The sequence below is a fragment of the Mya arenaria genome, chromosome 13 (assembly GCF_026914265.1).
Source record: "Mya arenaria isolate MELC-2E11 chromosome 13, ASM2691426v1".
In the NCBI taxonomy this organism is placed as follows: Eukaryota; Metazoa; Mollusca; class Bivalvia; order Myida; family Myidae; genus Mya; species Mya arenaria.
In genome coordinates, this window is record NC_069134.1 from 59,274,069 (window position 1) to 59,511,340 (window position 237,272).

The window sequence follows — 237,272 nt, forward strand, 5'->3', positions numbered from 1 at the left end:
AATAAACACTAAGTGTGACCTTGAACTTAGACGTAGGGACACGGGTCTTGTACGCAACACATCGTCTTGGTATGCCGAACGTTATTTTAAAATCTGTCCATACAAGGGAAAGTTACAGCCCGGACACAAGTTATTGAGCCGGACACACGGACGGACGGTGCGATTTTAATATGCCCACCTTCGGGGGCATAAAAATTCAACCAATCAACAGTAAGCTTACCTCTTGAATTGCAGTCATGACGGCGTGTTGAACAGATTCTTCCATTGACATAATCCGCTGAATGTACTCCTGTTTTTCTGTGCAGTTTACGGCACAACCAAGGATCAGCTGTAACAGCCGCCCAAGCTCTATATGGTTACTGCTCTCACCTGCAAGTATAAACAGAGAGTGGAATGATAGTTCTGATGCCAATTCACCATAAAAATACTGGTATTTATATAACATTCACAATACACGCAAGAATCAGCTGTAGTAACTGTCCAAGCTCTATATGGTTACTGCTATCATCTGTAAGTAAAACATATAGTGGAATATAAGTGCTTAAGGCAATTCACCATGAAAAAAAAGATATTTATATAACATACACTATACACCCAGGAATAAGAATCAGCTGTAAAAATAACCGTCCAATCTCTATTAAGGCTACTGCGCTCATCTGAAGCCTTGAATAAATAGTACTGCAGACAATTCACCATAAAAATACTGATCAAACATAAAAATGTATCACATTCGGTGTACCACCATTTACGCAAGGATATTCTGTAGAAACTTCTGAATCTCAATGTGGTAATTACCTTCACAGACAGTGCTGAATATAATTCACCATTAAAATATGATTTGAACCAATACCACTCTCACTTGAAATGGAAGTATTTTGAAATCATGCAAAATGACTTATATTTAACTTAAACTATACGTGTTTAGTCGTAGGACAATGATATAGAACAATCAGCATTAAATATAAATCCATGCAATAACGTTTCTTTCTAATACACACATCATCAAATACATAACTGTAACAATTTCTAATTAAATGTATCTTTGTGCTAAGATTCAGGTCAAAAGAATCTTGTATAATTCAATGTTTGATAATGTTTTACAACCTAACAACAATATCTAAAGCATTAATCGTTGAGATTTTCAGAAAAGGTCATCAACGTTGATGACAAGTCTCTTGTTGCAACATTTTTTACGGCTTCACTTTATGACCTTTTTTATACACAGAAGAAAACCTGTAACATGTATCCTCATAAAACAGCAAAAAGACAATAACGCCTAAAAAAACATTTTGTGTTCTTGTTACCCATCCAATCCTACGAATAAGGTGCCAACCCTACTGTTTTTTAGACTGTAGGAAAAAAAATTCTATTATTTTTTTTTTTTAATTTTAGTCTGTGTTTTATATGTATATTAAACCTTTAAAAAGCTTAATGCAGATGATTACAATAACCCCATCCCCCGATACTGACGTTAGGTTCTTACGTTCTTATATAAAGCCTAGTAATAAAAGTTATAAAAAAGCCTAACTCACCTATCTGTTTTTGAAAAGGATGTAACCTTGAAACCAAATCATTATTTTTGCTTTGTAAGTTTTCTTTTTCCTTTTTATTTTAATTCAAAATCACCTGCTGTAAACAAGGGAACCATGAAGCAGATAATCTGTTATGTGATTTTTTAAGTCGAAAAATAAGGGTATACTTTTAAGCGATTTTCAAAGCCTGAGTTATTGGCCTTGCAATAAATGTGATTATAGTAACTTGCAACATGGTTTGCCATCTTTCTTTGAATATCTTGAATGATGTTTTATTTATTGCCAGAATTTCTGCATCTCACGGACAACATAAATACAAAGCCAAGGCTACCACAGTTCCTCTTTCCTTTGAAACTCAAGACAATTAAAAATTTACAACTTTTCTTCACTGGGATCTGTCTCCTTAGATAAGTCAAAACTTGTAGTAATTAACTCACCATCTCTTTGACAAATCAATTAATTTTAGGGATGATGCCTGATTTGAGCCTTCAAACAAGTCCAGAGTTAAAATAGAAATGTGCTTAAGAATCACAGAAACTGTTATATGTTATATCCCCAGACACAGATATAGAGCAATTAACACTCTGAATGAAGAATCATTCCTATACCAGTCTCAATGCATTTCAACCACATGGGTTTCCATAGCAACAAAACATTCTAAATAACTGTTCATAATAAAACTTGATGGTATTTGAACAAAAAAACACATAACATATCTAACTTTTAAATGTCACTGCCGTACACTGGCATCAGGTTGAACTTTTCAGATGTGTCAATTTCTTGAAAGTTCAAAAGACAGAATTTGACATCAATATATGTTATAAAACAGACTGACACAATATATAGAAAATTCTTGTTAATAGACCCATTAGATTAAAACCTATATTTTCAGCCAATGAAATTGCAGATCAGATAATTAAGGCAATTATTTAATGGAAGAATTAATCATTAAGATTGCCAACTTTCGCATGCGTTAAAAGGTCTGCCTACAGCTACTAATCCAATAAACATTCCCTGCATCAGATTTTGTGTTGACAATTCATCAATCAATGAGGCTATATTCTAAGTTTCTACATTCACTCAAATTATTCTTAATCATTATGATTTTACTTCATGTCATCTAACTATAACATATACCAATATATGTCCCATTTCATGATAAATGTTTTTTTCAAAATACTTAAAACAACATAATTAGAAGCATACCGTATATCATTTAATATAATCATACAATATCTACAAAACCACAAATCACAAAAAAATCCGTTATAACCGTTTAATGCTGTCTCCGAATATGTTATTTTTCTCCAAGGCGAGAAATTCCAATAGTACCTCAACAGTGTCAATGACAGGTAGTTATTGCAGACGGACGGTGTCTGTCATTAGGTCACCAATCAATAAACACCACACTCAGTTTTCTAACATCATTAATATGCAACAAACAATAAAGGCTTAAATAAAATTATTTTGCGTCAGGTTACCCGACCCGAATTAAACAAGAGCACTGCGAAACGGAGCATTATACGCCCGAAGAAAATTCAGCTTGAGGTCTTTAATAAACATTTAGGTTATGCTAGTATACTGCTTACTAGGTGTGAAGTGTTTACAACAAAGGCTTAAACTAAAAACTTAAAAAACTTAAATTCTAGTCTTTGAGGTATGGACCTGGAAATTGCGCGCGACACATCCTTTTAATGTAGTGATGATTTGTATAAAGTTATTTGAAAATCGCTTTATTAGTTACCAAGTTATGGCCCGGACACGGAATTGCTAACGCCCCCCAGTGAAATTAGCCTTTGAGGTACGACCTGGAAAGCATGCTTGACAAATCCTTTTAATGTAGAGATGATTTGTATAAAGTTATTTAAAAATTGCTTTAGTAGTAACCCAGTTATGGCCTGGACATGGAATTGCTAACGTCCCCCCCCCCATGCTGATTCTAGTGTTTGAGGTATGGACATGGAAATTGTGCGCGACACATCCTTTTAATGTAATGATGCTTTGTATAAAGTTATTTGAAAATGACTTTATCAGTGACCAAGTTGTGGCCCGGACACGGATTTGCTAACGCACCCCCATGGTGATTCTAGTCTTTGAGGTATGGACCTGGAAATTGCGCGCGACACATCCTTTTAATGTAGTGATGATTTGTATAAAGTTATTTGAAAATCGCTTTATTAGTTACCAAGTTATGGCCCGGACACGGAATTGCTAACGGACGGACAGACGGACAGACAGACGGACAGACGATGGAGGCCATTACATAATACGACCCTTCGGGTGTATAAAAAGGCGCGACCCTTAGTTTTTTTTATAGTCTATCTGTAAAAAAATTGAATATGTTTGTTTTCATAAAATGTAGTTTAAAATCCTTTTTAGGTTAACACTGAAGATTACATTAACGCCATTCTCCAATGAAGGCATAATGTTCTTCCATTTAGCCTAAAAAAATATTTTTTTAAAAGAAACAGTCTATCAACCCTACCTATTTCTGGACAAGATTTAACTCTAACCACACCTTTTTTGTGGCCTGAACTAAAGTCTTTCAAAGGATTTATTCATGTTTTATACCGTCAAACACCAGAATTGTTTTATTTTGTGTGAAAAGTGGTCAAAATACTTATATAAAAATCCCAGTAAGTTTAAATTAGAGCTCTTTTGCAATTATTATTCAAATATGAGACAGAAATTTTCCATTTTACCTGAAAGTGTTAACTTAAACTTAGTAATGCTATTGAAAATTCAATAATTTTTGCCTTGGATCTTCAAATTTCGGATTTAATAAGCATCTGCCAATTGCTTATTGGTGCTTGTTCATGAAAGTAAGTAAAATAACTCAATTTCAACAATTTAGAATAAATGTTGACAACAAAAAATCTGGGATTAAGTCCCTTTAATAGTAACTTTGCCTTAATATATACAGCTGTTGTTTGATAAAAAAATAATGAATATGAACTTCAGAGAAAGATATGTCAGTTTAAAGAATTAATTGTGATAATATGAAATGATTACAGATAAATCCCTTTAAATATAATAGTTTTTATTTAGAACCCAATCTTCAAGGGGTTTTTCAAGATTCCATGGACGTTATAAACAAACCCATCTAGACATTAATTCTTCTATTTTAAATACCTTATATAATGCATTATTTAATTGATGTTTACGGGTGGAACTTTATAATGTTAAGAAGTTTTAATGATATCATGTTATTACACCAGAATGGGCACTTCATACTTCTTGTTAGCTATTTTCAAAACCATGACATTTAAATGTTTAAACATTAGTTCAACTTACACAACAGTACATACAGTATTTTTCATTGTTTGTACTGCATGGCACATACTGAATTAATTATGGGAAAACCAAGAATGAACAAGTTCCGAATAGTCTATTCATTTTTTGGCAAAAAGTTTGATAAAACATGTTTATTTTTAAAGTTTTGAATAAAAAATACTGTTGATTTATTCCCTTTTAATTAAAGTCATAAAAGTTTTCAACTGCCAAATAAAGTTATAATCAAAGAGAACAAAAATTCAACAGTTTTAAACATTTTATTCTAAGAAGGCAGAATGGTGCCAAAATTTGTCTCCATGAGGGCAGAAGGGTGCTAACAAAAAAGGGACATGGTGCAGCACCCATCCATAACATTTTTAGCTAAAACCATACAATAAACTGAATGCATAAATGATTACTATTCTAGATTCACTTAAACAACTAGCCCTTTCCCAGTTTCAGGGCTTCCATTAATAATTTGAAACTAAATGTATAAACTTTTTTGCCTTCAATTTTGGACTGTCTTATCACAGGGGTTTCAATATGACCCAAACTCAGGAATTTTTAAAAATTCCATGTCTGATTTTCAGGATTATTTAGGAATTTTCATAAAATTTGTAGGTAAAGTATCGCGTTTGATGCACAATTCAAAGTGTTTATATTCAACCATTACAAGAGTCTAAAACAAATGTTTTCCTATTGCGTAATATGTATTATATCAAAACTCTTTTTGTCACGAGTTGTGACATGAGTTATATTTCATAAACTTGGAAACTTAAAGCTTATAAACTTATTAATCTTTCCAAGTCAGAAATTCTGAGCCTGAAGTTCCCATCTGTCTATTACTTGGTACTTAGACCATGTGGATGGATGTTCCTTAAATCATAAATGCAATTAAAAGGTAATCATAAAAAATTTATGTTAAATACATATTTATTTTACTCTTATCCCAAACATGAACGTTCAAGTCTCACAAACACTAAACATTCATGTACAGTTACATGTATCATGATAATGTTTTGAAAATAATGCAGCTAGTTCCACAAAAGGGGTTAAACCCATATTAATTTAAGAATTACTGCTTGAAACTCTGCCCAACCATTGAACTGTAAATATATAACTTATTCTACCATATTTAGTAGAATACATGTAAATGCAGTCAACATATTAATTGCAAAATGTATGTGTACATACCTATAGCATTCACATCCGGCATCTGAAAGTCATGGATCTGTATACCCAGGATCTGAAATACAGTCAGGGCACATTATCCCTTTGTTATTAAAGGCACATTCTGTGGATTTGAAATTATGTTAAGAAGCATTTTCTCATTTTACAAATCTCATAACAATCTTTAAAACATTTTAAAGTCTCTGGTACTTTTATGAGGTCCCAATAATACAAATAAAACTGTAAACAAGTTTATTTTACGGGGTCCCTGAAATCCACAGGAAGATGGAAATGGGTACCTAGGCAGAAAAAATATGTGTGGGACTCTGGTTTTCTGTGTAAGGGAAATCCCTGATTATCCATTCAAGATGTTTCATAAAAATTGTCTACTTAATAACTATCTGTAGAAGAGTCTACAGATGCCATAGTGCTCTATCCAGGATTAAAAAAAAGAGCAGGGTGCTAGGTCAGAAGAGGCGTTTTGATGCGAATTGAATTGGGGCACTTGCAAAGTTCAATGTTAAAATTATATTGTGTAAGTGTTGTGACTACTTTCAATACTAATAGCTTGTTATGAATACCTTAGCTGTGATCTTTAATTTTGTATTAAAATTAATTCATAAAATTATGTACATTTATCTTTTTTGTATTTATTTCTGAAAATTGACTTGACTTGATATGTCCAAGAAATACATAATATAGTTCAAAATCATCAAAGTCAGTTCTGTCATACAAAAGGGCACAGCAGGGCATAGTAAAAAGGCAGTAGGGAGTCGGAAAGGGGCAGCAGAGTACTCTCCCCTGTTATTTAGGCCTAGCTGGAGCACTGGATGCCAATTGCCTACCCTAGTGAGAATATCTTTTTCTAAGGTTTCAGGGCACAGAACACAGACAGAATGTAACCATGAATTAAACTACATGTACCTTGGGTCACCATTCTTTGATGTATGCCAGTGTATAGCAATGTCACACAGTATTTTTAGTTGTGGGGCAGGGTATTGAACCCCTGGGTTGACACTTGACAATCAAGTGTCTCACCCCTAGACCACAGAACCACCACAATGGCATGAAGAATCATAATCAATCTATATAGCAGCATAATGTGAAAAACAAAAATCATGTTCTTTATACATAAGATGGTGTCATTTTTCACATTCATTGTAAATTAGCACTATTTTACCACGCAAAATGCTTGTCCAATATGAAGCACAAGAATTGAAAGAGATTTTTCTGTACAAACCCCAGAATGGCCTGATTGTTAAATGGTAAAAATTCCTGGGTTGATTGGTAAGTGCCCACTAGCCCACAGATACACTACAAAGGCATGAAGAATTATGATCAAATTATGACAGCATACTGTGAAAAACAAAAATCTTATTCTTTATTCATTAGATGGTGTCATTTTTTCAATTTCATGTTTAACCATTCCTTGTAAATGAGCAATATTTTACCAAGCTAAACAGAATCTCTTGTCTCACTCAATATTAAATACTATATCACCCTAAGTTGAGTTCACATGGCAGATCAATCACCTAGTTCCAAAAACGGATTGTCAACCAAGTTATTGCACGTGTGTTTTCCTTCCTCTCCACTAAAAATACTTATTTAGTCTTCGTGGAAGGATGTTAAACAGTGTAAGTACTATACACTGAAACCCTTAAAAGAACCAGGGTAGCTCTAACCAGAGTAACATTTTGTCCCATAAGCTAACAAGACTGATACTCTCAATGGGGCTGACATCAATGGATAGCTAGTGGCTTCATAAAACTCCCCGCCTGAGTCTGTTTAGTTCTGTTGTGAAACTACATCTTAATAACTTTATTGGAAAAATATGCACTTCGAGGAGAGGAAGTGAAAACATATTGTGCTTTTTATTATATGTTATTAAAATGTATTCATTACCACCTCTTGACTTATGACAATGAACCAATGTGAAACCATACCTCAATATTGTACTCAAGGATGCCCTTGAGGATTTTCTTCAGGTTGGAAACCTTCAATCTCCAGTTGGTCACATCCTCTGTTTTTACCCTGCTCAGCCATGAGTCCGTGAAATAGTCAGGGGCACTGAAATCATTTTTTTATATCATAACATAATACTATTTTGCTAGTCCACCAGTTTGAGATAAAGCATTTGCCAGGCATTTAAATGAAGATCAACATGTAAATTCAAAAAAGTTTAAGTATATCTAACTTAATATATATATTTTTAAAGTAGCCCTAAGTATACTTTTCATGGAGTCTTTCTGAAACCACTCAATAAAATATTATTGCAGATAGGGAAACTGTGAAGTATCATCCTAAACAGTTCTCAAAAGTCCTTGAGTGAATATATTGAAAATGCTGCATACAAGCTGCATGTCCAAATAGATACATGTGTCAAGTATAAATATTGGATGCATATATATATATTGTTCTTTATATATCTATCTTGTCAGACTGGAGTGAGCTTCTACATGACATTGAATTGGTAAAAAATTCTGATGAATAAAAAAAGATCAAAACATGAATCAAAAGGAACAGTTTGATCATTTAAATAGCATGGTTCTATTAGACCAACTAAAACTTCCTAGTGTGGCAAACTCACATTTGATGCAGCACCTTTGACATCGCAATTCCATCACTGAGCTCTTCTGTGTTGCCGTGAGGAACATCCAGATTAAATGTCTCCAACTGAAATAGCGGTGAAAAAAGTTAATATTCATTCCGTCAGAAAAATTCAGTTAATACAAGGGACAAGAATTCAATCATTTTTGATGTAAAAGAAATCTTTTTGTGTACTGATGTCATCATGTATTCATATAACTGCTTGATGAAATATTACTGAGAAAACACTTGAAGACAAAAGCAATGTGCGTTGTAAAGCACCGAGCAGCTCAAAAATACACAGAATGCCTTGAAATATAATAAAAAAAACCTACATAAATGTTGTCAAATTTGGATATCAACTGGAAAGAGGATTTACCGTATATTATTCTTTTGTCAAAATAAGTACATCAGAACACATGGATTTCGCGACATTCACCCACTATATCAAGATACATTAACAGCTATTCACTAATTCAGGGCCTTTGAGAAGTATGCTTACATCCAAACATTTTGTGTAACCTTCACATTTACTTTATTGTTAAGTTTAAATAAATGAATATTTTTTTTAAAGAAAGATGAAATGTTAAGATATTTTTGGCATACCCCGCTTTGTCATTGAATGCTGATGTAACTTATAATGTTTTGTTTGCAAAATAAGCGTTTGCGACATCTGACACAATTCATTTACGACAATTTACGAAAGCAAACAATTTTTTTGAATAATTTTGATGTTTTTTCAACTGTTTTCATTATCTTTGGCTCAATTAACACATTCAATTTAACTTTATGAGCTGCTGAGTGCATTTAGGCACACATTATGAAAGTTTTTCCATGTTTTCTACTAGGAAAGAATGGCCTGAGTTTGACAATGTATATTTCTTTGAGTTCCCATTTATTCTAAATTTATCTCATAATTTCATAATTGTATTCTTTAATTCTATGACACTTTTGCAGTGTTCTCAATAAGAACCGGCTGCCGGCTAAAATTGATGGTTCGAATGGCAATTGTGCCGGTTAAAATCTGTAAAACTAAATGAATTTTAAATAGAATAAGTAGAAGCAGGTTGGTTACTTTACTCTTTAAGACGCTTCAACTGAAACTTATCGAGAACCCTGCTTTTGAATGCAGGCATTAGACTGAAGTCAACATATTGATATGTCACATTTTTTGCAATATATATATTTTTATTTATTTATATACTTGTTAATATATTTTGTCAATAGAATAACAATTTGCTAATATCTTGTGCTTCATGTACAACAAAAATATTATGTTTTTGCACAACAATGTGCTAATTAAATGCAATCTAAGGCTCTTAAAATGCTTAAACCCAATTAGCTTCAGGGGGCCTCACCCCTTCTGAATCCCCAAAAGAACGCTGCCCTGGACCCGTAAGGGAGCCTTTCGGGCCCCCCTTAACCCCCCGCGAAAAAGTGGCAACAACTTTTTAGAACCTGAAGAGAACCTAGTCCAAATAATTGTACGTTTACGGATTTTTTTTACGTTTTTTGATATGGCAAATCCTTCACGTACAAATTGTTTAGTATCAAAAGTGTGAATTTATTCAGATAGGGATTCCGGGTTAAAGCATTTAACATCTAAAAAATATCATATAAACAAGAAATATTACCAGATTATGTTATTTTATATCAGTTCCATACATAAAAATGCCATATCCTATGAATAATTATGAGTTTGACGTGTTTTTTTTCATTTCTTGCTGTCAAAACATAGCGATATATACATGAAGGGCACCTGCATGGCTTCAGGGCACAATTTTTAACAATCGGAACGTTTCGACCATGGCCGAGTTGTTTCGATTGTATTTACAAGGTCTATCTCGAACCATGGCCGAGTTGTTTCGATTGTATTTACAAGGTCTATCTCGAAGCTTGTCGGAGGTGGCCGAGTTATTACGATTGGGTTGAGTTGTTCCGCTTGGCATAATTGTTGTCTGTGTCAGTCAACTTTCGTTTTATTGGAAAGGTAAATAATGTGTTTAAATGCTTGTTTTGTGCAAAATAACTTTTCACTTACATGGTAAAATATGAATATAAACCTTTATGATCAATTTAAACCATAAAATACTTTACTTAATACAATTTCAATATTTTTCAAAACACCCCTGGTTTTTGCACAAACCGGTTTATACGTTAGGGATTGGAAGAATCCCGTATAACACGTCTATAATTTTAGACTAGGAGGGGACCCTGAAATGGTTCATCATAATGCATTTCCGAGTGCCCCAAAGCACATAGCTTGTCACTTTATTGTAAACAAAGCATAAAATGTTACTTCCTTTGTTCTACTTTTTGCTTGAAAAGGTTCACCAGTCTGTTAAACTAACCATAAAACAGAAAAAACAACAATTGTTTTGAGCTTGGAAAACCTGAAGAAATCGATATGAAAAAAGGTTTTACAGAAACAAAGTATAAAATGACTGTAACTTTCTTACCCAGACAATTAAACTTTCGCAAAGAACTTCTCTGTCCATTCTTTTGGTATTTAAATCATTTCAAAAACTATTTTGACAAGTTGCAAGCTGTAATTGACAAGGGAGATAACATTTCTACTTCCGTATGGACTCGTTTTAATATCTGTGTAGTGCGAGTGCACTCTTTGACCTGTTTACACATGAAGTGCTGACTTCACTGGTGCGCGCGCATATCACGGGGAGTTCGAGATCAGCTGTAGAAGAAGCAAGACGTACTTTGATATACTGCTTAATAAAAGACCTCACGTGTGCTTTCCCTAAAGTTAATGGTAAGCTAGGTTTGGTCTAAGTAATAATAGGGAATACTTTAATGGTGGCAGCGGTGTTTTATTAAGCCGTTCCAGTGCAATTGTTGCTGAAATTCTGCAACTTTTGTTGGCAAATTTTCCTCGAGAATTTTCCCGCGTTTGAAGCCACATTTTTTCGTCAATTTTTGGCCATTGTTAATTTTCTTCTGGTCTTACCAGTTGATTATTTGATTCTACGTCGTAGTCTCCGTGGACTGCCACTAACCCGGCCCCTTCGTTTGCTTTTGTTTGTTTTTTGAGGCCTTTTCAGCGTCCTTAGCAACTTTTCGGACGGGAAGAGTAGCCGGACAGAAGACAAACAAGGTCGGTAGTTGTACAATCAAGTTAATCTTCTACTCAGGAGCATTTGATTTGTAAGCATGGCCAGTAATAAAGTGCTTGTAAACTTCTTGTCTGTTGAAGACTTGCAGACAATTCCAAATATTGGCCAAAGGTTAGCATCTACTATTGTGGATTTGCGTGAGCATTATGGCAATCTCACACCAGAAAGTTTGCAGACAATGCTTCGGCATAAACTGCCGGACACTGTCATGCAAGAGTTGGATTTCACCCCAAACAGAGACTTGGTCGGCAACACCTGCCCACCTCCTCTAGGTGTACAAACATCCCATACCACCCCTCTTGTTTCAAAGATTGAGACAGAGGTTGACGGGTTTGAGACCTTGGTTGCCTCTGCACAAAAGCAGTTGAATGACCGCATTGATCAACTTACATCAATGCTACCAAGTGTCCCACAGCACTATAAATCTGATCATGCATTGCCACGCCCCAGTGTTTACAATCAGACAAATGCCCCTGTTCCAATGGCCCACCACTATATGCCAACACCACAACAGCTGAAACCCCAGTACCCCGTTCAACAAAGGTTGGACCTGGGTAGACTGCGAGAAAGCGACAGTGACGAGGATGTCCAGTCAGCGTCTGGTATCCCTCGCTCATACAGTACCCGACAGAAAAAGGTACGTATGCATAAAAGCAGTCGGTTACCTCACTCCAAACTCCTGTCCCTTCACCGTCTTGATTCATCTACTGATGAGTCCGACACTAGACAAGCCCCAATGATAAAGAGTGAGCAAGTCAAGTTACACTCCTCCTTGCCTGATAAGGACCATATTTCGCAAAAACATGCGGAATACCCCCAAGAGGTAGTACAGGCGTCCCCTCATGGCCACTCTGTGCGCAAGGGTAGTCATGCATTGAAGGATATACCTAAATCTCTGGTATATGATGGTAAATCGAGCTGGCATTCATTTGAAATGAAGTTTCAGCAGTGTGCGCAATCATTTGGCTGGAGTACAGATGATTGTAAACTCTGCTTATTACATTGTTTGTCAGGGAAGGCACTCGACAAATGTGCTCGATTGCTTCAATGCAGTCCACAAATGCCTTACCGTTCTTTATTGAGCAAACTTAAGGAGCGGTTCGGGTCAGAGTTTCCCGCCTCTGCGCAAGCCAAGTTTGCTGACGCTTCCCAGGAAAAAGGTAAGTGTATGGAAGACTGGGCAGATAGGGTACAAGAGTTAGCGGCTGAAGCTTTCCGGTCACTGCCGGAGACCTTCACAAACCAGCAGGCGATAGACCGCTTCTGTCAAGGCCTGCAAGATCGAGAAGCTGGTCATAGCACCTTCATGCGTAAGTATACAACCATTGAAGAGGCCATGAATAACATAAGGTTGTTTCAGCATTCCAAGAGTGCTATGGGTAAGAAAAAATCTATTCATACAGTAGTAGATTATGACGAGGAGGTAGCAAATGTCTACGCCGTTCAGAATCCTTCTGGACCTGCGTTAGACATGAGCAAACTACAGACCGAAATACAGAGTCTACGAGAAGAGGTGAAGCGGCTTGGTGAAACTAGGCCCTTCACTCAGCAGCGTCCATCTCAGCAACGGTTCAACAAACCAAGAGGTACTTTTAGTTGCTACGTATGTGATAGCAAATCTCATAGGATTGCCGAATGTCCACACAAAAAAGAATTCAAGTCCTTTCTTTTAAACGCAAAAGGGTCGGGACAGGGAGCCGAACCTCGACCCAGCAAGACTCCGGCTCAAGCTCAGCCGAGCGAAAGGAGGTAAGTAGCAAACTTGTTTCAAATGAGACTGTACCATCCAGTGCACTACCAGATGGCACATCGGCAGTCATTGTTTCATTAAATGAGACCACTAATGACATCCAGCCAGAAGAACAAGGGGAGATCCCTGCTCCTTGTTCGTCTCCAGGGCCTCTGCCAGCTATTGGTAGAGTTACAGACAACGAGTTTGAGCCTCCCATCAAGGTGTGTTTGTTGAAATCCATGTCAGCATTCACAATACCTGTCTGTGTGGGTAATGTATGGGTAGACGCCATCGTCGACTCTGCTGCTGAGGTAACGATTATTTCAGACAGGGTTTTTGCCAATCTTAAAAGACCCCCAAATAAGCTTCGTGATGTGAGGCTTGACACTGCCGGTCGGAAAATGTCTATGCAAGGTTTCATTGCTGATGATGTGAAGCTGTTAATAGGCAAGCACCGCCATATAGGTCCAATTTATGTCGCCCCCATTGAGCAAGACATGCTCTTTGGGGTGGACCTCATGAAGCAAGGTAATGCTATACTCAACATGGGTAAGGGTACGCTCAACTATGAGGGCTACGAGATTACCTTAAACTCTGGTAAGATAGATGGTGCACCTATTGTCGCTCGTGTGACAGTTGCAAAGCGCCGTGTCATTCCTCCTAACTCAGTAGCAAAAGTAGATTGTGTGATAAGTACTGAAATGCCAGACTACTTTGTAGAGCCTTGTGAAGATGGTAAGGTTTTTGGTCCTAGGATAGTGCGCAATGCTGGCACCAAGCCAGTTATGTGTATTGTCAATGCAAGCGACAGGTACCAACTCCTTAGAAAAGGAAGAGAGGTGGGTAGGGCCTATCCCGCCGAATTGATGGAGCATACCATTTGCTCTGTCGCCCCAAAAGATAAAGACACTCATTCGGATATCACGAGTGCCCAGTCTTTATCTGATGTAAAGGTCCAGGTGCCACAGCACCTCCAGGCGATGTTTGATGCATCTATCAGACACTTGACAGCTGAACAACAAGTTGCATTAGCGCAGCTCTTGACCACCTATGAAGACGTGTTTGCTAAAGATGAGTTTGATCTTGGTTCATTTACCGACATCGAGCATGGTATTGACACTGGTAACGCCAAACCCATCAAGCAGCGTCTTCGTAGGACGCCCCCTGCATTTGCTGAAGAAGAGGAGGCACATCTAAAGAAGATGTTGCAAGCTGGTGTAATTGAAGAATCCACTTCCGATTGGGCATCGTCACCGGTGCTCATTCGTAAGCGGGATGGCAGCGTTCGGTGGTGCATTGATTATCGGGCTGTTAACAATGTAACAGTTAAGGATGTTTTTCCCCTCCCTCTTGTTGATGATTGTCTAGACACACTTGCCGGAAACGTTTGGTTTTCAAAGCTAGACGCTAATTCGGCATACTGGCAGGTGTCCATCAAGCCCGAGGACCGCAAAAAGACGGCTTTTCTTACAAAGTGGGGCCTGTTTGAGCATGTAAAAATGGGTTTCGGCCTTTGCAATGCCCCCGCCACCTATGCTAGGGTTATGAACCTGGTTTTGCGTGGTTTGACCTGGAAAACTGTCCTCGCCTTCCTAGATGACATCCTTGTGTTGGGGAAGACCTTTGAAGATCACTTAGTGAATCTGAGTGATACATTGCAGCGTTTTAGACTTCATGGTCTGAAACTTAAACCAAAGAAATGTGAGTTTCTCCAGCAGGAAGTGGAGTTTCTTGGCAGAAAAGTTAGCGGCGGTACCTTGGCTATGACTTCTGCTGATACCGAAGCAGTTTCTAGCTGGGTCGTTCCAGAGTGCTCAAAAGACGTTGAGCGCTTCATGGGATTAGCTAACTATCACCGGAGCTTTATTAAGGATTTCTCAAAGTTAGGTGAACCGCTCTACGCGGTTGTGGGAAAACATAAGTTCCAGTGGGGTGACGAACAGCAAAATGCGTTTGATCTACTAAAGCAAGCATTGGTAAACCCTCCAGTCCTTGCTCTCCCTAAACAAACTGGAGAGTTTGTTCTAGATTGTGACGCATCAAACAACGCTATTGGCGCAGAACTTTTGCAAATGCAGAATGGCGCTGAACACGTTGTTGCTTACGGTAGTTATGCTCTAACAAAAGAGCAGAGAAGGTACTGCACCACGAGAAAAGAGCTGTTAGCAGTTGTAAGATTTACTCGGCAGTATAGACATTATTTGCTTGGAAGACCTTTTAAGGTCCGGACCGACCACTCAAGTTTGACTTGGTTGTTGAATTTCAAGGAACCACAGGGTCAGCTAGCTCGTTGGATTGAGGAGTTGGCTCAGTTCAACATGATCTTGGAGTATAGACCAGGGAAAAAGCATGGGAATGCAGATGCACTTTCTCGTATGCCACACCCTGGTCACTGCAATTCATATGTAGCAGGAGTTGCAGTTGAAGATCTGCCTTGTGGGGGTTGTAAGTATTGTGTGAGGGCTGACAACCAATGGGGTTCATTTTCCCGGGAGGTAGATGTAGTTCCGATGACAGCGCAGAAGGCTGAGGTTGGGGAAGGTCGCGCCTTCGTGAACCCAGCATCCGGGAGCGTCTGTCAGGGAGTGGGGGCTACAGCCACATTGGGTAGTACACAACGGGCACATAGTATCTCGTGGCCGGAGGGCTCAACGATACAGAGTGAGATTGTGCACAGGGGATCAGCGAGTGCTCAATACATTACAGAGCAACAACACCATGTCTGTGACAATAGTGGCAAGCCGGTGGACCAAGGGGGTTCTCCGCAAGTAACTGTCTCTGAAGTAGCCGATTCAGCTGAGCCTGATACTCAGGCCTCTCCGACAACAGTGCAGTCTAGTTCATTGGTTTCTGAGCCAGTGCCTAGTGTAGCAGATAGCAGGACCTGGGATCCAGGGGGGCAAGATGTTTTTATAGAAATCCTGAAAAAGGATGATGTGGTCAGTATTAATGTTTGCCGTCTGGGTGCAGACATTGAAGATAGAGCCATATGGGGATTTACTCTGAGTGATCTCCATGAGGCTCAGAGAGCAGATAAGGATCTGGACCACATAATTGAATGGTTGGTAAATTCATCTAGCCCAACGGAGAGAGATCTTTTCCTGTCCAGTCCATGTGCTAAATCATACTGGATAACGAAAGAGCAATTCCTGTTGATTGAGGGAGTTTTGTATCGACAACAGGATGGGGGAGAGGAAAAGGTACTAGTGGTTCCAAAATCGCTTCAAAGTGAGGCCATGCATTTGAACCATGACTTGCCTTCGGCAGGTCATCAAGGTGTATCACGAACTAAGTCCCGTATCAAAGAGAAGTTCTTCTGGTACCGAATGGGTGCAGACATAACCAACTATGTTTCCACTTGTGCTGCTTGCAATCAGCAGAAAAAGTCAGAAAAGTACGGTCATACACCTATGAGGGAGTATCAAGCTAGTGCTCCAATGGAGAGAGTACACTTGGATTTCATGGGTCCTTTACCAATGACGCCCAGGGGAAACCAGTATGTGCTTATGATGGTAGATCAATTTACTAAATGGGTAGAGTGTGTTCCATTGCCATCACAAACAGCGGCAGTAACAGCTAAAGCAGCCGTTGACCAATTCTTTTCTAGATTTGGGTATCCTTTACAGGTTTTCTCTGATCAGGGAAGTAATTTTGAATCTAAGCTTTTTACTTCACTTTGTGAGGTCCTTGAGATTCATAAGGCAAGAACGACACCTTATCGCCCCTCCGCTAATGGTCAGGTTGAACGATACAATCGTACCCTGATGGATGCAGTAAGGTGTTACATTGGGGATTCACAAGACCAATGGGATATCCATCTACCACAGATAGCAGGTGCATTACGTAGTGCTGTCAACCGTAGTACAGGGTTTACGGCAAACAAGCTCATGCTTGGCCGAGAAGTAAACACTCCTGCATATCTGATGTTCCCACATACATCACCCGCTAGGGTACCAGCAGACCAGTATGTAGCAACCTTAATGAAAAACATTGAGGTAGCTCATGAGACAGCTCGTAGCAACTTGAATACGTCACTGAAACGTATGAAACGAGACTATGATGTCCGCGTCCTGCAGCGGGCATATGAGGTTGGTGATGTGGTTTATCTCTTAGACACAGCGTCTATCAAGGGTAAATGTCGAAAGCTCTCTCCACCTTGGAAGGGACCGGCTGTTATCATAAAGAAGATCTCAGCATCCCTTTACCGTATCAAATTGAGGAAATCACTTTTCGTGGTTAATCATGACCGGATGAAACCATGCCGTGATCGATCCTTACCAGATTGGGTCCGTCAATGGCAGTCAAGTCCTCAGTTGGAAGTAGATGATGGAGCTGAAGATACCTCAGCATATTGTTTCTGCCGCCAACCCTGGCAAGGCAGATTCATGATCCAGTGTGACGGTTGTGACGAGTGGTTTCATGGTGCGTGTGTCAACATTACAGCAACAGAGGCACTAGACATTGATCAGTACTGGTGCAAGACCTGTAGAGCTAAGCAATAGCTCCCTATTCTGTAATATGGGTCAAAGGGCAATCAGTATTTTCTCTGCTTTCAGATGTCTGACTTTGGAGAATGTTTGGAACGAGCAGGGGAGAAGAAGGCCTTGGTAGCGAGCCGGAACCTTATAAGGGAATTAGGTCTCTCCGGGCTCTCAACGGAGCGTCAAATGGCCCTGTTGCAGCAGCAGGTCGCCATTGCGAAGAGCCAAAACCAACGACAGTGGTTGAAGACTGTGGCTGTAGAAGCTTGCGATCTGCAGTTTCAGTCAGACCAGTGGGTGGATGAACATATCTTCAAGATCCCCACAAACAGAAGCCCGTCAGTGAGATGCCGGCTGGTCCCTCAAAGGACATTCGTCTTGAGCAGGATCCTTCCCTGGAGCAGGTTCTCGTGAACTTCGCAGAGGCTTCACTTGAACCAGAAAGTGCCTCAGTAGAGATGGTGGAGGCAGAGGAGGAAGCTTTGTTGGCTGAGCCGACAGAGGAAGTGCAGGAGCCGTTGCCGCCATCCCCGCGTCGAAGTCCACGCAGGAAGCCTGTAAGTCAGGCTAAGAGTCCACAGAAGGCCACCACTAGGAAAGCTCCAAAGGAGAAAACAGAGCACAAAGTGCTGAAAGAGCCAATGACGAGGCATAGTTCCTTAAGGGACTCCTCACGTCGTAGCTCTGGTTCGGGTTATCGTTCCTCTGGGGACTATTCCCGTTCCAGGGAGCAACCTACAAAGAGGCAGCGAACGCCAGATAAGAATCGGAGATCACCAGAAGGCCAAAAGCCGACTGGTCGTCAAAGGTCTTACCAGCCCAGATCACGGCCTATTGATTCCGGTACTAGGAGTCTTAGGCGCGTGAGTCCTGCTAGACAGCCAGCCAAGAAGCAGCGCGTAGGAAACATCTGCTGTGTGGCCGGATGCGGCGCAGTTCCTTCTAGGGCCCATGCTTTTGAGGCCCATGTTCCAGGCATCTTCAATGAGGAGCAGATCCTCACTGAAAAGGTGACCACGCAGCGCCTTACTGCCCTGAATCTTCAGGCCATGCAGCTGAGTCGCACCCCGGACTTGCAGTCCCTGGTTAATTTCATTAACCTAGCGGGCCAAATCAGGGCAGATGAGATACAAATAAACAACAGGAGTAGGGCCTCAGTACTGGCCCTTTGTGATGCTCTCGAAGTGCCTTGTCCGGAGGTGCTTTCTCTGTCCCCTATTTCAACCCCTGGTTTATTGCTCCACTGGAGAGCTCAGATTGTTATATGCAGTCTATTAAACCAGTCCAAAATGGAAGACATGATGAAGGCCTTTCCAGCTGTGGAGTGCCTGGAAGTCCCCATGGCATGGGATAGTCATTTCCATGCTGACCGTACAGCGGAACGGGCCAAGATGGGGATAGATGATTTACAGGCTCTTGTCGATTCGGCACCCTGTATCCCTTCTCTGAAGGTCAAGGTAACTGGCGGAGTAGCGGTGTTCTGTGACGTGAACAGTTACCCTACTCAGCTAGATGTGGATAGGCTACGTCAGCAAGGTGTTGTGGTGGCTGTTGGTATCCACCCGAAGCATGCTGCAAAGTTGACCGAGAAAGATTGGTCAGCTTTTGAGGCAGCATTGGCGTTATCGGGTGTTTCTGCCTTGGGTGAAGTAGGCCTAGACTATACTTCACAGCCATCCACATGGGGGATCCAGCATTCTGTTCTCCATCGGGCCCTTGAGTATCTTCGCCCAGATCATGTTCTGGTACTCCATAACAGGCCAGACAAGCGCAATGCTGGGGATGACATGCTGCAGCTTTTGTTTCAGCTAAAGGGCTGCATCCCAACTGAGCAGAGGATTCACCTGCATTGCTTTTCCGGAAGCCAGTATGCAGTGGACCAGTGGAGTAGGCACTTTCCCAATACCCACTTTGGGTATACTACTTCATTCTTGAGCTATGGGGAAAGTGCCATTCAAGCTCTGCGAAACATGGATGAGTCCCGTTTCCTCCTGGAGACTGACTCTCCATACTTCGGAAATATAAAAGCAAGCCACACCACACCTGGACATCTAGGGAGTATTGCCAATGCTGTTTCAAAGGTCAGACATGCACCATGGCAGGATGTGTTGAAGACAGCCAATACCAATGGTAGGAGGCTGTATGCAGTATCCTGAACTACAGGATTAACTGCCTTCCTTTTCTTTTAGGTGGGAGGGGGAAGGTGAAGTAGGTGGGTTTACTAAATTTGAGCCCATAACACCTAGTTGCAGTTGGTTACTCCATGTAGCCTCACCCAGAAGTGCTGGAAGAAAATATTTACTGATGTAGATATTTTGGTAGACGTCGGCGGCTCGTTCAACTTACTGGTTGGACCTAGCCCTAGCAGTGATCTTGTCAGATACTTATGACTTGATCAGCCTTCTACAGACCCCGGTGCCGTCCCAACAAAAGAAACAGGGGGAGAGTGTAGTGCGAGTGCACTCTTTGACCTGTTTACACATGAAGTGCTGACTTCACTGGTGCGCGCGCATATCACGGGGAGTTCGAGATCAGCTGTAGAAGAAGCAAGACGTACTTTGATATACTGCTTAATAAAAGACCTCACGTGTGCTTTCCCTAAAGTTAATGGTAAGCTAGGTTTGGTCTAAGTAATAATAGGGAATACTTTATCTGTCTTAATCGATTAGGCTAACCTAAACTATTTCCTTTACGCTGACGTCAAGAATATTGTGACCGGGGGGTTTAGTATTGGATGAAGCTGATATATAGGGTCTTGTAGTTTTATTGGTCAGAGTAAGTAAGAAGTAATAACAGAAAAACGGCGAGAATATTTAAGTGTATTAGTGACAATACTTGATCCGTCCGTCTAATACAATAGTCGCAACACGAGTAAAAAGGCCGGGAAAGTAGGCACGGGTAAATTGGCTTTCAGGTCAAATAGCCCCCAAGTCAAATAACCCTCATGTAGCACAGTGAATCTAAGAGTTGTTTAATTTCGTTTTCGCCATCGATATGTAGTACAACATCCTCTACTATAGATTTGATATTAGTGTCAGATCCGAATAATATTTCACAATCTGGAGTTATTAAAACAAGTTTCAGTGATCACAGCATCATTTTTTGTACGCAAAAGGCTTCTAAGTCATTTATTGGAATGCATAATAATATTACAACACGATCCATGAAAAACTATAGTAAAGAAGAGTTTCAAGGAAACTTGTTAGCTGCAGATTGGACAAGTAGTATTCTTTCTGATAACGCTTCTGAAGCTTGGGATTTTTTTAAGAATACTTTTATGTCAGTTGTTAACAATATTGCACCAGTCAAACAACTACGAATTAAACAAAGAACGGAACAATGGATAAATTCTGATATCCTAAATGCAATAAAACAGAGGGACTCAGCTTTTAAACAGTATCAAAAAGTCAGAAGTGATGAAAATTATAGTACTTTTTAAAGCATTAAGCAACAAAACACAGTATTTGATTCATTCATCCAAGAAAAGCTTTTTCACTGAGACTCTGGAAGAAAACAGAAATGATTCAAAGTCCCTGTGATCTATTCTTAAAAATCTTGGCTTACCTTCTAAGAAAGGGTCTTCTTCAAGTTCCAATATTTGTCTTAAAATATTGGTGGTGATATTTGTTTTGATAAGAAAACTATTGCTGACTCTTTTAACTCATTTTTATACCACAGTTGCCTCTAAGCTTGTTGAAAAATTACCAGTTTGTGTAAATAAGTTTGGAGAATCTTTTGTGACAAAATTTTATTCCAATTTAGGCGTGTTGTTAAATAGCTTTTCTTTTTCATTAGTTTCCGAAAATCAAATTATGAAATATTTATCTCAGTTAAGTGCTAATAAGGCTACAGGTTTAGATGGTATGTCTTCTCGTTTTTTAAAAGATGGAGCTTCTATTATTGCCGAACCTCTTGCTCATGTCATAAATTTATCCCTTATTCAAGGTGTGGTACCAGATGATCTAAAATCAGCTAGAGTAGTTCCCATATTTAAAAAGAATGACAAAACTTCTGTAGGTAACTATCGCCCGGTTTCTATTCTAAGTATTGTATCAAAGATTTATGAAAGGGTTGTATATGACCAAGGTTATCATACTTCAGAGTAAACAAGTTATTGTATAAATTTCAGTCTGGGTTTAGAAGTGGCTTCTCAACAGATACATGTCTAATTCATTTAACAGATTTCATAAGGATGGAAATGGACAAAGGTCACGTAGAAGGTATGATTCTGTGAGACCTCCAAAAGGCTTTCGATACAGTCGATCACTCAATCCTTCTTATGAAGCTTCGATCAGCAGGACTTGGTGATGACATTTTAAGATGGTTTGAATCCTATCTTTCAGATAGAAAGCAACTAGTTGATGTCTCCAGTACACATTCCACAACTTCTACTATTACATGTGGAGTTCCTCAGGGTTCCATACTAGGCCCTCTTTTATTTTTGATTTATGTTAACGATATGTCAGCCGTGGTTAAAAACAAGCTCTTGTTATACGCTGATGATTCTGGCATACTTGTTTCAGGTAAATGTAAGTTTTCTGTGGAAACGTCATTGAAAGATGACCTGCATCTTGTCAGTCAATGGTTGGTTGATAATAAGTTGTCACTTCATTTAGGCAAAACTGAGTCAATTTTATTTGGGTCTAAACATAAAATAAGGTCAAACTCAACACTTGATATAACATGTAATGGTACCACTATTGAACCAACTTCTGCTGTTAAATATCTTGCCGCAACTATTGATCAGACCCTATCTTTTGATTCTATGGCTCGTTCCATATTAAAAAAGGCTAATGCAAGATTAAAATATCTATATCGAAAGAAAGGTTACCTTACAAAACACACCAAGAAACTCCTTGTCATGGCCTTAATTCAATGCCATTTTGATTATTGCCTGTTCTATGTGGTATCATGGTCTGACCAAGATACTTAAAACCAAGCTCCAAACCACACAAAATAAACTTATGAGGTTTGTTTTGGATCTTGATGCAAGGTCTCACATTGGCCCAGAACACTTTAAATTACTCAACTGGTTACCTGTCAACAAACGTGTAGACCAGATTATTTTGGGTCATGTCTTTAGAATAAAAAATGGCATAGCCCCGGACTATATGGGAGACAATTTTATCTCCCAAGATACTGTACACACACATAGGACAAGGTTATGCCAGAAAGGGGCTTATGCTGTTCCAGAGGTCAAAGGTTTTGGGTTAAAGTCCTTCTTCTTTTCTGGCATTTCGTTATGGAACAAGTTGCCATCTTGTATCGCACAGACTAAGAAATTACCTGTTTTTAAATTGCTAGTAAAGAATCTTTTTTTAGATAATTTGGCATAATTAGTTATGCTATTAAAAAGGTTTTTTCATTTATTTATTCAAAGATTTTCAGTAAAGGAACTATTTTAACTTAACCTCGCATTTTATAAGTAATACATACTGTCATATTCATACTTTAATGTGATAGTTATATATAACTTTCTCAACTATAACGTTATGTTACTAAATTATGTAAAGTGACTGTGATACAACTACAGCAATATTTATTTTAATGCATAAAGACTAACTTTAAATATTTTTGTGCAATTTCGATTACAGCTATATTATTACTTAAATATGCAATGCCTCCCTATGCCATGCCACCAAAACAAAGGACCACAATGGAAATAAGAGTTTTCTCTTTTTTGTGTCATCCTTGGTTCGGTGTGCCTGTCATGGCTATTGATAATATCATGTATGTATAATGTTATTTACTATACATGTTGTTTATTTTAAATGTCCATGTATGTGCATTCCTTACTGAAATAAATCTATCTATCTATCTACAACTATCTGTGAAAATTCCCGTCAAATTCCAAACGGTCGATGTTAAATATGTGACCGTTATTAATTCCTGTGAAATTTCATTATAGAGACCAGTAAATAAGTCTATAATAAATAGATATTAAACATCAAACAATGTCATAAATATGGTACGTTATAAAGTTAAAACAAACTGTAAGTATAAATCATTATAAATCATGGTCCGTATTGTCCCCAAATATGGTCCCCAAATATGGTACATTATGTTTGGTCCATTATGTCCATGGTCCATCATGTCCTGACACCTATAAATGTACACTATTACTTCTAGATAGTAGATGGCCGGCAGAAATAACCGAAACATGTGGATAGAAGGGATAGGAGATGATGCGCTGTTAGCCGTTGGAGCCTTCTTTGGAATGTTTATTCCCTTGGTGCTGATGGTTCAACAGAGGTTTCAACTTTAATTCATTATTATTTTATGTGGCTTTGAATCATAACTACTATGTATAATTTACTATATGAACAATCCAATAATAGATATAACTGGTTGAGAAGAGGTATAGTTGTCCGCCTCTCACCAACGTGGTTGTGGGTTTGAGTTATTGTGGTGGTGGTTGTGGGTACTTTCTGTTGGCCTTTCAAAATGGACTCCAGTAATGATTTTTACCCGGGAAACAGAGGAAAGAGTCATCTTTGTCATAATTTTTTGTCAGTATCAAGTTAAAATATATTAGTATACATGTAAACTCAATTCTAAATATGAATTGAACATTTTAGGCTCTCCTGTTTATATATATATCATAAATAGCACAAAGTCCAATTCTCAAAACTCCCCTTTTACAGCTTAGCTCACTAGTTTTGTTTTGGTATATTTTGTGTTTTATAGTAGTTTTTAAAAGGAAATTTTCATATAATAATCACGATAACAGTTTTTTATTGAGTAAAATCATGATTATTTAGTTAAACATTGATTAATAAAATAAGCTTTTTCAGCCAATTAAGCTTATTAAGAAATTTCAAGAAATTAAGGCCAGTATACCCTTAAAGCTGCACTCTCACAGATTGAACGTTTTGACAACTTTTTTTATTTTTTGTCTTGAAACGAGCCATTTTTTGCGAAAATCCATAGAAACCACTTATATAAGACTGCTGACAAAATATTAGATCTCAGATTTTAATATTTAAATTAAAAAAAAATGATGTTTTATGCATTTTTCTTAAACCGTTAGCCATTAAACATTAATTTTCGAACGGAAATATGAAAATCTGCAATCTGATCTTTGTCAGCAATCTTTTATCATGGGCTTGCAGATATTTACGCAAAAAAATTGCCCTTTCCAAGACGAAAAATAAAAATGTTGTAAAAAGGGTATATCTGTGAGAGTGCAGCTTTAAGTTACGCTCCTATCATCAATACACAGCGTAAATATCTACATATAAAATGCTTGTCCCTCTTCTATGCTTAGTTACTGAAATACTTCTATGATGCAGGCATCGAGACCAGCAAATACATCCGGAAAATGTGCAACTAGCTGAGGAAACTCGGGAGGAAGTAAACCATCAGAGAGCTGAAAATCAGGCATAAGAATTGTCTTGGAAAGAGCAAACTTTTGGGTAAATATCTGCAAAACAATGATATAAGATTGCTGACAAGAAATCAGATCGTAGATTTTCATATTTCCATTCGAAATCGGAACAGTACCTAATTATGGAACACTCATTATAAAAGTGTTTTTTTTCCGATCAAGATCAGTTTATTTACGAGTTTAATCAATACAGACGCTAGCCTTAGATACAAGTTCCAAAGAAAACAATTATCCGGTAAGTATTTCAAATACTGCTATCATTTAAAGTTGTTCATGTTCAAATGTCAAAACATGGCACGTGCTTGAAAGACTTCATGCTTGCCACAATCACAGCATACTGGTACAGCCTGTATTTTACTGCAATCATCAAATTTTACTCACAAAAATGACAAAAAACAACAACAAACACACTGGAAATAACAATTATTAATTTACTTTAAAAAGAACATGGTGCAATAATTTTAGAAGAAAACATAAAAAACAAATTAAACTGTTCCGTATTTAGGTACTCCAGGGACGAAAAAGGCAGTCCTTGATTGTGCGGATAATAAAGTACTTTTCATGCAGATTGGTAGTATCTTGAAAAATGCCATTTATATCAACCAATTGGTCTTGAATCCTAGTAAGCTGATGGAAAATTTTGTAGTTGTGGTGCAAGTCTAACTAAAAATATTTCAAAAATAGTGCCAAAAGTGTTCCGATTTAGGTACTCACCCAGTATGTATCTCTTGTAATACTCAATACCAATCCATAGATCTTTTTCCAATTTACATCCTGGAAAACAATGTTCCATTCGGCCTAACATGTTGGAGTATCTTTATTTTTATCAATTCAATATAAACTTGCTTTGGTTTCAAGCAAAATATCCTAATTTGAACATTTGAATTGTATCAATATGTGACTATTTACATTGTATTATGGTACAGGCTAAGAGAGGTGTACAACAACTTACAATTGCATACTAATCGCCATGAAACACAGTATATATTGTAATTTTGGTGCCATCTCCCGCACTACTCGCATTCCACTCCATGCTGCCTAGGCCGCACCTCCTTCTCACAATCTACACAAGGATAATCCATTTTGAAACCAAACACTCACAATTAATAAATATGACTTAATAAAAATGAAAAATCCAATATACACTTAAAAAAATGTCAATACGACTCAACAAACATTATTAATCCAATATACACTTTAAAAAATAAACTTATTTCTACAATAAATAATTTCAAACTAAATCTAAATTGTAATTAAAAATATCAAAGAGAAGGTGTGCAAACTAAATTATTTGAAGTCAGTTATTAAGCTAAGTGTGAACCGACTTTAATATTGTGCAAACTAAATTATTTGAAGTCAGTTATAAAACTAAGTGTGAACCCACTTTAATCTTTCTTCAAAGGATTATTGCACAATGTGATAATTTAGATGCCCTTTCTTCTCTAATTAATAAGTCTTTAATATGTGCAAATTATTTTTTATAATCTAAAACATTTTAATTATCAACAAATGCTAGTGTTTGATTAGCAGTTATGTAAATGCAATATATCTTAAAAATATTACAACTTACCTTCAAATATAAATACAAATATCTTAAAAGTCTTTGCTATACTTCGTTTTTACCATAAAAACAATAACACAAATGTGCAATACCAGACGAGTTGTTTATTAGATGATGAAGTGCAGCCAGGTTAAGTAAGTATAAAACGAGCACATGTATTTATGTAGAGCACAACACAATAAAATTCCCTGGCTAATAAAGTCCTATGCAGTGCAACCGACCGGCCAGGAAAAACCAGAGACGGTTAACTCTGGAAACCTGTGTTCGTTTGCCTAGTGTCGATCCACAAAGTATGAATGTCGAACCTCATTCATTTGTCTGGTTTCAATATGGATATAAAACAGTGAAACAAAATCACTAAAAATATTGAGGTGAAAATTTAGGTTACGAAGTGAACTGAGTGAAATCGACTGGTAGAATGACTCTACACGCTAATATACCAATATAGCACGAAATCCTCGTGCAAGACTGACCACTACTGTATTAAAATACTATCATTTCGCCAAGACAAATATTTCACGCTATACTAACGAAACGCGTGAAATGAATAATATTATTACTTACCTTCAAATATAAATTCAAATATCTTAAATTATTATTACTTACCTTCAAATATAAATTCAAATATCTTAAATTATTATTACTTACCTTCAAATATAAATTCAAATATCTTAAATTATTATTACTTACCTTCAAATATAAATTCAAATATCTTAAATTATTATTACTTACCTTCAAATATAAATTCAAATATCTTAAATTATTATTACTTACCTTCAAATATAAATTCAAATATCTTAAATTATTATTACTTACCTTCAAATATAAATTCAAATATCTTAAATTATTATTACTTACCTTCAAATATACATTCATTATGATTCAAATATCTTCAAAAAAGATTACAACTTACATTCAAATATCTTAAAAAAATATTACAACTTACATTCAAAGATAATTACAAATAAAAAAAGGAGTGGGGGCTATTTGACCAAAATGAGGGCATTTTGACCATTTTTTTCCATGTGGGGGCTATTTGACTTGGGGGGCTATTTCACCAGGTTCCTTTAAAAGCCTTTTCGATGCATATTTCTAATTGACATTTTCTGTTTGCACACGGAACACATTATAGAAAATAAAAAAAACTAGAACTGTAAGCCATAGGCTAACGAATACCCCCCACCCCTCCATGTCTAGGTTGTTTGCCCTGGAGTTAGGCCGGACAAAGCTAATTTTGTCTACAAGGGGAGATAACTCCAGTCAGGGTCATGTGACCTGTACCAAATTCACAGAGGCGAAAGTTTACAACATGGCCATTAATTTCTGAAAGTTTGATAAAGATTTGTTGAATAATAACAAAGATGAATCCCGGACAGGGCTTATTTTGCCTACTTTAACACATCAAGGGGAGATAACTCCAGTCAGGGTCATGTGACCTGTACCAAATTCACAGAGGCGAAAGTTTACAACATGGCCATTAATTTCTGAAAGTTTGATAAAGATTTGTTGAATAATAACAAAGATGAATCCCGGACAGGGCTTATTTTGCCTACTTTAACACATCAAGGGGAGATAACTCTGGTCAGGGTCATGTGACCCGTACCAATTTCACAGAGGCGCAAGTTTACATCATGGCCATTAATATCTGAAAGTTTGAAAAAGATTTGTTCAATAACGACAAAGATGAATCCCGGACAAAAAAAAAACGGACGGACAGACGGACAGACAGACAGACGGACAACCCGATTCCAGTATACCCCCCCCCCCCCCAAACTTTGTTTTGGGGGGTATAATGATAGAAATCAATGTGTGACGTTTTATGAGTAGATCTACTCTTACCTTAGACTTAGTCAGTTCGTACCCTAGTCATCTCATATGCTGTTTGGTCAACTGGTTCTTGAAAGTTGGCAGATATGTGTGTTGATTATGCACCAGTCAATTGTAACCACGCCCCCCCCCCCCCCAGGTCCGAGGAATAGCGGGGACTTTGACTTTCGGTCCAGCCAAGCTCGGGCAAAGTCCTCACCCTGCAGGAACAAATTGCTCGTGAAACCCCCGCCAAATGCCCCAGCACCCAAGGGACTCTAGGTAAGGCCCATTACCCGCTGTATTTGGCGGAAAGACAAAACCACCGCAGTCACTCGGCACTGCGGGGCCACCTGGAAGGTAAAACATGGCGCATTTCCCAGGCCATCCCCGGTATACCCATGGGCCTGGGGGGGACGTGGTTACAATTGACTGGTGCATTATTATGTAGAGTTAAATTATATACCTATGCATGTACATGTTAATTAAACAATGCATCTCATACTATTAATTATAATTGAATTTGCTATTAGGATCTGGTCATGGAGCTTTGCCGTCCTTCATCCAGAGCCTTCCACAGCGATGGCAGATATATTGCTGCTTGGATCAACTCTTGACCATGCCGTTGAGTCCAGGATCACAGTAGCAGCCATGACAACATCAACAGAATGACATCTGCCTATGGATGCATACATTTTGCACCTCTTCCTTGTGTAAGAATTAACTTTCCAAGACCTCAGCATCAACATTTCTGTATTTAAAACTAAAAATAATAACCTGTTTAAAACATGTTAGTTTATAAATAATTACATACAGACAAAGTAAATGATATCATTTGTTTCATTAATGTGTTGTTTTTTAAATGCTGTAAACGCCATAGCTTCATACCTGTAAAATTACTGTTAAATGATAGTCTGTTTGAGCATTTAATTGTATATGGGCAACATTTGATGTAACATCACTTAATGGATTTTTAAAAAAAAAAGTCATTGTGAATATCAACAGTTTTCAAATGAGTACATTTAAATTGCAGGCTGTCAGATTGAAACGTCTCTACTCTGGCAGAAGGAAGTGAATGAATCCCCAGGATTGTTCCTCCGGAAAATCTCTTCAACCGGCTGTTGACAGTTTGCATGCTCTTTGGATGGAATTACCTTAGCTTGGCTTGCAGAGAATCTGTTATGTAAAAAAACTGGGCTGCTTTGTGTTATTGATTTATTGACCTTAAATGTATTTTATATGTATTTTGCCACTATTGTAAAAAAACAATGGGCATATATGCACTAGCATATGTTTGCAAACAGACACATTTTATTTTTGTAAATAACTTGAAAATACATTTTGTAAGTTGACCTCAGACCATGAAAGATTAATGGTAGGTTATCTTTGACCAGAACATGACCAGTATTGTTTTTGAAGTTTGTTGGTCAAAGGTGATGGTCATGGCAAACAGTGGTTATTCTGCACAATGACTCTTTAATTCTTTAACCTTATACCATTGATATTTAGTGATTGATATATCAGTCCAAAACATATGTAACAGGGTCCTGCTAAAATTCAGCAAGAACTTATTAGCATTGCAAATCATTATTTGTGCATGTAACTGTAAATACTATTACGCTTTGTGTCAGAAACTTGACCATCACAAATTAGGGTCATTGTTGATCTTATCTTGTTTCATTATTTTGCATGTTTTGTCACAAAAGCATCCTTCATTTAAGATTAAACAATACAACAGATCTCAATTGTGTGAAAAACTGCTGAAAATTTTAATTTTCTTAAAGCGTCTATAAGTAACTTTTGTAGCCATAAAACATCGATTATCAATTCAAGGGGGTGAAAGCAAAAAGGTTCTATCTGCTTCTTTATTTAATGTCACTTAGAACATTTTTGCATTCACCCCATCTTATTGGAAAAACTATCTGATCTTTTGACAGCAATCATATATATCACTGTTTTCTAGACATCTAGCAAATATACCTCATTTCAAGACAATAAAGATGTCAAATCAGTCGATCCGGCTGTGAGAGAGCAGCTTTACACAAAGACTATTTGATATGTTATGTTATGTTTCAGAGCCAATGTTTTTGTATAATTATATACAAAGTTTTGCATTACATGTTATTAAATCTGTGTAATTTATTCAACACTTAGAACATTTTTGCATTCACCCCATCTTATTGGAAAAACTATCTGATCTTTTGACAGCAATCATATATATCACTGTTTTCTAGACATCTAGCAAATATACCTCATTTCAAGACAATAAAGATGTCAAATCAGTCGATCCGGCTGTGAGAGAGCAGCTTTACACAAAGACTATTTGATATGTTATGTTATGTTTCAGAGCCAATGTTTTTGTATAATTATATACAAAGTTTTGCATTACATGTTATTAAATCTGTGTAATTTATTCAACTTCCTTATTATGTCAATATTGTAAAAAGGTTATAAAATAGGCTAAATATGCACCATGCACATGAATTGTTTAAAATCACCCTGAGCCTCACTGCAAACAATTAAAACTGTATAATTTTCATCTCTGAGGGAGAGGCATGTGTCAAAAGGTTGTGCCCTTATTCACCCCCTCTTATATCAATTCCAGCTTGTATTTAATACCAGGAAATCACTGATAATGCTAATATGAAATAAGGCACTGCCTTAGACGGGCTCTAGGTATGTTATCAACTACAGGCAAAATTGATTTTATATGACATACTATGGCTATGACTACGACCATTTAGATTATTTAGGTGCATCACAAGTAAGGTTAAGGCAATGCAAATCAAATTTAATATTTTAATGTTTGAGAAAACACATAATTACAAACACAATAAATAATCTTATTGACCGAATACTGAATATCATACAAGCAGTTACAGAACAAAATAATGATTTCTACTTTAAACATAACAAGGTAAACAAACCTTAACTTAAAAATTAATGATCACAGTTATCTGATAATCAACCTGTACTTTACTATTTTATATGTAAAACAGCATTGTGTATATTTTAGATGTTTAAGGTTCTGCAAATAACCAAAAAATATGGTTTGACCCCCTCAGCAGTTTGAAATGAATATAAATTCCCTGTAGTTGACGTTGTTAGCACCATTTCATCATTGAATATAACAATGTATGCAGAAAGTATGAACATATTTAATTATTTAAAGTATGAGACTTTAAACTGAATAATAAACATTCAACAACAATACATCTATAACATTTAAAAAAACAAGCACATAGATTATTTAACAAAACATGAGTTATTGATATAATATATATATGTGAATATATTATGTTGTAAACTTGTAATATATTCACAATATAGCAGTTTAACAGTTCACAACATAATCAGAACAAGAATGTACTATAATTATGCTTACATTAGCTCATTCATTAGCTCATTCAGTTTAAAACTTTATCCTTTGCAAATACACTTAATTGTTCAGAACGTACTAGGCTTAGTTTTAATTTTAACAACGCACGGTATTCTAGACAAAGTTAATTGCCCCCTCCCCTTGCAAGGGATTAGTGGCCTACTGACCAGATGACTGAAATAAACCATGATGTATTGATCTAGTGATAAAGGAATACTCTGTAAGTAAATGGACAAATCAGCCCTGCATTTGTCAACAAATAAAGAAAAAAAAAGACCAGCCCTCCCCTAAGCATATCTTTGAGCCCAGCTGGGGGGGGGGTGGCTTCAGCCCTAAAGCCCAGGGCTGAATCTGTCCCTGGGCTAACAAAGTTAGTTCCAGCATTATATGGAGCGCTTTCACATTACTTTATACGACTCAAAAATGAACATCTTTTGTGCTAATATACAAATTTAACATATATCTATGAAATTTGGAAATATAATGGAATCAGGACCTGGTTTTTAGCTAAAGAAGATATGCCATCATATGGTACAAAAACATGAAAGGTAATTTTACAATACTGACAAATAACATTTCTACAAGATGTTTAAAACAATTTCAATAATTTATAATATGATAAGAAAGATTTGTAAAGGAAATAAAGATGTTTTACAAACACTTTCGAAAAAACAACTAGTATTTAAATGAAGTTTTTTCATAAAATTTAATCACTTTCACTTGTAAATCAAAATTAAAAAGATATTTATTAGAGTTTATGATGCTCTTTTGAGAACACTTTGAGATGCCTATGCAATTCTTGTCTCTTAGTTTAAATGTTTTTGATGACGGTACTGAAGTCATCAATCCCAGATCCCATATGCACTCTGGTATACTAGGGTACTGAAGTGATCGGTCCCATATGCCAACTCTGGTATCCTGGACAAAACGTTACTGCTGAATATAGTACTGAAGTGATCAATCCCTGATGCGACTCTGGTATCCTGGATAAAACGTTACTGGTGAATACAGTACTGAAAAGATCAATCCCAGATGCCAATATGGTATCCTACGTTACTGGTGAATACGGTACTGAAGTGATGGATCCCGATCTGAAACAGATTAACACCAAATTGAAGTAATACTCAAGGGTCAATTTGTTCACATTGACAGTAGACACAGATGAAGAGGCTATCACACTAACAAATGAAGTCACCTTTGTTAAAAGTATGTAAATATTGCCCAAGACCACAATTGTTTTTAGTTTATGTTTCATATAAACACTAACCTGGCTTTTCTCTTCAAAACAGTCGTTGCATACAATGTTTTTGCAATTTAAACAGAACCTATAGTTCAATTTCAGACTGTATGCAACACATACCGAAAGTTTAGCAATGATATCTTAAACACTTAAAAAATGAGTATTAGCAACTGTGGTGTTTTCTTAAAAGGAAGAAATAGCCATTTCCATCAAATGGTTAGCTGCAAACCTTTTAAGAGCCATTGTTTCCTCATGCATTGGAATAATCTGACCAAGTAAAGTTCTCCTTGTAACTTTCAATGGTGTCTATAAAACAGCACAACAAAAAAATCGCCTTCCTACTCTTATAAGATTTTTTTCTAAGCAAAATAAGATTTTTCCACTTTATCGGCTTAGCGTTTTATATAAAAAATGACATAGTGCCAAACTGAAATCCCTCAACTTGTCAAATTTATGCTTTTCTGGTCCAGTTATATACAAAGGTAACAGAAATGTTCAGTTTAACAAATAAAAAGTGATAATGTGTTTATAGACATTTTAAACACCACTATATGCCAAATTGATTGCTTCCGGGACAAATGGCGCAACAAAAGAAATGGCAAAAAAACTGAAAGATTCATGAGAACTGCTAGTGTTTTCATATATGAGGTGGCTACATGATGTAGAAACTGCAGCGATAGCATTAATATGCCCTAGTTTAAAAAAAAATTGCATTAAGTATCTGTTTTGAAGACTAGATTTGGCTTAAAATCAAGAGTACAGCACTTTACCATTGTCTATAAGTTGCTTATTTACACCTGCTTTGCTATAAATCTCACTCTTTGGAATCATTTACACACAAACAAGTACTATAGAGTTGACTTTATTCGTCTGAACTATTGGATTCAGAGCTGCATCTCCTGGATGCCAAGGGCGAAAAGCCGCAGCTTCATGTAACTGGAGCTTATTGGGACAACATAATCTGCAAGCAAGACACAAAATCAGTGTTTGACACAGAATAAAAGTATCTGCTTATACTGTTAAAGTATGAAAAATGCCTGTAAACAATCATTTGAGGCATACACAACCTTTTATGTAGGCATTTATGTGATAAATATGCAGAAAAGTTCATTAATTCAAAGATTTTCATGACAAAATTATTAAATATATATGTAGTCTTTTGAACATTTTGCAATCAGTTTTTAACAACTCAAAGGTTAATCTCAACTAATTGAGTACCTGGATGCATTTTGAAAGCGTTGAAACCATACATACTTAGAATTATTTCTTACTTGGAGAGGATATTCCTTTCTCGGAAATCATTGCCAAGAACCGGTATGGAATTCCATCACAAGACCACGTTTTGATCAGCATTGGTTCTTGTCCTTGAAAATACTTATGTGGCTTCAGCAACCAGGCTGGCAATAGAAATAAACAATAAATAAGTGTTTTTAAAGCTGCACTCTCACAGATTGAACGTTTTGACAACATTTTATGAAATAATTGTCTTGAGATTCGATACATAAAAAAGATTTTTGGTGCCAATCTGGTGTTCAGTCCCTTTAAGGCATTTTGAGTGTATTTAGGTGTTTTCTTTAATGCATAAAGGGAAAAGGTTCTAATCTCAATAAAAACCGGATCACCTTTTTACTTTTGCCTTCAGAAATGTCAAGTTTTCCAATGTATAAACTTCAAATAAATGAATATATTCATGAATGTTTGATAGTATGAATTAATGAAAAGAAGAAATATTTCTTTAGATAGGGATCTCATTGTGTTGCTGTGATTGTTTAAGTGGATGTTTTTCTTGTTCATTAGCTGAAAATCATATGCACACTATTTAAAATTGAACATCATTCTGCATCATACATGTATGTGTAGTAAGTTTTGATACTTGTTTGCAATTATGTATGTTTGCTTAAAAGGGCAAACAAAATGTGCGAAAAGATGCACAATACAGACAAAAGACCAATACAAGTCAGCAGTTTCATTAGAAATATAATATATTATCTTAAAGCCGCACCAAAAACGGTATGAAAGAAAGTCAATTAGGAAAGAAACAAACAGTATATCAATGAGCTTATACGATCAAGAATAGCTGATATTTGGAACCTCCATATCAATAGTTAATGGTGTGGCGCTAATCCAATCGGAGCACAATATTGAAATAAACACTGATCATGATGTCATAACAAGCAAATGTTAATATCGAAGAGCTTAGATCAAGTAACATACTGGCAATTTATTTCAGGGAAACCTTGACATAAGTCCGGTTTATTTTCAAACTTATTGCCTCCAGTAATACATAACATGGCAATACTAACATGGCAATACCTGCATTTCTGGAAATCAGTCCACAGCTGTTATGTCAAAAAGCAGGTGGCATGGATGCATTCTGAAATACAAAAAAAAGTTTCTAATTTGTGCTAATCTGACATATCCCATTTACAAGTTATTTACACTGAAATCTAATTGTCCTATACTATAGTGACACAACTTCTTTATGACCAAACATATTGCTATTGAGCATTAGTACACTGTATGTACATGACTTTTTATTTTGTATGTCATGTTTCTTTGGCCCAATTTATGGAAATATTTTATTACAGGTTCAAGCTTTTTAAGTCCGTTACGCTTGAGATTTATTGAGAAGCTGGTGTCTTATGCACCAGTCAATTGTAACCACGGCTCCCCCAGGTCCGGGGGGTATACAGGGGATAGACGGGGAAATGGGCCGTGTGTTTACTTTTCAGGTGGCCCACAGTGCCGGGTGAATACTGTGGTTTTGTCTTCGCTTTAAATATAATGGGGAATGGGCCTTACCTAGGGTCCCTGGGGTGCAGGGGCATTTGGCGGGGATTTTATCATCTGTTCATTCCCACAGGGTGGGGATTTTAGCCGGGTTTGGCTGGACCAAATGTCAAAGTCCCCACTATTCCCCGGATTGGGGGGGGGGTCGGGGGGGGGGGGCGTGGTTACAATTGACTGGTGCATTATCGCATGCATATTTGAGTGAATCGCAGAGGGTGTTTACAGTATTTACTGTCAACAACACAAACTTCTTTAGGCATCTCATTTAGACTTTTTTACTAATTAACAAGCAGAAATTTTGACACAAAATATATATAGAACAGAACGTATGAATAAAGATTTGTACAGCTTAATAACATACAGGTGCACCTGTAAAGTAAGTGTATTTTAGTAACATTAATGATTCGCTCACAAAGCCATGTTGTTTCATGAAAAGGGTACGGCAACTCTCACTCAGTCATGGGGGTTGTTTGGCAGGATGGTTCGCCTTCTCCACACCCTGTACTGACTATTTAATTACAATATTTCACACGATCTGTGGCCCACAGCAAAACCATCAACCCGCATTTGCCGATTTGTCTTTCAATCACAATCTTGCACTCTTATGGTGTCAGCCTTCCTTTCAACATATTCAGTCACAATCTCTCATCTCCCATAGTGTTGCTTGGCACGAGGGGTCACTCGGCACTATTTATTTACAATCTATCACACAATCTGTGGATCAAAGCAAAACCATTCATCTTTACAGTCACAATAGCTCACAAAGCCATGGTGTTGGACCGTCCATTTATCTTTTCAGTCATAATCTTACGCTCCGCCCCGCACCCTCCCCTTCCAACTTCTTAATTTAATAACATCTGTCACAAAAAAGTGGTGTTGCATTTCAGTTACCTGGTATTTGGACTGCAGTTGTTGCCAGTCGAGCTATCTGATTGGGGCGATTTGGTCCCTTGGATGATCTCTTGGTCAGAGTATTTTAAAAATGTGCTTGTGTACTCTATGATACAAATAATAAACAAATAATCCACTTTTGGTCGTATATTTTTACATATTAAATATATTAATATTACATACAATCTTTATCATTCACATGGTGTCAGACTGCAACCGTCCATTGATCTTTTCAGTCATAATCTTGCGCTCCGCCATGGTTTAACTTGGCAGGAGGGGATACCCCTCCCGCACCCTCCCGGCTCAACTTCTTAATTTACACAAAAGTGGTGTTGCATGGCACAAGAGTTCACCTGTCACACAATTCCTGTATATCTTTTTAGTTTTAATCTCTCAACCAGCGTGTTGGTATTTGAAAGGCGTTCCCATCCTTTGATCTCAGTCAAAACATCTCAAATATCCATTGTTGAGGCTCAAAGACGGTACACCCCATCCATCTTTTCAGTGACAATATCTCACTCAGCCATACAGTAGCGATTTCTGAACTGGTCAACCGCATGTCATAAGTATATGAAATTGATATCTTCATTGTATGATTAACTGAAAAGTGTTTTTTACAAAATAATCTGTACCTGGTAGCTACAATAATGAGCGATCAGGGATACTTGTTTTTTATTATTTTGACATTTCATGTGTATCCCTGTAACGCTACAACTCTCTGCCATTTAACACTGGGCGAAAGAATATATAGTAATATTATGCATCGATGTTGAATAATAATGATATAATTGTTACAAATGTACCTGACAGTGATCTTATCTGGATTAAATTTGTCGTTATATTAACATAAATATACTCTGGGTCACGAAATGATCGTTGCAGCCCACAGTTGTTCAGGACCATCACACTATAATCTTCAAATATATCCAAGGTAGTCATGATCACCTCTCAAAGATATCCCAGGTTGCCATGGTCACCTCTTCATAGAAACCCCAGGTAGTCATGATCACCTCTCAAAGATATCCCAGGTTGCCATGGTCACCTCTTCATAGAAACTCCAGGTAATCATGGTCACCTCTTCATAGAAACCCCAGGTAGTCATGATCAACTCTTCATAGAAACCCCAGGTAGTCATGATCAACTCTTCATAGAAACTCCAGGTAGTCATGATCAACTCTTCATAGATACCCCAGGTAGTCATGATCAACTCTTCATAGTAACCCCAGGTAGTCATGATCAACTTCATAGAAACCCCAGGTAGTCATGATCAACTCTTCATAGATATCCCTGATAGTCATGATCACCTCTTCATAGAAACCCCAGATAGTCATGATCAACTCTTCATAGATACCCCAGGTAGTCATGATCAACTTCATAGAAACCCCAGGTTGTCATGATCACCTCTCAAAGATAGCCCAGGTAGTCATGATCAACTCTTCATAGAAACCCCAGGTAGTCATGATCACCTCTCAAAGATAGCCCAGGTAGTCATGATCAACTCTTCATAGAAACCCCAGGTAGTCATGATCACCTCTCAAAGATAGCCCAGGTAGTCATGATCAACTCTTCAAAGATACCTCAGGTAGTCATGATCACCTCTCAAAGATAGCCCAGGTAGTCATGATCAACTCTTCATAGAAACCCCAGGTAGTCATGATCAACTCTTCATAGATACCCCAGGTAGTCATGATCAACTTCATAGAAACCCCAGGTAGTCATGATCAACTCTTCATAGAAACCCCAGGTAGTCATGATCAACTCTTCATAGAAACCCCAGGTAGTCATGATCAACTCTTCATAGATACCCCAGGTAGTCATGATCAACTTCATAGAAACCCCAGGTAGTCATGAGCACCTCTTCATAGAAACCCCAGATAGTCATGATCAACTCTTCATAGAAACCCCAGGTAGCCATGGTCACCTCTCAAAGATATCCCAGGTAGTCATGATCACCTCTCAAAGATATCCCAGGTAGTCATGATCACCTCTCAAAGATACCCCAGGTTGTCATGATCACCTCTCAAAGATATCCCAGGTAGTCATAATCACCTCTCAAAGATACCCCAGGTTTTCCTGATCATCTCTCAAAGATATCCCAGGTAGTCATGATCACCTCTCAAAGATACCCCAGTTCGTCATGGTCACCTCTTCATAGATAGCCCAGGTAGTCATTATCACCTCTTAAAGATACCCGAGGTAGTCATTATCACCTCTTAAAGATACCCCAGGTAGTCATTATCACCTCTTCATAGATACTCCAGGTAGTCATGATCAACTCTTAATAGATACCCCAGGTAGTCATGGTCACCTCTTCATAGAAACCCCAGGTAGTCATGATCAACTCTTCATAGAAACCCCAGGTTGTCATGATCACCTCTCAAAGATAGCCCAGGTAGTCATGGTTACCTCTCAAAGATATCCAAGGTAGTCATGATCACCTCTCAAAGATATCCCAGGTAGTCATGATCACCTCTCAAAGATACCCCAGGTAGTCATGGTCACCTCTCAAAGATATCCCAGGTAGTCATGGTCACCTCTTCAAAGATACCCCAGGTATTCATGGTCACCTCTTAATAGATACCCCAGGTAGTCATGGTCACCTCTTCATAGATACCCCAGGTAGTCATGGTCACCTCTTCATAGATACCCCAGGTAGTCATGGTCACCTCTTCATAGATACCCCAGGTAGTCATGGTCACCTCTTCATAGATACCCCAGGTAGTCATGGTAACCTCTCAAAGATACCCCACGTAGTCATTATCACCTCTTCAAAGATATCCTTTTGTAACGATGCAGTTGTGCAAGCAAACTTTAAAACTACGATCCAATAGGCTGGTTGAAGGGAGTTCAATGCAAACTGTACATGGATGGTTTGTGTGGTAAGGAGCACGCTTTTTCAAGAGAAAGTTCTGTAATTAGTTAAACAACAGGTCAAATTGCTGATGGTGTTAGCAAAAGTTAGTGTTTTTTCGATGTATGAAGTTGAATGATAGGCCATAGCTGTAAGACTTGAAAGGAAATTCACTTGGTGGTTTAAGCCTGAACAAATGCCAAGATCAATCAATGCTTCAGATCCTTGATCTATGTATGCTAACGTGATTTGCAAACAGAAGTAAATAAAAGTTACTGTGTACATTCAGAAGAATTATTAATGTGTAACACAATTCACATTAGTTTCACTTCATGTTGATATTTCCATGCAGATAAGTAACCATACTTGTATGAAAAATTATTTCTCAATTTCACCAAGCATGGAAAACTACCTACAATGGAAGTGTTTTTTGTCACAGGCTCAATCATGTTACCAAAAATCCACACAATTCTTTCATATAATTTCAATATTCTCTTTAATTTTGGCCCATTTCCAATGAACATTTTTTTAAAGCACCGTTAAAAGACTTTCATCATATAGTTTCTTGTAATTCCTCAGGTGAATCCAATTTTGTTGATCTAGTAGTTTCTTCATATAATATAATCTATTTTTGTAGATCATCTTCTTAATTTGATGTTCTTGTAATATCTCAGGTGATTCCAATTGTAGATCTAGTACTTTTCTTCACATAATCCAACCTATTCTTGTAGATCTCTTTCTTAATCCAATGTTTTTCTGACCTTTTTTTTCTACATGTAATTCCATTTTTATGTTTTTTCTAGGGATGCAAACGAATATTCGAATATTCGATCGAACGTTTGATATTCGAATGTCAAAATCGGTATTCGAATATTCGATGTTTTTTGTTTGATATTTTATTAAATTTATGCCTGCAAATGTGTTATATTTATACGCCTGGCATGTTTTTACAACGATTGATCCCTAGTGCCAGAGGTGTGAACGTGATGACACTATGCACGCGTCATATGTTAATTAGAGACATTTCGTCGCGACTATAAACAGTACCCAAAATATAACGAAAATTGCCTATTAGACAAGTGTCATCAAACAAGTTTCAATTATTTTCGGTAAATTTTAATGACCATGCCAATAAAGGATAAACGGAATCAGCCAACAAACTGGTGTCATGGCTGCCAAATAAGCTTTGCAATATTGCTCAAAATGTTTCATTATAACGTCCGCGCTTTGAAGTGTAACATTGTTGTACAATAGATGAGTAAAATATTCAGGTGTTTTTTTTTCGTTTTATTATTTAAATAATTCCCGAGTAGGTTTGTTTTTTCCATGAATATTTTTAGTAGAGATCAATCCCAAAACGAGGCTGCGCGTCCTACAGAATTACCATCCGCTGGTGCATTACGACATTTAACTGGGAATTTACGATCATGGCCTTGTTAACAAATATGAATGCTGTGGAATTAAAAAAAATGGGTTTTTGTTTGTTCAGAATATTTCGCTTTTTATTGGATTTATTTTCTGTAAATTGGGAATTTTAGCGGCCTATTTAGGGGAAATCAGGGTCCGTCACGTGTACCGGCTATGACAAAGGCCCCGGCTATTACTGTGGAATATATTAGTTGTTTACTATATTTCTTAAATATTCATTTTAGTAATCGAATATTCGAATATTCGATCAAAAGAATTACCGAATATTCAGTATCAATTTTGCCATTCGTTTGCATCCCTAGTTTTTTCACTAAATTAAAAGTTATCTGTTTCTTTACACAACCAGTTAAGACTTTCTTTTAAGTCTTTACTGATTCTAACCAAATTTCATACATAAATCCTGTGTATTATCTGTAGACTTCAAAATCAAGCAACATTATTTTAATTTCATAGTTTTTATACCCCCCGACAAACAAAGTTTGAAGGGGATATATTGGAGTCACCCTGTGGTCGGTCGGTTTGTCGGTCGGTCCGTTGCATTTTACCTTGTCAGGAGCATAACTTAAAAACTACTAGATGGAATTGGATTAAACTTCATACAATGATAGAGCATAATGAGAGGAAGTGCAATGTACAATAACCATAACTCTATTCTTGCTTATTACAGAGTTCTCGAGTTATTACTTTTTTTGTCCAGGCAGTGTTCAAGAACCATAAATCTACTTTAGCTAATTACAGAGTTACTGCTCTTTATTTGTTGTTTTTTATGTCAAACAGACAACGCGAAAACTTTTTCTCCTTCACAGGACATTGCGACAGGTTAACACTTAAAGTTTACCTGTCGCAACAAATTTTTACCTGTCGCAATGTTACAAACAGTATTCGGTTACATCAGCCTAAACCTTGATTTTAAGCCTCTTTTTTAAATAAGTTTTGTAATTCCCCATTATAACAGGTTTAGATCTTTTTGGTTAGATTTGTCCTACAGTACTATAATAAATTACAAAAAAAGCTAAACATAATGTAAAAAAATCAATATTCGAATCTTATAAATGTCATAATTTTTTTCTTCCCTTGCCTCCCCAAAAAACTCATATCTGGTTCGTCTACCCATGAAACAGCTAGATCTTACTCTTTTTATTCATCTTTAAATTAAAGATACAAAAGGGTTATAAAATGTAACGAATTGTACTACAAGTCAACTCAGGCACAACATTTATGCAAAAACGAAAGTAGATTTCTTGTTATTGGCAATGTTAAACAGAGCGGAAAGAAAGTCAGCTTGGTATATTAATCATCATATTTAAATTAACACGATTGCCGGGAACCACTTCGCCGGAAATAATTTCCGAACATTTCCGTATAATAAAAGTATTATAGTACGAGCTGAGATCGGAACCTTACGAGTTTTATCGGCTTTTACGGAAACATGTCGAAAAGGGGTTTACAAATAGTGATTAACACGCTGAATAATCATGATGTAATAGTTAAAAATAACTCTGAACATTTATTTAGAAACTGAAAGTAAATTTTCCGAAAATTAAACGGTGCTGACTGTAATTTTTCACCGGACATTGTGACCGACCAAAACAAAAGTTTCGTCGGTCAAAATGGAAATATACCGGACATGTCCGACTGTCCGACGGACATTCGCATTGTCTGGTCAAATATTTTTCCAGACATTAACTTGCAAACTACTAGATGGAATTTATTAACACTTAATACAATGGTAAAGCACAATAAGAGGAAGTGCAGTGCACAAGAACCATAACTCTGTTTCAGTTAATTACAGAGTTACTGCCCTTTGTTACTTTTTTCTTGTCCGGAGCATAACTTGAAAACTATTGGATGGAATTTAATAAAACTTCATACAGTGATAGATCATAATGAGAGGGAGTGCATTATACAGGAACTGCAATTCTATTTCAGCTAATTACAGAGTTACTGCCCTTTGTAACTTTTTCTTGTCCGGAGCATAACTTGAAAACTATTGGATGGAATTTGATAAAAACTTCATACAGTGATAATTCATTATGAGAGGGAGTGCAGCGTACAGGAGCCGCAATTCTATTTCAGCCAATTACAGAGGTAATGCCCTTTGTTACTTTATTCTTGTCCAGAGCATAGCTTGAACACTATTGGATGGAATTTAATCAAACTTCATACAGTGATAGATCATAATGAGAGGAAGTGCAGTGTACAGGAACCGCAATTCTATTTCAGCCAATTAAAGAGTTACTGCCCTTTGTTACTTTTTCTTGTCCAGAGCATAACTTGAAAACTATTGGATGGAATTTAATAAAACTTCATAGAGTGATATATCATAATGAGAGGAAGTGCAGTGTACATGAACCGCAATTCTATTTCAGCCAATTACAGAGAAACTGCCCTTTGTTACTTTTTCTTGTCCATAGCATAACTTGAAAACTATTGGATAGAATGTAATAAAACTTTATACAGTGGTACAGCACAATGAGAAGGAGTTCAGTGTACATGAATCATTACACTATTTTAGCAAATTACAGAGTTATTGCCTTTTTCTGTGTTTTTTTTTGTCAAACTTTTGTCCGGACAGTAACTTGAAAACTACTAGATGGAATTTCATAAAACCTCATACAATGATAAATCATAATGAGAGGCTGTGTTCGGGGGTATTAATCACCTTCAGTGATAGCTCTAGTTTCAACTGAATCAAACTTAACATAACTTCACTTTTGAATCCAAAATCCAATCTTAGGTCAATGATTCCAGGTATTCAGTTGATAAACTGCATTGCTTAAGATTTAGAACTTCACATCAGGTGTCATCGCCATAACTATTCATATGAAGGCATATACCAAGTTTTCTATATTTAGTTCTTTAAAGTGAATCGCTTATGTTTTTGGACCAAAAATTAGTTTTCCCTGTATTGCATCTGAAAACACTTAATAAATTATATAATTATTTTATGATATCAAAATTGCACAAAAAATACAGTGCTAACAGTATTTCGGTTTTAGTGGGGTTCGAAACCACGCTGATAAAACCAAGAAAACAGTAGAAAACAGCCGGCTAGTCCACACAGCCACCAGACTATTAATAAAAATGGTGGATATGTTGACCTGTTAAGGAAATATTCATAATCTGGGTTGTGATAGACCTGGTAGCTGAAGGGCTGAAACGATTTCAGTGATGTGTTTTGTGGGGTGCTTTTTGGGGTCAAACGGGGTGAAGCTACCTGCTACGGAAGCAAAACTGGCTTTTTAAAAGCCCTCCTTTTGAGGGCTCTCCACACTTCATATTTTAAGTAAACTGGAGTGTCATTTAAGGTACAAAAAATAAATGATAAAAATAATAAAAAATGCAATCAACTTTTTAACTTGTGCCAGTTAATTTTTTTTATATAAAATCATATTTTTTTCATTTTTTTTCCCTGGAGACATAAGATATGCAGAAATCTTTGAAAGCATGTAAATCATTATTATTTAACATAATGCCAAAAATTAATAATTTCATTTATTAATTACAAGTCTTATTTCTGCTTGTCGCTGTTCAATTGGCAGTAATCATCTATAAATATACAATCGTTTTGAAAATCAAATCAATGCAGTTAACAATCCACTAGCAACAAAATGCAAATACATGGCACAAACAGCTTTTAATAATGCATTTACTGGAAAAAGAAAGTTGTGCGCCATCATTGCTTTCAAAGAGGGAATACAAATGTAACCTTCAACGTCTTGTGTTTTCAAGAACTAGCTCACTATCGCAATAAATTATAATGAACAAGTTCTTAATAGCTATATCCTTCATCTTTAACAGTTCTGAAAATTATATGCACATTGAATGTATGCATTTACTAAAATCCTTTCAGGCCTTAGAAAAAATAGGTTTGTTTCTAGTTACGTCCTTTTTTACGGCCTAATTTCTGATCAAATTAACATCCTATTTGGTCAATAAACTACAAATCCCTTTGCAAAAATTGTTGTACCATTTTAATCAAGACTATTGGTAACCTGAAACAAACATATCTTTTTTAAGCCTTAGATACATCTCTAGACTCTATTTTGGTCATTAGTAGCTTATTATCATATGTTGCAATCTGACAGCTATATAATATTATGATGTTAAATAAGCAATATAGAAATATGTGATTAATGAACTTAAATAATTTATTATTTTATTTTAAGGCAAAAATTTAAAAATACTTTGAATGGCCTTTCCCAACCCATTTTGAGGCAGTATAATTACAGCTGTAACAAGGCATGGTCATCAGTTCTCACGGGATAGGTTTTTAATAGCTTTTACGATTTTAAACATCTTTGTGCAATCGGAAGAATAGATAAACACTGTCACAAGACTAGTTCAACGACAGGGGTTCTATGATTAACTACGACAAAATAAGACTTGTAGCTGGACAATCGCTGGAAAATCTTCCTTCAACCTAAAATGGTCGTGCGACTATCCAAGACCACTGGGGATGACCTAAAAATTCCTTGGGATTTCCAGTAGCAGTGGGTCGTAACTAGTTGTTAGTTGTTCTATCTCTCAGTGTGACTGGGGCATTAAATTCCGTAAGTAACATACTCGTTTCACACAAAATCATGCCCATGCTTTTATTAAAATCAGCCTTTCAATCTGTTATATTAGTTTCTCTGCTCTAAGCCAGAAAAGGTCAATTATAAACAAATCAGCTTTAAGCTAACAAGTGAGTGAGAAAAAGAACTAATCAATAGATTTCAACTGCAAAAAAACAAAAGAAAAATCGATTACTCAATAGGTCTTATAGCACAAATAACTTAAGTGGGGGAAATATTACGTCATAGATTGATGTGACTGAAAATAGCACAGGTACATCCACAGCGTGACCTATTTGATGGTCATATGCATTTTTAAAGTTGTCTACAGTTTTGTTTTATTTAAAACATTATTGACATGATGCTAACACTTGCAATTGTACCATCTTTGAGAGTGCTAATTTTTTTTTGTCTATACAATAACTTCCATATTGGATTGGCAACAAGTAGGTGGAACTTAACCATTCAATAAATATTGTGCCAATAAATAACAATGCCATGTATTTATACTGCAGGCTAGTTATTGAATGTTGTCCATGACAACATGGTTCAAAACACTTACACCACCCAAAACACTCACGGTTGAAATTGATCACTCACACAAAAGCGCTTGTGTATAATTTCAATAACTGAGGTTGAGGGTGCAGTAACTTAAAAAAATAGCTATAAGACCCATTTTATATAGTGGTCCAAATAATAGTATAGAACTCATACACATCTACAGAGAGTATACGCCTAATGCAGAATATTGACACCGCAACCTTTTCTTGTGACTACTTACGCATAAAAATTGCTGAATACAATGTTTATAAAATAATGATGATGAAACGAAAATACAACATATAAAACAACCATAACCCATTTGAATATTCATGCTTTTTCAAATAAATAAACAAAAGGTAAATATTTAAACCCATAAATGTATATTTCAGAAAATGGAAGCGTAACTTGAATGCAAAACCAGCCACCTTAAGCCATCATAGCCAAGCAATGGAAACAAATTGTCAATTTTAAACATCTGACAAAGTTAAAAACTAATTTAAAACATGTTTAGAGATTTGTTATTATGATATTATCCTACAATGTGGTTTATAGAGATATATCAGTGAAATAAATGATATTTCACTGTTTGAAACAGTGAAATACCATTTTGATATTATTCACTGTTTTGAAATTTTAGCTTGCTTTTAATTCCAAATCAAACGCCAGCGAGCACAGGGCTGGGACACATTTCGAAAAACTACAATTAACTAATTTAAAATCCTTTTAAAGTATATATGATAAAAATAAATATTGTTTGTTTCAGTGTAAAGTCACAATAAATTTCATCTCGTGAATGCCAACAATAAATATTTCTCTCATGGCTGTGCCTTTCTTGAAAAACTACTTTTGGTGCTTACTTTGTGAATATATTATGATCTTACACCGAAACAAACAGTATTCCTCTATATAACAAGAGCCGTCGTAAGACAGCGCGCTCGACTACGCCGCTTTGACTTAGAATACAATAACAATGTAATAATACCAAGTTTGGTCTCTTTATGTCAAACCTAACTACATTTATTTGATACATAAGGTGACTTTGATGCTGCCCTCCCACCAGCCCGCCCAAACAATGACGCAAATCATTCAAATAACTTGATTTCCCATTATGAAAATGTGGTTAAGAATATACAAATATGCCTTTCAAAGGAAATTAAAAAAAATAATCAAGGGCCATAATTTGTATTTAGGCTTAAACAGAGTTATGTTTCTTGTTGTAAGATGGTCGTAAATAATTTTGAATTTTATTAAGTGCATTTAATGAATGGTATAGATTTTTTTTTATTAAAATCCCAACTTGCCCTTAACTTTTACTTGCCTAAAACTTTAACCTAAGTCAATCAGGGGCCATAACTTGTATTAAGATTATGGAGTTATGTAACCTCATTGGGTGATGGTCCTGAACAATTGCGTGAAGTATTAAGTCAATTGAATGAAGGGTATAGAAGTTATTAAACAATATCCCAACCTGCCCTAAAACTTTAACCTAAGTTCCATAGTCAATCTGGGGCCATAATTTGTATAAAAGATAATATGGAGTTATCTAACCTCATTATGTGATGGCTGTGAACATCTGTGTGAAGTATTATGATGGCTGTGAACATCTGTGTGAAGTATTAAGTCAATTAAATGAAGGGTATTGGACTTATAAGTGAAAATCCCAACATGCCCTAAAACTTTAACCTGCCCTAAAACTTTAACCTAAGTCAATCAGGGGCCATAACTTGTATTTAGGATAATATAGTGTAATGTAACCTCATTGTATGATGGTCCTGAACAACTGTGTGAAGTATTAAGTGAAATGAACAAAGGATATAGAAGTTATTAATAAATATTCCAACTTGCCCTAAAACTTTAACCTAAGTTCCATAATCAATCAGGGGCCATAATCTGTGTAAAGAATAATATGAGTTATCTAACCTCATCATGCGATGGCCCTGAACAACTGCATTAAGTATTAAGTCAATTGAATGTAGGGTATTGGTCTTATAAGTGAAAATCCCAACTTGCCCTAAAGCTTTAACCGGACGCCGAAGCTTCGAATAGTCGAGCTAAAAATGTGAATTAATATGTAAGGATATCATAAAGTTTTAACCAAGGGAATTTTACAAGCACAATGAAACTAGGTAAAACCAATACACAATTACGCCATATTGTTTTTTTTAGAGAATTTAGTGGTGTGTAACCTACGTAGGGTCATCCAGATTTTCTGCTATGTTTAGCCTTTCTGCGAGTCTATCATTTTCGATGGCGAGGTTTTGTTTTTCTTCTTGTAACACTGTAACCTGAGAAGTGAAAAAGAATGGATGTGAAAATATTGTTTTAATTTCTACATAAACTAGAATTGTGTGAATCGGGTGTCACCTCTCAGGAGCACCCATAATTTTTTACCATGACATTGACCTTTAAACCCCAAAATCCATAAGGGGCGTCTTATGACAATGAATCAAATGAATACCAAGTTAAATATTTGACTCAACCTGAAGCTGTTAAATTGTTAATGATTGAAAACCGATGATGACACCAGATAAAGTAATCCATATACAGATGCCATGTTCAGCAAGAAGCACAAACATAGACCACTGAAAATCAACAGTTTTCGTTACAAAGATGGTATTGATTCCAAAACGTTGTGGCAGTATAATGGTGTGAAATATATGAACATGCAGCTCAATGCGAGAGATGAGAGCGAGACAGTTCTATCTGCCATTAGAACCTTCTTGCTTTCAAGAAGTAATTGATTATACCAAACCATTATGACATAACATGTTAAGCCAGAAAACATATTATATGAAATATTTAATCCATAAAACATTGCTTTAAACTTTGTTCAAGTTAATAAAGTGATCAACAACATCGTTGTTAACTTTTAAACATGAATAATCCTAAGATGTGCTTATATATTTTACTATAAACATGTAGAGCTTAAACATTTATCTCAAATGTTTTTAAACATACAACAGATTACAAGCGTATTAGAGTAGCAAAGATTTAAGAGTTAACAACAGTGACGTTAACAACGTTGTTAACTTTAACAATTTTCTGAACAATCTTCCCAATGTGTTTACCTGTAGGTCGAGCTCATGACAGCGCTGCATTAATTCCTCCTTTGCCTCTACTGCATTGTTGAGTTCATCTACTGTTCGACGTAACTGGAAAAATGGACACAATATTTACAAAATATTTATATCATCATTTCATTAAGTTGACTGTTTTATGATTTTCAAACAATTCATGTAATCATCTGATCATTATTTAAGGATTTCTTGTATTTTTTAACTGTTGTCAATGAACCTACCACATTAGATCTCAGCGAGACGGTCATTACTCCAAATAACAATAGAAAGAATTCCTGTCTGTCTTTCCCTAAGCCTTCGATTATTCCAATTCCAATAGGGCTAATTTTATAACACCTATTTATATTGAACAGTGTATTCTAAACTAAGACCTGGCTGCCCTGGAAAGGTTATTAACTGACCCACAATATGACTGATGTATTGTTGAATGTATTTATTATTATTGCGGTATAGGATTATTAAAGTACTATTAGGTATAGGTCTGGTTACTCATGCGTAAATCAGGAGTTTTCCTCGTGCATTTACTGAACTGAATTGGTTATTCGACGCTCAGACGGGATAGAGAAAACATTGCAAAATTGTCAAATCTCGAGTTTTTTCTTAATATTTGGTATTCACTTCGGGAAGATGGCATTCGACTCTGCGGGAATAAATGACCAAGAGTTTAGCCACAGGCAGCTTTCGTCTATTTCCTTGGGCCAGTCTATCCAGACCGTAGCAGGAGACTTGAAGTACAACGTGGCAAGGAGCCGGTTTGCACATCTCGTGGCAGGGACTCGGAGACCTTGAATGATAGAGACCCTGGAGCAAGTTACAGCGGAGATAAATGTAGGCCTGGGCCCTCGGGGGATAGAGAAGGAGATTTGTTTGGAGCTTTTGATTTATTCAGATCTTATTTTGACACGAAACTTTCAACATTAAAACAAGAGCTAACGAGTACAAGTTGCAAACAAAAGGAAAAAGATAACATTCCTTATTTCAAGAATACCTCCTGCAAAATTCAGTTTCAGTTCAATACTGATATTTCAAACTTGTTACACTTTATCGTGGATTCTGACAGCCTTGATTCAAATAAAGAAAAAGCTAAAGAAGCGCTAAGGAAAATTAAACATAGAAACAAACTTATTCGTTTGGCGGACAATTCCCCTGGGGGCTGGGGCACAGTCAAAGAATATGAAACCCCAGAATTGGGCTCTGATAGCGATGACGAGCGTAAAATCAAAAGGGCTGAAGCCAAGGCTGTCAGAAAACTTACAAAGGGTAATCCTACAAATGCTGATTCTCTTTCTTTTTTCCCTGATCGTATGGAGCGGAGGCCAGCACCAGCGGCAACCTTTGGATACCCGGGACGTTCTTCCGGTGCGGGGCCCATCTTCCCATCACGGCCCATGGCTACGGGCATGCGGGATCTTTTTCGGACCTACAGTCCCTATCAGGACCAGTATCAACCCCAGCAACCTTATTCTAGAACGCCAGATAAAGTCATCTGCTTCGCATGTGGAAAGCGGAGTCACTTCCGGCGCGAGTGCGAGTGGCTATCCAGATTTAACCAGTCAGCCAACCGTGATGTCAAGCCCACAGGAGCAAACTCAGCCACTAAATGATGAGTATTTATTCAATATTAGTAATCAAGATCATTGTTTTGAGTTTGAATCTGATTCTCCCATCAAAACATCTTTGGCTAAAGGCAGCCTTAAAAACAATGTACACTATTGGAAGACTATTGGCACAAACCCTGATATAATAGATGTTATTGAAAACGGCTATAAAATTCCTTTCATTTCAATGCCGGAAACATCGTTTTCAAAAAATAATCAGTCAGCTCTTTCAAATATTGAATTTGTTAAAGAATCTATTGATGACATGTTGAAAAACGGTTTTATAGAACAAACAGATTTTCCACCTCATCTAGTCAGTCCTTTAAGTGTTTCTGTAAACAAACCGGGTAAGAAACGACTTATTTTAGATCTCGGAATAATAAATAAATAAATTTGGAAGGAAAAGATGACATTTGAAGATTGGAAAGTAGGAGTCGAATATTTTGAAAAAGACTCGTATTGTTACAAATTTGATTTGTCTAAAGGTTATTATCATATCGATATATTCCCAGAACATAAAACATTTCTGGGTTTCAGTTTAGAAGGAAAATACTACTGCTACTCTGTGGTTGCTTTCGGTTTGTCGAGCGCTCCTTTTATTTTCAGTAAGGCATTGCGTGAAATGGTTAAGTTCTGGAGATTCAACGGTATCAAAATTGTTATGTTTCTTGATGATGGGTGGGGGACCAACAAGAGTTGTGATTTAGCTACACGCGATGCAATATTTGTGAAAGATAGCCTCAATCAGGCAGGGCTTATTATAAATGATGAAAAGTCAGTCTGGTTACCGGTTCAAAATCTAGATTGGATTGGCTTGTTGTGGAATAGCATTGACTACTCTATTAGCATTCCAGCACGTAGAATTGAAGATTTTAGAATGTTGCTTTTGGAATTTTTAAATTCTCTTCCTATTGTTTCTGCTAGGAGTTTAGCGAAGTGCACCGGGAAAGTAATTTCTATGATGCCAGTTATTGGCAATATTGCACGGCTTATGACTAGATTTATGTACATTCAAATTTGTTCAAGGACTAGTTGGGATTTCCCATTCAGTTTAGAAATAGACTGTCCGTGTATTTCTGCGATTAGATTCTGGCTCGAACATGTAGACAATTTAAATTACAGAAAATTGGGTAAATGCACTGCTGTAGATACGCTAGAAGTGTATTCTGATGCTAGTATTTTCGCATGTGGAGCGCATATTGTCAATATGCCAGGTTTTGTATTTCACGACATGTGGTCAGAAGATGACAAGGATAAAAGTTCAACTTTCCGAGAAATGAAGGCTGTATTTTTGGCACTGAGAGCGTATGGACATTCTTTAGTAAATCATAAGGTGAAATGGTTCTCAGATTCTCAAGTTTGTGTTCATGTTATCAACGTTGGCAGCCCCATTTTAGAGTTACAGGAATTAGCTCTGAATGTGTTTAGACTTTGTTTACAAAACAAGATTGATCTCGATATTCAATGGGTCCCTAGGGATTTGAACCAGATTGCTGATGATATCAGTAAATATAGGAATACTGATGAATGGGAGGTTACACCTCAGTTTTTCGGGTATATGAATAGGATATGGGGACCGTTTACAGTGGACAGATTTGCTAATTATAGTAATAGGAAAATACATAGATTCAATTCTAAGTTTCATGATTTTGAAACTGAGGCAGTCGATGCATTCACACAGAATTGGGCCAGTGAAAATAATTGGTTAGTCCCGCCTATTTATCTAGTAAATAGAGCTGTATTTCATTTAATTGCTTGTTCTGCACATGGAACTTTAGTTGTTCCTAAATGACCTAGCGCAGTATTTTGGCCAACTTTGTTTGAAGCAAACTGCCAGAAGAGAGATTTTGTATTGAAGGTTTTGGAGTTTGATAAATGGCAATCAATATTTGATAGCAGGAGTGATAGCGTATTTAGTTCTAGACGTTTCTCTAGCAAAGTTCTAGCTATTCGTCTTTAATGGCCAGTATTTTAATGTATACTAGACTGCAGAAGTAAGAAGTAAATTGTGCTTAGTTGTGTTTTGTTTAGCTTATGTGATGCACACGATTATGAATTAAGGAGAGGAAATGTATAACTTTTCGAGGAAAAGTATATCAAAGATAGTAATGACTATACATGACTCAGCATTGAGTTGGAGTTGTTTACACTGGTTATGCTTAATATTGTAAGCGTTTAATGCTCATGAAGGGAGCGAAAAATATTTGTATTTGCTAATTGTAAAACAGCGTTTTCTGTATATATACATTGATGTTTAAAAAGCACTGTTTATAAAGATCATGATCTTAATATCTATTATGGCATAAAGGACGATGAAAAGTATAAGAAAGATAATTGTGAAAATACATGATATGAGTGTGTGTGGGTTGTTTCCCCTACGTTATTGGCATTAATTTCGTTTACTCGGCTTGTCGAGCCGGAGTGCCCATTTGTACCTGGTACAAATGAAGTACACGAAGATTATAAGAAATTTGTTTTGAATGGTATATGTGTATGTGAAAGGAAAAGTTAATAATTATACATAAAAAGGTGTTATTATGTTATTATATTATACAATTGACAGATGCATTCAAGGTTGGACATTGGAGGAATTTTCACAAAGAATGTCTGCCCGATGATCTCAAAAAACATCATGATAATTTACAAACGCTGGTGAAACTGTCAAAATCAGATAACACTTACAAACAATATAATTGTTATTTTAAATCATTTTGCCAGTGGTGCAAAAAATATGAATTTAAGCCGCTTCCAGCTTCCGATTATCATGTTGCACTTTCTCTTTCATCCATGAAAGATTCTTCACCGTACAGCGTCAAAAGTGAACTCCATTACTTATAGTATTTCGTGGGCTCATCAAGTTTCAGGGTTTTCTGACCCTTGTAATACAAATCTAAGTAAGTTTTACCAAAAACTGGTCTGTTGCGAGATTCTGGCAGACCGATTCAGCAAAAATCTGAAATTTCTAAAGAAGATTTGCTTAAACTTATTGCTCATTTCGGAAATACAACCAATATCTTGGATTTAAGATTCATTTGCATGTGTTTAGTAAGTTTTGCAGGTTTTTTGAGATTTAGTGAGCTTTCACATATTAAAAGGTCTGATCTTAAGATTTTTTCTGATTGTGCAGAAATTTTTATTTCTTCTAGTAAAACAGATCAGTGCAAAGCTGGCGAAAAGGTGATCATTTCTAGAACAGGAAAATGTTCTTGTCCAGTTTCTTTCCTTGAGAAATTTCTGTTTGAAGCTGAAATTAATGATAAATCATGTGATTACATTTTTTGTAATATCAGATATTCTCGTAAATTGAATAAGCATATTCTTTGCCCGGAAAAACCTATTTCTTACAATAGAGCCAGGGAAATTTTGATAACAAATCTAAAAGCTGTCGGTATTGATAGTAAACAATATGGTTTACATTCGTTTCGTTCGGATGGGGCCACAGCAGCGGTTGCAAATGGTGTATCAGAGAGATTGCTTAAAAAGCATGGACGTTGGAAGTCCGACAGTGCTAAGGACAGATATTGTTAGAGATTCGGTACAAGTCAAAATGAGTGTATCGAAAAATCTAGGAATTTAGATTATTCATTTTTTTCTTTGTATTTGACAAGTATTGAAATTATTTCATTTATTTTGAAATCATGTTAAGGATGGTTTGTTTACAAATATGACGAGAATGGTATTTAGTGTATTGTAAAACGAATAATGTTATACGAAGTATTAGTATGTTTATGTAAAAAGAATTCTTTTTCTTAGTCACTTGCGATGATCTGTAGATCTTTAGTTTAACTGGAGCAAATGTATAATTTGTTTTGTTTTGTTTTAAAAAACATATAGTAAAAGATTCCCCGTTCTTTTTCTTTCGATTAAAGTATCCCGTCTGTAGCACACCTACACATGTGTTCATTTTATTTTATTATCCTTAAGGTAAATAATAAATTATTTATGGTTGGCATGGAATATAATGAAATAGAAAACATAAATGTATTTATTATTATTGCGGTATAGGATTATTAAAGTACTATTAGGTATAGGTCTGGTTACTCGTGCGTAAATCAGGAGTTTTCCTCGTGCATTTACTGAACTGAATTGGTTATTCGACGCTCAGATGGGATAGAGAAAACATTGCAAAATTGTCAAATTTTCATTATCTATGAATGTATTCAGATACATATAATAATATATGTTAAACATCATTTTGTCCCTTGTTTAAAATATATTTATATTTTCAGATTGGTATTTTTCTGTTACCATGGCAATGCGAGTATGGTTGAGTCTGAGAGTGGGTGCAGCAGTGGTTCCGGACACTTTATGTTAATAATTTTCATTATGAAATATGTATAAGAACTCTGAAGCCAGTAGTAATAATTTACTGGAAGTTGTTTTTTTGGAACCATTTGCTTTGTATGTGAGTGTATCTTTGATTAAAGTATCCCGTCTGTAGCACACCTACACATGTGTTCATTTTATTTTATTATCCTTAAGGAAAATAATAAATTATTTATGTTTGGCATGGAATATAATGAAATAAAAAACATAAAAGCCTTCAAAGCAGCTTGAACAAACAATGTCACATATTACTATGTGTGGCTCAAGACAGTTGTGTTTGATGGGCTTAATATGCTCTGTTTGTAGTAGTGTAATAATGTGGCAAAAAAATGATCCGTTTATTCAGTGCAAATTCAAACTGAAAAAAAACCTTATAATTTTAATTTTATTTGTTCCATTTACTGGCCAATTTCAGAGATTTTATTATTATTTTTTTATTGTCCCCCCAACTCAAAATCTACTTTTTTCCCTGTAAATCGATTAATAAAAAAATGCTAGCCTAATCATAAATACTTTGTTCAATGTCTTGTTTCTATTTATAGACCAGGAAGCTCAATCAAAACATTCCATTTCGTCAATAATTGGACATATGAAAAGGTTTAAATACATGATATTGTTATCAAGCTAATAATAAATGATATAATATATATGTTTTAACATAAAACAAAACACTACTTTTCATTTCTCATCATACTCTTCACTTTGGGTTTAAATTTAGATTTTAATTTAAGAAATGATCAAATTACATAATGTTCTATACTAAAGCAAGGGAATCCTGGCAATGTAACATTTCAAATGTCAACTAATGTTTTTCAGGCCATGAACAGAGAGAGTATGCAGCAGCTGTCCCTGCGTCTGTCCAGGGTGCTGGAGGAGATTGGGGTCAGCAAGTACATCCGCACCAGGAGGAGGAGAACATGGCTGATGATAGAGACAATAGACAGGATCAGAGATGAGTTAGCTGGTGGGAACTTCACTACCTATACCTTTGGAAGCCAGACAGAGGGGACTACCACACTGGGGATGAAGTCAGATATAGACAGATTGGTGTGTGATAATGACTGGCCAGTAATACTTGACTGGAGTGAATGGAGGCAGGGGAAGGAGAATCTTCTTGTGGTAAAGAATGAACAATCTCCACCCCAACACTGCTGGCTTCAGTGGGTGAGATCTGACCTCCCATTACAAGTGACAGAGGTCAACAGGCGTAGTGACATGGTGGATAGTGAGGGCAGAGTGCTACTGACCAACACTCAAATTGAGATGCATGAAAAAATGAGACAAATAAGCCAATCTGGAGAGATGGTCCAACATGGTCCATCAAGAAGCTGGAATGAAATGCTTGATTTTATAAATGCATTTCACTGTACCAGCCTTCCTGAAGAGTGTAAGTTTCTATTCTGTAGGCCACGCCCTGGTCACTGGCCCAGACCTGACACACTGGCCATGGCAAGACAGACTGGAGTGTTCCTAGTGCCACAAGGATACACTGAGGATCCTTTACGACCAGTCAAGTGCCGATCCACAACTTTTTATGTGCCTGTAGAAAACATGCACTATCCTCTGTATAAGCGGGAGTGGAGATTTTCAACATCTATCATGGAAAGACTTCTTGTATTTGATATGAATATAATACAGCATAAAGTGTATGTATTTCTGAAAATGCTTAGAAAATCAATAATAAAGCAGGTTGTTGATGACCGTTTCAGTACATTTCACGTGAAGACTGCAATTCTGTTTACAATAGAGACATATCCACCAAACATATGGAGTGAAGACAACCTTGTACAGTGTGTGATCTACTGCCTGACCACTCTTCTCAGATGGCTGAAGATCAGGTTGTGTCCACACTACACCATTTCAGGGGTGAACCTGTTCACTGGAAAGCTGTTCAAACATGAACAGTACAAACTGCATTCTATGATAACAGAAATCATTTACAGCAATTTCCAGTGCCTATATACAATTGAAATGGATGATCTGGGGAGGAGAATGTCATCTGTGAATTCATCCCAAATTATTGGGGTTGACACTGGATGCACACTCTATCAAGTCCAAATGGTTGATTTGTACATATGGTGGGCAGCATATTATCTGCAAGTACATATTGCTTTCCTAATCAATGACAAGAGCGACTTATATCAATCTATGATAGAACATTTTGAGACACTGAATGTTTTAAAGAACAATGGAACTAAAATAGAACAAGAGACAGCTTCCTTGTTAATACCATCAGTTTGTGGAGTCCTTGCCTCCATTAAAGCCTCCAGGTGTATCTACCAAGGACAACCTGTCACACACAGCATTCTCCAGCTGTACCAACTGTCCTTTGACTCGGATCTGCTGTCCAGGAGACTAAAGTTTGCCTCCATGTTGTACTGCAGTGGGCAGTATGAGGCAGCAGCAAACTGCCTGACCTACTGTGAGGGCCTACTGGGGCCTGCAGTGTGGCAATGTTGTACGTGTGTAGGAAGACAGGGAACACCACTAACCAATGAGTTCAGGAAAAAGACTGGAAACACACCATTCAAGGATATGTTACAGAAATATACAGCCATTGATGTTACTTTTACTCGAGATGATATCCATTGTGTTCCAAAACATCTGGTGTATGAAATGTTCAGAACAGCAGGAGATGAAGACAGACAACAGAGACATCCAGCACATAGATATGAATGGATGGACCAGATTGTGATTGACTGTGTCCCATTTCTCCACTACCTACAGTACCTCACACACACACAACTGAACCAACGTGACAGAAAATTGCGGGCACTGAACAATCTTTATTTCTACATATTCTCAAAAAAAGGCTGTGGTTATATAGACACAGCCTGGAACATGCTGGGCCACTGTTATGAACAGGAGAATGAATTGAATATAGCCAGGGTCTGCTACACTAAGTCACTGCAGCTCTACCCAAGAAACAATGCAGCCAACTGGCACGTGGCTAGGATCATGCATCAGCACTTAAATGGCTGAAAATGTTTTCACTCAGCCTAGTTGATAGCATGAAGACCCAATGCGGTTAAAAGAAAGAAAATAAAACATCTGTATTATTGACTTATTTTTAAAGAAAATTACTTATACCTTGAAATTAAAATACATTTTAAACTATATAAATGTTTATTACACTCAATTTTAACTAGAGCTATCACTGAAGGTGAATAATACCCCCGAACGCCGCCCTGATATGAAATTGCAGTCAACTATTTGTTATATATAAACATATTTAGAAAGGAAAACACATAAAATGTTATGAATGGGGCTACTTTTGTTTTGTACAATTTCCGATTATTATTGTTAAAATAAGAAAATAACGCTTTTATAATTGTTGTGAATTGCACAAGTTAACATGGCAATCAACAAGAGCCGTCGCGTTGACTACGCTGCGTTTACTTAGAAGTGAATACAATAACGCGCTGCGTTTACTTAGAAGTGAATACAATAACGATGTTATATTACCAAGTTTGGTCACTTTATGTCAAACCTAACTAAAATTATTTGATACATAAGGCAGACAACGCGAAAACTTTTCCTTCTTCACAGGACATTGCGACAGGTAAACACTGAAAGTTTACCTGTTGCACCAAATTTTTACCTGTCGCAATGTTACGAACAGTATTCAGTAACATCAGCCTAAACCTTGATTTTAAGCCTCTTTTTTAAATAAGTTTTGTAATTCCCCATTTGAACAGGTTCAGATCTTTTTGGTTAGATTTGTCCTACAGTACTATAATAAATTACCAAAAAAGACAAACATAATGTAAAAAAATCAATATTCGGATCTTATAAATGTCATAATTTTTTTCTTCCCTTGCCTCCCCAAAAAACTCATATCTGGTTCGTCTACCCATGAAACAGCTAGATCTTACTCTTTTTATTCATCTTTAAATTAAAGATACAAAAGGGTTATAAAATGTAACGAATTGTACTACAAGTCAAACTCAGGCACAACATTTATGCAAAAACGAAAGTAGAGTTCTTGTTATTGGCAATGTTAAACAGAGCGGAAAGAAAGTCAGCTCGGTATATTAATCATCATATTTAATTAACACGATTGCCGGGAACCACTACATACGGAATTTTGTAATTTCCAAACATTTCCGTAAAATAAAAGTATTAGAGTACCAGCTGAAATCGGAACCTTACGCGTTTTATCGGCTTTTACGGAAACATGTCGAAACGGGGTTTACAAATAGTGAAACACGGATTAACACGCTGAATAATCATGATATAAAAATAACTCTGAACATTTATTTAGAAACTGAAAGTAAATTTTCCGAAAATTAAACGGTGCTGACTTTAATTTTTCACCGGACATTGTGACCGACCAAAACAAAAGTTTCGTCGGTCAAAATTGAAATATACCGGACATGTCCGACTGTCCGACGGACATTCGCATTGTCTGCATAAGGTGACTTTGATGCTGCCCTCCCACCAGCCCGCCCGAATATGACGCAAGTCATTCAAATAACTTGATTTCCCATTACGAAAGTGTGGTTAAGAATATACAAATATGCCTTTCAAAAGAAATAAATAGATTAAAAAAAAAATTCAAGGGCCATTTGTATTTAGGGTTAAAATGGAGTTTTGTTTCTTGTTGTAAGATGGTCGTAAATAATTTTGAATTCTATTAAGTGCATTGAATGAATGGTATTGGAGTTTTAAGTGAAAATCCCAACTTGCCCTAAAACTTTTACTTGCCTAAATCTTTAACCTAAGTCAATCAGGGGCCATAACTTGTATTAAGGATAATATGGAGTTATGTAACCTCATAGGATGATGATCCTGAACAACTGTTTGAAGTATAAAGTCAATTAAACAAAGGGTTTAGAAGTTATTAATAAATATCCCAACCTGCCCTAAAACTTTAACTTAAGTTCCATAGTCAATCAGGGGCCATAATTTGTATAAAAGATAATATGGAGTTGTCTAACCTCATTATGTGATGACTCTGAACAACTGTGTGAAGTATTAAGTCAATTGAATGAATGGTATTGGACTTAAGTGAAAATCCCAACTTGCCCTAAAACTTGAACCGACGCCAATGCCGGGGCGAGTAGTATAGCCCACCTATTCTTCGAAAAGGCGAGCTAATAAATGTTATAAAATTTCCAGTTATGCTGAGGGACAAGATTTTGATTCAAGAAAAACAAACAAAAGAGCACTAAAAATGTATGTGAAATATAAAACACCCTCTTTTGCCTGAACTTTATATATTCATCAACTTGGTTCTTCCATGAACTTTATTTAAACTGTTATCACTGATGGCCTTTTTTATGAAGAAGACATTTTATAAACATTTGGCATTTGTGGAGTCTTTGTATACAATTTATTACAAACAATACTACACTAATTTTGAAGCACTTGAAAGTTTTGAACACTTTTGCAATTGTATGTCAACAAAAAGCATATGTTCATCATAGTTTTCAAGTTATGCTTCGTACAAGAAAAAAGTAACCAAGGGCAATAACTCTGTTATTGGCTGAAATAGAATTTTGGTTCCTGTACACTGCACTTCCTCTCATTATGATCTATCACTGTATAAAGTTTTATTAAATTCCATCCAATAGCTTAAAAAAAAGTTATGCTCCGAACAAGAAAAAGTTACAAATGGCAGTAACTCGGTAATTAGCTGAAATAGATTTGCAGTTCCTGTACACTGCACTCCCTCTCATTATGATCTATCACTGTATGAAGTTTTATTAAATTCCATCCAATAGTTTTCAAGTTATGCTCGGAACAAGAAAAAAGTCTTAAAGGCCTTAACTCTGTAATAAGCTAAAATAGATTTATGGTTCTTGTGCACTGCACTTCCCTTCATTGCGTTTTACCATTGTATGAAGTTTCAATAAATTCCATCTAGTAGTTTGCAAGTTAATGTCTGGAAAAAAAATTCACAGAAAAAAAAAATAAAGGGCAAAATCTCAGTAATAAGCAAGAATATAGTTATGGTTATTGTACACTGCACTTCCTCTCATTATGCTCTACCATTGTATGAAGTTTAATCCAATTCCATTCAGTAGTTTTTAAGTTTACTTATGCTCCGGACAAGGTAAATTGCAACAGACCGACCAACAAACCGACCAACCACAGGGTGACCCCAATATACCCCCTTCGAACTTCGTTTGCAGGGGGTATAACTAGAAACTTCTGATTTCTTCTTAATAGAAAAAGAACCAATACATGTACACTAAGACAAATTTATAATTGGCCACCTAGTTTTTATCGTATTCTAGGAAAATATTTGGATAAAAATACAAATAACCAAGAATAAGGTTAATACGATTTATTCATAACACGTAAAACAAACTTCATTGAAATATGATCACGGGAACTTACTTAACAGACGGTCAACATTGACACCCTTAAAATAAAAACTGTAAGATTAAATCACGTTGTATTTGATTTTGTTTTATGTCCACCTGCTGCGGCAATTACAGCGAGGCACCTAGTCTCGACAACCACCATGCCGTGCATGAGGAACTAAAGCACCTACCGTTTCGCATGAATGATTTTGTACAGGAATATGTGTTTTCTTCGAGTAAATCGATAGATTGGTGTGTACAATACAAAAATAACCAAACAGAAAGTCATACCTGTTCTCCCACTTCTGAGTCCACATCTGTGGCAATTTCTTTGGTCATCAGCTGGAAAGGATTACGGTATGTCTGATTACTGTAGCATTCTTATTAAATATGGTATTATGAGCAGATTTTATAGCACTGTATATGTTATATTATATATATATTCTCGTTTTTTTTCTTGGGGTGAATCAATCAAGTCGCCAACTGAAAACTAATTAAATTATTGATTTCATGATGATTGCCAATGATTGAATTATGGCATAAAATATCTTAAATATTTGCAAACTTGACCAAAATAAACAAATCACGAAAAAATAATCCCACACAAGTGCTGTCACAGTATGTGACGAATGCCCCCGAATGTGACACTGACCTATGAACAAGGTCAGTACATGAAAAGTTAAAAATCAAACAAATACATGTGGCAAGTTATTTTTAATGGCCATTGAACATAAAAAAATAAAAACCCACTCTTGACAACCTACATTCTTATGTCCTTATATTCAGCATTCCATTGTGAATAAACACTAAGTGTATCTTTCACCTTAGAGGTAGGGACATGGGTCTAGCATGCGACACGTCGTCTTGGTATGTCAAACACATGTTGCAAGTTATTTTAAAATCTGTCCATACAAGAAAAAGTTACAGCGCGGACACAACAGCCAATACTATGTGTCTTTATATGCAGCACTACATTGTGAATAAACACCTAAGTGTGACCTTGACCTTAGAGGTACGGACACAGGTCTTGCACGCGACACGTCGTCTTGGTATGCCGAACACATGTGACAAGTTATTTTAAAATCTGTCCATACAAGGGCAAGTTACAGCCCAGACACGACAACCTATATTCTATGTCCTTATATGCAGCATTCCATTGTGAATAAACACTAAGTGTGACCTTGACCTTAGAGGTAGGGACACAGGTCTTGCACGCAACATGTCGCCTTGGTATGTCGAACACATGTGGCAAGGTATTTTAAAATCTGTCCATACAATGGAAAGTTACAGCCTGGACATGACAACCTATACTCTAGGTACTTAAATGCAGCATTCCATTGTGAATAAACACTAAGTGTGACCTTGAACTTAGACGTAGGGACACGGGTCTTGTACGCAACACATCGTCTTGGTATGCCGAACGTTATTTTAAAATCTGTCCATACAAGGGAAAGTTACAGCCCGGACACAAGTTATTGAGCCGGACACACGGACGGACGGTGCGATTTTAATATGCCCACCTTCGGGGGCATAAAAATTCAACCAATCAACAGTAAGCTTACCTCTTGAATTGCAGTCATGACGGCGTGTTGAACAGATTCTTCCATTGACATAATCCGCTGAATGTACTCCTGTTTTTCTGTGCAGTTTACGGCACAACCAAGGATCAGCTGTAACAGCCGCCCAAGCTCTATATGGTTACTGCTCTCACCTGCAAGTATAAACAGAGAGTGGAATGATAGTTCTGATGCCAATTCACCATAAAAATACTGGTATTTATATAACATTCACAATACACGCAAGAATCAGCTGTAGTAACTGTCCAAGCTCTATATGGTTACTGCTATCATCTGTAAGTAAAACATATAGTGGAATATAAGTGCTTAAGGCAATTCACCATGAAAAAAAAGATATTTATATAACATACACTATACACCCAGGAATAAGAATCAGCTGTAAAAATAACCGTCCAATCTCTATTAAGGCTACTGCGCTCATCTGAAGCCTTGAATAAATAGTACTGCAGACAATTCACCATAAAAATACTGATCAAACATAAAAATGTATCACATTCGGTGTACCACCATTTACGCAAGGATATTCTGTAGAAACTTCTGAATCTCAATGTGGTAATTACCTTCACAGACAGTGCTGAATATAATTCACCATTAAAATATGATTTGAACCAATACCACTCTCACTTGAAATGGAAGTATTTTGAAATCATGCAAAAATGACTTATACTTCACTTAAACTATACGTGTTTAGTCGTAGGACAATGATATTGAACAATCAGCATTAAATATAAATCCATGCAATAACGTTTCTTTCTAATACACACATCATCAAATACACAACTTTACACAATTTCTAATTAAATGTATCTTTGTGCTAAGATTCAGGTCAAAAGAATCTTGTATGATTCAATGTTTGATAATGTTTTACAACCTAACAACAATATCTAAAGCATTAATCGTTGAGATTTTCAGAAAAGGTCATCAACGTTGATGACAAGTCTCTTGTCGCAACATTTTTTACGGCTTCACTTTATGACCTTTTTTATACACAGAAGAAAACCTGTAACATGTATCCTTATAAAACAGCAAAAAGACAATAACGCCTAAAAAAAACATTTTGTGTTCTTGTTACCCATCCGATCCTACGAATAAGGTGCCAACCCTACTGTTTTTTAGACTGTAGGAATTATTTTTCTATTACTTTTTTTTTAAATTTTAGTCTGTGTTTTATATGTATATTAAACCTTTAAAAAGCTTAATGCAGATGATTACTATAACCCCATCCCCCAATACTGACGTTAGGTTCTTACGTTCTTATATAAAGCCTAGAAATAAAAGTTATAAAAAAGCCTTACTCACCTATCTGTTTTTGAAAAGGATGTAACCTTGAAACCAAATATATTTTTTGCCTTGTAAGTTTTCTTTTTCCTTTTTGTTTTAATTCAAAATCACCGGCTGGAAGCAAGGGAACCATGAAGCAGATGCCACAGCTTGTCTGTTATGTGTTTTTTTCCAGTCGAAAAATAAGGGTATACTTTTAAGCGATTTTCAAAGCCAGAGTTATGGGCCTTGCAATAAATGTGATTATAGTAACTGGCAACATGTTTACCAACTTTCTATGAATATCTTGAATGATGTTTTATTTATTGCCAGAATTTCTGCATCTCACGGACAACATACAAAGCCAAGGCTACCACAGTTCCTCTTTCCTTCGAAACTCAAGACAACTAAAAATTAACAACTTTTCTTCACTGGGATCTGTCTCCTTAGATAAGTCAAAACTTATAGTAATTAACTCACCATCCCTTTGGCAAATCAATTATTTGAGGGATGATGCCTGATTTGAGCCTTCAAACAAATCCAGAGCTAAAATAGAAATGTGCTTAAAAATCACAGAAACTGTAATGTAGTAGCGTGTAATGTAATGTAACCTAGACAATAATCTCTATTTTAAATACCTTAAATATGAATTATTTAAATCAGGCACAAAATCTTTAAAATGAAAGGACAATTGATGTCTACAGGTGGAACTTTATAATGTTAAGAAGTTTTAATGATATCATGTAATTACACCACAGATAGGCAATTCATATACTTCTTGTTAGCTATTTTCAAAACCATGACATTAATGTTTAAACAAGTTAAACTTACACAACATCATATACAGTATTTTTCATTGTTTGTACTGCATGGCACATACTGAATTAACAAGAGATGTTTGTCAAACATTATGCCCCCCCCCCTGAGCGCCATGTTGTCAGGATTATATGGACAATTGAATGAAATATGCATGGACTGAAATGACAGCTGATTTGTCACTGACATTGGATGCTGTTGAGGCAGTTTTAAGATTATGTCCATTCAAAGTTTGAGGATAGAGTGTGCTATGACCATGACCTTTGACTCTATGACCTCAAAATCCATAGGAATCATCAGCTGGTCACCAAAAATCTAAATGTCAAGTTTGAGGGCCATGGGTGCAGGCATTGACAAGTTATCGCACGGACAAGCTTTTTTTCGTACTAGGTCACTGTAACCTTGACCTTTGACCCGATGACCCTAAAATCATAAGGGGTCATCTAAAGGTCAGACACAACACCAAGTCAAGTTTGAGGGCCATGGGTGCAGGCATTGTCAAATTATCACTTGAAACATTTTCGCATTCAAGGTCACTGTGAACTTGACCTTTGACCCAATGACTCCTAAAATCAATAAGTGTCATATCCTGGTCAGGCCCAACTTCCATGTCAAGTTTGATGATCATTGGTTCAGGCATTGTTGAGATATCACTGGGAGAAGATTTGTTAACTTTATTGTGATAAAGGTTACTGTGACCTTGACCTTGGCCCGATGGCCCCCAAAGTCAAGAGGGGTCATCTACTGGTCAGGCCCAACCTACATGTCAAGTTTGATGACAATAGGTCCAGGAATTGTCAAGTTTGCTTTCAAGGTCACTGTGACTTTGACCCCTAAAATCAATAGGGGTCATCAACTGGTCAGGCCCAACCTCCAAGTCAAGTTTGAGGGCCATGGGTGCAGGCATTGTTGAGTTATCACTTGGACAACCTTTTATTGTTCAAAGTCACTGTGACCTTGACCTTTGGCCCAATGACCCCCAAAATCAATAGGGGCCATCTATTGGTCAGGCCCAACCTCAGAGTCAAGTTTGATGGCCATGGGTGCAGGCATTGTCGAGTTATTACTAGGACAACCTTTAACCATTCAGGGTCATTGTGACCTTGACCTTTGGCCTGATGACCCCCAAAAACAAAAGGGGTCATCTACTGGTCAGACCCAACCTCCAAGTCAAGTTTGAGGGCCATAGGTGAAGGCATTGTTGAGTTATCACTCAAACAACCTATTACCATTCAAGGTCACTGTGACCTTGACCTTTGACCTGATGAGCAAAAAAAAAACAATAGGGGTCAGCTACTGGTCAGGCCCAACCTCCAAGTCAAGTTTGAGGGCCATGGGTGCAGGCATTGTCGAGTTATCACATGGACAACCTTTTACCGTTCAAGGTAACTGTGACCTTGAACTTTGGCCCGATGACCTCCAAATACAATAGGGGTCATCTATTGGTCAGGCCCAACCTCCAAGTCAATTATGAGGGCCATGGGTGCAGGCATTGTTGAGTTATCACATGGACAAACTTTTACCATTCAAGGTCACTGTGACCTTGAAGTTTGACCCGATGAGCCCCAAAAACAATAGGGGTCAGCTACTGGTCAGACCCAACCTCCAAGTCAAGTTTGAGGGCCATAGGTGAAGGCATTGTTGAGTTATCACTCAAACAACCTATTACCATTCAAGGTCACTGTGACCTTGACCTTTGGCCTGATGACCCCCAAAAACAATAGGGGTCATCTTCTGGTCAGGCCCAACTTCCATATCAAGTTTGATGACCATAGGTCTAGGCATTGTTGAGTTATCACTCGGACAAGCTCTAAAATTATTTTACCATTAAAGGTCACTGTGACCTTGACCTTTGACCTGATGAGCCCGTAAATCAATAGGGGTCATCTACTGGTCAGACCCAACCTTCATGTCATGTTTGATGACCATATGTCCAGGATTTGTTAAGTTATCACTCGGACAAGTTTTGGTCTACCGACGGACCGACCGACCGACCGACCGACATGCCTGTGCAAAGCAATATACCCCTCTTCTTCGAAGGGGGGCATAATTATTGGAAAACCCAGAATGAACAAGTTCCGAATAGTCTATTCAGATTATGCTATTAGGAACAGCAAGAAGTTTGATAAAACATGTTTGTTTTTTATGTTTTGAATAAAAAATACTGTTGTTTTATTCCCTTTTAATTGAAGTCATAAAAGTTTTCAACTGCCAAATAAAGTTATAATCAAAGAGAACAAATAATCAACAGTCTTAAACATTTTATTCTAAGAAGGCAGAATGGTGCCAAAATTTGTCTCCATGAGAGCAGAAGGGTGCTAAGTTGCTAACAAAAAAGGACATGGTGCAGCCCCTTTCCATAACTTTTTAGCTAAAACCATACAATAAACTGAATGCATAAATGACTACTATTCTAGATTTCTAAAACAACTAGCCCTTTCCCAATTTCAGGGATTCAATTCATTATTTGAAACTAAACTGTAAATATATAACTTATTTTACCATATTTAGTAGAATACATGTAAATGAAGTTAACATATTAATTGCAAAACGTATGTGTACATACCTATAGCATTCACATCCGGCATCTGAAAGTCATGGATCTGTATACCCAGGATCTGAAATACAGCCAGGACATATTATCCCTTTGTTATTAAAGGTACATTCTGTGGATTTGAAATTATGTTAAGAAGCATTTTCTCATTTTACACATCTCATAACAATCTTTAAAACATTTTAAAGTCTCTGGTACTTTTATGAGGTCCCAATAATACAAATAAAACTGTAAACAAGTTTATTTTAGGGGGTCCCTGAAAAATCACAGGAAAATGGAAATGGGTCCCTATGCAGAAAAATATTTGTGGGACTCTGGTGTTCTGTGTAAGGGAAATCCCTGATTATCCATTCAAGATGTTTCATAAAGATTGTCTACTTAGTAACTATCTGTAGAAGAGTCTACAGATGCCATAGTGCTCCATCCAGGATTTAAAAAGAGCAGGGTGCTAGGTCAGAAGAGGCGTTTTTGATGCGAATTGAATTGGGGCACTTGCAAAGTTCAATGTTAAAATTATATTGCGTAAGTGTTGTGACTACTTTCAATACTAATAGCTTGTTGTGAATACCTTAGCTGTAATCTTGACTTAAGTGTCTAAATTATGTATATCTATTATATTAAATTTTATACTTTGACTTGACAATATGTCCAGTTAACATCAAATATGGTTCAAATTCACAAAATCAGCTGTCAAACAAAAGACCACAGCAGGGCATAGTAGAAAGGCAGTAGGGAGTCGGAAAAGAGCAGCAGAGACCTCTCCCCTATTATTTAGGCCTAGCTGGAGCACTGGATGCCAACTGCCTACCCTAGTGAGAGTATCTTATTCTAAGGTTTCAGGGCACAGGACACAGACAGAATGTAACCATGAATTAAACTACATGTACCTTGGGTCACCGTTCTATGAAGTATGCCAGTGTATAGCAATGTCACACAGTATTTTTAGTTGTGGGGCAGGGTATTGAACCCCTGGGTTGACACTTGACAATCAAGTGTCTCACCCCTAGACCACAGAACCACCACAATGGCATGAAGAATCATAATCAATCTCTATAGCAGCATAATGTGAAAAACAAAAAACATGTTCTTTATACGTAAGATGGTGTCATTTTTCACATTCATTGTAAATTAGCACTATTTTACCAAGCAAAATGCTTGTCCAATATGAAGCACAAGAATTGAAAGAGATTTTTCTGTACAAACCCCTGAATGGCCTGACTGTTAAATGGTAAAAAATTCCTGGGTTGATTGGTAAGTGCATACTAGACCACAGATACACCACAAAGGCATGAAGAATTATGATCAAATTATGACAGCATACTGTGAAAAACAAAATCTTATTCTTTATTCATTAGATGGTGTCATTTTTCAATTTCATGTTTAACCATTCCTTGTAAATGAGCAATATTTTACCAAGCTAAACAGAATCTCTTGTCTCACTCAATATTAAATACTATATCACCCTAAGTTGAGTTCACATGGCAGATCAATCACCTAGTTCCAAAAAATGTACTGTCAACCAAGTTATTGCATGTGTGTTTTCCTGCCTCTCCACTAAAAATACTAATCTTCCTGGAAGGATGCTAAACAGTGCCAGTACTACACACTGAAACCCTTAAAAGAACCAGGGTAGCTCCAACCAGAGTTACATTTTGTTCCATAAGCTAACAAGACTGAATGAAACACTTAAAAGAACCAGGGTAGCTCCAACCAGAGTTACATTTTGTCCCACAAGCTAACAAGACTGAATGAAACACTTAAAAGAACCAGGGTAGCTCTAACCACAGTAACATTTTGTTCCATAAGCTAACAAGACTGAATGAAACACTTAAAAGAACCAGGGTAGCTCCAACCAGAGTTACATTTTGTCCCACAAGCTAACAAGACTGAATGAAACACTTAAAAGAACCAGGGTAGCTCTAACCACAGTAACATTTTGTTCCATAAGCTAACAAGACTGAATGAAACACTTAAAAGAACCAGGGTAGCTCCAACCAGAGTTACATTTTGTCCCACAAGCTAACAAGACTGAATGAAACACTTAAAAGAACCAGGGTAGCTCTAACCACAGTAACATTTTGTTCCATAAGCTAACACGACTGAATGAAACACTTAAAAGAACCAGGGTAGCTCCAACCAGAGTTACATTTTGTCCCACAAGCTAACAAGACTGAATGAAACACTTAAAAGAACCAGGGTAGCTCTAACCAGAGTTACATTTTGTTCCATAAGCTAACAAGATTGAAACTCTCAATGGGGCTGACATCAATGGATAGCTAGTGGCTTCATAAAACTCCCTGCCTGAGTCTGTTTAGATCTGCTGTGAAGCTACATCTTATAATAGCTTTATGTCAAAAATATGCACTTCAAGGAAGTGAAAACATTCTATGCTTCTTTATTATATGTCACTTAAAATGTTTTCATTACCACCTCTTGACTTATGACAATGAACCAATGTGAAACCATACCTCAATATTGTACTCGAGGATGCCCTTGAGGATTTTTTTCAGGTTGGAAACCTTCAATCTCCAGTTGGTCACATCCGCTGTTTTTACCCTGCTCAGCCATGGGTCCGTGAAATAGTCAGGGGCACTGAAATTATTTTTTTTATATATCATAATTCTATTTTGCTCGTCCACCAGTTTGAGATAAAGCATTTGCCAGGCATTTAAATGAAGATCAACATGTAAATTCAAAAAAAGTTTAAGTATATTTAACTTAATATTTTTATTTTTTAAAGGAGCCCTAAGTATACTTTTCATGGAGTTATTCTTGAACCACTTAATAAAATATTATTGCAGATAGGGAAACTGTGAAGTATCATCCTAAACAGTTCTCAAAAGTCCTTAAATGTATATTGAAAATGCTGCATACAAGCTGCATGTCCAAATAGATACATGTGTCAAGTATAAATATTGGATGCATATATGAATTTGTCCTTAACTAACTTGTCAGACTGGAGTTTCTACATGATATTGAATTGATAAAAATGTCTGATCTCTAGAATTCATCAAAAGGAACAGTTTGATTATTTAAATAGCATGGTTCTATTAGTCCAACTAAAACTTCCTAGTGTGGCGAACTCACATTTGATGCAGCACTTTTGACATGGCAATTCCATCACTGAGCTCTTCTGCATTGCCGTGAGGAACATCCAGATTAAACGTCTCCAACTGAAATAGTGGTGAAAAATGTTAGTGTTCTGTCAGTAAAATTCAGTAAATACAAGGGACAAGAACTCAATCATTTTGTCTCTTTTTTATGTAAAAAACTACTTTTTGTGAACTGATGTCTTCATGTACACATATAACTGCTTGATGAAATATTGCAGAGAAAACACTTGAAGACAAAACTAGAAAGCAATGTGCCTCGTAAAGCATCAAACAGCTCATAAATACACAGAATGCCTTGAAATATTATAAAAACCTACATAAGTGTTGACAAATTACCTTCGGATATCAACTGGAATGAGAATAATAATATCTGTCATGTGTTCCCGCTCCGGATAGAAAAATCCTACACGAGGGCACCTGCGTTGCCTGGTAACGAGGCTTGCTGAGTTACCGGCTACGCAGCGTGCTCGAGGGTCGGATTTTTCTATCCAGAACGGATACACATGATAGATATTTTTCTAGCATACCTTAATTATTTTTGGGGGGAAGAAACTGCATAAAAAAGCTCATTTTTGTACATTTCACCAAAAAGCGCATGCGATAATGTTTATTGACGTCATGACGGCCCAGTAACTTTTATTCACTGTCCACGTCAATAAGTTCCTTCGATATCAAGTCTTTGAAGGGTTATTTCGTTTTGTTGTGAAGATATATTTTTGCAAAGTAAATGTTTATGAAACTCATCTATTGAAATCTCATAATTATGGTTACTTAAAGTATATAATAAAAGAGATAAAAAGTATTACGTCACAGCGCGTGACTCATCTGGCATGGGGGGATGCCAGATGGGATTTTTCCAGCACGGCTGACGTCACCGGAAATGCCTATCCGGTGTGCTAGAATATACCATAAATTAATCTTTCCTCAAAATAAGTTCATCAAAACACATGGATTTCACGTCATTCACCGACTGTATCAAGATACACTCCATGCTGAACTACCACTTTCCTCGGTCACTCCGAGGGTTTTATCGCGGATATCCATCAAGTACTTAACCGCTTTCCTCGCTATAATCCGCCTTGTTTCGCCGAGTTGCTCTTTTTCTGCCGAGGGTTTTATTGGCAGTATGTATATACATCTGTATGAAGATATTGTCGTAATCTATTTCCTACTTAAACGAATATAATTCAGCTTTCAATTGAATAATTTTATGAAAGATACGGTGTTAGTATGAATATTATGTTTAAAAACTATTGAAACCATTACTTCTTAGTTAATAATTAGAAATTATTAGTATAAAAAGGCAAAATTCTGACTACTTTTGGTTATCTGGTTATTGGGAAAAAATGCATTTTAAAACTGCAGGTTTAAATGTAAGACAGTTAAGAGAAATTAATTGAATATACGTAGCAAACAGAATGTTTACATAACTTTAAGTAACTGGGACTGTTGGAAGTCAAATGAGTAAGATATAATTAGAACTGGGTCAAAAATGGACATCGACATATATTGCATTTTTGTGCCGTCAAAGGATTAGCAGTTTATTATTATGTGCAAGTAAGTCTAAAAAATATTGAAACAACACAATAAAAGAACGGTATTCAAATAAATTACACAAAATCAGATACATGTCAGGGATAATTCTATGTCAGATTTTCAATGAGAGAATTGCTCACATTTGTCCAAAATTGGTGAAAGAATTTTAATTTCAGAGATTTTTATAATACATGGATAACACAGTGATAAGACAATGCAAAACAGTAACTTTATTCATGAATATCAATATATATATTACAAATTTACAATATATAGATATAATATATACACTTATTTGACTAGAAGGAAACACTTGTTAACAGTTCAGACATCATGAATATTCATCCTCATCATTCTTGAGCAAAAAATAGGGTTTAGCCGTTTTTGCTGAAAGGTGCATTGACTTTTTTGGGGGAAATGAATGCTTTCCATTGTAGTTTTCATCTGAAGCTGGTATTTCATTTTGGTCAACAGGCTTTTTTTTTAAGAAATGCAACAACGTTTTCTGATTTGACATTTTGACGCTTCGGATATTGTAGACGCCTTTAAAATGCAGTGGTTACCCACGTATACAAAATTATTCCAGGTCGCAAAAACGCTTGGAAACAAGTATGTGGACGATATTGATCCAAACTTTTGATAAGACAAATGTTACTTTATGTATTCAATGTAGGGGAGGCAATTCGTCAGTAATTCAATTCATATAAACAAGAAGCCATCGGCAACTTCCGATGCTTTATTTTGTAAAACATCAAAAGGGAAAAGGCACAAAATAAACAAACTGCGATGAAGCACAATAATATCTCGCATTATTGTGATTCGAGCAATTTTTAAGCAAGAAATCGCGGAAATCGCTTACTAAAATTATCCCTGCATGTACAGTAGGAGATTCTTATTGGTTTCCTAAGAGTTTCGCGGCGGTGTTGTCACTCCCGAGTAATGCGGCGACTGTAATTATTTGGTCCACTGACCAGCCTCGGAGGGTGAACGAGTGTAAACGTCCAGGCAAGTGGATTTTGATAAATTGAATTTCGTGTCCGCGATGACATGAATCCGCCGAGAAAAACGGAAAGTGATAGTTCCGCCTAGAGTGTACTGTACATTAACCGCTATTCACTAATACAAGGCCATTGAGAAGTATGCTTACATCCAAACATTTCAATCGAAAACAAGAATTAAATGTGTTACCTTCACATTTTCTATTTTGTTAAGTTTAAATGAATGAATATTTTTTTAGAGCAAGATAAAATGTAACTCTAAAATATTAGACGTGTTATACGGGATTCTTCCAATCCCTAACGTCTAAACGGGAATGTGCAAAAAACGGGGGTGTTTTAAAAATATTGAAATTGTTTTAAGTGAAGTATTTTATGGTTGAAATTGATCATAAAGAGTTACATTCATATTCTACCATGTAAGTGAAATGCTATTTTGCACTAAACAAGCATTTAATGCATTAAAACAAGTTGTTTAGCTTTCCAATAAAACGAAAGTTGACTGACACAGAAAACAACTATGCGAAGGGGAATAACTCGATACAATCGTAATAACTCGGCCTCCTCCGACAAAGCTTCGAGATAGACCTTGTTATACAATCGTAACAACTCGGCCATGGCCGAAATGTTCCGAGCGATTTAAAACTGTGCCCTGAAGCCTTGCAGGTGCCCTTCATGTATATATCGTTATGTTTTGACAGAATGAAATGAAAAAAATCTGATACTATTTCTTGTTTTTATGATATTTTATAGACTCCATATGCTTTAACCCGGAATCCTGATCGGAACAACTACCCACTTTTCAGGGGTGTAGAAATTATTTCAAGTAGCAGGGAATATCCTAAAAGTAGGCGGGGGGTCTGGATGTCCTCCCCCAGTTAGGGTCAAGGGGGCAACGCCCCTTGTGGGATGAATTTAAGCCTTTTTAACCAAACATTCTAGTCTTCTGGTGCATGTTTATTTTGTAACAGGGAACCTTAACATAAATGTACTATAATATGATACTGAAACTGAGTACTATCCCCCCACCACCCACCAGTGAGGGCTAACTAATTAACCAAACTACTGTCAAATTCAGATTCAGGATAATATTATAACATTCCAGACCACATGCCTTGACATTTGCTAGCTATTCCCTCCTAATAATATATGTTATTTCTTCTCTACCAATTATATACTTTCAGCCACTGAATCACTATTAACCTCTGTAAATTAAACATCTAACTTCATTTTCTGTGGTTCTAGATATTTCACCTGCAGCTAACTAATATTCCATTTTAATAACCAGAAGAAATATCTGAACACTTTGTGACATTTAAAGCGTACTAAATTTCACCCAACGTACATGTAAAATTCATCAAAATAATGGATTATTTTTAGCAGTGACATCACCGCAAGCTTGTTCATTTTGTTTACACCTGGTTAACAGGCGTATATAAAATTTACTGTTGCGTAAATGGTAATAGGACTAACAGAAGGCCAGACACGCTCATGTTGCATACTTACTACGCTTTTTTGTGTCTGGAAAAAAATATTTATTTCACCCTCCATTGCTTCGCAAATCATTAATTTCAAAACATCCACAGATGGGGATGCGACTAATAAGGTCATGTATCGAGCTAATGTTTTTGTTCTCGGAACACTGGGAAACCCAAACCTAATACTTGAAAAACATCCCAGAGGGGGATGTGACAAATGACGTCACGTATCGAGCTAATGCTGTATTGTAGTCGGAACGCGCGGAAAGCAAAATAAACAATATCAACAATCAAGGTTTTAAACGGATGCAAACAGAACAGACATGACAAAAAATAACAGATTTTATTTTTGTTGATGCTGGGAAATTAGCCGGGTGGAGATGCTAAAGTAACCGGGTTATTTTAGCGGCTCCCGGCCCATTTCTACACCCCTGACTTTTGATACTAAACAATTTGTACGTGAAGGATTTGCCATATCAAAAATCTAAAAAAATCCGTCAACGTACAATTATTTGGACTAGATAAAATGATAAAATATTTTTGGCATACTCAGCTTGGTCTTTGAATGCTGATATAACTTTTAATGTTTTGTTTGCAAAGTGTGTGTTCGCGACATCTGGCACAACTCATTTGCAGCAATTTACGAAAGCAAACACATTTTTTTTAATAATTTTGAGGTATTTTCAACTGTTTTCATAAATTTTTGCTCAACTAACACAATCAATTTAACTGTATGAGGTGCATTTAGGCACACATTATGTAAGTCTTTCCATGTTTTCTCTGTAAATGGTTCATCATAATGCATTTCTGAGTGCCCGATAGCTACAATAATGAGCGATCAGGGATACTTTTTTATTATTTTGACATTTCATGTGTATCCCTGTAACGCTACAACTCTCTACCATTTAACACTGGGCGAAAGAATGTATAGTAATATTATGCATCGATGTTGATTAATAATGATATAATTGTTACAAATGTACCTAACAGTGATCTTAACTGGGTTGGATTTGTCGTTAGAGTCGTTATTTTCACATAAATATACTCTGGGTCACGAAATGAGCGTAGCAGTCCACCATTTTTTATACATGTTGATTTTTATCGAATAAATTTGTACCCATCCGTCAATGATGGTTAACCCTGTGCGCAGTCACAGTTATTCTCCCTTTTCTATGTATTGTGCAGAGCAACGCAACAGTGTTCAAAAATGGTGATACCTAATCATCATCATCATCATCACGAACATCATCATCATCAACTTCTCCCAACTTGACCCATCAAACACGTTAGCGTTCAGCGCATTGAAATGGTTGCATTTTAATAGTGTTATTTAACCGAGCCTATTAACGACCAAAATATTCGAAATCCTCTACCCCGTTTCATTCATGTACACAACCTGTCAGATTTGTCCTAGATTTACAGATTAATGGATACAATTGATGCATGTAAGTGCATTATGGTATCTGAACATGTTTTTTTGGCATAATGACATAAATAAATGTGTGTTTGATAGTAGGCAATGATATTTTCGTAGAAATTTGAATTTATAACAAAGATAATTTAAAAATTGTGGCCGCGAGGATCCTCTGCGCAAGGCCCGTTTGCTACTTTTCGCTGGGATGGTGGACGTCACCAGTCTGCCATAGTCTAAAAATTGTCAAAAGACTGGTTGACGGCCATTTAGGTGGACTAAGTGCCCGAAAGCTCACAGCTAGTCCACAACTGTTTTGATCTTGGAAAACCCGAAGAAATCGATATGAACACAGGTTTTGCAGAAGCAAAGTATAAAATGGTTGTAACTTTCTTACCCAGACAATTAGACTTTTGCAAAGAACTTCTCTGTCCATTCTTTTGGTATTTAAATCATTTCAAAAACTGTTTTGACAAGTTGCAAGTTGTAAATGGACAAGGGAGATAACATATCTACTTCCGTATGGACTCGTTTTAATTTCTGGCTTAATCGATTAGGCTAACCTAAACTATTTCCTTTACGCTGACGTCAAGAATATTGTGACCGGGAGTTTAGTGTTGGATGAAGCCACTAGGGTCTTGAAGTTTTATTGGTAAGAGTAAATAAGAAGTTATAACAGAAAAACGGCAGCTTAATATTTTCTTTCGCGAGAATATCAAAGTGTATTAGTGTCAATACTTGATCCGTCCGTTTAATATGATAGTCGTAACAGGAGAAAAAGGCCGGGAAAGTTGGCAAGGATAACTGATGGTTAGTAAAAGTGCCCCCCCCCCCCATAAATGTATAAACAACTCACTCAAATAGACTGGACGGACAACATACTTAAATCACACACATAAATCTTTACGCACAGTAAACAGAATTGGAGATACATAACATGAGCGTACATATGGCCGGGGTCTGGGGGCATGCCGCCTAAATTAATGAAAACAATGGTGCAATGTGATGCATTCTTGGCGTTCTGGGGTACTCTTTTAAGAAAATGAACAGTGTAAGGATAATAAATCACCAAATAAACCCTTCACTTTCTATAAAATAGCAAACACTGACTTACCCCCCGTTATGTTACTCTCACGATTGTCTAACAGAAGTCTATTTTTTTGGTCCTTTTTTCCATTGAACTATATCATTAAATGCTCAATGTTCATATGTCTGTTACACTATGTAAAGTCAAGTTCAAATATTGTCACTTTGGATGAATATTTTGTTTTGTCAGAACCTGATCCTACTCCCAGGTCAGAACCATGTAGATTCAGCCGCGTACTCGCGTATAGGCAGCTACGCGCCTGTATTAACTATGATGAAGATTTAATTGATGAAAAGAGCAGAATGTTACATCATGTAAGCCCTTAAAGACATTATAAGAATTCCTGGCTAAGTGCCATTCATGTAATTTCTAATAATTTCATTTGTCTCAAATTTAGTTCACATGTAATGTAAAGCAATATGAACCATTTGTGATTGCTAATTGAGTAGTAAAAATACCACAACAGCATATGTTGATGATTAAAGTGACTCGCTCGTGTTTTGGGACCAAAAATTACTTTTCCCGGCAAAGCATCTGAAAACACTTATTTTAACATTATTTTACTCTATGATATCGAAATTGCAAAAAAAATACAGTTATAGCACACAAAATTATTTTGGTTTTAGTGGGGTTCGAACCTACACCGGTAAAGTCAAGATTATATATTGCATTTACAACATTTATAAAATACGAGTCTCCTAATCTGTATTCTCTTTGGGCAGATGGAGAAAATCTTTGACTCCATTCAAAAGGGCATACTTTCTTGATTTTTTATTCTTAGTGTCAGTTTGTTCCAGCTAGTCTGTTAGTATAAAGGTGTGGTAGTATAGAGTAGAACCGGTAACACTATTGACAAGAGACATATTCAAGTTATAATCTTGACCCCTAGTACTATGTTAAAACGTTCATCGGACATGTAATATGAGTATGCAAATATGATAGACTTCCTTTATTTGCAATTTTATAGTTATACACATTATTGAGACGTAGTTGTCTCACTCTATTTTGGCATCTAACCAACCAATTTAACAAAACCCAGATGAGTTTACTATATTTTATATCGATATAATAGCTATAGATGCACATTAACATTAGAAGGCGTCTTTCGGTGACGTTCTTGCATATTTACTTCAGCCGTGGGTATAAATATATCCAACCTAAGTACAATGAAACAGTTTTTTATTCAATCAAACATATTATGATAATAACAATTATATCTAAGTGAGGTTATCCATTATTTATCATTGTACAAAAAAAAAACAGGGGAAAAATAACGAAAGATGAACGAAGCACATTCCGTCAATTTTTTTATAAAGGTTTGTGATGCATTGGTCACCGGTACAAGGGTGTAACCTTTAAATTAAACCGCTATAATAAGGGTATGTATAAAATTCGGCCCTATAAGATCTCTACAGAGGTATAGGTAAAAAAAACACGGCCCTAGGGTCTAACTTTTTTGATTCTTTACCAATTTAAGACATTTTGATATCGTTGTAAAGAAGAAACAACCACCTTTCAGAAAATGTTTTTGGTTTTTAATTTTTAGTTAAAATATTATGCTAATAGTGAGTAATAGTACCTTAAAGTCATTGTTGAAAACAGCGTACAGTCTAAACTCTTGTTACCCTTAGCGGATCAGTATGGAAATAGCGATAATAATAATGAGCGATCAGGGATATATTTTTTTTTATTTTGACATTTCTTATGTATCCCTGTCACGAGTCTGCCATATTAAAAAAATCGTCAAAAGACTCGTTGACGGCCATTTAGGTGGACTACCACGAGTCTGCCATATTAAAAAAAATCGTCAAAAGACTCGTACACGGCCATTTAGGTGGACTAAGTATGGAAACAATGCAGCGCATTGCACAAACGTTCAACATTCTGGGATTAAAGTGTTTACAGTAGAAAAGAAAAATATTTTCTCTTTTGATTGACATAAAATAATTCAATTTCAGTGCAGAAACATATTAACTGACCGTTGTTTACATGTACGAGTAAATGATGCATTAGCGAATCAAATGTACCAATAACGGATCACGTGACATTCCGATATTGGGGGTTGTCTCAAGCGAGGTTTTAGCTGTCAAAATTTACAATCAGATTGTTCATCTTTTCTGTTGACTATATTTAGTCCCTCTTTTATGCAATATACAGGTGATATCATGATAGGATGCTTCTTTGGTGATTTGTTTCACGTCAAATCCGTAGAGATAGCATATATATGTATTTAAAGATATCCGATTTGTTGAATTATTTCAACAAATTACCTGCTGAAAACACTCAGGTGCAGTTCATTTTGAGAGCTTTTGGACCTTTTATCACTGATCAAAATTATTTGAACGTATATAAATAATAACTGTGTATGCATGTGCTAGAAAATCTGTTAACTGTTCATGATTTACTATGCATAGAATAAACTCTTTCTGATTGAGATCATTTATTTTCATTTAAAAATAATTCGACAATGATTAAGTATCCCGAGTCATAAAATCACAGAAAATCACTAAGTATTCAAGAATAAAATCACTGACATTTTAAAAAGTAAAATATAAACAAATATATATAAACACATAACAGTTGACCAGATATTCTGACCAGGTGTTAATGCACCAGTCAATTGTAACCACGGCCCCCCATGTCCGGGGAAAAGCAGGGACTTTGATTTTCGATCCAGCCATGCCCGGGATAAATCCCCGTCCTGCGGGCACGAACTGCTGGTAAAATCCCCGCCAAATGCCAGCGCAACCCAGGGACCCTAGATAAGGCCCATTTCCCGCTATTTTGGCGCGAAGATAAAACCACCGCATTCACCCAGCACTGCATGGCCACCTTGAAGGTAAAACACGGCCCATTTCCCCGGCTTTTCCTTGAGCTGTGTGTGTGTAGGGGGGGGTGGGGGGGCAGGGTTACAATTGACTGGTGCATAATATTATGGTACCAACCTATGCAATGATATGAAGTAACAGGTTAAAAGTGTTAGAAATAGTATAAGGTAAACCTAATACTTTAACCTGAACAAATTACACAGACAATCATGATAACCTTGAATGAACAAGCTTGATGGCAAAAGATACAACGATTTGAATCAAGATTCAAGCTACTTTGAGTATAAAACATTGCACAATTAAACAAAACAACACTCCTTATGATTTGCCACACTTTATTTCGTAATTAAAAAAGTGCATTTTACAAACCATGAACGAGTTTCTTTAAATCTATTCCGCGCTGGGTCATTTCACTAAGACATTCGGCCATGCTTTTTTCCTCAGCAGAGAAAAAGACAGTTTCCGGCCCCTTAATCTTTTCGATGTGCACTTCCCCTAAATAATTGCTGCCTATAAAGAAACACATAAGAGACCCCATATTCTCTAGCTGCTTTCCTAAGTGTAAGCTTTTCATTACATGTATACACTGTATCATGCTCAACGAACATTAGACGCTTTCTCTGGAGTCATTTTCTTCCCTCGATACTTCTTTGATATGGCTTTGGCTGAAACACGGCCCTAGGGTCAAACTTTTTTAATTCTTGCTACTTTTGTAAAGTTTTGGTATGATTGTTAAGAAGGAACATCCAGCTTTCAGAAAATGTTTTTGGTTTTAAATTCCTACCTTTCTAGCTATGTAAATTATGTCTAAAAGTCACTAATGTACAGGGATATATCCTGTAGTCAAAGGTAATTTTACAAGCTTTAAAAGCCTTTTCGATGCATATTTCTTATTGACATTTTCTGTTTGCACACGGAACACATTATAGAAAATAAAAAAAATGATAGAAATCAATGTGTGACGTTTTATGAGTAGAACTACTCTTACCTAAGACATACATGTAGTCAGTTCGTACCCTAGTCATCTCATATGCTGTTTGGTCAACTGGTTCTTGAAAGTTGGCAGATATAATATGTGTGTTGATTATGCACCAGTCAATTGTAACCACGCCCCGCCCCCTCCCCCCCGGGTCCGGGGAATACAATGTAGCGGGGACTTTGACTTTCGGTCCAGCCAAGCTCGGACAAAGTCCTCACCCTGCAGGGACAAACTGCTCGTGAAACCCCCGCCAAATGCCCCAGCACCCAAGGGACTCTAGGTAAGGCCTATTACCCGCTATATTTGGCGGGAAGACAAACCCACCGCAGTCACTCGGGACTGCGGGACCACCTGGAAGGTTAAAACATGGCCCATTTCCCCGGCTATCCCCGGTATACCCACGGGCCTGGGGGGGGGGGGGGCGTGGTTACAATTGACTGGTGCATTATTATGTAGAGTTAAATTATATACCCATGCATGTACATGTTAATTAAACAATGCATCTCATACTATTAATTATAATTGAATTTGCTATTAGGAGCTGGTCATGGACCTTTGCCGTCCTTCATCCAGAGCCTTCAACAGCGATGGCAGATATATTGCTGCTTGGATCAACTCTTGACCATGCCGTTGAGTCCAGGATCTCAGAAGCAGCCATGACAACATCAACAGAATGACATCTGTCTATGGATGCATACATTTTGCACCTCTTCCTTGTGTAAGAATTAACTTTCCAAGACCTCAGCATCAACATTTCTGTATTTAAAACTAAAAATAATAACCTGTTTAAAACATGTTAGTTTATAAATAATTACATACAGACAAAGTAAATGATATCATTTGTTTCATTAATGTGTTGTTTTTTAAATGCTGTAAACGCCATAGCTTCATACCTGTAAAATTACTGTTAAATGATAGTCTGTTTGAGCATTTAATTGTATATGGGCAACATTTGATGTAACATCACTTAATGGATTTTTTTTTTTAAAAGTCATTGTGGATATCAACAGTTTTCAAATGAGTACATTTAAATTGCAGGCTGTCAGTTTGAAACGTCTCTACTCTGACAGAAGGAAGTGAATGAATCCCCAGGATTGTTCCTCCGGAAAATCTCTTCAACCGGCTGTTGACAGTTTGCATGCTCTTTGGATGGAATTACCTTAGCTTGGCTTGCAGAGAATCTGTTATGTAAAAAAACTGGGCTGCTTTGTGTTATTGATTTATTGACCTTAAATGTATTTTATATGTATTTTGCCACTATTGTAAAACAACAATGGTCATATGCACTAGCATATGTTTGCAAACAGACACATTTTATTTTTGTAAATAACTTGACCTCAGACCATGAAAGATTAATGGTAGGTTATCTTTGACCAGAACATGACCAGTATTGTTTTTGAAGTTTGTTGGTCAAAGGTGATGGTCATGGCAAACAGTCGTTATTCTGCACAATGACTCTTTAATTCTTTGACCTTATACAATTGATACTTAGTGATTGATATATCAGTCCAACACATATGTAACAGGGTCCTGCTGAAATTCAGCAAGAACTTATTAGCATTGCAAATCATTATTTGTGCATGTAACTGTAAATACTATTACGCTTTGTGTCAGAAACTTGACCATCACAAATTAGGGTCATTGTTGATCTTATCTTGTTTCATTATTTTGCATGTTTTGTCACAAAAGCATCCTTCATTTAAGATTAAACAATACAACAGATCTCAATTGTGTGAAAAACTGCTGAAAATTTTAATTTTCTTAAAGCGTCTATAAGTAACTTTTGTAGCCATAAAACATCGATTATCAATTCAAGGGGGTGAAAGCAAAAAGGTTCTATCTGCTTCTTTATTTAATGTCACTTAGAACATTTTTGCATTCACCCCATCTTATTGGAAAAACTATCTGATCTTTTGACAGCAATCATATATATCACTGTTTTCTAGACATCTAGCAAATATACCTCATTTCAAGACAATAAAGATGTCAAATCAGTCGATCCGGCTGTGAGAGAGCAGCTTTACACAAAGACTATTTGATATGTTATGTTATGTTTCAGAGCCAATGTTTTTGTATAATTATATACAAAGTTTTGCATTACATGTTATTAAATCTGTGTAATTTATTCAACTTCCTTATTATGTCAATATTGTAAAAAGGTTATAAAATAGGCTAAATATGCACCATGCACATGAATTGTTTAAAATCACCCTGAGCCTCACTGCAAACAATTAAAACTGTATAATTTTCATCTCTGAGGGAGAGGCATGTGTCAAAAGGTTGTGCCCTTATTCACCCCCTCTTATATCAATTCCAGCTTGTATTTAATACCAGGAAATCACTGATAATGCTAATATGAAATAAGGCACTGCCTTAGACGGGCTCTAGGTATGTTATCAACTACAGGCAAAATTGATTTTATATGACATACTATGGCTATGACTACGACCATTTAGATTATTTAGGTGCATCACAAGTAAGGTTAAGGCAATGCAAATCAAATTTAATATTTTAATGTTTGAGAAAACACATAATTACAAACACAATAAATAATCTTATTGACCGAATACTGAATATCATACAAGCAGTTACAGAACAAAATAATGATTTCTACTTTAAACATAACAAGGTAAACAAACCTTAACTTAAAAATTAATGATCACAGTTATCTGATAATCAACCTGTACTTTACTATTTTATATGTAAAACAGCATTGTGTATATTTTAGATGTTTAAGGTTCTGCAAATAACCAAAAAATATGGTTTGACCCCCTCAGCAGTTTGAAATGAATATAAATTCCCTGTAGTTGACGTTGTTAGCACCATTTCATCATTGAATATAACAATGTATGCAGAAAGTATGAACATATTTAATTATTTAAAGTATGAGACTTTAAACTGAATAATAAACATTCAACAACAATACATCTATAACATTTAAAAAAACAAGCACATAGATTATTTAACAAAACATGAGTTATTGATATTAATATATAATATATATATGTGAATATATTATGGTGTAAACTTGTAATATATTCACAATATAGCAGTTTAACAGTTCACAACATAATCAGAACAAGAATGTACTATAATTATGCTTACATTAGCTCATTCATTAGCTCATTCAGTTTAAAACTTTATCCTTTGCAAATACACTTAATTGTTCAGAACGTACTAGGCTTAGTTTTAATTTTAACAACGCACGGTATTCTAGACAAAGTTAATTGCCCCCTCCCCTTGCAAGGGATTAGTGGCCTACTGACCAGATGACTGAAATAAACCATGATGTATTGATCTAGTGATAAAGGAATACTCTGTAAGTAAATGGACAAATCAGCCCTGCATTTGTCAACAAATAAAGAAAAAAAAAGACCAGCCCTCCCCTAAGCATATCTTTGAGCCCAGCTGGGGGGGGGGGTGGCTTCAGCCCTAAAGCCCAGGGCTGAATCTGTCCCTGGGCTAACAAAGTTAGTTCCAGCATTATATGGAGCGCTTTCACATTACTTTATACGACTCAAAAATGAACATCTTTTGTGCTAATATACAAATTTAACATATATCTATGAAATTTGGAAATATAATGGAATCAGGACCTGGTTTTTAGCTAAAGAAGATATGCCATCATATGGTACAAAAACATGAAAGGTAATTTTACAATACTGACAAATAACATTTCTACAAGATGTTTAAAACAATTTCAATAATTTATAATATGATAAGAAAGATTTGTAAAGGAAATAAAGATGTTTTACAAACACTTTCGAAAAAACAACTAGTATTTAAATGAAGTTTTTTCATAAAATTTAATCACTTTCACTTGTAAATCAAAATTAAAAAGATATTTATTAGAGTTTATGATGCTCTTTTGAGAACACTTTGAGATGCCTATGCAATTCTTGTCTCTTAGTTTAAATGTTTTTGATGACGGTACTGAAGTCATCAATCCCAGATCCCATATGCACTCTGGTATACTAGGGTACTGAAGTGATCGGTCCCATATGCCAACTCTGGTATCCTGGACAAAACGTTACTGCTGAATATAGTACTGAAGTGATCAATCCCTGATGCGACTCTGGTATCCTAGATAAAACGTTACTGGTGAATACAGTACTGAAAAGATCAATCCCAGATGCCAATATGGTATCCTACGTTACTGGTGAATACGGTACTGAAGTGATGGATCCCGATCTGAAACAGATTAGCACCAAATTGAAGTAATACTCAAGGGTCAATTTGTTCACATTGACAGTAGACACAGATGAAGAGGCTATCACACTAACAAATGAAGTCACCTTTGTTAAAAGTATGTAAATATTGCCCAAGACCACAATTGTTTTTAGTATATGTTTCATATAAACACTAACCTGGCTTTTCTCTTCAAAACAGTCGTTGCATACAATGTTTTTGCAATTTAAACAGAACCTATAGTTCAATTTCAGACTGTATGCAACACATACCGAAAGTTTGGCAATGATATCTTAAACACTTAAAAAATGAGTATTAGCAACTGTGGTGTTTTCTTAAAAGGAAGAAATAGCCATTTCCATCAAATGGTTAGCTGCAAACCTTTTAAGAGCCATTGTTTCCTCATGCATTGGAATAATCTGACCAAGTAAAGTTCTCCTTGTAACTTTCAATGGTGTCTATAAAACAGCACAACAAAAAAATCGCCTTCCTACTCTTATAAGATTTTTTTCTAAGCAAAATAAGATTTTTCCACTTTATCGGCTTCGCGTTTTATATAAAAAATGACATAGTGCCAAACTGAAATCCCTCAACTTGTCAAATTTATGCTTTTCTGGTCCAGTTATATACAAAGGTAACAGAAATGTTCAGTTTAACAAATAAAAAGTGATAATGTGTTTATAGACATTTTAAACACCACTATATGCCAAATTGATTGCTTCCGGGACAAATGGCGCAACAAAAGAAATGGCAAAAAAACTGAAAGATTCATGAGAACTGCTAGTGTTTTCATATATGAGGTGGCTACATGATGTAGAAACTGCAGCGATAGCATTAATATGCCCTAGTTTAAAAAAAAATTGCATTAAGTATCTGTTTTGAAGACTAGATTTGGCTTAAAATCAAGAGTACAGCACTTTACCATTGTCTATAAGTTGCTTATTTACACCTGCTTTGCTATAAATCTGACTCTTTGGAATCATTTACACACAAACAAGTACTATAGAGTTGACTTTATTCGTCTGAACTATTGGATTCAGAGCTGCATCTCCTGGATGCCAAGGGCGAAAAGCCGCAGCTTCATGTAACTGGAGCTTATTGGGACAACATAATCTGCAAGCAAGACACAAAATCAGTGTTTGACACAGAATAAAAGTATCTGCTTATACTGTTAAAGTATGAAAAATGCCTGTAAACAATCATTTGAGGCATACACAACCTTTTATGTAGGCATTTATGTGATAAATATGCAGAAAAGTTCATTAATTCAAAGATTTTCATGACAAAATTATTAAATATATATGTAGTCTTTTGAACATTTTGCAATCAGTTTTTAACAACTCAAAGGTTAATCTTAACTAATTGAGTACCTGGATGCATTTTGAAAGCGTTGAAACCATACATACTTAGAATTATTTCTTACTTGGAGAGGATATTCCTTTCTCGGAAATCATTGCCAAGAACCGGTATGGAATTCCATCACAAGACCACGTTTTGATCAGCATTGGTTCTTGTCCTTGAAAATACTTATGTGGCTTCAGCAACCAGGCTGGCAATAGAAATAAACAATAAATAAGTGTTTTTAAAGCTGCACTCTCACAGATTGAACGTTTTGACAACATTTTATGAAATAATTGTCTTGAGATTCGATACATAAAAAAGATTTTTGGTGCCAATCTGGTGTTCAGTCCCTTTAAGGCATTTTGAGTGTATTTAGGTGTTTTCTTTAATGCATAAAGGGAAAAGGTTCTAATCTCAATAAAAACCGGATCACCTTTTTACTTTTGCCTTCAGAAATGTCAAGTTTTCCAATGTATAAACTTCAAATAAATGAATATATTCATGAATGTTTGATAGTATGAATTAATGAAAAGAAGAAATATTTCTTTAGATAGGGATCTCATTGTGTTGCTGTGATTGTTTAAGTGGATGTTTTTCTTGTTCATTAGCTGAAAATCATATGCACACTATTTAAAATTAAACATCATTCTGCATCATACATGTATGTGTAGTAAGTTTTGATACTTGTTTGCAATTATGTATGTTTGCTTAAAAGAGCAAACAAAATGTGCGAAAAGATGCACAATACAGACAAAAGACCAATACAAGTCAGCAGTTTCATTAGAAATATAATATATTATCTTAAAGCCGCACCAAAAACGGTATGAAAGAAAGTCAATTAGGAAAGAAACAAACAGTATATCAATGAGCTTATACGATCAAGAATAGCTGATATTTGGAACCTCCATATCAATAGTTAATGGTGTGGCGCTAATCCAATCGGAGCACAATATTGAAATAAACACTGATCATGATGTCATAACAAGCAAATGTTAATATCGAAGAGCTTAGAGCAAGTAACATACTGGCAATTTATTTCAGGGAAACCTTGACATAAGTCCGGTTTATTTTCAAACTTATTGCCTCCAGTAATACATAACATGGCAATACTAACATGGCAATACCTGCATTTCTGGAAATCAGTCCACAGCTGTTATGTCAAAAAGCAGGTGGCATGGATGCATTCTGAAATACAAAAAAAAGTTTCTAATTTGTGCTAATCTGACATATCCCATTTACAAGTTATTTACACTGAAATCTAATTGTCCTATACTATAGGGACACAACTTCTTTATGACCAAACATATTGCTATTGAGCATTAGTACACTGTATGTACATGACTTTTTATTTTGTATGTCATGTTTCTTTGGCCCAATTTATGGAAATATTTTATTACAGGTTCAAGCTTTTTAAGTCCGTTACGCTTGAGATTTATTGAGAAGCTGGTGTCTTATGCACCAGTCAATTGTAACCACGGCTCCCCCAGGTCCGGGGGGTATACAGGGGATAGACGGGGAAATGGGCCGTGTGTTTACTTTTCAGGTGGCCCACAGTGCCGGGTGAATACTGTGGTTTTGTCTTCGCTTTAAATATAATGGGGAATGGGCCTTACCTAGGGTCCCTGGGGTGCAGGGGCATTTGGCGGGGATTTTATCATCTGTTCATTCCCACAGGGTGGGGATTTTAGCCGGGTTTGGCTGGACCAAATGTCAAAGTCCCCACTATTCCCCGGATTGGGGGGGGGGGGGGGGTCGGGGGGGGGGCGTGGTTACAATTGACTGGTGCATTATCGCATGCATATTCTGAGTGAATCGCAGAGGGTGTTTACAGTATTTACTGTCAACAACACAAACTTCTTTAGGCATCTCATTTAGACTTTTTTACTAATTAACAAGCAGAAATTTTGACACAAAATATATATAGAACAGAACGTATGAATAAAGAATTGTACAGCTTAATAACATACAGGTGCACCTGTAAAGTAAGTGTATTTTAGTAACATTAATGATTCGCTCACAAAGCCATGTTGTTTCATGAAAAGGGTACGGCAACTCTCACTCAGTCATGGGGGTTGTTTGGCAGGATGGTTCGCCTTCTCCACACCCTGTACTGACTATTTAATTACAATATTTCACACGATCTGTGGCCCACAGCAAAACCATCAACCCGCATTTGCCGATTTGTCTTTCAATCACAATCTTGCACTCTTATGGTGTCAGCCTTCCTTTCAACATATTCAGTCACAATCTCTCATCTCCCATAGTGTTGCTTGGCACGAGGGGTCACTCGGCACTATTTATTTACAATCTATCACACAATCTGTGGATCAAAGCAAAACCATTCATCTTTACAGTCACAATAGCTCACAAAGCCATGGTGTTGGACCGTCCATTTATCTTTTCAGTCATAATCTTACGTTCCGCCCCGCACCCTCCCCTTCCAACTTCTTAATTTAATAACATCTGTCACAAAAAAGTGGTGTTGCATTTCAGTTACCTGGTATTTGGACTGCAGTTGTTGCCAGTCGAGCTATCTGATTGGGGCGATTTGGTCCCTTGGATGATCTCTTGGTCAGAGTATTTTAAAAATGTGCTTGTGTACTCTATGATACAAATAATAAACAAATAATCCACTTTTGGTCGTATATTTTTACATATTAAATATATTAATATTACATACAATCTTTATCATTCACATGGTGTCAGACTGCAACCGTCCATTGATCTTTTCAGTCATAATCTTGCGCTCCGCCATGGTTTAACTTGGCAGGAGGGGATACCCCTTCCGCACCCTCCCGGCTCAACTTCTTAATTTACACAAAAGTGGTGTTGCATGGCACAAGAGTTCACCTGTCACACAATTCCTGTATATCTTTTTAGTTTTAATCTCTCAACCAGCGTGTTGGTATTTGAAAGGCGTTCCCATCCTTTGATTTCAGTCAAAACATCTCAAATATCCATTGTTGAGGCTCAAAGACGGTACACCCCATCCATCTTTTCAGTGACAATATCTCACTCAGCCATACAGTAGCGATTTCTGAACTGGTCAACCGCATGTCATAAGTATATGAAATTGATATCTTCATTGTATGATTAACTGAAAAGTGTTTTTTACAAAATAATCTGTACCTGGTAGCTACAATAATGAGCGATCAGGGATACTTGTTTTTTATTATTTTGACATTTCATGTGTATCCCTGTAACGCTACAACTCTCTGCCATTTAACACTGGGCGAAAGAATATATAGTAATATTATGCATCGATGTTGAATAATAATGATATAATTGTTACAAATGTACCTGACAGTGATCTTATCTGGATTAAATTTGTCGTTATATTAACATAAATATACTCTGGGTCACGAAATGATCGTTGCAGCCCACAGTTGTTCAGGACCATCACACTATAATCTTCAAATATATCCAAGGTAGTCATGATCACCTCTCAAAGATATCCCAGGTTGCCATGGTCACCTCTTCATAGAAACCCCAGGTAGTCATGATCAACTCTTCATAGAAAGCCTAGGTAGTCATGATCAACTCTTCATAGATATCCCAGGTAGTCATGATCAACTCTTCATAGAAACTCCAGGTAGTCATGATCAACTCTTCATAGATACCCCAGGTAGTCCTGATCAACTCTTCATAGATACCCCAGGTAGTCATGATCAACTCTTCATAGAAACCCCAGGTAGTCCTGATCAACTCTTCATAGATACCCCAGGTAGTCATGATCAACTCTTCATAGATACCCCAGGTAGTCATGATCAACTCTTCATAGAAACTCCAGGTAGTCATGATCAACTCTTCATAGATACCCCAGGTAGTCCTGATCAACTCTTCATAGATACCCCAGGTAGTCATGATCAACTCTTCATAGATACCCCAGGTAGTCATGTACACCTCTTCATAGAAACCCCAGGTAGTCCTGATCAACTCTTCATAGAAACCCCAGGTAGTCATGATCAACTTTTCATAGAAACCCCAGGTAGTCATGATCAACTCTTCATAGATACCCCAGGTTGTCATGATCAACTCTTCATAGATACCCCAGGTAGTCATGATCAACTCTTCATAGAAACCCCAGGTAGTCATGATCAACTCTTCATAGATATCCCAGGTAGTCATGATCAACTCTTCATAGAAACCCCAGGTAGTCCTGATCAACTCTTCATAGATATCCCAGGTAGTCATGATCAACTCTTCATAGATACCCCAGGTAGACATGATCACCTCTTCACAGAAACCCCAGGTAGTCATGATCACCTCTCAAAGATACCCGAGGTAGACATGATCACCTCTTCACAGAAACCCCAGGTAGTCATGATCACCTCTCAAAGATACCCCAGGTAGTCATGATCAACTCTTCATAGATACCCCAGGTAGTCATGATCAACTCTTCATAGATACCCCAGGTAGTCCTGATCAACTCTTCATAGAAACCCCAGGTAGTCATGATCAACTCTTCATAGAAACCCCAGGTAGTCATGATCAACTCTTCATAGAAACCCCAGGTAGTCATGATCAACTCTTCATAGAAACCCCAGGTAGTCATGATCAACTCTTCATAGAAACCCCAGGTAGTCGTGATCAACTCTTCATAGAAACCCCAGGTAGTCGTGATCAACTCTTCATAGAAACCCCAGGTAGTCGTGATCAACTCTTCATAGAAACCCCAGGTAGTCATGATCAACTCTTCATAGAAACCCCAGGTATTCATGATCAACTCTTCATAGAAACCCCAGGTAGTCATGATCAACTCTTCATAGAAACCCCAGGTAGTCATGATCAACTCTTCATAGAAACCCCAGGTAGTCATGATCAACTCTTCATAGAAACCCCAGGTAGTCATGATCAACTCTTCATAGAAACCCCAGGTATTCATGATCAACTCTTCATAGATACCCCAGGTAGTCCTGATCAACTCTTCATAGAGACCCCAGGTAGTCATGATCAACTCTTCATAGATACCCCAGGTAGTCATGATCAACTCTTCATAGAAACCCCAGGTAGTCATGATCAACTCTTCATAGAAACCCCAGGTAGTCATGATCTACTCTTCATAGAAACCCCAGGTAGTCGTGATCAACTCTTCATAGAAACCCAAGGTAGTCATGATCAACTCTTCATAGATACCCCAGGTAGTCATGATCAACTCTTCATAGAAACCCAAGGTAGTCATGAGCACCTCTTCATAGAAACCCCAGATAGTCATGATCAACTCTTCATAGAAACCCCAGGTAGCCATGGTCACCTCTCAAAGATATCCCAGGTAGTCATGATCACCTCTCAAAGATATCCCAGGTAGTCATGATCACCTCTCAAAGATATCCCAGGTAGTCATGATCATCTCTCAAAGATATCCCAGGTAGTCATGATCACCTCTCAAAGATACCCCAGTTCGTCATGGTCACCTCTTCATAGATAGCCCAGGTAGTCATTATCACCTCTTCATAGAAACCCCAGGTAGTCATGATCAACTCTTCATAGATATCCCAGGTAGTCATGATCACCTCTTCATAGAAACCCAAGATAGTCATGGTCACCTCTTCATAGAAACCCCAGATAGTCATGGTCACCTCTTCATAGAAACCCCAGGTAGTCATGATCACCTCTTCATAGAAACCCCAGATAGTCATGGTCACCTCTTCATAGAAACCCCAGGTTGTCATGATCACCTCTCAAAGATAGCCCAGGTAGTCATGGTCACCTCTCAAAGATATCCAAGGTAGTCATGATCACCTCTCAAAGATATCCCAGGTAGTCATGATCACCTCTCAAAGATACCCCAGGTAGGCATGGTCACCTCTCAAAGATATCCCAGGTAGTCATGGTCACCTCTTCAAAGATACCCCAGGTATTCATGGTCACCTCTTAATAGATACCCCAGGTAGTCATGGTCACCTCTTCATAGATACCCCAGGTAGTCATGGTCACCTCTTCATAGATACCCCAGGTAGTCATGGTCACCTCTTCATAGATACCCCAGGTAGTCATGGTCACCTCTTCATAGATACCCCAGGTAGTCATGGTAACCTCTCAAAGATACCCCACGTAGTCATTATCACCTCTTCAAAGATATCCTTTTGTAACGATGCAGTTGTGCAAGCAAACTTTAAAACTACAATCCAATAGGCTGGTTGAAGGGAGTTCAATGCAAACTGTACATGGATGGTTTGTGTGGTAAGGAGCACGCTTTTTCAAGAGAAAGTTCTGTAATTAGTTAAACAACAGGTCAAATTGCTGATGGTGTTAGCAAAAGTTAGTGTTTTTTCGATGTATGAAGTTGAATGATAGGCCATAGCTGTTGAAAGGAAATTCACTTGGTGGTTTAAGCCTGAACAAATGCCAAGATCAATCAATGCTTCAGATCCTTGATCTGTGTATGCTAACGTGATTTGCAAACAGAAGTGTATAATAGTTACTGTGTACATTCAGAAGAATTAATTTGTGACACAATTCACATTAGTTCCACTTTATGTTGATATTTCCATGCAGATAAGTAACCATACTTGAATGAAAAACTATTTCTCAATTTCACCAAGCATGGAAAACTACCTACAATGGAAGTGTTTTTTGTCACAGACTCAATCATGTCACCAAAAATCCACACAATTCTTTCATATAATTGCAATATTCTCTTTAATTTTGGCCCATTTCCAATGAACATTTTTTTTAAAGCACCGTTAAAAGACTCATCATATAGTTTCTTGTAATTCCTCAGGTGAATCCAATTTTGTTGATCTAGTAGTTTCTTCATATTATATACTCTATTTTTGTAGATCATCTTCTTAATTTGATGTTCTTGTAATATCTCAGGTGAATCCAATTGTTGATCTAGTAGTTTTCTTCACATAATCCAACCTATTCTTGTAGATCTCTTTCTTAATCCAATGTTTTTCTGACTTTTTTTCTCTACATGTAATTCCATTTTTATGTTTTTTTCACTAAATTAAAAGTTATCTGTTTCTTTACACAACCAGTTAAGACTTTCTTTCAAGTCTTGACTGATTCTAACCATATTTCTTACATAAATCCTGTGTATTATCTGTAGACTTCAAAATCAAGCAACATTATTTTAATTTCATAGTTTTTATACCCCCGACAAACAAAGTTTGAAGGGGGTATATTGGAGTCACCCTGTGGTCGGTCGGTTTGTCGGTCGTTCCGTTGCAATTTACCTTGTCCGGAGCATAACTTAAAAAACTTCTGGATGGAATTGGATAAAACTTCATACAATGATAGAGCATAATGAGAGGAAGTGCAGTGTAAAATAACCATAACTCTATTCTTGCTTATTACTGAGTAATTGCCCTTTGTTCCTTTTTTTTGTCCGGAGTATAACTTGAAAAGTACTGGATGAGATTCATTGGAACTTCATACAATGGTAAAGCACAATGAGAGGAAGTGCAGTGTTCAAGAACCATAACTCTACTTTAGCTAATTACTGAGTTATTGCTCTTTATTTGTTGTTTTTTTGCTGTCAAATATTTTTCCAGACATTAACTTGCAAACTACTAGATGGATATATTAACACTTAATACAATGGTAAAGCACAATGAGAGGAAGTGCAGTGCACAAGAACCATAACTCTGTTTCAGTTAATTCAGAGTTACTGCCCTTTGTTACTGTTTTCTTGTCCGGAGCACAACTTGAAAACTATTGGATGGAATTTAAAAAAACTTCATACAGTGATAGATCATAATGAGAGGGAGTGCAGTGTACAGGAACTGCAATTCTATTTCAGCTATTTACAGAGTTACTGCCCTTTGTTACTTTTTTCTTGTCCGGAGCATAACTTGAAAACTATTGGATGGAATTTAATCAAACTTCATACATTGATAGATCATAATGAGAGGGAGTGCAGTGTACATGAGCCGCAATTCTATTTCAACAATTACAGAGTTACTGCCCTTTGTTACTTTTTTCTTGTCCGGAGCATAACTTGAAAACTATTGGATGGAATTTAATCAACCTTCATACTGTGATAGATCATAATGACAGGAAGTGCAGTGTACATGAGCCGCAATTCTATTTCAACAATTACAGAGTTACTGCCCTTTGTTACTTTTTTCTTGTCCAGAGCATAACTTGAAAACTACCGGATAGAATGTAATAAAACTTTATACAATGGTACAGCACAATGAGAAGGAGTTCAGTGCACATGAATCATTACACTATTTGAGCAAATTACAGAGTTTTTTTTTTGTTGTGTGTTTTTTTGTCAAACTTTTGTCTGGACAGTAACTTTAAAACTTCTAGATGGAATTTCATAAAACCTCATACAATGATAAATCATAATGAGAGGCGGCGTTCGGGGGGTAATAATCACCTTCAGTGATAGCTCTAGTTTCAACTGAATCAAACTTAACATAACTTCACTTTTGAATCCAAAATCCAATCTTAGGTCAATGATTCCAGGTATTCAGTTGATAAACTGCATTGCTTAAGATTTAGAACTTCACATTAGGTGTCATCACCATAACCATTCATATGAAGGCATATACCAAGTTTTCTAGATTTAGTCCTTTAAAGTGAATCGCTTATGTTTTTGGACCAAAAATTAGTTTTCCCTGTATTGCATCTGAAAACACTTAATAAATTTTATCATTATTTCATGATATCAAAATTGCAGAAAAAAATACAGTGCTTAAAACAGTATTTCGGTTTTAGTGAGGTTCGAAACTACGCTGGTAAAACCAAGAAAACAGTAGAGAACAGCCGGCTAGTCCACACAGCCACCGGAACTTTAACAAAAATGGTGGATATGTTGACCTGTTAAGGAAACATTCATAATCAGGAATGTGATAGACCTGGTAGCTGAAGGGCTGAAACAATTTCAGTGATGTGTTTTTGTTTTTTTTTGGGGGGGGGGGTGCTTTTTGGGGTCAAACGGGGTGAAGCTACAGAAGCAAAACTGGCTTTTTAAAAGCCCTCCTTTTGAGGGCTCTCCACAATTCATATTTTAAGTAAACTGGAGTGTCATTTAAGGTACAAAAAATAAATGATAAAAATAACAAAAAATGCAATCAACTTTTAAACTTGTGCCAGTTAAAAAAAATATAAAAAATCATTTATTTATTGTTCCCTGGAGACATAAGATATGCAGAAATCTTTGAAAGCATGTAAAAATCATTATTATTTGACATAATGCCAAAAATTTACAATTTCATTTATTAATTACAAGTCATTTCTGCTCGTCGCTGTTCAATTGGCAGTAATCATCTATAAATATACAATCATTTTGAAAATGAAATCAATGCAGTTAACAATCCACTAGCAACAAAATGCAAATACACGGCACAAACAGCTTTTAATAATGCATTTACTGGAAAAAGAAAATTGTGCGCCATCATTGCTTTCAAAGATGGAACACCTTCAACGTCTTGTGTTTTTAAGAACTAGCTCACTATCGCAATAAATTATAATGTACGAGTTCCTAATAGCTATATCCTTCATCTATAACAGTTCTGAAAATTATATGCACTTTTGAATGTATGCATTGACTAAAATCCTTTCAGGCCTTAGAAAAAATAGGTTTGTTTCTGGTTACGTCCTTTTTTACGGCCTAATTTCTGATCAAATTAACATCCTATTTGGTTAATAAACTACAAATCCCTTTGCAAAAATTGTTGTACCATTTTAATCAAGACTATTGGTAACCTGAAACAAACATATCTTTTTTAAGCCTTAGATACATCTCTAGACTCTATTTTGGTCATTAGTAGCTTATTATCATATGTTGCAATCTGACAGCTATATAATATAAAGATGTTAAATAAGCAATATAGAAATATGTGATTAATGAACTTAAATAATTTATTATTTTATTTTAAGGCAAAAATTTAAAAATACTTTGAATGGCCTTTCCCAACCCATTTTGAGGCAGTATAATTACAGCTGTAACAAGGCATGGTCATCAGTTCTCACGGGATAGGTTTTTAATAGCTTTTACGATTTTAAACATCTTTGTGCAATCGGAAGAATAGATAAACACTGTCACAAGACTAGTTCAACGACAGGGGTTCTATGATTAACTACGACAAAATAAGACTTGTAGCTGGACAATCGCTGGAAAATCTTCCTTCAACCTAAAATGGTCGTGCGACTATCCAAGACCACTGGGGATGACCTAAAAATTCCTTGGGATTTCCAGTAGCAGTGGGTCGTAACTAGTTGTTAGTTGTTCTATCTCTCAGTGTGACTGGGGCATTAAATTCCGTAAGTAACATACACGTTTCACACAAAATCATGCCCATGCTTTTATTAAAATCAGTCTTTCAATCAGTTATATTAGTTTCTCTGCTCTAAGCCAGAAGAGGTCAATTATAAACCAATCAGCTTTAAGCTAACAAATGAGTGAGAAAAAGAACTAATCAATAGATTTCAACTGCAAAAAAACAAAAGAAAAATCGATTACTCAATAGGTCTTATAGCACAAATAACTTAAGTGGGGGAAATATTACGTCATAGATTGATGTGACTGAAAATAGCACAGGTACATCCACAGCGTGACCTATTTGATGGTCATATGCATTTTTAAAGTTGTCTACAGTTTTGTTTTATTTAAAACATTATTGACATGATGCTAACACTTGCAATTGTACCATCTTTGAGAGTGCTAATTTTTTTTGTCTATACAATAACTTCCATATTGGATTGGCAACAAGTAGGTGGAACTTAACCATTTAATAAATATTGTGCCAATAAATAACAATGCCATGTATTTATACTGCAGGCTAGTTATTGAATGTTGTCCATGACAACATGGTTCAAAACACTTACACCACCCAAAACACTCACGGTTGAAATTGATCACTCACACAAAAGCGCTTGTGTATAATTTCAATAACTGAGGTTGAGGGTGCAGTAACTTAAAAAAATAGCTATAAGACCCATTTTATATAGTGGTCCAATTAATAGTATAAAACTCATACACATCTACAGAGAGTATACGACTAATGCAGAATATTGACACCGCAACCTTTTTATGTGACTACTTACGCATAAAAATTGCTGAAAACAATGTTTATAAAATAATGACGATGAAACAAAAATACAACATATAAAACAACCATAACCCATTTGAATATTCATGCTTTTTCAAATAAATAAACAAAAGGTAAATATTTAAACCCATAAATGTATATTTCAGAAAATGGAAGCGTAACTTGAATGCAAAACCAGCCACCTTAAGCCATCATAGCCAAGCAATGGAAACAAATTGTCAATTTTAAACATCTGACAAAGTTAAAAACTAATTTAAAACATGTTTAGAGATTTGTTATTATGATATTATCCTACAATGTGGTTTATAGAGATATATCAGTGAAATAAATGATATTTCACTGTTTGAAACAGTGAAATACCATTTTGATATTATTCACTGTTTTGAAATTTTAGCTTGCTTTTAATTCCAAATCAAATGCCAGCGAGCACAGGGCTGGGACACATTTCGAAAAACTACAATTAACTAATTTAAAATCCTTTTAAAGCATATATAATAAAAATAAATATTGTTTGTTTCAGTGTAAAGTCACAATAAATTTCATCTCGTGAATGCCAACAATAAATATTTCTCTCATGGCTGTGCCTTTCTTGAAAAACTACTTTTGGTGCTTACTTTGTGAATATATTATGATCTTACACCGAAACAAACAGTATTCCTCTATATAACAAGAGCCGTCGTAAGACAGCGCACTCGACTACGCCGCTTTGACTTAGAATACAATAACTATGTAATAATACCAAGTTTGGTCTCTTTATGTCAAACCTAACTACATTTATTTGATACATAAGGTGACTTTGATGCTGCCCTCCCACCAGCCCGCCCAAACAATGACGCAAATCATTCAAATAACTTGATTTCCCATTATGAAAATGTGGTTAAGAATATACAAATATGCCTTTCAAAGGAAATTAAAAAAAAAAAATCAAGGGCCATAATTTGTATTTAGGCTTAAACGGAGTTATGTTTCTTGTTGTAAGATGGTCGTAAATAATTTTGAATTTTATTAAGTGCATTTAATGAATGGTATAGAATTTTTTTTATTAAAATCCCAACTTGCCCTTAACTTTTACTTGCCTAAAACTTTAACCTAAGTCAATCAGGGGCCATAACTTGTATTAAGATTATGGAGTTATGTAACCTCATTGGGTGATGGTCCTGAACAATTGCGTGAAGTATTAAGTCAATTGAATGAAGGGTATAGAAGTTATTAAACAATATCCCAACCTGCCCTAAAACTTTAACCTAAGTTCCATAGTCAATCTGGGGCCATAATTTGTATAAAAGATAATATGGAGTTATCTAACCTCATTATGTGATGGCTGTGAACATCTGTGTGAAGTATTATGATGGCTGTGAACATCTGTGTGAAGTATTAAGTCAATTAAATGAAGGGTATTGGACTTATAAGTGAAAATCCCAACATGCCCTAAAACTTTAACCTGCCCTAAAACTTTAACCTAAGTCAATCAGGGGCCATAACTTGTATTTAGGATAATATAGTGTAATGTAACCTCATTGTGTGATGGTCCTGAACAACTGTGTGAAGTATTAAGTGAAATGAACAAAGGATATAGAAGTTATTAATAAATATTCCAACTTGCCCTAAAACTTTAACCTAAGTTCCATAATCAATCAGGGGCCATAATCTGTGTAAAGAATAATATGAGTTATCTAACCTCATCATGCGATGGCCCTGAACAACTGCGTTAAGTATTAAGTCAATTGAATGTAGGGTATTGGTCTTATAAGTGAAAATCCCAACTTGCCCTAAAGCTTTAACCGGACGCCGAAGCTTCGAATAGTCGAGCTAAAAATGTGAATTAATATGAAAGGATATCATAAAGTTTTAACCAAGGGAATTTTACAAGCACAATGAAACTAGGTAAAACCAATATACAATTATGCAATATTGTTTTTTTTTAGAGAATTTAGTGGTGTGTAACCTACGTAGGGTCATCCAGATTTTCTGCTATGTTTAGCCTTTCTGCGAGTCTATCATTTTCGATGGCGAGGTTTTGTTTTTCTTCTTGTAACACTGTAACCTGAGAAGTGAAAAAGAATGGATGTGAAAATATTGTTTTAATTTCTACATAAACTAGAATTGTGTGAATCGGGTGTCACCTCTCAGGAGCACCCATAATTTTTTACCATGACATTGACCTTTAAACCCCAAAATCCATAAGGGGCGTCTTATGACTATGAATCAAATGAATACCAAGTCAAATATTTGACTCAACCTGAAGCTGTTAAATTGTTAATGATTGAAAACCAATGATGACACCAGATAAAGTCATCCATATACAGATCCCATGTTCAGCAAGAAGCACAAAAATAGACCACTGAAAATCAACAGTTTTCGTTACAAAGATGGTATTGATTCCAAAACGTTGTGGCAGTATAATGGTGTGAAATATATGAACATGCAGCTCAATGCGAGAGATGAGAGCGAGACAGTTCTATCTGCCATTAGAACCTTCTTGCTTTCAAGAAGTAATTGATTATACCAAACCATTATGACATAACATGTTAAGCCAGAAAACATATAATATGAAATATTTAATCCATAAAACATTGCTTCAAACTTTGTTAAAGTTAATAAAGTGATCAACAACATCGTTGTTAACTTTTAAACATGAATAATCCTAAGATGTGCTTATATATTTTACTATAAACATGTAGAGCTTAAACATTTATCTCAAATTTTGTTAAACATACAACAGATTACGAGCGTATTAGAGTAGCAAAGATTTAAGAGTTAACAAAAATGATGTTAACAACATTGTTAAATTGTTAACAAATTTCTGAACAACCTTCCCAATGTGTGTACCTGTTGATGAAGCTCATGACATTTCAGAGTAGTAAAGATTCAAAAGTCAACAACACTGACGTTAACAACGTTGTTAACTTTAACAAATTTCTGAACAACCTTCCCAATGTGTGTACCTGTTGATGAAGCTCATGACATTTCAGAGTAGCAAAGATTTAAGAGTTAACAACAGTGACATTAACAACGTTGTTAACTTTAACAATTTTCTGAACAATCTTCCCAATGTGTTTACCTGTAGGTCGAGCTCATGACAGCGCTGCATTAATTCCTCCTTTGCCTCTACTGCATTGTTGAGTTCATCTACTGTTCGACGTAACTGGAAAAATTGACACAATATTTACAAAATATTTATATCATCATTTCATTAAGTTGACTGTTTTATGATTTTCAAACAATTCATGTAATCATCTGATCATTATTTAAGGATTTCTTGTATTTTTTAACTGTTGTCAATGAACCTACCACATTAGATCTCAGCGAGACGGTCATTACTCCAAATAACAATAGAAAGAATTCCTGTCTGTCTTTCCCTAAGCCTTCGATTATTCCAATTCCAATAGGGCTAATTTTATAACACCTATTTATATTGAACAGTGTATTCTAAACTAAGACCTGGCTGCCCTGGAAATGTTATTAACTGACCCACAATATGACTGATGTATTGTTGAATGTATTTATTATTATTGCGGTATAGGATTATTAAAGTACTATTAGGTATAGGTCTGGTTACTCATGCGTAAATCAGGAGTTTTCCTCGTGCATTTACTGAACTGAATTGGTTATTCGACGCTCAGACGGGATAGAGAAAACATTGCAAAATTGTCAAATCTCGAGTTTTTTCTTAATATTTGGTATTCACTTCGGGAAGATGGCATTCGACTCTGCGGGAATAAATGACCAAGAGTTTAGCCATAGGCAGCTTTCGTCTATTTCCTTGGGCCAGTCTATCCAGACCGTAGCAGGAGACTTGAAGTACAACGTGGCAAGGAGCCGGTTTGCACATCTCGTGGCAGGGACTCGGAGACCTTGAATGATAGAGACCCTGGAGCAAGTTACAGCGGAGATAAAGGTAGGCCTGGGCCCTCGGGGGATAGAGAAGGAGATTTGTTTGGAGCTTTTGATTTATTCAGATCTTATTTTGACACGAAACTTTCAACATTAAAACAAGAGCTAACGAGTACAAGTTGCAAACAAAAGGAAAAAGATAACATTCCTTATTTCAAGAATACCTCCTGCAAAATTCAGTTTCAGTTCAATACTGATATTTCAAACTTGTTACAGTTTATCGTGGATTCTGACAGCCTTGATTCAAATAAAGAAAAAGCTAAAGAAGCTAAGGAAAATTAAACATAGAAACAAACTTATTCGTTTGGCGGACAATTCCCCTGGGGGCTGGGCCACAGTCAAAGAATATGAAACCCCAGAATTGGGCTCTGATAGCGATGACGAGCGTAAAATCAAAAGGGCTGAAGCCAAGGCTGTCAGAAAACTTACAAAGGGTAATCCTACAAATGCTGATTCTCTTTCTTTTTTCCCTGATCGTATGGAGCGGAGGCCAGCACCAGCGGCAACCTTTGGATACCCGGGACGTTCTTCCGGTGCGGGGCCCATCTTCCCATCACGGCCCATGGCTACGGGCATGCGGGATCTTTTTCGGACCTACAGTCCCTATCAGGACCAGTATCAACCCCAGCAACCTTATTCTAGAACGCCAGATAAAGTCATCTGCTTCGCATGTGGAAAGCGGAGTCACTTCCGGCGCGAGTGCGAGTGGCTATCCAGATTTAACCAGTCAGCCAACCGTGATGTCAAGCCCACAGGAGCAAACTCAGCCACTAAATGATGAGTATTTATTCAATATTTGTAATCAAGATCATTGTTTTGAGTTTGAATCTGATTCTCCCATCAAAACATCTTTGGCTAAAGGCAGCCTTAAAAACAATGTACACTATTGGAAGACTATTGGCACAAACCCTGATATAATAGATGTTATTGAAAACGGCTATAAAATTCCTTTCATTTCAATGCCGGAAACATCGTTTTTAAAAAATAATCAGTCAGCTCTTTCAATTATTGAATTTGTTAAAGAATCTATTGATGACATGTTGAAAAACGGTTTTATAGAACAAACAGATTTTCCACCTCATCTAGTCAGTCCTTTAAGTGTTTCTGTAAACAAACCGGGTAAGAAACGACTTATTTTAGATCTCGGAATAATAAATAAATAAATTTGGAAGGAAAAGATGACATTTGAAGATTGGAAAGTAGGAGTCGAATATTTTGAAAAAGACTCGTATTGTTACAAATTTGATTTGTCTAAAGGTTATTATCATATCGATATATTCCCAGAACATAAAACATTTCTGGGTTTCAGTTTAGAAGGAAAATACTACTGCTACTCTGTGGTTGCTTTCGGTTTGTCGAGCGCTCCTTTTATTTTCAGTAAGGCATTGCGTGAAATGGTTAAGTTCTGGAGATTCAACGGTATCAAAATTGTTATGTTTCTTGATGATGGGTGGGGGACCAACAAGAGTTGTGATTTAGCTACACGCGATGCAATATTTGTGAAAGATAGCCTCAATCAGGCAGGGCTTATTATAAATGATGAAAAGTCAGTCTGGTTACCGGTTCAAAATCTAGAGTGGATTGGCTTGTTGTGGAATAGCATTGACTACTCTATTAGCATTCCAGCACGTAGAATTGAAGATTTTAGAATGTTGCTTTTGGAATTTTTAAATTCTCTTCCTATTGTTTATTCTCTTCCTATTGTTTCTGCTAGGAGTTTAGCGAAGTGCACCGGGAAAGTAATTTCTATGATGCCAGTTATTGGCAATATTGCACGGCTTATGACTAGATTTATGTACATTCAAATTTGTTCAAGGACTAGTTGGGATTTCCCATTCAGTTTAGAAATAGACTGTCCGTGTATTTCTGAGATTAGATTCTGGCTCGAACATGTAGACAATTTAAATTACAGAAAATTGGGTAAATGCACTGCTGTAGATACGCTAGAAGTGTATTCTGATGCTAGTATTTTCGCATGTGGAGCGCATATTGTCAATATGCCAGGTTTTGTATTTCACGACATGTGGTCAGAAGATGACAAGGATAAAAGTTCAACTTTCCGAGAAATGAAGGCTGTATTTTTGGCACTGAGAGCGTATGGACATTCTTTAGCAAATCATAAGGTGAAATGGTTCTCAGATTCTCAAGTTTGTGTTCATGTTATCAACGTTGGCAGCCCCATTTTAGAGTTACAGGAATTAGCTCTGAATGTGTTTAGACTTTGTTTACAAAACAAGATTGATCTCGATATTCAATGGGTCCCTAGGGATTTGAACCAGATTGCTGATGATATCAGTAAATATAGGAATACTGATGAATGGGAGGTTACACCTCAGTTTTTCGGGTATATGAATAGGATATGGGGACCGTTTACAGTGGACAGATTTGCTAATTATAGTAATAGGAAAATACATAGATTCAATTCTAAGTTTCATGATTTTGAAACTGAGGCAGTCGATGCATTCACACAGAATTGGGCCAGTGAAAATAATTGGTTAGTCCCGCCTATTTATCTAGTAAATAGAGCTGTATTTCATTTAATTGCTTGTTCTGCACATGGAACTTTAGTTGTTCCTAAATGGCCTAGCGCAGCATTTTGGCCAACTTTGTTTGAAGCAAACTGCCAGAAGAGAGATTTTGTATTGGAGGTTTTGGAGTTTGATAAATGGCAATCAATATTTGATAGCAGGAGTGATAGCGTATTTAGTTCTAGACGTTTCTCTAGCAAAGTTCTAGCTATTCGTCTTTAATGGCCAGTATTTTAATGTATACTAGACTGCAGAAGTAAGAAGTAAATTGTGCTTAGTTGTGTTTTGTTTAGCTTGTGTGATGCACACGATTATGAATTATGGAGAGGAAATGTATAACTTTTCGAGGAAAAGTATATCAAAGATAGTAATGACTATACATGACTCAGCATTGAGTTGGAGTTGTTTACACTGGTTATGCTTAATATTGTAAGCGTTAATGCTCATGAAGGGAGCGAAAAATATTTTAAATTTGTATTTGCTAATTGTAAAACAGCGTTTTCTGTATATATACGTTGATGTTTAAAAAGCACCGTTTATAAAGATCATGATCTTAATATCTATTTTGGCATAAAGGACGATGAAAAGTATAAGAAAGATAATTGTGAAAATACATGATATGAGTGTGTGTGGGTTGTTTCCCCTACGTTATCGGCATTAATTTCGTTTACTCGATCGGCTTGTCGAGCCGGAGTGCCCATTTGTACCTGGTACAAATGAAGTCGTTTACTGTACACGAAGATTATAAGAAATATGTTTTGAATGGTATATGTGTATGTGAAAGGAAAAGTTAATAATTATACATAAAAAGGTGTTATTATGTTATTATATTATACAATTGACAGATGCATTCAAGGTTGGACATTGGAGGAATTTTCACAAAGAATGTCTGCCCGATGATCTCAAAAAACATCATGATAATTTACAAACGCTGGTGAAACTGTCAAAATCAGATAACACTTACAAACAATACAATTGTTATTTTAAATCGTTTTGCCAGTGGTGCAAAAAATATGAATTTAAGCCGCTTCCAGCTTCCGATTATCATGTTGCACTTTCTCTTTCATCCATGAAAGATTCTTCACCGACAGCGTCAAAAGTGAACTCCATTACTTATAGTATTTCGTGGGCTCATCAAGTTTCAGGGTTTTCTGACCCTTGTAATACAAATCAAGTAAGTTTTACCAAAAACAGTCTGTCGCGAGATTCTGGCAGACCGATTCAGCAAAAATCTGAAATTTCTAAAGAAGATTTGCTTAAACTTATTGCTCATTTCGGAAATACAACCAATATCTTGGATTTAAGATTCATTTGCATGTGTTTAGTAAGTTTTGCAGGTTTTTTGAGATTTAGTGAGCTTTCACATATTAAAAGGTCTGATCTTAAGATTTTTTCTGATTGTGCAGAAATTTTTATTTCTTCTAGTAAAACAGATCAGTGCAAAGCTGGCGAAAAGGTGATCATTTCTAGAACAGGAAAATGTTCTTGTCCAGTTTCTTTCCTTGAGAAATTTCTGATTGAAGCTGAAATTAATGATAAATCATGTGATTACATTTTTTGTAATTATACTAATATCAGATATTCTCGTAAATTGAATAAGCATACTCTTTGCCCGGAAAAACCTATTTCTTACAATAGAGCCAGGGAAATTTTGATAACAAATCTAAAAGCTGTCGGTATTGATAGTAAACAATATGGTTTACATTCGTTTCGTTCGGATGGGGCCACAGCAGCGGTTGCAAATGGTGTATCAGAGAGATTGCTTAAAAAGCATGGACGTTGGAAGTCCGACAGTGCTAAGGACAGATTTGTTAGAGATTCGGTACAAGTCAAAATGAGTGTATCGAAAAATCTAGGAATTTAGATTATTCATTTTTTTCTGTGTATTTGACAAGTATTGAAATTATTTCATTTATTTTGAAATCATGTTAAGGATGGTTTGTTTACAAATATGACGAGAATGGTATTTAGTGTATTGTAAAACGAATAATGTTATACAAAGTATTAGTATGTTTATGTAAAAAGAATTCTTTTTCTTAGTCGCTTGCGATGATCTGTAGATCTTTAGTTTAACTGGAGCAAATGTATAATTTGTTTTGTTTTGTTTTAAAAAACATATAGTAAAAGATTCCCCGTTCTTTTTCTTTCGATTAAAGTATCCCGTATGTAGCACACCTACACATGTGTTCATTTTATTTTATTATCCTTAAGGTAAATAACAAATTATTTATGTTTGGCATGGAATATAATGAAATAGAAAACATAAATGTATTTATTATTATTGCGGTATAGGATTATTAAAGTACTATTAGGTATAGGTCTGGTTACTCGTGCGTAAATCAGGAGTTTTCCTCGTGCATTTACTGAACTGAATTGGTTATTCGACGCTCAGATGGGATAGAGAAAACATTGCAAAATTGTCAAATTTTCATTATCTATGAATGTATTCAGATACATATAATAATATATGTTAAACATCATTTTGTCCCTTGTTTAAAATATATTTATATTTTCAGATTGGTATTTTTCTGTTACCATGGCAATGCGAGTATGGTTGAGTCTGAGAGTGGGTGCAGCAGTGGTTCCGGACACTTTATGTTAATAATTTTCATTATGAAATATGTATAAGAACTCTGAAGCCAGTAGTAATAATTTACTGGAAGTTGTTTTTTTGGAACCATTTGCTTTGTATGTGAGTGTATCTTTGATTAAAGTATCCCGTCTGTAGCACACCTACACATGTGTTCATTTTATTTTATTATCCTTAAGGTAAATAATAAATTATTTATGTTTGGCATGGAATATAATGAAATAAAAAACATAAAAGCCTTCAAAGCAGCTTGAACAAACAATGTCACATATTACTATGTGTGGCTCAAGACAGTTGTGTTTGATGGGCTTAATATGCTCTGTTTGTAGTAGTGTAATAATGTGGCAAAAAAATGATCCGTTTATTCAGTGCAAATTCAAACTGAAAAAAAACCTTATAATTTTAATTTTATTTGTTCCATTTACTGGCCAATTTCAGAGATTTTATTATTATTTTTTTATTGTCCCCCCAACTCAAAATCTACTTTTTTCCCTGTAAATCGATTAATAAAAAAATGCTAGCCTAATCATAAATACTTTGTTCAATGTCTTGTTTCTATTTATAGACCAGGAAGCTCAATCAAAACATTCCATTTCGTCAATAATTGGACATATGAAAAGGTTTAAATACATGATATTGTTATCAAGCTAATAATAAATGATATAATATATATGTTTTAACATAAAACAAAACACTACTTTTCATTTCTCATCATACTCTTCACTTTGGGTTTAAATTTAGATTTTAATTTAAGAAATGATCAAATTACATAATGTTCTATACTAAAGCAAGGGAATCCTGGCAATGTAACATTTCAAATGTCAACTAATGTTTTTCAGGCCATGAACAGAGAGAGTATGCAGCAGCTGTCCCTGCGTCTGTCCAGGGTGCTGGAGGAGATTGGGGTCAGCAAGTACATCCGCACCAGGAGGAGGAGAACATGGCTGATGATAGAGACAATAGACAGGATCAGAGATGAGTTAGCTGGTGGGAACTTCACTACCTATACCTTTGGAAGCCAGACAGAGGGGACTACCACACTGGGGATGAAGTCAGATATAGACAGATTGGTGTGTGATAATGACTGGCCAGTAATACTTGACTGGAGTGAATGGAGGCAGGGGAAGGAGAATCTTCTTGTGGTAAAGAATGAACAATCTCCACCCCAACACTGCTGGCTTCAGTGGGTGAGATCTGACCTCCCATTACAAGTGACAGAGGTCAACAGGCGTAGTGACATGGTGGATAGTGAGGGCAGAGTGCTACTGACCAACACTCAAATTGAGATGCATGAAAAAATGAGACAAATAAGCCAATCTGGAGAGATGGTCCAACATGGTCCATCAAGAAGCTGGAATGAAATGCTTGATTTTATAAATGCATTTCACTGTACCAGCCTTCCTGAAGAGTGTAAGTTTCTATTCTGTAGGCCACGCCCTGGTCACTGGCCCAGACCTGACACACTGGCCATGGCAAGACAGACTGGAGTGTTCCTAGTGCCACAAGGATACACTGAGGATCCTTTACGACCAGTCAAGTGCCGATCCACAACTTTTTATGTGCCTGTAGAAAACATGCACTATCCTCTGTATAAGCGGGAGTGGAGATTTTCAACATCTATCATGGAAAGACTTCTTGTATTTGATATGAATATAATACAGCATAAAGTGTATGTATTTCTGAAAATGCTTAGAAAATCAATAATAAAGCAGGTTGTTGATGACCGTTTCAGTACATTTCACGTGAAGACTGCAATTCTGTTTACAATAGAGACATATCCACCAAACATATGGAGTGAAGACAACCTTGTACAGTGTGTGATCTACTGCCTGACCACTCTTCTCAGATGGCTGAAGATCAGGTTGTGTCCACACTACACCATTTCAGGGGTGAACCTGTTCACTGGAAAGCTGTTCAAACATGAACAGTACAAACTGCATTCTATGATAACAGAAATCATTTACAGCAATTTCCAGTGCCTATATACAATTGAAATGGATGATCTGGGGAGGAGAATGTCATCTGTGAATTCATCCCAAATTATTGGGGTTGACACTGGATGCACACTCTATCAAGTCCAAATGGTTGATTTGTACATATGGTGGGCAGCATATTATCTGCAAGTACATATTGCTTTCCTAATCAATGACAAGAGCGACTTATATCAATCTATGATAGAACATTTTGAGACACTGAATGTTTTAAAGAACAATGGAACTAAAATAGAACAAGAGACAGCTTCCTTGTTAATACCATCAGTTTGTGGAGTCCTTGCCTCCATTAAAGCCTCCAGGTGTATCTACCAAGGACAACCTGTCACACACAGCATTCTCCAGCTGTACCAACTGTCCTTTGACTCGGATCTGCTGTCCAGGAGACTAAAGTTTGCCTCCATGTTGTACTGCAGTGGGCAGTATGAGGCAGCAGCAAACTGCCTGACCTACTGTGAGGGCCTACTGGGGCCTGCAGTGTGGCAATGTTGTACGTGTGTAGGAAGACAGGGAACACCACTAACCAATGAGTTCAGGAAAAAGACTGGAAACACACCATTCAAGGATATGTTACAGAAATATACAGCCATTGATGTTACTTTTACTCGAGATGATATCCATTGTGTTCCAAAACATCTGGTGTATGAAATGTTCAGAACAGCAGGAGATGAAGACAGACAACAGAGACATCCAGCACATAGATATGAATGGATGGACCAGATTGTGATTGACTGTGTCCCATTTCTCCACTACCTACAGTACCTCACACACACACAACTGAACCAACGTGACAGAAAATTGCGGGCACTGAACAATCTTTATTTCTACATATTCTCAAAAAAAGGCTGTGGTTATATAGACACAGCCTGGAACATGCTGGGCCACTGTTATGAACAGGAGAATGAATTGAATATAGCCAGGGTCTGCTACACTAAGTCACTGCAGCTCTACCCAAGAAACAATGCAGCCAACTGGCACGTGGCTAGGATCATGCATCAGCACTTAAATGGCTGAAAATGTTTTCACTCAGCCTAGTTGATAGCATGAAGACCCAATGCGGTTAAAAGAAAGAAAATAAAACATCTGTATTATTGACTTATTTTTAAAGAAAATTACTTATACCTTGAAATTAAAATACATTTTAAACTATATAAATGTTTATTACACTCAATTTTAACTAGAGCTATCACTGAAGGTGAATAATACCCCCGAACGCCGCCCTGATATGAAATTGCAGTCAACTATTTGTTATATATAAACATATTTAGAAAGGAAAACACATAAAATGTTATGAATGGGGCTACTTTTGTTTTGTACAATTTCCGATTATTATTGTTAAAATAAGAAAATAACGCTTTTATAATTGTTGTGAATTGCACAAGTTAACATGGCAATCAACAAGAGCCGTCGCGTTGACTACGCTGCGTTTACTTAGAAGTGAATACAATAACGCGCTGCGTTTACTTAGAAGTGAATACAATAACGATGTTATATTACCAAGTTTGGTCACTTTATGTCAAACCTAACTAAAATTATTTGATACATAAGGCAGACAACGCGAAAACTTTTCCTTCTTCACAGGACATTGCGACAGGTAAACACTGAAAGTTTACCTGTTGCACCAAATTTTTACCTGTCGCAATGTTACGAACAGTATTCAGTAACATCAGCCTAAACCTTGATTTTAAGCCTCTTTTTTAAATAAGTTTTGTAATTCCCCATTTGAACAGGTTCAGATCTTTTTGGTTAGATTTGTCCTACAGTACTATAATAAATTACCAAAAAAGACAAACATAATGTAAAAAAATCAATATTCGGATCTTATAAATGTCATAATTTTTTTCTTCCCTTGCCTCCCCAAAAAACTCATATCTGGTTCGTCTACCCATGAAACAGCTAGATCTTACTCTTTTTATTCATCTTTAAATTAAAGATACAAAAGGGTTATAAAATGTAACGAATTGTACTACAAGTCAAACTCAGGCACAACATTTATGCAAAAACGAAAGTAGAGTTCTTGTTATTGGCAATGTTAAACAGAGCGGAAAGAAAGTCAGCTCGGTATATTAATCATCATATTTAATTAACACGATTGCCGGGAACCACTACATACGGAATTTTGTAATTTCCAAACATTTCCGTAAAATAAAAGTATTAGAGTACCAGCTGAAATCGGAACCTTACGCGTTTTATCGGCTTTTACGGAAACATGTCGAAACGGGGTTTACAAATAGTGAAACACGGATTAACACGCTGAATAATCATGATATAAAAATAACTCTGAACATTTATTTAGAAACTGAAAGTAAATTTTCCGAAAATTAAACGGTGCTGACTTTAATTTTTCACCGGACATTGTGACCGACCAAAACAAAAGTTTCGTCGGTCAAAATTGAAATATACCGGACATGTCCGACTGTCCGACGGACATTCGCATTGTCTGCATAAGGTGACTTTGATGCTGCCCTCCCACCAGCCCGCCCGAATATGACGCAAGTCATTCAAATAACTTGATTTCCCATTACGAAAGTGTGGTTAAGAATATACAAATATGCCTTTCAAAAGAAATAAATAGATTAAAAAAAAAATTCAAGGGCCATTTGTATTTAGGGTTAAAATGGAGTTTTGTTTCTTGTTGTAAGATGGTCGTAAATAATTTTGAATTCTATTAAGTGCATTGAATGAATGGTATTGGAGTTTTAAGTGAAAATCCCAACTTGCCCTAAAACTTTTACTTGCCTAAATCTTTAACCTAAGTCAATCAGGGGCCATAACTTGTATTAAGGATAATATGGAGTTATGTAACCTCATAGGATGATGATCCTGAACAACTGTTTGAAGTATAAAGTCAATTAAACAAAGGGTTTAGAAGTTATTAATAAATATCCCAACCTGCCCTAAAACTTTAACTTAAGTTCCATAGTCAATCAGGGGCCATAATTTGTATAAAAGATAATATGGAGTTGTCTAACCTCATTATGTGATGACTCTGAACAACTGTGTGAAGTATTAAGTCAATTGAATGAATGGTATTGGACTTAAGTGAAAATCCCAACTTGCCCTAAAACTTGAACCGACGCCAATGCCGGGGCGAGTAGTATAGCCCACCTATTCTTCGAAAAGGCGAGCTAATAAATGTTATAAAATTTCCAGTTATGCTGAGGGACAAGATTTTGATTCAAGAAAAACAAACAAAAGAGCACTAAAAATGTATGTGAAATATAAAACACCCTCTTTTGCCTGAACTTTATATATTCATCAACTTGGTTCTTCCATGAACTTTATTTAAACTGTTATCACTGATGGCCTTTTTTATGAAGAAGACATTTTATAAACATTTGGCATTTGTGGAGTCTTTGTATACAATTTATTACAAACAATACTACACTAATTTTGAAGCACTTGAAAGTTTTGAACACTTTTGCAATTGTATGTCAACAAAAAGCATATGTTCATCATAGTTTTCAAGTTATGCTTCGTACAAGAAAAAAGTAACCAAGGGCAATAACTCTGTTATTGGCTGAAATAGAATTTTGGTTCCTGTACACTGCACTTCCTCTCATTATGATCTATCACTGTATAAAGTTTTATTAAATTCCATCCAATAGCTTAAAAAAAAGTTATGCTCCGAACAAGAAAAAGTTACAAATGGCAGTAACTCGGTAATTAGCTGAAATAGATTTGCAGTTCCTGTACACTGCACTCCCTCTCATTATGATCTATCACTGTATGAAGTTTTATTAAATTCCATCCAATAGTTTTCAAGTTATGCTCGGAACAAGAAAAAAGTCTTAAAGGCCTTAACTCTGTAATAAGCTAAAATAGATTTATGGTTCTTGTGCACTGCACTTCCCTTCATTGCGTTTTACCATTGTATGAAGTTTCAATAAATTCCATCTAGTAGTTTGCAAGTTAATGTCTGGAAAAAAAATTCACAGAAAAAAAAAATAAAGGGCAAAATCTCAGTAATAAGCAAGAATATAGTTATGGTTATTGTACACTGCACTTCCTCTCATTATGCTCTACCATTGTATGAAGTTTAATCCAATTCCATTCAGTAGTTTTTAAGTTTACTTATGCTCCGGACAAGGTAAATTGCAACAGACCGACCAACAAACCGACCAACCACAGGGTGACCCCAATATACCCCCTTCGAACTTCGTTTGCAGGGGGTATAACTAGAAACTTCTGATTTCTTCTTAATAGAAAAAGAACCAATACATGTACACTAAGACAAATTTATAATTGGCCACCTAGTTTTTATCGTATTCTAGGAAAATATTTGGATAAAAATACAAATAACCAAGAATAAGGTTAATACGATTTATTCATAACACGTAAAACAAACTTCATTGAAATATGATCACGGGAACTTACTTAACAGACGGTCAACATTGACACCCTTAAAATAAAAACTGTAAGATTAAATCACGTTGTATTTGATTTTGTTTTATGTCCACCTGCTGCGGCAATTACAGCGAGGCACCTAGTCTCGACAACCACCATGCCGTGCATGAGGAACTAAAGCACCTACCGTTTCGCATGAATGATTTTGTACAGGAATATGTGTTTTCTTCGAGTAAATCGATAGATTGGTGTGTACAATACAAAAATAACCAAACAGAAAGTCATACCTGTTCTCCCACTTCTGAGTCCACATCTGTGGCAATTTCTTTGGTCATCAGCTGGAAAGGATTACGGTATGTCTGATTACTGTAGCATTCTTATTAAATATGGTATTATGAGCAGATTTTATAGCACTGTATATGTTATATTATATATATATTCTCGTTTTTTTTTCTTGGGGTGAATCAATCAAGTCGCCAACTGAAAACTAATTAAATTATTGATTTCATGATGATTGCCAATGATTGAATTATGGCATAAAATATCTTAAATATTTGCAAACTTGACCAAAATAAACAAATCACGAAAAAATAATCCCACACAAGTGCTGTCACAGTATGTGACGAATGCCCCCGAATGTGACACTGACCTATGAACAAGGTCAGTACATGAAAAGTTAAAAATCAAACAAATACATGTGGCAAGTTATTTTTAATGGCCATTGAACATAAAAAAATAAAAACCCACTCTTGACAACCTACATTCTTATGTCCTTATATTCAGCATTCCATTGTGAATAAACACTAAGTGTATCTTTCACCTTAGAGGTAGGGACATGGGTCTAGCATGCGACACGTCGTCTTGGTATGTCAAACACATGTTGCAAGTTATTTTAAAATCTGTCCATACAAGAAAAAGTTACAGCGCGGACACAACAGCCAATACTATGTGTCTTTATATGCAGCACTACATTGTGAATAAACACCTAAGTGTGACCTTGACCTTAGAGGTACGGACACAGGTCTTGCACGCGACACGTCGTCTTGGTATGCCGAACACATGTGACAAGTTATTTTAAAATCTGTCCATACAAGGGCAAGTTACAGCCCAGACACGACAACCTATATTCTATGTCCTTATATGCAGCATTCCATTGTGAATAAACACTAAGTGTGACCTTGACCTTAGAGGTAGGGACACAGGTCTTGCACGCAACATGTCGCCTTGGTATGTCGAACACATGTGGCAAGGTATTTTAAAATCTGTCCATACAATGGAAAGTTACAGCCTGGACATGACAACCTATACTCTAGGTACTTAAATGCAGCATTCCATTGTGAATAAACACTAAGTGTGACCTTGAACTTAGACGTAGGGACACGGGTCTTGTACGCAACACATCGTCTTGGTATGCCGAACGTTATTTTAAAATCTGTCCATACAAGGGAAAGTTACAGCCCGGACACAAGTTATTGAGCCGGACACACGGACGGACGGTGCGATTTTAATATGCCCACCTTCGGGGGCATAAAAATTCAACCAATCAACAGTAAGCTTACCTCTTGAATTGCAGTCATGACGGCGTGTTGAACAGATTCTTCCATTGACATAATCCGCTGAATGTACTCCTGTTTTTCTGTGCAGTTTACGGCACAACCAAGGATCAGCTGTAACAGCCGCCCAAGCTCTATATGGTTACTGCTCTCACCTGCAAGTATAAACAGAGAGTGGAATGATAGTTCTGATGCCAATTCACCATAAAAATACTGGTATTTATATAACATTCACAATACACGCAAGAATCAGCTGTAGTAACTGTCCAAGCTCTATATGGTTACTGCTATCATCTGTAAGTAAAACATATAGTGGAATATAAGTGCTTAAGGCAATTCACCATGAAAAAAAAGATATTTATATAACATACACTATACACCCAGGAATAAGAATCAGCTGTAAAAATAACCGTCCAATCTCTATTAAGGCTACTGCGCTCATCTGAAGCCTTGAATAAATAGTACTGCAGACAATTCACCATAAAAATACTGATCAAACATAAAAATGTATCACATTCGGTGTACCACCATTTACGCAAGGATATTCTGTAGAAACTTCTGAATCTCAATGTGGTAATTACCTTCACAGACAGTGCTGAATATAATTCACCATTAAAATATGATTTGAACCAATACCACTCTCACTTGAAATGGAAGTATTTTGAAATCATGCAAAAATGACTTATACTTCACTTAAACTATACGTGTTTAGTCGTAGGACAATGATATTGAACAATCAGCATTAAATATAAATCCATGCAATAACGTTTCTTTCTAATACACACATCATCAAATACACAACTTTACACAATTTCTAATTAAATGTATCTTTGTGCTAAGATTCAGGTCAAAAGAATCTTGTATGATTCAATGTTTGATAATGTTTTACAACCTAACAACAATATCTAAAGCATTAATCGTTGAGATTTTCAGAAAAGGTCATCAACGTTGATGACAAGTCTCTTGTCGCAACATTTTTTACGGCTTCACTTTATGACCTTTTTTATACACAGAAGAAAACCTGTAACATGTATCCTTATAAAACAGCAAAAAGACAATAACGCCTAAAAAAAACATTTTGTGTTCTTGTTACCCATCCGATCCTACGAATAAGGTGCCAACCCTACTGTTTTTTAGACTGTAGGAATTATTTTTCTATTATTTTTTTTTTAAATTTTAGTCTGTGTTTTATATGTATATTAAACCTTTAAAAAGCTTAATGCAGATGATTACTATAACCCCATCCCCCAATACTGACGTTAGGTTCTTACGTTCTTATATAAAGCCTAGAAATAAAAGTTATAAAAAAGCCTTACTCACCTATCTGTTTTTGAAAAGGATGTAACCTTGAAACCAAATATATTTTTTGCCTTGTAAGTTTTCTTTTTCCTTTTTGTTTTAATTCAAAATCACCGGCTGGAAGCAAGGGAACCATGAAGCAGATGCCACAGCTTGTCTGTTATGTGTTTTTTTCCAGTCGAAAAATAAGGGTATACTTTTAAGCGATTTTCAAAGCCAGAGTTATGGGCCTTGCAATAAATGTGATTATAGTAACTGGCAACATGTTTACCAACTTTCTATGAATATCTTGAATGATGTTTTATTTATTGCCAGAATTTCTGCATCTCACGGACAACATACAAAGCCAAGGCTACCACAGTTCCTCTTTCCTTCGAAACTCAAGACAACTAAAAATTAACAACTTTTCTTCACTGGGATCTGTCTCCTTAGATAAGTCAAAACTTATAGTAATTAACTCACCATCCCTTTGGCAAATCAATTATTTGAGGGATGATGCCTGATTTGAGCCTTCAAACAAATCCAGAGCTAAAATAGAAATGTGCTTAAAAATCACAGAAACTGTAATGTAGTAGCGTGTAATGTAATGTAACCTAGACAATAATCTCTATTTTAAATACCTTAAATATGAATTATTTAAATCAGGCACAAAATCTTTAAAATGAAAGGACAATTGATGTCTACAGGTGGAACTTTATAATGTTAAGAAGTTTTAATGATATCATGTAATTACACCACAGATAGGCAATTCATATACTTCTTGTTAGCTATTTTCAAAACCATGACATTAATGTTTAAACAAGTTAAACTTACACAACATCATATACAGTATTTTTCATTGTTTGTACTGCATGGCACATACTGAATTAACAAGAGATGTTTGTCAAACATTATGCCCCCCCCCCTGAGCGCCATGTTGTCAGGATTATATGGACAATTGAATGAAATATGCATGGACTGAAATGACAGCTGATTTGTCACTGACATTGGATGCTGTTGAGGCAGTTTTAAGATTATGTCCATTCAAAGTTTGAGGATAGAGTGTGCTATGACCATGACCTTTGACTCTATGACCTCAAAATCCATAGGAATCATCAGCTGGTCACCAAAAATCTAAATGTCAAGTTTGAGGGCCATGGGTGCAGGCATTGACAAGTTATCGCACGGACAAGCTTTTTTTTCGTACTAGGTCACTGTAACCTTGACCTTTGACCCGATGACCCTAAAATCATAAGGGGTCATCTAAAGGTCAGACACAACACCAAGTCAAGTTTGAGGGCCATGGGTGCAGGCATTGTCAAATTATCACTTGAAACATTTTCGCATTCAAGGTCACTGTGAACTTGACCTTTGACCCAATGACTCCTAAAATCAATAAGTGTCATATCCTGGTCAGGCCCAACTTCCATGTCAAGTTTGATGATCATTGGTTCAGGCATTGTTGAGATATCACTGGGAGAAGATTTGTTAACTTTATTGTGATAAAGGTTACTGTGACCTTGACCTTGGCCCGATGGCCCCCAAAGTCAAGAGGGGTCATCTACTGGTCAGGCCCAACCTACATGTCAAGTTTGATGACAATAGGTCCAGGAATTGTCAAGTTTGCTTTCAAGGTCACTGTGACTTTGACCCCTAAAATCAATAGGGGTCATCAACTGGTCAGGCCCAACCTCCAAGTCAAGTTTGAGGGCCATGGGTGCAGGCATTGTTGAGTTATCACTTGGACAACCTTTTATTGTTCAAAGTCACTGTGACCTTGACCTTTGGCCCAATGACCCCCAAAATCAATAGGGGCCATCTATTGGTCAGGCCCAACCTCAGAGTCAAGTTTGATGGCCATGGGTGCAGGCATTGTCGAGTTATTACTAGGACAACCTTTAACCATTCAGGGTCATTGTGACCTTGACCTTTGGCCTGATGACCCCCAAAAACAAAAGGGGTCATCTACTGGTCAGACCCAACCTCCAAGTCAAGTTTGAGGGCCATAGGTGAAGGCATTGTTGAGTTATCACTCAAACAACCTATTACCATTCAAGGTCACTGTGACCTTGACCTTTGACCTGATGAGCAAAAAAAAAAACAATAGGGGTCAGCTACTGGTCAGGCCCAACCTCCAAGTCAAGTTTGAGGGCCATGGGTGCAGGCATTGTCGAGTTATCACATGGACAACCTTTTACCGTTCAAGGTAACTGTGACCTTGAACTTTGGCCCGATGACCTCCAAATACAATAGGGGTCATCTATTGGTCAGGCCCAACCTCCAAGTCAATTATGAGGGCCATGGGTGAAGGCATTGTTGAGTTATCACATGGACAAACTTTTACCATTCAAGGTCACTGTGACCTTGAAGTTTGACCCGATGAGCCCCAAAAACAATAGGGGTCAGCTACTGGTCAGACCCAACCTCCAAGTCAAGTTTGAGGGCCATAGGTGAAGGCATTGTTGAGTTATCACTCAAACAACCTATTACCATTCAAGGTCACTGTGACCTTGACCTTTGGCCTGATGACCCCCAAAAACAATAGGGGTCATCTTCTGGTCAGGCCCAACTTCCATATCAAGTTTGATGACCATAGGTCTAGGCATTGTTGAGTTATCACTCGGACAAGCTCTAAAATTATTTTACCATTAAAGGTCACTGTGACCTTGACCTTTGACCTGATGAGCCCGTAAATCAATAGGGGTCATCTACTGGTCAGACCCAACCTTCATGTCATGTTTGATGACCATATGTCCAGGATTTGTTAAGTTATCACTCGGACAAGTTTTGGTCTACCGACGGACCGACCGACCGACCGACCGACATGCCTGTGCAAAGCAATATACCCCTCTTCTTCGAAGGGGGGCATAATTATTGGAAAACCCAGAATGAACAAGTTCCGAATAGTCTATTCAGATTATGCTATTAGGAACAGCAAGAAGTTTGATAAAACATGTTTGTTTTTTATGTTTTGAATAAAAAATACTGTTGTTTTATTCCCTTTTAATTGAAGTCATAAAAGTTTTCAACTGCCAAATAAAGTTATAATCAAAGAGAACAAATAATCAACAGTCTTAAACATTTTATTCTAAGAAGGCAGAATGGTGCCAAAATTTGTCTCCATGAGAGCAGAAGGGTGCTAAGTTGCTAACAAAAAAGGACATGGTGCAGCCCCTTTCCATAACTTTTTAGCTAAAACCATACAATAAACTGAATGCATAAATGACTACTATTCTAGATTTCTAAAACAACTAGCCCTTTCCCAATTTCAGGGATTCAATTCATTATTTGAAACTAAACTGTAAATATATAACTTATTTTACCATATTTAGTAGAATACATGTAAATGAAGTTAACATATTAATTGCAAAACGTATGTGTACATACCTATAGCATTCACATCCGGCATCTGAAAGTCATGGATCTGTATACCCAGGATCTGAAATACAGCCAGGACATATTATCCCTTTGTTATTAAAGGTACATTCTGTGGATTTGAAATTATGTTAAGAAGCATTTTCTCATTTTACACATCTCATAACAATCTTTAAAACATTTTAAAGTCTCTGGTACTTTTATGAGGTCCCAATAATACAAATAAAACTGTAAACAAGTTTATTTTAGGGGGTCCCTGAAAAATCACAGGAAAATGGAAATGGGTCCCTATGCAGAAAAATATTTGTGGGACTCTGGTGTTCTGTGTAAGGGAAATCCCTGATTATCCATTCAAGATGTTTCATAAAGATTGTCTACTTAGTAACTATCTGTAGAAGAGTCTACAGATGCCATAGTGCTCCATCCAGGATTTAAAAAGAGCAGGGTGCTAGGTCAGAAGAGGCGTTTTTGATGCGAATTGAATTGGGGCACTTGCAAAGTTCAATGTTAAAATTATATTGCGTAAGTGTTGTGACTACTTTCAATACTAATAGCTTGTTGTGAATACCTTAGCTGTAATCTTGACTTAAGTGTCTAAATTATGTATATCTATTATATTAAATTTTATACTTTGACTTGACAATATGTCCAGTTAACATCAAATATGGTTCAAATTCACAAAATCAGCTGTCAAACAAAAGACCACAGCAGGGCATAGTAGAAAGGCAGTAGGGAGTCGGAAAAGAGCAGCAGAGACCTCTCCCCTATTATTTAGGCCTAGCTGGAGCACTGGATGCCAACTGCCTACCCTAGTGAGAGTATCTTATTCTAAGGTTTCAGGGCACAGGACACAGACAGAATGTAACCATGAATTAAACTACATGTACCTTGGGTCACCGTTCTATGAAGTATGCCAGTGTATAGCAATGTCACACAGTATTTTTAGTTGTGGGGCAGGGTATTGAACCCCTGGGTTGACACTTGACAATCAAGTGTCTCACCCCTAGACCACAGAACCACCACAATGGCATGAAGAATCATAATCAATCTCTATAGCAGCATAATGTGAAAAACAAAAAACATGTTCTTTATACGTAAGATGGTGTCATTTTTCACATTCATTGTAAATTAGCACTATTTTACCAAGCAAAATGCTTGTCCAATATGAAGCACAAGAATTGAAAGAGATTTTTCTGTACAAACCCCTGAATGGCCTGACTGTTAAATGGTAAAAATTCCTGGGTTGATTGGTAAGTGCATACTAGACCACAGATACACCACAAAGGCATGAAGAATTATGATCAAATTATGACAGCATACTGTGAAAAACAAAAATCTTATTCTTTATTCATTAGATGGTGTCATTTTTCAATTTCATGTTTAACCATTCCTTGTAAATGAGCAATATTTTACCAAGCTAAACAGAATCTCTTGTCTCACTCAATATTAAATACTATATCACCCTAAGTTGAGTTCACATGGCAGATCAATCACCTAGTTCCAAAAAATGTACTGTCAACCAAGTTATTGCATGTGTGTTTTCCTGCCTCTCCACTAAAAATACTAATCTTCCTGGAAGGATGCTAAACAGTGCCAGTACTACACACTGAAACCCTTAAAAGAACCAGGGTAGCTCCAACCAGAGTTACATTTTGTTCCATAAGCTAACAAGACTGAATGAAACACTTAAAAGAACCAGGGTAGCTCCAACCAGAGTTACATTTTGTCCCACAAGCTAACAAGACTGAATGAAACACTTAAAAGAACCAGGGTAGCTCTAACCACAGTAACATTTTGTTCCATAAGCTAACAAGACTGAATGAAACACTTAAAAGAACCAGGGTAGCTCCAACCAGAGTTACATTTTGTCCCACAAGCTAACAAGACTGAATGAAACACTTAAAAGAACCAGGGTAGCTCTAACCACAGTAACATTTTGTTCCATAAGCTAACAAGACTGAATGAAACACTTAAAAGAACCAGGGTAGCTCCAACCAGAGTTACATTTTGTCCCACAAGCTAACAAGACTGAATGAAACACTTAAAAGAACCAGGGTAGCTCTAACCACAGTAACATTTTGTTCCATAAGCTAACACGACTGAATGAAACACTTAAAAGAACCAGGGTAGCTCCAACCAGAGTTACATTTTGTCCCACAAGCTAACAAGACTGAATGAAACACTTAAAAGAACCAGGGTAGCTCTAACCAGAGTTACATTTTGTTCCATAAGCTAACAAGATTGAAACTCTCAATGGGGCTGACATCAATGGATAGCTAGTGGCTTCATAAAACTCCCTGCCTGAGTCTGTTTAGATCTGCTGTGAAGCTACATCTTATAATAGCTTTATGTCAAAAATATGCACTTCAAGGAAGTGAAAACATTCTATGCTTCTTTATTATATGTCACTTAAAATGTTTTCATTACCACCTCTTGACTTATGACAATGAACCAATGTGAAACCATACCTCAATATTGTACTCGAGGATGCCCTTGAGGATTTTTTTCAGGTTGGAAACCTTCAATCTCCAGTTGGTCACATCCGCTGTTTTTACCCTGCTCAGCCATGGGTCCGTGAAATAGTCAGGGGCACTGAAATTATTTTTTTTATATATCATAATTCTATTTTGCTCGTCCACCAGTTTGAGATAAAGCATTTGCCAGGCATTTAAATGAAGATCAACATGTAAATTCAAAAAAAGTTTAAGTATATTTAACTTAATATTTTTATTTTTTAAAGGAGCCCTAAGTATACTTTTCATGGAGTTATTCTTGAACCACTTAATAAAATATTATTGCAGATAGGGAAACTGTGAAGTATCATCCTAAACAGTTCTCAAAAGTCCTTAAATGTATATTGAAAATGCTGCATACAAGCTGCATGTCCAAATAGATACATGTGTCAAGTATAAATATTGGATGCATATATGAATTTGTCCTTAACTAACTTGTCAGACTGGAGTTTCTACATGATATTGAATTGATAAAAATGTCTGATCTCTAGAATTCATCAAAAGGAACAGTTTGATTATTTAAATAGCATGGTTCTATTAGTCCAACTAAAACTTCCTAGTGTGGCGAACTCACATTTGATGCAGCACTTTTGACATGGCAATTCCATCACTGAGCTCTTCTGCATTGCCGTGAGGAACATCCAGATTAAACGTCTCCAACTGAAATAGTGGTGAAAAATGTTAGTGTTCTGTCAGTAAAATTCAGTAAATACAAGGGACAAGAACTCAATCATTTTGTCTCTTTTTTATGTAAAAAACTACTTTTTGTGAACTGATGTCTTCATGTACACATATAACTGCTTGATGAAATATTGCAGAGAAAACACTTGAAGACAAAACTAGAAAGCAATGTGCCTCGTAAAGCATCAAACAGCTCATAAATACACAGAATGCCTTGAAATATTATAAAAACCTACATAAGTGTTGACAAATTACCTTCGGATATCAACTGGAATGAGAATAATAATATCTGTCATGTGTTCCCGCTCCGGATAGAAAAATCCTACACGAGGGCACCTGCGTTGCCTGGTAACGAGGCTTGCTGAGTTACCGGCTACGCAGCGTGCTCGAGGGTCGGATTTTTCTATCCAGAACGGATACACATGATAGATATTTTTCTAGCATACCTTAATTATTTTTGGGGGGAAGAAACTGCATAAAAAAGCTCATTTTTGTACATTTCACCAAAAAGCGCATGCGATAATGTTTATTGACGTCATGACGGCCCAGTAACTTTTATTCACTGTCCACGTCAATAAGTTCCTTCGATATCAAGTCTTTGAAGGGTTATTTCGTTTTGTTGTGAAGATATATTTTTGCAAAGTAAATGTTTATGAAACTCATCTATTGAAATCTCATAATTATGGTTACTTAAAGTATATAATAAAAGAGATAAAAAGTATTACGTCACAGCGCGTGACTCATCTGGCATGGGGGGATGCCAGATGGGATTTTTCCAGCACGGCTGACGTCACCGGAAATGCCTATCCGGTGTGCTAGAATATACCATAAATTAATCTTTCCTCAAAATAAGTTCATCAAAACACATGGATTTCACGTCATTCACCGACTGTATCAAGATACACTCCATGCTGAACTACCACTTTCCTCGGTCACTCCGAGGGTTTTATCGCGGATATCCATCAAGTACTTAACCGCTTTCCTCGCTATAATCCGCCTTGTTTCGCCGAGTTGCTCTTTTTCTGCCGAGGGTTTTATTGGCAGTATGTATATACATCTGTATGAAGATATTGTCGTAATCTATTTCCTACTTAAACGAATATAATTCAGCTTTCAATTGAATAATTTTATGAAAGATACGGTGTTAGTATGAATATTATGTTTAAAAACTATTGAAACCATTACTTCTTAGTTAATAATTAGAAATTATTAGTATAAAAAGGCAAAATTCTGACTACTTTTGGTTATCTGGTTATTGGGAAAAAATGCATTTTAAAACTGCAGGTTTAAATGTAAGACAGTTAAGAGAAATTAATTGAATATACGTAGCAAACAGAATGTTTACATAACTTTAAGTAACTGGGACTGTTGGAAGTCAAATGAGTAAGATATAATTAGAACTGGGTCAAAAATGGACATCGACATATATTGCATTTTTGTGCCGTCAAAGGATTAGCAGTTTATTATTATGTGCAAGTAAGTCTAAAAAATATTGAAACAACACAATAAAAGAACGGTATTCAAATAAATTACACAAAATCAGATACATGTCAGGGATAATTCTATGTCAGATTTTCAATGAGAGAATTGCTCACATTTGTCCAAAATTGGTGAAAGAATTTTAATTTCAGAGATTTTTATAATACATGGATAACACAGTGATAAGACAATGCAAAACAGTAACTTTATTCATGAATATCAATATATATATTACAAATTTACAATATATAGATATAATATATACACTTATTTGACTAGAAGGAAACACTTGTTAACAGTTCAGACATCATGAATATTCATCCTCATCATTCTTGAGCAAAAAATAGGGTTTAGCCGTTTTTGCTGAAAGGTGCATTGACTTTTTTGGGGGAAATGAATGCTTTCCATTGTAGTTTTCATCTGAAGCTGGTATTTCATTTTGGTCAACAGGCTTTTTTTTTAAGAAATGCAACAACGTTTTCTGATTTGACATTTTGACGCTTCGGATATTGTAGACGCCTTTAAAATGCAGTGGTTACCCACGTATACAAAATTATTCCAGGTCGCAAAAACGCTTGGAAACAAGTATGTGGACGATATTGATCCAAACTTTTGATAAGACAAATGTTACTTTATGTATTCAATGTAGGGGAGGCAATTCGTCAGTAATTCAATTCATATAAACAAGAAGCCATCGGCAACTTCCGATGCTTTATTTTGTAAAACATCAAAAGGGAAAAGGCACAAAATAAACAAACTGCGATGAAGCACAATAATATCTCGCATTATTGTGATTCGAGCAATTTTTAAGCAAGAAATCGCGGAAATCGCTTACTAAAATTATCCCTGCATGTACAGTAGGAGATTCTTATTGGTTTCCTAAGAGTTTCGCGGCGGTGTTGTCACTCCCGAGTAATGCGGCGACTGTAATTATTTGGTCCACTGACCAGCCTCGGAGGGTGAACGAGTGTAAACGTCCAGGCAAGTGGATTTTGATAAATTGAATTTCGTGTCCGCGATGACATGAATCCGCCGAGAAAAACGGAAAGTGATAGTTCCGCCTAGAGTGTACTGTACATTAACCGCTATTCACTAATACAAGGCCATTGAGAAGTATGCTTACATCCAAACATTTCAATCGAAAACAAGAATTAAATGTGTTACCTTCACATTTTCTATTTTGTTAAGTTTAAATGAATGAATATTTTTTTAGAGCAAGATAAAATGTAACTCTAAAATATTAGACGTGTTATACGGGATTCTTCCAATCCCTAACGTCTAAACGGGAATGTGCAAAAAACGGGGGTGTTTTAAAAATATTGAAATTGTTTTAAGTGAAGTATTTTATGGTTGAAATTGATCATAAAGAGTTACATTCATATTCTACCATGTAAGTGAAATGCTATTTTGCACTAAACAAGCATTTAATGCATTAAAACAAGTTGTTTAGCTTTCCAATAAAACGAAAGTTGACTGACACAGAAAACAACTATGCGAAGGGGAATAACTCGATACAATCGTAATAACTCGGCCTCCTCCGACAAAGCTTCGAGATAGACCTTGTTATACAATCGTAACAACTCGGCCATGGCCGAAATGTTCCGAGCGATTTAAAACTGTGCCCTGAAGCCTTGCAGGTGCCCTTCATGTATATATCGTTATGTTTTGACAGAATGAAATGAAAAAAATCTGATACTATTTCTTGTTTTTATGATATTTTATAGACTCCATATGCTTTAACCCGGAATCCTGATCGGAACAACTACCCACTTTTCAGGGGTGTAGAAATTATTTCAAGTAGCAGGGAATATCCTAAAAGTAGGCGGGGGGTCTGGATGTCCTCCCCCAGTTAGGGTCAAGGGGGCAACGCCCCTTGTGGGATGAATTTAAGCCTTTTTAACCAAACATTCTAGTCTTCTGGTGCATGTTTATTTTGTAACAGGGAACCTTAACATAAATGTACTATAATATGATACTGAAACTGAGTACTATCCCCCCACCACCCACCAGTGAGGGCTAACTAATTAACCAAACTACTGTCAAATTCAGATTCAGGATAATATTATAACATTCCAGACCACATGCCTTGACATTTGCTAGCTATTCCCTCCTAATAATATATGTTATTTCTTCTCTACCAATTATATACTTTCAGCCACTGAATCACTATTAACCTCTGTAAATTAAACATCTAACTTCATTTTCTGTGGTTCTAGATATTTCACCTGCAGCTAACTAATATTCCATTTTAATAACCAGAAGAAATATCTGAACACTTTGTGACATTTAAAGCGTACTAAATTTCACCCAACGTACATGTAAAATTCATCAAAATAATGGATTATTTTTAGCAGTGACATCACCGCAAGCTTGTTCATTTTGTTTACACCTGGTTAACAGGCGTATATAAAATTTACTGTTGCGTAAATGGTAATAGGACTAACAGAAGGCCAGACACGCTCATGTTGCATACTTACTACGCTTTTTTGTGTCTGGAAAAAAATATTTATTTCACCCTCCATTGCTTCGCAAATCATTAATTTCAAAACATCCACAGATGGGGATGCGACTAATAAGGTCATGTATCGAGCTAATGTTTTTGTTCTCGGAACACTGGGAAACCCAAACCTAATACTTGAAAAACATCCCAGAGGGGGATGTGACAAATGACGTCACGTATCGAGCTAATGCTGTATTGTAGTCGGAACGCGCGGAAAGCAAAATAAACAATATCAACAATCAAGGTTTTAAACGGATGCAAACAGAACAGACATGACAAAAAATAACAGATTTTATTTTTGTTGATGCTGGGAAATTAGCCGGGTGGAGATGCTAAAGTAACCGGGTTATTTTAGCGGCTCCCGGCCCATTTCTACACCCCTGACTTTTGATACTAAACAATTTGTACGTGAAGGATTTGCCATATCAAAAATCTAAAAAAATCCGTCAACGTACAATTATTTGGACTAGATAAAATGATAAAATATTTTTGGCATACTCAGCTTGGTCTTTGAATGCTGATATAACTTTTAATGTTTTGTTTGCAAAGTGTGTGTTCGCGACATCTGGCACAACTCATTTGCAGCAATTTACGAAAGCAAACACATTTTTTTAATAATTTTGAGGTATTTTCAACTGTTTTCATAAATTTTTGCTCAACTAACACAATCAATTTAACTGTATGAGGTGCATTTAGGCACACATTATGTAAGTCTTTCCATGTTTTCTCTGTAAATGGTTCATCATAATGCATTTCTGAGTGCCCGATAGCTACAATAATGAGCGATCAGGGATACTTTTTTATTATTTTGACATTTCATGTGTATCCCTGTAACGCTACAACTCTCTACCATTTAACACTGGGCGAAAGAATGTATAGTAATATTATGCATCGATGTTGATTAATAATGATATAATTGTTACAAATGTACCTAACAGTGATCTTAACTGGGTTGGATTTGTCGTTAGAGTCGTTATTTTCACATAAATATACTCTGGGTCACGAAATGAGCGTAGCAGTCCACCATTTTTTATACATGTTGATTTTTATCGAATAAATTTGTACCCATCCGTCAATGATGGTTAACCCTGTGCGCAGTCACAGTTATTCTCCCTTTTCTATGTATTGTGCAGAGCAACGCAACAGTGTTCAAAAATGGTGATACCTAATCATCATCATCATCATCACGAACATCATCATCATCAACTTCTCCCAACTTGACCCATCAAACACGTTAGCGTTCAGCGCATTGAAATGGTTGCATTTTAATAGTGTTATTTAACCGAGCCTATTAACGACCAAAATATTCGAAATCCTCTACCCCGTTTCATTCATGTACACAACCTGTCAGATTTGTCCTAGATTTACAGATTAATGGATACAATTGATGCATGTAAGTGCATTATGGTATCTGAACATGTTTTTTTGGCATAATGACATAAATAAATGTGTGTTTGATAGTAGGCAATGATATTTTCGTAGAAATTTGAATTTATAACAAAGATAATTTAAAAATTGTGGCCGCGAGGATCCTCTGCGCAAGGCCCGTTTGCTACTTTTCGCTGGGATGGTGGACGTCACCAGTCTGCCATAGTCTAAAAATTGTCAAAAGACTGGTTGACGGCCATTTAGGTGGACTAAGTGCCCGAAAGCTCACAGCTAGTCCACAACTGTTTTGATCTTGGAAAACCCGAAGAAATCGATATGAACACAGGTTTTGCAGAAGCAAAGTATAAAATGGTTGTAACTTTCTTACCCAGACAATTAGACTTTTGCAAAGAACTTCTCTGTCCATTCTTTTGGTATTTAAATCATTTCAAAAACTGTTTTGACAAGTTGCAAGTTGTAAATGGACAAGGGAGATAACATATCTACTTCCGTATGGACTCGTTTTAATTTCTGGCTTAATCGATTAGGCTAACCTAAACTATTTCCTTTACGCTGACGTCAAGAATATTGTGACCGGGAGTTTAGTGTTGGATGAAGCCACTAGGGTCTTGAAGTTTTATTGGTAAGAGTAAATAAGAAGTTATAACAGAAAAACGGCAGCTTAATATTTTCTTTCGCGAGAATATCAAAGTGTATTAGTGTCAATACTTGATCCGTCCGTTTAATATGATAGTCGTAACAGGAGAAAAAGGCCGGGAAAGTTGGCAAGGATAACTGATGGTTAGTAAAAGTGCCCCCCCCCCCCCCCCTATAAATGTATAAACAACTCACTCAAATAGACTGGACGGACAACATACTTAAATCACACACATAAATCTTTACGCACAGTAAACAGAATTGGAGATACATAACATGAGCGTACATATGGCCGGGGTCTGGGGGCATGCCGCCTAAATTAATGAAAACAATGGTGCAATGTGATGCATTCTTGGCGTTCTGGGGTACTCTTTTAAGAAAATGAACAGTGTAAGGATAATAAATCACCAAATAAACCCTTCACTTTCTATAAAATAGCAAACACTGACTTACCCCCCGTTATGTTACTCTCACGATTGTCTAACAGAAGTCTATTTTTTTGGTCCTTTTTTCCATTGAACTATATCATTAAATGCTCAATGTTCATATGTCTGTTACACTATGTAAAGTCAAGTTCAAATATTGTCACTTTGGATGAATATTTTGTTTTGTCAGAACCTGATCCTACTCCCAGGTCAGAACCATGTAGATTCAGCCGCGTACTCGCGTATAGGCAGCTACGCGCCTGTATTAACTATGATGAAGATTTAATTGATGAAAAGAGCAGAATGTTACATCATGTAAGCCCTTAAAGACATTATAAGAATTCCTGGCTAAGTGCCATTCATGTAATTTCTAATAATTTCATTTGTCTCAAATTTAGTTCACATGTAATGTAAAGCAATATGAACCATTTGTGATTGCTAATTGAGTAGTAAAAATACCACAACAGCATATGTTGATGATTAAAGTGACTCGCTCGTGTTTTGGGACCAAAAATTACTTTTCCCGGCAAAGCATCTGAAAACACTTATTTTAACATTATTTTACTCTATGATATCGAAATTGCAAAAAAAATACAGTTATAGCACACAAAATTATTTTGGTTTTAGTGGGGTTCGAACCTACACCGGTAAAGTCAAGATTATATATTGCATTTACAACATTTATAAAATACGAGTCTCCTAATCTGTATTCTCTTTGGGCAGATGGAGAAAATCTTTGACTCCATTCAAAAGGGCATACTTTCTTGATTTTTTATTCTTAGTGTCAGTTTGTTCCAGCTAGTCTGTTAGTATAAAGGTGTGGTAGTATAGAGTAGAACCGGTAACACTATTGACAAGAGACATATTCAAGTTATAATCTTGACCCCTAGTACTATGTTAAAACGTTCATCGGACATGTAATATGAGTATGCAAATATGATAGACTTCCTTTATTTGCAATTTTATAGTTATACACATTATTGAGACGTAGTTGTCTCACTCTATTTTGGCATCTAACCAACCAATTTAACAAAACCCAGATGAGTTTACTATATTTTATATCGATATAATAGCTATAGATGCACATTAACATTAGAAGGCGTCTTTCGGTGACGTTCTTGCATATTTACTTCAGCCGTGGGTATAAATATATCCAACCTAAGTACAATGAAACAGTTTTTTATTCAATCAAACATATTATGATAATAACAATTATATCTAAGTGAGGTTATCCATTATTTATCATTGTACAAAAAAAAACAGGGGAAAAATAACGAAAGATGAACGAAGCACATTCCGTCAATTTTTTTATAAAGGTTTGTGATGCATTGGTCACCGGTACAAGGGTGTAACCTTTAAATTAAACCGCTATAATAAGGGTATGTATAAAATTCGGCCCTATAAGATCTCTACAGAGGTATAGGTAAAAAAAACACGGCCCTAGGGTCTAACTTTTTTGATTCTTTACCAATTTAAGACATTTTGATATCGTTGTAAAGAAGAAACAACCACCTTTCAGAAAATGTTTTTGGTTTTTAATTTTTAGTTAAAATATTATGCTAATAGTGAGTAATAGTACCTTAAAGTCATTGTTGAAAACAGCGTACAGTCTAAACTCTTGTTACCCTTAGCGGATCAGTATGGAAATAGCGATAATAATAATGAGCGATCAGGGATATATTTTTTTTTATTTTGACATTTCTTATGTATCCCTGTCACGAGTCTGCCATATTAAAAAAATCGTCAAAAGACTCGTTGACGGCCATTTAGGTGGACTACCACGAGTCTGCCATATTAAAAAAATCGTCAAAAGACTCGTACACGGCCATTTAGGTGGACTAAGTATGGAAACAATGCAGCGCATTGCACAAACGTTCAACATTCTGGGATTAAAGTGTTTACAGTAGAAAAGAAAAATATTTTCTCTTTTGATTGACATAAAATAATTCAATTTCAGTGCAGAAACATATTAACTGACCGTTGTTTACATGTACGAGTAAATGATGCATTAGCGAATCAAATGTACCAATAACGGATCACGTGACATTCCGATATTGGGGGTTGTCTCAAGCGAGGTTTTAGCTGTCAAAATTTACAATCAGATTGTTCATCTTTTCTGTTGACTATATTTAGTCCCTCTTTTATGCAATATACAGGTGATATCATGATAGGATGCTTCTTTGGTGATTTGTTTCACGTCAAATCCGTAGAGATAGCATATATATGTATTTAAAGATATCCGATTTGTTGAAATAATTCAACAAATTACCTGCTGAAAACACTCAGGTGCAGTTCATTTTGAGAGCTTTTGGACCTTTTATCACTGATCAAAATTATTTGAACGTATATAAATAATAACTGTGTATGCATGTGCTAGAAAATCTGTTAACTGTTCATGATTTACTATGCATAGAATAAACTCTTTCTGATTGAGATCATTTATTTTCATTTAAAAATAATTCGACAATGATTAAGTATCCCGAGTCATAAAATCACAGAAAATCACTAAGTATTCAAGAATAAAATCACTGACATTTTAAAAAGTAAAATATAAACAAATATATATAAACACATAACAGTTGACCAGATATTCTGACCAGGTGTTAATGCACCAGTCAATTGTAACCACGGCCCCCCATGTCCGGGGAAAAGCAGGGACTTTGATTTTCGATCCAGCCATGCCCGGGATAAATCCCCGTCCTGCGGGCACGAACTGCTGGTAAAATCCCCGCCAAATGCCAGCGCAACCCAGGGACCCTAGATAAGGCCCATTTCCCGCTATTTTGGCGCGAAGATAAAACCACCGCATTCACCCAGCACTGCATGGCCACCTTGAAGGTAAAACACGGCCCATTTCCCCGGCTTTTCCTTGAGCTGTGTGTGTGTAGGGGGGGGGGGGGGCAGGGTTACAATTGACTGGTGCATAATATTATGGTACCAACCTATGCAATGATATGAAGTAACAGGTTAAAAGTGTTAGAAATAGTATAAGGTAAACCTAATACTTTAACCTGAACAAATTACACAGACAATCATGATAACCTTGAATGAACAAGCTTGATGGCAAAAGATACAACGATTTGAATCAAGATTCAAGCTACTTTGAGTATAAAACATTGCACAATTAAACAAAACAACACTCCTTATGATTTGCCACACTTTATTTCGTAATTAAAAAAGTGCATTTTACAAACCATGAACGAGTTTCTTTAAATCTATTCCGCGCTGGGTCATTTCACTAAGACATTCGGCCATGCTTTTTTCCTCAGCAGAGAAAAAGACAGTTTCCGGCCCCTTAATCTTTTCGATGTGCACTTCCCCTAAATAATTGCTGCCTATAAAGAAACACATAAGAGACCCCATATTCTCTAGCTGCTTTCCTAAGTGTAAGCTTTTCATTACATGTATACACTGTATCATGCTCAACGAACATTAGACGCTTTCTCTGGAGTCATTTTCTTCCCTCGATACTTCTTTGATATGGCTTTGGCTGAAACACGGCCCTAGGGTCAAACTTTTTTAATTCTTGCTACTTTTGTAAAGTTTTGGTATGATTGTTAAGAAGGAACATCCAGCTTTCAGAAAATGTTTTTGGTTTTAAATTCCTACCTTTCTAGCTATGTAAATTATGTCTAAAAGTCACTAATGTACAGGGATATATCCTGTAGTCAAAGGTAATTTTACAAGCTTTAAAAGCCTTTTCGATGCATATTTCTTATTGACATTTTCTGTTTGCACACGGAACACATTATAGAAAATAAAAAAAATGATAGAAATCAATGTGTGACGTTTTATGAGTAGAACTACTCTTACCTAAGACATACATGTAGTCAGTTCGTACCCTAGTCATCTCATATGCTGTTTGGTCAACTGGTTCTTGAAAGTTGGCAGATATAATATGTGTGTTGATTATGCACCAGTCAATTGTAACCACGCCCCGCCCCCTCCCCCCCGGGTCCGGGGAATACAATGTAGCGGGGACTTTGACTTTCGGTCCAGCCAAGCTCGGACAAAGTCCTCACCCTGCAGGGACAAACTGCTCGTGAAACCCCCGCCAAATGCCCCAGCACCCAAGGGACTCTAGGTAAGGCCTATTACCCGCTATATTTGGCGGGAAGACAAACCCACCGCAGTCACTCGGGACTGCGGGACCACCTGGAAGGTTAAAACATGGCCCATTTCCCCGGCTATCCCCGGTATACCCACGGGCCTGGGGGGGGGGGCGTGGTTACAATTGACTGGTGCATTATTATGTAGAGTTAAATTATATCATACTATTAATTATAATTTAATTTGCTATTAGGAGCTGGTCATGGACCTTTGCCGTCCTTCATCCAGAGCCTTCCACAGCGATGGCAGATATATTGCTGCTTGGATCAACACATGACAACATCAACAGAATGACATCTGCCTATGGATGCATACATTTTGCACCTCTTTCTTGTGTCAGAATTAACTTTCCAAGACCTCAGCATCAACATTTCTGTATTTAAAACTAAAAATAATAACCTGTTTAAAACATATTAGTTTATAAATAATTATATACAGACAAAGTAAATTATATCATTTGTTTCATAAATGTGTTGTTGTTTTTTAAATGCTGTAAACGCCATAGCTTCATACCTGTAAAATTACTGTTTAATGATAGTCTGTTTGATCATTTAATTGTATATGGGCAACATTTGATGTAACATCACTTAATGGAATATTTTTTTAAAAAGTCATTGTGAATATGAACAGTTTTCAAATGAGTACATTTAAATTGCAGGCTGTCAGATTGAAAAGTCTCTACTCTGACAGAAGGAAGTGAATGAATCCCCAGGATTGTTCATTCGGAAAATCTCTTCAACCAGCTGTCGACAGTTTGCATGTCTTGGATGGAATTACGTTAGCTTGGCTTGCAGAGAATCTGTTATGTAAAAAAACTGGGCTGCTTTGTGTTATTGATTTATTGACCTTAAATGTATTTTATATGTATTTTGCCACTATTGTAAAAACAATGGGCATATGCACTAGCATATGTTTGCAAACAGACACATTTTGTTTTTGTAAATAACTTGAAAATACATTTTGTAGGTTGACCTCAGACCATGAAAGATTAATGGTAGGTTATCTTTGACCAGAACATGACCAGTATTGTTTTTGAAGTGTGTTGGTCAAAGGTGATGGTCATGGCAAACAGTGGTTATTCTGCACGATGACTCTTTAATTCATTGACCTTATACCATTGATATTTAGTGATTGATATATCAGTCCAACACATATGTAACAGGGTCCTGCTGAAATTCAGCAAGAACTTATTAGCATTGCAAATCATTATTTGTGCATGTAACTGTAAATACTACTATGCTTTGTGTCAGAAACTTGACCATCACAAATTAGGGTCATTGTTGATCTTATCTTATTTCATTATTTTGCATGTTTTGTCTCAAAAGCATCCTTCATTTAAGATTAAACAATAGAACAGATCTCAATTGTGTGAAAAACTGTTGAAAAATTTAATTTTATTAAAGCGTCTATAAGTAACTTTTGTAGCCATCAAACATTGATTATCAATTCAAGGGGGTGAAAGCAAAAAGGTTCTATCTGCTTCTTTACTTAATGTCACTTAGAACGTTTTTGCATTCACCCATCTTATTGGAAAAACTATCGGATCTTTTGACAGCAGTCATATATTATATCACTGTTTTCTAGATATCTAGCAAATATACCTCATTTCAAGACAATAAAGATGTCAAATCAGTAGATCCGGCTGTGAGAGAGCAGCTTCATACAAAGACTATTTGATATGTTATGTTTCAGAGCCAATGTTTTTGTATAATTATATAAAAAAAATTGCATTTACATGTTATTAAATCTGTGTAATTTATTCAACTTCCTTATTATGTCAATATTGTAAAAAGGTTATAAAATAGGCTAAATATGCACCATGCACATGAATTGTTTAAAATCACCCTGAGCCTCACTGCAAACATTTAAAACTGTATAATTTTCATATCTGAGGGAGAGGCATGTGTCAAAAGCTTGTGCCCTTATTCACCCCCTCTTATATCAATTCCTGCTTGTATTTAAAATCACTGATAATGCTATTAATAGTAAAACATTCTTTATGGTCAAAAGTCCATATTACAGTCATTGTTTTTTAACCAAATCATTTTAATAAATTTATGTAAGATCTTTGCATTTACTGACAGATAATTGTCTTAATTAGTTAAGAGAACAATAAAAGGTTAAAATGCAGTCATATTTGAATGAATTTTAAAAAAGCCCAGTGTACAGCTAAGGCGATATGTTTATTTTTATGTTTCCACAAACCTGACTGATCACTATTTTTTTCTGCTGGACCTACACTTATTTGCTGTAGTGTGTATTTGTTTTCTTAATTTCCAAAAAAAACATGTTTTTTATGAACATGTAAAATTTAAACCATGTTGACAAGCTTGACCATTTGAAGAATAAGGAGGCTGTTGGTGTCCAGTTCAAGGTTTGGGGCAAGTTGGCATATTCACTTAAAACTCAAATAACTGTTACACAGTTGTTCAGGACCATCACACTACACCCTATAATCTTCAAAGATATCCCAGGTTATCCTGATCACCTTTGAAAGATATCCCAGGTAGTCATGATCACCTCTCAAAGATACCCCAGATAGTCATGATCACCTCTCAAAGATATCCCAGGTAGTCATGGTCACCTCTCAAAGATACACCAGGTTGTCATGGTCACCTCTCAAAGATACCCCAGGTTGTCATGGTCACCTCTCAAAGATACCCCAGGTTGTCCTGATCACCTCTCAAAGATATCCCAGGTAGTCATGGTCACCTCTCAAAGATACCCCAGGTTGTCCTGATCACCTCTCAAAGATATCCCAGGTAGTCATGGTCACCTCTCAAAGATACCCCAGGTTGTCATGGTCACCTCTTCATAGATACCCCAGGTAGTCATGATCACCTCTCAAAGATACCCCAGGTAGTCATTATCACCTCTTCAAAGAAACCCCAGGAAGTTATGATCACCTCTTCATAGAAACTCGAGATAGTCATGATCAACTCTTCATAAAAACCCCAGGTAATCATGGTCACCTCTCAAATATATCCCAGCTAGTCATGATCACCTCTCAAACATACCCCAGGTAGTCATGATCACCTCTCAAAGATACCCCAGGTAGTCATGGTCACCTCTCAAAGATATTCCAGGTTGTCCTGATCACCTCTCAAAAATATCCCAGGTAGTCATGATCACCTCTCAAAGATACCCCAGGTAGTCATGGTCACCACTTTATAGATACCCCAGGTAGTCATGATCACCTCTCAAAGATACCCCAGGTAGTCATTATCACCTCTTCATAGAAACCCCAGGTAGCATGATCAACTCTTCATAGATACCCCAGGTAGTCATGATCACCTATCAAAGATATCCCAGCTAGTCATGATCAACTCTTCAAAGAAACCCCAGGTTGTCATGATTACCTCTCAAAGATACCCCTGGTAGTCATGGTCACCTCTCAAAGATATCCAAGGTAGTCATGATCACCCCTCAAAGATATCCCAGGTAGTCATGATCACCTCTCAAAGATACCCCAGGTTGTCATGGTCACCTCTTCATAGATACCCCAGGTAGTCATGATCACCTCTAAAAGATACCCCAGGTAGTCATGGTCACCTCTTCATAGATTATACCCCAGGTAGTCATGGTCACCTCTTCATAGATTATACCCCAGGTAGTCATGATCAACTCTTCATAGATACCCCAGGTAGTCATTGTCACCTCTTCATAGATACCCCAGGTAGTCATGGTCACCTCTCAAAGATACCCCAGGTAGTCATTGTCACCTCTTCATAGATACCCCAGGTAGTCATGGTCACCTCTTCATAGATACCCCAGGTAGTCATGGTCACCTCTTCATAGATACCCCAGGTAGTCATGGTCACCTCTCAAAGATACCCCAGGTAGTCATTATCACCTCTTCAAAGATATCCTTTTGTAACGATGCAGTTGTGCAAGCATACTTTAAAACTACAATCCAATAGGCTGGTCGAAGGGAGATCAATGCAAACTGTACATGGATGGTTTGTGTGGTAAGGAGCCCGCTTTTTCAAGAGAAAGTTCTGTAATTAGCTGAACAACAGGTCAAATTGCTGATGGTGTTAGCAAAAGTTAGTGTTTTTTCGATGTATGAAGTTGAATGATAGTCCATAGCTGTAAGACTTGAAAGGAAATTCACTTGGTAGTTTAAGCCTGAACAAATGCCAAGATCAATCAATGCTTCAGATCCTTGATCTGTGTATGCTAACGTGATTTGCAAACAGAAGTGTATAATAGTTACTGTATACATTCAGAAGAATTAATTTGTGACACAATTCACATTAGTTCCACTTTATGTTGATATTTCCATGCAGATAAGTAACCATACTTGTATGAAAAACTATTTCTCAATTTCACCAAGCATGGAAAACTACCTACAATGGAAGTGTTTTTTGTCACAGACTCAATCATGTCACCAAAAATCCACACAATTCTTTCATATAATTTCAATATTCTCTTTAATTTTGGCCCATTTCCGATGAACATTTTTTTTAAAGCACCGTTAAAAGACTTTCATCATATAGTTTCTTGTAATTCCTCAGGTGAATCCAATTTTGTTGATCTAGTAGTTTCTTCATATAATATAATCTATTTTTGTAGATCATCTTCTTAATTTGATGTTCTTGTAATATCTCAGGTGAATCCAATTGTTGATCTAGTAGTTTTCTTCACATAATCCAACCTATTCTTGTAGATCTCTTTCTTAATCCAATGTTTTTCTGACTTGTTCTCTACATGTAATTCCATTTTTATGTATTTTCACTAAATTAAAAGTTATCTGTTTCTTTACACAACCAGTTAAGACTTTCTTTCAAGTCTTTCCTAATTCTAACCATATTTCTTACATAAATCCTGTGTATTATCTGTAGAATTCAAAATCAATCAACATTATTTCAATTTCATAGTTTTTATACCCCCGACAAACGAAGTTTGAAGGGGGTATATTGGAGTCACCCTGTGGTCGGTCGGTCGGTTTGTCGGTCGGTCCGTTGCAATTTACCTTGTCCGGAGCATAACTTAAAAACTAATGGATGGAATTGGATTAAACTTCATACAATGGTAGAGCATAATGAGAGGAATGTGCAGTGTACAATAACCATAACTCTATTCTTGCTTATCACTGAGTTATTACCCTTTGTTACATTTTTTTGTCCGGAGTATAACTTAAAAAGTACTTGATGGGATTCATTGGAACTTCATACAATGGTTAAGCACAATGAGAGGAAGTGCAGTGTTCAAGAACCATAACTCTACTTTAGCTAATTACTGAGTTACTGCTCTTTATTTGATTTTTTTGCTGTCAAATATTTTTCCAGATATTAACTTGCAAACTACTAGATGGAATTTATAAACACTTAATACAATGGTAAAGCACAATGAGAGGAAGTGCAGTGCACAAGAACCATAACTCTGTTTCAGTTAATTACAGAGTTAAAGCCCTTTGTTACTTTTTTCTTGTCCGGAGCATAACTTGAAAACTACCGGATAGAATGTAATAAAACTTTATACAATGGTACAGCACAATGAGAAGGAGTTCAGTGTACATGAATCATTACACTATTTTAGCAAATTACAGAGTTATTGCCTTTTTCTGTGTTTTTTTTTTTGTAAAACTTTTGTCCGGACAGTAACTTGAAAACTACTAGATGGAATTTCATAAAACCTCATACAATGATAAATCATAATGAGAGGCTGCGTTCGGGGGTATTAATCACCTTCAGTGATGGCTGTAGTTTCAACTGAATCAAACTTAACATAACTTCACTTTTGAATCCAAAATCCAATCTAAGGTCAATGATTCCAGGTATTCAGTTGATAAACTGCATTGCTTAAGATTTAGAACTTCACATCAGGTGTCATCGCCATAACTATTCATATGAAGGCATATACCAAGTTTTCTAGATTTAGTCCTTTAAAGTGAATCGCTTATGTTTTTGGACCAAAAATTAGTTTTCCCTGTATTGCATCTGAAAACACTTAATAAATTTTATCATTATTTTATGATATCAAAATTGCAGAAAAAAATACAGTGCTTAATACAGAATTTTGGTTTTAGTGGGGTTCGAAACCACGCTGGTAAAACCAAGAAAACAGTAGAGAACAGCTGGCTAGTCCACACAGCCACCTAGTCCACACAGCCACCGGAACTTTTAACAAAAATGGTGGATATGTTGACCTGTTAAGGAAACATTCATAATCAGGAATGTGATAGACCTGGTAGCTGAAGGGCTGAAACAATTTCAGTGATGTGTTCTTTTTTTTTTTGGGGGGGGGGGTGCTTTTTGGGGGGTGCTTTTTGGGGTCAAACGGGGTGAAGCTACAGAAGCAAAACTGGCTTTTTAAAAGCCCTCCTTTTGAGGGCTCTCCACACTTCATATTTTAAGTAAACTGGAGTGTCATTTAAGGTACAAAAAATAAATGATAAAAATAACAAAAAATGCCATCGACTTTTAAACTTGTGCCAGTTAAAAAAAATATATAAAATTCTTTATTGTTCCCTGGAGACATAAGATATGCAGAAACCTTTGAAAGCATGTAAAAATCATTATTATTTGATATAATGCCAAAAATTTACAATTTCATTTATTAATTACAAGTCATTTCTGCTCGTCGCTGTTCAATTGGCAGTAATCATCTATAAATATACAATCATTTTGAAAATCAAATCAATGCAGTTAACAATCCACTAGCAACAAAATGCAAATACACGGCACAAACAGCTTTTAATAATGCATTTACTGGAAAAAGAAAATTGTGCGCCATCATTGCTTTCAAAGAGGGAATACAAATGTAACCTTCAACGTCTTGTGTTTTCAAGAACTAGCTCACTATCGCAATAAATTATAATGTAAAAGTTCTCAATAGCTATATCCTTCATCTTTAACAGTTCTGAAAATTATATGCACTTTTGAATGTATGCATTGACTAAAATCCTTTCAGGCCTTAGAAAAAAATAGGTTTGTTTCTGGTTACGTCCTTTTTTACGGCCTAATTTCTGATCAAAGTAGCATCCTATTTGGTTAATAAACTACAAATCCCTTTGCAAAAAAATTAGCACCCTTTTGAATCAAGATTCCTGGTAACCGGAAACAAACATATCTTTTTTAAGCCTTAGACATATCTCTATTTTGGTCATTAGTAGCTTATTATCATATGTTGCAATCTGACAGCTATATAATATAGAGATGTTAAATAAGCAATATAGAAATATGTGATTAATGAACTTACATAATTTATCATTTTTTGTAAGGCCAAAATTTAAAAATACTTTGAATTGCCTTTCCCAACCCATTTTAAGGCAGTATAATTACATTTGTAACAAGGCACGGTCATCAGTTCTCACAGGATAGGTTTTTAATAGCTTTTACGATTTTAAACATCTTTGTGCAATCGGAAGAATAGATAAACACTCTCACAGGACTAGTTCAAAGACAGGGGTTCTATGATTAACGACGACAAAATAAGACTTGTAGCTGGACAATTGCTGCAAAACCTTCCCTCAACCTAAAATGGTCGTGCGACTATCCTAGACCACTGGGGATGACCTAAAAATTCCTTGGAATTTCCAGTAGCAGTGGGTTATAACCTGTTATTAGTTGTTCTATCTCCAAGTGTGACTGGGGCATTAAATTACGTAAGTAACATACTCGTTTCACACAAAATCATGCCCATGCTTGTCAATCTGTTATAATAGTTTCTCTGCTCTAAGCCAGAAGAGGTCAATTATAAACCAATCAGCTTTAAGCTAACAAGTGAGTGAGAAAAAGAACTAATCAATAAATTTCATCTGCAAAAAAAACAACAGAAAAATCGAAATCTCAACAGGTCTTATAGCAAAAATTACTTAAGTGGGGGAATATGACGTCATAGATTGATGTGACTAAAAATAGCACAGGTACATCCTAAGTGTGACCTCTTTTGAAGGTCAATTGTTTTTTTAAGTTATCTACAGTTTAATTTATATTTAAAACATTATTGACATGATGCTGACACTTGCAATTGCACCATCTTTGAGAGTGCTAATTTTTTTTTGTCAGTACAAGAACTTCCATATTGGAATGGCAACAAGAAAGAGGAGCTTAACCATTCAATAAATATTTGTGCCAATAAATTACAATGCCATTTATTTATACTGCATGCTAGTTATTGAACGTTGTCCATGACAACATGGTTCAAAACACTTACACCACCCAAAACACTCATGGTTAACATCGATCACTCACACAAAAGCGCTTGTGTATAATTTCAATAACTGAGGTTGAGGGTGCAGTAACTTAAAAAAATAGCTATAAGACCCATTTTATATAGTGGTCCAAATAATAGTATAAAACTCATACACATTTACAGAGAGTATACGCCTAATGCAGAATATTGACACCGCAACCTTTTCTTGTGACTACTTACGCATAAAAATTGCTGAAAACAATGTTTATAAAATAATGACGATGAAACAAAAATACAACATATAAAACAACCATAACCCATTTGAATATTCTTGCTTTTTCAAATAAATAAACAAAACGTAAATACTTAAACCCCATAATTGAATACAAATTTTCAGAAAATAGAAATGAAACTGGAATGCAAAACAAACCACCTTAAGCCATCATAGCCAAGCAATGGCAACAAATTGTCAATTTAAAATATCTAACAAAGTTAAAAACCAATTAAAAACATCTGTTTGATATTTTTTTAATATCTGCTTCCCTGTGGTTTGTAGAGATAGAGATTATCAGTGAAATACAAATGATATTTCACTGTTTCAAACAGTGAAATAACATTTTGATACTATTCACTGTATTGAAATTTTAGCTTGCTTTCAATTCCAAATCAAATGCCAGCGAGCACAGGGCTGGGACACATTTCGAAAAACTACAATTAACTAATTTAAAATCCTTTTAAAGCATATATAATAAAAATAAAAATTGTTCGTTTCAGTGTAAAATCACAATAAATTTCATCTCGTGAACGCCAACAATAAATATTTCTCTCATGGCTGTGCCTTTCTTGAAAAACTGCTTTTGGTGCTTACTTTGTGAATATATTATGATCATATATTATGATCTTACACCGAAACAAACAGTACTCCTCTATATAACAAGAGCCGTCGTAAGACAGCGCGCTCGACTACGCCGCTTTGACTTAGAATACAATAACGATGTAATAATACCAAGTTTGGTCTCTTTATGTCAAACCTAACTAAAATTATTCGATACATCAGGTGACTTTGATGCTGCCCTCCCACCAGCCCGCCCAAACAATGACGCAAGTCATTCAAATAACTTGATTTCCCATTAAATGAAAATGTTGTTAAGAATATACAAACATGCCTTTTAAAGGAAATAAAAAAATAAAAAATTCAAGGGCCATAATTTGTATTTAGGGTTAAAATGGAGTTATGTTTCTTGTTGTAAGATGGTCGTAAATAATTTTGAATTTTATTAAGTGCAATTAATGAACGGTATAGAAGTTTTTTTATTTAAATCCCAACTTGCCCTTAACTTTTACTTGCCTTAAACTTTAACCTAAGTCAATCAGGGGCCATAACTTGTATTAAGGATATGGAGTTATGTAACCTCAATGGGTGATGGTCCTGAACAATTGTGTGAAGTATTAAGTCAATTGAATGAAGGGTATAGAAGTTATTAAACAATATCCCAACCTGCCCTAAAACTTTAACCTAAGTTCCATAGTCAATCTGGGGCCATAATTTGTATAAAAGATAATATGGAGTTATCTAACCTCATTATGTGATGGCTATGAACATCTGTGTGAAGTATTATGATGGCTGTGAACATCTGTGTGAAGTATTAAGTCAATTAAATGAAGGGTATTGGACTTATAAGTGAAATCCCAACATGCTCTAAAACTTTAACCTGCCCTAAAACTTTAACCTAAGTCAATCAGGGGCCATAACTTGTATTTAGGATAATATAGTGTAATGTAACCTCATTGTGTGATGGTCCTGAACAACTGTGTGAAGTATTAAGTGAAATGAACAAAGGATATAGAAGTTATTAATAAATATTCCAACTTGCCCTAAAACTTTAACCTAAGTTCCATAATCAATCAGGGGCCATAATCTGTGTAAAGAATAATATGAGTTATCTAACCTCATCATGCGATGGCCCTGAACAACTGCGTTAAGTATTAAGTCAATTGAATGTAGGGTATTGGTCTTATAAGTGAAAATCCCAACTTGCCCTAAAACTTTAACCGGACGCCGAGGCTTCGAATAGTCGAGCTAAAAATGTGAACTAATATGAATATCATAAACTTTTAACCAAGGGAATTTTACAAGCACAATGAAACTAGGTAAAACCAATATACAATTACGCCATATTGTTTTTTTTAGAGAATTTAGTGGTGTGTAACCTGCGTAGGGTCATCCCGATTTTCTGCTATGTTTAGCCTTTCTGGGAGTCTATCGTTTTCGATGGCAAGGTTTTGTTTTTCTTCTTGTAACACTGTAACCTGAGAAGAGCAAAAGAATGGATGTGAAAATATTGTTTTAATTTCTATATAAACTAGAATTGTGTGAATCGGGTGTCACCTCTTAGGAGCACCCATAATTTTTTACCATAACATTGACCTTTAAACCCCAAAATCCAATCCATAAGGGGCGTCTTATGACAATGAATAAAGTGCATACCAAGTTAAATGACTCAGCCTGAAGCTGTTAAATTGTTAATGATTGAAAACCGATGATGACACCATATAAAGTAAACCATATACAGATGCCATGTTTAGCAAGAAGCACAAAAATAGACCACTGAAAAATCATCAGTTTTTGTTACAAAGTTAGATGGTATTGATTCCAAAATGTTGTGGCAGGAAAATAGTGTGAAATATATGAACATGAACATTAACACCTGTCTCTGATTCATTTATACATCAGCTTAATGCGAGAGATGAGAGCGAGACAGTTCTATCTGCCATTAGAACCTTCTTGCTTTCAAGAAGTAATTGATTATACCAACCCATTATGACATAACATGTTAAGCCAGTAAACATATAATATGAAATATTTAATCCATAAAACATTGCTTCAAACTTTGTTCAAGTTAATAAAGTGATCAACGACATTGTTGATAACTTTTAAACATGAACTATCTGATGATGTGCTTGTATATTAAACTATACACAAGTACAGCTTAAAACATATGTCTTAAATCTTTAAGAAATACAACAGATCACAAGGGTATCTATCAAGTTGTTTTACAACCCTGATAACTTTTACAAATTTCTAAACTATCCTCCCTATGTGTGTACCTGTTGGTTATGCTCATGACATTTCAGAGCAGTAAAGATTTAAAAATTAACAACAGTGTCGTTAACAACCCTGTTAACTTTAACTATTTTCTGAACGATCCTCCCTATGTGTGTACCTGTTGGTTAAGCTCATGACAGCTCTGCATTAATTCCTCCTTTGCCTCTACTGCATTGTTGAGTTCATCTACTGTTCGACGTAACTGGAAAAATTTACACAATTTTACATGTTTTTTTCCAAATATTTATATCATCATTTCATTAAGTTGACTGTTTTATGATTTTCAAACAATTCATGTATTCATCTGATCATTATTTAAGGATTTCTTGTATTTTTTAACCGTTGTCAATGGACCTACCACATTAGATCTCAGCGAGACGGTCATTAGTCCATATAACAATAGAAAGAATTCCTGTCTTTCCCTAAGCCCTCGATTATTCCAATTCCAATAGGGCTAATTTTATAACACCTATTTATATTGAACAATGTATTCTAAACTAAGACCTGGCTGCCCAGGAAAGGTTATTAACTGACCCCACAATATGACTGATGTATTGTTGAAAGCCTTCAAAGCAGCTTGAACAAACAATATCACAAATTACTATGTGTGGCTCAAGACATTTGTGTTTGATGGGCTTAATATGCTCTGTTTGTAGTAGAGTAATAATGTGGCCAAAAAAATGATATTTTTATTAAGTGCAAATCCAAACTGAAAAAAAATCTTTTAATTTTCAATTTTATTTTTATTTCTTCCATTTACAGGCCCATTTCAGAGATTTTATTATTTTTTTATCGTCCCCCCAACTCAAAATCTACTTTTTTCCCTGTAAATCGATTAATAAAAAATGCTAGCCTAATCATAAATACTTTGTTCAATGTCTTGTTTCTATTTATAGACCAGGAAGATCAACCAAAACATTCCATTTCGTCAATAATTGGACATATAAAGAGGACTTAAAAGTTTAGCAATCCTGAACTTTTTACAGCAAAGGTAATTATTGATAACATTAGACAATAAACTAAGGTTTAAATACATTATATTGTTATCAAGCTAATAAATGATATGATATATGTTTTAACATAAAACAAAACACTACTTTTCATTTCACATCATTTTCTTCACTTTTGGTTTAAATTTAGATTTTAATTTAAGAAAATGATCAAATTATATAATTTTCTATACCAACGCAAGGAAATCCTGGCAATATTACATTTGTCAAATAATGTTTTTCAGGCCATGGACAGAGAGAGTATGCAGCAGCTGTCCCTGCATCTGTCCCGGGTGCTGGGTGACATTGGGGTCAGCAGGTTCATCCGCACCAGGAGGAGGAGAACATTCCTGATGATAGAGACAATAGACAGGATCGGAGATGAGTTAGCTGGTAGGAACCTCACTACCTATACCTTTGGAAGCCAGACAGAGGGGACTACCACACTGGGGATGAAGTCAGATATAGACAGATTGGCGTGTTATAATAACTTGCCAGTAATACTTGACTGGTGTGAATGGAGGCAGGGGAAGGGGAATCTTCTTGTGGTAAAGAATGAACAATCTCCACCCCAGCACTGCTGGCTACAGTTTGTGAGACCTGACCTCCCATTACCAGTGACAGAGGTCAACATGCGTAGTGGCATGGTGGATAGTGAGGGCAGAGTGCTGAGGACCAACACTCTAATTGAAATACAAGAAATAATTAGACAATTGAGCGAATCTGGAGAGATATTCCAACATGGTCCATCAAGAAGCTGGAATGAAATGGAAGATTTTATAGTTGCATTTCACTGTACCAGCCTTCCTGAAGAGTGCAAGTTTCTATTCTGTAGGCCACGACCTGGTCACTGGCCCAGACCTGACACACTGGCCATGGCAAGACAGACTGGAGTGTTCCTGGTGCCACAAGGATACACTGAGGATCCTTCACGACCAGTCAAGTGCCGATCCACAACTTTTCATGTGCCAGTAGAAAACATGTACTATCCTCTGTATAAGCGGGAGTGGAGATTTTCAACATCTATCATGGAGAGACTTCTTGTATTTGATATGAATATAATACAGCATATGGTGTATGTAATTCTGAAAATGCTTAGAAAATCAATAATAAAGCAGGTTGTTGATGACCGTTTCAGTACATTTCACGTGAAGACTGCAATTCTGTTTACAATAGAGACATATCCACCAAACATATGGAGTGAAGACAACCTTGTACAGTGTGTGATCTACTGCCTGACCACACTTCTCAGATGGCTGAAGATCAGGTTGTGTCCACACTACACCATCTCAGGGGTGAACCTGTTCACTGGAAAGCTGTTCAAACATGAACAGTACAAACTGCATTCTATGATAACAGAAATCATTTACAGCAATTTCCAGTGCCTATATACAATTGAAATGGATGATCTGGGGAGGAGAATGTCATCTGTGATTTCATCCCAAATTATTGGGGTTGACACTCGATGCACACTCTATCAAGTCCAAATGGTTGGATTGTACCTATGGTGGGCAATACCTTCAGAGTATAAACATATTGCTTTCCTAATCAATGACAAGAGCGACTTATATCAATCTATGATAGAACATTTTGAGACACTGAATGTTTTAAAGAACAATGGAACTAAAATAGAACAAGAGGCAGCTTCCTTGTTAATACCATCAGTGTGTGGAGCCCTTGCCTCCATCCAAGCCTCCAGGTGTATCAACCAAGGACAACCTGTCACACACAACACTTTCCAGCTGTATCAACTGTCCTTTGACTCGGATCTGCTGTCAAGCAGACTGAAGTTTGCCTCCATGTTGTACTGCAGTGGGCAGTATGAGGCGGCAGCAAACTGCCTGACCTTCTGTGAGGGACTGCTGGGGCCTGCAGTGTGGCAATATTGTGGGTGTAAAGGAAGATGGGGAACACCACTAAACAATGAGTTCAGGAAAATGACTGTAAACACACCATTCAAGGATATATTACAGAAGTATACAGCCTTGGATGTTAGTTTCACTCAAAATGAGATCTATTGTGTTCCACAACATCTGGTGTATGAAATGTTCAGAACAGCAGGAGATGAAGACAGACAACAGAGACATCCAGCAGATGAATTTAAATGGATGGACTACATTGTGATTGATTGTTTCCCATTTCTCCACTACCTACAGTACCTCACACACACACAACTGAACCAACGTGACAGAAAATTGCGGGCACTAAACAACCTTTATTTCTACATATCCTCAAGTGAAGACTGTGGTCATATAGACACAGCCTGGAACATGCTGGGCCACTGTTATGAACTGGAGAATGAACTGGATCTAGCCAGGGTCTGCTACACTGAGTCACTGCAGCTCTACCCAAGAAACAATGCAGCCAACTGGCACGTGGCTAGGATAATACATCAGCACTTAAATGGCTGAAAATGTTTTCACTCAGCCTAGTTGATAGCATGAAGACCCAATGCGGTTAAAAGAAAGAAAAAAAAATATCTGTATTATTGACTTATTTTTAAAGAAAATTACTTATACCTTGAAATTAAAATACATTTTAAACTATATAAATGTTTATTACACTCAATTTAAACTAGAGCTAACACTGAAGGTGATTAATACCTCCGAACGCCGCCCTGATATGAAATTGCAGTCAACTATTTGGAAAGCCAACCTATAAATGACAACTTTATTTTACGGACTATCGTCAGTTATTCACTTTTTTATTACCAGTATGTTTTTAAAAGTTAGAAAAAGGCTTTAAACAATATCAGTGATGCTAATACTGAGATGTTAATACTGATATATTTGATGTTCTAAAGCACAGAATATATGATTGCCTATGACCATCTATAAATGAGTTAAGTTACTTCTTTTATACCAGTAGTTTCAAAGTAATGGTTTATATAAACATATTTAGAAAGGAAAACACATAAAATGTTATGGATTGGGTTATTTTTGTTTTGTACAATTTCTGATTGTTATTGTTAAAATAAGAAAATAACTCTTTTATAATTGTTGTGAATTGCACAAGTTAACATGGCAATCAACAAGAGCCGTCGCGTTGACTACGCCGCTTTTACTTAGAAGTGAATACAGTAACGATGTTATATTACCAAGTTTGGTCACTTTATGTCAAACCTAACTAAAATTATTTATACATAAGGTGACTTTGATGCTGCCCTCCCACAAGCCCGCCCGAACATGATCCAAGTCATTCAAATAACTTGATTTCCCATTATGAAAGTATGGTTAAGAATTTACAAATATGCCTTTCAAAAGAAATAAATAATAAAAAATAATAATTCATGGGCCATAATTTGTATTTAGGGTTAAAATGGAGTTTTGTTTCTTGTTGTAAGATGGTCGTAAATAATTTTGAATTCTATTAAGTGCATTGAATGAATGGTATTGGAGTTTTAAGTGAAAATCCCAACTTGCCCTAAAACTTTTACTTGCCTAAAACTTTAACCTAAGTCAATCAGGGGCCATAACTTGTATTAAGGATAATATGGAGTTATGTAACCTCATAGGGTGATGGTCCTGAACAACTGTGTGAAGTATTAAGTCAATTAAACAAAGGGTTTAGAAGTTATTAATATAATATCCCAACCTGCCCTAAAACTTTAACCTAAGTTCCATAGTCAATCAGGGGCCATATTTTGTATAAAAGATAATATGGAGTTATCTAACCTCATTATGTGATGGCTCTGAACAACTGTGTGAAGTATTAAGTCAATTGAATGAAGGGTATTGGACTTATAAGTGAAAATCCCAACTTGCCGTAAAACTTTAACCGACGCCAACGCCGGGGCGAGTAGTATAGCCCACCTATTCTTCGAAAAGGCGAGCTAATAAATGTTATAAAATTTCCAGTTATGCTGAGGGACAACATTTTGATTCAAGAAAAACAAACAAAAGAGCACTAAAAATGTATGTGAAATATAAAACACCCTCTTTTGCCTGAACTTTATATATTCATCAACTTGGTTCTTCCATGAACTTTATTTAAACTGTTATCACTGATGGCCTTTTTTATGAAGAAGACAGTTTATAAACATTTGGCATTTGTGGAGTCTTTGTATACAATTTATTACAAACAATACTACACTAATTTTGAAGCACTTGAATGTTTTGAACACTTCTGCAATTGTATGTCAACAAATAGCATATGTTCATCATAGTTTTCAAGTTATGCTCCGGACAAGAAAAAAGTAACAAAGAGCAATAACTCTGTAATTGGCTGAAATAGAATTGTGGTTCCTGTACACTTCACTTCCTCTCATTAAGATCTATCACTGTATAAAGCTTTATTAAATTCCATCCAATAGTTTTCAAGTAATGCTTGGAACAAGAAAAAAGTCTTAAAGGCCATAACTCTGTAAAAAGCTAAAATAGAGTTATGGTTCTTGTGCACTGCACTTCCCTTCATTGCGTTTTACCATTGTATGAAGTTTCAATAAATTCCATCTAGTAGTTTGCAAGTTAATGTCTGGAAAAAAAATTCACAGAAAAAAATAATAAAGGGCAAAATCTCAGTAAAAGCAAGAATATAGTTATGGTTATTGTACACTGCACTTCCTCTCATTATGCTCTACCATTGTATGAAATTTAATCCAATTCCATCCAGTAGTTTTAAGTTAACTTATGCTCCGGACAAGGTAAATTGCAACGGACCAACCGACAAACCGACCGACCAACCACAGGGTGACTCCAATATTCCACCTTCAAACTTCGTTTGCCGAAGGTATAACTAGAAACTTCTGATTTCTTCTTAATAGAAAAAGAACCAATACATGTACACTAAGACGAATTTATAATTGGCCACCTAGTTTTTATCGTATTCTAGGAAAATATTTGGATAAAAATACAAATAACCAAGAATAAGGTTAATACGATTTATTCATAACACGTAAAACAAACTTCATTGAAATATGATCACGGGAACTTACTTAACAGACGGTCAACATTGACACCCTTAAAATAAAAACTGTAAGATTAAATCACGTTGTATTTGATTTTGTTTTAATACTTTGTATGTCCACCTGCTGCGGCAATTACAGCGAGGCACCTAGTCTCAACAACCACCATGCCATGCATGAGGAACTAAAGCACCTACCGTTTCGCATGAATGATTTTGTACAGGAATATGTGTTTTCTTCGAGTAAATCGATAGATTGGTGTGTACAATACAAAAATAACCAAACAGAAAGTCATACCTGTTCTCCCACTTCTGAGTCCACATCTGTGGCAATTTCTTTGGTCATCAGCTGGAAAGGATTACGGTATGTCTGATTACTGTAGCATTCTTATTAAATATGGTATTATGAGCAGATTTTATAGCACTGTATATGTTATATTATATATATATTCTCATTCATTTCTTGGGGTGAATCAATCAAGTCGCCAACTGAAAAATAATTAAATTATTGATTTCATGATGATTGAATTATGGCATAAAATATCTTAATATTTGCAAACTTGACCAAAATAAACAAATCACGAAAAAATAATCCCACACAAGTGCTGCCACAGTATGTGACGAATGCCCCCGAATGTGACACTGACCTATGAACAAGGTCAGTACATGAAAAGTTAAAAATCAAACAAATACATGTGGCAAGTTATTTTTAATGGCCACTGAACATAAAAAAATAAAAACCCATTCTTGACAACCTACATTCTTATGTCCTTATATTCAGCATTCCATTGTGAATAAACACTAAGTGTATCTTTCACCTTAGAGGTAGGGACATGGGTCTAGCATGCGACACGTCGTCTTGGTATGTCAAACACATGTTGCAAGTTATTTTAAAATCTGTCCATACAAGAAAAAGTTACAGCGCGGACACAACAGCCAATACTATGTGTCTTTATATGCAGCACTACATTGTGAATAAACACCTAAAAGTGACCTTGACCTTAGAGGTACGGACACAGGTCTTGCACGCGACACGTCGTCTTGGTATGCCGAACACATGTGACAAGTTATTTTAAAATCTGTCAATACAAGGGAAAGTTACAGCCCAGACACGACAACCTATATTCTATGTCCTTATATGCAGCATTCCATTGTGAATAAACACTAAGTGTGACCTTGACCTTAGAGGTAGGGACACAGGTCTTGCACGCAACATGTCGCCTTGGTATGTCGAACACATGTGGCAAGGTATTTTAAAATCTGTCCATACAATGGAAAGTTACAGCCCGGACACGACAACCTATACTCTAGGTACTTAAATGCAGCATTCCATTGTGAATAAACACTAAGTGTGACCTTGAACTTAGACGTAGGGACACGGGTCTTGTACGCAACACATCGTCTTGGTATGCCGAACGTTATTTTAAAATCTGTCCATACAAGGGAAAGTTACAGCCCGGACACAAGTTACTGAGCCGGACACACGGACGGACGGTGCGATTTTAATATGCCCACCTTCGGGGGCATAAAAATTCAACCAATCAACAGTAAGCTTACCTCTTGAATTGCAGTCATGACGGCGTGTTGAACAGATTCTTCCATTGACATAATCCTCTGAATGTACTCCTGTTTTTCTGTGCAGTTTACGGCACAACCAAGGATCAGCTGTAACAGCCGCCCAAGCTCTATATGGTTACTGCTCTCACCTGCAAGTATAAACAGATAGTGGAATGATAGTTCTGATGGCAATTCACCATAAAAATACTGGTATTTATATAACATTCACAATACACGCAAGAATCAGCTGTAGTAACTGTCCAAGCTCTATATGGTTACTGCTCTCATCTGTAAGTAAAACATATAGTGGAATATAAGTGCTTAAGGCAATTCACCATGAAAAAAAATTATTTATATAACATTCACTATACACCCAGGAATAAGAATCAGCTGTAAAAATAACCGTCCAATCTCTATTAAGACTACTGCGCTCATCTGAAGCCTTGAATAAATAGTACTGCAGACAATTCACCATAAAAATACTGATCAAACATAAAAATGTATCACATTCGGTGTACCACCATTTACGCAAGGATATTCTGTAGAAACTTCTAAATCTCAATGTGGTTATTACCTTCACAGACAGTGCTGAATATAATTCACCATTAAAATATGATTTGAACCAATACCACTCTCACTTGAAATGGAAGTATTTTGAAATCATGCAAAAATGACTTATACTTAACTTAAACTATACGTGTTTAGTCGTAGGACAATGATATAGAACAATCAGCATTAAATATAAATCCATGCTATAACGTTTCTTTCTAATACACACATCATCAAATACATAACTGTAACAATTTCTAATTAAATGTATCTTTGTGCTAAGATTCAGGTCAAAAGAATCTTGTATGATTCAATGTTTTACAACCTAACAACAATAACTAAAGCATTAATCGTTGAGATTTTCAGAAAAGGTCATCATCGTTGATGACAAGTCTCTTGTTGCAACATTTTTTACGGCTTCACTTTATGACCTTTTTTATACACAGAAGAAAACCTGTAACATGTATCCTCATAAAACAGCAAAAAGACAATAACGCCTAAAAAAAACATTTTGTGTTCTTGTTACCCATCCAATCCTACGAATAAGGTGCCAACCCTACTGTTTTTTAGACTGTAGGAATTATTTTTCTATTATTATTTTTTTTTAAATTTTAGTCTGTGTTTTATATGTAGATTAAACCTTTAAAAAGCTTAATGCAGATGATTACTATAACCCCAACCCCCGATACTGACGTTACGTTCTTACGTTCTTATATAAAGCCTAGTAATAAAAGTTATAAAAAAGCCTTACTCACCTATCTGTTTTTGAAAAGGATGTAACCTTGAAACCAAATAAAAAAAATTGCCTTGTAAGTTTTCTTTTTCCTTTTTATTTTAAATCAAAATCACCTGCTGTAAGCAAGGGAACCATGAAGCAGATGCCACAGCTTGTCTGTTATGTGTTTTTTTTTCAGTAAAAAATAAAGGACTTTTAAGCGATTTTCAAAGCCAGAGTTATGGGCCTTGCAATAAATGTGATTATAGTAACTGGCAACATGTTCACCAACTTTCTATGAATATCTTGAATGATGTTTTATTGATGGCCAAAGTTTCTGCATGTCACGGACAACATACAAAGCTAAGGCTACCACAGTTACTCTTTCCTTCGAAACTCAAGACAACTAAAAATTTACAACTTTTCTTCACTGGGATCTGTCTCCTTAGATAAGTCAAAACTTGTAGTAATTAACTCACCATCTCTTTGACAAATCAATTAATTTTAGGGATGATGCCTGATTTGAGCCTTCAAACAAATCCAGAGTTAAAATAGAAATGTGCTTAAGAATCACAGAAACTGTTATGTGTTATATCCCTAGACACTGATATAGAGCAATTAACACTTTGAATGAAAAACCATTCCTATACCAGTCTCAATGCATGTCAACCACATGGGTTTCCATAGCAACCAAACATTCTAAATAACTGTTCATAATAAAACTTGATGATATTTGAAAAAAAACCAACACATAACATATCTAACTTTTAAATGTCACTGCCATACAATGGCATCAGGTTGAACTTTTCAGATGTGTCAATTTCTTGATAGTTCAAAAGGCAGAATTTGCCATCAATATATGTTATAAAACAGACTGACACAATATATAGAAAATTCTTGTTAATAGACCCATTAGATTAAAACCTATATTATCAGCCAATGAAATTGCAGATCAGATAATTAAGGCAATTATTTAATGGAAGAATTAATCAATAAGATTGTCAACTTTCGCATGCGTTAAAAGGTCTGCCTACAGCTACTAATCCAAAACACATTCCCTGCATCAGATTTTGTGTTGACAATTCAGCAATCAATGAGGCTGTATTCTAAGTTTCTACATTCACTCAAATTATTCTTAATCATTATGATTTTACTTCCTGTCATCTAACTATAACATATACCAATATATGTCCCATTTCATGATAAATGTTGTTTTTTTCAAAATACTTAAAACAACATAATTAGAAGCATACCGTATATCATTTAATATAATCATACAAATATCTACAAAACCACAAATCACAAAAAAATCCGTTATAACCGTTTAATGCTGTCTCCGAATGTGTTATTTTTCTCCAAGGCGAGAAATTCCAATAGTGCCTCAACAGTGTCAATGACAGGTAGTTATTGCAGACGACGGTGTCTGTCATTAGGTCACCAATCAATAAACACCACACTCAGTTTTCTAACATCATTAATATGCAACAAACAATAAAGGCTTAAATAAAATAATTTTGCTTCAGGTTACCCGACCCGAACTAAAAAAAAGGCCCTGACCCTTAGTTTTTTTTATAGTCTATCTGTAAAAAAATTGAATATGTTTGTTCTCATGAAATGTAGTTTAAAATCCTTTTTAGGTTAACACTGAAGATTACATTAACGCCATTCTCCAATGAAGGCAATAATGTTCTTCCATTTAGTTAAAAAAAATATTTTTTTTAAAGTCAGCCTTATAAAAAAAAACAGTCTACCTACCCTTCCTGTTTCTGGACAAGATTTAACCCTAACCACACCTTTTTTGTGGCCTGAACTTAAGTCTTTCAAAGGATTTATTCCTGTTTTATACCGTCAAACACCAGAATTGTTTTATTTTGTGTGAAAAGTGATCAAAATACTTGTATAAAAAATCCCAATAAGTTTAAATTAGAGCTCTTTTGCAATTATAATTCAAATATGAGACAGAAATTTTCCATTTTACCTGTAAGTGTTAACTTAAACTTAGTAATCTTCAAATTTCGGATTTAATAAGCATCTGCCAATAGCTGCTTGGTGCTTGTTCATGAAAGTAGGTAAAATATCTATATTTTAACAATTTAAAATAAATGTTGACAACAAAAAATCTGTGAGTAAGTCCCTGTAATCGTAACTTTGCCTTATTACATACAGCAGTTGTTTTATAAAAAAACAAGAGATGTTTGTCAAACATTATGCCCCCCCCCCCCCCCCCCCCCCTGAGCGCCATGTTGTCAGGATTATATGGACAATTGAATGAAATATGCATGGACCGAAATGACAGCTGATTTGTTGCTGTTAAGGCAGTTTTAAGATTATGACCATTAAAGTGTGAGGATAGAGTGTGTTATGACCATGACCTTTGACTCTATGAACTCAAAATCCAGAGTCATCAGCTGGTCACCAGAAACCTAAATGTCAAGTTCGAGGGCCATGGGTGCAGGCATTGTCAAGTTATCACACAGACAAGTTTTTTTCGTTCAAGGTCACTGTGACCTTGACCTTTGACCCAATGACCCCTTAAATCATAAGGGGTCATCCACAAGTCAGATGCAACTCCAAGTCAAGTTTGAAGGCCATGGGTTCAGGCATTGTTGAGTTATCATTCGGACAATCTTTTACCATTCAAGATCACTGTGACCTTGACCTTTGGCTCTATGAATCCTAAAATCAATAAGGGTGATCTACTGGTCAGGCTTAACATCCATGTCAAGTTTAATGATCATAGGTTCAGGCATTGTTAAGATATCAGTGGGAGAAGATTTGTTAACTTTTTAGCGTTAAAGGTTACTGTGACACTGACCTTGGCCTGATGTCCCCCAAAGTCGATAGGGGTCATCTACTGGGCAGGCCCAACCTTCATGTCAAGTTTGATGACCATAGGTCCAGGAATTGTCGAGTTCGCTTTCAAGGTCACTGTGACCTTGACCTTTGACCCCTAAAATCAATAGAGGTCATCTACTGGTCAGGCCCAACCTCCATGTCAAGTTTGAGGGCCATGGGTGCAGGCATTGTTGAGTTATCACTCGGACAACCTTTTATCATTCAAGGTCACTGTGACCTTGACCTTTGGCCCAATGACCCCTAAAATCAATAGGGACCATTTTCTGGCCAGGCCCAACCGCCAAGTCAAGTTTGAGGGCCATGGGTGCAGGCATTGTCAAGTTATCACTCGGATAACCTTTTACCATTCCAGGTCACTGTGACCTTGACCTTTAGCCAAATGACCCCTAAAATCAATAGGGACCATCTTCTGGCCAGGCCCAACCTCCAAGTCAAGTTTGAGGGCCATGGGTGCAGGCATTGTCGAGTTATCACTCGGACAACCTTTTACCATTCCAGGTCACTGTGACCTTGACCTTTGGACAGATGTTCCCCAAAAACCATAGGGGTCATGTACTGGTCAGGCCAATTCTCCAAGTCAAGTTTGAGGGCCATGGGTGCAGGCATTGTCAAGTTATCACTCGGACAACCTTTTACCATTCAAGGTGACTGTGACCTTGACCTTTGGCCAGATGACCCCCAAAAACAAAAGGGGTCATGTACTGGTCAGGCCCAATTCCAAGTCAAGTTTGAGGGCCATGGGTGCAGGCTGTCGCGTAATGCCAACGCTCACTTAACTTTCGTGATAGTTCGTTCAGTAAACAACCAACAACTGTTCAAGTGTTCTAAGTCTTTATTTTGTTATGTACCTTCTTAAGTATTATACGGGCGATATGTCCAGTTCATGCCCAAAACCTAACCTAAACTTACTGAGTAACATGCTTTCATATATACTGCTGATTTCGTCTAGTTTGTGACAGGTATGCATATCTAATTTCTTGTTATATACAAAAAGATGTATTCTACAGTCATGAACTGTAGAATTGGTCTAATAGCCAGCGGCTATCACGAACTGTCAGCATCTAAGTGAATCTACATTTGATCACCATGACGAAGTATTTACTTTTTGATACAAATAAACTTTGAATTCTATTATTGATTTTTGTTATTACTTTAAAGTGTTTCATACGTAACTTTTATGTTACGTGACACTTTAAAGTTTATACGTAACAACGTTACGTGACAAGGCATTGTCAAGTTATCACTCGGACAACCTTTTACCATTCAAGGTGACTGTGACCTTGACCTTTGGCCAGATGACCCCCAAAAACAAAAGGGGTCATGTACTGGTCAGGCCTAATTCCAAGTCAAGTTTGAGGGCCATGGGTGCAGGCATTGTCAAGTTATCACACGGAAAACCTTTAACCATTCAAGGTGACTGTGACCTTGACCTTTGGCCCGATGACCCCCAAAAACAATAGGGGTCTTCTACTGGTCAGGCCCAACCTCCAAGTCAATTATGAGGGCCATGGGTGCCGGCATTGTTGAGTTATCACTCGGACAACCTTTTACCATTCAAGGTCACTGTGACCTTGACCTTTGGCCCGATGACCCCCAAAAACAATAGGGGTCATCTACTGGTCAGGCCCAACCTCCAAGTCAAGTTTGAGGGCCATGGGTGCAGGCATTGTCAAGTTATCACTCGGACGACCTTTTACCATTCAAGGTCACTGTGACCTTGACCTTTGGCCTGATGACCCCCCAAAACAATAGTGGTCATCTACTGGTCAGGCCCAACCTCCATGTCAAGTTTGAGGGCCATGGGTGCAGGCATTGTTGAGTTATCACTCGGACAAGCTTTAACATTATTTTACCATTAAAGGTCACTGTGACCTTGACCTTTGACCCGATGACCCCCAAAATCAATAGGGGTCATCTACTGGTCAGGCCCAACCTTCATATGAAGTTTGATGACCATACGTCCAGGAATTGTTGAGTCATCACTCTGACAAGCTTTGGTCTACCGACGGACGGACCGACCGACCGACATACCGACATGCCTGTGCAAAGCAATATACCCCTCTTCTTTGAAGGGGGACATAATAATGAATATGAACTTTAGAGAAAGATATGTCAGTTTAAAGAATTAATTGTGATAATATGAAATGATTATACAGATAAATCCCTTTAAATATAATAGTTTTTATTTAGAACCCAATCTTCAAGGGGTTTTTCAAGATTCCATGGACGTTATAAACAAACCCATCTAGACATTAATTCTTCTATTTTAAATACCTTATATAATGCATTATTTAATTGATGTTTACGGGTGGAACTTTATAATGTTAAGAAGTTTTAATGATATCATGTTATTACACCAGAATGGGCACTTCATACTTCTTGTTAGCTATTTTCAAAACCATGACATTAATGTTTAAACAAGTTCAACTTACACAACAGTACATACAGTATTTTTCATTGTTTGTACTGCATGGCACATACTGAATTAATTATGGGAAAACCAAGAATGAACAAGTTCCGAATAGTCTATTCATTTTTTGGCAAAAAGTTTGATAAAACATGTTTATTTTTAAAGTTTTGAATAAATAATACTGTTGATTTATTCCCTTTTAATTGAAGTCGTAAAAGTTTTCAACTGCCAAATAAAGTTATAATCAAAGAGAACAAAAATTCAACAGTTTTAAACATTTTATTCTAAGAAGGCAGAATGGTGCCAAAATTTGTCTCCATGAGAGCAAAAGGGTGCTAACAAAAAAGGGACATAATGCAGCACCCATCCATAACTCTTCAGCTAAAACCATACAATAAACTGAATGCATAAATGATTACTATTCTAGATTCACTTAAACAACTAGCCCTTTCCCAGTTTCAGGGCTTCCATTAAGAATTTGAAAATGAAGGTATAAACTTTTTTGCCTTCAATTTTGGACTGTCTTATCACAGGGGTTTCAATATGACCCAAACTCAGGAATTTAAAAAAATTCCATGTCTGATTTTCAGGAATTTTTAGGAATTTTCATAAAATTTGTAGGTAAAGTATCGCGTTTGATGCACAATTCAAAGTGTTTATATTCAACCATTACAAGAGTCTAAAACAAATGTTTTCCTATTGTGTAATATGTATTATATCAAAACTCTTTTTGTCACAAGTTGTGACATGAGTTATATTTCATAAACTTGGAAACTTAAAGCTTATAAACTTATTAATCTTTCCAAGTCAGAAATTCTGAGCCTGAAGTTCCCATCTGTCTATTACTTGGTACTTAGACCATGTGGATGGATGTTCCTTAAATCATAAATGCAATTAAAAGGTAATCATAAAAAATTTATGTTAAATACATATTTATTTTACTCTTATCCCAAACATGAACGTTCAAGTCTCACAAACACTAAACATTCATGTACAGTTACATGTATCATGATAATGTTTTGAAAATAATGCAGCTAGTTCCACAAAAGGGGTTAAACCCATATTAATTTAAGAATTACTGCTTGAAACTCTGCCCAACCATTGAACTGTAAATATATAACTTATTCTACCATATTTAGTAGAATACATGTAAATGCAGTCAACATATTAATTGCAAAATGTATGTGTACATACCTATAGCATTCACATCCGGCATCTGAAAGTCATGGATCTGTATACCCAGGATCTGAAATACAGTCAGGGCACATTATCCCTTTGTTATTAAAGGCACATTCTGTGGATTTGAAATTATGTTAAGAAGCATTTTCTCATTTTACAAATCTCATAACAATCTTTAAAACATTTTAAAGTCTCTGGTACTTTTATGAGGTCCCAATAATACAAATAAAACTGTAAACAAGTTTATTTTACGGGGTCCCTGAAATCCACAGGAAGATGGAAATGGGTACCTAGGCAGAAAAAATATGTGTGGGACTCTGGTTTTCTGTGTAAGGGAAATCCCTGATTATCCATTCAAGATGTTTCATAAAAATTGTCTACTTAATAACTATCTGTAGAAGAGTCTACAGATGCCATAGTGCTCTATCCAGGATTAAAAAAAAGAGCAGGGTGCTAGGTCAGAAGAGGCGTTTTGATGCGAATTGAATTGGGGCACTTGCAAAGTTCAATGTTAAAATTATATTGTGTAAGTGTTGTGACTACTTTCAATACTAATAGCTTGTTATGAATACCTTAGCTGTGATCTTTAATTTTGTATTAAAATTAATTCATAAAATTATGTACATTTATCTTTTTTGTATTTATTTCTGAAAATTGACTTGACTTGATATGTCCAAGAAATACATAATATAGTTCAAAATCATCAAAGTCAGTTCTGTCATACAAAAGGGCACAGCAGGGCATAGTAAAAAGGCAGTAGGGAGTCGGAAAGGGGCAGCAGAGTACTCTCCCCTGTTATTTAGGCCTAGCTGGAGCACTGGATGCCAATTGCCTACCCTAGTGAGAATATCTTTTTCTAAGGTTTCAGGGCACAGAACACAGACAGAATGTAACCATGAATTAAACTACATGTACCTTGGGTCACCATTCTTTGATGTATGCCAGTGTATAGCAATGTCACACAGTATTTTTAGTTGTGGGGCAGGGTATTGAACCCCTGGGTTGACACTTGACAATCAAGTGTCTCACCCCTAGACCACAGAACCACCACAATGGCATGAAGAATCATAATCAATCTATATAGCAGCATAATGTGAAAAACAAAAATCATGTTCTTTATACATAAGATGGTGTCATTTTTCACATTCATTGTAAATTAGCACTATTTTACCACGCAAAATGCTTGTCCAATATGAAGCACAAGAATTGAAAGAGATTTTTCTGTACAAACCCCAGAATGGCCTGATTGTTAAATGGTAAAAATTCCTGGGTTGATTGGTAAGTGCCCACTAGCCCACAGATACACTACAAAGGCATGAAGAATTATGATCAAATTATGACAGCATACTGTGAAAAACAAAAATCTTATTCTTTATTCATTAGATGGTGTCATTTTTTCAATTTCATGTTTAACCATTCCTTGTAAATGAGCAATATTTTACCAAGCTAAACAGAATCTCTTGTCTCACTCAATATTAAATACTATATCACCCTAAGTTGAGTTCACATGGCAGATCAATCACCTAGTTCCAAAAACGGATTGTCAACCAAGTTATTGCACGTGTGTTTTCCTTCCTCTCCACTAAAAATACTTATTTAGTCTTCGTGGAAGGATGTTAAACAGTGTAAGTACTATACACTGAAACCCTTAAAAGAACCAGGGTAGCTCTAACCAGAGTAACATTTTGTCCCATAAGCTAACAAGACTGATACTCTCAATGGGGCTGACATCAATGGATAGCTAGTGGCTTCATAAAACTCCCCGCCTGAGTCTGTTTAGTTCTGTTGTGAAACTACATCTTAATAACTTTATTGGAAAAATATGCACTTCGAGGAGAGGAAGTGAAAACATATTGTGCTTTTTATTATATGTTATTAAAATGTATTCATTACCACCTCTTGACTTATGACAATGAACCAATGTGAAACCATACCTCAATATTGTACTCAAGGATGCCCTTGAGGATTTTCTTCAGGTTGGAAACCTTCAATCTCCAGTTGGTCACATCCTCTGTTTTTACCCTGCTCAGCCATGAGTCCGTGAAATAGTCAGGGGCACTGAAATCATTTTTTTATATCATAACATAATACTATTTTGCTAGTCCACCAGTTTGAGATAAAGCATTTGCCAGGCATTTAAATGAAGATCAACATGTAAATTCAAAAAAGTTTAAGTATATCTAACTTAATATATATATTTTTAAAGTAGCCCTAAGTATACTTTTCATGGAGTCTTTCTGAAACCACTCAATAAAATATTATTGCAGATAGGGAAACTGTGAAGTATCATCCTAAACAGTTCTCAAAAGTCCTTGAGTGAATATATTGAAAATGCTGCATACAAGCTGCATGTCCAAATAGATACATGTGTCAAGTATAAATATTGGATGCATATATATATATTGTTCTTTATATATCTATCTTGTCAGACTGGAGTGAGCTTCTACATGACATTGAATTGGTAAAAAATTCTGATGAATAAAAAAAGATCAAAACATGAATCAAAAGGAACAGTTTGATTATTTAAATAGCATGGTTCTATTAGACCAACTAAAACTTCCTAGTGTGGCAAACTCACATTTGATGCAGCACCTTTGACATCGCAATTCCATCACTGAGCTCTTCTGTGTTGCCGTGAGGAACATCCAGATTAAATGTCTCCAACTGAAATAGCGGTGAAAAAAGTTAATATTCATTCCGTCAGAAAAATTCAGTTAATACAAGGGACAAGAATTCAATCATTTTTGATGTAAAAGAAATCTTTTTGTGTACTGATGTCATCATGTATTCATATAACTGCTTGATGAAATATTACTGAGAAAACACTTGAAGACAAAAGCAATGTGCGTTGTAAAGCACCGAGCAGCTCAAAAATACACAGAATGCCTTGAAATATAATAAAAAAAACCTACATAAATGTTGTCAAATTTGGATATCAACTGGAAAGAGGATTTACCGTATATTATTCTTTTGTCAAAATAAGTACATCAGAACACATGGATTTCGCGACATTCACCCACTATATCAAGATACATTAACAGCTATTCACTAATTCAGGGCCTTTGAGAAGTATGCTTACATCCAAACATTTTGTGTAACCTTCACATTTACTTTATTGTTAAGTTTAAATAAATGAATATTTTTTTTTAAAGAAAGATGAAATGTTAAGATATTTTTGGCATACCCCGCTTTGTCATTGAATGCTGATGTAACTTATAATGTTTTGTTTGCAAAATAAGCGTTTGCGACATCTGACACAATTCATTTACGACAATTTACGAAAGCAAACAATTTTTTTGAATAATTTTGATGTTTTTTCAACTGTTTTCATTATCTTTGGCTCAATTAACACATTCAATTTAACTTTATGAGCTGCTGAGTGCATTTAGGCACACATTATGAAAGTTTTTCCATGTTTTCTACTAGGAAAGAATGGCCTGAGTTTGACAATGTATATTTCTTTGAGTTCCCATTTATTCTAAATTTATCTCATAATTTCATAATTGTATTCTTTAATTCTATGACACTTTTGCAGTGTTCTCAATAAGAACCGGCTGCCGGCTAAAATTGATGGTTCGAATGGCAATTGTGCCGGTTAAAATCTGTAAAACTAAATGAATTTTAAATAGAATAAGTAGAAGCAGGTTGGTTACTTTACTCTTTAAGACGCTTCAACTGAAACTTATCGAGAACCCTGCTTTTGAATGCAGGCATTAGACTGAAGTCAACATATTGATATGTCACATTTTTTGCAATATATATATTTTTATTTATTTATATACTTGTTAATATATTTTGTCAATAGAATAACAATTTGCTAATATCTTGTGCTTCATGTACAACAAAAATATTATGTTTTTGCACAACAATGTGCTAATTAAATGCAATCTAAGGCTCTTAAAATGCTTAAACCCAATTAGCTTCAGGGGGCCTCACCCCTTCTGAATCCCCAAAAGAACGCTGCCCTGGACCCGTAAGGGAGCCTTTCGGGCCCCCCTTAACCCCCCGCGAAAAAGTGGCAACAACTTTTTAGAACCTGAAGAGAACCTAGTCCAAATAATTGTACGTTTACGGATTTTTTTTACGTTTTTTGATATGGCAAATCCTTCACGTACAAATTGTTTAGTATCAAAAGTGTGAATTTATTCAGATAGGGATTCCGGGTTAAAGCATTTAACATCTAAAAAATATCATATAAACAAGAAATATTACCAGATTATGTTATTTTATATCAGTTCCATACATAAAAATGCCATATCCTATGAATAATTATGAGTTTGACGTGTTTTTTTTCATTTCTTGCTGTCAAAACATAGCGATATATACATGAAGGGCACCTGCATGGCTTCAGGGCACAATTTTTAACAATCGGAACGTTTCGACCATGGCCGAGTTGTTTCGATTGTATTTACAAGGTCTATCTCGAACCATGGCCGAGTTGTTTCGATTGTATTTACAAGGTCTATCTCGAAGCTTGTCGGAGGTGGCCGAGTTATTACGATTGGGTTGAGTTGTTCCGCTTGGCATAATTGTTGTCTGTGTCAGTCAACTTTCGTTTTATTGGAAAGGTAAATAATGTGTTTAAATGCTTGTTTTGTGCAAAATAACTTTTCACTTACATGGTAAAATATGAATATAAACCTTTATGATCAATTTAAACCATAAAATACTTTACTTAATACAATTTCAATATTTTTCAAAACACCCCTGGTTTTTGCACAAACCGGTTTATACGTTAGGGATTGGAAGAATCCCGTATAACACGTCTATAATTTTAGACTAGGAGGGGACCCTGAAATGGTTCATCATAATGCATTTCCGAGTGCCCCAAAGCACATAGCTTGTCACTTTATTGTAAACAAAGCATAAAATGTTACTTCCTTTGTTCTACTTTTTGCTTGAAAAGGTTCACCAGTCTGTTAAACTAACCATAAAACAGAAAAAACAACAATTGTTTTGAGCTTGGAAAACCTGAAGAAATCGATATGAAAAAAGGTTTTACAGAAACAAAGTATAAAATGACTGTAACTTTCTTACCCAGACAATTAAACTTTCGCAAAGAACTTCTCTGTCCATTCTTTTGGTATTTAAATCATTTCAAAAACTATTTTGACAAGTTGCAAGCTGTAATTGACAAGGGAGATAACATTTCTACTTCCGTATGGACTCGTTTTAATATCTGTCTTAATCGATTAGGCTAACCTAAACTATTTCCTTTACGCTGACGTCAAGAATATTGTGACCGGGGGGTTTAGTATTGGATGAAGCTGATATATAGGGTCTTGTAGTTTTATTGGTCAGAGTAAGTAAGAAGTAATAACAGAAAAACGGCGAGAATATTTAAGTGTATTAGTGACAATACTTGATCCGTCCGTCTAATACAATAGTCGCAACACGAGTAAAAAGGCCGGGAAAGTAGGCACGGGTAAATTGGCTTTCAGGTCAAATAGCCCCCAAGTCAAATAACCCTCATGTAGCACAGTGAATCTAAGAGTTGTTTAATTTCGTTTTCGCCATCGATATGTAGTACAACATCCTCTACTATAGATTTGATATTAGTGTCAGATCCGAATAATATTTCACAATCTGGAGTTATTAAAACAAGTTTCAGTGATCACAGCATCATTTTTTGTACGCAAAAGGCTTCTAAGTCATTTATTGGAATGCATAATAATATTACAACACGATCCATGAAAAACTATAGTAAAGAAGAGTTTCAAGGAAACTTGTTAGCTGCAGATTGGACAAGTATTATTCTTTCTGATAACGCTTCTGAAGCTTGGGATTTTTTTAAGAATACTTTTATGTCAGTTGTTAACAATATTGCACCAGTCAAACAACTACGAATTAAACAAAGAACGGAACAATGGATAAATTCTGATATCCTAAATGCAATAAAACAGAGGGACTCAGCTTTTAAACAGTATCAAAAAGTCAGAAGTGATGAAAATTATAGTACTTTTTAAAGCATTAAGCAACAAAACACAGTATTTGATTCATTCATCCAAGAAAAGCTTTTTCACTGAGACTCTGGAAGAAAACAGAAATGATTCAAAGTCCCTGTGATCTATTCTTAAAAATCTTGGCTTACCTTCTAAGAAAGGGTCTTCTTCAAGTTCCAATATTTGTCTTAAAATATTGGTGGTGATATTTGTTTTGATAAGAATACTATTGCTGACTCTTTTAACTCATTTTATACCACAGTTGCCTCTAAGCTTGTTGAAAAATTACCAGTTTGTGTAAATAAGTTTGGAGAATCTTTTGTGACAAAATTTTATTCCAATTTAGGCGTGTTGTTAAATAGCTTTTCTTTTTCATTAGTTTCCGAAAATCAAATTATGAAATATTTATCTCAGTTAAGTGCTAATAAGGCTACAGGTTTAGATGGTATGTCTTCTCGTTTTTTAAAAGATGGAGCTTCTATTATTGCCGAACCTCTTGCTCATGTCATAAATTTATCCCTTATTCAAGGTGTGGTACCAGATGATCTAAAATCAGCTAGAGTAGTTCCCATATTTAAAAAGAATGACAAAACTTCTGTAGGTAACTATCGCCCGGTTTCTATTCTAAGTATTGTATCAAAGATTTATGAAAGGGTTGTATATGACCAAGGTTATCATACTTCAGAGTAAACAAGTTATTGTATAAATTTCAGTCTGGGTTTAGAAGTGGCTTCTCAACAGATACATGTCTAATTCATTTAACAGATTTCATAAGGATGGAAATGGACAAAGGTCACGTAGAAGGTATGATTCTGTGAGACCTCCAAAAGGCTTTCGATACAGTCGATCACTCAATCCTTCTTATGAAGCTTCGATCAGCAGGACTTGGTGATGACATTTTAAGATGGTTTGAATCCTATCTTTCAGATAGAAAGCAACTAGTTGATGTCTCCAGTACACATTCCACAACTTCTACTATTACATGTGGAGTTCCTCAGGGTTCCATACTAGGCCCTCTTTTATTTTTGATTTATGTTAACGATATGTCAGCCGTGGTTAAAAACAAGCTCTTGTTATACGCTGATGATTCTGGCATACTTGTTTCAGGTAAATGTAAGTTTTCTGTGGAAACGTCATTGAAAGATGACCTGCATCTTGTCAGTCAATGGTTGGTTGATAATAAGTTGTCACTTCATTTAGGCAAAACTGAGTCAATTTTATTTGGGTCTAAACATAAAATAAGGTCAAACTCAACACTTGATATAACATGTAATGGTACCACTATTGAACCAACTTCTGCTGTTAAATATCTTGCCGCAACTATTGATCAGACCCTATCTTTTGATTCTATGGCTCGTTCCATATTAAAAAAGGCTAATGCAAGATTAAAATATCTATATCGAAAGAAAGGTTACCTTACAAAACACACCAAGAAACTCCTTGTCATGGCCTTAATTCAATGCCATTTTGATTATTGCCTGTTCTATGTGGTATCATGGTCTGACCAAGATACTTAAAACCAAGCTCCAAACCACACAAAATAAACTTATGAGGTTTGTTTTGGATCTTGATGCAAGGTCTCACATTGGCCCAGAACACTTTAAATTACTCAACTGGTTACCTGTCAACAAACGTGTAGACCAGATTATTTTGGGTCATGTCTTTAGAATAAAAAATGGCATAGCCCCGGACTATATGGGAGACAATTTTATCTCCCAAGATACTGTACACGCTTTAATATGCTGTTCCAGAGGTCAAAGGTTTTGGGTTAAAGTCCTTCTTCTTTTCTGGCATTTCGTTATGGAACAAGTTGCCATCTTGTATCGCACAGACTAAGAAATTACCTGTTTTTAAATTGCTAGTAAAGAATCTTTTTTTAGATAATTTGGCATAATTAGTTATGCTATTAAAAAGGTTTTTTTCATTTATTTATTCAAAGATTTTCAGTAAAGGAACTATTTTAACTTAACCTCGCATTTTATAAGTAATACATACTGTCATATTCATACTTTAATGTGATAGTTATATATAACTTTCTCAACTATAACGTTATGTTACTAAATTATGTAAAGTGACTGTGATACAACTACAGCAATATTTATTTTAATGCATAAAGACTAACTTTAAATATTTTTGTGCAATTTCGATTACAGCTATATTATTACTTAAATATGCAATGCCTCCCTATGCCATGCCACCAAAACAAAGGACCACAATGGAAATAAGAGTTTTCTCTTTTTTGTGTCATCCTTGGTTCGGTGTGCCTGTCATGGCTATTGATAATATCATGTATGTATAATGTTATTTACTATACATGTTGTTTATTTTAAATGTCCATGTATGTGCATTCCTTACTGAAATAAATCTATCTATCTATCTACAACTATCTGTGAAAATTCCCGTCAAATTCCAAACGGTCGATGTTAAATATGTGACCGTTATTAATTCCTGTGAAATTTCATTATAGAGACCAGTAAATAAGTCTATAATAAATAGATATTAAACATCAAACAATGTCATAAATATGGTACGTTATAAAGTTAAAACAAACTGTAAGTATAAATCATTATAAATCATGGTCCGTATTGTCCCCAAATATGGTCCCCAAATATGGTACATTATGTTTGGTCCATTATGTCCATGGTCCATCATGTCCTGACACCTATAAATGTACACTATTACTTCTAGATAGTAGATGGCCGGCAGAAATAACCGAAACATGTGGATAGAAGGGATAGGAGATGATGCGCTGTTAGCCGTTGGAGCCTTCTTTGGAATGTTTATTCCCTTGGTGCTGATGGTTCAACAGAGGTTTCAACTTTAATTCATTATTATTTTATGTGGCTTTGAATCATAACTACTATGTATAATTTACTATATGAACAATCCAATAATAGATATAACTGGTTGAGAAGAGGTATAGTTGTCCGCCTCTCACCAAAGTGGTTGTGGGTTTGAGTTATTGTGGTGGTGGTTGTGGGTACTTTCTGTTGGCCTTTCAAAATGGACTCCAGTAATGATTTTTACCCGGGAAACAGAGGAAAGAGTCATCTTTGTCATAATTTTTTGTCAGTATCAAGTTAAAATATATTAGTATACATGTAAACTCAATTCTAAATATGAATTGAACATTTTAGGCTCTCCTGTTTATATATATATCATAAATAGCACAAAGTCCAATTCTCAAAACTCCCCTTTTACAGCTTAGCTCACTAGTTTTGTTTTGGTATATTTTGTGTTTTATAGTAGTTTTTAAAAGGAAATTTTCATATAATAATCACGATAACAGTTTTTTATTGAGTAAAATCATGATTATTTAGTTAAACATTGATTAATAAAATAAGCTTTTTCAGCCAATTAAGCTTATTAAGAAATTTCAAGAAATTAAGGCCAGTATACCCTTAAAGCTGCACTCTCACAGATTGAACGTTTTGACAACTTTTTTTATTTTTTGTCTTGAAACGAGCCATTTTTTGCGAAAATCCATAGAAACCACTTATATAAGACTGCTGACAAAATATTAGATCTCAGATTTTAATATTTAAATTAAAAAAAAATGATGTTTTATGCATTTTTCTTAAACCGTTAGCCATTAAACATTAATTTTCGAACGGAAATATGAAAATCTGCAATCTGATCTTTGTCAGCAATCTTTTATCATGGGCTTGCAGATATTTACGCAAAAAAATTGCCCTTTCCAAGACGAAAAATAAAAATGTTGTAAAAAGGGTATATCTGTGAGAGTGCAGCTTTAAGTTACGCTCCTATCATCAATACACAGCGTAAATATCTACATATAAAATGCTTGTCCCTCTTCTATGCTTAGTTACTGAAATACTTCTATGATGCAGGCATCGAGACCAGCAAATACATCCGGAAAATGTGCAACTAGCTGAGGAAACTCGGGAGGAAGTAAACCATCAGAGAGCTGAAAATCAGGCATAAGAATTGTCTTGGAAAGAGCAAACTTTTGGGTAAATATCTGCAAAACAATGATATAAGATTGCTGACAAGAAATCAGATCGTAGATTTTCATATTTCCATTCGAAATCGGAACAGTACCTAATTATGGAACACTCATTATAAAAGTGTTTTTTTTTCCGATCAAGATCAGTTTATTTACGAGTTTAATCAATACAGACGCTAGCCTTAGATACAAGTTCCAAAGAAAACAATTATCCGGTAAGTATTTCAAATACTGCTATCATTTAAAGTTGTTCATGTTCAAATGTCAAAACATGGCACGTGCTTGAAAGACTTCATGCTTGCCACAATCACAGCATACTGGTACAGCCTGTATTTTACTGCAATCATCAAATTTTACTCACAAAAATGACAAAAAACAACAACAAACACACTGGAAATAACAATTATTAATTTACTTTAAAAAGAACATGGTGCAATAATTTTAGAAGAAAACATAAAAAACAAATTAAACTGTTCCGTATTTAGGTACTCCAGGGACGAAAAAGGCAGTCCTTGATTGTGCGGATAATAAAGTACTTTTCATGCAGATTGGTAGTATCTTGAAAAATGCCATTTATATCAACCAATTGGTCTTGAATCCTAGTAAGCTGATGGAAAATTTTGTAGTTGTGGTGCAAGTCTAACTAAAAATATTTCAAAAATAGTGCCAAAAGTGTTCCGATTTAGGTACTCACCCAGTATGTATCTCTTGTAATACTCAATACCAATCCATAGATCTTTTTCCAATTTACATCCTGGAAAACAATGTTCCATTCGGCCTAACATGTTGGAGTATCCTTATTTTTATCAATTCATTATAAACTTCCTTTGGTTTCAAGCAAAATATCCTAATTTGAACATTTGAATTGTATCAATATGTGACTATTTACATTGTATTATGGTACAGGCTAAGAGAGGTGTACAACAACTTACAATTGCATACTAATCGCCATGAAACACAGTATATATTGTAATTTTGGTGCCATCTCCCGCACTACTCGCATTCCACTCCATGCTGCCTAGGCCGCACCTCCTTCTCACAATCTACACAAGGATAATCCATTTTGAAACCAAACACTCACAATTAATAAATATGACTTAATAAAAATGAAAAATCCAATATACACTTAAAAAAATGTCAATACGACTCAACAAACATTATTAATCCAATATACACTTTAAAAAATAAACTTATTTCTACAATAAATAATTTCAAACTAAATCTAAATTGTAATTAAAAATATCAAAGAGAAGGTGTGCAAACTAAATTATTTGAAGTCAGTTATTAAGCTAAGTGTGAACCGACTTTAATATTGTGCAAACTAAATTATTTGAAGTCAGTTATAAAACTAAGTGTGAACCCACTTTAATCTTTCTTCAAAGGATTATTGCACAATGTGATAATTTAGATGCCCTTTCTTCTCTAATTAATAAGTCTTTAATATGTGCAAATTATTTTTTATAATCTAAAACATTTTAATTATCAACAAATGCTAGTGTTTGATTAGCAGTTATGTAAATGCAATATATCTTAAAAATATTACAACTTACCTTCAAATATAAATACAAATATCTTAAAAGTCTTTGCTATACTTCGTTTTTACCATAAAAACAATAACACAAATGTGCAATACCAGACGAGTTGTTTATTAGATGATGAAGTGCAGCCAGGTTAAGTAAGTATAAAACGAGCACATGTATTTATGTAGAGCACAACACAATAAAATTCCCTGGCTAATAAAGTCCTATGCAGTGCAACCGACCGGCCAGGAAAAACCAGAGACGGTTAACTCTGGAAACCTGTGTTCGTTTGCCTAGTGTCGATCCACAAAGTATGAATGTCGAACCTCATTCATTTGTCTGGTTTCAATATGGATATAAAACAGTGAAACAAAATCACTAAAAATATTGAGGTGAAAATTTAGGTTACGAAGTGAACTGAGTGAAATCGACTGGTAGAATGACTCTACACGCTAATATACCAATATAGCACGAAATCCTCGTGCAAGACTGACCACTACTGTATTAAAATACTATCATTTCGCCAAGACAAATATTTCACGCTATACTAACGAAACGCGTGAAATGAATAATATTATTACTTACCTTCAAATATAAATTCAAATATCTTAAATTATTATTACTTACCTTCAAATATAAATTCAAATATCTTAAATTATTATTACTTACCTTCAAATATAAATTCAAATATCTTAAATTATTATTACTTACCTTCAAATATAAATTCAAATATCTTAAATTATTATTACTTACCTTCAAATATAAATTCAAATATCTTAAATTATTATTACTTACCTTCAAATATAAATTCAAATATCTTAAATTATTATTACTTACCTTCAAATATACATTCATTATGATTCAAATATCTTCAAAAAAGATTACAACTTACATTCAAATATCTTAAAAAAATATTACAACTTACATTCAAAGATAATTACAAATAAAAAAAGGAGTGGGGGCTATTTGACCAAAATGAGGGCATTTTGACCATTTTTTTCCATGTGGGGGCTATTTGACTTGGGGGGCTATTTCACCAGGTTCCTTTAAAAGCCTTTTCGATGCATATTTCTAATTGACATTTTCTGTTTGCACACGGAACACATTATAGAAAATAAAAAAAACTAGAACTGTAAGCCATAGGCTAACGAATACCCCCCACCCCTCCATGTCTAGGTTGTTTGCCCTGGAGTTAGGCCGGACAAAGCTAATTTTGTCTACAAGGGGAGATAACTCCAGTCAGGGTCATGTGACCTGTACCAAATTCACAGAGGCGAAAGTTTACAACATGGCCATTAATTTCTGAAAGTTTGATAAAGATTTGTTGAATAATAACAAAGATGAATCCCGGACAGGGCTTATTTTGCCTACTTTAACACATCAAGGGGAGATAACTCCAGTCAGGGTCATGTGACCTGTACCAAATTCACAGAGGCGAAAGTTTACAACATGGCCATTAATTTCTGAAAGTTTGATAAAGATTTGTTGAATAATAACAAAGATGAATCCCGGACAGGGCTTATTTTGCCTACTTTAACACATCAAGGGGAGATAACTCTGGTCAGGGTCATGTGACCCGTACCAATTTCACAGAGGCGCAAGTTTACATCATGGCCATTAATATCTGAAAGTTTGAAAAAGATTTGTTCAATAACGACAAAGATGAATCCCGGACAAAAAAAAAAACGGACGGACAGACGGACAGACAGACAGACGGACAACCCGATTCCAGTATACCCCCCCCCCCCAAACTTTGTTTTGGGGGGTATAATGATAGAAATCAATGTGTGACGTTTTATGAGTAGATCTACTCTTACCTTAGACTTAGTCAGTTCGTACCCTAGTCATCTCATATGCTGTTTGGTCAACTGGTTCTTGAAAGTTGGCAGATATGTGTGTTGATTATGCACCAGTCAATTGTAACCACGCCCCCCCCCCCCCCCCCCCAGGTCCGGGGAATAGCGGGGACTTTGACTTTCGGTCCAGCCAAGCTCGGGCAAAGTCCTCACCCTGCAGGAACAAATTGCTCGTGAAACCCCCGCCAAATGCCCCAGCACCCAAGGGACTCTAGGTAAGGCCCATTACCCGCTGTATTTGGCGGAAAGACAAAACCACCGCAGTCACTCGGCACTGCGGGGCCACCTGGAAGGTAAAACATGGCGCATTTCCCAGGCTATCCCCGGTATACCCATGGGCCTGGGGGGGACGTGGTTACAATTGACTGGTGCATTATTATGTAGAGTTAAATTATATACCTATGCATGTACATGTTAATTAAACAATGCATCTCATACTATTAATTATAATTGAATTTGCTATTAGGATCTGGTCATGGAGCTTTGCCGTCCTTCATCCAGAGCCTTCAACAGCGATGGCAGATATATTGCTGCTTGGATCAACTCTTGACCATGCCGTTGAGTCCAGGATCACAGTAGCAGCCATGACAACATCAACAGAATGACATCTGCCTATGGATGCATACATTTTGCACCTCTTCCTTGTGTAAGAATTAACTTTCCAAGACCTCAGCATCAACATTTCTGTATTTAAAACTAAAAATAATAACCTGTTTAAAACATATTAGTTTATAAATAATTATATACAGACAAAGTAAATTATATCATTTGTTTCATAAATATGTTGTTGGTTTTTAAATGCCGTAAACGCCATAGCTTCATACCTGTAAAATTACTGTTTAATGATAGTCTGTTTGATCATTTAATTGTATATGGGCAACATTTGATGTAACATCACTTAATGGAATTCTTTTTTAAAAGTCATTGTGAATATCAACAGTTTTCAAATGAGTACATTTAAATTGCAGGCTGTCAGATTGAAACGTCTCTACTCTGACAGAAGGAAGTGAATGAATCCCCAGGATTGTTCTTCCGGAAAATCTCTTCAACCGGCTGTTGACAGTTTGCATGCTCTTTGGATGGAATTACCTTAGCTTGGCTTGCAGAGAATCTGTTATGTAAAAAAACTGGGCTGCTTTGTGTTATTGATTTATTGACCTTAAATGTATTTTATATGTATTTTGCCACTATTGTAAAATAACAATGCCATGGTCATATGCACTAGCATATGTTTGCAAACAGACACGTTTTATTTTTGTAAATAACTTGAAAATACATTTTGTAGGTTGACCTCAGACCATGAAAGATTAATGGTAGGTTATCTTTGACCAGAACATGACCAGTATTGTTTTTGAAGTTTGTTGGTCAAAGGTGATGGTCATGGCAAACAGTGGTTATTCTGCACAATGACTCTTTAATTCTTTGACCTTATACCATTGATATTTAGTGATTGATATATCAGATGTAACATATGTAACATGGTCCTGCTGAAATTCAGCAAGAACTTATCAGCATTGCAAATCATTATTTGTGCATGTAACTGTAAATACATGTACTATTACGCTTTGTGTCAGAAACTTGACCATCACAAATTAGGGTCATTGTTGATCTTATCTTGTTTCATTATTTTGCATGTTTTGTCTCAAAAGCATCGTTCATTTAAGATTAAACAATAGAACAGATCTCAATTGTGTGAAAAACTGTTGAAAAATTTAATTCTCTTAAAGCGTCTATAAGTAACTTTTGTAGCCATAAAACATTGATTATCAATTCAAGGGGGTGAAAGCAAAAAGGTTCTATCTGCTTCTTTATTTAATGTCACTTAGAACGTTTTTGCATTCACCCCATCTTATTGGAAAAACTATCTGATCTTTTGACAGCAGTCATATATATCACTGCTTTTAGACATCTAGCAAATATTCTTCATTTCAAGACAATAAAGATGTCAAATCAGTCGATCCGGCTGTGAGAGAGCAGCTTTAAACAAAACCTATTTGATATGTTATGTTTCAGAGCCAATGTTTTTGTATAATTATATAAAAAGTTTTGTATTTATATGTTATTAAATCTGTGTAATTTATTCAACTTCCTTATTATGTCAATATTGCAAAAAGGTTATAAAATAGGCTAAATATGCACCATGCCCATGAATTGTTTAAAATCACCCTGAGCCTCACTGCAAACATTTAAAACTGTATAATTTTCATCTCTGAGGGAGAGGCATGTGTCAAAAGGTTGTGCCCTTATTCACCCCCTCTTATATCAATTCCTGCTTGTGTTTAATACCAGGAAATCACTGATAATGCTTTTAATAGTAAAACATTCTTTATGGTCAAAAGTCAATATTACAGTCATTGCTTTTTAACCAAATTATTTTAATAAATTTATGTAAGATCTTTGCATTTACTGACAGATAATTGTCTTAATTAGTTAAGAGAACAATAAAAGGTTAAAATGCAGTCCACTTTGAGTCCTGCAGTTGACTTTTAAAAAAGCCCAGTGTACAGCTAAGGCGAAATGTTTATTTTTATGTTTCCACAAACCTGACTGATCACTATTTTTTCTGCTGGACCTACACTTTTTTGCTGTAGTGTGTATTTGTTTTCTTAATTTCCAAAAAGAACATGTTTTTTATGAACATGTAAAATTTAAACCATGTTGACAAGCTTGACCATTTGAAGAATAAGGAGGCTGTTGGTGTCCAGTTCAAGGTTTGGGGCAAGTTGGCATATTCACTTAAAACTCCAATAACTGTTACACAGTTGTTCAGGACCATCACACTACACCCTATAATCTTCAAAGATATCCAAGGTAGTCATGATCACCTCTAAAAGATACCCCAGGTTGTCATGGTCACCTCTTCATAGATACCCCAGGTAGTCATGATCAACCCTTCATAGAAACCCCAGGTAGTCATGATCAACTCTTCATAGATACCCCAGGTAGTCATGATCAACTCTTCATAGAAACCCCAGGTAGTCATGATCAACTCTTCATAGAAACCCCAGGTAGTCATGATAAACTCTTCATAGATACCCCAGGTAGTCATGATCAACTCTTCATAGAAACCCCAGGTAGTCATGATCACCTCTCAAAGATACCCCAGGTAGTCATGGTCACCTCTCAAAAATATCCCAGGTAGTCATGATCATCTCTCAAAGATATCCCAGGTAGTCATGATCACCTCTCAAAGATACCCCAGGTTGTCATGGTCACCTCTTCATAGATACCCCAGGTAGTCATGATCACCTCTTCATAGATACCCCAGGTAGTCATGATCACCTCTTCATAGATACCCCAGATAGTCATGATCACCTCTCAAAGATACCCCAGGTAGTCATGGTCACCTCTTCATAGATACCCCTGGTAGTCATGGTCACCTCTCAAAGATACGCCAGGTAGTCATGGTCACCTCTTTAAACATAGATACCCCAAGTAGTCATGGTCACCTCTTCATAGATACCCCAGGTAGTCCTGATCAACTCTTCATAAAAACCCCAGGTAGTCATGATCAACTCTTCATAGATATCCCTGATAGACATGATCAACTCTTCAAAGATGCCCCAGGTAGTCATGGTCACCTCTCAAAGATATCCCAGGTAGTCATGGTCACCTCTTAAAGATACCCCAGGTAGTCATGATCAACTCTTCATAGATACCCCAGGTAGTCATTGTCACCTCTCAAAGATATCCCAGGTAGTCATGATCACCTCTCAAAGATATCCCAGGTAGTCCTGATCACCTCTCAAAGATATCCCAGGTTGTCATGATCACCTCTCAAAGATATCCCAGGTAGTCATGGTCACCTCTCAAAGATACGCCAGGTTGTCATGGTCACCTCTTCATAGATACCCCTGGTAGTCATGGTCACCTCTCAAAGATACGCCAGGTAGTCATGGTCACCTCTTTAAACATAGATACCCCAAGTAGTCATGGTCACCTCTTCATAGATACCCCAGGTAGTCCTGATCAACTCTTCATAAAAACCCCAGGTAGTCATGATCAACTCTTCATAGATATCCCTGATAGACATGATCAACTCTTCAAAGATGCCCCAGGTAGTCATGGTCACCTCTCAAAGATATCCCAGGTAGTCATGGTCACCTCTTAAAGATACCCCAGGTAGTCATGATCAACTCTTCATAGATACCCCAGGTAGTCATTGTCACCTCTCAAAGATATCCCAGGTAGTCATGATCACCTCTCAAAGATATCCCAGGTAGTCATGATCACCTCTCAAAGATATCCCAGGTTGTCATGATCACCTCTCAAAGATATCCCAGGTAGTCATGGTCACCTCTCAAAGATATCCCAGGTTGTCCTGATCACCTCTCAAAGATATCCCAGGTAGTCATGATCACCTCTCAAAGATGCCCCAGGTTGTCATGGTCACCTCTTCATAGATACCCTAGGTAGTCATGATCACCTCTTAAAGATACCCGAGGTAGTCATTATCACCTCTTCATAGAAATCCCAGGTAGTTATGATCAACTCTTCATAGATACCCCAGGTAGTCATGATCACCTCTTCATAGATACCCCAGGTAGTCATGATCACCTCTCAAAGATACCCCAGGTAGTCATTATCACCTCTTCATAGAAACCCCAGGTAGTCATGATCAACTCTTCATAGATACCCAAGGTAGTCATGATCACCTCTTCATAGAAACCCCAGATAGTCATGATCAACTCTTCATAGAAACCCCAGGTAGTCATGATCACCTCTCAAAGATACCCCAGGTAGTCATGGTCACCTCTCAAAAATATCCCAGGTAGTCATGATCATCTCTCAAAGATATCCCAGGTAGTCATGATCACCTCTCAAAGATACGCCAGGTTGTCATGGTCACCTCTTCATAGATACCCCAGGTAGTCATGATCACCTCTTCAAAAATACCCCAGGTAGTCATGATCACCTCTTCATAGATACCCCAGATAGTCATGATCACCTCTCAAAGATACCCCAGGTAGTCATGGTCACCTCTTCATTGATACCCCAGGTAGTCATGGTCACCTCTCAAAGATATGCCAGGTAGTCATGGTCACCTCTTTAAACATAGATACCCCAAGTAGTCATGGTCACCTCTTCATAGATACCCCAGGTAGTCATGGTCACCTCTCAAAGATACGCCAGGTAGTCATGGTCACCTCTTTAAACATAGATACCCCAGGTAGTCATGGTCACCTCTCAAAGATACGCCAGGTAGTCATGGTCACCTCTTTAAACATAGATACCCCAGGTAGTCATGGTCACCTCTCAAAGATACGCCAGGTAGTCATGGTCACCTCTTCATAAATACCTCAGGTAGTCATGGTCACCTCTCAAAGATACCCCAGGTAGTCATTATCACCTCTTCAAAGATATCCTTTTGTAACGATGCAGTTGTGCATGCATACTTTAAAACTACAATCCAATAGGCTGGTCGAAGGGAGATCAATGCAAACTGTACATGGATGGTTTGTGTGGTAAGGAGCCTGCTTTTTCAAGAGAAAGTTCTGTAATTAGTTAAACAACAGGTCAAATTGCTGATGGTGTTAGCAAAAGTTAGTGTTTTTTTCGATGTATGAAGTTGAATGATAGGCCATAGCTGTTAGCTTTGAAAGGAAATTCACTTGGTGGTTTAAGCCTGAACAAATGCCAAGAACTATCAATGCTTCAGATCCTTGATCTGTGTATGCTAACGTGATTTGCAAACAGAAGTGTATAATAGTTACTGTATACATTCAGAAGAATTAATTTGTGACACAATTCACATTAGTTCCACTTTATGTTGATATTTCCATGCAGATAAGTAACCATACTTGTATGAAAAACTATTTCTCAATTTCACCAAGCATGGAAAACTACCTACAATGGAAGTGTTTTTTGTCACAGACTCAATCATGTCACCAAAAATCCACACAATTCTTTCATATAATTTCAATATTCTCTTTAATTTTGGCCCATTTCCGATGAACATTTTTTTTAAAGCACCGTTAAAAGACTTTCATCATATAGTTTCTTGTAATTCCTCAGGTGAATCCAATTTTGTTGATCTAGTAGTTTCTTCATATAATATAATCTATTTTTGTAGATCATCTTCTTAATTTGATGTTCTTGTAATATCTCAGGTGAATCCAATTGTTGATCTAGTAGTTTTCTTCACATAATCCAACCTATTCTTGTAGATCTCTTTCTTAATCCAATGTTTTTCTGACTTGTTCTCTACATGTAATTCCATTTTTATGTATTTTCACTAAATTAAAAGTTATCTGTTTCTTTACACAACCAGTTAAGACTTTCTTTCAAGTCTTTCCTAATTCTAACCATATTTCTTACATAAATCCTGTGTATTATCTGTAGAATTCAAAATCAATCAACATTATTTCAATTTCATAGTTTTTATACCCCCGACAAACGAAGTTTGAAGGGGGTATATTGGAGTCACCCTGTGGTCGGTCTGTCGGTTTGTCGGTCGGTCCGTTGCAATTTACCTTGTCCGGAGCATAACTTAAAAACTAATGGATGGAATTGGATTAAACTTCATACAATGGTAGAGCATAATGAGAGGAAGTGCAGTGTACAATAACCATAACTCTATTCTTGCTTATCACTGAGTTATTACCCTTTGTTACTTTTTTTTGTCCGGAGTATAACTTAAAAAGTACTTGATGGGATTCATTGGAACTTCATACAATGGTTAAGCACAATGAGAGGAAGTGCAGTGTTCAAGAACCATAACTCTACTTTAGCTAATTACTGAGTTACTGCTCTTTATTTGATTTTTTTGCTGTCAAATATTTTTCCAGATATTAACTTGCAAACTACTAGATGGAATTTATAAACACTTAATACAATGGTAAAGCACAATGAGAGGAAGTGCAGTGCACAAGAACCATAACTCTGTTTCAGTTAATTACAGAGTTAAAGCCCTTTGTTACTTTTTTCTTGTCCGGAGCATAACTTGAAAACTACCGGATAGAATGTAATAAAACTTTATACAATGGTACAGCACAATGAGAAGGAGTTCAGTGTACATGAATCATTACACTATTTTAGCAAATTACAGAGTTATTGCCTTTTTCTGTGTTTTTTTTTTTGTCAAACTTTTGTCCGGACAGTAACTTGAAAACTACTAGATGGAATTTCATAAAACCTCATACAATGATAAATCATAATGAGAGGCTGCGTTCGGGGGTATTAATCACCTTCAGTGATGGCTGTAGTTTCAACTGAATCAAACTTAACATAACTTCACTTTTGAATCCAAAATCCAATCTAAGGTCAATGATTCCAGGTATTCAGTTGATAAACTGCATTGCTTAAGATTTAGAACTTCACATCAGGTGTCATCGCCATAACTATTCATATGAAGGCATATACCAAGTTTTCTAGATTTAGTCCTTTAAAGTGAATCGCTTATGTTTTTGGACCAAAAATTAGTTTTCCCTGTATTGCATTTGAAAACACTTAATAAATTTTACCATTATTTTATGATATCAAAATTGCAGAAAAAAATACAGTGCTTAATACAGAATTTTGGTTTTAGTGGGGTTCGAAACCACGCTGGTAAAACCAAGAAAACAGTAGAGAACAGCCGGCTAGTCCACACAGCCACCTAGTCCACACAGCCACCGGAACTTTTAACAAAAATGGTGGATATGTTGACCTGTTAAGGAAACGGGTCAAACGGGGTGAAGCTACAGAAGCAAAACTGGCTTTTTAAAAGCCCTCCTTTTGAGGGCTCTCCACACTTCATATTTTAAGTAAACTAGAGTGTCATTTAATGTACAAAAAATAAATGATAAAAATAACAAAAAATGCCATCGACTTTTAAACTTGTGCCAGTTAAAAAAAATATAAAAAATCATTTATTTTTTGTTCCTGGAGACATAAGATATGCAGAAATCTTTGAAAGCATGTAAAAATCATTATTATTTGACATAATGCCAAAAATTTACAATTTCATTTATTAATTACAAGTCTTATTTCTGCTCGTCGCTGTTCAATTGGCAGTAATCATCTATGAAAATACAATCATTTTGAAAATGAAATCAATGCAGTTAACAATCCACTAGCAACAAAATGCAAATACACGGCATAAACAGCTTTTAATAATGCATTTACTGGAAAAAGAAAATTGTGCGCCATCATTGCTTTCAATGAGGGAACACGTCTTGTGTTTTTAAGAACTAGCTCACTATCGCAATAAATTATAATGTACGAGTTCCTAATAGCTATATCCTTCATCTATAACAGTTCTGAAAATTATATGCACTTTTGAATGTATGCATTGACTAAAATCCTTTCAGGCCTTAGAAAAAATAGGTTTGTTTCTGGTTACGTCCTTTTTTACGGCCTAATTTCTGATCAAATTAACATCCTATTTGGTTAATAAACTACAAATCCCTTTGCAAAAATTGTTGTACCATTTTAATCAAGATTACTGGTAACTGGAAACAAACATATCTTTTTTAAGCCCTAGATATATCTCTATTAGGGTCATTAGTAGCTTATTATCATATGTTGCAATCTGACAGCTATATAATATAAAGATGTTAAATAAGCAATATAGAAATATGTGATAAATGAACTTACATAATTTATTATTTTATTGTAAGGCCAAAATTTAAAAATACTTTGAATGGCCTTTCCCAACCCATTTTGAGGCAGTATAATTACAGCTGTAACAAGGCACGGTCATCAGTTCTCACAGGATAGGTTTTTAATAGCATTTATGATTTTAATCATCTTTGTTCAATCAGAAGAGTAGATAAACACTGTCACCCGACTAGTTCAACGACAGGGGTTCTATGATTAACTACAACAAAATAAGACTTTTAGCAGGACAATCGCTGGAAAACCTTCCCTCAACCTAAAATGGCATGCGACTATCCAAGACCACTGGGGATGACCTAAAAATTCCTTGGGATTTCCAGTAGCAGTGGGTCGTAACTAGTTGTTAGTTGTTCTATCTCTCAGTGTGACTGGGGCATTAAATTCCGTAAGTAACATACTCGTTTCACACAAAATCATGCCTATGCTTTTATTAAAATCAGCCTTTCAATCTGTTATATTAGTTTCTCTGCTCTAAGCCAGAAAAGGTCAATTATAAACCAATCAGCTTTTAGCAAACAAGTGAGTGAGAAAAAGAACTAATCAATAGATTTCAACGGCAAAAAAAAAATCAAAAAAATCGAATACTCAATAGGTCTTATAGCACAAATTACTTAAGTGGGGGAAATATTACGTCATAGATTGATGTGACTAAAAATAGCACAGGTACATCCACAGCGTGACCTATTTGATGGTCATATGTATTTTTGTAAATTATCTACAGTTTAATTTATATTTAAAACATTATTGACATGATGTTAACTTGCAATTGTACCATCTTTGAGAGTGCTAACTTGTTTTTGTCTATAGAATAACTTCCATATTGGAATGGTAACTTGTAGGCGGAGCTTAACCATTTAATAAATATTTGTGCCAATAAATTACAATGCCATTTATTTATACTGCAGGCTAGTTATTGAACGTTGTCCATGACAACATGGTTCAAAACACTTACACCACCCAAAACACTCACAATTGAAATTGATCACTCACACAAAAGCGCTTGCGTATAATTTCAATAACTGAGGTTGAGGGTGCAGTAACTTAAAAAAAAGCTATAAGACCCATTTTATATAGTGGTCCAAATAATAGTATAGAACTCATACACATCTACAGAGAGTATACGCCTAATGCAGAATATTGACACCGCAACCTTTTCTTGTGACTACTTACGCATAAAAATTGCTGAAAACAATGTTTTTAAAATAATGACGCTGAAACAAAAATACAACATATAAAACAACAATAACTCATTTGAATATTCTTGATTTTTCAAATAAAAAAACAAACGGTAAATCCTTAAACCCATAAATGTACACAAATTTTCAGAAAATAGAAACATAACTTGAATGCAAATACCAGCCACCTTAAGCCATGATAGTGAAGCAATGGCAACAAATAGTCAGTTTAAAAAATCTTACAAAGTCAAAAACTTATTAAAAAACATGTTTAGTTTTTGTTTTTATTATATGCTTCCAGGTGTTTTATAGAAATTAATTAGTGAAATAAAAATGATATTTCACTGTTTCAAACGGTGAAGTAATATTTTCATATTATTCACTGTTTTGAAATTTTAGCTTGCTTTCAATTCCAAATCAAATGTCAGCAAGAACAGGGTTTGGACACATTTCTTAAAAACTACAATTAACTAATTTTAAATCCTTTTAAGGCCACTCCTTTTTTTATTTTTTGGTTTACAAGAATTTTTGGAAAAAATGTCCACCAGGTGGTCGAAAAAAAAAAGAAAAAAAAAAGGAAAAAAGTCACAAAACATACTCTTAAAGGGTGAAAATCAGAGAACAACATCAAAACGTTGAAAATTTATATCATTTACTTTTTTTAAACTGCTATTAATGCATTTTTTAATACACTCAAAGTTTCAAAGTTCTTATTAAACACACAGTTTAAATCTTACATACTGTGCATCAATGAAATTGACTATACATGTTTACATGTATAAACTACACTTTTTATCAAAGATACATTGAATCTCACTCAGGAAGACATTTGTTTAGCTTTATGGGTATGCTAAATCAAAAGTGAATACAGAACACTTACAAATTTACACATATTTAATTGAAAAATAAGGGAAGGCAAATTTTACGCATTAAAAAAACAAAAATATTGCACTGTATTAAAACAATACATTACATTTTATTAACAATGTTTCAGTTATTTCAATATTGGAAAATGTCAACAAAGTGAAATAATTACCAATTTTATAAATAAGGAAGTAACATTTTATGAAGACATTTGAGCTTTAATATTGTGAAAACAATTCCTGAAAAACTAAGAACCAAACTAGACCTAGATTTGAGTTTTAATAACCTTTACCATGCGAGGTCCTAGTTGTGTGTAACCAGATGGATGCTAAGTCCGAATATTTTCGGACCGGGATATTTACCATGGGATGTTCACCAAATCCATTTCAAATTCAAATCTTGCAGCAAATTACCACATCAGTACATAAAAATCACATAGCAAATTAATAAATCTAGCATGTGACTTAACTTTATGTACCAATGATAGTAACAGAGAAATCCATAATTATGTATCGGATATTTTCATCTTCTCCCAACTCCGCCATTTTGGCATTTATACTTCATGCTTGTTTATTTTTCATTTTAAAAAGTATTCCTTGTTTATAACAACAAATCTCATTTATAGTGAAATATCAAGTTCATTACAAATTGAAAAAATGGACTTATTCAAAAAATTTATCCGTGTTGTTTTATCTAAATGTTTTGCACACAACTCCTGGCATTAGTAAATGTCATTGACACATGTGTTCAATTATTTCATTGTTTTTACTATACTATTAACCCAAACATGAATAAACATGTAATCTAGAATAAACACAAGCTTTACATTGACTCAATGCCAAGTATTTCCAAACCATTTTGTGATTTAAAATCCATAAACACCACCGACCAAACTTGTGAAACTAGGTCACCGATGTCAACTTAGAAATTTTACTTTCGATTTCACCACTCACACTTAGTGCACTGTTATTTGATATTTAACCATAAAATGTTATAAAATGTTTTTCTCACACATAATTTATAGATATTTGTGTCTACTTATTCGATGGCAGCCGCTGACAGTAACACTTTTATTTTTATCTATAAACAACAATATTTTCATGACCTAGATTGGCGGGGAAAAACAACAATCACGTGACAGTTATTGTTTGTGTCGGCTGTTTAATTTACCAATGTTTATTGCTATTGGTATTTTAACAACTCCTGCATATTTTAATTAATTATTTCATACAAAGAATGACTGCTATCGTCAATTCCGCCATTGCCACCGGCGCTGCCATAACAGTGACATTGCAGAAGTGTTCTCGTAGGTAGGCATATGATAGGCTATGTTAAAATTCCAAGAAACTATCATAATTATAGGTATTACGTTGATTTTCGGCTCGAATCGAGCGTTTTGGTGACGCCATCTTGCACTGAAACCAACCATTTGGTCACGTGGATTCCCCGCCATGACTGAACCTTTCAATTAAAACAGTTGAAACGGAAAACAAACATATATGACGATACAAAGTTTATTTCAGAAAGCAATCGATCACATATGAAAACATTAATATTCACATTTACAATCATAGGATAAACACATATTTCATTCATTATTATTCAAATTATTATAATATTTTATTAAAAATACATTGATGTTTAACATTGGAATTTCCTGGATTTTTCAGTTACATTAAAGATAATTTTCATACTGAGCACTAATATTCAAGTATTTATTAACAAATTTAAGACCAATGAGTGAATAAATTAAAAAAAAATGTTTAAAAACATTATAAATGATGGTCCGTAAGTTTCTGAAGATGGTCCGTAATGTCCCTAAATCTGGTCCGTAGTGTCCCTAAATCTGGTCCGTAATGTCTGGTCCGTAATGTCCATGGTCCGTAGTGTCCGTGACCCAGATTTACTGCATTCTTACTCTTATCTGTTCGTTTTTCTTTCATTTCGCACTAAAATCAATACGGTCGGGAAAATAACTTTGAAAAAAAGTGAAATTCATTTTTATTTTTTTTTGTACTTTTCGGAAAATTAGACCCGCCGGTTTTGTAAACCAATTTATATAAAAGTAGTGGCCTAAGTCAAATAATAAAAAGAAAACTGTTTTTCAGTGTAAGATCACAATAAATATCACCTTGTGAACACAAAATATAAATATTTCTCTCATGGCTGTGCCTTTCTTGAAAAACTGCTTTTGGTGCTCACTTTGAAAATATATAACGATCTTACACCGAATCCTCTATATAATCAAAGCACTGAAAGTGCTGATGGATGGTGACATTGTTCGGTCTGCTGCAAGTATAGAACTAAGTCCTTTCTCTTATAAACACAGAAAATCATCGGAACCTAATCTTGAATATAGAAGCATAATTTAAACACTCTTAGGTGAGGACAATTGGACAATGCTTCAAACCAAATATCTAAGCTTGATATTTATTTTCCAAACATAATTATTCATCTTAATGCTGTAGCTTTGAAAAGATGATGAAAAGGTCACCTGACAATATCATTGTTAATGTTTGTTTGCAGAACGACTTCATGGTCAAAATTTCATTCCAGTTGCATAACAAATACTCCAAAAGGACACAATCAAGATAAATGAAGCATATCATTAACACATGGGTGAAAGTTTGAATTTTTCAAAATACTGAAAATAGGGTGTTTACATAGGGAAATGCCATTTTTACAATACATTATAAAGGATAAATATTTTCCAAAATACTGAATTCAGTATCAATACTGAAAACTTTCACCCATGTTAACAGATTTTTTTAAAACAGTACACATGGTCCAAAGTTCAATGTTGTACTCAAAATTAAAAACGTAGGCCTTAATTGAAGCAACTGTGCACAAGATGATCAATTTGCAAGAAAAACAATTGTTGAAAACTGACATAAACTTGGTATTAATGTGTACAATACATTGAATCTTACTAAATGAAGTACCACATAGTTTACAATTTATTTTAGCTAAGCAGTGATTTTGTATTTTTCCATTAAAAATATTACTGGGTATGTCTACCAAGGTATATAGCTTAAATATACCACCCGTTTGGAGTAAGCCTTCGTAGCACAGTGGATACAACACTGGACTGCTATTTTTTACATTTTGGTCCTTTCTCTATAATTATGATTCAAAGCTTAGCACATTCTATTAAATAATTGTCCTGATTTGCGTTACAGGAAAAAAATATTTGGTGCCAATCTGGTGTACAGTCCCTTTAAAGTAACCCGAGAACAACAATGGTGAATTGTTTTCCAAACATAGCAACATTTTATTGCAGAGGCCACAAAAATAAAAAAGTAAGTGAAAATGTCACAATCATGGTAAGCCAAACACAACATTTATAATTATTCTTAAAGCAGTACATTTTGTCCAATCTGTAAACATATGAAAGAGGGTCAAAAGGTCACAGTAAAGAAGATCTGAGGACAACATTGATAATTGTTTTGCAAAACTTACTGAACTTTCGTTGCAGTACCTTAGAAAAGAAAAGATGGTCAAACGGTAATTATCAAGGTTATCCAAGTACAATATTGATATTTGTTTTAAAAGTTATACACATGGTCTAAATTTCTTTGCTTTTGTTAGAATAGAAATAGAATGTATGTCAAAAATCATATTCTATGTCATCAAAGCACAACATTGCTTTTTGTTTTGATAACTGTACTAAAAAACTTTCATTGAAGTAGCTTAAAAATAGGAAAGTATGTTGAAAGGACAACGTTATCCAAGCACAATTTTGATTTTTGATTTCGAATAAATGGCCTTAATTTCATGGCTGAAGCTTCAAATTTAAATGTGTGTCAAAAGGCCACAATCTAGGTCATCAAAAGACAACATTAAATATTGTTTTCAACTGTCTAAAATGCTATAGCTCTAAAAAATAAGATGGTCAAAAAGGTCCCAGTCAGGGTCATCGGAGAACGACATATATAAATATATGTTTGTTTTCAAAACAGTACAGATGTCAAGTTTTCATTGATGTAGCTTTAAAAAACATATTCAACAACTTCAGGAAATGTGTAAATAACTTAGCCTTTGTCGATCTTACTAACATATTTGTTTGACGGGTTGTATAATACAGTCTATTATATGATGACGAGTCTTAGTATCTTTTTATCAAAATATTCTTTAAGTAAAGACAGCAAAAACAACTAACCTGTTTTACTTCTCTAGTAAACAAGAGCTGTCACAGAGACTGCGCGCTCGACTATTACGCCGCTGTTCAGTGTAAGGATTAAAAAGTTTTGGCGAAACATGGATCACTGTAAAATTAGATTAGATTTCAAACCTTAACCAAGGTGTGACGCCAACGCTTGGGTGAGTAGTGTAGCTCTCCATATTCTTCGAATAGTCGAGCTAAAAACAGGATACCATTAAAGTGATGCTATTTTCTGCACTACAAGCAAGCATTGCAAAAAATTTATATTAGGAAAAATTTCAAACCAAAGAATCATGCGATCATTCTCACAATGTTTGTAAGAAGAATACATATAAAGGTGATATCAAGTACAGCAGAAAGGCATAACAACAAAAACTTAACTGTTTTTAATTGTGACATCATAATGGTCACCGGTAAGATGAAGTCATAGATTACTATATGTTCATGACGTCATTTCCTATTTAAACCAATATAGTACCCCATTCAGTACCCAACGTGATTGAAAGTTTTTATCAGGAGATAAGATAAATATCACATTTTCCTCTTAAGAATTGGTTGGAAATTTAATTTTACATTTTTTCATCACAATGAATACAAAATGACAAATTGTCATTTGAAAAAAACATTCTTATCTATGAATTTGTTTAAAAACATGTGGAATGATACTATAAGTTCCATGGTCAGTAGGTAACCCGCGATATGGGATATTCAATGTAAAGGAAACCATATTGAGGTGGAGTGAAGCTCGAACCTAAATATGGATTCTTGCCCCCCATATTTCCAATACTATGTCACCTACTAACCCTGTAATGTAAGTATAACGTTGACAACCTGTTACCCTGTTTAAATGTTTTATTTATTCATTGAAATATTCATCAAATCCGAATAAAGACGCCATTTTGGTGTAATTTAAATTTGGAAAATGGAAAAATGTGGTGTCACCGCGTGACCTGTCGTTGACCAACAGCGGTGTTTCATAAATATTGGAGTCGTGATTTTTTTTTTTGACCAATAGAAATAGACCAATGTTATATTGATATCCCCATGTGTATTTAGGAGAGAAAAAATGTGTGATGGCTGTATTTAACTGGATATAAAGTATACAAGTAAATAAAAAAACACGAAAAAAAATCTTTATGAAAAAACATTATTCAGAATGGATGGAGTGATTGATGATAATGAGCCCTTCTTTATCATTAAGCTAGTTACATTAGGTCATTTAATTGACTTATAATACAACCTCATTGTCTAATTCATTGTCGACGTAAAATCTTATGCAGGGATTGTGCATCAGGTGAGTGACAGTAGGCTGAGGAAAAAGCAAACTTGAAGAATGAAATTGTTAATGATTAAGGATAGCACTTCATTTATGCCTATCTGAAATTTCATTTGCTTAATTGTAGGTTTATTCTATTTTTGTTGTTAAAGCTGCACTCACACAGATTGAAAGTATTGACAACTCCTTTGTCTTGGAACGAGCCATTTTTTTGCGAAAATCCATGGAAAACAGTAATATAAGACTGCTGACAAAACAAGAGGCCCAAAAGGGCCTATGCTCTACTGGCATGGCTTTTGTGGTCATATCAATCCAGAGCATGTATGTGTGGGTAAAAGGCAACAGACATATAGTTTATGTTTTGTGTTTGGGTTACCTGAAAACGTAGCACGTTCAACATCTGAGCCCAGAAAGTATTGTAAGCAGATTAGTTGCATGAACTATTTTAATATGTGCCAAGTAAAAGTCATCTGACAAAAAAAATGCTTTCAAAACTGTACTCATAGTAAAATTTTCTGTAGTTTTAAAAGTTAAAAAAAGTTGGTCAAAAGGTCAAAGTCAAGGGCATCCTAGGACAACATTGATCAATTTGAACAAACATTCACAATCAATTGTGCTGAGATGGATGCACGAACACACAAAAAGATTTTCAAACCTTTCCAGATTTATGTTTACCAAACCTGTGAACCCTGGGTGTGGCCAGTAATGACACCAGATGCATAACTTAAACATTCACAATCAATTTTGTTAAGATGAATGCGCAAACTACAGAACTTAAAGCTAAACAAGAGGGCCATGATGGCCCTGTATCGCTCACCTGTAGCTTTGCTAAATAAAGTGAACATTCTGACCTATTATCATAAAGATCCAATGAAAAGTATGGCCCTAGCTTATGTTAAGATGATCATTCTGACCAAGTTTCATTAAGATTAGGCTAAAATTGTGACCTCTATTGTGTTCACAAGGTTTTTTTACTATCTGATCTAGTGACCTAGTTATTGACCGCGGATGACCCAATGTGGAACTTGACCTAGATTTTATAAAGATGATCAGTCTGACCAAGTTTCATAAAGATTAGGCTAAAATTGTGACCTCTATTGTGTTCATAAGGTTTTTCTAATATCTGACCTAGTGACCTAGTTATTGACTGCGGATGACCCAATATCGAACATGACCCAGATTTTATAGAGATGATCATTCTGACCAAGTTGCATTAACATTAGGCTAAAATTGTGACCTCTATTGTGTTCACAAGGTTTTTCTACTAATTGACCTATTGACCTAGTTATTGACGGTAAATGACCCAATATCGAACTTGACCTAGATTTTATAGAGATGATCATTCTGACCAAGTTACATTTAGATTAGGCTTAAGTTGTGACCTCTATTGTGTTCACAAGGTTTTTATACTAATTGACCTAGTGACCTAGTTATTGACCGCGAATGACCCAATATCGAACTTGACCTATATTTTTCTAGAGATGATCATTCTGACCAAGTTGAATTGAGTTAAGCCTAAAATTGTGACCTCTATTGTGTTCACAAGGTTTTTCTACTAATTGACCTAGTGACCTAGTTTTTGACCTGGGTTGACCCAATATGGAACTTGACCTAGCTTATGTTAAGATGATCATTCTGACCAAGTTTCATTAAGATAAGGCTAAAATTGTGACCTCTATTTTGTTCACAAGGTTTTTCTAATAATTGACCTAGTGACCTAGTTATTGACTGCGTATGACCCAATATCGAACTTGACCCAGATTTTATAGAGATGATCATTCTGACCAAGTTGCATTAAGATTAGCCTAAAATTGTGACCTCTATTGTGTTCACAAGGTTTTTGTACTAATTGACCTAGTGACCTAGTTATTGACCGCGGATGACCCAATATCGAACTTGACCTAGATTTTATAGAGATGATCATTCTGACCAAGTTGCATTGAGATTAGGCTAAAATTGTGACCTCTATTGAGTTCACAAGGTTTTTGTACTAATTGACCTAGTGACCTAGTTATTGACCGTGAATGACCCAATATCAAACTTGACCTACATTTTATAGCGATGATCATTCTGACCAAGTTGCATTGAGATTAGGCTAAAATTGTGACCTCTATTGTGTTCACAATGTTTTTCTACTAATTGACCTAGTGACCTAGTTATTGACCGCGGATGACCCAATATCGAACTTGACCTATATTTTATAGAGATGATCATTCTGACCAAGTTGCATTGAGATTAGGCTAAAATTGTGACCTCTAATGTGTTCACAAGGTATTTATACTAATTGACCTACTGACCTAGTTTTTGACCCCAGATGACCCAATATCGAACTTGACCTAGATTTCATAGAGATGATCAGTCTGACCAAGTTTCATAAAGATTAGGTCAAAATTGTGACATCTGTTGTGTTCACAAGGTTTTTCTAATAATTGACCTAGTGACCTAGTTATTGACTGCGGATGACCCAATATCGAACTTGACCTAGATTTTATAGAGATGATTATTCTGACCAACTTGCATTGAGATTAGGCTAAAATTGTGACCTCTATTGTGTTCACAAGGTTTTTGTACTAATTGACCTAGTGACCTAGTTGTTGACCGCGGATGACCCAATATCGAACTTGACCTACATTTTATAGAGATGATCATTCTGACCAAGTTGCATTGAGATTAGGCTAAAATTGTGACCTCTATTGTGTTCACAAGGTTTTTCTACTAATTGACCTAGTGACCTAATTATTGACCGCGGATGACCCAATATCGAACTTGACCTAGATTTAATAGAGATGACCATTCTGACCAAGTTGCATTGAGATTAGGCTAAAATTGTGACCTCTATTGTGTTCACAAGGTTTTTCTACTAATTGACCTAGTGACCTAGTTTTTAACCCCAGATGACCCAATATCGAACTTGACCTAGATTTTATAGAGATGATCAGTCTGACCAAGTTTCATAAAGATTAGGTCAAAATTGTGACCTCTATTGTGTTCACAAGCAATTGTGAACGGACGGACGGACAGACGGACGGACGACGGACGAAGAGTGATCACAAAAGCTCACCTTGTCACTACGTGACAGGTGAGCTAAAAATGGCCTTTGGGCTTTCAACAAGAACAAGGCAGAGTAATTCACAAAATCAACTGCAGAAGCAACAAGAGGGCCATGATGGCCCTGTATCGCTCACCTGTAGCTTTGCTAAATAAAGTGAACATTCTGACCTATTATCATAAAGATCCAATGAAAAGTATGGCCCCTAGAGGCCACTCTTTTATTTGTCCCACTGACCTAGTTTTTTACCCCACATGACCCTATCAGTAGGCAATGCTTCAAACAAAATATTTAAGACCTAGTCCTTGTGGCTTCAGACAAGAAAATTTTAAAGTTTTTTCCTATATAAGCCTATGTAAAACTTGTGACACCCAGGGTGAGGCCTCTTTTCACCACAGGTGCACAAATTGAACAATCTTGGTAGCGGGCCACTAGGTTATGCCACATATAAAATGCCAATGTCTTGTTGGTTTAGACAAGAAGTTTTTTGTTCTATATAAGCCTATGCAAAACTTGTGACTCCCCCCAGGATAGGGCCTCTTCTCCCCAGGGGCATAAATTGAACAATCTTGGTAGAGGACCACTTGGTTATGATACATACCAAATATTGAATGCGTAGGCCTTGCATTTTCAGACAAGAAGATTTTTAAACACTTTCCTTATATAAGCCTAATGACCGCGGATGACCCAATGTGGAACTTGACCTAGATTTTATAAAGATGATCAGTCTGACCAAGTTTCATAAAGATTAGGCTAAAATTGTGACCTCTATTGTGTTCATAAGGTTTTTCTAATATCTGACCTAGTGACCTAGTTATTGACTGCGGATGACCCAATATCGAACATGACCCAGATTTTATAGAGATGATCATTCTGACCAAGTTGCATTAACATTAGGCTAAAATTGTGACCTCTATTGTGTTCACAAGGTTTTTCTACTAATTGACCTATTGACCTAGTTATTGACGGTAAATGACCCAATATCGAACTTGACCTAGATTTTATAGAGATGATCATTCTGACCAAGTTACATTTAGATTAGGCTTAAGTTGTGACCTCTATTGTGTTCACAAGGTTTTTATACTAATTGACCTAGTGACCTAGTTATTGACTGCGAATGACCCAATATCAAACTTGACCTATATTTTTCTAGAGATGATCATTCTGACCAAGTTGAATTGAGTTAAGCCTAAAATTGTGACCTCTATTGTGTTCACAAGGTTTTTCTACTTATTGACCTAGTGACCTAGTTTTAGACCTGGGTTGACCCAATATGGAACTTGACCTAGCTTATGTTAAGATGATCATTCTGACCAAGTTTCATTAAGATAAGGCTAAAATTGTGACCTATATTTTGTTCACAAGGTTTTTCTAATAATTGACCTAGTGACCTAGTTATTGACTGCGTATGACCCAATATCGAACTTGACCCAGATTTTATAGAGATGATCATTCTGACCAAGTTGCATTAAGATTAGCCTAAAATTGTGACCTCTATTGTGTTCACAAGGTTTTTGTACTAATTGACCTAGTGACCTAGTTATTGACCGCGGATGACCCAATATCGAACTTGACCTAGATTTTATAGAGATGATCATTCTGACCAAGTTGCATTGAGATTAGGCTAAAATTGTGACCTCTGTTGTGTTCACAAGGTTTTTCTACTAATTGACCTAGTGACCTAATTATTGACCGCGGATGACCCAATATCGAACTTGACCTAGATTTTATAGAGATGACCATTCTGACCAAGTTGCATTGAGATTAGGCTAAAATTGTGACCTCTATTGTGTTCACAAGGTTTTTCTACTAATTGACCTAGTGACCTAGTTTTTGACCCCAGATGACCCAATATCGAACTTGACCTAGATTTTATAGAGATGATCAGTCTGACCAAGTTTCATAAAGATTAGGTCAAAATTGTGACCTCTATTGTGTTCACAAGCAATTGTGAACGGACGGACGGACGACGGACGAAGAGTGATCACAAAAGCTCACCTTGTCACTACGTGACAGGTGAGCTAAAAAGCAAATTGTCTCTCAAAATCCTAGACTTGCAAATTGTCTCCCTTAACTCTAGACTTGAATTAACATATACATGTAAACTTGGCTAAAAATAGAATTCGCTCATGCAGACCTGGCTAAAAATAGAAAGCATTTCTTTAAAACTTTCATGGCCCATAATCTAGGCATTCATGGGCGGATCTTGCTGGTTTTCGAAAGGAACCAAGCTCTAATGGATATCTAGATACTGTACAAGTTTCATCGAGATATAATCAAAACTGAAGACTGTATCGCGTTCACAACCAATTGTTTACACAATAGCATTTTTTTATACTATCAAGGGCCATAATCTAGGCATGCATGGGCGGATCTGGCTGGTTTTCGAAAGGAACCGAGCTCTAATGGATATCTAGATACTGTACAAGTTTCATCGAGATAAAATCAAAACTGAAGACTGTATCGTGTTCACAAGCAATTGGTTACAGACGCACGACCGCACGGACGCACGGATGCACATACTACGTACACATTACCATCGCATAAGCTCTTCTGGCCTTTGGCCAGTAGAGCTAAAAAACAGATCATAGATTCTTATAATTAAGTTCAAAAATTGATGTTTTATGCATTTTTTCTTTCACCGTTAGTATCAGTTTAAGCCATTAAGCATCAATTTTTTAACATAAATATGAAAATCTAAGATCTGATATTTTGTCAGATATCTTATTATTGGTTTGCACATATTTACGCAATAATTTGCTCTTTCCAAAACAAAAAATAAAAGAAGCTGTTAAAATAGTCAATCTGTGGGAGTGCAGCTTTAAGGGCTCATTATTTCTTAGTCTTAACAAGTTGATGTTCAAATTAAGAGTCTTCTTGTCCATAAACATCTATTAAAACATCGTCACCTTAGTGCAATAACTCAATAACTGCATAAAGAAATAGAAGCAGATATTGCGTTCTTGCACTAAGGTGACGAAATGTTTTTAAAAAAGAGGGTGTTTTGAAAATATCAAAATTGAATTAAGGAAAAGAATTTCATATATGTCAGGTTTGAACTGAACTGACATTTCCAAATGCTTTACCCTTTGGAACAGGCCATGCGGTAACTAAGAAATAAGTCAAGTCCAAGTTATACGCATTAGCACAAAATATGCCAATTAACATACCAGGTCTCTGTTTGGAGGGAGAATATATTATGTATATACATGTAAAAGGGTTATGCATGATTTTCTCTGAAGGGATCTGTTGGCCTTGAACATTTCAATAATATGGCTTGTTTTTATTGATCTTTTTTAGACATACATGTTTGATGCTTGATAGGCATACCAATGAGAATGATTTGCCCAAAATTGCAACAGAACAATTTCAGGGGCGTAGCCAGCGTTACACACTTACGACGTGCGTAACATCAATTTGAAAAATAAAAAAAAATGGCCAAACAAAGTCGAGGGTTACACTATGTTTTGACATCAGAATAAAACCTTAAAGGGAAGATCAGCTATAGAAAGCATTGTTTCTCTGTGATAGATAGCTAACACAGCCTTAAAAATCACTTGGTAACTTACACAGTCGTCGGCCTCCAACCTATAAATCCCGACAAATACAAATCAATGCTAAACATGTTAGTTCCATTTTTCCGTGGGGAGCAGCCCCCCCCCCCCCCCCCCTTAACCACCTACGGTTACAGGGATTCCCCATCCCATAGCCTCTCACATTTAGTACAGCCTGGCTATGCCCTTCAATTTAATTAATTGCCAAAAAATATCAAAATCCTGTCTACATTCTAGTATTTTTATTTTTTCATTGAGTAAGACCCTTTTGGGCTATTTTAACACTGTAAATATCCGTAAAGCTATATACATGTATACAATATTGATATCCCCAGCATGCACAATTAAGTTATGCATTATCTTTTACCATTGTTAATTTTAACATACCAAAAAATACTGTAATTTACAATTACCTGAAAAATGTGTAGTCAATGATAGAGAATAATAAGTGGCAGATTTCAAATCAAGGCATTTAAGGCTCACCAGGGGCTTAGCACCATCCAGATAATACAGACAGGCTAGCTCCGTGTCCTAATGCCAGGATCATTTATAATAGTAACTTTATCTTGTTGAAAAGTTTAATACTTGACTAGTCCAAATAAACAGCAACTTCAGAGTCTTTGACAAGTTTTGTTTTGGCGAGACTTCATGCCTCATCCAACTTTTTCTCCTAGCCAAGAATGACATTTCAAGCACTAAGTTTATTCAGTTCAAATAATTGTACATTGAATGATTTTTTACCATTTTTGATATGGCACGTCACGTAGTGAACACATCTATAATTTTCGACTTGATGTATATTGAGCTTCAAGATGACGCGCATCAGCTAGATAGTTCCAAAATGGCAATGATATGTTGACAGAAGCTGATCGGAATTTAAGTGTTTAATGAAACACTTGTGTAATTATACACACTTGTGTGATTAAACAATGATATTGGCTCAAGATAAATTATGTGAAACTTTCCTGTTGCAATGCAGTGTTTAATATTGAAGTGTTGTTACAGTTGAAGAAAATATTTTACTATGGTATGAATCAGATCAACATGGCATAAAGGGAACCAAATTATGCACTGGTCAGTCAATTGTAACCACGCCCACCACCCCCCCCCCCCCAGATTTTGGGAATAGCGGGGACTTGGACTTTCAGTACAGCCAACACCGGCTAAATTCCATGCCATGCGGAGACAAACAGTTGGTAAAATCCCCACCAAAGTGGTAAGGCCAATTACCCGCTATATTTAAAACAAGACAAAACCACCGCATTCACCCAGCAATGCAGGGCCACCTGAAAAGCATAAACACGACCCATTTCACCGGCTATTCCCCGTATATCCTGGGGTGGCCATGGTTACAATTGACTGGTGCATTAATATCACAAATATCACAATTTTAAAGAAAATCTGAAATACCCTACTGTACTGTAATATATGTTTTATGCAGAAAGATGACAACTGTGACGCAGATGCAAGTTGTTTCGAGTTATTATCATTATTTTTCACATCAATATTTGCAACAATTATTAACATCTACTAATGGCACGAAGCAAAACGACGTCATTGTTTTTTTTGATTTTCACTAAGTTTGTATTTCCGTGTTTTACTGCAACTTACTTTTAGTAGTGGGTGACCTTTCAATATTTAAGGATTTCTTGTATTTTTTAACCGTTGTCAATGGACCTACCTACCTCTCAGCGAGAGGGTCATTACTCCATATAACAAAGCCCTCGATTATTCCAATTCCAATTGGGCTAATTTTATAACACCTATTTATATTGAACAGTGTATTGTAAACTAAGACCTGGCTGCCCAGGAAAGGTTATGAACTGACCCCACAATATGACTGATGTATTGTTGAAAGCCTTCAAAGCAGCTTGAACAAACAATGTCATAAATTACTATGTGTGGCTCAAGACATTTGTGTTTGATGGGCTTAATATGCTCTGTTTGTAGTAGAGTAATAATGTGGCCAAAAAATGATCTGTTTATTCACTGCAAATTCAAACTGAAAAAAAATCTTTTAATTTTCAATTTTATTTTAATTTGTTCCATTTACTGGCCCATTTCAGAGATTTTATTATTATTTTTTTATCGTCCCCCAAACTCAAAATCTTCTTTTTTCCCTGTAAATCGCTTAATAAAAAACTGTTAGCCTAATTATAACTACTTTGTTCAATGTCTTGTTTTTATTTATAGACCAGGAAGATCAACCAAAACATTCCATTTCGTCAATAATTGGACATATAAAGAGGACAAAATAGTTTAGTTATCCTGAACTTTTACAGCAAAGGTAATTATTGATAACATTAGACAATAAACTAAGGTTTAAATACATGATATTGTTATCAAGCTAATAAATGATATAATATATGTTTAAACATAAAACAAAACACTACTTTTCATTTCTCATCATTTTCTTCACTTTTGGTTTAAATTTAGATTTTAATTTAAGAAAATGATCAAATTATATAATTTTCTATACCAACGCAAGGAAATCCTGGCAATATTACATTTTAAATGTCAAATAATGTTTTTCAGGCCATGGACAGAGAGAGTATGCAGCAGCTGTCCCTGCGTCTGTCCCGGGTGCTGGAGGACATTGGGGTCAGCAGGTTCATCCGCACCAGGAGGAGGAGAACATTCCTGATGATAGAGACAATAGACGGGATCAGAGATGAGTTAGCTGGTAGGAACATCACTCCCTATACATTTGGAAGCCAGACAGAGGGAACTACCACACAGGGGATGAAGTCAGATAGAGACACATTGATATGTTTAAATGACTGGCCAGTAATACTTGACTGGAGTGAATGGAGGCAGGGGAAGGAGAATCTTCTTGTGGTAAAGAATGAACAATCTTCACCCCAACACTGCTGGCTACAGTTTGTGAGACCTGACCTCCCATTACCAGTGACAGAGGTCAACAGGCCTAATTACATGGTGGATAGTGAGGGCAGAGTGCTGAGGACCAACACTCTAATTGAGTTGCATGAAAATATGAGGCAATTGGGCGAATCTGGAGAGATGTTCCAACATGGTCCATCAAGAAGCTGGAATGAAATGGAAGATTTTATAGTTGCATTTCACTGTACCAGCCTTCCTGAAGAGTGCAAGTTTCTATTCTGTAGGCCACGACCTGGTCACTGGCCCAGACCTGACACACTGGCCATGGCAAGACAGACTGGAGTGTTCCTGGTGCCACAAGGATACACTGAGGATCCTTCACGACCAGTCAAGTGCCGATCCACAACTTTTCATGTGCCAGAAGAAAACATGTACTATCCTCTGTATAAGCGGGAGTGGAGATTTTCAACATCTATCATGGAGAGACTTCTTGTATTTGATATGAATATAATACAGCATAAGGTGTATGTATTTCTGAAAATGCTTAGAAAATCAATAATAAAGCAGGTTGTTGATGACCGTTTCAGTACATTTCACGTGAAGACTGCAATTCTGTTTACAATAGAGACATATCCACCAAACATATGGAGTGAAGACAACCTTGTACAGTGTGTGATCTACTGTCTAACCACACTACTCAGATGGCTGAAGATCAGGATGTGTCCACACTACACCATCTCAGGGGTGAACCTGTTCACTGGAAAGCTGTTCAAACATGAACAGTACAAACTGCATTCTATGATAACAGAAATCATTTACAGCAATTTCCAGTGCCTATATACAATTGAAATGGATGATCTGGGAAGGAGAATGTCATCTGTGATTTCATCCCAAATTATTGGGGTTGACCCTCGATGCACACTCTATCAAGTCCAAATGGTTGAATTGTACATACAGTGGAAAGCAACTTTTGAGCTTATTTCTTTACTAATCAATGACAAGAGGGACTTATATCAATCTTTGATAGAATATTCTGAGACACTGAATGTTTTAAAGAACATTGGAACTGAAATAGAACAAGAGGCAGCTTCCTTGTTAATACCATCAGTTTGTGGAGCCCTTGCATCCATCAAAGCCTCCAGGTGTATCTACCAAGGACAACCTGTCACACACAGCATTCTCCAGCTGTACCAACTGTCCTTTGACTCGGATCTGTTGTCCAGCAGACTGAAGTTTGCCTCCATGTTGTACTGCAGTGGGCAGTATGAGGCAGCAGCAAACTGCCTGACCTACTGTGAGGGCCTGCTGGGGCCTGCAGTGTGCCAATATTGTCAGTGTGAAGGAAGACAGGGAACATTAATAACCAATGAGTTCAGGAAAAAGACTGTAAACACACCATTCAAGGATATATTACAGAAGAATACAGACTCACATGTTATGTTCACTAAACATGATATCCATTGTGTTCCACAACATCTGGTGTATGAAATGTTCAGAACAGCAGGAGATGAAGACATACAACAGAGACATCCAGCACATAAATATGAATGGATGGACCAGATTGTGATTGACTGTGTCCCATTTCTCCACTACCTACAGTACCTCACACACACACAACTGAACCAACGTGACAGAAAATTGCGGGCACTGAACAACCTTTATTTCTACATATCCTCAAGTAAAGACGGTGGTCATATAGACACAGCCTGGAACATGCTGGGCCACTGTTATGAACTGGAGAATGAACTGAATCTAGCCAGGGTCTGCTACACTGAGTCACTGCAGCTCTACCCAAGAAACAATGCAGCCATCAGGCACATGGCTAGGATCATGCATCAGCACTTAAATGGCTGAAAATGTTTTCACTCAGCCTAGTTGATAGCATGAAGACCCAATGCAGTTAAAAGAAAGAAAATAAAACATCTGTATTATTGACTTATTTTTAAAGAAAATTACTTATACCTTGAAATTAAAATACACTTTAAACTATATAAATGTTTATTACACTCAATTTAAACTAGAGCTAACACTGAAGGTGATTAATACCTCCGAACGCTGCCCTGATATGAAATTGCAGTCAACTATTTGGAAAGCCAACCTATAAATGACAACTTTATTTTACGGACTATCGTCAGTTATTCACTTTTTTATTATGTTTTTAAAAGTTAGAAAAAGGCTTTAACAATATCAGTGATGCTAATACTGAGATGTTTATACTGATATATTTGATGTTCTAAAGCACAGAATATAGGATTGCCTATGACCATCTATAAATGAGTTAAGTTACTTCTTTTATACCAGTAGTTTCAAAGTAATGGTTTATATAAACATATTTAGAAAGGAAAACACATAAAATGTTATGGATTGGGTTATTTTTGTTTTGTACAACTTCCGATTGTTATTGTTAAAATAAGAAAATAACTCTTTTATAATTGTTGTGAATTGCACAAGTTAACATGGCAATCAACAAGAGCCGTCGCATTGACTACGTTGCTTTTACTTAGAAGTGAATACAATAACGATGTTATATTACCAAGTTTGGTCACTTTATGTCAAACCTAACTAAAATCATTTATACATAAGGTGACCTTGATGCTGCCCTCCCACCAGCCCGCCCGAATATGACGCAAGTCATTCAAATAAGTCAATCAGGGGCCATAACTTGTATTAAGGATAATACAGTGAAACTGCGTTCCCTCAAACAAGCGGTCGTTCGAGAACTTGCGTTCCCTCGAGGTCGGAGCTTGGTCCCCAAACTTTTTTCCTTCTATTTTCATATAAAATATACCCACGCTGCATCGAAACCTAATTATTTCGAGAAGTCGAGCTATATCCTCGGTCCCAAGTACACAAATCGTGCACAAAACCTTATGGCTCCCTCGAGGACATAATTTCACACTTTTTTCCGAATGGGTGTTCCAAAATAAACAAAAAAGTGCTAGGTGTTATAATTTTCGCATGTTGTAAAAATGCAATGACAGTTGAAAGGCAATTTGATAAGGTGTGAAAAACCATTTTTCACTGTTAATACATGACCGATATTAGTTGATATGGGCATTTGAGATGATAATTATGAGAAGTTAATGACGAGAAGCTAACGCTTTAGATGTTGTCAGAAGGTTCTTTGAGTTCACTGCCGATGCTGACCGTGATCTTCAGACGCTCTGTACGCTGTCACGTCACATTACGATTGAACTGTTTTGCGAAACCGACAAGATGCGCCAATCAACAATCCTTGATTTTGCGAAACTTTAATCTGACTAATGTCACAATATGTACTGTCATTCAAATATTGCTTGTTACGAAAATGTGCTTTTTTGTTAAAATAAACATTTCTATTTATTCAGTTCTTGTTTTTTCTTTTGCGTTTTACATTTAGTTTACGTCAACCTTTGAACATATTAGCGATTTCCACAGCACAACACATAATCGGTGTCTTAGTTAACAGTCTGTTTGACAACTTCAAACTTAAAATACACTGAAAGATATTTCATATCAAACTGGAAAATTGAAAATCAGGTCGTTCGAAACATCGGTTCCCTCGAGGTTTTGGCTCGGTCCCTGGCGACTTCGAGCGATCGCAGTTTTACTGTATGGAGTTATGTTACCTCATAGGGTGATGGTCCTGAACAACTGTGTGAAGTATTAAGTCAATAAATATCCCAACCTGCCCTAAAACTTTAACCTAATTTCCATAGTCAATCAGGGGCCATAATTTGTATAAAAGATAATATGGAGTTATCTAACCTCATTATGTGATGGCTCTGAACAACTGTGTTAAGTATTAAGTCAATTGAATGAAGGGTATTGGACTTATAAGTGAAAATCCCAACTTGCCCTAAAACATTAACCGATGCCAACGCCGGGGCGAGTAGTATAGCCCACCTTTTCTTCGAAAAGGCGAGCTAATAAATGTTATTCAATTTCCAGTTGTGCTTTGGAACAAGATTTTGATTCAAGAAAAACAAACAAAAAAGCACTAAAAATGTATGTGAAATATAAAAAACAACACCTCTTTTGCCTGAACTTTATGTATTCATGGACTTGGTTCTTCCATGAACTTTATTTAAACTGTTATCACTGATGGCCTTTTTTTATGAAGAAGACAGTTTATAAACATTTGGCATTTGTGGAGTCTTTGTATACAATTTATTACAAACAATACTACACTAATTTTGAAGCACTTGAAAGTTTTGAACACTTCTGCAATTGTATGTCAACAAATAGCGTATGTTCATCATATTTTTCAACTTATACTCCAGACAAGAAAAAAGTAACAAAGGGCAATAACTCTGTGATTGGCTGAAATAGAATTGTGGTTCCTGTACACTGCACTTCCTCTCATTATGATCTATCACTGTATAAAGCTTTATTAAATTCCATCCAATAGTTTTCAAGTTATGCTTGGAACAAGAAAAAAGTCTTAAAGGCCATACCATTGTATGAAGTTTCAATAAATACCATCTACCAGTTAATGTCTGGAAAAAAAAATTCACAACAAAAAATAAAAAATAAAGGGCAAAAACTCAGTAATAAGCAAGAATATAGTTATGGTTATTGTACACTGCACTTCCTCTCATTATGCTCTACCATTGTATGAAATTTAATCCAATTCCATCCAGTAGTTTTTAAGTTTACTTATGCTCCGGACAAGGTAAATTGCAACGGACCAACCGACAAACCGACCGACCAACCACAGGGTGACCCCAATATACCCCCTTCAAACTTCGTTTGCAGGGGGTATAACTAGAAACTTCTGATTTCTTCTTAATAGAAAAAGAACCAATACATGTACACTAAGACAAATTTCTAATTGGCCACCTAGTTTTTATCATATTTTAGGAAAATATTTGGATAAAAATACAAATAACCAAGAATAAGGATAATACGATTTATTCATAACATGTAAAACAAAACTTCATTGAAATATGACCACAGGAACTTACTTAACACAGACGGTCAACATTGACACCCTTAAAATAAAAACTGTAAGATTAAATCACTTCGTATTTGATTTTGTTTTAATACTTAGTATGTCCACCTGTTGCGGCAATTACAGCGAGGCACTAGTCTCGACAACCACCATGCCGTGCATGAGGAACTATAGCACATAGGCTATGTTTGAACCTACCGTTCCGCACGAATGATTTTGTACAGGAATATGTGTTTTCTTCGAGTAAATCGATAGACTGGTGTGTACAATACAAAAATAACCAAACATTAGGTTAATTGATTATAAATGTCGCATAGCAACATATTTTATATGGTGGCCAATTAGAAATTCGTTGAAGTGTATTTACATTATCATTAAAACCCATTAATTTACAATTCAGTTCAAAGCTATCACAGAAATCAGATTACTCATTGTTTATAATTTAAGGCTATCACAGAGAGTCATACCTGTTCTCCCACTTCTGAGTCCACATCTGTGGCAATTTCTTTGGTCATCAACTGGAAAGGATTACGGTATGTCTGATTACTGTAGCATTCTTATTAAATATGGTATTATGAGCAGATTTTATAGCACTTTAAATGTTTAATATATAATCTCATTTTTTTTTTAGAAAAATCAATAAAATGCCAATGGTAAACATGGCAAATTATTGATTTCATGATGATTGACAATAATTGAATTATGGAGTCAATTATTTTTTATCTTTGAGAACTTGACCAAAACAGAAAATAATGACAAAGGATCCTCACAAAATAAAACTAACCAACAATTAGCTTACCTCTTGAATGGCGGTCATGACAGCGTGTTGAACGGATTCTTCCATTGACATAATCCGCTGAATGTACTCCTGCTTTTCTGTGCAGTTTACGGCACAACCAAGGATCAGCTGTAACAGACGCCCAAGCTCTATGTGGTTACTGCTCTCACCTGTAAGTATAAACAGATAGTGGAATGATAGTTCTGATGGCAATTCACCATGAAAATACTGATATTTATATAACATTCACTATACACACAAGAATCAGCTGTAAAAATAACCTTCCAATGTCTATTTAGGCTACTGCGCTCATCTGAAGTCTTGAATAAATAGTACTACAGACAATTCACCATAAAAATACTGATCAAACATAAAAATGTATCACATTCGGTGTATCACCATTTACTCAAGGATATTCTGTAGAAACTTCTAAACCTCAATGTGGTTATTACCTTCACAGACAGTGCTGAATATAATTCACCATTAAAATATGATTTGAACCAATACCACTCTCACTTGAAATAGAAGTATTTTGAAATCATGCAAAATGACTTCAACTTAACTTAAACTACGTGATTAGACATTGAACAATGATATTGAACAATCAGCATTAAATATAAATCCATGCAATAACATTTCTTTCTAATACACACATCATCAAATACACAACTGTAACAATTTCTAATTAAATGAATCTTTGTGCTACGATTCAGGTCAAAAGAATCTTGTATGATTTAATGTTTTACAACCTAACAACAATAACTAAAGCATTAATCAGTGTGTTTTTCAGAAAAGGTCATCATCGTTGATGACAAGTCTCTTGTCGCAACATTTTTTACAGCTTCACTTTATGACCTTTTTTATACACAGAAGAAAATCTGTAACATGTATCCTCATAAAACAGCAAAAAGACAATAACGCTTGGGCCTAAAAAAAAACATTTTGGGTTCTTGTTACCCATCCGATCCTACGAATAAGGTGCCAACCCTACTGTTTTTTAGACTGTAGGAATTATTTTTCTATTATTATTAAAAAAATTTAAATTTTAGTCTGTGTTTTATATGTAGATTAAACCTTTAAAAAGCTTAATGATGATTACTATAACCCCAACCCCCGATACTGACGTTACGTTCTTACGTTCTTATATAAAGCCTAGTAATAAAAGTTATAAAAAAGCCTTACTCACCTATCAGTTTTTTAAAAAGGATGTAACCTTGAAACCAAATCATTATTTTTGCCTTGTAAGTTTTCTTTTTTCCTTTTTATTTTAATTCAAAATCACCTGCTGTAAGCAAGGGAACCATGAAGCAGATGCCACAGCTTGTCTGTTATGTGTTGTTTTTTTTCAGTCGAAAAATAAGGGTATACTTTTAAGCGATTTTCAAAGCCTGAGTTATGGGCCTTGCAATAAATGTGATTATAGTAACTTGCAACATGGTTTGCCATCTTTCTTTGAATATCTTGAATGATGTTTTATTTATTGCCAGAATTTCTGCATCTCACGGACAACATACAAAGCCAAGGCTACCACAGTTCCTCTTTCCCTTGAAACTCAAGACAATTAAAAATTTACAACTTTTCTTCACTGGGATCTGTCTCCTTAGATAAGTCAAAACTTGTAATAATTAACCCTTTACTTCATAGATACGCAATTTTACTTATCTATCCATAGCTTCATAGATACGGATCTTAACGTTTTATCCATAGCTTCATAGATACGTAATCCTACGTATTCGTAATGTAGGGGCATTTATTTTCATACCTGATGCTTGTTTATTTGCTATAAATTCATATTCATGAAGTATAAACATCGATAAATACAATGCACTAAAAAAAACACTATGTTACTATTTAAAGAATTTCGGAAAATCGCGAAATAAGGTCACTGGTATCAAAGATGCGTAAAACGTTGACTGCGCAGGTTTGTGGGCATTCCTGTCTCGTTTTCCTCGTGGAAATTTACACAATACTGCAAGTTATAATTAACTACCAATAATACAACTATATTTTATTGATCACGCGCCTGACGTCACAGGTCATGGTTCGAAAACGTGTCAAAATGTCGGCCATGTTGGATAAACAAAAAATCATCTGGCTTGTATAAACAAAGGCCATAAATCATTATATGGGACATATGTGTCACTTCTGTTTCGCTAATCCGGTCATAAAAATGCGCATCTGCTTCTACAAATTGAAAGTAAGTACAAATGTGTTATAAAATAATGACTATCCCTATTGTTAAACTTTGACATGACCCAATTTAACATCGATCAGCTGTTGAAACACGTGTTTTCGAATACACAAGAATGCAATGAAGAGCTAATTTCTGGCCTTGTTAACTTCAGTTTAAAACAACATTGCTGAATAATGTCATTTATATTTCAGTGTTTGTCTGACGAATCGGAACATTCTGGCTTCGATTAAAATGAGTTTGAGTATGACGTCGAGATGGCGAATTCGGACCTCGGCGTCACGCACACAAGGATACGAGAAATGAGGATTTTTAAAATCAAACCCAAATGACAATACCTGGACATGCAATAAACGATATAAATTTAGTAAACAACAACATGCAGGCCTCATTTAGTAGTTGAATAATAACTTTATTTGTTCATTGTAGTGTTTAATAACCGAAAGTTACTGTTGATTAAACTTTTTTTCTTCTGTTTCATATATATAAATATACCGTGCTTCTTTGTTGTGAATTATTTTCTAATTCTGTCCATCTTTGTTTCAATTCAGGTTGCATTAAATGAATTATAAAAATATGTTGTTTGTATAATATTTTGTGTTATGTTTGATAAATAAAAGTGTAAAAAAAATCAAATTTGACATATTTTTCTGTTTATTTATGAATATCATGCGGAAATAATTTAGATAACAAAATAAAATTTATATGACTGGATTGGAAATTTAATTCTCTATAAACTTTACATTGATGACTTATTGATTAATTCAAAAGAAATACTAAGAAAATAGGTTTGTAATACATGAGGGTTAAAATTCCAATAATATCAATAATCTCCTATGAAGTAGGGGTACTGATATGAACTGATAAGCCATGCACTGGCAGCCTGAAATGGTTTAGGTTTACATGAAGTAAAGGGTTAACTCACCGTCCCTTTCGGAAATCAATTATTTGAGGGACAATGCGTAATTTAAGTCTTCAAACAAATCCAGAGTTAAAATAGAAATGTGCTTAAAAATCACAGAAACTGTTATGTGTTATATCCCCAGACACAGATATTGAGCAATTAACACTCTGAATAAAGAACCATTCCTATACCAGTCTCAATGCATTTCAACCACATGGGTTTCCTTGGCAACCTAGCACTCTAAAGCACTTTTCAGATTAAAACTTGATGGTATTTGAACAAAGAAACTACATAACATATCTAACTTTTAAATGTCACTGCAGTACACTGGGTTCAGGTTGAACTTTTCAGATGTGTCAATTTCTTGAAAGTTAAAAAGACAGAATTTGTCATCAATACGCAATAAAGTAGACTGACATAAAAAAAAGAAATCTTGTTTACAGACCCATTAGAATACATTTTACCTACATTTTTAGGCAATAAAATTGCAGTTAGGCAATTATTAAGTAGTAGACTTAATCAATAAGAATGACAACTTTTGCGTGCGTTTAAAGGTCCGCCTACTGCTACTCACTCAAAACACAATCCCTGTGTCAGATTTTGCATTGTCAATGTATCAGCTAATGAGGCTGTATTCTAATGAGGCTGTATTCTAAGTTGCTTCACTCACTCCACCCATTTTTAATCATTAATATTTTTCTTCATGTCATTTAACTATAACATATACCAATATAAAATTATGTCCCATTTCATGATTAATAATTTTGATAAAAACAATAAAAATAACAAAATTACAAGCATACCGTAATTCATACAAATAGCTACAAAACCACAAATCACAAAAAAATTCTGTTATAACCGTTTAATGCTATCTCTGAATATGTTATTTTTCTCCAAGGCGAGAAATTCCGATAGTGCCTCAACAGTGTCAATGACAGGTAGTTATTGCAGACGGACACCGTCCGTCATTAGGTCACCAATCAATAAACACCACACTCAGTTTTCTAACATCATTTATATGCAACAAACAATTAAGGCCTAAAAAAATATTCTGCTTCGGGTTACCCGACCCTTACTACAAAAAAAGGCCCTGACCCTGAGGTTTTTATTGCACATCTCTAAAAATAAAATAAAAAAATAAATAAAAAAATTGTAATGTTTGTTTTCATAACTAAGTAGATTAAAATCCTTTGAAGCTTTATACTGAAGATTACTTTAAGCCATTCCCCAATGATGCCAATTATGTTCTTAATTTAAGCCTAATAAAAAAACAGTCTATCTACCCTACCTGTTTCTGGACAAGATGTAACTCTAACCACATAAACAATGTTTTTGCCTAAATGAAGCAGTAGGTCTTTAAAAAGAACTCATTTACTGTTAATAAGGTCAGACATCAGGAAAAAAATCATGTGAATAAGTTCAAATAAGAGCTCTTTTGTAAATAATTATTTAAATATCAGACAGAAAATTTTCCACTTTACCTTAAAGAGTTAACTTACCGTAGTAAAGATATTGAAAATTTAAAAATTTTAGCCGTGGATCTTCCGATTGGGATTTAATAAGCATCTGCCAATAGCTGCTTGGTTTTTGTTCATGAAAGTAGGTAAAATAACTAAATTTTAACAACTTTAAATAAATGTTGACAACAAAAAATCTGGGAGTAAGTCCATTTATCGTAACTTTACCTTATTATATACCGAGGGCTGAGCGCGAAACTGTTCCATCTGCATTTTTGTAAATTGTTCAGGAGAAGCTAAAAACTGTTTATTTTTCTGGCTTTTCTTGTTACTATATTCAGAGACTTGATTCAAAATGATGTCAGAAATATAGGTATGACTCAGACTTTAACCAATGCCTTTTTAAAATATGTATTTATTACAATAATTATGTTACTTTGAACAGTTTCGCGGTCAAAATTGACTAAAACTAAACTCTTGTTTCACTGCGAAACTATTCTATATGACATTTTACTTTTAAAAGTATGGTTTATATTGCAATTTTACTATTTAAATGATGGTTCATAACTTTATACACAAAATAGTTATGAAAATTTGTCACTTTTAGGAAAAAAGCAGCAAATAATACTTTTTGAAATTAAAATTACAGCGAAACTGTTCTATTTGCCGTTTTCGAATTGCCCTTCATATATCAGTTACCGAATGTTTTTACCAGATTAAATGACTAAAATTTAACAACTATGAACTGAAACCATTTTTTTAAATTAAAAACTGAAGTTAATAGTTGAAACAAAAGATAAATAACATTAATTAAAGCATGATTTCAGGGGGAAAAAATATGCATTTCAAGAAACATTTTTCCTCAGTTGAATGAACAAATAATATAATATTATTGAAATGTTCCCAAGCAAGAAACACGTTTGATCATGAAAAAATGATTGCATGATATCAATATCTATGATGTAAGTTTTTAAAGTAAACTCTGAACTATAAACCTTTTTATTGTGAAAAAAGCCTCTGTATGGGTATTTTTTTACAATTGAGGTAAACATCTGTACAGTTGTACAAAACAGAACAAACCAAAAGTGTGACAACAATCAGTTAAAAAAGTGTGACAACATCAGTTAAAAAAGTGTGACAACATCAGTTAAAAAGACTACAAATATTTGTGTACTCATTATATCTGCGATAATGACCAAATCACTGCAATGTCACATCAGTCAAGAGTCTAGTGAATCGTGTGAAATTTTGAATGGATATCCTGGACTCGATATTTATTCACATAGTCTTCAGCCGATCATGAACAATCATATTGTTTTTGGTGGCCAGTAATAACTACCCTGTGAATCATCCAAATACTACAGTAAAATATCTGTACTAAACAATTTTAATAATAGTTATAATAATAATGAAGTAAAAAACACTTATTTATTAGTGTTTGACAAGGATATCTCTTTACTAGGCAGCGCGCATGCCAAATGTCTAGATATTAAGAAACGATATATATATATATGACCAATAAATTAACTACGGTAATTAAAAGTTGGCGATTATTTTCATCACATCTGTCTGTCAATCCATTTTATTGGAGACATGAGCGTTAACACTAAGGCATACCAAGCATGATTGTGGTCACATATCTTTGTGCATTTGAAATGAATCTGCCTGGCAGAATCAGGACCTTTACCTCCCAATTCAACGTATTTTTATAATTTATTATGAAATATGGGATCATTGTTGTGACTCAGAGAGCTAGGCTAAAGTCCGATTAAAAATTCAGAGTTAACAAGTTGGTTTGTTAATAGTTATTTTAAATACAAATATGGCATTGCTATATTAATTCTTAAACTGAGGCTCATCCAGTTTTACGTGCATCATTCTGAAAGTCTATTGACAAAGTATTTGATAGTGAACTGTCTGTTTCTGATATTAGCTGATTTTATATTTCAATTGTTGAAATTAAACAACTAATTCATTTTATTTGTTATAATGTATTATAATTACAAGGGTAATGGGTGCTGTAACTGTTTAGTAACATATTGTCAATTTTCGCACTCTCTAAATAGTCAATCAGAACACCTCGACCCATTTCTTTCCAAATAACATCTGATGTACATGCATTTTGAAATTTAACTTATGCTTGAAGATTGCTTAGTCATTTTTATTTACCCTTGATATGAATTTTAATGATTTATACAATAATACACTTCACCACACTTTTTGGGAATCAATTTAACCTTATAAACAATAACAGTCAGTTTAATAAGCAACTAGAATTAGTGGTTTGACGGATAAGTAGTGCGTGTGTTGTATTGTAGGGGGATGATGGAGGGGGCAATTCCGGTCGGCACCCCAAAGCCGTTTTTAATTAATTGTCCGAGTTACTTTTAATGTCAATATTGCAGCAAAATGTACTAGTTCACAATTAAAATATGTGAAAATATAGCCAAGTCCTTCATATCCTACTCATAAACATTGTTGTTATTTATCTGCATGCAACTTATTGCACGGTAAAAGCTTTGCCTACTGGAAACTGTTCTGATTAATGATTAGACAAAAACAAAGAAACGCCTTTAAATGTGGTCCAATATTTACTTATACCAATGCCTTTTTTTCTCTCAGTCGATCTGTCTTAGAATTTTATTTCATAAAGTTTTTTTAAAATAATATGTTGCTTGATTGTCATGCCAAGAAATCCTATCCAATTTTCGATTAAGAAGGAAACCCATGTATGCCAGCATATACTTGGATTTTAGCAGCATATGCATTATGTTCCATTCAGTGGTTTTGTGCTAAGGGTTAAAGGGCTGACTTGGTTCTCCATGAAATTTTTATCAGTTATCTGCTGTTACAGCTAATTCATTTCATTTAATGGCCATTACGACCAGCATGAAATTCAGGGGAGCAATGATTTTGGTCATTTTTCGGAAAAATCTTTCTATAGTGCATGGTTCTTAGGTTTAACGCTTCATCTCATTTTGTTTATTACGACACTTGTCAAAAATAAAACAAAAATTTCAATAATAGTTTATTATTAAGTATTGACATGATTTTCTTAACTATAAAAAGTATAATTATTAATTAACTAAGCTAAGCATTACATCTTTGATATTGTTTATGAACAATCTCCTTGATAACAATATTTAACTATCTAAACCACACTCTTGAATTATGTTTAAAGATTGAAAACATCAAGTACAAATGTACTAACTATATTTCTTAGTTACCCAACAGCTAAATATTTTCCTCACGCCGGCCAAATCCTAATAGCCTCTTATAGAACAATACCGTAATCAAGTCGTTTAATTTAACAACTTGAGTACGGTATTGTTCTATAAGAGGCTCTTAGGATTTGGCCGGTGTGAGGATGTACTTCTTCATGTCTTTCTGGGCAAAATTAAATACATTCTTTCAAATCGTGACCCGAACTACAGCAACTCCCTAGATATGAAAACATGATTAAACACATGGTCAGATTCTCGGTCAATTAGGGGTTAATATGTAGCTGAAATTGGCTCTTGTGTAGAAATGAAAAGTGGAAAAATTGGCTAGTATTTCTTGGCATGCATGCCATGCATGCATTTTGAATCGGAAATGCAAAACAATTATATAAGTCCCATAAGCCACCTTTTGAGAATATCTTATGTATAAAACATTTTTTGAAAATTTTGGATTACATTATATCATTTAGACTTGATCTGTATGGATATTAATATTAAAAGTATAAAGAAAAAGGATTAAGTAGTCTGATTCATACGCCGGTTCTTTATTTCGAAATACAGCGCAAGTTATTATTTTTTAAACTTAAACTTTAGACAACATTGTTGCAGAGTTATAGGCTTTTTCACATTGAATTTCTTTTAATAGGTTGTCACTATCATTTTTAGTCGATATACAAATACTAGTACCCTGCATACAGCTACTAGAATTACATAGCATTTTAAACTTTCATTGGATTCTGACACTTGCTTATTATTCACCTAGATGTCTTGATATGACGATAATTTAGTTAAGGCTCATTGATAAGATGGCCTCTATACCCTTTAGATCTGTTGGCCCATAGTAGTCACTCCTCTTGCACTTTCTATTTTTTTCCCAAACAGACATTCTTAAAGACTCCGAATTAAAACTTCTTTAATTTCTGATACCTGGTGATTCTATATTATTATCATTTTTTGTTATACAGTTTGAAAGGGTTTTGTGAAGTTAAAGAGTATGTGTTAACATTTTACTGAAAATACAATGATTTAATGATCATATAGTAACTATATATTTATATTCTAATGATATAAATATCATTATTGATAAAAAATGTGCCAAATATTGAGAAATGTGCTGCACTTAGTATAGTTTCGCAGTAAAAGTTAATTCTTATCAAAGATAAAAATACTGCGAAACTGTACCATATGAAAAACAGAAGAAGTATTTTGAATGGTATAGAAGTTTTTTTTAATTAAAGTCCCAACTTGCCCTTAACTTTTACTTGCCTAAAACTTTAACCTAAGTCAATCAGGGGCCATAACTTGTATAAAGGATATGGAGTTATGTAACCTCATTGGGTGATGGTCCTGAACAATTGTGTGAAGTATTAAGTCAATTGAATGAAGGATATAGAAGTTATTAAACAATATCCCAACCTACCCTAAAACTTTAACCTTAGTTCCATAGTCAATCAGGGGCCATAATCTGTGTAAAGAATAATATGGAGTTATCTAACCTCATCATGTGATGGCCCTGAACAACTGCGTGAAGTATTAAGTCAATTGAATGTAGGGTATTGGACTTATAAGTGAAAATCCCAACTTGCCCTAAAACTTTAACCAGACGCCGACGCTGGGGCGAGTAGAATAGCCCACCTATTCTTCGAATAGTCGAGCTAAAAATGATATATTTTAGCCATATAAGTTTAGATCCACACTTTTCATTCATATAAATCTAAGAAATGAATGACAAAAAAACACTTTTATTCAAATAGAACAATTTCCATTTGAAAAAATAATTTTAAATTGACTTCGAAACTGTCCCATTTGCTTGCATATTCACATGGAACAGTTTCGCGGGAAAATAAAATTGCTTTACCAGATGGAACTAAAGGACAAATGTTGAATAAAATAAATATTTGTAGAGATATAAACTTAATATTTTTGTAGGATATGTATCACAGTATTATATATATATTTTTGCCAAAAAGTGGTTTTCTGAAAATATGTCAAATGGAACAGTTTCGCAATCAGCCCTATTACAGCTGTTGTTTTATAAAAAAAAAAAAGGGCACATTGTGTCGGGCCAAGAAGAACTTAAGGTATTAGCCATGTAATACAACTCGGGAAACATTGGATAACATCAACACATATCGCCACTCAGACACTCTCCGTTACAAATTGTGCCGAACATCGTACGTACTCGGCCTATACCGGATGTTACTATTTTTAGTAACAGAAGCTATTTCCTCGCTTTAATAATAATGTTATTGGAATTTCCAAGATGGCGGAACGAGACGAACGCGGCCGCTTTTATAAACGTAAATCAACAACAAGAGGCATATCAGTGCCTGTGCTCCACTGGCCAAAAGGTTCAAGCAAAGACCACCTAACGAACATTTTCGTCAAGTTTCATAAAATACAATCATCAATTTTTGAGGAGAAGTTATTCAAAAAATTTTTTTACTTTAATAGCTCTGGCTGCCATGTTGTGCAGTGGACCGAAATGATTTGGGCAATTTGAGTAAAGGAGCACCAAACAAACATTTCTGTCAAGTTTTATCGAAAAAAGGTCATCGGTTTCGACGACAAGTCGTATAAAGTTTTTTTTATTTTTTAGCTCTGGCAGCCATGGTGTGCAGTGGACTGGAACCATTTAACAAATTTTGGTTAATGACCACCCAAGGAACATTTCTGTCAAGTTTCATCAAAATCAGATCATCGGTTAACATTTAATCTGAATAGATTATGAAGCAAATATCTAACCTGAACAAGAACTGACGAGATAGAATCGACTTGGTGTTTCACTTACACTTTTCGGCCATTTAAGTTACTAAAAATAGCTGTTTCATAAACTTTCAGAATGTCACTTAAACGAAAATTAATGTTCAGTCTATATATACTTTCCTATGTATAAATGTAAGGTTTTTAAATTGATCTTTTTGTGAGAACTTTATGCTTATATGTTTACTCATAAATTATTATTGTTTAAAAATTATTTAAAGATGCTATACGTGAAAAATTAAGACATTATTTTTTTTTCTATTAAAGGGAGGTAATTCAGTAGTAAAATGTAATCAAAGCTATTAAAGCATGGCATTTCTTTTCTAACCATGTTGATATTATTACAGTCTATTCAAGCAAGATGCCTTTTGTTTTTACATAGTACCCATAGGTTCTGAAAAACAAGGAGCACTATTCCCAACAGAAGGATGTCACTCCCTATCACTGCATGAGCATCATAATAAAGAAATGTTTACTCAAACTGCAAGCTGCTCAATTGAAATAGGTATTTACCTCAAGCATACAGTTTTATAATGTGGCAAAATAGTCGGACTACTAGATTGTCTTTCGGACTAGTAAAATATGCCATTATGCTAGTCCAACTGGCTAGTAGGTTAAAATGTTTTTCGTGAAGACTGCGGACGAGAAGTCCTTAAAGGTTTTTCTATTTTTAACTCTCGCAGCCATGTTGTGCAGCGGACCGGAACCATTTGGGCAATTTTGGTTAAAGGGCATCCCGATGAACATTTATGTAAAGTTTCATCAAAATCTGATAATCGGTTTCTGAGAAGATGTAGTTTAACGTTTTTTTCTATTCTTAGCTCTGGTGCCCATGTTGTGCAGCAGACCAGAACTGTTTGGGCTATTTTGGTTAAGGACTACCCAAGTAACATTTCTGTCAAGTTTCATTGCAATACGATCATCGGTTTCTTAGGAGAAGTCGTTTAAAGGTTTTTCTATTTTTACCTCTGGGGGCCATCTTGTGCAGTGGACTGAAACCATTGAAGCAAATTTGATAAAGGACCATCCAAGGAACATTTCTGTTAAGTTTCATCAAAATCTGATCATCGGTTTCTGAGAAGATGTTCTTTAAAGGTTTTTCTATTTTTTTGCCCTGGCAGCCATGTTGTGCAGCGGACCGGAACCATTTGAGCAATTTTGGTTAAGGACCACCCAAGGAACAATTCTGTCAAGTTTCATCAAAATCTGCCTATCCGTTTCAGAGGAGATGTCGTTTAAAGATTTTGCTATTTTTCGCGTGGCGGCCATATTGTGCAATGGACCAGAACCATTTGAGCAATTTTAATAAAGGACCACCCAAGGAACATTACTGTCAAGTTTCATCAAAATCTGCCGAACCGTTTCAGAGGAGATGTCGTTTTGCTATTTTTAGCTCTGGCGGCCATATTGTGCAATGGACCAGAACCATTTGAGCAATTTTGGTAAAGGACCACCAAAGGAACATTCCTGTGAAGTTTTGTCAAAATCCGCTTATCAGTTTCAGAGGAGATGTCGTTTAAAGTAAAAGTTTACGCACGCACGCACGCACGCACGCACTCACGACGGACAATCTGTGACGACATAAGCTCCATGGCCTTCGGCCAGTGGAGCTAAAAAAAGTCGTTAAACGTGATAAGAAAGTTTTATTTGACCACAACTATACAAATACATTTAATTGCGATGCCGGGGATTGTATAAAAAGCCAGTGTAATGCCGACAGTCACATTGATTTGCCGCAAAACGTGGATAGAAGTGGGTGGAGAATTGGACGGAGAATAGTTGAAGTTGGATTTTTACTGGAACAATTACAATATTACTGTGAATGCCGACTCGGGCCTGTACCTTTAACATTCGACAATGTGGTTGGTGAGCTAAAGAAGGGATTAGGTGGCTATTTGTATGTCAGATGTCAAAATCATGACTGTCTTGCCATCAACCGTGTTCCCTATGGAAAAACACACAGAGTTAAGAAAAGGGGAATGCCATGCTTTGCTGCAAATACAAAACTTGGTACAGGTCGGTGTTCAAGTCTTTAATATGTATTAAGTTGTTGTTTAAAGTGTAATATGTTAAAAATATTATGTATGAAAAAAACTTTCTGACAGTTCACTTTTCATTTGATAGTTTTAATAGTTTAAAGCAATATAAATTTTTGTATATACATGTTTACAGCAGCCTTGTTATAGGGATATGAATGCTTCAGTAGCTTTAACCTTTTTAAAATATTTTCAGCAATGATTGATGTTTTTACAATATCACTTTTTACTTCTTTTAAGATAAAAGAACAGCTTACGTGTTGAGTTCAGTCTAAGATTATATTATATTTCACAGTCCCATAAAGCATTTTGCTACTTGTGAAATTCCTCTAATATTCATGACAAAAAGGCTGTTTTTACAAATAAGTAATGTAGTTTAGAGAAATTATTTATTTTGTCTGGTTTCTATTATTTTTCAATACATTCCAGGCGAACGCACCAACACAGCTTTTCCAGAGAAAAGTCCCAGTCCAGGAAAAGGTTGTCAGTCCTGTTTCCATGTAAAACCAGGCATGGTATGTCATGTAGCCTGTGGACACTACATGGCAAAAGTGTGGATTTGACAGTTTTACATGTAAGTCTAACATAGTATTTGAGTTAAATTCTAAAGGGACTTTTTAAGCTTTAACATAACATGTGTCGCAATCATTTTAGATATTATTATGCATAAGTAATTACAGAATAAAGATTCTGTATTTTTATTTATTTTTAATTTTGAATAAAATCTGCAAATATTTTCAGCCCACACATTCTTCATGAGCCGTGCGAAATATGGAAAGAAGGTTGTGAAGAGTGTTGTCTGCCATCGGACATGTGGAACTTGTATCTGGTGGAGGCGAAACAAACCTGGTAAACCTGTAAGAAGTCATCGCTGTGTTCAAAACCACACCGGTAGTGCTAGACTGATGGAGAGTGTAAGTGGACAGATATGTGTTCAGGAGTTAAACAGTGGGGGGACACCTGTTGAAATTCTTGAAGGGGATGGAGACAATAACCTTATATCGAGATTGAAGACCAACCTCAACTTGGAAATGAAAAAGAGGTTTGATAAAAACCATGTTGTGAAAAATATTGGTAAACATCTACGTACACTACAAAGTGAAAAGGGATTGAAACTGAGTGTGAACACAATTACTCACATTTCGAATTGTGTATCCTATGCATTTTCTAAACACCAAGGAGACAAAGTTGGAATAGAAGACAATTTGAAAGCTATCATCCCACATAACTTTGGTGATCACACCTTATGTCAGGACAGGTTTTGTGGATACAAAAGAAAACCGGGCGAAAAATACCTCCATCGTAGTCTTCCATACAAGGGGCCATTGAAATGTGATAAATTGCGTGAACGACTGGACACTATTATGGCACCAATCATTGCAAGATCACAGACATAGGGTCTAGTCAGCAATGTGAACATGCGAATAGGGAGGTTGCATTGAGAGCTCTCAAAAGTCTTCACTATGGAAACTCGGAAGCTCTAGATTTCAGAGTCCATGCCATAGCAGCTTTTATTAATGAGGGGAGGGCATATATTCCCCAGGTAAAATGTTTTGTTACTGAAAGTTGCTTCTTGAAGTTTGTTATTGCTAGAGTTTTATATGTTGATGCACATATTTTTATTTATGTTTATACAGTTTATTTATTATATCCGATTGCACCTATCTGAAGTATTTTCTTTAATGTGTTGGGGAATTGACCACATTCATGCATATTCAAATGTATAATGTGCAGTGGTTTATTAAAAAGAATTTCTTATCTAGTCATACCCAACTTTTTAAAAGAAATACTTTGTTTCAGATTTGTTAGTGTTTCATGTTCATCCCTTTGTTTTCAGTTGAAGTTTGTTCTAGTTCTATAGATGATATCAGCCATCAATATATCCTGTAAGGATAGAAGAATTTTGAGTAAGTAGTAGATTATTTCGCTCTGTATAACAACAACAACATGCAGAACAACCACTTGCAATGACTTCATATGGTTAATATAATATTATTTATAAATCTGAATGTAAACAAGTTAGAAATACTCATAAAAAAAACCCTTTCACCATCATTTTTTATTGCTTCTTTCTTATGTATAGTTTATAAATAAATATAACGAAAGTTAAAAAAGTTAAAACAATTTTAAATCAACATTAGGAGGTTGTTTAAAAACTCAGATGAATGTGGAGGCCGGTCTGTCACCAGAGGAACACACAGTGCAGTATGCCCAAAAATGCGCTCTGAAAAGAAAGCATTGCCAACAAAGATCCCAGCTACCATCAACGAAGAGAAGAGGTCTGTTTTTGAAAGTTCAAACAAGATCGATGTGTAACACAGGCAGCTCATGAAGCTCTCGAAGGTGCATCATATCAGTCAGGTAAGCCTTGTCTTATATTTCATTTTAAAACAGCAATAGGGTTAAAAAAATGTTTACAGTTTATGAATAGTCATATTTTTGTGTTAAGCATTTTTTTTGTGTGCAGGCATTGGACACGAGGAGCATGTAGACACGGAAAAGCTGTCCGATCCTGTTCCACGGGGAGTGTTCAAGCCAGTGACAGTGCCATCAGGGTCACCCTCCTATGTTATCTTTGACCTAGAAACAACTGAACTCAGTATGTTTTTATAATATTGCGATCAAGCCAAATTAGGCATGCCATTGTCATAACCTTGAGTATTGCATCTACATCTTCATCTCATATTTCATTGTTTCCTTGTGTGTCCATGTTCAACATATTTCATCATGTATATAAATAAAAAAAAAAAACACCCTATCATCAAACCCCTTTATTCAATGAGTAATGAAAATTAACAAAATGCGCAACCTTACATTTCAGTACGTGGGGGACAAATGCCTCACATCACTCAACTGGCTGCCGTTGAACTGTCATCTGGCCAAACCTTCAACTGCTACATCCTCCCGGAGATTTCCATCTCGGACAATTCACAGCAGGTGACAGGCATATCTATGGTCGGTGACAGGGAAATGATGGTGGATGGTAGACCTCTGACCCCAAGTTCATGGAAATCAGCCTCCATCGACTTCCTTAACTGGCTCAAGAAGCATGAAAACGCATTTCTTGTTGCTCACAATGGGAGGCGTTTTGATTTTCCAGTCATCATGTCAGCCTATACTAATGTTCATTAGTGTGATTTTTTGCTGGAACATACACATGGAATGATTGATTCATTGCCCTTATTCAGAAAAGTGTTCCCAAAGAGATCCTCCTTTAAACAAGAGGATATTGTCCACGATATTCTTGGTATTGAATACAAGGCACACAATGCGGAAGAAGATGTAAAACGTTTAGCCAGCCTTGTTTCTAAAGTCGTAAATGATCATGGAGATAAAAGCGTACTGGAAAATAGTTTTCCAGCAAAAGCTGCATACTTTAGTTTTTTATCTGGTTAAGAACGTGCCAAGAACATGCCAAGTTTATCCAGATTGGTAGCATCTGGGGTAATGAAATCAGCAACTGCTGAAAATATAGCTGGATCTGGTCTAAATGTTCCACATTTAAAAAAATATATAATAGATCTGGTGAAGATGGACTTTTAAGCATATTTACAATGAAAAACTCAGAAGGACAACCACGTGTTACAAATACCAAAAGAACTCTGGAAGTTGTTATTCCAAAACTGGTACAATATTTTGAAAAAGAAAAGTAATTTTCAAATATATGCATAGTTAAAGGGACTATACACCAGATGGGCACCAAAAAAAGTTCATTTCTGTAAGAAATCTCAGGACAATGATTAAAAAAAAATGTTTTACTCTTTGATATCATAATTGTAAAAAACCATACCAAAATGTAAAAAAATATCGAGTCGGAGACCGGGTTCCGAATCGGTGTCATCTAAATTGCAGTCTTGTGTTGTATACACTGTGCTTCGAAGTCTTACTACAAGCAGTTGCAATATTTAAGCTATATACCTAACATGGTCATGTCAGATGATAACATCGACTAGCCAATGAAACATAAGGAATGAATTCTACTAGGTAGACATACCTAGTAAGAATTTTTAATGAAAAAATACGAAAAAATGTGAAAAATAAATTTATTGTAAACTATTTGGTACTTCGGTTAGTATGTTCCAATGCATTGTACACATCATCATTTTCTTTTTTTCACTGTTTTATCATACAGAGTACAGTCCCTTTAAATGTTACATATTTTTGCATGATAACAACCGTTTAAAAGATTCCTGCATGAAACTATAATATTTGTTGCAATCATAATTAAGAAAACAAAAAACAATAACTTAAATAAAATCACACTGGTTCCATTATTTTATGTCTTATTTGAATTTCCCTCGATGTTGCTTAGCTGCTGTATTTCTAAGCCGAGAACATATTTTTTCCAACATATTCTGGTTTTTATTCCACCAGTTCTGTTTGAAGAATGTAATCTGATTTAATTTCTTGGGTAAAATACATTAATTTGGATTAAAACACATAACATTTATAGTAACTTAAGATTTACACTATGTAACAAAATTTGAGTTGATTTTTTAGCATTTTTATTGGCTGTAAATTGTATGGTTACTTGACATATTGTATATTTTCTTCCAAAGTACATGGTAAACTATCAAAAAATGTCTTTTAAATTGTTCTATAGACATCAAAGAAAATATTTAAAATATTTTCACCAGCTGTTCTTATATTTTACTATTTTTTATTAATTTAGTAAAATTGCTGTATTTTTTTTTTTAATCAGAAAATGCTATTTTATGAATAGCGCAAAGATAAGTAAAAGTTTGTTTTTTTCATTTTTTTTCAATACATTTGTCATTGAAACATTCTTTTCCTGTTAGCAAATGTCTATATCACCAGGCAATAATGTTTTTAAGTCACAATCTCTGATTTTGAGATAATATTTAAAAACAAGTTAAAAAATGTACATGTCGTTCTGTGTTGTTATGGAGCTTACACAAAAAGACACAAATAACTTTTTAATTTATGGTGAAAAAATCTTCAAAATTTGGATATAAGTCCCATAGTGTACCATGATTGTAACTATGTTGATTGTTTTAGCTTTTAAAAAAGTGAGTATTACATGGCTAATACATTAAACATTAATATGAATTTGACAGAAAATGTTAGGAATTGTGTTTAATTGAAGTCATATATGTTTTCACTGAATCATACGGTATTTGACTATTCAATGTTATAATATATTATCAAAAGAGAACAAATATTTGACGGTCTTAAGCATTTCATTCTATAAAGGCAGAACGATGTCTATGCTGGACTCCATCAGAGCAAAATGGTGCTTGGAAAAAAACAGAGTGCAGTATCCTTCCATAACTTTTAAGCTAAAACCCTACAATAAACTACAGGCATAATTACTACATGTTCTAGATTCACTCACACGACTGGCCCTTACCCAGTATATACTTCCTTGCCTTCAATATTTACCAGGTAGGACCTTTTTTATACCAAACATGGTAGTTCAAATCCGTTGAGCAGGAAACATTATTGTACAACTTTTGTGACATTTAAACAAAAAAATAATGCAACTCAAACAAGATAGTTCAACAAAGGTGGATAAAAAACAACATATTATTGCAAGAATAACTAAAATCATAGCCTTAAATGTAACATAAACACCACATTTCTGTATTTTAATCTTCCAAGCATCCATTTTTAGATCTTTTACTAAAATCATGGGAAGATTCTGTACCTCCAAGGACTCAATTTTAGAAGTTAAGCTAATTTTTAGGCAGTAATACCAGTGTTTCCGCCAGGCCTTTATGGCTGGTTGGGCAAAACGTGCCTTCTTGCAGTGAGGCTAATAACTGGCACACGTTTATTGCACCAACATGCCTTAATCTTCACTTCTAAACTTTGTTTACTGGAACCTCTGCCCAATGATACAATACAAACCAACTGAACTAATATATATTGTACTATATTTAGTAGAATACATGCACATGATGTTGACCTATATTGACCTATCAACTGCAAAATGTATATGAACATACCTATAGCATTCACATCCGGCATCTGAAAGTCATGGATCTGTATACCCAGGATCTGAAATACAGTCAGTAATGTTAAGGAACACATCATGTCTTTGTTATCAAAGCCACATTTTGTGGGATTGAATTTTTGTTTAGTAGCTGTTCCTTATTTTATTTTACATATTGGGGTCCCTAATTATGCATTCAAGATCTCTCATAAATATTTTTTTTTTTTTTAATTCTTTACAAATCATAAAATAAATGGCCGGATTGTAAAATGGTAAAAAAAACTGGGTTGATTGTTAAGTGTCCACTAGACCACATATACACCACAATGGTATGACAAATTGTGATCAAATTATGACAGCATACTGTGAAAAAAAATATCATTTTCTTTATTCATTATAAAGTGTCATTGTTCACATACCTTGGTACATGTTTACACATTCATTGGAAATAAGCATTTTTTTACCAAGACAAATGCTTGCCAAGGACGAAGCACAAGATTTGAAAGAGTATTTTCTTATACAAACTCCTGAAAAGCCTGATTGCAGAAGGCGCAAAACCATCACTCTTCTGAACATAATATTTTCACAGATTATTTATTGTCCATAAACAGATTTCTCTGTCTCACTCAATATAAAACACAGTATCACAGTATCACCCGTAAGTTGAGCCTAAGTGGCATTAACTCTCTCATCTAGTTCCACAAAATATGTCATCAAAGTGATTGCAGGTGTGATACCCTGCTTTTCCACTGAAAATACTTAATATAGTGTTCCTGGAAGGATGTTAAACAGTGCCAGTACTATACACTGAAACCCTTAAAAGAACCAGGGTAGCTCTAACCAGAGTTTCATTCTGTCCCACAAGCTAACACGACTGAATGAAACACTTAAAAGAACCAGGAGAGCTCTAACCAGAGTTACATTTTGTCCCACAAGCTAACAAGACTGAATGAAACACTTAAAAGAACCAGGGTAGCTCCAACCAGGGTTACATTTTGTCCCACAAGCTAACAAGACTGAATGAAACACTTAAAAGAACCAGGGTAGCTCCAACCAGGGTTACATTTTGTCCCACAAGCTAACAAGACTGAATGAAACACTTAAAAGAACCAGGGTAGCTCCAACCAGGGTTACATTTTGTCCCACAAGCTAACACGACTGAATGAAACACTTAAAAGAACCAGGGTAGCTCTAACCAGAGTTACATTTTGTCCCACAAGCTAACAAGACTGAATGAAACACTTAAAAGAACCAGGGTAGCTCCAACCAGGGTTACATTTTGTCCCACAAGCTAACAAGACTGAATGAAACACTTAAAAGAACCAGGGTAGCTCTAACCAGAGTAACATTATGTCCCACAAGCTAACAAGACTGAATGAAACACTTAAAAGAACCAGGGTAGCTCCAACCAGGGTTACATTTTGTCCCACAAGCTAACAAGACTGAATGAAACACTTAAAAGAACCAGGGTAGCTCTAACCAGAGTAACATTTTGTCCCACAAGCTAACAAGACTGATACTCTCAATGGGGCCGACATCACAAGACTGATACTCTCAATGGGGCTGACATCACAAGACTGATACTCTCAATGGGGCCGACATCACAAGACTGATACCCTCAATGGGGCAAGACTGATACTCTCAATGGGGCCGACATCACAAGACTGATACTCTCAATGGGGCCGACATCACAAGACTGATACCCTCAATGGGGCCGATATCACAAGACTGATACCCTCAATGGGGCCGACATCACAAGACTGATACCCTCAATGGGGCCGACATCACAAGACTGATACTCTCAATGGGGCCGACATCACAAGACTGATACCCTCAATGGTGCCGACATCACAAGACTGATACTCTCAATGGGGCCGACATCACAAGACTGATACCCTCAATGGGGCCGACATTACAAGACTGATACCCTCAATGGGGCCGACATCACAAGACTGATACTCTCAATGGGGCTGACATCACAAGACTGATACCCTCAATGGGGCCGACATCACAAGACTGATACCCTCAATAAGGCCGAAATCACAAGACTGATACCCTCAATGGGGCCGACATCACAAGACTGATACTCTCAATGGGGCCGACATCACAAGACTGATACTCTCAATGGGGCCGACATCACAAGACTGATACTCTCAATGGGGCCTACATCACAAGACTGATACTCTCAATGGGGCAGACATCACAAGACTGATACCCTCAATGGGGCCGACATCACAAGACTGATACTCTCAATGGGGCCGACATCACAAGACTGATACTCTCAATGGGGCCTACATCACAAGACTGATACTCTCAATGGGGCCTACATCACAAGACTGATACTCTCAATGGGGCCGACATCACAAGACTGATACTCTCAATGGGGCTGACATCACAAGACTGATACTCTCAATGGGGCCGACATCACAAGACTGATACCCTCAATGGGGCAAGACTGATACTCTCAATGGGGCCGACATCACAAGACTGATACTCTCAATGGGGCCGACATCACAAGACTGATACCCTCAATGGGGCCGATATCACAAGACTGATACCCTCAATGGGGCCGACATCACAAGACTGATACCCTCAATGGGGCCGACATCACAAGACTGATACTCTCAATGGGGCCGACATCACAAGACTGATACCCTCAATGGTGCCGACATCACAAGACTGATACTCTCAATGGGGCCGACATCACAAGACTGATACCCTCAATGGGGCCGACATTACAAGACTGATACCCTCAATGGGGCCGACATCACAAGACTGATACTCTCAATGGGGCTGACATCACAAGACTGATACCCTCAATGGGGCCGACATCACAAGACTGATACCCTCAATGGGGCCGACATCACAAGACTGATACTCTCAATGGGGCCGACATCACAAGACTGATACTCTCAATGGGGCCGACATCACAAGACTGATACTCTCAATGGGGCCTACATCACAAGACTGATACTCTCAATGGGGCAGACATCACAAGACTGATACCCTCAATGGGGCCGACATCACAAGACTGATACTCTCAATGGGGCCGACATCACAAGACTGATACTCTCAATGGGGCCTACATCACAAGACTGATACTCTCAATGGGGCCTACATCACAAGACTGATACTCTCAATGGGGCCGACATCACAAGACTGATACTCTCAATGGGGTGGACATCACAAGACTGATACTCTCAATGGGGCTGACATCACAAGACTGATACTCTCAATGGGGCTGACATCACAAGACTGATACCCTCAATGGGGCTGACATCACAAGACTGATACTCTCAATGGGGCTGACATCACAAGACTGATACTCTCAATGGGGCCGACATCACAAGACTGATACTCTCAATGGGGCCGACATCACAAGACTGATCCTCTCAATGGGGTGGACATCACAAGACTGATACTCTCAATGGGGCTGACATCACAAGACTGATACTCTCAATGGGGCTGACATCACAAGACTGATACCCTCAATGGGGCTGACATCACAAGACTGATACTCTCAATGGGGCTGACATCACAAGACTGATCCTCTCAATGGGGCTGACATCACAAGACTGATACTCTCAATGGGGCTGACATCACAAGACTGATACTCTCAATGGGGCTGACATCACAAGACTGATCCTCTCAATGGGGCTGACATCACAAGACTGATACCCTCAATGGGGCTGACATCACAAGACTGATACTCTCAATGGGGCTGACATCAATGGATAGCTAGTGGCTTCATAAAATACAAACATAAACTCCCTGCATGGGTCTGTTTAGATCTGCTGTGAAGCTACATCTTAATAACTTTATGTCAAAAATATGCACTTCCAGGAGAGAAAGTGAAAACATTCTATGCTTCTTTATTATAAATGTATTTATTATATGTCACTTAAAATGTTTTCATTACCACCTCTTGACTTATGACAGTGAACCATTGTGAAACCATACCTCAATATTGTACTCGAGGATGCCCTTGAGGATTTTTTTCAGGTTGGAAACCTTCAATCTCCAGTTGGTCACATCCTCAGTTTTTACCCTGCTCAGCCATGAGTCCGTAAAATAGTCAGGGGCACTGAAAAAATATTTTTTTATATCATCATATTATTTTACTAGTCCACCGGTTGGAGATTGAGCTGCTGCCAGGCAATCAAATAAAGATCAACATGTAAATTCAAAAAAGTTTAAGTATATCTAACTTAATATATATATTTTTTAAAGTAGCCCTAAGTATACTTTTCATGGAGTCTTTCTTAAACCACTCAATAAAATATTACTGAAGATAGGGAAACTGTGAAGTATCTTCCTAAACAGTTCTCAAAAGTCCTTGAGTGAATATATTGAAAATGCTGCATACAAGCTGCATGTCCAAATAGGTACATGTGTCAAGTATAAATATTGGATGCATATATGAATTTGTTCTGAACTATCTTGCCAGACTGGTGAAAAAATCTGATCTCTAGAATGAATCAAAAAGGAACAGTTTGATTAAAAAGATTTTAGGTTTTATTAGACAAACTAAAACTTCCCAGTGTGGCGAACTCACATTTGATGCAGCACCTTTGACATGGCAATTCCATCACTGAGCTCTTCTGCGTTGCCGTGAGGAACATCCAGATTAAATGTCTCCAACTGAAATAGTGGTAAAATTCAGTAAATACAAGGGACAAGAACTCAATCATTTCGTATCTTTTTTGATGTAAAAAAACTTCTTTTTTGTGAACTGTCAAAATGTACACACATAACTGCTTGATGAAATATTACAGAGAAAACTCTTGAAGACAAAAGCAATATGCCTTGTAAAACATCGAGCAGCTCAAAAATACACAGAATGCCTAGAAATATTATAATCAAAGCGCTGATAGCACTGCATGAACAGGGTTTTATACGGGTTTTCATCATTATGATTCACGACCATGTGTGTATTAATAAGGTGCTGATATGTTGCACGGTAAATCTAAAAGTCCCCGTGTAAAATAACTACAGGGACCGCCCCAGGTTTATTGATGCATGGTGGTAAATGAAATATTAATATTTTATTGACAATAAAATTAATGTCGCTGTGTAAGAAGGCAAACAAGGATGGACAACTTCTAAAATACAACAGATTAAAGAGAAATAGTTTCTTAATTAAAATGATAAATAAATAAATAATTGATTTCAAACAATTGTAGATGAAACACCTTAAAAAGTTATTAAATCCTCGATATTTTCTCATATTTACACCAAACCAGCAAAAACGAAATCGATTCATTTCAATAAAATTCCATTTTCAATTTCAAAACTTTTTCCCTTCATTGACCATATGGTCTTCTATTTCTATATCGTCAGGTAACTCGTCAGCACTTTAGCACCTTTGTTGATCCCACGTGGGCTATCACGTGATGTTTTAAGCAGGGAAACTGTGCGATCATTGAGATCAATGAGACCATTGTTGCTTTCTAGGTCATTCCAGGTTTTAAGATGAGAATACATTTGTAATCCCCAAGGGAGGGTCTATATGTCCGGGTTACCATATGTACAGTAGCAGTTTTTAAAAAATAGTTCAAACAACAAACACAGAGTTCTTCAATATCTCTATATTCAACATTATCGAATATAGATATAATATCGGAGCGTCCTGAAAATATAAATAAAAACAATCATAAGATAATGAATAATAACATGCTTATGAGTTAACATCGTCAACAGTCTAATATCTTATATGATTTAATCGTGTGCATTGGCAGATAAAATTAAATGGCTAAAGCTTATAAAACACATATATAATACAAACATCATAAAACAAAACATTGACATGGAACTTACTGATTTATGGAATCAAACACTCCTACTCCCTCCCATGGTGACTTCTGATATCCATGCATGTTATCATCTGTAACCAAACCAACATATATTAGTATATAGAAAGAGGCTAAAAGAATATCATGGAACTGCCATTCTCCTTTTAAATACAAAATCTGCTGATGTCGTAATAAATAAATGCAGCTGAATGAAATAATGACCATTCCAATCCATTGCTAACCCAAGACAAATACAAAAGACTACAAATGCAAATCAATACTAACCATCAGAACTTCAGATTCCAAGTACAACAATCAAGTTTTCTAAAACAAAGTAAAACACACATCTCTGTAGACTTCAACTGTGCACAACAATCAATCAAGCTGGAGTTTTTCCGCTTCTTCTGTACAAAGGCAAGGGAGAGAAATCTGATTAACTTACTGCATTATCTCATTACTGGATTATCTCTCTGACTGTAAATTCACTTGGCTTCATCATTGTGTCACTTGATTGAATGATGCGCTTTGAGTGGATAGTAATTCTTTGTTTACGTTTCGATGTTCATTCATTTTTGGCGCAGGGATACTACTTTAATGTTATCTTTATCTAAGTTCAACAGATTATATTATTTATATAGATATTGCGTTGAGATAGCTTCTTGCTTTGTCAAATCTACCTCGGTTATTGGAAACATAGCTTGCACTTTATATAGTCTGCACTTTCTCAAACTATATTTTTGGTGGTAAATCGGCTGGCGACATTTGTTACTATTAATAGGAATTTTCTGTTGCGAGTGTCGAGTTTGTGGCTACACTGAACAGGGTTGAAAACAACCCTGTTCAAAAACCTACATAAATGTTGACAAATTACCTTCGGATATCAACTGAAAAGGGGATATACCATAAATTATTCTTTTGTCAAAATAAGTACATCAGAACACATGGATTTTGCAACATTTACCGACTGTCAGTGTCTCAAGATACATCAACAGCTTTTCACTAATTCAGGGCCATTGAGAAGTATGCTTACATCCAAACATTTCAATTGAAAACAAAAATTAAATGTGTAACCATCACATTTACTATTTTGTTAAATGTGTAACCATCACATTAACTATTTTGTTAAGTTTAAACGATGAATATTTTTTTAGAGAAAGATTAAATGTAAAAATATTTTTGGTTTACCCCGTTTTGTCTTTGAATGCTGATGTAACTTTTAATGTTTTGTTTGCAGTGTGCGTTTGTGACACCTGACACAACTTATTTACGGCAATTTATGAAAGCAAACACATTTTTTGAATAATTTTAATGTATTTTCAACTGTTTTCATTATCTTTGCCTCAACTTACACATTCAAATTAACTTTATGAGCTGCTCGGTGCATTAAGGCACACATTTAGTCCAAATAATTGTACGTTGACGGATTTTTTTAAGATTTTTGATATGGCAAATCCTTCACATACAAATTGTTAAGTATCAAGAGTGGGTAGTTGTTCCGATTAGGATTCCCGGTTAAAGCAGATAGCGTCTATAAAATATAATAAAAACAAGAAATATTACCAGATAATGTTATTTTATATTAGTTCCGTACACAAAAAATAAATATCCAACTTATAATTATGAGTTTGACGTTTTTTTTTCATTTCATTCTGTCAAAATATAACGATTCCCGTGCCAAAAAAAAGCTCAGCTTTCTAAAAAGCGCAGCTTTAGCTTAGCTAAAGCTATGCTTTTCAAAAAGCTGCGTTTTTTTAGCTAAGCTATTTTGAAAAAGCTTAGCAAAAGCTGTGTTTTTTATAGAAAGGTTAGCAAAAGCTGTGCTTTTTAATAATAGCTTAGCTAAAGCTATGTTTTTTTCTCTAAAAAGCTGCGCTTTTTCTTCAAAGCTGCGCTTTTTAAAAAAGAGCTGCACAAAAGCTATGTTCTTTTCTCTAAAAGCTGAGTTTTTTTCTACTAAGCTGCGCTTTTTGTTTATGAAGATGCGTTTTTTAAATCAAAGCTTAGCTAAAGCTGCGTCTTTTGACTAGGTAAAAGATTGCCTCTTAGAAAAGCTGCGTCTTTTTCATATTAGCTGCGTCTTTTCCAAAATTAAAATTGGGTAAGTATTTCTTTAAAAGACTAAGCTTTTCAAAGAAAAGACTAAGCTTTTGGAGAAAAACAAAGGTTTATATTGTGAAATTCATTTTCAAAATTTTATTATTTATTTATAACACAGTTATTAAAATAGAAATTCCAAATATTTTTTTTTTTTTTTTTTTTTATTCAAAACGCAGGTGTCTGAAAATATATCATTTTCCTAAATACCTTTAAATTGTTTTGAAAATGTGTCCCATCTCATCAGGTCCTGATTATTCTATTTTGGATTTTTTATTTTAAACTAAAATTGAATCCATGTTGGTCAAGTTATTCTTTGTCTCTGTACATGCTGATTCGATTTAAAATAAGACAATTTTTGGCTGTCTTTGGCATTTAACCAGTGCCATTAAACTGGGTTTATGTTTAAACTTTTTGCTACTCAGAGCTAGTTTCTGTAGTTTTTGGCATAAATATTTTGGCAGGAACAGAAGATACATTTTTTTTTTATTGGTATCCCTTTTAAAAGTATCTTTAGTTTTATTGATAATCTACTGTCATTAAAGAGTGCATTTTAAGTGTATCTTTTTACTAAGAAGTGCATCTTTTAGTTTAGGTAAAAAAAGTAGTATCTTTGTGTAATAAAGTAAACATTTATGAAATATACACATAAATACAAGAATATGAATGAATGAATCAATCAATCAATCAACCAGTAAATAAGCATTTTATTATTGATCAATTTACCTTCAAACTAAACTAAAACAAAATAATGAAATAAAAAGAAAGATTATTTTAAAAATCAAAAATATATTATATTTTTTTATTTAAATCAAAAGAACACATTTTACTTATAGGCAATAATCAATTGCATGTAATAACAACATTTATAGAATTATTATTCCTTAAATTTCTTGTAATGCCACTACCAAATTCTTTGTCATCTCCTTTCCAATTTTACAACATGCATGATAAGCCTGATCTTATCTGATTGTACCAAGGACCAATTAAATCTCAGCATTTAGAGAGCCAATTTCAAATCAAAGCTACTGGTAGCCATTTTGTTGGGATTTCATTAAAATAATTTTGATGATGTTTTAATTAATAAATGAATTCACACCAATTAAAACAAATTAATAGTAAAGGGATTAGTGAAGTAAAATAATGATCATTAGATCAGATAAATATGAACTATGATTAAAAAACATGACATACCACTATTGGATGATTTGTGATAAACTGACATGTGAAAGCACTCAGGTCATGGTATGTATTCTTTATTTCAGTTGTTAATTTCACTGTTATGACACTTGACTACTTGTGGGACTTTTATTTGTCAACTTTCAATCTAGTGCACATATTTTAATAAATAACAATGCTGTTGTAGATAGTAGCTGGATGTAGGATTATTGGCCCCAGATAGTAGATTTACGTAGTTTTAAAACTCTATGAAGATGCACTTGTTTTCATCCTTATATATATGTTAATATCATATTAACATATTAAGCTGAAATTGCCATGTTTCCATACATATGCACACTAGCACCTTTAATGCTATACAAATGATTACAGTGTTGGTTTTTGGAGAGGTCATAAAACTGCCATCTGCCACATGGCTTACCAGTTATTGGAAACTGGCCAAATTGGGTCAATCAATTTAAGTTAAGTACAAATAAAGTCATTACATATTTAAAATATGATACCCTGTTTTATTCCAGAGCTGTCAGGAATCTCTAGATTTGACAAAAATATAACAAAAGATCCTTGAGACTTGTCATTTTCCAATTTGTAGCTTTAACAGTTTCATGATTTTCTATCAATTATTTTTGCCACTGAGTAAAAGGTTATTTTATTATTGCTAAATTTGACAAATATGTACTTGTTTGTCTGTCTGTAAAAACATTATGTCCAGTTACAAGGTGTCATGTAAAATTAAATATGAAATAATAAAAATATATGTAACACAAACTCATGTTTAGGAAATTTAAATAAAGCAAAATGTCTATGTATTTATTCAAATGTGTTCTATTTTTGATGGTTCAATATATTTATATAACGCGGTTGAAACACACTTGGTGCATTTTTTTTGTTTAATTTTGTTTAAAGCGTATATTTTTGTTAAAAAATGCACTTTAGATACACTCAAGTGTGTATTTAGTGCGTTTTTTTGTAAAATCTTTTCTTCACCTGTGGTATTTTTTATGAAAATAGGAGCTATGTTTTTTTTTTTTTTAAAGCTGCGCTATATTAGCTAAGCTATTTGAAAAGCTTCATCATAAAGCTAAGCTTTTGGGCCAATACCGCCATAAAGCTGCGCTTTTCATAATTAGCTAAGCTATTTTAGAAAAAGCTAAGCTTTTGGGCCAATACCGCCATAAAGCTGCGCTTTTCATAAATAGCTAAGCTATTTTAGAAAAAGCTAAGCATTTGGGCCAATATCGCCATAAAGCTGCGCTTTTCATAATTAGCTAAGCTATTTTAGAAAAAGCTAAGCTTTTGGGCCAATACCGCCATAAAGCTGCGCTTTTCATAATTAGCTAAGCTATTTTAGAAAAAGCTAAGCTTTTGGGCCAATACCGCCAAAAAGCTGCGCTTTTCATAATTAGCTAAGCTATTTTAAAAGCTAAGCTTTTGGGCCAATACCGCCATAAAGCTGCGCTTTTCATAATTAGCTAAGCTATTTTAGAAAAAGCTAAGCTTTTGGGCCAATACCGCCATAAAGCTGCGCTTTTCATAATTAGCTAAGCTATTTTAGAAAAAGCTAAGCTTTTGGACCAATACCGCCATAAAGCTGCGCTTTTCATAAAAATAGCTTAGCTATTTTGCCCAATATCACCAAGAGCTGAGCTTTTTTAAGAAATTAGCTAAGCTATTTTGGCAAAAAAGCATAGCTTTAGTGCAGCAGCTGTGTTGTTTTTTTCCCAAAAAGCTGCGTTTTATATAAAAAAAAGCTGTGCTTTTTCGGGCCAATACCGCTAAGCTTTTAGCTATGCTTTTAGCTCTGCTTTTAGCTCTGCTTTTAGCTCTGCTTTTAGCTTAGCTTTAGCGAACCTTTTTTGGCACGGGTATTCACATGAAGGGCACCTGCAAGGCTTTAGGGCACAGTTTTAAATCGCTCGGAACATTTCGGCCATGGCCGAGTTGTTACGATTGTATAACGAGGTCTATCTCGAAGCTTTGTCGGAGGAGGCCGAGCTAATACGGTTGTATCGAGTTGTTCCCCTTCGCATAATTGTTGTCTGTGTCAGTCAACTTTCGTTTTATTGGAAAGGTAAACAACTTGTTTTAATGCATTAAATGCTTGTTTAGTGCAAAATAACATTTCACTTACATGGTAAAATATGAATATAACTCTTTATGATCAATTTCAACCATAAAATACTTCACTACAAACAATATTTTTAAAACACCACCGTTTTTTGCACATTCCCGTTTAGACGTTAGGGATTGGAAGAATCCCGTATAACACGTCTATTATTTTAGACGAAGGGGCACAACTCGATACAATTGTGATAACTCGGCCTCCTCCGACAAAGCTTCGAGATAGACCTCGTTATACAATCGTAACAACTCGGCCATGGCCGAAATGTTCCGAGCGATTTAAAACTGTGCCCTGAAGCCTTGCAGGTGCCCTTCATGTATATATCGTTCTGTTTTGACAGAATGAAATGAAAAAAAGCCGTCAAACTCATAATTATAAGTTGGATATTTATTTTGTGTGTACGGAACTATTATAAAATAACATTATCTGGTAATATTTCTTGTTTTTATGATATTTTATAGACTCTATATGCTTTAACCCGAAATTCTGATCGGAACAACTACCCACTTTTGATACTAAACAATTTGTACGTGAAGGATTTGCCATATCAAAAATCTAAAAAAAAATCCGCCAACGTACAATTATTTGGACTATAAACTAATCATGAAACAGACAAAACCATAACTGTTTTCAGCTTGTAAAACCTGAAGAAATCCATATGAAAAATAAGGTTTTACAGAAGCAAAGAATAAAGTGACTCTTTCTTTCTTACCCAGACAATTAAACTTTCGCAAAGAACTTCTCTGTCCATTCTTTTGGTAATTAAATCATTTCAAAAACTATTTTGACAAGCAAGCTGTAATTGACAAGGGAGATAACATTTCTACTTCCGTATGGACTCGTTTTCATTTCTGTCTTAATCGATTAGGCTAACCTAAACTATTTCCTTGACGTCAAGAATATTGTGACCGGGGGTTTAGTGTTGGATGAAGTTATTGGTAAGAGTAAGTAAGAAGAAGAAGAAGAACAAGAAGAAGAAGAAGAAGAAGACTTTATTATGCAAACAAATCTGACAAGATCCATAGCATAGCAGAATTAACAACAAAGTATAATAATAATATACTGGTACAGATGTCATCTGGCATAGTAAGTTTACATAATATCTTCAAAATAGCAATATGAAACTTATATACTTGAAGGAAAAAAAATCATGTCGGGAGAGACAACATGTATTCGATTCAATTTGTATTAGGTAAAAGCACGTCAGTCATATACTAAATGGCGTCTTATTTCAAAGGCCTTAAAAGTAAATGTGGCAAGATTTTTTAATTTGACTGAACTTTCACTATTTATCAATTGCATAAACTTGAAGAAACTTGGATTACGCCAAAAGTAGTTGTTTATATATTTTTTTCTGATATATTTATAACTATCGCATTGCAGAAAAAAATGAAATTCATATTCCAATACCCCGCATTTCATACATTTGCGTTCGTGATATGGTAAACTTTCTGGTCTACGTCACCTTCCAGTTTCCACAGCTAACCTGTGTGACGACAAGTGTAATCTAGATAAAGCTTTTCTGTATTTTGGTATGTTTACTAGGTTGAGGTACTCGCTAAACTTAAAACTGAAAATGGTTCTGTAAAACATTGACCTAGATGATTCATGTATAGTTACATTTAGATTTTGGACGAAATTATCTTGCAATCTTTGTTTAACTAGCAGTAAAAATAATTTAGAACTCCCTACTCCTTGATTTAACCAAGCTTCGTAAAACCCTAACTGGGAAAGTAATACTTGCACTTTCGAAGCCCAATTTATTTTGTTAGGATTTACATCAAGTGAATTTTTTAACATATTATACGCGTATTTAATGTATTTGTTATCTCCGCACATACACAGTTTTAACCAATACTTAATAATAGTATAATATCTTCCATTTAATCTTCCTGTTTCACCATAAATAAAGTCATTTTGCGTTGATATTTTAACGCCAAGCAACCTTTTGCAAAATGCTAAATGAGTGAGCTATACCTGAGATCCAGTATTGAATCCCCATACTTCACCTGAATAGTTGAGAATTGGAGTTATAAGTTAATCAAAAAGATCAAGAATGTGTTTTGGTGAAATATCGGTGAACTTATATAAGTACTTATTCATTTTAGAAATAGCCTTTAGTGCTTGGCCTCCTAGCATTTTATCAGTTTCATTGAATGAACCTCCTGTGGTGAATAAAATCCCAAGGTATTTGAATTTACTTACAATTTCTATTTCTTCATTCTTATATTTGAAAGACAAATTTTGTGGTAGTCTACCGCCTTTTTGAAAAACCATGACTTTAGTGTTTTTTTAATATTTACAGACAGCTTCCATCTATCACAATAATCAGCTAAAACATTTAATGAATTCTGTAGTTCCTGAGCGCTTTTTGCGAACAATATAATATCGTCTGCGTACAATAACACAAATAATTTCAAATCTCCTAGTTCGACACCTTGCACTCCTTGTAGAATAAATGTCTCTTCTATGTCATTAAGATACATACTAAATAAAAAGGGTGAAAGGCTTTCACCTTGACGTACCCCTAAATCACATGTGAAAGAATAACTTAGGTTATCGCACATTTTGACTTTTGACTTAACATTCTTATATATAGATTTGATTACATTCAGTATGTTTCCCCTCACCCCATATTTAAGTAATTTAAACCAAAGAAGTAATAACAGAATGACGGCAACTTAATATTCTCTTGCGTGAATATCAAAGTGTATAAATGACAAAACTTGGTCCGTCCGTCTATTACGATGGTCGTAACAAAATATAAAAAGCCGGGAAAGTTAGCACGGGTACATTGATGGTTCATAGAAAGCGCCCCGCCTCTATAAATCTATAAACAACTCACTCACATAAACTGGACGAAAAACATACATAAATAAGACATATACATCTTTACGTACAGTAAACAGAATTGACAATACATTAACTATGATGATGTTTTAATTGATGAAAGAAGAGGTCGTTACAACATGTAAGCCCTTAAAGACATTATAAGAATTCCTGGCTAAGTGTGTCATTCATGTGATTTCTCATAATTTCATTTGTCTCAGATATAGCTCACATATAATGTAATTTTTTATTAATAGTTATAGAAATTACAAACTTAAATATAGCCATGTGAGCCATTTGTGATTGTTAATTCAGTTATAATGGATAAATCTTTGACTCCATTCAAAAGGGTATACTTTCTTGAAATTCGTATACTTAGTGTTAGTTTGTTCCAGCTAGTCTTTTAGTAGAAAGCTTTGGTAGTTAATAGCAGAACCGGTAAAACCATTGACAAGAGGCACGTTCAATAGTTATAATCTGGACCCACAGTATTATGTAAAAACATTCATCGGACATGTAATATGAGTATGCAAATATGATAGACTTCCGTTACTCGCAATTTTATACTCTTGCTCTATTTTGGCATCAAACCAACCAATTTAACAACAATCAGATGAGTTAACTATATATTATATTTAATAGCTTTGCACAAATCCCATTAACTAGTTTAACCAGTTTAATTTGAGCAATTTGTAACCCAGTCT

The 237,272-nt window shown here is 35.7% G+C and overlaps 7 protein-coding genes and 2 long non-coding RNA genes across 9 annotated transcripts in view; 5 read left to right on the forward strand and 4 right to left on the reverse strand.

Annotated features, from left to right (window-relative positions):
- Positions 1–11,127, reverse strand: part of LOC128213185 (protein Hook homolog 3-like) — a 12,413-nt gene extending 1,286 nt beyond the window's left edge. The window contains exons 1-5 of the mRNA XM_052918739.1: positions 11,021–11,127; positions 8,563–8,648; positions 7,919–8,042; positions 6,000–6,051; positions 221–369 (exon numbers count right to left, since the gene is read on the reverse strand). Of these exons, the coding sequence (XP_052774699.1) occupies positions 221–369; positions 6,000–6,051; positions 7,919–8,042; positions 8,563–8,648; positions 11,021–11,059 (450 nt within the window). The 5' untranslated portion in view covers positions 11,060–11,127. The remainder of the gene's footprint in view (positions 1–220; positions 370–5,999; positions 6,052–7,918; positions 8,043–8,562; positions 8,649–11,020) is intronic.
- Positions 11,128–23,964: 12,837 nt separating this feature from the next.
- Positions 23,965–30,726, forward strand: LOC128213187 (uncharacterized). Its single transcript, XR_008257697.1, has 4 exons — positions 23,965–24,154; positions 25,195–25,317; positions 29,190–29,369; positions 29,690–30,726. It is a non-coding gene; the product is annotated as an uncharacterized LOC128213187 (long non-coding RNA).
- A 17,794-nt stretch (positions 30,727–48,520) lies between these two features.
- Positions 48,521–76,866, reverse strand: LOC128215433 (protein Hook homolog 3-like). Its single transcript, XM_052922119.1, has 8 exons — positions 76,784–76,866; positions 70,941–71,026; positions 70,322–70,445; positions 67,866–67,917; positions 63,209–63,357; positions 61,938–61,988; positions 49,403–49,486; positions 48,521–48,619 (listed from the first exon to the last, which is right to left on the reverse strand). Exons 1-8 carry the CDS (start codon positions 76,820–76,822, stop codon positions 48,521–48,523), a joined length of 684 nt encoding a protein of 227 aa, XP_052778079.1. The 5' UTR covers positions 76,823–76,866.
- Positions 55,900–58,531, forward strand: LOC128213180 (uncharacterized). Its single transcript, XM_052918731.1, has 2 exons — positions 55,900–55,932; positions 56,152–58,531. Exon 2 carries the CDS (start codon positions 56,155–56,157, stop codon positions 58,315–58,317), a length of 2,163 nt encoding a protein of 720 aa, XP_052774691.1. The 5' UTR covers positions 55,900–55,932; positions 56,152–56,154; the 3' UTR covers positions 58,318–58,531.
- Positions 76,867–99,763: 22,897 nt separating the features above from the next.
- LOC128215434 (protein Hook homolog 3-like) lies at positions 99,764–128,386 on the reverse strand. Its single transcript, XM_052922120.1, has 8 exons — positions 128,304–128,386; positions 122,462–122,547; positions 121,843–121,966; positions 119,387–119,438; positions 114,728–114,876; positions 113,456–113,506; positions 100,880–100,963; positions 99,764–99,862 (listed from the first exon to the last, which is right to left on the reverse strand). Exons 1-8 carry the CDS (start codon positions 128,340–128,342, stop codon positions 99,764–99,766), a joined length of 684 nt encoding a protein of 227 aa, XP_052778080.1. The 5' UTR covers positions 128,343–128,386.
- A 15,056-nt stretch (positions 128,387–143,442) lies between these two features.
- Positions 143,443–234,529, reverse strand: LOC128215435 (protein Hook homolog 3-like). The gene is made up of 8 exons (XM_052922121.1): positions 234,452–234,529; positions 227,108–227,193; positions 161,444–161,567; positions 159,525–159,576; positions 151,801–151,949; positions 150,542–150,592; positions 144,471–144,554; positions 143,443–143,556 (listed from the first exon to the last, which is right to left on the reverse strand). The coding sequence occupies exons 1-8, from the start codon at positions 234,488–234,490 to the stop codon at positions 143,443–143,445; spliced, it is 699 nt and encodes a 232-aa protein (XP_052778081.1). The 5' UTR covers positions 234,491–234,529.
- Positions 145,254–148,290, forward strand: LOC128214005 (uncharacterized). The gene is made up of 2 exons (XM_052920163.1): positions 145,254–145,343; positions 145,587–148,290. The coding sequence occupies exon 2, from the start codon at positions 145,590–145,592 to the stop codon at positions 147,750–147,752; it is 2,163 nt and encodes a 720-aa protein (XP_052776123.1). The 5' UTR covers positions 145,254–145,343; positions 145,587–145,589; the 3' UTR covers positions 147,753–148,290.
- On the forward strand, positions 168,121–175,106 carry LOC128214007 (uncharacterized). The gene is made up of 4 exons (XR_008257847.1): positions 168,121–168,262; positions 169,303–169,425; positions 173,261–173,440; positions 173,763–175,106. It is a non-coding gene; the product is annotated as an uncharacterized LOC128214007 (long non-coding RNA).
- LOC128214006 (uncharacterized) lies at positions 197,682–201,474 on the forward strand. The gene is made up of 2 exons (XM_052920164.1): positions 197,682–197,759; positions 198,008–201,474. The coding sequence occupies exon 2, from the start codon at positions 198,011–198,013 to the stop codon at positions 200,165–200,167; it is 2,157 nt and encodes a 718-aa protein (XP_052776124.1). The 5' UTR covers positions 197,682–197,759; positions 198,008–198,010; the 3' UTR covers positions 200,168–201,474.
- Positions 234,530–237,272: the final 2,743 nt, after the last annotated feature.

Excerpts from the sequence above, each read along its gene's own strand:
- LOC128213180 (XM_052918731.1), top strand. The coding sequence starts at position 56,155 with ATGAACAGAGAGAGTATGCAGCAGCTGTCCCTGCGTCTGTCCAGGGTG.
- LOC128215433 (XM_052922119.1), bottom strand. The coding sequence starts at position 76,822 with ATGGACAGAGAAGTTCTTTGCAAAAGTCTAATTGTCTGG. Across the intron at positions 61,989-63,208 it reads TCATGACTGCAATTCAAGAG|CTGATGACCAAAGAAATTGC; the intron begins GTAAGCTTACTG and ends AATCCTTTCCAG. Across the intron at positions 49,487-61,937 it reads ACTCAGAAGTGGGAGAACAG|TTACGTCGAACAGTAGATGA; the intron begins GTATGACTTTCT and ends CCATTTTTCCAG.
- LOC128215434 (XM_052922120.1), bottom strand. The coding sequence starts at position 128,342 with ATGGACAGAGAAGTTCTTTGCAAAAGTCTAATTGTCTGG. Across the intron at positions 121,967-122,461 it reads TCAAAAGTGCTGCATCAAAT|TGCCCCTGACTATTTCACGG; the intron begins GTGAGTTCGCCA and ends AAATAATTTCAG. Across the intron at positions 99,863-100,879 it reads GTCATGAGCTCGACCTACAG|GTTACAGTGTTACAAGAAGA; the intron begins GTAAACACATTG and ends TTCACTTCTCAG.
- LOC128214005 (XM_052920163.1), top strand. The coding sequence starts at position 145,590 with ATGGACAGAGAGAGTATGCAGCAGCTGTCCCTGCATCTGTCCCGGGTG.
- LOC128214006 (XM_052920164.1), top strand. The coding sequence starts at position 198,011 with ATGGACAGAGAGAGTATGCAGCAGCTGTCCCTGCGTCTGTCCCGGGTG.
- LOC128215435 (XM_052922121.1), bottom strand. The coding sequence starts at position 234,490 with ATGGACAGAGAAGTTCTTTGCGAAAGTTTAATTGTCTGG. Across the intron at positions 161,568-227,107 it reads TCAAAGGTGCTGCATCAAAT|TGCCCCTGACTATTTCACGG; the intron begins GTGAGTTCGCCA and ends AAATGATTTCAG. Across the intron at positions 144,555-150,541 it reads ACTCAGAAGTGGGAGAACAG|TTACGTCGAACAGTAGATGA; the intron begins GTATGACTTTCT and ends AAATTTTTCCAG.